The sequence below is a fragment of the Erpetoichthys calabaricus genome, chromosome 9 (assembly GCF_900747795.2).
Source record: "Erpetoichthys calabaricus chromosome 9, fErpCal1.3, whole genome shotgun sequence".
In the NCBI taxonomy this organism is placed as follows: domain Eukaryota; kingdom Metazoa; phylum Chordata; class Cladistia; order Polypteriformes; family Polypteridae; genus Erpetoichthys; species Erpetoichthys calabaricus.
This window is the reverse complement of record NC_041402.2, coordinates 88,455,661-88,696,144: the sequence shown is the minus strand read 5'-3', so window position 1 is coordinate 88,696,144 and position 240,484 is coordinate 88,455,661. Positions and strand designations below refer to the sequence as shown.

Genomic DNA, 240,484 nt, shown 5'->3' with positions numbered 1-240,484 from the left:
GCTGTACGTCCAGGAATCTCATCCACAACTTTGGGGATAGACAAGATAGCGTGTTTGAGATCTTGTCGTTGTTCTGACGTCAAGTCAGGACCGAAATTAAGATGGGGTTGAGACATAAACAGAGAACGAGGCTGGCCGGAGGAGGGATCAAGTTCCCTATCCTTCCATGGTTTCAGCAAATTAATATGATATACCCTTTCAGTCGGTCGACGATTGGGTTGTTTAACCAAATAATCAACGAGACCCTTTCTTTCCTTAATTTCATAGGGACCCTTCCAATGGGCTAATAATTTGGAATGTGAAGTTGGGACAACTACCATTACAAGATCACCCGGGACAAATTCCCGGAGGGTGGTGTTACGGTTATAGTAACGCGACTGCGCTGCTTGTGCTCTTTCCAAATTCGCTTTTAAAATAGGTCTAATTTTCTCTAATCTATCGCGTAATTGCGTGATATACTCAAGAATATTTGAAGTAGGAAGGACCTCCTCTTCCCAACCTTCTTTTAGCATATCCAATAAACCTCTGGGTTGCCTTCCATATAATAATTCAAAAGGAGAGAAACCTGTAGAGGACTGTGGGACTTCCTGATATGCAAACAAAACGAGAGGAAGTAACTGATCCCAGTTTCTCCCATCCTCATTAACTACCTTGTGCAGTATCTGTTTTAACGTCTGATTAAAACGTTCCACCAAACCGTCAGTTTGCGGATGATAAACTGACATTTTCAGATGTTTTATACGGAGTAATTTAGCCACCTCCCTGAACTTCTCTGAAATGAAGGGAGTCCCTTGATCCGTAAGAATCTCTTTGGGGATTCCAACACGAGCGAATATCCCTACTAGTTCCCGTGCGCTATTTTTTGTATTAGCTGAGCGCAACGGAACAGCTTTGGGGAATCGAGTGGCATAATCTACTAGGACTAATATATATTTAAAGCCCTTTATCGAGGGTTCTAAAGGTCCTACGAGATCAACTCCGACTCTTTCAAATGGGATATCAATAAGGGGGAGGGGAACGAGAGAAGCTCTAGTCCGTCGGGGAATCTGGCGAAGTTGACAGTCCGGACATGAAGCGCAAAATCGTTGGACCTCCTCATTAATTCCTGGCCAATAAAATCGGAGTTTTATCCTCTCCAATGTCTTTTCAGAGTCTAAATGGGCTTCTAGAAGGTGAGCATGCGCTAACTCACACACTTGTCACGAAAAGTGTGTGGGACTAGCAGCAATGTTCACACTTCACCCCCGTGTTTTGCCACTCTATATAACAATTCATTTTTTAGTACAAAGAACAGCATCGATGGCATAGGATCTAGGGTATTATCACCCTCGGCGGATACTATCGCATTCCTTGCAAACTTTAAGGAATCATCATTCCACTGTTCTCGTTTAAATGAGGAAAGTGTTAATACAATTTGAGAAGATAAATCCTGTATTGGGTCTCTATCGACCTCAATGGGCGGAGCATCTGCCACCACGTCCTCCCCGTTAGCTGTACTAACTCCCTCAGAGGACGATGGGACATCAAATTCTTCACATTGGGTACCCGTGTGGGTCCGTGCTACTGAGGGACACGGCGTGGAGGCAGTCGGAGCATCATTCTTCATGACTAAGCATAAATTCTTATTAGGTACAGTTATGTTATTACCGCTGTTGATTTTATTCCAATCAGTACCCAATATGACTGGAAAACAGGCATCCGGTAATACAGCCATGGCCATTCCCACTACTTTGTGATTCACTGAAACCACACATCAGGCTGTTTTGTAATATCAGATGTCCCCATGAATACATTTCAGACTAGTTTTTACTTTAGTCCATTGTTGCGGTAAAACGAAACGGGAAGCAACAATAGAAATGTTACTCCTGGAATCGAACATCGCCCTTACTTTCCTACCATTTATAATAACTGCACCTGTATATGGGAGAGATAAAGGGTTAGTCACTGTGGCACAATACCTTTGCCCCTTCACCAAAGAGCAATCCATGGGCTCTGAAGTACAATTAGGGGACAGATGTCCAAGCTCCCCACACTTGAAACAGTGCGGGGGGTTGAATGGTTTATCTCGTTTACGGACGGTAGGCACGGGAGGTTGCCGGGTGAGCTCAGGGGCTGCCCCACATGCCTGTTGGGTGCGACGAGAAAACCGTTCTGATTGCCCCGATTTACAAGCCGCCCAGTGACGCTCCACAATCTTGATTAATGTGTCCATGTTCTCAAAGTTATGTTTACGGACTTGCTGGGCGATCGGGTCAGGGAGGGCATGCACAAACGTTTCACATGCCAGTAGCTCAGCCATCTTATGGGAGCTATTGATATCTGGTCGTAACCAGCGGCATACTTTGCCCCAAGCTTCAAAAGCCTGGGTTCTCAATGGCCTCTCGGGGTCAAACTGCCACTCCCTCCATTCATTGGCCTGCTGTTCCGCAGATATGCTGTAGCGCTTGAACACTTCAAGCTTTAGAGCATCATAATCGGTGGCATGCTCCTCGGTTAAATCATAATAGGCTCTCTGCGCCACCCCCTTCAGGTAGGGAGCCAGAAGGTACGCCCATTCCGACGTCGGCCAGGCATTCCACTTAGCGGTACGCTCAAAAACCAAAAAATATGTTTCGATATCATCATCTTCAGTTAAATTTGTCAATTGTGTCAGTAATGACTGAGCGGCCTCCGTCCGAACTGAGGCGGCGGCGCGAGCTTCAGCTTCCGCTAGTTGAGGCCTGGTTTCGGCCATCTGTACTTTTAAAGTACGGAGTTCACCCATTATAGAGGACAGCACGGTATTCAGGTCTTGTTCTTCTGTCATCTTTAGAACAAAAATCCTGCTGGCTACACCAATTGTGGGAAAATCACGAGAAAACAAGTCAAAAGACAAGAAAAAGGTTTGGGGACCGTCCCCATATATTGCCCTAAGACAATATATGAAAAAAAACAAATCAAAAGACTTCAAGATTGAAAATACAATTGACAGTTTTACTTAGTGAAAATGATTGTTTAAATACAGACAGGATTATGGGAAAAGGAAATGGTTGTCATGAAGTGACGCCCACCAACATAATTCACTAAAGCAGCCGACCATGGCAGGCAAGATGCAAGACAGAGCCCCGCCCGCCAACTCACAGAGCCCTGCCCACCAACAATTCACTAAGTAGCCGTGCGCGCCGATGATTTCCGCATGTGTTCAGTCTCTCCCTGTGCATTCCCTGTGCAGCGAGCCAGAGAGAGAGAGAGAGAGAGCGCAACACACACAGGCACGTGAGAGAGACACACACACACAGGCGTGCGAGAGAGAGAGAGAGACACACACACGCGCGAGAGAGAGGGAGCTGGACACATAAGGCAGAGAAGGCAGTTAAAGAATGCACCGGGCTTGATTTTGTTTTCACTTCTCTTTACAGCGATCGGTTCGTAGTGTGCATTGTTGCAATGTTACTTTTCTTGGTGGTTTATTAAATTACGGATTTTTCAAATGTTCATTTTTTTCCCTGTGCTTAAAACTCATTAAAAAAATGTTTTTATTGAGTGGTTTGTAGCGCTATAGCGCGAACTCTTGCAGTGTTAAGTTTTCTCTGTTGTTCAAGGTTTTCTCAGTGTTATTCAATGTTTTTACATTTAGTTTACTATTACACTGTGCATTCTATGGTATAATCATCTATCTATATATATAATTCACTAAGGCAGCCGACCATGGCAGGCAAGACGCAAGACAGGAGCCAGAAGGACAGGAGGAAGGTAAAGAGAGTGGAACAGAGGGTAGGAACTTTGAATGTTGGCAGTATGACTGGTAATATAAAGGAACAGTATGTCAAGAGTATTTTGGAGGTGAAAAGAGTGTCAGACAGAGTAATGATTATGAAGCTGGAAACTGAAGGTGTGATGATGAATGTTGTTAGTGCATATGCTCCGCAAGTTGGGTGTTCGGTGGATGAGAAAGAAGATTTCTGGAGTGAGTTGGATGAGGTGATGGACAGTGTACCCAAGGGACAGAAAGTGGTGATTGGCGCAGATTTCAATAGACATGTTGGTGAAGGGAGCAGAGGAGATGAGGAGGTGATGGGTAGGTATGGTGTCAAGGAGTGGAATGAAGAAGGTCAGAGGATAGTGGATTTTGCAAAAAGGATGGGCATGGCTGTGGTGAATACGTATTTTAAGAAGAGAGAGGAACAAAGGGTGACATAAAAGAGTGTAGTAAGATGCACACAGGTAGATTATATCCTATACTGAAGAGTCAATCTGAAGGATATTAAAGACTGCAAAGTGGTGGCAGGGGAAAGTGTAGTTAGGCAGCATAGGATGGTGGTCTATAGGATGATGCTGGAGATCAAGAAGAAGAGGAGGAGAGGGAGGGCAGAGCAAAGGATCAAATGATGGAAGTTGAAAAAGGAACACTGCAAGGTTGAGTTTAGAGAAGAGGTAAGACAGGCACTGGGTGGCAGTGAAGAGTTGCCAGACAGCTGGGCAACAGCAGCAGAAGTAGTAAGAGTGACAGCAAGTATGGTGCTTGGCATGACATCTGGACAGAGGAAGAAGGAAAAGGTAACCTGGTGGTGGAATGGGGAAGTACAGGAGAGTATACAGGGGAAGAGGATGGTGAAGAAGTGGGATAGTCAGAGAGATGCAGAAAGTAGACAAGCGTACAAGGAGATAAGGCGCAAGGTGAAGAGAGAGGTGGCAAAGGCTAAAGAAAAGGCGTATGATGAGTTGTATGAGAAGCTGGACACTAAGGAGGGAAAAAAGGACCTATACCAATTGGCTAGACAGAGGGACCAAGCTGGGAAAGATGTGCAGCAGGTTAGGGTGATAAAGGATAAAGATGGAAACATACTCACAAGTGAGGAGGGTGTGTTGAGCAGATGGAAAGAGTACTTTGAGAGGCTGATTAATGAAGAGAATGAGAGAGAGAGAAGGTTGGATGATGAGGAGATAGTAAATCAGGAAGTGCAAAGGATTAGCAAGGTGGAAGTAAGGACAGTTATGAAAAGGATGAAGAATGGAAAAGCCGTTGGTCCTGATGATATACCTGTAGAAGCATGGAGGTGTTTAGGAGAAATGGTAGTGGAGTTTTATTCAGATTGTTTAATAGAATCTTGGAAAGTGAGAAGATGTCTGAGGAGTGGAGAAGAAGTGTACTGGCACCGATTTTTAAGAATAAGGGGGATGTGCAGAGCTCTAGCAACTACAGGGGGATAAAATTGATGAGCCACAGCATGACACTATGGGAATGAGTAGTGGAAGCTAGGTTAAGAAGTGATGTGATGATTAGTTAGCAGCACTATGGTTTCATGCCAAGAAACAGCACCACAGATGCAATGTTTGCTCTGAGGGTGTTGATGAAGAAGTATAGAGACGCCCAGAAGGAGTTGTATTGTGTCTTTGTGGACCTGGAGAAAGCATATGACACGGTGCCTTGAGAGGAGTTGTGGTATTGTATGAGGAAGTCAGGACTGGCAGAGAAGTATGTAAGAGTTCTACAGGATATGTACGAGGGAAGTGTGACAGTGGTGAGAACTGCATTAGGAGTGACAGATGCATTCAACATGGAGGTGGGATTACATCAGGGATCGGCTCTGTGCCCTTTCTTATTTGCAATGGTGATGGACAGGTAGACAGACGAGATTAGACAGGAGTCCCAGTGAACTATGATGTTTGCTGATGACATTGTGATCTGTAGCGAGAGTAGGGAGCAGGTTGAGGAGACCCTGGAGAGTTGGAGGTTTGCTCTAGTGAGGAGTGGAATGAAGGCCAGTAAGAACAACACAGAATACATGTGTGTGAATGAGAGGGAGGTCAGAGGAATGGTGAGGATGCAGGGAGTAGAGTTGGTGAAGGTGGATAAATTTAAATACTTGGGATCAACAATTCATAGTAACAGGGATTGTGAAAGAGAGGTGAAAAAGAGAGTACAGGTAGGGTGGAATGGGTGGAGAAAAGTGTCAGGAGTGATTTGTGACAGACGGGTTTCAGCAAGAGTGAAAGGGAAGATCTACAGGACAGTAGTGAGACCAGCTATGTTATATGGGTTGGAGACTGTGGCACTAACCAGAAAACAGGAGACAGAGCTGGACGTGGTAGAATTAAAGATGTTAAGATTTGCATTGGGTGTGACGAAGATGGACAAGATTAGAAATGAGTACATTAGAGGGTCAGCTCAAGTTGGACAGTTGGGAGACAAAGTCAGAGAGGCAAGATTGCATTGGTTTGGACATGTGCAGAGAAGAGATGCTAGGTATATTGTGAAAATGATATTAAGGATAGAGATGCCAGGCAAGAGGAAAAGTGGAAGGCCTAAGAGAAGGTTTATGGATGTGGTGAGAGAGGTGAGAGAGGTGGTGGGTGATAACAGAGCAAGATGCAGAAGACAGGACTATATGGAAGATGATCCGCTAACAGGAGCAGCCGAAAGAAGAAGAAGAAGAACATTTGGGGATTCTTTAGTGCTAACAAATATTGTAACATACTTTATCTTGGGCATCTGAACAATATTTTGTGTGGTTTTTAGAAACACTGAATTGCATATAATACTAGAGCATATATTTATGTCTTTTGAAATACAATTAGGAAATTAACTCAAAATGTCCCGATTAAAAGTCACATTACACATTTTAAATTATGGTTGTTTGCATTTAGTTGAGAATGAGGCATATTGGGTCATATAGCAAATTCAAAGCATGTGGATCACTTGCTGACTTGGGAGTTTAAATGCCTTCTGTGTGGACTGTGCATTTACTTGTGTGCATTTTATCTGGTGGTCAAGGTTTTTGTAAGAAGTTATTTTTCTTCATCAGTGCTAATATCCGGTGCCCTGTCATGGGCTGTTAGCCTTGTGTGCCCAATGCTGCCAGGACATGCTTTAGGCTACGTTGACCATTACATGGATAAGAAGTTTAGATGAAGGATGGATCTACATAAGAAAAAAACCCTCTGTGATAATGTGTATATAGTCTGTTACATATACAGTCAACACAAGAAATATAGACACCATTCATAAAACTGAACAAAAATAAATGTATGCAAGAAACAGAAAAACATATTTTGGGCTCAGTTATATGGGGAACCAGTATATTTTTATTTTAACATAGGAAACATCTGATTGAGTAGTCTTTTTTTCTTCAAAATATAGATTTCAAAATTACTGGCACTCCTACAATTAATATTTACTGAGAGGATAATAGCACTGAAACTCTTCCAATAAAGTGTGAGAAGGCTGGAGGGACCCTGGACTGCAACCCCACAGTTTTTCAACAGGATTCAGGTCTGAAAAGAACTAATTTCTGTTTTGATTTTAATATTTGCTTGGGGACAAAGTCTTATTGAAAGGCTGTGATCAAGTCTCAACTTCTGGGCAGAGGAAACCAGGTTTTGGGCTAAAATATCCTGGTACTTAGTGGAATTAAGTGGTAAGAAGAGTCCTTGGAATAAAAGCATTAATGACCAACCACAGTATTTTATTATGGGTATCAGGTGTTTTTCTACATATGCAGTTCTCTTTTATCATCAAACATACTTATGGTGTGCATGGTCATAAATTCATTTTTTGATCTTATGTCATTAAGCTCAGCTCAGTAAAGTCATCTTCATGCATCATTTTCACCAAAATGTTGTATTCATAAAGCTGTTAGCATACAACTGATGAACACTGTCTCAGCATGTGCCCCACAGATGATTTTTGTACCAAGCTTATTAAGGTGAGATATGGAGTGCCCAGGGAGAGGAAATTGCAATGGGTGGTGATTTGAATGGGCATGTTGGAGCCCATGCTGATGGTTATCAGGGAGGTTATCAGGGGTTATCATGGTTATCAGGTAGGTTTTGCTTTAGTACCAGGAATGTTGAGGGAAAGAGGATTAATCGAGTGTAGAGATGTGATGGAAATGATTGAGTGTAGCACCAAGTTTAAGGAGGAATGGGAAATATGAATCAAATGGTGTATGGAGTATGACCAACTGTTGGCTGGTAAGGAGTGTGGATCAGCACATGGTGTCTTCTAGTTTGAGGCACAAAGAACAGCTAAGAGGAATTATATCCCCCAATTGTGCAATTTGAAGGAGTACAGTGTATGAAGAAAATGTACTTAAAAATCGTCTTTCATGCAATATTTTCAAAACCTTGTTCACATGGAGGTGATGTGCAACACTCGATTTTGAAGATTAATAATCTTACGATTCCACTAAACTGTACACTTCTGAAATTGTGATCATTGGAGATTATTTTGACATCTTTCTCTATCTTCCTTACTGTGCATGAAGACCCATGCTCCGTTCTCTTGGCAATTGCGCAACTTTTCCAAACTACTGAAACATTTTATCACAGTGAATGTGTTTAGTTGTATTTTCAATGGTTTATTTATTATTCTATACATGCTGACTGATCTCTGTTTACCAATAAGCATCTCTGACCTGGGGGGTATTTTTCGTACGTCGCTTAAACCAGGGGTAGGCAACGTTGGTCCTGGAGTGCCACAGTATGTGCAGGTTTTTGTTCCAACCCAGTTCCTTAACGAGAACTCAATTATTGCTGATGAAGCACATATTGCTTAAGTGACATTTTGATGCTTCATTTTAGTGGTCTCGCTTGTTAAGGTTCTCCAACCTTAATTGCTTATTTCAATCTTAAACCTGCTGCATTCAGTGTTTTTAATTGCTCCTTATTAGCAATAAGATGTAAAAGACAAAGCAGCCAGCAGTTCTCCAGCTAGCTTTTTTCCAATTACATCTGTGTGTGTTCATCATGCACGGTTTGATTTAATAAAACACTTAATAGAAAAATGTGACAGACTGAAAATGATGTATTTTAGGCTTCAAATCATTTGGATGATATCCTTGGAAAGGAAAAAAATCTACGATATAAAAGCCTTACATTGCACAGACTAACAAGCCATAAAATTAAATAAGGTCTGAGATTGGCAATGATTGGTTTCTAATTAAGCAATTGGGTTGAATGAAAACCTATAGCCACTGCGGCTCACCAGGACCGACGTTGCCTACCCCTGTTTTACATCTTATTGCTAATAAGGAGCAATTAAAACACTGAATGCAGCAGTTTAAGATTGAAATAAGCAATTAAGGTTGGAGAACCTTAACAAGCGAGACCACTAAAATGAAGCATTAAAATGTCACTTAAGCAATATGTGCTTCATCAGCAATAATTGAGTTCTCGTTAAGGAACTGGGTTGGAACAAAAACCTGCACATACTGTGGCACTCCAGGACCGACGTTGCCTACCCCTGGCTTAAACCATCCGAGATCAGGTGCCTCATCTTGAATGAGTTAATGCCAGTGAAACTCATCCAGATAAGTCGGTTTTTCAAACGCAGCTGTGTATTAGATTAGTGTAGCTGGATCTAATCATACGTGATGAATGCGCGTGCCCACGCTGAGTGAAAAGCCCATATATATTGAGTCTAGAAAACATGATCAGCAAGTCTTTGATAGGCTGCAACAAAATGACGAAAGAACGGGCGCATTTTTTTTCCCACACGCGGCGCAAGACCTTTTATTCGAAGGACACGAAGAATTTCAAGATTTAATATACACAAGGGGTAACACTGCAAAAGCAGCCCAGACCAGAAAAGACGGCTGGCAAAAAGTGGCCAAAAAAATTAAACGCTAAGTAGTGTACATTGTACTTACTGAATGCAGCGTTTCATTTCCTATGTGTCAGATTAATTATTATTTAATATGTCATAATTCCAGATCAAACGTGAGCACAAGGAGAACATGGGAACAGGCTAAAGTGAAGTACAAGAATATACTTCAAACTGGTAAATATTGGTATATATCTATTTAAAGAATTGTTGACATAAAGAATCATATATAATATAAAAAACATTAATTTTAAAGCTAATAAGGAGGCAGACAAGCAAAAAACAGGTGGAGGTCCACGCGGTCCAGACCTAACCCCTGCAGAAGAGTTGGCTCTCCAGCAAAATGCCCATCGCCCTGTTTCTGAGGGCATTCCAGGGGGAAGCTCCTCCTCAGAACCAGTGGCAGGATGCAGTGGTCATTTCATTTCAGGTAAAGGATGGTCATTGCATATTTGTCCTCCATGTGTGCTATAGGTATGTTCCATATAGCCCTCTTTTTTGTTGGGTCAGTTGCAGGGAATGTCATATCCCTTGAACCTGTGTCTGACCAACGAGATATTGACGAATGTCAAATATTTGATGAAGACACTGTGTCTGATTATTCATCAGGAGGAGAGGTACATTTTCCAAATAATGTTTGATCAAACTCCACTCTGATCAGTTCCATGTGCCCCAATCACATTTGGAAATCCTGGTAATGAGAATGTTAGGCTGATTGTGGGATTCTTTATGGAACTGTGGGTGTTTTAGCCTGTGTATTACCAACCTGCAATGGCATGAAACGCCTCTTTTATTGTCTGCACACGCAGGTGTCCAGGAAACACAATGAAAACATGAAGGAAATGTTTCAGAGCCAAACAGACTTTACGAATTGCCTGGCAAACTGCACTTTTCGATAGATGTTCCGCATCGCCTACAGTATATAAAAAAGTGCCGCTTGCAAGAAACCTCAACGCAATGCCTACTGTCTGTGTGGTTGTGAGTGCCCGACTTCGCCGAGTTTGACTTCGAATATACGGAGCTAATAAATCTTTGAGGTACAATATTCCCCCTCGGCTAAAGCGGTATCTTTCGTACAGAATTTCCTCCGGGGGCAATAAAGGATCTTGCCGATCGCGTAAAACCCTCTTTATATGAAATTCTCTTCGTATAATTTGCGCACCAATATCAATTGGTCGCTCATTCATGAACAGCGAAGCCCTGACTGGATGACTTCCACGCACCGTCACTGATCACGTGTGTAAACTAATCCTTGTTTACGTAGAACAAACCTGCTCCGAGCAGGTTTGCGGATTTGGATGTGTTGCTATGACAACACTTCCAGCAAGAGTTTCAAAAAACCGACAGATCCAGGATCAGGCCAAATCGTCAACAATTACATCCGGCTAAGCGAGTAATCCACGTACGAAAAATACCCCCCTGAACGCTGGATGACAAAGGGATTTTAGAGGCGTGTAGCGTCCTATTTATACCACTAGGGAACTGGAAGCAATGAATGACAACAATACACTTCCTGGATACTAAAACCAACTAGAAAGCGTGGGATATCACAACACGCTCCACTTTGTTTGGTTTTATTTCATTCTTGAGGGGTCGAAATTATTGGCATCCCCATGAAGACTATTCAATAACCAAAATTAGAATGTTATTTATTGGTACGGAGGCAGCGCCCATACTCTTTTGAGTAGAATATTTATATCATGATTTATACTGTTTATATTATACTGGCACTTCTTACTCGCTTATATGAAGCGTGCTAATAATCCTTGGTTTGACTGTATAATCGTTAAAAAGGAACACAAAACGCAATTGCGCCCACAGACGTAAATCAAAACACGGTCAACATGTTATTTCGCCTACCAAATAAAAAGAAATCACCTATAACTTATTATTGTGTCCGTTTGATCAGTAAGCCAAGTTCAACAAATTGCACTTACTACATCATTTTGTAACGCGTTTTTCGACATACTGTATCTCTTTTTTCCTAAAGAGAAGTGATCCCAACAATCCATTCCCAATTTCATAACAATTTAATAATCAGACCTCAAAGTTTTTTCCGGCTATGGGGCTTTCCGAAGGACCCCTTCCGTGACGACTTTTAGTATATGCAGTTATGAACCTGCCTAAAATATTTTAAAACTGATCATTTTTAAAGATTACCATAATTATACTAAAATGTATTAATCAATAAAGCATACAGCTCTACCGTCACGCATGAACAGGGCACGATATGATAAAGTTTGAGTCGTTTTTAGTCAGGCGCTGTATTGGCCACCATTCTCCATATCTGCACTGACATTGAGTTTGTGCTGCTCGCCGGCAGCTAAAGGGTTTCTGACTTGGAGTTACGGCGAAGCAGGCAGCGAGGCGAAATCAACTTGCGTGCTCAAATTGGAATGGCTTACTGGCCGAGGCTGTTGTTGGCAGCCTCTGGGCAGCGTAGACTGGTACACGGAGTTTGGGGTGCACGTCGCTGGACAGCAGTCGCTTATAAAGTTTCATCTCTCGCGTGCAGGAGCGGCGTTCATGTGGTACACGTTTATGTGTTTTATCAATTATTCTAAAGCATCCCAGAGTTTTCGGTCATCGCGGTCATGTTATTTCTGACTTAGAATTATTAGTGCTCTAATGACAATAATGGGTTTCTTTATGAATTTTTAAAAATGTACTTCTCTTAGCGCTCACTGTGGAACCCATGTTAAGGTTTTAGGGGATCGGTCTCGCAACTAATCATCATGTTCAGAATGCGAATTACACAACTTATTTTCTTTGCATTTATTTAAAAATATTTTATACATTTTTGTGGTATGTCATTAACTTGCAAAAGTTCAGCATTAGTTTAAACACTTTCACGAGCAATTGAATGACAAAGAGTTTTGGAGTACATAGTGCCCGAGGCTTTGAAAACAATACTTTTGATTAACCCTCTGGATTCATTTTATTTAAAAAATATATTTCGATTAAGATTGTTTTAAAAGTGTTATTGGGTCATTCCATTTTATTTAAACAAACGGACTTTGCATAACCATTTTTGATCTTGATGAAACTTGTGTATATTACACTTACCTTCCAGACCAATCGACCTGTTATTTAGGCAGTTTTATGAGAGAGACACTATAAAAGTGGTTAAATATATTTAAAAAAAAAAGCATTTCTCCAGACCCCAAAAAGGCATTGTACTGTATTGCTATTCAAAGGGACATAGGACTTACTTGGCTCTGACCTTACAAAAACATTCAATGACACAATACACAAACCTCACTCTCATTTGATCCTCTTCATGAAAACAGACTAGTTTAAATGTGTTATATTGTTGTCTGGTTTGTTGCAAGGAGAACTGAGTTGACCAATTAGTGATTGCATTTAGGTTGATTAGACATTTGCAGTCATGCTGTCTAAGAAGCTCCAATAGATCTGTGCAGGTTTCAGCTCAGTTAGAATTTTCACAAAAGAGATTTGGAATATTTTAAGTTACAGTAGACCGTCAACTGTGATCCCCTTTCTGATCATCTTCTTATAGTAAGTGTAGGTTTGTCTGCCAAGAATCGTAACTTGAATCTGATTCCTGGAAACACAACATGCTCCTAAGTGTTTGAATAAGACTCTTAACAAATCCAGTAGCTGAAAAAGTTCAGGTAGAAAATGAAATTGAGGACACATAGGGTGCCCTCCGTAATGTTGTGGACAAGACACCTTTTTCATCGATTTACACCTCTTCCACATAGCTTAAAATTGCACACAAATTCAGGTATGATTAAAGTAAATGTTGCAGATTTTAATTAAAGGGTATTTGCATACATTTCAGTGCCACCATGTAGATATTACAGCACTTTTTATACATGGACAATTGGTGTCACAAGTGTTTGTGATTAACTCAGGTGTGTTTCATTGCTTCATCAGTTCAGGCATAAGATACCTAGGCTTGCTTCTGTCTACAGAATACCTTTAGAGTCTGTAGTTGCCGTTGTTCAACATGAGGATGAGCTACGCCAATGGTCAAAGAAGCCATTGTGAGGCAGAAAAACAAGAATAAAAAGAATACAATAAAAATTAAGAGTGCCTAAATTCAACTGTCTGGAATTTCATTAAGAATAAAGAACACGTTGATGGCCTCAGTAATCACAAAGTGACTGGTAGGCCAAGGAAGACCTCCACTGCTGATAACAGAAGAATCCTCAATATGGTAAAGATAAAGCCCCAAACGCCTGTCCAAGAGATCAGAAAAGGCACCACTACAAGATTGAAGCCACTAGTTGGGCACACAAACCGGATGGCCAGATTACACTTTGCAAAAAATCTATCAATTTATACACTGCCTGGCCAAAAAAAAAGTCGCCACAAAAAAAAAAGGTCACACACTCTAATATTTCGTTGGACCACCTTTAGCTTTGATTACGGCACACATTCGCTGTGGCATTGTTTCGATAAGCTTCTGCAATGTCACAAGATTTAGTTCCATCCAGTGTTGCATTAATTTTTCACCAAGATCTTGCATGATGGGTGCATCACTTCATCTGCCTCTCTTCTTACCCTGATGCTCCCATCACTCTGGAACAGGGTAAATCTGGACTCATCAGACCACATGACCTTCTTCCATTGCTCCAGAGTCCAATTTTTATGCTCCCTAGCAAATTGAAGCCTTTTTTTCCGGTTTGCCTCACTGATTAGTGGTTTTCTTACGGCTACACAGCTGTTCAGTCCCAATCCCTTGAGTTCCCTTCACATTGTGTGTGTGGAAATGCTCTTACTTTCACTATTAAACATAGACCTGAGTTCTACTGTTGTTTTTCTTCGATTTGATTTCACCAAACGTTTAAGTGATCGCCGATCACGATCATTCAGGATTTTTTTCCGGCCACATTTCTTCCTTGAAGACGATGAGTCCCCACTATCCTTCCAGTTTTTAATAATGCGTTGGACAGTTCTTAACCCAAATTTAGTAGTTTCTGCAATCTCCTTAGATGTTTTCTCTGCTTGATGCATGCCAATGATTTGACCGTTCTCAAACAGACTAGCATCTTTTCCACAACCACGAGATGTGTCTTTTGACATGGTTGTTTAAGAAATGAGAAGCAACTCATTGCACAAGTTGGGGTTAAATAACTTGTTACCAGCTGAAAGATAATCGCCCATGCAGTAATTATCCAATAGGAGGCTTGTACCTATTTGCTTAGTTAAATTCAGGTGGCGACTTTTTTTTTGGCCAGGCAGTGTATTAAAGAGCCTGCAGAATTCTGGAAAAAGGTCTTGTGGACAGACGAGACAAAAATGAAATCTGTATTAGAGTGATAGCAAGAACAAAGTGTGGAGATGAAAAGAAACTGCCAAAGATCGCTGTTCTTTCCACTTTGAAGTGTGCAAAAATTTAAAAAGAATTTGTTGAACAGTTACTTACAAATAGAAATGTAATTTAAAAAATGAGATTTATCATGAGCTGAAGCAAAGCATCCCAAGAAGATTTTTGATACTAACACTATTTAAACTGTATAAGGAGTTTTACCAAAAACACAGTCAAATGTTGGTGAAAAAAGTTATATACAGAAGAGGCTTATTTTGTGTGAATTGATAGAATGATACCAAGCTTTAAGAATATCCAAAATTTGCTGAGATTAGACAGAAATTTTATATCCTGGATGGAGCCCCTGGCACACCTTCTGTGTTTGTTTTTTTTTTAAATCCAATCACTAACTGGTCCAGACAGTTTTCCTTGCAACGAACCACACACCAATATAACATATTTACACTTTAGGAAGGTTTTATGAAGTAAGAGGTTTAAAAGAGAGTGTGAGATTATTTTGTTTCAGTGATTTTTTTTTCTTCTGAATGCAGACAAACAGTACAGTCTTTGCATTTAAGTGGAAACATTTTACCTCTCCTTTCACGTGCTTATTTTGATGCTTGAAAATTGTGTTCAATTTTGTTTAAAATCCATTTGGGTTATCTGATGAAGGGAACCAAATAGCTGGTCAAATGGGGGAAATATATTTCAGTATAAAAAAATTGACTTGTTACTCCAGGCCCTTCATTGTTTATTTATTAACCAAAAGTAGTAAAAGTGCAGCTTGAAAAATGAACTTCACCCTTAAAAAAAGAAACCTGAATCCATGTAAAAAGTACTCTTCTTCAGCTTTCTAATAAGCAAGCTATGGTTGAACTACATAGCTTGAATAGGAAAGAATTATAGCCCAAAATAAAACACACTAAATTGTCCTTTTTATGCTGTCTGCAGTGAAGAAAAGTTCCTATAGTTTAAGGGGATTAAAAAAAAAAAAAATCTGAGCGCTGTAAGATAAATTAATGCCAAGTTTAATCAAATGAAAAATCCATCCATTGTCCAACCCGCTGAATCCAAACACAGGGTCACGGGGGTCTGCTGGAGCCAATCCCAGCCAACACAGGGCACAAGGCAGGAACCAATCCTGGGCAGGGTGCCAACCCACCGCAGGACACACACAAACACACCCACACACCAAGGCCAATTTAGAATCGCCAATCCACCTAACCTGCATGTCTTTGGACTGTGGGAGGAAACCGGAGCGCCCGGAGGAAACCCACGCAGACACGGGGAGAACATGCAAACTCCACGCAGGGAGGACCCGGGAAGCGAACCCAGGTCCCCAGGTCTCCCAACTGCGAGGCAGCAGCGCTACCCACTGCGCCACCGTGCCACCCCAAATGAAAAATGATAATGCTAAAACTTATTTGAAAATATGTTGAATTAAAATGGAATGAAGCTATTGTTAAATCTCTTATCATGAATCTCTGAATCTCTCATAAGAGGAGTGACATCTTTTTACTGCACAGCATCTGGTTTACATTATTGTCGCGCTCTTCAAATCTTTTATTTCTCAATTATGCACTGTCGGCATTGTCTTCCTGGAAAATCCACAAAATATCACATGCGCAAATTTATTTTGTAGTAGTTGGTATTTTCACTTAATTGCAAATGTCTGCATTCAACAGAATAAAAAATTACTGAAACAACATAATCTCGCACTCTTTTAAACCTCATACTTCTAGGTGCGGTATTTACCTTGACTTGTTAAAAAATAAATGGACCTAAATCATGCCATGCTAAATCATACCAGACAAATATAAATAGATAGATAGAGCTTTGTTTGTCCCCAGGGGAAAATGTTGCTTTTTACCAGAACACTTTAAATAAATAAATGGAAAAAAATATACATATATATATACTCACACTATGAACTGAACACACACCAGAATGACCAAAAAGGAAGAAGATTTAAGAAGAAAGAAAACGTCCGACTTGGCAGTCACAGTTGCAGTTAGGCATTATGCAGACATATTGCTGTTGGTATAATAGAGCCCACATACTTCTGCTGTATAATTCATTATCTGAAAACCCTCAGTGTTAGAGTGTCAGAGAAAGGCTATGCAACATTGTTCATAATGGCACACGGTTTTGTTTTAATTCTCTCCTTTGCTACTATCACATGGGGTCCAGAGTGTGTCGTATAACTGAGCTTGTCTTTTTAATAAGCTTGTTGATTCAGTGGGCCTCTCTTGAAGTGATTTTACCAGATCATCACACCATAACAGAGAAAATTACAGAGTTATAGAAGATGTGAAGAATGTCCCTACTCACATTAAAGGAACAGAGTCTCAAAAGGAAAAAGAGCTTGTTCTGCTCTTTCTGTGTGGCAAGACCAATCTAACCTATCATTAGTATGGACCCCCAAGTACTTGAAGGAGAGGAAAACCTCTACATCCATTTCTTGAATAGTAACTAGATGTAGAGGCTCTTTGGTGCAGCAGAAGTCAATAATCAGTTCCTTGGTTTTGCTGCTCTTTGCACCAAGAAGCAAACTTTTCCACCTGACTCCTATACTCTGTCCCATCCCCTTTATCAATACACCACATAAGTGAGAATTTCTGCAAGTTACATGACCTGGTGTTATATTTATAGTCTGAGCTGTACAGAGTAAAGAGAAAAGGACACACGACTGTTCATTGTGGTGCTCCAGTGTTGCTCACATCTATATCAGAAACACAGTCCTTGGCTCTCACAAACTACGGTCTTTCCAACAGATAGTCCATTGTGCAGGACATCTTGGGGTTGTCCACCTGCATATTTTTGAATTCACCCTTTAACAGAGATGGATGGATGGTATTGGAGGTGCTGGAGAAATCAAAAAAACATTTCACAGTGCTGCCAGCTTTGTCTAGGTGAGAATAAGCCCCATGGAGCTGAGAGGTAATCACATCCCCCACTCCAGTCTTTGTCAAGTAGGTAAACTGCAGTGGTTCCAGGTGGTCTACCACAAGAGGACTTGTATTGTCCAGGGCCAGTCTCTCAAAGGAGAGACGCAAGTGTCACTGGTCTGTAATCATTAGGTGAACAGGTGTCTCCCTTCTTTGGAACAGGAACAGTGCAGGATGTTTTCTACAGCAATATCTTTTTCTGAAGCCTTAGGGACAAACTGAACAGGTTATAGAGGACACCACAAAGTTAGTCAGCCAAGGCCTTAGGACTTACTCCATCTTGTCCTGCAGGTTTTCCTGTATGTAGCTTCCTCAGTTGTCTCCTCACTAGGTCTTCAGTTATCTAAAAGAGGTATCATAATTCTTCCCAGTGCAATATTAGTATTTGGACTTCTAGATATTCCTTGATTTATACCTGTACCATTATGCTGCTTTTATATACTCAACAAGCATACTGGCCATTAACATGATAAGAAAAATGTTTTTGTACAAGCTATAGACCATAAGCTCAAGATAACCCACCTGGCAACACAAAGCAGCATCAACAAAAGTTAGTAAATCAAATGACAAACAGGAGTTCTCTTTATTTTATAAGCATGTTGGTATTTTAAGTGCAGCACTGCATTCCCATCTTTCTGATGTCTTTTAATAGTTGGGGCACGACAACAAAGAAACCCATCCTGTATGCTTTTCTTTTTGAGTTTGCCAGTTGAATTAAATGTACCGGCCTTTAGATTAAAGACCACATTTTCTGGAGATGTTCATGTCATTATAAACTAACTTTAGTAAAAGAATTGACCACTTTTAAAATATAGTTTTTTGCTGTTCAGTTTTTAATATTAATCACTCACAACATGGAATTATTTCATTTTGGGGATAGCATAGTATTTACACAAAATAAAGAATTGGAAAAGAACTTTAAAACATTATGGGAACCATTTCTGTGCAACTTATATTTAAGGAGATGTAGCCAGTCAAAGTCATAATCCTGCTTCCAGCCGCAATGAGTTCAAATTTTGTTAGCTTAAATCTCCCTTAATACTGATCCAAGAAATATGCAATTTAATTTCCATTGGTTACTCTTATGACCAAATTAGCATGACAAGTTTCGCTAAAATCTGTGACGATGAGGTCCAGAAGTGTCATGAATTGACATGGAATTACCCAAATAGTCTGTTTCATCTAATCAGTAGTCAAAGCATTGACAAATTAAGCAGTGTATTGGTTCATTTTACTTTCTTTCATACATAAAAAAATGTTAAAACTTAAATATATAGATACAATAACAATAAATACTCTTCATGTAAGTGGTACTTAAGTGTTTCAGACCTAGGGTCAATTTGCTAAACTAAACTGGGTCACCTATGTCCAACAGTCACTTCAGTGTAATTCTGCGTTACAGTTATTACATTGTTGGATTTGCACCTCATAGCCACAGATTTCAGCCAGTGATCTGTAATAATCCTTCAGTTACACAGATAATATAACGATAGGCAGCGTAGTAATTCTGACTTTCATTTTATTCTCGTCTGTTTTTCTACAAATATTGTATTAAAACACATACTTCATAAGGAGGATGCACTGTTGCAAATGGAACCAAGTTAGATTAGTTTCTCCTCAACTTGAGTTCTTGGGGGCCCACTTTGGCTGTAGTTTTTTCTTCCAAAAAGTTTCACAATCAGTGAATCATTTTACCTCTGATTGATCTCATTGTTTAGAAAGCTGGTCTTGTTTGTTCTTTTATGCTATATTCAGAAAAAACGTACATTTAAAGGAGGTGGAGGAGATTAGATGTATGCACTGAAACAGCTCGTTCCTCACCCACCACACAACGAACCACCTCAGGATCCCAGATTAGGACCGGAGTGCAGCTGTGCAGTGGGTGACACCTCAGCACCATACTATCCATCCATCCATCCATTATCCAACCCGCTATATCCTAGCACAGGGTCACCACACTCGTTTGAATGAAATGGAACAGTGTGAGTTTTTTTTTACAGTGGCTGCAGTGCCAATCCTGCCACCATGCCTCAAATTCTCCCTGCAAGTTGGAGGACCTGCTTGGATGAGGGCTGGATGCAGCTTAAAGTCATACCCAGGACACAGCAATTATAATACTCAAGGTCCCAACAGAGTGGAATCACTTCTGGAATTTGTAGGATTCAAACTGGCAACCTTCCAATTACCAGTGCAGATCCCTAGCCTCAGAGCCACCTCTCCGCCTATACATTTATAGGAAATTAAGAATTCTTTGCTCTGTTTCATTATGTTTTAAATGCTTATCTTTTTTATTATTTATCTATTGATTCTTTTTTTTGTCGAGTTTGCTCTAACAATAACAACAACAAGCAGAGGAGATACAAGAACAAATGGCAATGAAAGGCTACAACTACTTACAGCTAACCTGCTCATTAGTAAATAATAACTAAAATCATCAGAAATATTAGGAGAAAATTGGTGATGATGAAAATCATAAACTAAGATAAACACTGAATTATCCTTAAATAACAAAATGCTGGCTGCATTCCAATACTGTATACATTTAGCAAGCCCAGTTTGTCATTTGTGAATTGACACCAGAACGCAGGCACTCAGAAGTCACAGTCTTTCTTCTTCATGAAACAAGCTTGTGATGTGACATGGAACACTCTTCTGGTGAAAGTTAACATTTGAAAAAGGGTGGCTGTAAAAGGATACACATTGTCAGCAACAATGTCTAGATGTACTGTGGTATTTAAATGACGTCCATATGGTATTTACAGACCCATTGAATAACATTAATATCACATTATTACACTACCAACACCATCCCGTACTACTGACTTTAAGCAGGATGGATATATGGATTCATGTTACTTTATATCAAATTTAGACTCCTTCACTCTGCATTTCACAGCAGGTGACGAGATAAGTCAGATGTAAAGTGCCATTTTTCTAATTTTCAGTCATCCAGTTTTAATCATCGCTTGCTCCCTATTCTTAGCTGCCAGGAGTGTAACCATGTCATGTATGGTCTACTGCTTCTCTTTAAGCCTAAGGTATTGGTTACACAAGTTTCTCTTCTACATAAACAGATGTTATTTTAAGATCTGTGACCTTAATATTAGTTTGAATGATTGTGACCTTCTGACATCTCTCATTAAGAAGGTGTACTCATCCACAAAAGTGCTGCTCATTGGATATTTTTTGATTATTGCATTATTGTCTTAAACACTACACATTGTCGCATATTGCAAAATGAGGAAGCTCTTTCTGTGATTCTTGGAACCACCACATCTGGTGTCAACAGTCATTCCATAATCTAAATCCCTAATGTCATGCATCTTGTCCATTGTTTTGTTTGGTTGATCTGACAATAATTAAATGTCTTCACTATATCTGTATGCGCTGCTGCCTCGCAGTTAGGAGACCCGGGTTCGCTTCCCGGGTCCTCCCTGCGTGGAGTTTGCATGTTCTCCCCGTGTCTGTGTGGGTTTCCTCCGGGTACTCCAGTTTCCTCCCACAGTCCAAAGCCATGCAGGTTAGGTGCATTGGCGATTCTAAATTGTCCTTAGTGTGTGATTGGTGTGTGTGTGTGCCCAAGGTTTGTTTCCTGCCTTGCGCCGTGTGTGTGTGTGCGTGTGTGTGTGTGTGTGTGTGTGCCCCCCCAAGGTTTGTTTCCTGCCTTGTGCCCTGTGTTGGCTGGGATTGGCTCCAGCAGACCCCCATGACCCTGTAGTTAGAATATAGCGGGTTGGATAATGGATGGATGGATATCTGTATGCTATTTGTATTAAGTTGTAGCCACAATATTGACTTAGGTGTACCACTCATGTGTACCTAATAAAGTGGCAGTTGAATGTATAGAGACAAAATATGAAATACCAATCAAAATGTTATGAATTTCTATGCCTTATGCCAGTTTAAACCATTGCCTGTTGGTCAATTTTATACTTTAATTATTTTCCCTTTTTAATGCAGCACTTGCCTAAAAATCAAGGAAAGATTTTAAGCTGCCTAAATGTCTCCTTGTTCCATCGGATGTTTTCTAAGCCGCCTAAAGGTAAAATATTTTTGGAATTTATTATATTAATATTTAGTGTTGAATTAGTCAGCTTTAATTAAATGTGTCTGAAAAGTGCAACGCAACAAGTAAACATACAGTAGGTTATTATGAACGTATCTCATGTTAACGAAAACAAGAGCTAACTTTTCTGTGGTTTTCTATAGTTCACTTGTTTTGTCAGTTTAGCATATTTAAAATGAAAATCAATGTATCAATTCAAACTCTTAATTAACAATCTTGTATACAGTACAGAACAGTCACATTCTTACTCAAATATTGAATACAGTGGAACCTCGGGTCACGACCGTAATTCGTTCCAAAACTCTAGTTGTAACCCAATTTGGTCGTGACCCGAAGTAATTTCCCCCATAGGATTGCATGTAAATACAATTAATCTGTTCCAGACCGTATGAACTGTATGTAAATATATATTTTTTAAAGATTTTTAAGCACAAATATAGTTAATTATACCATAGAATGCACAGCATAATAGTAAACTAAATGTAACAACATTGCTTAACACTGAGAAAACCTTGAACAACAGAGAAAACTAACATTGCAAGAGTTCACGCTATAGTGCTACGAACCGCTCGCTAAAAACACTTTTTTTTTAATGAGTTTTAAGCACAGGGATAAAAATTAACATTTGAAAAATCCGTAATTTAATAAACAACCAAGAAAAGTAACATAGCAGCAATGCACGCTATGAACCGATCGCTGTAAACAGAAGTGAAGTGGAGGTTAAAATCCAATAGAAAAAGTCTTCATTAAATACAACGAGGTTAAAACAATGCTCGAATCAGTCTCTTTAAAAATAAGCCCAGTGCATTCTTTAACCTTATGCGGCCAGCCCTCTCTCTCTCTCGCTCGCTCGTTCGCTCACTCGCAGCGTGCGTGTGTGTGTTTTTCTCGTGCGTGTGTGTCTTTCTCACGTGCGTGTGCGTCTGTCTCTATCTCTCTCGCACTCATGGGGTCTTTAGCTAGCTCGCTCTCTCGCTTGCTGCACAGGGAGAGACTGAATACGTGCGGAAATCATCGATGCACAAACCGAAAGGGAAACTGGCTTGTTCGTATACCGAGTGTGTGGTTGTGAACAGATGCAAAAGTTTGGCGAACATTTTGGTCGTAACCCGATTTATACGTGTTCAGAGACATTTGTGAACCGAGGTTCCACTGGTTATCACCAATTGGAGAACATTTGGAACAGTGTCCTGTCCTGTCAGAATTACCCCAAGGGCACAGTGATAACACATTCAGTGTCACAGCGATGAAGAACATCCAAACTGCCGTGGGCATCTCTAGCCACAGCTAGCGTCAGTGTTCTGGACTCCACAATAAGAAAGAGGCTGAGGAAAAAATGTAATTCATGCAGGTGTATCAAGTCAGAAACCTCTGCTATCCAGGAGTAAAATTTGCAAAGAAACACATAAATGATCCCAAAGCCTTTTGGACATAGAAGTCATGTTAAAACCTTTAGACAACACTGATCCCACTGTGTCTCGCATAAACTGTATATTGCATTTGATAGTAAGAACATCATAAAGAAAAATGGGGGTTGTAGTGTGGTGGTGTGGGGAAGAGTCCTGAAACTGAAGTGTAACTGGGTTATGCAGCTGGAAAATGTTCCAAAACTCAAAAGCATTAGTGTACAACTGAATGGCTCAGAAGAAGTAAGTTTTAGAAATGCCCATTCAAAATCCTGACTGATAATTAGTTTGCACTAGCAGAACAAAGCCAGACGTATTTGCAGCTGGCCCAGTAGAGATGGTTTTGCTGTGGTTGGACCTGAAAAGAGCAGTTCATGCTTGCAGACTTAGCAATGTGTCTAAGCTAGAGCAGCGATGTGAAAAACTGATAGCAAATTTATGGGAAGTGTTTAGTTATGATTATTGTTGCTAAAGATGCTGCAGCCAAGTAATAAAACTGTGGGGCAACTGCTTTTTCACATGGGTGATTGTGAATTAGGAAATGAATAGTTTAAAAACTGTGATTCAGTGCTTATTCAAATGCTGATAAAAAAGGTGATTAGAAGCACTATGTTTCAATTTTAAGGCTGTATAGTGGGAATGTTGTGTCTCTAACCTTCTTATGTCTTTTTTCATAACTTCGAATATTTGAGCAATTCGTACAGTTTGAATATTCAAAACAGAATTAAAAACTTGGATTTGTACTAGCCGACAGTACAATTTGGCAGTTTGGCAGAATTTGGCCACAGACACACATCTCTTACAGGAATAGGGTAGTTGTATTTTTTTTTGGACAACTTTCATTGTCCTTCGTGAAATATACACACGGGGAGAGAAACATTTTTCTTTTAAAATAAAGACTGCACTGTGGAGCTCTAATGTGACTTGGCTGCACTTCCTGTTAGCTAGAAGATTCAGGCTAGCACATGGCTCTCTTACTGCATTTTTCTAACTGACAGAAAGTTTTGGACCTAAAGACAGTTTTAGTTTTGAGTCTCTTTTTAGTATAAAAATTGAAAAAGCAACTATCAGCTACTTTAAATTTGACAGAAGCCTTTAAAAATTTGGTATCAGTATTTTGAAACGTTGTATTTGCTTTTGAAATAGTTCTGTGCAAAGGGAAAATGGTGAATGCTGTTTATGTAGAAACTGACACAATCTAAAGGAAAACTGTGAAGTATGCACTCTTATGCTATGAATGTATTTTTCTTGTCATTCCCACTGGGTCAAGGTTGAAAACCAGGAGAGATTTTGCATGATTGCCCATACATCATTAATGATTTTAATCCATTTGGTTTCCTGCAGCTACATTTCTGCATAGTGTCTTACACTGGACATGGCCCCTTTATGTGACACTTTGTGCATTATAATAATTTTTCACTTGATCATCTTCGCCCAGACCAAAGTTTGCCTCAGAATGAACTGTAAATTTAGAAAATGAAAAAGCCAAAAAATAATCCTTGTTTTTTTTTTTTCCCTTTGTTGGTTAACTAACAATGAGGATGAGGTGGTATAGTGCCCTACAGGCCCAGTATTAGGGGTTTAATTTCTGAGCCTAGGTATTTTTTGTGAGGAGTTTGCATGTACTCATCTTGTATGTGTGAGTTATATACCCGCATTCACAAAGTTGTGCATGCTAGATGAATTAGCACTTTCAAATTGCATACACTTCTGTGTTTTTGAGTGGGCCTAGTGACCGACAACCTATCCAGAGATGTTTCCCATCTTGAGCCCTGTACAGTTAGAATATGCTCAAGTCACCTTGAGTTAATTGGATTTGATATACTAAGGCCAGCATCACACTACAGAACTTTGCACGACTTCTAGCTTTAAGGACATATCAAATTTAACAATTATAGTCTTATACTGTTATTGCCTCAGAGGGTGTCAAATTACGCAACTAGGAATTGCAGGAGTTGACTGATTACACAATGCCCTAAAGGATTTCCATTCAGAATCTTGTATTGTGCAGTGAAAGTATCACATTTCTGTCTCGTTTTGACAGCTAATCAGTTTGGAGCATACTGGATTAAGCAGCAACCTTGGCCATTATTTTTTCTGAAAGAATGTTTTATTGGATGAGCCTTTTTTCCTTTTACATAGTCTATAACACTCCCTTTCTTTATCTCCTTCCAGCTGCTAATGTTCCTGTCTACTTTTTGACACCATATGTATTCTAGTTACAATTGAGCGTATTGGCTGTTAGCTCTCATACACAAATGAGTCCATTCCTTTGACTTGAGACTCATTGCAGTAAAATCCTACCCAGTCTGATGATGATGTATTGGGTTGCAGAAAGTTGTGGAGTACTATGACTGAGTTGCTGTTGGTGTCGCACAACGCAGTTGATTGTAATGACTGCCTACAACGTATTGTGATTTTCTTTAGATTATGTAAATGATGGCTAAAACTAAAAAAAAAAAATTCACGTAGAGTATTAGAGAGTGCCAGAATTTTACATACTGTGTGTTAAAATATTTAATAAGTATATTGAAAATACTACACTATTGCCTCGTTTTTGGTAGCTTTATATAACTGATAACATCATATAACAACAATGTTCAAATACAGTATAGTGTATCAATCAGGATGATTTTTGTGTTTAAATAATCAGACAATCAATTGGTAATCTTTATGTAGGGACTTGACAAGCACACATTAGCACGTTTAGCTTTACAAAGTATTGTCTATATGAATATAATTGAATTTGATTATTATACTAACAAAAATGTAAAATCTGGTATTTTTTAAGTTACAATAAGCATAATGCATATAGATTTATCTCTGTTTGATTTTTCAATTGTAGGCTTTGAAAAGTATTATTCAAAGAATGAAAAAGCACCTGAGACAAAAGGAACTGCAAGAGAAGCAAAAGGTAAATATTTAGAATCAGAAAGCATAGGTAACATTACCACAGATGTTTTAGATTTGGGATTTGTAAACTTTTCACTTTCAGAGCTGCCTCCTAAAAATAATTGAGCATATGTGAGTGCTTTTATATAAGTTTAGAATCTGTATACTATAGACTACAGAGGCTCCATGAAAATGTGTTTTTCATTCTTATACTTGTTCTGAGATGAACACATTCTTACACCCATTACTCACATGTCAAAATGAGACTTGAGCACTAATGAAGAAAATTATTTTCAGTCAGACTACTAATAATGGTTTTCACAGACAAATAGCTATAGAAGGGCCAAAACAGCAGATCATCAGAACCAGTCTTTGGTTCATATTACTGAAGGCAGGAGCATGCCTGAGTTTATGTCTGTGGTGAATTCCATAGGCTCTCAAACTGACTCCTGCTGGCTTCTAAAAATGTTTGAAGGCTGGCAAGTAATGGACCATGTTGTGGTGGCTATCATATAACTTTGTCTAGCTCTTTTTTTTTAAACAGCATCCAGTTAAAACAGTCAATTTAGTTACTAGACACTTTCGTGAGTTACAGGTAATTTCTGTCATCAAGCAGCTTTTTTTTCCTCCCTCCTCCTTGCTATTGACTCATTTTTGAATTGCAGTGTTTTATTACCAGCCTCAGCAGTGTCTCAATTACCAGTCTCAACAATTGATTACCTCTTGCCTGAAGAAGGGGCCTGAGTTGCCTCGAAAGCTTGTACAGTGGAACCTCGGTTCACGACCGTCTCGGTACACGTACTAATCAGTTTACGACCAAAAAGTTCGCCATACTTTTGCCTCGATTCACGACCACACACTTGGTATACAAACAAGCCAGGTTCCCTTTCGGTTTGTCGCGAGCAGCGCACACACACACACAGGCAGCGAGAGCGATAGAGCCGCGCACACACACAGCAAGCGAGAGAGATAGAGCCCGCACACACACAAGAGCGTGAGAGAGAGGCGCGCACACACACAGGAGCGCGCTAGAGAGACACACACACAGGCGCTCCATGCTCGCAAAAGAGAGAGAGAGAGAGCGAGCGAGCGAGCGAGAGAGGGAGGGAGGGACGCATAAGGTAGAGAAGGCTTGTTTTTGTTTTCAGTTCTGTTTACAGTGATCGGTTCGTAGCCTGCATTGTTGCAATGTTACATTTCTTGGTGGTTTATTAAATTATTAAATCTCCAAAGGGAGAGGGAAGTCTGGGTATCTCTGCTCAAGCTGCTGCCCCCGCGACCCGACCTCGGATAAGCGGAAGAGGATGGATGGATGGATTTTTCAAATGTTAATTTTTTCCCCTGTGCTTAAAACTCATTAAAACAAGTGTTTTTAGCGAGCGGTTCCTAGCACTATAGCGTGAACTATTGCAGTGTTAGTTTTCTCTGTTTTTCAAGGTTTTCTCAGTGTTATCCAATGTTTTTACATTTAGTTTACTATTACGCTGTGCATTCTATGGTACAATTAACTTTATTTGTGCTTAAAAATTAAAAAAAATATATATTTACATACAATTCGTATGGTCTGGAACGGATTAATTGTATTTACATATAATCCTATGGGGGAAATTGCTTCGGTTTACGACCAGAGTTTTGGAACGAATTATGGTCGTGAACCGAGGTTCCACTGTATATTGTAATCTTTTTAGTTAGCCAATAAAAGGTGTCATTTTGCTTGGCTTTTCTCTACAGTCTCAACAACATAGCAAATGCTAATTGACAACATGCAGAATTCTCTGCATTATACTGCCCTGATAATTCTATTGTGCAATAATTAGTATACTGATTCACAGCTCAGGATACTGAGTTATAATCCTGGCCTTATCTTTGTGTCACTTATGCTTTCTCCCCATATTTGCAAGACTGGAAAGATTGGTTATTATGCAAAGTTGAACTGGACAGGCATGAGTGATAGTGGGTTGTGTGCTTGAGTATGCTTTACAATAGACTGTTTCTGTATTATGGTTTTGTTCCATCATGTAATTGGCATAAGTGAGTTCCGAGAATGAATGAATGAATAAATACTACTACTACTACTACTACTACTACTACTACTACTACTACTACTACTACTTTTGAACAAAGCAAGTGACATATTACTAAAAACATTTATATTTTACTGTTTGATGTTTGCTATGTTTTAAAAGAATTTTCCGTTTTTATTTTCAAGACATTTATTGACCAATAAACTTTAACTTATCCCGGTAGACTCCTCCTTTAATTCCTATGTATATATATCCTTTAATGCATTATCTATTTCTTTGGCAGTATTTATGAATGACATCCTTTCTTTAAAGCCAGTTTTCCCATTTTGACTTATCCTAAATTTACATGCTGTCAAGTGTTTGTAAAAAATATAAACTGGTCCCACCCAAAACTAATGTTTGTGCTCATTTATAAACAGGATTTTTTGATTGATATAAAAGTTTTCCCTCATCAGTTTATATATGGATCATGTAGTGAAACCAAGCTAATGCTGGTGTGACCACTGACGATCACAAGCATGCCTTTAAAATAGTCCTCTGCATTTTGCTGTGTAATGTATTTATATATTATCTTTAAGTTCCCAGCATTGCTTGGACTTACAGTAGCAGTTCACAGAATTCTAGACCATGTTGCTTTCTTGAAATTTAAAAATCAACCTGTAATATTATGATCAATTAATATTTTTCTTTATTTTATTTCACATGTTAAATATTAGAACAGTTTATTATTAATTATTATTGCTGAATTTAATATTACTATGTGCTTATTATTCTAATGCTTTATTGTAAACAGTATATATGTATTTTGTTGTTGGGTATGAAAATGAATAAAAAGTTTTCATACCTGACAACCCGACTTTAAAAAGTTTAAAGTTAAAGCTTGCTCCGTCAAGTGACTTCAAAGAAAATAAATTTTTACAGATATTGCAGTTGCGTAGTTATGACAGAAACAATAGAGATAATCTGATATTGCTTCTCTTATATATCATCTTCTATAAATAGAAAAAAAACACCTGTATGTCTGTCTGTCTGTCTGTCTGTCTGTGTGAGGTGGTTATCTGGTAAGTCTTGTTTGTCGTAGGGCTATAGGAATTCAAATATAATTCAAAGGGTGTGGGACTGTGATTTTGATTGATTAATGTGTTAATGTTGTTCGGCATGGATGTCAGTGAAAGTGTTTGTCAGTGTATCTTATGAAGGACCAAGGACCAGTGTCCTGTCCAAATTTGGTTTTGCTAGGATAGCCTCCAATTCTTTGTCTGCCTTAACAGGGAGCATCATATTTAAAAGCATGTATACTTAGTAGTGTAGGTCTCAATCACTATATGCTAGTTGGAAATAGTGCCTTTTAGTGGAAAACTAAGAACAGGCCAGTTAGTTCAAATATATTTTCTAAAACTGTAACTTTGCTTTTATAGAGGTCATGTTTAATTTAATTCATGTTTAATAGACATTTTCCTCCATATTTCATGGTATTTGTAAAATGTTCCGAATTAAAGCGGCCAATATGTACAAATATAAAACAAAAAAATGAAATGTGGGTGGCATGGCAGCGCAGTGGTTTGTGTCGCTTCCTCATGATTTGAGTCCAGGGTTTGAATTCTGTTTTGTTGATAATCTCTGTTGAGTTTACTTGTTCTGCCTGTGTTTCAGTGTTTTGCTCTGAGATGTCTGTTTTTTGTGTCATCCCAAAGAACTACGTGTTAGGTTAGTTCTGGGGAAGTGTGTGCAGGACTGAATCCAACCTTGTGCTCAGTGTTGCTGAGGAAGGAACAAGCTCCCCCAGCCCTGTACTTGAGAGAAGGGTTTTGACATGGATGTGTGCATTGATATATGGAAGATATGACACATTTTCTAGTACTGATAGTAATTCTTTAAAGCAATTCAAAAATAGCTTGCATATTTCCTGCCACTGGTCCTATGGATTTGTCAGAATAATTTAAGTTGTTATATTGGGGGCATTTACTTTATCAATCTGGACTTACAGTAAATAAAAATATTTAATGTATAATAGAGGTTTTGTTGCTGCAAATTGTGTGGAAACTGAATTAAACACAAATCTTGCTGAAATAATTTTATGTGTATTTTTTTTATAACAGGTGTTAAAGGTAATGAGCAGGAGTTAAAAGGAAGTGGTGGTGGTAGCGGCAGTGGAAAAGAAAATTCGGGAGGCAGTAAAAGGGGTGGAAAGCAACAGAATTCAAGCTGGTGGAGTCGTATTCAGAAGGTATGTAGTTTTTAATAGCATTTTTAAATATTCTGGGTTTTTTTTTTTTTTTTTTTTGGAAAATTTCTAATAGGTACAGTTTTTACAAGCAATTTATAATGCATGTTTTTATCTTAATTGAAGACATCAGAGTATTTTTTTCAGTTCAGGTTTTTTTTTTTTTTTTTTTTTTTAAGTATAAGATAAAACAAAGTCTTTAATGACAGAAAGACTTTTTGCTCCAAGCTTGACGATTCCTACTTGCGTAGTCATTCCAAAATAATACTAATCTGAGCAGTATTTGAAATATATGTTATTTGTTTTTAAAACATGTTATTGATTTTTTTTTTAATTTTACAGATTTATGTTTATGAACTTATTGCCATCTGTAATAGGTTTACCTATCTTAAGGGTAACAAATCCCCACTTAACCCATGAAGGGTATAAATTTGTTAGGACAGAAACCAATACAGACCATTACATGGTTGTCACAGGCAATTGTAATTATGTTTTATGATTCCTGAATTTTGAATGATGGGTATTTATCCATCTGTCAGTTACTGTGTTTTGTTAACTTACTTTACTATACTGCAGTCAAAAAAACTAGCTGCATTCAATTTGATTGGGTTACAATCTTTAACAAATGAATACATCATTACAAATGTACAGCATAAGGCCGATGATGGTAATCATTTACCAATAGACCCTTACAAACGAAATTAACAAAGGCTTAGATTAATATGCTATGCTAATTTATCTTACTTACAAAACCTGAAAATTCAACATTTTTCAATTAATAATATATTGTTTTTTATCTGCCACTAGTGCAAACTAGGATAATTGATACTGTGTCCTGTGCAGTTTCTGCAGTTTATCAGATTTTTTTCCTTGAGTTTTCCTACCGCAGGTTAGTTTAACCGGTGAATGTGGGTGTCGGGGTGTGTTCGAATGGCCGTATGCTAGAGACTATCACCTTGTTCTTGGCTCTTTGATACCTTGTGCCCACTGCTGCTGGGATCCAGCCTCCCCACATGTCTGAATTGGATTGAATGGGTTTGCAAATGTTACTTTATGCATTATGTTAACTTGCATTGTAATCAAATATTGCTTGGTATATTTTTTTCTTTAAGTGTTTTAATAATGCTTGTTCCTTGCTCTGAAAGGTTCTACATAGAACAAAGATTGATTAGCACTGCTAGTTTAATGAGTTTGACTCACCTTGTGAGTTTACAGGGTTCTTCTCAGTCTCTTAAATCCCCTTGTATCTTTGTAGCTTATAACTGCTTTTGATTTTATTTTGCAATTTACACCATTACTATCCTGAACACCTGGTTTTGTTACTTTCTTGGTAAATGAGATTCTAAGGAGGCTACAAGTATAACAGCTATGTGTCTTTTTTCTTAATCATTTATTGTTCAGTTGTTATATTTGATACTGTTTTGTTCTTTTGTTATGCATGTAAAAAAACAACAACTTGTGCTTTGGCATGCTAATAATGGTTCTGTAATAATTGATTACTGTAGCATCTAATGTGAAATGCTTTCATTGATTTCCCAGTTTCTAGCATAAATGTACAAATACCATATTCATTTATCTGTGGGATTTATTATATTTAGCCCAGCTTGTAGCATGTGATTATCACAGAAGTGAGAGTGTATTGTTTGAATTGAAAAGATATTTGCTCCTCTCAGATTTTCTGCATTATTGTTTCCTGCAGTGAATTTGGAAAGATTATTTGGTTAAATTGAGTTGAGAATGAGAGAAAAAAGATGTAAGTGTTACTGCCTCCAGTGAATGTAAATTTAATGTAGGGGTAGTTAATGTCAGGTTTTTGGATACTTTTAATAATTAAACATGACTTAAACCAACTTTACACAAGAAAAATCACTCTAGCTTTGTTCTTCTTCTTCATCAAAGCTAACTTAAGAACTTAATCCAACTAAGGTGCTCCTTTAAAGCATACACCATTGCAATGTCTTTTTTTTTCTTAATACTTGTGTCCATTGGGGCACATTTTCATTTTGTAGGTGACAAGTTTATTAAATAATTACTTTTGTCCCCTAACAGAATGATGTTTCCTTGCGTCTTCAAAATTGTGTCCCTCACAAATCTCCTACAGTTTCTTTTTCTCTCTCTCTCTCTCTCTTGTATCAAGCACCGTGACATGGCATACTTTTTTTTTTCTTTCTTTTTTTTCCCTATACAGTACCCCTTGATCAGGTAATCTTTGTGGAAAAGTGCTGGTAAACCGTCTACATTTTTGCATCAGCTGCATTTGGAACACTGATCATTTGTCAATGGTCTTGTGACTTGTCAGTGAGACCATTTTGATCATTACCATTCAGTTAAATACAATAACATGTTAACTAAAATATCCCAAGCACTTATTTCATACCTTCTTACACACACACACACACACACACACACACACACACACACACACACACACACACACTGATTATTTTATCAATGCTTAAAACTTATAGTTATGGCACTATATTATTTGCTTTTACATTTGTATTCATCCCTTCAGCCTTCAAAGTACTTTTCATCTCAAAAACAATTAGTCAACCAGAATATGTTTGTTCTTTAGCTTTTTCCAATAATGTTTGTGCTCTATTCACTTAAAAAATGAATTTTATCTGCAAAATCTTATATCAGATTCATAGGGTTTAATTTCTGTGATGTGTTAATATAACAAAATCTATAAAGCATTTGTTTCACACCAGTACACATACTGATGATGGTGCCATGGTGTAGGAATACTTTGGAGCATTGGGATTTAAAAAAAATTGCTTTTGCTTACATTATCATGAATTGAACTCTGTAATAGAGAATTTTTGAAGATACTGTCTGATCACCTCTATTTAGATGAAGCTGTAACACTGACACATCAAGACAGCAATCTGAAACATTCAAGCTGTTTGACTTTAGAGTTTTTGTACAAAAAGAAATTTCATGGTTTGGGTAACCTTGTCAAAGTACAGACATAAATCCCATTGAGATGTTCTATTATGTTATAAAAGTAGCATTAAAGGTTCAAACATCCATATCTCACTAATTTATGATGCTGTTGATATTACTGTCACTAGTCTGTGCAAAACATGCAAGTAAGTATTCTTTGTACTGTGCAGTTGTGCAGAAAAGAGCATGACAACATTCGTCCATAGTGCAGTGAGAAACTGATTAATAAGTACAGAAAATGTGATTGTAATTATTATTACAAAAATTATATACAGTGGAACCTCTAGATACGAGTTTAATTCGTTCCAGCACTGAGCTTGTATAGCGAATTTCTCGTATCTAGAACAAACGTCCCCATTGAAAATAATGGAAATCCAGTTAATCCGTTCCGCATCCCAAATATATTAACATAAAAATCAATTTTCCTAACAAATAACACTGATAAATTATATATACTGTAGTCTACCTTTAATAAATAACACTGGTAAATAATATAACTGATTATTAAAAGAATCAAAACAGGTGTCCAAAGTGCAGTAGAGCATTCAATAAATCTTTAAATAAATAATCCTTAAAACTTAAAACAGTTGTGAAGTGGAGGTTTAAAGTACATAAGAATAACAATCCTTTAACACGAGGTTAAAACGTCAACAGGAAGCAGTCTTCAAAAATCAGATGACAATCCCCGGTGCTTCTTCTCTGTTAGCGTCTCACCTGCTTCTCCCATGCGGGCTCTGCAACAGGCGAGACACTTAATGCAGCTGACCTTCTCTACACCGTCCTGCTTCAGCTGTTTGGCTCGCCTGTTCAGCTACACGCGAGCCTGTACTCGCTCGCTCTCTCGCACCGACTTCCTACTGCTGCGGATTCCTGCCTCCTCCTGCAACCTCCGTTCTCTCTCCTCTCCTCTCTTTTCTTTTACTTCTTCTCCCCCATAACCGGCTCGCGCTTCTCTATATATGCGGGAAAGACATGGCAGCTGCTAGGGTTACCACTTTTAATACAAAAAAATAAGGGACGCATACGTACTGATTCAAAACGGGACGCGCAATTTCATTCTCAAATACGGGACGATTCCGTATTTTAAAGGACGGGTGGCAACCCTGCCCAGCCCATCAGCCACAGGACAAATCATGGATGTGGGCAGTTTCCCACCTGTGCACTTAGGTGAGAAACGCAGACACCGCAGATCGCCCTGCGGCTCGCTACTGCTACCACGCCCCCTCGCTAAGCCGCGAGCTATACCCATAGCCTGGATCGTGGCTCGTTACGTGAGTCAATGCTCGTATTTAGATCTGAATTTTTCACTCATACTTTCCCCGTATTTTGAATTTCTCGTATACAGAGGTGATCGTATCTCGAGGTTCCACTGTAATAGTTATTTAACCCAAGGGGTGGTTACCTTTTTTTAAACAAGATATCTTAGTGAGTAAATATCAAGATTTTGTGTTGTTTTGTCATTGTTTTTAATTGAATATTAGCTTTTGATTGCAAATGCGTTAACTTTCATCATGAAAATTATATAATTTCTAAACCGAAAAGGGAAAATGCATACACAGTGTTGTGATAATGTTAGTTGTTTTTACAATGTAAGGAAAACAGTAAGAGAGTCAAAATTAATTGTAAAAATTAACTCACTTTTTCAGGGTGATTTCCCTTGGGATGAAAAGGATTTTCGCTATTTAGCCATTATGATTGCAGGATTTTCTTCAGGCTTTTTATATTTCTACTTCCGAGACAATGGAAAAGAAATTACTTGGAAAGATTTTGTTCATTACTACTTGGCTAGAGGCCTGGTAAGCTGATGAATTTTTGTTTTGTTTTGTCATAAATTTAATTTTTTTTTCATTTTCTTAGTTATTTTCAGCAAACAGTATTGAAATGGAATTGTTAGTTATATTATTAGTAGCTAACATCTTTTTTAAAAAATGTATGTGCACTTGTTTCCATCTGTATTTTTAACGTAACTCATTTTACTCTTTCATTATTCCTAGGTAGATCGCTTAGAAGTGGTGAATAAGCAGTTTGTCCGTGTTATTCTTGCTCCTGGTGTCTCCTCTTCAGAGGGGGTATGTATTCATGCTGTTGGTTGTAAAATACACAGTAGGGTGGCTTATTTCAATTGTTTGTAAGAGCAGCTCCTAGTTGAAACAATAGGTATCCTATCATTAGTAGGCTTAACAACAGCCAAAACTGTTTTATCTGTTTTAAACCAGGTTAAACTGCCAGTTCTTGACATCCTTGTTCTACACCTCCCATACTATATTTCTGTCATGAGTTATGAGGCAACTTTTAGCCTCATTTCCTCCAACTCCATTTAACGTTATTTTGCATTTCCAAGTTATCTGTCTTTTCCTCTTCATTTCCTCATTTAGTACGTCCACAGCAATATCTTTTTTTTCAGCTCTTTGAAGTACTTTATTTTTATGGTTCTTTATTTATTTTTTGTTTTTACAGTGCATCCGGAAAGTATTCACAGCGCATCACTTTTTCCACATTTTGTTATGTTACAGCCTTATTCCAAAATAGATTAAATTCATTTTTTTCCTCAGAATTCTACGCACAACACCCCATAATGACAACGTGAAAAAAGTTTATTAGAGGTTTTTGCAAATTTATTAAAAATAAAAAAACTGAGAAATCACATGTACATAAGCATTCACAGCCTTTGCTCAATACTTTGGCAGCAATTACAGCCTCAAGTCTTTTTGAATATGATACCACAAGCTTGGCACACCTATCCTTGGCCAGTTTCGCCCATTCCTCTTTGCAGCACCTATCAAGCTCCATCAGGTTGAATGGGAAGCGTCGGTGCACAGCCATTTTAAGATCTCTCCAGAGATGTTCAATCGGATTCAAGTCTGGGCTCTGGCTGGGCCACTCAAGGACATTCACAGAGTTGTCCTGAAGCCACTCCTTTGATATCTTGGCTGTGTGCTTAGGGTCGTTGTCCTGCTGAAAGATGAACCGTCACCCCAGTCTGAGGTCAAGAGCACTCTGGAGCAGGTTTTCATCCAGGTTGTCTCTGTACATTGCTGCAGTTATCTTTCCCTTCATCCTGACTAGTCTCCCAGTTCCTGCCGCTGAAAAACATTCCCCCAGCATGATGCTGCCACCACCATGCTTCACTGTAGGGATGGTATTGGCCTGGTGATGAGCGGTGCCTGGTTTCCTCCAAATGTGACTCTTGGCATTCACACCAAAGAGTTCAATCTTTGTCTCATCAGACCAGATAATTTTCTTTCTCATGGTCTGAGAGTCCTTCAGGTGCCTTTTGGCAAGCTCCAGGCGGGCTGCCATGTGCCTTTTACTAAGCAGTGGCTTCCGCCTGGCCACTCTACCATACAGGCCTGATTGGTGGATTGCTGCAGAGATGGTTGACCTTCTGGAATGTTCTCCTCTCTCCACAGAGAACCTCTAGAGCTCTGACAGAGTGACCATTGGGTTCTTGGTCACCTCCCTGACTAAGGCCCTTCTCCCCTGATCACTCAGTTTAGATGGCCGGCCAGCTCTAGAAAGAGTCCTGGTGGTTTCGAACTTCTTCCGCTTATGGATGATGGAGGCCACTGTGCTCATTGGGACCTTCGAAGCAGCAGAAATTTTTCTGTAACCTTCCCCAGATTTGTGCCTCCAGACAATCCTGTCTCGGAGGTCTACAGACAATTCCTTTGACTTCATGCTTGGTTTGTGCTCTGACATGAACTGTCAACTGTGGGACCTTATATAGACAGGTGTGTGCCTTTCCAAATCATGTCCAATCAACTGAATTTACCACAGGTGGACTCCAATTAAGCTGCAGAAACATCTCAAGGATGATCAGGGGAAACAGGATGCACCTGAGCTCAATTTTGAGCTTCATGGCAAAGGTTGTGAATACTTAAGTACACGTGCTTTCTCAATTTTTTTATTTTTAATAAATTTGCAAAAATCTCAAGTAAACTTTTTTCACATTGTCATTATGGGGTGTTGTGTGTAGAATTCTGAGGGAAAAAAATGAATTTAATCCATTTTGGAATAAGGCTGTAACATAACAAAATGTGGAAAAAGTGATGCGCTGTGAATACTTTCCGAATGCACTGTATATTATATTTATTTTGTTTCCTATTACATATTTGTTTTTTTCCTTTTTGAATTCTAATGTAGTTTTTACATATACTAAAACAGCTAACAAAAACATTTTAGTCACCTAAACACAAGCTTACATCCCTTTCAGCATCTGATTTGAATGTTAACGTTGAATCCTGATGAACATTCCATTTTCACAGAAAAATTACTAAAGCTTGAACGGATAAAACACAACTTCTTGGATACTGGAAGCAATCTAGTTGGACATCATGAATCAGGCTATCATGGTACTGCCTACTCTTATAAATAACAGCACTTGATCCATTTTTTTTTCTTCAATTCAGCATTTCTGGGAGGACTAAACTATCCTTGTTTAATCAAGGAAAAGGTTGGAACCATCCCTGAGGGTGCTGTAGTTCATTGTAGTGGCAGACTTTCTCATACTAGGCCAGTTTAGAGATGGCAATTAACTAGAAATATGCTTACTGAGGACCTGGGAGGAGAAACATGCAATAAAACACACAGTGTTAGAACTAAAAACACAATGGGGTCAGTCACAGTGTGCTCTGAGTTGGGGACAATCCTGTGCTGATCTGATCATATGATAACAAGACTAAATTTCAGGATTAGAGCTGTTGCAGTGTACCCCAGGGCTGCAGACTAGCAGTGGCCCAAGACTAAGATTAAGTGTGGTTGCAGTGTGTTTCTGGGAGTTCAAGAACAAAGTTGTGTGTAAACTCAGACCACCTTGTGAACAGGTTCAACAAACTTAGTATGGTAGGTAATATTGCAAAATTAATTATGTAAACATCAGACCCATTAAAAAGCACATATATATACCATTCAAAATGTGGAAACCTTATTTTATATTTACATTTGGACTGAAGTATAAGGTGATGTTGAATGAAATGTATTTAACTCAGTGCCACAGAAAAAGGCAAGTGATGCATGGAAATGTTTATATAGTATAATATTTATAGGAAATGGAAAAATACAAATCAATATACATTTAACCATTAATCTTCAGCACAAAGAATCCAGATGCACATTGAAATGTGCTGCCAGTTTCTTGTAATGCTTTATTTCTTCGGAGTGTCATATGGGTATCTTCCATATCTGATACGAGTTCTATCACAATATTTATTACATAGTGCCTGTGCTTTGCTGTGAAGTTTGCTCTGCAATGAGACATTCTTTATGCGTACTGTTCCACCTCTGACTAGTATTTTATATGTTTCAGTGACTGATGGATTAATTAAAAAATTCCGAAAAGCTGGGCACAAAATCAATGACAAGTATATATTCTTCTCTATCATCTATGTAATTGAGAAATGAGTTACAGCAAGACAATATTAAGACTCCCATAGGCCCCAGGGTGTCACACACGTGTATTTACACTCCGGTGGACTAGTGCCTAATGCTTTTTCGCCTAGAAAACCATAATTTACTTGTGGTTACCTGTTGTTTTATCATGTAAAAGTGTTCATGAAAGATACTATAACCTCAAAGGTTTTTATATAGGTTGACAAGGTAACACTGTAAATGCCTACGTTATTAGCCTTGATTTACATGTGCTCCCTGCAATACTTACCTCTTTGACATTTACTCATCTCTTATTCTTATCACAGGCGGCAAGTGCCGAGGCTTGCTGCCTCAACTTCAGCATACCTTTGTCCGAGGCTGCCTAGCTCACCTTAAATACCTTAGCAAAGGCCGGAAGTTGCTTTATTCACAAGCTGCTCTCTTAAGGCTGTCTGAATCATTACCTTTGAAAAGGCTGCATTTTCAAACTACTTTAGCAAAGGCCAAGAGCTGCACCTCTGCTGGGGGCTCACAAATAGCTAAATATTGTTGGTTTAAAGATCTAATTAAAGCTCTGACATGATGATTTGTCTTGATTTCAGCCTTTACATCAGCAACAAAGTGAAATTTCAGAAATTTGGTATTCTTTGTATGTTTTGGACCTTTGTTTTTCAAATGTTACTTGCATTTTATCATGTATCCATTTTCTGTTTCTTTGTATTTAAAATATGAGACCTCTTGAAGCATTTTGTCGTGAGCATGATAAACAGGAACTGCAGTAATTTCAATAGTGTACAAAATATTGCACAAATGGTGACTAACTGAATGATCTTGATTGTTATGACTTTTTTTTTTTTTGACCATTTATACGCATAAAATGCTATTGGATATTAGCTTGATGCTGAATATTACTAATGATTTTGGTTTCAAAAGAGAAAATAATAATTGATCAATATTATTAAGTTTGAGAGGATGAAAAACATTATACGTCCAAGTATTTTTTTCAGAATATATAAATTACCATATATATTTGCGTATAAGTCGGGTCTTGAAACCTGAAAAATCAATCATAAAATCAGCCCCGACTTATATGCCTGTTAAAAAATACGACACTTAATGCTCTGCGGTTACTCTCTTAAGAGGGCATTAGCATATCCATAATCTCTTGGACCAATAGCATTAGTTTTCTGCATTCGACTTATACAACCGACATTATAAAATCCTGGAAATTATACGGTAAAATCAAGCCCCGACTTATCCATGGGAGAACTTAAACGCAAGTATATATGGTATATATTATAACTGATCTGTAAAGCATGAGCTTGCTTGCAAACATCACTGGTATGTGTAAGTGTAATAACAATCTGAATCCATTTGTGTCAACAGAGCTACGCATGGTTTAATATTGGCAGTGTGGATACTTTTGAAAGGAATCTGGAAACAGCTCAGTTGGAGTTAGGAATTGAACCCTCTCATCGTGTTGCAGTGGTATACAGCACTGAAAGTGATGGGTGAGTGAAAAGTTTCCTGGTTTGAAAAGCAGTGTGTTGCCATTTGCCTTTTTCTTTTCTGAATACTTATAATTAAAGCAATTTAATGAACTCATTAAAAAGATTTAACACCTTGTTTTCTTTATGTTGACTGTTATTCCAAACAGTGATTTCAAATATTGTAATTTATGTTTCCAGTTCTGTTTATTTATATCACATTACAATTTTTCCCTCTAAATTAAAATTTTAGTGACTTATTAGTGGAAAAAATGAAGGAAACAAGGAAGTCTGTAATTAAAGAGAATGTGTGCCTTTTTTCTGTATAGTTCTTTTGCCATGAGCATGATCCCAACATTGCTGCTTATTGGCTTCCTTTTATTTACGCTTCGTCTTGGACCAATGGGAGCAGCGCGTGGAGGTCGAGGAGGAGGAGGTGGCCTCTTTAGTATGAGTGAATCAACAGCTAAAATGATGAAGGACAACATCAGTGTTAAGTTCAAGGATGTAGCTGGCTGTGAGGAGGCCAAAATTGAGATTTTGGAATTTGTGAATTTTCTAAAAAATCCTCAGCAGTACCAGGATCTGGGAGCAAAAATTCCAAAGGTATATCAATCATGTAATTCGTTTGCATTTTACATATTTTAATGCAATCTGCCCTTGGTTAAAATATTGTTTTAGCATTTCTAAGATCTTGAATTACTTATTGAAATTACAGTATAGTTTAGTTTATGCGTTAGAGATTGATTTTCTGCTAAATAAGATCTTTAAGAATTGAACTTTTTGTGTTATCATTATTACTTTGGCATTTTTTAGTTTTTGTCTTGCCAAACCTTTTTTAGCATCAAAATTTGTCTTTTTTTATTTAGAACTGTTGAGTAGTTTCTGTGTTTAGACTGCTGAAATACTCCTTTAATATTTAGGTGAAATTTTGCAGGCTATTTGCAGAAAATAGGATTACAGTAGTTTTATTTAATATAAACCTAAATAAATGTAGATGAACCGCCATTAAGATTTTTTTTTATTATCTCTACCAGTAGACAGTACATGCATTAAAATTTTATTTTTTCTAAATATTTTCTCAACTATTTATTTCCTTAGGGAGCAGTACTCTCTGGTCCTCCAGGAACAGGAAAAACTCTTCTAGCTAAAGCAACAGCTGGGGAAGCCAATGTGCCTTTTATTACTGTTAATGGATCTGAATTCCTGGAAATGTTTGTTGGTGTTGGACCAGCTAGGGTAAGAACTTAATGTGATTTTTCTGTTCATCTGACATAAAAAATTTAAATGGTCAACAGCAAAGGTTCTTAGGAACAGATGCAAACGTTTTTTATGAAGTTTAAGTTTCGTTTTTAATTAAAGGATAAACTTGGTATTTTTCAAATCAGTTATTTTTTCACAGTAGTGGTGAATTTTCTATAAAAAATTGTGTTCTTAATTGATGCATTTTGTATAATTTAAAAAATATTGTGCCTGTTCTTGCAGTTTAAGGTGAGGTAACCAGTTTAAACGTAACCAATAACAGTGTTCTCCTTAGCGTCTTTTAGCTGGGCGCTTCACCCGGCTAATTTAGTTGTGCGCCCGGCTGGAGAGATGACAGCCACAGATCTACAGGGACAGGCAGATCTAATGATCTGCAGAGATGGCAAGGAACGAGCGGGCGGGAGGGCAAATATTTTAGAAGCAGGATCGCATGTGGCGAGGGGAGAGGCGCGGAGCGGAATGTTGCCGTCACTCAATGCTGAACAAGCTAATCGTGGGGACAAGGCAGAGCGGAGTTCACAAGCAAAGAGTATGGGGAGGTGGGCTTTTGAGAGGGGGCTGTACATGGTAATAGCGGGAGAGGAGCAGCGGTTCACTAGCAAAGAAGATGTGGAGGTAGGCGGGCGAGAGGAGGACTGATAAAATTAAAAAAGTCTAGTGGAACCAGCCTGTCAGATGTCAGAAAAAGGGCGTCAGGAAGTGACGTCTCTGTTCTCAGTATCAGTGCGGTCTGTAGCGTACAGCTGCTCTCTTCTTGTTCAGAACATAGCAAACCAATATATATATACAGTTGTTTAAGCATTAGGTGTGTTCTGGTTGCAAAAATCCTTGTAGCACTCACTGTGGTTCCTTTTAAAGTGACTCCCTCTGCCGTTTTTATATTTGCTCATATTTGGACCTGTGTCCATATTGCATAAAGTGTGCAGAAACCCTTGCACCACACACTGTGTCCTGAGCAAAAGTTTTGTCACTGAATTGCTGAGGGTTTTGTTAAAGTGACCCAGCTCTGTTTTTGTTCATATCTTGCCCTGATGTGGTGCAAGTGTGCATTGAATATTCAACAGGCTCCCACTTTCCCACTCAAAAGTCTTATTCATAGGTACTTTTAATTTTTTCCAACCATTTTACCAACATGAGTAAAAAAAAGTGTTCAGAGTTAGCTTTAAGTGTTCAGAAAACAACACTGCTCAGTTTTTTCAGAAAAGAGACGCCACAAACTAATGACAGTGCAGCGTCAACTCCTGATGTGGCAATTTCAGACAAAGACATTGCAGAGGCTGGTCCATCGGGGGAAATCTCTTCAGCACACGCTCTGCCAATTGATAAATCTAAGCACTGCTTATCCGGCATCAACCAACAATGGTTTAAAGATTTTGATTAGCTAATGGTCAAAGGAAATGGTATGTGGTGCTCATTGTGCATGAAATATTCAAACAAACACCCCCCAAGGAGGGAGTTACCTTAGGTAAACGTGCCATGCACAAGAATTCAAAAAGAAAGCTTGCTGGACCATGAACAAAGTAAAACCCCCAAAAAAAGTACATATATAAATCAATAAAAAATCCAATAAAAAGTGGGAATAAAAATCAATAAATAAATCCATTAAAAAATCCATGGTTAAAATGCAGTCTAACTCCTCCTGATCTCAGCCCACCTCCTTCTCTTTCTCCTCGGCTCACCCATTGCTCGCGTAGCCGGCGGAGACTCAGCAGCCACAAGCTCCTTTCAGCCGACCTCCATCTTGGCTGCCTCCAGGCATCACGGCTAGACTGTCCGAGGTCGGCTCTCCTCCCTTCTTCCTTCACGCTCACTTGGTCGCACCTCGGAAGCCTAGGGAGGGCACCTGCCTTGCTCGCCACACTCCACCTGGATGTTCAGTGGGGCGAACTAGCCCCTAAAGCGCCACAGCTAATGCTCCTTCACGGGGCCCCAGCTTGTGCGGTCTCCTCCTTTCAGGTGGCCAGATCGTCCTTCTAAGACTGCCTTTCACGTCCTTTAACCTCCTTCAGTTTCTTTTATTCTTTGATTTCTCCATCTTTGAATACTTTCCCTTTGAATTCTCCCTCTTACCTTGTGCCGACTTGTGTGTGTGTGTGTGTGTGTATATATAATATATATATATATATATATATAAATTCACGTCTCCGTGGGCGCAGTGCCTTAATCACCTGCTGCAGGAAGCCAATGAAGCAATTGAAAATTATCAAAATACCTCGTTAACTCCCTGCGGTCAAGCAATCGTGCCCATAGAGAGCGACACTGCTTTATGGATTTAAAAGTGGCCCTTTTTTTTTTTTTTTTTTTTAGAAGCCGCGGACCCGCTGTACCACATTCTTTTCAATCATTACTCCAAAAATGGCAGCCCTTCAATTTTAAAATATGAAAGTAGCAGACAAGAATGGACAATTGCGTGAAAAATGATCAGAAGTCAATCATACAAAGACTTCAGTCCAAAACAGATTTTACTAAAAATGGCAACGACATCAGAGCTCTAAGAGTCATTTCCAAATTTAGCCAAACTAGCATCCCAGTGAGCACAGTTGAATGTGAAAGGGGTTTTTCTGCCTGTGAAAGGTTCAAGACATGTTTGAGAAATTGCTTGAATCAAAGCACGCTAAATAATCTCATGCTTATCTCTTTGGAGGGCCCAGATCCTGGGAACTTTGATTATGGAAAAGCTGTAGACAACTGGGCCTCTAGGAGAAAAGAAGAATAACTATTTAACTGAAGACACCTTCTGCATATGCAAGTTGGCTTTGAAGAATATTTTTAAATTTTTCTTCATTAGGTTTCCCATACTTTTTTTTCCATTGTTTTCACTTTTCTTCCCGACAGCGGCAATACTTGTGCCTCTTGGTTTATGTCATAACAATTGTTATTTAAAATTTTTGTTAGGGTTGCAGGATCCTGAATTGGATACTTCTTAAATTTAATAAAAATATTCTGGCGTAAGTGTCAAACCTTAAAAAAGGAAGTCATATTGAGCAATGGAAAATAATTAATAATAACTAGGCAATCCGCAGCGTAGCATACGCCGCATAATTTTTTATTGATGGGTGAACACTTCCTGAAAGACACAGTTGTCCAAATGGGGTGGGTTTGTGGATACGACTGTGAGTGAATGAAAAGATGGTACTCTGGAGAGAGCAACATACAATTGTCCGTGACTGAAAACTGGGTTTGGCAGATACAGGCATATCTTTTTGAAAGTTTGTCCCTGTGCCTTATTAATTGTCATTGCAAAGGCCAATCTAACAGGAAATTGTCTGCGTGTAAAAGTAAAAGGCAAATTTGAATCTGATGGGGTCAGGGATATCCGGGGAATAAGGACAGTTTGTGAGGTAGCAGCTGCGATAGTCTTACACTCCAGTACATTGCGGTGAATGCTGGTAACAGAAAGTGTAGTGCCATTGCAGAGACCTTTTGCTGGCAGGAGGTTTCTGAGAAGCATGATAACTGAACCAATTTTAATTTTGAGCTTATGCGGAGGCATGTCAGTGGGAGTAAGACTATTAAGAAATTCTTCGTGGAATGAAAGTTGATCTGCAAGATCGTCTGTGACGATGGAGTCAACGCTGGTGAAAGTCACTTCGTCGGTAGGGATAAGTTTCAGCACTTGTTCATTAAGGTGTAGCGAGTCTTCGTTGGTGACGCTTAATATAGCTCGTGTGCTGAGTTGTTCCAGAGTGACAGTTGAGAAGTCGATGTCGCCATATAGTTGTTGAACGGGATCAGAAATAAAAGGAAGGCAATGTCACAGGTGTTCCGTTTGTCCCGTCTCCAACATCGAGGAGCCATTTTGCAAAATGTTGTTCTTCAGGAAGAGCTCTCATATTTGTCGTCAGTGTAAGAACGTGTATGTGACGCCACAAAGGTTGCTTGTTAATGCAACTGGCGACAGTAAGTGCTCGGGAGCCACGCATAATGACGGGGAGAATTTGTCGTAAATCTCCACCCAGTAGTATTGTTTTGCCTCCAAATTGCTGCGTGTCACCTGTGAGGTCACGTAATAACCTGTCAACTGCCTGGAATGCGTATGCATGTGTCATTGGCGCCTCGTCCCATAATATCAATTTGGAATGCAGAAGATGTTGAGCGTGTGGCGAGGTAGGTTTGATGTTGCATGTGGAAGTAGTATTCAGCCTCAACGGTATTTTAAAAATGGAATGTGCAGTTCGTCCACCAGGTAACAATGTTGCAGCTATTCCTGTAGATGCTATGGTTGTAGGAATGTCTCCCCTAGCTCTAATGGTATGAATCAGGGTTTTGTAGACAAAGGTTTTCCCTGGTCCTGCAGGACCATCTAAGAAGAAGCATGTTTGTCGGGGATGGGAATCACTGTATGCAGCGTGTAAAACAGTGTCAACAGCGTGTTTCTGTTCTGTGTTGTTTGTCGTAGTGTTCCGGGAGGAGGGTTAGAGTTGGCGGCCGATGCTCTGCCGTGCGTACATGGACGCAGGAGAAGGGTTAGAGTTGGCGGGCGAGGCTCTGTCGTGCGTATCCCATGATGCGGGAGGAGAGTTAGAGTTAGCGGACGGGGCTCTGTCTTGCATGTATGCGTATCCCGTCGGGCGACTTGGTGGATTATATATAGAAAAGCAGCCGGAACCGAAAAGAACAATGAAAAGTCAACGTGGCTCAGAGGTGCATGTGGACTGTAGCAGAGACGAAAGCGACTGAGGCGGTTTTTGGTGAGGTGTTGCGTGCTGGCACATGAGCAGGCAGTTTGCATGCCTCGAGAGTGAGGGTGGACGCGGGAGGAGGGTTAGAGTTGGCAGGCGGGGCTCTGTTGTGCGTATCCCATGACGCGGGAGGAGGGTTAGAGTTGGCGGGCGGTGCTCTGTCGTGCGTAATCCCATCGTCTCTGTTTTGTGTGCCATGGTCAGCTGCTTAGTGAATTGTTGGTGGGCGGGGCTCTCTGTCTTGCGTGCCATGGTTGGCTGCTTAGTGAATCATATATATAGATTAACTAATAAAAAATAGTGCACATTTAATTTTCCCCACCACCAAATTTCCCCGTTCTGCCCCACCCGGCTACTTTTTCATGCCACCTAGCTGGAAGAAATTTCTGGGGAGAACACTGAATAAAGTTCTTACAGCTTGAACCATTATCGAATATTGTGTGTTGAGATTACGTACAGAGTGTAAAACAGCTAATATATGTTGTTTTCAGGGGAAAAAATTTATTTTGTGAGGTTCTGTGTCAGACCCCCTATGCAGACACATTTACACTTATAACATAAATTCTCAAAAAATATTTTAATGTATATAAATTTTAATGTGTTTTGCATAATGAAAAGTTGCATAATGAAAATTAGCTTAATATTTTGAGAAAAGTGTAGAATGTTACAGAATGTAAAAGTGATTTAGAAGGAAATGGTATTAAAGAGGTTCGAGATACCTGATAGATGTCTGATAAGTACAACTTCTTTTTTGCTTTAGCCTGTTGCATATGTGCTCTTGGGCATACAGTGGTGTGAAAAACTATTTGCCCCCTTCCTGATTTCTTATTCTTTTGCATGTTTGTCACACAAAATGTTTCTGATCATCAAACACATTTAACCATTAGTCAAATATAACACAAGTAAACAGAAAATGCAGTTTTTAAATGATGGTTTTTATTATTTAGGGAGAAAAAAAATCCAAACCTACATGGCCCTGTGTGAAAAAGTAATTGCCCCCTTGTTAAAAAATAACCTAACTGTGGTGTATCACACCTGAGTTCAATTTCCGTAGCCACCCCCAGGCCTGATTACTGCCACACGTGTTTCAATCAAGAAATCACTTAAATAGGAGCTGCCTGACACAGAGAAGTAGACCAAAAGCACCTCAAAAGCTAGACATCATGCCAAGATCCAAAGAAATTCAGGAACAAATGAGAACAGAAGTAACTGAGATCTATCAGTCTGGTAAAGGTTATAAAGCCATTTCTAAAGCTTTGGGACTCCAGCGAACCACAGTGAGAGCCATTATCCACAAATGGCAAAAACATGGAACAGTGGTGAACCTTCCCAGGAGTGGCCGGCCGACCAAAATTACCCCAAGAGCGCAGAGACGACTCATCCGAGAGGTCACAAAAGACCCCAGGACAACGTCTAAAGAACTGCAGGCCTCACTTGCCTCAATTAAGGTCAGTGTTCACGACTCCACCATAAGAAAGAGACTGGGCAAAAACGGCCTGCATGGCAGATTTCCAAGACGCAAACCACTGTTAAGCAAAAAGAACATTAGGGCTCGTCTCAATTTTGCTAAGAAACATCTCAATGATTGCCAAGACTTTTGGGAAAATACCTTGTGGACTGATGAGTCAAAAGTTGAACTTTTTGGAAGGCAAATGTCCCGTTACATCTGGCGTAAAAGGAACACAGCATTTCAGAAAAAGAACATCATACCAACAGTAAAATATGGTGGTGGTAGTGTGATGGTCTGGGGTTGTTTTGCTGCTTCAGGACCTGGAAGGCTTGCTGTGATAGATGGAACCATGAATTGTACTGTCTACCAAAAAATCCTGAAGGAGAATGTCCGGCCATCTGTTCATCAACTCAAGCTGAAGCGATCTTGGGTGCTGCAACAGGACAATGACCCAAAACACACCAGCAAATCCACCTCTGAATGGCTGAAGAAAATCAAAATGAAGACTTTGGAGTGGCCTAGTCAAAGTCCTGACCTGAATCCAATTGAGATGCTATGGCATGACCTTAAAAAGGCGGTTCATGCTAGAAAACCCTCAAATAAAGCTGAATTACAACAATTTTGCAAAGATGAGTGGGCCAAAATTCCTCCAGAGCGCTGTAAAAGACTCATTGCAAGTTATCGCAAACGCTTGATTGCAGTTATTGCTGCTAAGGGTGGCCCAACCAGTTATTAGGTTCAGGGGGCAATTACTTTTTCACACAGGGCCATGTAGGTTTGGATTTTTTTTTCTCCCTAAATAATAAAAACCACCATTTACAAACTGCATTTTGTGTTTACTTGTGTTATATTTGACTAATGGTTAAATGTATTTGATGATCAGAAACATTTTGTGTGATAAACATGCAAAAGAATAAGAAATCAGGAAGGGGGCAAATAGTTTTTCACACCACTGTATTTATTAGGAATCCTATGGGTTTTGTTTGTATTTTAATCACCCATCAACAAACACTCTTTCTAAATGTTTTGTTGCTATCCCTTTCAGTATTTAAACAAATCGCTTTCATTTGTACTCATACATAAATACACCCATCCACACTCTCACTCGTACTAATTTGGAATCTCAAATGCATGTCTTTGGTATGAGGAAAAAGGAGAATGTGGAAACACCATGGTGTCATCTTGACTATTAAGTGACAATTGCATTGCTAATACTATATTGTGATATTTTTCACTACACTTCTCTTTCACCTGTAGAACAGAAACTGCCCTGTATAATGTTTCTTGCTGGAATAGGCCTCAGAAATTAGGAAAAAGGAACACTTTCTTTTCCTAACAGGCTGCAAGAAAGGTAATGCTGCACTAGACAGCTTTAGACACTGGTTGTTTTGTGCTACTTTAGTTCCTTATTTACGTGAAAACTCCAACAACAATAGTTGCTGTGAACAAGAACCTCTGGGAAAATATTGCCAAGAATCTGTGATAAAATGTATTCCAGTTTCCTTTTGTTATTATAAACACAGCTCAGAAGCAAGGATAAGAAGGCATTCTGAAATCGAAACCTCTTCTGTTTCAAAGTGTATGCATTTGGCTGTTAATTTCAGGTTTGAGCTGATGAGCCAATTTTACACTACTAGAACAAACATGGTATTTTTTGTAATTTAAATAAAATGTCTTTACAGTAATCCCTCCTCCATCGCTGGGGTTGCGTTCCAGAGCCACCCGCGAAATAGGAAAATCCGCGAAGTAGAAACCATATGTTTATATGGTTATTTTTAGAATGTCATGCTTGGGTCACAGATTTGCGCAGAAACACAGGAGGTTGTAGAGAGACAGGAACGTTATTCAAACACTGCAAACAAACATTTGTCTCTTTTTCAAAAGTTTAAACTGTGCTCCATGACAAGACAGAGATGACAGTTCTGTCTCACAATTAAAAGAATGCAAACATATCTTCCTTTTCAAAGGAGTGCAAAGCAAGCAGTCAAAAAAAAAATCAATAGGGCTTTTAAGTATGCGAAGCACCGCCGGTACAAAGCTGTTGAAGGCGGCAGCTCACACCCCCTCTGTCAGGAGCAGAGAGAGAGAGAGAGATAGAGAGAGACAGATAAAAAAAATCAATACGTGCCCTTTGAGCTTTTAAGTATGCGAAGCTCCGTGCAGCATGTCGCTTCACAAAGCAGCTGCACACAGCCCCCCTGCTCACACACCCCCTACGTCAGCGCAAGAGAGAGAGAGAGAGAGAGAGAAAGTAAGTTGGGTAGTTTCTCAGCCATCTGCCAATAGCGTCCCTTGTATGAAATCAACTGGGCAAACCAACTGAGGAAGCATGTACCAGAAATTAAAAGACCTATTGTCCGCAGAAACCCGCGAAGCAGCGAAAAATCCGCGATATATATTTAAATATGCTTACATATAAAATCCGCGATGGAGTGAAGCCGCGAAAGGCGAAGCGCGATATAGCGAGGGATCACTGTACTTCAGAATACAGTTTCATTGGCAAATTAATGTATATCATAATATCTAAAAAATTACTGTGGCTTGAAAAATATAGAGCTTATGCTTTAAAGCAGTTACCAATTTATAATTCTGTACCAAAGTGTACACATTCTTACAAAGTTTTGATTTTTTTCCTTCATTTTCATATAACACTAAAGTGTTATGTAAAAAATGTAAACCACATTTTTAAGAATTCATTGCTTATTAATATGAGGAAAAAAGAGTTGATAAAGTAAACATTCAAGTACGGATGCACTAACAATGTATGTTAATTATAAGAAATACTAAATAAAACAGGTTTATCCAAAACATAATGACACCTGTGTGTGAAAAGTAAGTTGCTACCTCATTTAGCAACTATTGAGAATAATGAATGTTTTCTATAACTGCAAATCAGTTGTCAAGTTAGCTTTAAGTACCATCACTGTGCCCTTACTGGGTATGACAGTTATATCCCTGACATGGGAGCAGTGTAAATTTTGTTGATAAAAACTAAGACAAAAATTTTTTTTTCTGTGACAAAAACAGAACAAAATCTTGCACATTTCTGTCACACATTATATGGTCTGTGAGCAGATAACAAGCATGAATGCAGTGAGTCAATTTTAAAAACTTGTATGTACACTTGTAATTGGATAATACTAGTTAGGGCGCAATCAGGAAATCATCACGTTAGCCAGAATTCTGCTCCACTCCGCTCTGCATTATTGGCTGAAAATTGTTCAGAAATATGGACTAACTTTAATTACAGCGCTGACAAAAATTAAGCCCAGTGTAAGCCTTGTGGAGTGAAGCTTATAGGAAAGAATACCACAAATCTGAAGGGGTATCTAGAGGTGCGCCATCCTGAAAATCATGCCAAGGTTTGTAACGTTATTTAAGTGGAGACTTGCCAGACGCCAATACCGTTACCTCTAGCTCTTGTTCACCTTACTCATTAATAATGTGTCAAATGCAATTGGGGAAAAGGCTTATTAATGAAAAAAAAGCCAACACACAGTATTTTGTTATTGCCACTTTTATCCCTTTACAAGTTAAGAAACAGATTTGTGCAGCTTTGAGAGTGCAACCAAATGTGCTCAGCATCAGATGTGAGTTGTAACTGTTTATCTGTTAATAACAGGGGGAATAATCACTTTTAATACATGTCCTAGACAGTCCCGATAAAGGAATGGATGCTTTACATTCGTTCTTTGATTGTTATGAACATGTGCGCATCCATCCATTTTGTAACTGCTGGATATAGTTTAGGGTTGTAGGTGAAACCACCTCTCACACATGACACATGCGAATATAGTGCCAGTGATGACAACAGTCGTAGCAATTAACAATCGACACAAGTTTCAGATGAAGTGCTAATTTGGCATGTCTGCATCATCAATGAAATGAGCTGTCCCACTTGATAATACTGACATAAAATGTATTCAGGAGTTCAGTGCTAGTTTTGCTTGAAGCTCATTTCCCAATTAATATGGTATGTACATGTACAGTACAGCAAAGCATCATTGCCTCATTGTTGAATACAAATCTGCAAACACTAAATTTTTGTTATTCTTTTGGAATGTGCTGTTAGATAGCAAACTAATGTTTATGAGCATAACCCCTTAAACGTGAAGAATGTAGTAAAAGCACTTATGTCATATACTAGACATTAAGCCTGTTACAATAACGGGCACTAGAATAGTAGTGCATAAACATTAGTAGGAACAGTCTATATTAAATGGCAAAGGACCGTCTATTTTCTGTTACAGTAATACTGGCTTGTATGTGGCTGTAATATGCGTCACTGTATTGTGTGCCTTTAATTTTCTCTCACAGTAATACATCTCTCCAGCAAATATTTTAATCTTTGCTGGCATGCAGCTGATTATTGTATGTATGGTGTCTCTCCAGCAACGGATTTTATGTGCCCGAAAATAAATCTACTTTTAAAAGTCATCCTATCATGAAAATTCGTATATTTAGGAAAACACTTTACACTTTACCGGGCCAAGTTTGTTAATCGCAAATCTGACATCCTCAGAGTGAACAACAAACACTAATCCCACCTCTTTGGGGAAGCTGGTCTCCGCGTCTCAGTACCCGATTGGATTTTTCGTGTTTTATGTTTTAGGTCTTACCTCATTTACCGAAATCCGAATGTATCGGCCGCGCGATATTTTATAGGTCTCGCCCTCTCTGTCTTGTGTGACATGTCAGGCGGCCTTTAAAGCATCGCACCGCGCCCCGGGCATGCGCACTTCACCAAAAGACACACACACACGGACACATGGACGCACACAGGGATTTTATTAAAGAGGATTAGAATTGTACATTAGTGAATGTAATGCAGTCTCTCAGTTATGATTAATTACAGGTAACTTTTGTAATTCTGGATTTGCACAAAGGGTAAATACTTACAATGTCTGATCACTCGTGTGAGACACTTTGGAAACTGCATAACAAAGGCTCTTTTATAAGAGTTCTGTAACATTTGATTAATGTAGAAAATTGGACTCATCCATTAAATGTTACTCTTTAGTGAGTTTTTTTTTAACAAGTTAATGATGTAAATGTAAATCTTACAATAGTAAATGTTGCAAACCTAATAGAGTGATTCTCTGACAAACTAGATTTTTAAAGTATTTTCTTATAAAAACAGCTTTTAAGGGTCTGTTTAAGTGTAAGTATCCTAAATTATTTTGTAATTCACTAATTCAACAGTACAGATATAGTAATGTTTGAATTTATATTTTAGTGTTACAGTAATCCCTCCTCCAACGCGGGGGTTGCGTTCCAGAGCCACCCGCGAAATAAGAAAATCCGCGAAGTAGAAACCATGTGTTTATATGGTTATTTTTATATTGTCATGCATGGGTCACAGATTTGCGCAGAAACACAGGAGGTTGTAGAGAGACAGGAACGTTATTCAAACACTGCAAACAAACATTTGTCTCTTTTTCAAAAGTTTAAACTGTGCTCCATGACAAGACAGAGATGACAGTTCCGTCTCACAATTAAAAGAATGCAAACATATTTTCCTCTTCAAAGGAGTACAAGTCAGGAGCAGAGCATGTCAGAAAGACAGAGGAAAGCAAACAAATCAATAGGGCTGTTTGCTTTTAAGTATGCGAAGCACCGCGGCACAAAGCTGTTGAAGGCGGCAGCTCACACCCCCTCCGTCAGGAGCAGAGAGAGAGACAGATTAAAAAAAATCAATACGTGCCCTTCGTGCTTTTAAGTATGCGAAGCACTGTGCAGCATGTCACTTCACGAAGCAGCTGCACAGAAGGTAGCCAACGTGAAGATAATCTTTCAGCATTTTTAGACGAGCGTCCGTATCGTCTAGGTGTGCGAACAGCCCCCCTGCTCAATCCCCCAACGTCAGGATCACAGAAAGTCAGCGCAAGAGAGAGACAGAGAAAAGTAAGTTGGGTAGCTTCTCAGCCATCTGCCAATAGCGTCCCTTGTATGAAATCAACTGGGCAAACCAACTGAGGAAGCATGTACCAGAAATTAAAAGACCCATTGTCCGCAGAAATCCGCGAACCAGCAAAAAATCCGCAATATATATTTAAATATGCTTACATATAAAATCCGCGATGGAGTGAAGCCGTGAAAGGCGAAGCGTGATATAGCGAGGGATTACTGTATTTTAAGCAGTATTTTTCAGTTGCTGGAAAGAATAAATATCAGAGAATAAATATAAAATCTGTACATTGTCAGATAAATCAGATTATCCATGATGATCTCACTATTTCGAAATCCTGTACTTAAATGAAATGTGTGCTGCTTGGTCCAGCCTTTTTTGGTCAAATCTTGTAGCAACATAACTAAGGCATGTTGAAGGCCAGAAAACTGCAATGACAGACCAGAGCTGCCATTATCTGACCAAGATCTTTTGGAGTAAATCCTTTCTACACCTACTCTTCATTTTATGTTCAATAATCACTACATGTGGTTTGGCTCATTCGTGTACATGTTAGTATAATAGTTTAGAGGTACAGTATATCCTGTGCATATTCATGTGTAAAACAAGATATTCATCTGATTTTGACTGTTTGACTAATTTACTTTTAGTCAACTAAAACTGGTTTAATTTTTCTCAAATAAAATGTTTTTTTTTTTTTGTTGACTAAAACTAGACAAAAATTAGCAATAATTAAATGATTAAAATGTGATTAAAACTAAAATGCAATTTAGTCAGAAGACTAAGACTAAAACTAAATGAAAATGTTTTATCAAAATTAACGCTGCATGGGTACAATATTTCTATCATTATAGTAGTATAGTGTGTTTTTTTTTTATTATTATTTATTTATTTATTTATTTTAAACAGTGTAAATATTGTACCCATGCCAGGGTACAGTTATCATTTGCAACATGGATACAGTCCCAATGAAAACCGGTACCCTTTTTAAATGGCGGCTTGCCAGAAGCCAATGACGTTACCTCTAGATATAGTCTGTTTTAAAACTGTAATAATTTTTGTCACTAATATAGTAATAATTTAGTTTTTTACATCCAAATTAAAAGCTTTTTATATAATAGGTAGAAATTTACAATTATGGACATTCTGAAAGTGTGCTTAAAACAGATGGGGAAGCTACTTCTATGTGGTTTTCGACTCACCACTTTCAGATTTCTTTATTTCTGTCAGTCCTCTTCCAACTTGCTTTGCATTGCAGTATAGCATAATCTGTAAGAGCTCTGAGGTAACAGCATTGGAATTATTTTAACCCCCACCTTACAGTTTTTGTGAGTGAGTTTAATCAAAATAAAAACTTTAATTTTCATATGTAACATATTTTATATTACAGTGGCAAAAACATGTACACGATATTCAAACTATACATCACAAGAAAGCTTAGACTTTTACAATTAAGTCAAATGTGTTTTGCATGTAAATGCTAATTTGTTATGGTGGTAAAGTGGTGACACTGCTGCCTCACAACAAGGAAACCAGGGTTCATGTTCAAGGTTCTCCCTAGATCTACATGGCACATTCAGGCTCTCTGGTTTCCATCCACAGTCTAATGATGTGCAGGTTAGGTGGATTGGCAATGCTAAATTAGCCTCTGATATATATATGTGTGTGTGTGTAGGTGTGTATGTTTTCACCCTGCAGTGGGTCTGTGCCCTGTACAGGGATTGTTTCTGCCTTTCACCTATGATTTAATGGGATAGGCTCCAGCTTCCCTGTGACCCTGCTCTGAATAGGCAGGCTTTCAAGATGATTGAATGTTAATTTGTCCTTCAGGTTGTGAGACCACAATCACTTTGCTGTAATTTGTTTCTCAGTACCTATAATGTGCTGTGGTACAAATGAGAATTTGTTGTATTAGCAAGCCCTATCACTGACAAGAGTTTTCAGGGTCATTTAGTATATTAATTAGAATTACATGTTTCATATCAGTATAGGTGCAGCCGAAAGAAGAATAAGATAGGCAGTCATTATTTGATACAATGTAGTTTTAAGTATTTTTTATAAATTTTATGTGGAATGTGGAAATATAGGAATACATCTTATAATTTTAATATACTATTGTTTTTCCATCCATCCATCCATTTTCCAACCCGCTGAATCCGAACACAGGGTCACGGGGGTCTGCTGGAGCCAATCCCAGCCAACACAGGGCACAAGGCAGGAACCAATCCTGGGCAGGGTGCCAACCCACCGCAGGACACACACAAACACACCCACACACCAAGCACACACTAGGGCCAATTTAGAATCGCCAATCCACCTAACCAGCATGTCTTTGGACTGTGGGAGGAAACCGGAGCGCCCGGAGGAAACCCAGGCAGACACGGGGAGAACATGCAAACTCCACGCAGGGAGGACCCGGGAAGCGAACCCCGGTCCCCAGGTCTCCCAACTGCGAGGCAGCAGCACTACCCACTGCGCCACCGTGCCGCCCCTATTGTTTTTCATATAACAAAATTATATATTACATTTATTAAAATACTGTATGTTTGTCATATGACCTTAAACTTGATAGCCATTGGCCAAAGTTGCTTGAAAATGCCTAGCATTTCATCCTTTTACTCATCAACAAGAATATTTTCTTTTGTACAATACATGGATGTTTTGTAACAGTAATATTACCGTATTTTTTGCCAAAATTAATCTGAAACTACATGATTTCTTTCTTTTTAGGTTAGAGACATGTTTGCAATGGCAAGGAAAAATGCACCCTGCATCTTGTTCATTGATGAAATTGATGCTGTTGGGCGCAAAAGAGGGCGTGGAAATTTTGGTGGACAGAGTGAGCAGGAGAACACTCTTAATCAGCTGCTGGTAGAGATGGATGGTAAGGACATTACTTTAAAGAGACCAGGGGCCTCATACATAAAGCGCTGTGGATAGAATTCACACTAAAACATGGTGTATGAACAAAAGTGGAAATGTACATATGCACAAAAAATTCAGATTTACAAAACTGTGTGTAAGCCAACTTCCACGCACTTCAACTCCATAAATCCTGGTCAGTGTGAAAAGTAACGCACGTGCACACGCCTGCTCTCACACCCCAACCCCTCCCATAATTTTGCATATTTTAATATGAAAATCAATATAAATATCACCTTGCATTTGGTTAAATGACAATGGCAAAGGAACATGAAAAAAAAATTTCAGTAAATGCGAAGTGAAGGCAAGAAAAAACGTACTATTCATTGGCTTAAGCAGTGGCATAAACAGCTAAAGGAAGTTGATTGAGTGATACAGAGTGGCGGAGAAACACGAAAGTTCAAGTTCAGAACGTCACACAGTGCCCAAAATCAAAAAAGAAGTGGTCAGATATCAAAGTCACCGTGAAAAGATGAGTCGTAGACCACTGTCTGAGTGTCATATGGAAACGTATTAGGGTACAGAGAAAAGAAAAAAAAAAGGACATAGTTGAAAAAAAAAGTCAAAATGTCCACATTAATCTTGTAGTTTATTTTGTCATTAAAGTAGAACATTGTATACTTAATCTTAAAATCATTGCTTAATTTACCAGAATTCATAGATTCCATCATAACTAAAGCAGCATGTTAAATGCATTGTTTTTGTATGCCGATTCTTCAAAACCTTTAAGGAGTATTGAAATGTCTTCATAGTACATGTTTAATTATTCTATCCATCTATCCATCCAGGGTTGCGCCAGTCCCAGCAAGTATACAGCGTGAGGCAGGAACAGTCCCTGGATGGGGTGCCAACTCATAACTATCGCTGTGCCACCATGCCCACATGTTTAATTATCAACAGTATACATTATTTAAATGAAGTTAAAAATGTATCTGTATGATGTAATATACATACTTTAATTCATTTCATCTTAAAAATGATATCAAGAGCTCCAAGAAGCCAGAAGCCAGTTGTCATCCTCTATAAATACTTGCTTTCTTCTATTGAATTGAATTCCTTTATTGTTATTGTATGGTACAATAAGATTCAATATGCAAATCCTTCATAAATGTATTTTCCGATAATATGATAAAAAAAAACATTGAGTAATATACAATATGAAAGCATAAGTACAATATACATTTATATATAGTGAAGATAGTGCAAATGGTTCATAAAGTGGCTCAGTTTGTGCAATATTACAACTGTAGTGCACGTTTACAGTGAGGTAATTGTTCATATAAGTTACAAACAGTTCTACCAGGACCGCATTTATAGCTCTTGGGATGAAACTGTTTCTGAACCGTGAGGTCCCTACAGGAAAGGCTCTGAAGCGTTTCCCAAATAGGAGAAGATCAAATAAACTCTGCACATGGTTGAGGCAGCATGTGCTATAAATGTTCTCCTGGGATGGAAGCTGTATCTCAATAATCCTCTGCACTTTTGACATAATCCGCAGTAGACCTTTCCAATCTGTTGCTGTACAACTGTGATTCCACACTTGATACAGTGGGTTAAAATTCTCCAAGTGGTGCACGGAGAGTAACAATGCTAAATTAGCTGTGGTATTTGGAATAGTTTGGTCATTCCGTGGACCCTCATATTGTTACAGGTTGATTACAATTAGATGCCTTACTTTTATAAACAATTTGCAGTTAATTTCAGTGAATTTTATAAAGCCGTGTCAGGAATGTGAATTTAAAAAAGAAAGGGAAACCACACAGAAACAGTAGCACTGCTTTGATGCTGGGTACCTCCAGTTTGTAAAACAGAGCAGAAAACGTGTGTATGCAATGTATTGTGCTGCTATGAGAATATGTGTGGCTTTACGCCAAGTTTAGTTTTTATATATCGCAATGTGAGCGTGGAAACGGGCGTTTGCTACATTTTTATTTATACATTAGGCCCCAGATGTTTAGAAAACTTTTTTGAAGAATTTAAAGCTCTTCAGTATCTGTAATGTAATTTGCAAGGTTTAAAGTTTTTCATCAACATGTTACATTTCCAGCATATGGCTGAATTAGAGTAATAAAAAAACAACAATGTAAAAAAGCAACAGTGCAGGTTTTTATTTTGAAAACATTATAACCAGTCTTCTGTTAGTATTCCATGCAGTTATCAATGGTATTCAAGCAGGGTAATCTGTTAACCAGCCATCAGTAAGCTTCTTTCTCTGAGTTGCAGGGAGTGTGCTGTTAGCATGTTTCAAATCTCCACTTGAGATGTAGATGAAGTTGGTTAAGGCTGGACAGAAAGACACAAATGTAGTAGAAAGAGGTATTAAAAATAAATGAAGGCGATCTTGACTAGAGGAAAAGGGGGTGGTTCACAGTGTTTTGGCCCTTTTTACAAATTGAAAGAACCCCATGCGTATTCAGCACTGTGTGTTCTACGAAGCTACAGTATGCCATGATAGGGTTCAAATGCAGCAGAAGGCAGCTATTCATGGTCTTTACTTCATCATTGCCAGAAGCGACAGCCACCTAATCCGCTGCTGTGTCTATGCCAGGTAATTTGCATAAACATATTGCCAACACCACATATAATTTAGTCACTCATTGACATGTGTAAAAAGCTCTCAGAGGATGGAAATGCACTTTCAAGACAGGCTGCTTAGACCAGCTACAGGATTTTATTTATAATCCTAAAACAGTAAGGAAGTGATAGATTTTGTACTCACTTCTTTGGGAGTAAAAATAATATTTTTTTGCAATTTTTTCCATTACTTAATTTAATTATTATTTATCCGTCAGTGTCTGTGTTGCACCTCTTTATTTATATCACAATTGTGTTTGATTTTTATAGCTAAAGGGGGCACTTTAAATTTCTTCAGTGCTTTTTTATTTTAGCTATTGCACTAGTTACAGTAAATATTTGTTTGTTGTGGCAATAAAGGAACCACTTGAAGAATGCCCAATAGATTATTTGTCCCCCCATTTAGCAAATGTGTTCAGCACTGGAAATCCTTTTTTTTTTTTTTTTTTTTACTTAAATTTTGGGCAAATAAGAAGAAAGATGAAGTGGAATTATTTTTTTATGCTCACATCATGAAAGCACAGTGATTAGACCTAGCCACTGGCTGGGTGTTAACATAATCAAATTTTGTATATGTATATATACACACACACACACTGTATAGAAGTTAAAATTAAATGCTAAAATAGTGGTTAATGGAAATTAAGCAACTATGGTTTTGTCATTGTGTTTTATATTTTATTTTTATCATGGAAAATATGGAGATTCACAAGTGTATATACAAAGTATATGCTGGCAAAAGGACATTGCATTTCTCACATCTGCTTCTCATTAATGTCATTTTTTTTATGTAGCATGTTCAGCAGGACAGAAATGAGTGACGACTGGAATCAGGGAAGAGACAGTCACAGAAAAATAGTTATTAAGTACAGTTAAGGAACTGTAGAAAGACATTGCACTTGCACCACATCACATCCTATTCTGGAATCTCGCTTCAGACTCCAACCCCCCAAATGCACTTCTGTTACTTCCTTAAATGCATTTAACGGAAGTGCTACATCAGTTCACCAATATCTATGGTTAATAGATAGATAGATACTTTATTAATCCCAAGGGGAAATTCACAACACGGAGCTGCTGAAAAGGCTGCCACTCTCGGCGGCGCCTGAGTCATAATATAATATTATATATTATATATATATATTTTATATTATAATATTATAGTCATAATAATATTGTTAGTTCTGAAAATTTAATGTGTTTTTTTATCACATATGTATGGTGTGATTTAGTTTTTGAAGTCTCTAATCACAGGCAACACATTACAAAGAAATTGCACTCTCTTTTAGAGCTATGACTCAGTGTGTTAATTTGGCATGTGATGTTAGTCATAAAGGCCAATTCCAATAATGCACTCCAAATTTTCAAAATCTGTGTTTTCTTTCCATTTGCATCAAAGAATTTTTTTCCCCTCAAAAAATGGTCTGAAATATTGAAGTTCAGCACCATAAAACAGCCCCCTCTTCTTAGATGTCTCTGTGACATAATAGCATATACTAATAGGTTGCTTACTGTTAGCCATGCAGTTAGTTCACAGATTTAAAGAGTACTTCCGTGGAAGTAAAACATTCCTATAACTGGTGCAGAGGCAGTGCTTTGGTAGGTTTATTGGAAGAGGAAATTAAGAAAGTAGAAAAATAAAGCTATTATAACAAATTGGGGTCCAAGTACTTTGCCTTCAAATTATGGTTAATAGGATTGCTGCTGTGTGTGCACAAACATTTATTCCTTTTAAAAGTTACAGCCTAATTGAAATGATTTACTACAGTGTCATATTGGCTTGATCTGGGTTTTGGTGCCTAGCAGAGTGATTATTACTTATGTACTGATAATATATTAAAGTTACTTTTACAGTTTGTACAGTTTTTTTGTTAACCTAATGACTTGTCCAGTTTTCATCTCTAAATAAGTCTAAAAGATAAGAACAGATTTTGTGAGTCTTAATATTATACAAAGAACAAGGAAAAGAACCAGTGTGCACAGTAGGTTCCAAGTAGATTCCAAGATGCCACAGTATTTTTAATAAAGAATGAATAAATAATATGAAATCATAGCAAAGTCCATTAAAAAGTACACTATTTTGTTCAATGATTAAGGTCAATAAAGTTTTACAGTGTTTAAACCAGTTTCCTGTTTTTAATGTGTTCAGGTTTCAACTCAAGCACAAATGTTGTTGTTCTTGCGGGAACCAATAGACCGGATATCTTGGATCCAGCTCTAATGAGACCAGGAAGATTTGACCGGCAGATTTATATTGGTAATGAAAGCATTTTCTTATCATGATGATATAATACATGCCCCATTGTGTGTCTGTGCTGCACATTTCAAGTGAAATGTCAGAAAAACATCAAATATATTGTATTTAGTGACCAGTCTCATTTGTAGTGTTAAATACATCAATAGTACAATAGAACCCAGACTGATGCTAATTTGGATAATTGAAAACTCCGATAAAATGGGTGGCCATGACCATTTTAGATTAAATAAATTGCAAATATAAAAAATGTTGTCAGTTTATATGCTGTAGTATCACTTTTAAGCCTCTTTTTATAACTTAGTAAATATTATATTCCGCAGTCGCCTCAGAATCAAAATGTTGATGGGTGTGTAGTGTATTACTGCTGACCAATATACAAAAATGTTGTTTCAATGGAATTTAGACTGCTTAGACTCCTCATTGTCTTATAAACACAAAATTCCTAAGTGAATGAAACATTAAGAGCATGTGCACACGGTCAGTGTTGGTAACACAAAGACTGTAGCCGAAGGTTGTAGTTGGAGAGGGTGAGTGAATCACACCCACATTCCCCAGCTCTTTGACCACTCACTCAGTACAGTCAAGGTTAAAAATACAGTACGCGCTTGGTGTTTTTATGAATTGTATGAAAGCAGTGTATTACACTTATAGATTTTCCTGAGATAATGCAGAACCTCTGTTAATCTGCCTGGGGTTCTATTGTGTTTAATTATATTTAAGAAAAATGCTTCTTTTGTTTTGAAAAAATAAGAATTTTTTTGCGACTTGGCATGTGATATTTATTCCTAACAACCCAACGAAATTTTATTTTTCCCAGCAAGTTAGTTTAATGAACCCCACAGCCATTATAAACAGCATGTTGGGACACTGATGGCAGAAATTTAATGTGTGGTGGTTGCTTCATTTTTATTTTACTTCTTAAGAGTCATGAAATGACTTAATTTGGTAATATTTGTTACATAGTACAGTTTCGTAATAATTGTACTTTAGTGTTTTACTTTTCTTTTAGTTCAACAAGCCTTTTCATATTTATCAGAAACCTCACCTCATATAGATACTTCATTTTTTCATCATTTTCACAAATAAAAAATTGCAGGGAGAATTTATATATCCTATTTTGTTTTATCTTTCCTGTATAAAATTATCTTCTCAGGTCCACCAGACATCAAAGGAAGAGCTTCTATCTTCAAAGTACACCTTCGTCCGCTAAAGCTGGATTCACAAATTGAGAAAGATGCATTAGCGAGAAAACTTGCAACCCTTACACCTGGCTTCACTGGTAAACAATATGGTTATGTTTTGTACACATTCATGTTCATAAACACTTGAAAGTGTGCTGCAAAAATTTTATGATTTCAAGAATAGTTATAGTCCATAATGGAGGAGGAATTATCTGAACTGCAGCAAATGTGTTTGAATCATTTGTGAAATGAGTGCCATTCCATGGTACTGATGTAAAGCCACAAATTTGATTTTTTTTTTAATATATCTCTCTATATATATGTGTGTGTACACACACATATATATATATATATATATATATATATATATATATATATATACAGTAATCCAACGTCTGTCTGTCTCAGTGTCTGTCCACTTTTAACGAGAGAACTACTTAACGGATTTAGATCAGGTTTTTTTCTATAATTTGCTTCAACATTCTGGTTAATTTTGTGACTTCTTTCATCATGCTAAGTATCATAGTTTGTTTTCTGGAGCGATGTTATTCGTTTTGAATCCAAGACAGAGGCTGCCAGCTGAGGGGATAGGGAAACATGACGTCAGGAGTGGGGAGCCGAGCTGGTCCGCCCTCACTCACGCGCCAGCCTCCATTCAAGTTGCCTTGCCTCCACTTAGCTAGCGATACCTGTTTATTTATTGATTTTTAAAGTTTGTTCTTTTTCACTACTACACGGGCAGAGCCATGGGGAACGGCTAGTAGTATATAAATCTTGGTTCTTATTCCTTATAAGCACTGTTCCAAAACAGTTCTGTGCAAAAATGCAAAGTTGTACCAGTGTGTACACATTGTGTGTGTGTGTGTGTGCGCGCTTTTGCTGTTGAGAAGTATTCCATTTATAGACTTTAATCATCTTACTGATCTTTAAATCCTGTATCATACAGTTGCTGAGAATAAATGTCATAGGTCACAGCTACATTTAATACTGTAGAATTAAATAAGCAACATTTTATTTTTTATTTTTTGCCTGGGCTTTGTTTTGGTGAAACAATATTGATTGCTAATAGATCTGTTTTTTCTCTATATAGAACTGGTTTATGGATCTCTGGGAAATGAGCCTAGATACTATCAATTTTGCTTTCTACAGAGAACTTCTCTTTTTCTTGTAAAGTTTCGTTGTCTTTGCAACTTTCTCTCTTTTTTGAAGAGTTTAACCATTATTTTAGTAAGAACTTTTGATACTTCAGTTTTCCCTTATTGTATAATGTGACATCTTTGTTTTTTGTGGTCTCTCTTTTTTCTTGTTGCTCTTCATACCAAGTTATGGTCTAATGGATAAACCAATGTCATGTATTACCAATAGCATTAGTAGTACAATGATAGTATTTTTGTGTCACTTGCATTTGTTTACTTTTACATCTTGATCAGAATTGTAATATAATATGAAAGCATTATTACATGCAATTGTTAAAAGTTGTTTTTTTTTTTTTCTAAACTCACATCTTAATGTAAACAGTAACTGTAAGAAAATACTTTGTAGCCATAGGCTTATCTTAAAAAGATTATAGTAATGATTGAATAGAAATATAATTAAGTTATTTATTTACAGACCGGGGTGGTGGTCCCCCTCTTTAAGAAGGGGGACCAGAGGGTGTGTTCCAACTACAGAGGGATCACACTCCTCAGCCTCCCTGGAAAAGTCTATTCGGGGGTTCTGGAGAGGAGGGTCCATCGGATAGTTGAGCCTCGGATTCAGGAGGAACAGTGTGGTTTTCATCCTGGTCGCGGAACAGTGGACCAGCTCTACACCCTTAGCAGGATCCTGGAGGGTGCATGGGAGTTTGCCCAACCAGAGTACATGTGTTTTGTGGACTTGGAAAAGGCATTCAACCGTGTCCCTCGGGGAATCCTGTGGGGGGTACTCCGAGAGTATGGGGTACCAGATCCCTTGATAAGGGCTGTTCGGTCCCTGTACGATCTGTACCAGAGCTTGGTCCGCATTGTCGCACTAAGTCGAACCCGTTTCCAGTGAGAGTTGGACTCCACCAGGGCTGCCCTTTGTCACCAATTCTGTTCATAACTTTTATGGACAGAAATTCTAGGCGCAGCCAGGGCGTTGAGGGGGTCCGGTTTGGTGGACTCAGGATTGGGTCACTGCTTTTTGCAGATGATGTTGTCCTGTTTGCTTCCTCAGGCCGTGATCTTCAGCTCTCTCTGGATTGGTTCGCAGCTGATTGTGAAGTGGCTGGGATGGGAATCAGCACCTCCAAATCCGAGACCATGGTCCTCAGCCGGAAAAGGGTGGAGTGCCCTCTCAGGGTTGGTAGCGAGATCCTGCCTCAAGTGGAGGAGTTCAAGTATCTCGGGATCTTGTTCACGAGTGAGGGAAGAATGAAGTGTGAGATCAACAGGCGGATCGGTGTGGCATCAGCAGTAATGCGGGCTCTGCATCGGTCTGTCGTGGTGAAAAAGGAGCTGAGCCGCAAGGCGAAGCTCTCAATTTACCAGTCAATCTATGTTCCAACCCTCACCTATGGTCATGAGGTATGGGTAGTGACCGAAAGAACGAGATCGCGAATGCAAGTGGCTGAAATGAGTTTCCTCCGTAGGGTATCTGGGGAAATGAGTTTCCTCCGTAGGGTGTCTGGGCTTTCCCATAAAGATAGGGTGAGAAGCTCAGTCATCCGGGAGGGGCTCAGAGTAGAGCCACTGCTCCTCCGCATCGAGAGGAGTCAGATGAGGTGGCTCAGTATCTGATCAGGATGCCTCCTGGACGCCTCCCTGGTGAGGTGTTCCGGGCACGTCCAACCGGGAGGAGGCCCAGGGGAAGACCCAGGACACGCTGGAGGGACTATGTTTCTCGGCTGGCCTGGGAACGCCTTGGGATTCCCCCGGAAGAGCTAGAAGAAGTGGCCGGGGAGAGGGAAGTCTGGGCATTTCTGCTCAAGCTGCTGCCCCCGCGACCCGACCTCGGATAAGCGGATGAGAATGGATAGATGGATGGATATTTATTTATACTGGTTTTAGTTTCTGATTTGTTTTTACATTTACATCAAAATATATCAATAGTAGTTGTATGTAGTTGTGTGAGTATGACTGTGCATGAGTTAGCCCTAAAATAAACTGGCAGTGGGTTGGCAATTTGGATTTTACAGATTTTAAAATACCTTGTTACTGTATGCATTATGACATTATTAGTCAGCAAGGAGCAAACTTTGGTTATTTATTTATTTTTTTTAGGAGCGGATATTGCTAATGTGTGCAATGAAGCTGCTCTGATTGCTGCAAGGCATCTAAATGAGTTCATACTTTCAAAACACTTTGAGCAAGCCATTGAGCGCGTAATTGGAGGTAAGAAACATGAAGGATTCAATTAGATAGGTTGGTAGTTTGACAGATAGAGAGAGAGATAGAACTTTATTTGTCATACAAGGTTTACATTCTGAAATATAGGGAGGATGCTGTAACTGTTGTAATACTGAGTTTAAATCAGTTTACAAGTACTAATCTGTAATTCATTTTGTGAGAAATTTAATTAACATTAAAGATGAGATCATATATAAGGCATCTTTTCTTGTAACTGTCTTTTTGAAAAACTAATTAATAGTTTCGAATCTTTATTGCTCTAGTCCACTTTGAAGTAGTTTTATATATAATGTATTTACATTTCTTAAGTGCTTTGTTGGCTCCCAGCCTTACTTTTCATATTATGCAGTTCTTTAATGCTACAATGGTGTTTTTAATTAGTATTGCATTTTGGTCTCATCTAGAATCATAATAATTAATCTGAAACACATATAACCCAATTGAAATAGAATGTATCCATAATACTGTATAAGAATTCAAGTGAAATTTTTTGAATCCTATACAGATATAAAATGTACAGAAGTTAATGAAATCCACATTTATCTGCATCTTGAGATTACACTTTCATCGTAAATTGTTTATACATGCTGTTTTTAAACAAATAAAACATCAATATTATGAAATTCAGCCACTTTAAAATAAGACCAACCATGCGTGATAGCTCAGCACTTAATCTTCACCCCCACCCTGGGGGTGTTTTCCTCTCAGAAGACCAAATCGCAGTAAACTTTTCCTGCCATGTGGTTGGTTTTGGTTTGATTTAGTTCAGTATTTACTGTACGTGAGAATTTGCAAAAGCCAATATACTGTAAAATGTATCCTTACCATAAGGAAAATAGTACCAGGGTATATGCAATAAAATGATTATTTCCTAATCTGTTTTGTTGTCACAAACATGCCTTAGTAACGAGGAAGGTTTGGATCAATACCTGGCAACTGTCTTAGCTTATTTAGTATGTTTTTAAGCTTTTTCTCAGTGCCCCATAGACTGCAATGTAAAACACCAGAGTGGTCAAGATTTCTTTTAATTTATTGAAAGTACTTAACTTTAGAATGCAATTTCACATGACAAATGCATATATAGCATATTTGTAACTTTGACATGAAAAAGTTATCTTTTAATACTGCAATTCATACTATGATATTTGTGAGTCATCGTATGTTTGTGTAAAATAGGCATTATGTAATACATTTCTGATGTACAACAAATACCCATTTAACATTTTATCAGGTCTGGAAAAGAAGACCCAGGTTCTTCAGCCAGCTGAAAAGAAAACTGTTGCATATCATGAAGCTGGCCATGCTGTTGTTGGCTGGTTTTTGGAACATGCTGATCCTTTGCTCAAGGTAATATTTTATGCTTATTTTGGACCTCCACAAACCTGTATTTCAGGTTCAGTAAATGAACGAGTGAATTAATGAATGTATGAGTCTAACTTAAGTCCTAGCTTTGAAACTTCTGCTTGAAGTACTAAACTTGAAGGCTATTCTTGTGATTGTATACCTACTATTTTAAAGTATGCCACGTGTATGCTTCTCATACAGGAAGTAACAATAGTGTACTGTATACTTTATCCAATCCTATATTTGTTAATTGCCTTCCTATTGGATGTTTACTTAAATGGTTCTTGAAACAAATAGTCATTGATGGGTGCCAAACATAAGCACTCAAATATACTCAAGCAGCCGCATTCTTAGGAAAATTTCCAATATGTAGTAGCAGATTGCATCTACTTTTGTGAATTGCTTAAATTCTCTGAGGCATGAGTTCATCAAGGTTATAGGAATATTACTTAGACTTTTTATTTATTTATTTATTTATTGTGTCATTCTCTGTAAACTTCAGAGGTTTTTTGTGTGTAAAAATCTGAAATGCTAGAATCACCATTTTTGAAACCAACAATCATATATTTGTCAAAATAACTCAGATCACACATCTTGTTAATTAGAACAGCAGCTGAAAGCTCTTGACCATGCCTTCATGCTGTTTATTTTTAGCTGCTATATGTGTTAGTTTTCAATAAATATTTTTAAAAAATTCTTAAATATGGGAAGGGGGTGTTTTGGTTTTCAAATGCATTTTTTTCGTTAATGTTTTACAATCCATATTATTTTACAAAAGAACTGGTTTTTAATAATAAATATGCAGTGTATGTATTGTTTAGAGAAATTGAGAAGCAGAGTCATGCAGTAGAAAAAGAAATAAAGATTTAAAAAGTCTGGGTGCCAAGTTAATTGATCAAAGAGTCAATCACGAGGATAAACTTTATTAAGCATAATCAGGAATACAGTATGTAACACAGGCAATTGTATTCAGACTGTATAGTCTAAAATGCTATGTCACACTCTAAAGAGATGTAAGAGATTATCAAAAAGATTGTTTCACATACTCATAAGGCCATTGAGAGTTGAATTAATAGTCTGTTGCAATATAAAATAGGTAAAATTGGGAAAATTTTAACTTCGCTGTCAGTCATAACTAGAGTTGGGCCTCATTTAAAATTGCAATACATTAACTAGCATACTGTTGGTCGTCTGAAAGACAAGGTAATGCCTGTGTTCATGTCTAAGTAATATAATGCAAATGGAATGCCCACAGCTTTTTTGAAAGAACTGCCAGGAGAATATTTGATATCAAAAAAGAACATCACCACTCATGCTTAATTTGTAAAAGATCACTTTGAAATCTTTTTGACTATAATAAAAATGCTATATTGGTGAATCTCCAACACTATAACTATCTCCATGGTTAATTAAGTTGTTGGGAATTCTATAGGTTGATTCTGTTTTACTTCTCCTAGAACTTAACAACTTACCACCACTGAACCATACTAAATATTCTGGAAGTTTCTGTTATCTAGGTGATAATTAGATGAAATCATTTCACTTTGTACATGTTATTCAGAGATCATGAATAGGAATAGAGAAAGTATGCACACAAAGTTATAAAGTTGTCAGTGGGCAGCAGATGGCGCTGCTCCCTCACAGCTCTTGTATCCTAAATGGATTTATTTCCTTCTTTGTGGGAATATGTGTGTTCTCCTCATTATTTCCATACCAAATCTAAAGACAGATCAATGTTAGATGATGTTAGAGTAATAGGACTGTACATAAATATTTAATGCAGTTACCGTACTCACAGGTGGTGCAGTGGTAGTGCTGCTGCTTTGCAGTAAGGAGATTGTGGGTTCGCTGCCCAGGTCCTCCCTGTGTGGAGAGCGCTTTGAGTAGTGAGAAAAGTGCTATATAAATGTAAAGAATTATTATTATTATTATTATTATGAGTTGTTCTCTGCCTCACTAGTCATTACTCTACCATCATCTTCAGCTCCCTACAAACCAGATAAGAATAAAATAAAAATGAAACAATGCATTTTATGAGCTGGAAATGATCTTTGTTCTGTTTACTTTTGCATTTAGTTTAGATACTAGATTGTATCTGTATTTTTTTTTTTTTTTTAGGTTTCTATTATTCCAAGGGGGAAAGGTTTGGGGTATGCTCAGTATCTTCCTAAAGAGCAGTACTTGTACACCAGGGAGCAGCTATTTGATCGCATGTGCATGATGCTCGGTGGGCGTGTTGCTGAGCAGATCTTCTTTGGAAAAATCACCACAGGTGCTCAGGATGACTTGAAAAAGATTACTCAGAGTGCTTATGCTCAGGTATCCTCCATTTTAGTTTGTTCAAAAAATATCAAATAAATGTTAGATTCCTGTTAGTTAACTTTCTATGGTATTGTTAAATGCTGATATACGACAGGTGTTCAGTTATAAACAGGACTTTTCATGCTCTATTCTTAAGAAGAGTGTAATGTAGACATGACTCAATGGACAAACATATGCATGTTTGAACTTGTCGTTAGTTGTGCTAGCTGCTCTTTCCCCCGTTCTTGTCAGTTGTAATCAACATGTCGGAGCAGGAGGTACACAGTAGTGCTTTTGACAAATAAAGGAGTCGTTCCATCTCAGATTTATCTTGAGACTTAAAAATCAGTTTGGGGTATTAGTGTCTCTCTCAGTCTAGAGTGTATGATTGGTGCAAGTCATTCAGAGAGGAACTGTCATCTCTTTGGTCCACTTAAGGAATTTTTAGGAGGGAAGAAATTCAAGTTGAACAAGAAGGTTATTGACACTGTTACAAGAATGGTTCAATATGCAGTCAAAAGATTTATATTCTTCTAGAATTAAGAAGCTTCTTGAGTGCTGGAATAAGTCTATTGCAGTGGAAGGAGACTACATAGAAAAATAGTGTGTAAGTTGTTTCATTGTATTTAGTAAATAAAGTGTAGCTCGTAAATTCCTGTTTATATTTGAACACCCCTATTATATTATATGGGTTTTGTGTGTTGCAAAAATAATTACCCCATCATAAATAATTTGACATTGTTTGCATTTAATAAATTCTTAAAACTATGGGAAGGTGTGAATACTTTTACAACACACTTTGTATTGGAACAGGACCAACCAGTGACAACAAAAGAATCTCCACAGTAAAAGACCAATCTACTAACAAACATGAAGGGCTGATGCACTAATATCAAAAAATGTAGGCATGTTAGTGAGCTAGAATCCACATGGGACATTTATCTTGTCTGTCCTGTAATATTGTGTCTATAAAAAGTATTAACCTTTTGGAAGTTTCCACATGTTGTTGTTATTATACAACACTGAATCACATTGGATTGGATTTGGCAGTGAATACTTTTTACAGGCATGGCATGTGTTTTTTTTTAAGAATTTTCTTCAAACATTCTATAATTTTATAAATACCCTTTTGATTTATTATAGCCCCTTTAAAATGGATTATCTGTTTTCAAAAGTATATTATTCATATTAAATATAAACTGAAAATATGACACAGATGAGCAGATTGGTTGAGTTTATGTTAATACATTAATAACCCAACTTACACAGCTAATGGGTTACACATAGTAGTTTGGTTATTTATATATATGTATTGTGTATATTTCATTTTGAACTGGTGTTTTTGACACTGTCTTCATAATTTTTTTTTTTGGGTGTAGGTTGTCCAGTTTGGTATGAGTGATAAGATTGGCCAGGTTTCTTTTGACCTTCCCAGACAAGGGGAGATGGTATTGGAAAAGCCCTATAGTGAAGCAACTGCACAGCTTATTGATGAAGAGGTCCGCTGCCTCATTAACTCTGCTCATGAAAGGACACTGAATCTTCTTACTGAAAAGCGGGAGCTTGTTGAAAAGGTGATGTGCTAAGCAAGTTATAAACATCCATGGGTAACATAAAAATCTCATCTGTTAACCTTAGTTTCTAGATTATTGAATCTTAAATAAATATTACTGTATGGAATCACAAATGCATTTCTAATTTTCATAGCACCCCTACAGTTAGTAGTTACTGTCTTGCTTAAATTAAGGACTTATGAACAAATATTGAAAACATTTAATGTGCAGACACTTTATTCAATTTAAATCCTTTCATCTCACCTTCTTAAACAACTTTTGTTGGTGAGAATCACAGTGGCAGCAAGCCAAGTGGGTCAGCCCAAACTTCCCTATCACTAGCTACAGGTTCCAGTGGGGAATTCCTTGGTGTTCATAAGTTGGGCAAGAGACACAGCTGAGATAAAAAGTTCCATACACTCATTTAACAGACATGTATGCCAGGACAGTATTGGGCTATCAATAATTTGTACAGCTGTACTCTTTTTGTGACAGAATGATTATACAATCTACATCTTTGTTACAAAAAAAAAAATCATACATTTTAGATGACAAGTTCTAATTTATTATGGGTTTTCTGAAATCATTCCATACAGGGTAAAAATAAACATTTAACACACCTAGTATTTAGTTATATGTCACTTAGCTTGTTTCACCCTGATCAGAAGCTTCTGGTAGACATCAAAAACATTTTTTGGGAAGAATTATGGTTAGATATTTGACCACTCTTCTAGGCAAAATTGGTATAATTGATTCAGATTTGTTGGTTTCCTGACATAGACCTGTCTTATGAGTACAGTTAATGCACTGAGCTCTTTGGATTTCCAATGAGTGCCTTAAAATGAGCAACACAAAGATGTGATTGATGTTCCATACTCAATCATGATCACTAACAGGCAGTTAAGAGGCACCAAATTAAAACACATTTTGGAACTTTTAGCAAGTAGGTATATGTATAGTTTTGACCCAGTGATGGTTTCAGAAAATCAACAATAAATTCAAACTTGTGTGCTACTTTTCTTGTTTTTTTTATATGTTGTGCAATCATTCTATCACAGAAAAAGAACAATTGTAGAAATCATTGAAAGCCCAATACCACCTTGATGCACTTGTCCATTGTACTTTTCATCACAGCTGTGTAAACCATGTAGCATGTCCTGGGTCTGACACATCCTGATGATAACACCAGAATGTAAATTTGAAATATATTTTGGTAAGTTTTCAGCATTATATAATGGTTTTATTTACATTTTCATGTTTTCTGTGGGAAGGTGTGTCCAGGCCTGTCATTCCTAATACTGTTTTGAAAACAAGTTAACATTAATAGCTTAGAATTGCCAGACTGTATTATCTGAAAGTTTGTTACTGATTAATGCAAGAGAACATGAGCTCTTTAGTGACACAGTAATGAATTTTTATCACAGTAAAACTAATTCTGTCACTACAGTTTATTGAGTGGAATGACAGTGAAGCCCAGTTTGATTGTTGCACATGAATGGATTTCATATGTTCATATAATATTCCACTAGGAGTTTGGGTTTCGTCCCACTATCCATGGATATGCTGTAAAGTTGACAGGCAGCAATAAATTGAAAAGGTGCAGTTATGAGTGACCGTACTTTGCAAAGTTGTCCTAAAAAATGTTGGTTCCTTTGGAACACTTTTAATTGCTATCGTAGGCTCAGGTTCCCCACAACCTTGCACTAAACAAAGCAGATCCAGTTTGTGAATGAAGTAATCCATCTAAAGGCATCCAGTCATTAACAACTTTGCCTAATAATGTTCAAGACCACAAGAGAAAACTAAATAAAAATGTGTCTATATGCTTCATGCATCAAAAATAAAATTTTCTGGACTATCACATGTTAAAAACAGACTTTAAATGTCAATACTGTCCATTCCTAAAAATAATGACTGTTGTATTTTGCAGTGTAGGTAATTGTTTTATGAATTATTTCTCTAGGTGGGAAAGAGGCTATTGGAGAAGGAGGTTCTTGAGAAAGCTGATATGCTAGAATTGTTAGGCCCACGGCCTTTTTTGGAGAAGTCTACATATGAAGAGTTTGTGGAGGGAACTGGAAGTTTTGAAGAAGATACCACTTTACCAGAAGGACTAAAGAACTGGGACATAGAGAAGAGCAAAAAACAATTTGATCCACCAGCAATGACACAAGAGAAACAGGCAGTGTAATTGGACACAAACGATAAAGTAAAAAAAAAAAAAAAAAAAATCAGCGAACAACACTGCCCATGTTTATATTGTGACAGTATAAGACATTTTTTTGATGTTCTGTTGAGCATATTAAAGGAATGTGCATTACATTGTTTTTAAAGTTACATAATAATACATTGGGTAGGACATCATTCCAAATGTGGCCACAGTGTAGCAATGGAGTACATTTGAATGTAATCTTTTTTTTTTTTTGGCTTGTTTGTAAGCAGGATTGATTGCTCATATAGAGTAATTTTACAGGAATACTGTGAAAATTAGTTATGTTGTAGTCAAAAGGTTTTTAAAACAGCTAGATAAATATTTCACTTGTAATGCAGTGTTACAGTATTAACAGAGATAAAGGTAAAAGTGTTCATTTAAAAGAAAATCCATTTTACAGATGAACCCATTAATCACTAAGACTTTTATGTTGTTTAACATGAAAGAAAATATGAGCTTCCAGTCTTTGTTCAAATGTACTTCATTGTAAAATGTATGCAGTGAAACCATAGCTATAATATTTGCATAGCATTTTGGTTAATTTATATACTGAAACAGTTAGGCAAAGGCAAAGTTCATGTCATTTTTTGACTATTCTTGACATGTTTAGATAAACATGACAGTGGTTCTTTTTAGCATTCCATAGGATAGATAAATTATTTATTATTAGCTCTATAGATATTTTAACTATGTACAGTGTTTGGAAAGATATTTACTTTTTCCATCCAATATCTAATGACTTGTAATTTGGAAGCCATAATGCCTTATATTTAAGAATATTTCAGTAATTCACTTTTTCTAGTACTTTTATTAACAGTTTCAGTTTCCTTGACTATTTATGACACTAGAGGGAGGAGTCGAAACCAAAGCATACAATCATTGAGAATATTTTGTGCTTTAGAGGTGGAAAATCCAGTTAAATTTCTAATCATTTTCCTTCTTTAATTATGTAATTATTCTGGGTCAATCATGTCAATATATTCTGATGGCGGTACTTTATGGTACAACCACAACAAGAAAAAAAAATCGCTTGTCTAAACTTTAGTTGCATAGTATAAATTCATCAAAACAGTAATAATTAAATAGAAAACATGACTTGGGTGGCATTCCAAATATAGATGGTAGAAAGAAACTAATCATTTCTTCCTATCTGGCCCACTTGAGTCATTTTTCTTTGCAGTCATGTGCTTTATTGTGAAAGGTCTTTGACTGGTATTGTTGATTTAAATTTGCATTCCGTGTCTTGAATCCAAAGGCCCCTTTGTAGTGTTGCTTCCTGGTAGGTCAGGGAAGTGCCCTCTTTATCCCAGTCAAGCCCAATTGAAGTGCCAGGCAACTACTGGGTTAGCTGCACTTCCATAAAGTCAGCAGAACTCCAGTATTCCCTCACTGGGTGGACTCATCAGGCCAGAAGTGATTCTAAAGTGAGGATACAAGTCTGGAGACAATTCATAGAAAAGTTTGTAGTTAAATAACAGGGAAATCCACTGCTGAAAAGATTTCACCCACAGAGCTCTTTACTAACGATCCACTCACAAGTCCTCCAGTCTGTACACTTTAAGCATTCGGGATTGCAGTATGCAATTTCTACTCATGCATTAGACAAATATATTAAATTAACTCTCTCTTGGGGAAAGAGAAAAGCAAAATGAAAAGAAAACTTGATGCTGGGGGAAAATACAAAGGTAAAATTCAATTCAGTTTTCAATTTAGAAGCTCAATAGCACAAGGAGTTTGTATTTTGTAATGAATGCAGAGACAGAAGCAACAGACAGACAGACAGACACACACACTTAGACCTCTGCAGGTACTACTTGGCCCCATGCAATATCATTTAACTGTAGCATCACTTTATGTTGTAACAACAGCAAATACAATTTAGATAAACATTGTATTCTGTGGATATACAATGTGTTAAAATGCTCAAGCTATATTCTGGTTTGATTTGTTTGAATTTCCAAGTACACAGTAATATGAACTTCCTTTAGTTATTCGTTTAGACATGCAGCCAGAGTGGTATCCATGTCATTAGGTTTGTTTTGAGTGCCAAAATAGCATTTCCTGTTGCTCTTCATCATTAGCTCTCTTAACGCTAGTCCTTTTCACCTCCTTTTGGGTGAGGTACAACACACTGTTTACTCGACTTAATATTTTGCAATTCATATTTTCGTGAACATAGCTGTCAGTTCTTTCAAACATACATCGTACACTTTTGCCGTAACTGTGAACAACAGCAACAGTGTATCATTCACTTTTAATTAACTTTAAATTTCAAAGTATAAAGTCATTTTAAAGAAAGGTTTATCCTTGCAACATCCATCCATCCATCCATTGTCCAACCCGCTGAATCCGAGCACAGGGTCAAGGGGGTCTGCTGGAGCCAATCCCAGCCAACACAGGGCACAAGGCAGGAACCAATCCCGGGCAGGGTGCCAACCCACTGCAGATCCTTGCAACAGGTTGTTTTTTTGTAACACATGCAGTGTGCAGATGCACATTTATATGTCTTTTAGAAGACTTTTTGGCTGTAGACAGTTCATCGTAATCAGAAGCTTTCTCAGTGTTGGAGCTGATTAACAAGACCATCATCGCTCGCTGCAGTTCAGAATCACCGCTCGTACCCTGAGTGCTGCCTTTATGAGGCAGTGGATGGGTTTAGAAATGTTACGCATTTAATGAACTAATTGTTGCCTCCTACTTTTAAGCAGAATTCACTCAATGTTGTCTCCAGACATTTATGTTATATGTGTGGTTCTGCAAGACTACTCACTGGGCATCATCCACAGGAGAGGAAATACAACACTGACACCTGTCCAAGCATGATCACCCCTGGTCAGCACCCTTGTGTAATTACAACTAGCTCTAATGGTTAAAAATGATGGTCCCTGCTCCCTACAGAGATGTGTATTCCTCTTCATAATCTTAACTCTCCTGAGTTACTTTGTTCCTCATATGGAGCTGCCATGCTTTCTTTGTCAGTAATATAATTTTATGTCATTGCGACCAATTGCTAGGTGTCTCTCTTTACTAAGAAGAGACCACTTTTCTTATTGTTGTGCCTTGCCTTGAAATCTTTCTTGCTACATCCCCACAGCAGGCCATCTGCACCAGTAGATTGTTAATCATTGTGTTTTATAGTCTGTATAGTGCAGTTTATGAAGGCAGAAACACATTAATCCTTTTGAGTTAATTAAAGTTTATTGTATCAGAATACCATTTCATCTCATATTGCCAATAATAAATCATAAAGCAATAGTAATCATACTAAAACGTATAAAATCCAATATTAACATTAAAGATTACATCTCATGGGTTTAATTAAGAATGTGGTAACTTTTTAGCAAAATCATTTTCCTGAATTTTAACATTTTTTATAAAGGGCTTTTTAAACATTATGTGCCTTTATAGCTGAAACAGGTATTTAATTTTGGATTTTGAACAAATAATTGTAAATATTGCTTGAAATGAATGCCCATAAAACTAGAATTTAATGTTCAAACAACAATTTAGTTCTTCAGGATCTCAAATCAAGTGTAAAAAAATAAATAAATGGTGCTGATTAAAATGGACCATTTGAAAGTATCATCTCGATGTGTGACCAATTAGCTACACATATATAATGAGCCAGCTTTCATCTTACATTTTACGCCTTGACCTTCTCCCCACTGGAATGTTTATTATTTCATTTTGTAAGTATTGATACTGGTGGGTGTGTGGGGGATCTGCTGAGATAACCAGTTGATTATCCCTGGTTGGAGCAGTCACTTTGTTTAAAAAAAAATAAAAGTTAAATGTTTATAGTTTGTCTTGGCTTCTGCATTTACATTTGCCAATGTCTGTGTAACAGTGTTTTAAAATTGAAAAGAGCATTTGAGCTTTGAATGAAACAACTGACACGATTCTCCCTGAGTGAGCCCCCTTGTGTATTTCTTGTACTGGTACCTTTTCTGAATTTGGTGAGATCGCAATTTGTGCTGATCAGTCAGGAAGATGACTAGACATGGTGTATTTTTTAAAGTGTAAATTGCAAAAGCTTTTTATGCAGTTTATGTCATCTTAGTGGAGGGTTTCCTTTTAAGCTTAGAGATTATGGATTCCATAATGAAGAGGATTTAATTAAAAAGAGAAAGTTGAGAGAAACCTGCAAACATTTCATGAAAAATCAGGAAGAGCAAGACAGCAGGCACTTATTGTTATGATTGAGCACTGCTCCATTCCCAGATTGCTCTGAGAAAAAGCTTAAAACAACCAAATTTAAAGGATGAGCTTGCATAGGATAGAACACAAGGAGAAAAAGATGAGATAAGTCATAGGTCACGGACATACTGTCTCTAAAGTTGGCATACGTGTGTTCAAGGTGCATCATTAATAAAGTATCTATCTATCTATCTATCTATCTATCTATCTATCTATCTATCTATCTATCTATCTATCTATCTATCTATCTATCTATCTATCTATCTATCTATCTATCTATCTATCTATCTATCTATCAACTCCTGGGTCTCCACGGTAGTCATCAACTAGTGTGGCCTTTCTCAGTGCATTCCCGTTTACTGGTAACCTTAAGGTGCTGCATGGCTGCTCAACTCTGTTGTTCCATATGCAAAGAGTGATCAAAACATTTTTATAGTTTTACTTATTACGAGAAACAACAGTAAAGCCAAGCAAGTTTTATTTTCCTATATAGATGTCTTCTATGCCACTCAGAAAAGACATTTGGTCTAGCTTGTGCATTTACTCTTTAAGGCTGACTTGACGTCTTCATCATTGGCATAGTGCATGTCACAGAGGTAACCCTTCAGACTGAGTTATGAGTGGCCCAGTAGGGGTTCACAGGATGCCTGTGTCTGAAGAAAAGAGTAAGGGTGCCATTTCTTAGAATTCACAGTTTTGCTGAACAGTCTTTGAAGCCGGTGGGTGCAGTGTGAGTAAGGTGCCTTGTTGTGAAACTGTAGAGAGAATGCTGAAATCCACACTGTTTTTCCCTGATTGGCTTCCACAAATTCCAAAGCAAATTTGCATTATAGAACTGGTTATGTTTGTGTTTTGAGGTATGCAGTTAATATAGTCTACATCCTCAACATCATAAAAGAGTGTGAAAATGTTTTTTGAATTTTTTGGGAGTGGAGAATCATCACACTCCTATTATTCTGGCTGTTGTTTGGACTTTTGATCTTATTGATGTATCCATGGGTTTTATTACTAGTTACAAAATGTTTCATAACTCTCACCCAGTCTGAATTCATTAGCTCAAGATTCTCCTTTGATCATTAGATAATTGATGGTGATGATTCATTTCAGGAGTAAACATTATTGGCACTCAGCATGCACACTCCTTACTCATGTTTTAATAGTTCAGGAGGCTTGGAATGAACTGACCTATAACTCATCTCTATAGCACCTTATGATTCCCTCTGAGTCAAACTTTGTTATGATTTTGGATCCTTAAATGCCTCCATTGTTTATTTTCATTGTTAGGACTGCCTCCAGTGTTAAATTTTCAGAATAACAAATACTTTTGTTGGCCCAGACAAACATTCATACAACATCATGTTTAACGGATTTTGTTTTAACAAAATGTAAATTTCAATATAACAAACTTTTTTTTAACCAAAAATGGCCACCAAATATAATAATGTGATACAAAAAATATTTAATGCCACGCCTATGCTTTCACTGAGTCTCGGGAACCCTGCAACAGACTGTCTCTTTTTAAATTAAGAGAAAGTGACAGTCTTTTGTGAAATTTACAGTCTCGGGCAGTCTCTGAGAAAGTGTAGGTGAGACATTGTACACATATAACCGAATTCTGAGTCCATGCTCCACCATGTGTCTACATGGGTAGTTGTGTCGTGTGCAGATACTGTACTGTTTGAGTTTCATAGCGCTTCTCAAAATTTTCTTTGCGATTAACAAAAAAAGTGAGAAATAGTGTGAGTATACGCTGAAAAAAACAGTTGCATCTAACATCTCAATTTTCGTTCTGTATTTATACCTTATTTCTATAAAAAATAAAAGTTACATTTAATGTCTCATTTTCAAATAAAATATTTTTTGCAGTATAAGAAGCGCTGTTTTGTTTATGCAGGTATTGTCAAGCTTGGGTCACAGAGTTGCATGAGAGTCAGGAAAGTGAGTCCAGGTTTCCAAGGAAAATACAAATACTTTATTACTGTACAGATACAGTCTCAAGACTTCATTCAAAACAAGAGCTGTTACTTCAGTACTCAAGCACACGAGATAGGAACCATGTCCTGCATTAGCTACCATCTTTAGGACAAAAGTACACCAGCGGCTCAGAGTCCCCGCTCTAGCCGACCTGGAGAGTACAAGGAAGATCAGGTGAAAGCCCAGTGTTAAATGTTCTATACGTGGTTCGACAAGCATGTAAGCCTGATCCTGCAGAGGACAACCAACTATTTTGCCCTTGATTTACTATTTACCAGACACAGCAGAGCAGCTATGGAGCGGTCCTTGCACCTCTGCCGTTAGAGATGGCAAATCACCTGCGACCCTGGTCACAATAGTATATGAGTTTTTCTTTATTTTCGTTATATCGAAATTTAGTACTGTGTGTACGACTGATTTAATGACATAAATAAACGGAAGTGCTAATTAACTGTATAATATTCAATGTTTTTATGAAGTTGGACAGCCTCAAGCTTGACAGACCAGCCCCAAGTTTCCTAGTTGGAAATTAATGGGGTGTTCCAGTTGCAAATTCCCACTAGAAACTCTGGAAATTGTGACTTCCCACTTCTAACAGAATGCAGCAAAACAAATGCACTGGACCCAAAATCATGACACTGTGGTGGCAACACTTTCATATCTCTTCGATTTTTAAGGACAGCTTGGGCTTAGGTCATATTCAAAAGGTGTTCTACCATGTCAGAATTCTCAGCCACTTTTTTCCTGGCTGTACCATAGGAATGAACTGATCCTTGTCATTCTAACTAAGTGAGAAGGAATAGCACAATACTTGATTTTGCTGTTTTCAACATCCATGTTAATGTGTTTCTGAAATGAGGACCATTAATTATAAACCACAAATGCTAAGAACTTGTAATTCATATGACACAGATGCTAGTCCTTGGTCATTTCCAAAGTGAGCAGAACCCTTTTCAGTTCTTACACAAAACTTTTTCGATCGCCTCTTGTTTTTGGCAGCATTCTTGATACTCCTTTATGTACCTCAGCAAACACATGTTGAGGTGGAAACCTAGAAGTGGTCTGTTTAGAAGTAAAGAATCTCCCAAATAATAACATGCCCCGGCAGAGCATCAGAAGCATTCAATCCATGTTTTTTGGGTAAAGTAGACCGCCTTTGATAACATAATGGCTAAAACAGTGATTGACAAATGGGTGAAGCTATAAGTTAAAAATCTCTGTATTATGTTTTTATTGCAGTATGAAGACACTAATCAACTGTACCAAAGGTGCTGCACATAAACAAGGTATCTTCAGCATTGCCCATGTTCTTGAAGTAAGCTGCATACGTTATTCTAATATTTTTAGATTGGTTAAATATAAACCTTAAAAGTATTAGGATATAAAATGATGTCTGAGATGAAAAATTTATTAATATAAAAATATTGATATGAATTTGTAATCACATTTGTGTTCTTTATTATTAGATGCATTAGGTAACTTTCATGCACAACTGCTTGCCCAGAGTCTCTTTTGAGTGTTGTTGTGGTCCCACTTGTAAAAGACATGCAGTTCCAAAGTGGCACAATGCTTGTCATTCCATCCAAGGCTCATTTCTATCATAAGGTATTGGAAAAAAGAATAAGTAAATGAAAGGTTTTTGCTATTGTTTCATTCAAACCGTGGTTCAGATGCTCAGAATTAGCAACACTATCAGTTTAATCATCAATCTGCCAATTTTAATGTTATCTTATAACAATGTTGCTTTAATTAATTTGTCTGATTTGTTTTTCATTTCTGCATTTCTTGAATTTCCTATTAATGGCAAAATTGGAGTTGGATTTTATGTCAACGTGTGTCTTAAAACCACTGTTGTATCTCCATTTCATAGATGACAACTTTATAATCTGGACTGTGAGTGAGAAGGACCTCCTCCATTATCAGAAGAAATACAGTTCTTTCCTCCTCAACAAATTACTCAAAAACAGAAGTCTGCTTCCTTGACACCACCATTCACCTCTGTTTTCACAAATCAACAGAGACGGACATACCTGAGAAGTGATAGCTTCCATCCCAAACCTATAAGGCTCTCCATCATTTTTAGCCAAGCAATACATTACAATCGTATTTATGCAGACTCGACAAACCGGGATAAACAACTGCAGGAGCTTAGACAAGACTTCATTAGACAAGGCAAAACAATGGACACTCGAATAAGAGGAGCTCCTGGCATATAAAAACAAAAAAAGACAACAAGAACTGCACACCCCCTTGTTATCATCTGTAGCCCACATCTTGAAGCGCTTCACAAATTATGAAAGAGATTCAGCCCTTACTAAATAATAATGAAATGCTGGGAGATGTATTCCTAGATTCTTACCTCCTGGCATACAATACAATCACCAAACCTGCAGCAACTAATTGTTTGAAGCACCCTGAGTGAACCAACAGAAAATGGTACATCTCCCTGCCTACAAGAAAGATGTGAAACGTGTGCTCACATTTATAATACAGATTTTGTAGTTATACCACACAGCCAACAAGAAGATCTCATAAAGAAATCATTTACCTACATATCATCTAATACAGTCTACCTAATTCTGTGTATGAAATGTTCCAACACTTCATGCTTTGTGGGAGTTGGGGACTAGAGAAACACTCCGCCAAAGAATGAACTTACACAGGTTCTACATTAAGCATGGCAGCAGTGATGTTCCTGTAGGAGCTCACTTCAACAGCACTGGACACGGTGAGAAGGACTTTAAAGTCTCTGTGCTTATGGGGAACTTCAAAATACAGCAGGAGAAAAAGGAAATGGAAGTTAAACTGATGATAAAAATAGAGACAAGAATTTTATGTCTGCCTGACTGACACACAGAGCTGGTTTTAGGATTTTTGCTGCCATAGGCGAAGTTGTAAATGGCGCCCCACCACCCCCTTTGTTTTGAGAGGAATCATCACTGCTAGACCTGTACGTTGAGACCTGGAGACAGGACTGGGGACAGCAAAATATTTAGGACCTCAAATTCACAGTTTCAGAATGTCGAGTTATAGCAACATCTGTTTAAAAGACTGTCTCAGAAAAATACACTCTTGAGGTATGCCGCTTCAGAAAGCAAGTAGGAATCGGGCTGAACTAGTAGTCTTTATTTCTTTTAACGTTTCTCTAAAGTGCATTAAGAAAGAATTGCTTAAGTTATAGAAACTAAATTGCAGTTTTAGCAATAGTTATTTATTTAAACCACCAGCTAAATGTGTGCCTATTGATGATGGTGACATTCTACATATAATTTTTTTTTTTTTTTGTATTAAATGAGACATTATCATGACATATACATGTTGTTTAAATTAAATAATTTGAAAAAGACAATATAATGATTATCTTTAAATAGGAATCTTTAACCACAATTCCTATTTACCGTATGCTCATGTATGTACGTAAATAGTGCAATTTACCTATCCAAAAAAATGCACGACTGCTTTACACAGGGTGAATCTCATAAATGATGGTGAGCAACCAAGGACAATATTTGCTAAGTTTTAATCCAAGTTTTAATTTATGTCTATATGGAAGACAATCACAATTTGGGTTAAATCGACTTTTAGCAATTCATACAAGAGCTCATTTAATTTTATTTCACCATGTCTGTATCTTCTATGCTACAGTTTAAGGATTATTATTATTATTGGCATCATCCTCGTTGTTGTTGTTCATGCTATTTCGGGACTGTGTAAGTTGTCAGACTTTTAAGACCAAGCATCGCTAAAACAATATAATCGGACATTCGCTTTGAGTCCAAGTGTTCATAGATCTGTATTGTTTAAAAAAAAAAAAATGTTGAGTCATCCATGGCTGTTTCTGGGCAACAGATTGGGCTATGCATAGTGCAAACGTGCAGGCACTGCTGAGGCACAGAACATGAAGATTTCTTTGTGTTGTCCGGTCCAGACAAATGTTTCTAAACAAAATCCATCCATCCATTTTCCAACCCGCTGAATCCGAACACAGGGTCACGGGGGTCTGCTGGAGCCTATCCCAGCCAACACAGGGCACAAGGCAGGGAACCAATCCTGGGCAGGGTGCCAACCCACCGCAGGACACACACACAAACACACCCACACACCAAGCACACACTAGGGCCAATTTAGAATCGCCAATCCACCTATCCTGCATGTCTTTGGACTGTGGGAGGAAACCGGAGCGCCCGGAGGAAACCCACGCAGACACGGGGAGAACATGCAAACTCCACGCAGGGCGGACCCGGGAAGCGAACCCAGGTCCCCAGATCTCCCAACTGCGAGGCAGCAGCGCTACCCACTGCGCCACCGTGCCGCCCTCTAAACAAAATAAAGATAGTAATCTCTACATGGGGCTGCAGTAATGCACGGTGACCACTAGAGGGTGTTCTAGGCGCTTGCCTGGACCACCAATGCCCAGAAATGGCCCTGGTGTCCCAGATGAGTTGACTACAGATCCATATTGTAAGGAAAACTCATCAAAAACTTCAAAAGACTTTGTTGGACAGTTATCTTAACAAAGCATCTTGACTATACATTGTTCTCCTCTCCTGCTAAATGAATCTTAGGCTGGAGATATCTGTTCATTTTTTACATTGAAGGTGACCCACCTAAAGGTTTTCCAATGCTGTCTCTGTCCTAGTGTCTATATAAACACAGGGAACTCCAGTTTCTGTACTACAACATGCCTGAAGAAGGGGCCCGAATACATCGAAAGCTTGCATGTTTGTAATCTGTTCAGTTAGACAGTCAAAGGTGCCATTCTGCTTCACTTCTCATTGAACTTCAAGATGTTCATTTCACCGAGATCCCAGATGTGCATCAGGCTTGGAGCAAGAACCCACCTGGAAAAGAGTGCCACTTTGCCAGTGGGTACACCAAGCTGTATAAGAACCAGTTTAGACTTGGGAATGAGCCTTCCAACCAGAGATGCAGATGCAGGGAGTCGGTGTGGATATCCCACGGTTGATGGATGAACCCTGGATAAGCAGGTTAAGAAAATGAATGGATGGATTGTTTTATTAGATATTCTTAGTAGAAATATTTCTCATGCCTTTTAATGGAAGAGTAAAATATAAGTGTAATTTTCAATTTACTTATACAATGAGATTGTGTTTAAGTTGTGATTTAGTGCTCTATACCAGTGTTTCCCAACCTCGGTCCTGGGGGCACACTGTGGCAGCAGGTTTTTGTTCCAACCAGCTTCCATTTTTAATTAGACTCCTAATTAAGTGATGTGTTATTTCCCAAGTTCTGTTTTGGGAACAACATAGAAGTTAAAAAACTAAGTTTGGTAAAAAAAAAAAAAATATATATATGTTATATATATTTATATATATATATATATATATATATATATATATATATATATATATATATATATATATATATATATATATATTAAAATGTACCAAGCAGTTATATGGGAATAATGTGTTTTTTCTTTTTAACAATACTTTCATCTTGATTTTCATTCTACTTTTCTAGGTGTTCTAAATGTTTAATTAATCCACTAATTAGTGGGTCTGATGCTAAAGTAGTTGCAGCCTTTGATTATTCAGTGTTTTTTGCCAGCGTGTCTGCTCTGCTCATTTTTAATTGTCATTAATAAGATACAACGAAGGGGAAAAACTGCACAGAGAAAGGGCAAAATATAATTAAATCAACAAAAGAAGAGTTAAGCATTTAAATCTATAGCAAATGCAGAAATAATTAAAAATGTCTTATAAATGTAAAAATCATGCTGCTGTGCTTTTTTGAATGTAGAATAAAAGAAAAATAATACCAGCTAATTAAATGAGATCAGTGTTATATCAGGTGTTGTCACTGATTAGGAATCTGGTCTGAGGTTGGGAAACACTGCTCTATACGATGTAAATATATTTACAAAGTATATTTTTTAAGAAACTATTCTAACAAACCTAGCACTAAAGATAAAAAAACTGTGTGCATTAATGTCTGTAAATGAGTATTCTGCTTCCAAGCTGATAAAGAAGTCCAGGGCTGTTTTGCTACTCCATTGATTTATAGCTGTTCATTGAGTTATCCCAGAAATATCCAACGTTCATACTTGCCTTTGGTTTTGTACAAAAAAGAATTTTCCCTCAAAACTTGTTGAGATTTTGTATATGTTTCTCCCAAATTCAACACACATTTTTTAAAGGAATTCCTTCAGATGCTGATCCTTGTTATTATAATTCTATTGTCACGATTTCCCCTTTTTACTGTTTGAAAGAAATGACCGGAATTGGGGACTCCAAAATTAGGTTGTGCTTACATGTAGGAAGGCAGTTTGGTGCAGTGGTTAAGGGTTTGGACCTCAAACCCTGAGGTTGTGGATTCAAACCCCTCCACTGACACTGTGTAACCATGAGCAAGTCACTTCACCTCCTTGTGCTCCAATTGGAAAAACCAAAAAAGAAATGTAACCAATTGTATGTCAGATATTGTAAGCCGCTTTGGATAAAAACGTTGGCCAGATATGTACATGTACAGTGGAGTGAAGTTTGCATTTTGCTTTCTTGCAGCCTTGTGTTAAAATCATAAAATAATTTGAATGCATTTGTTCCTCTCATCAAAAAAAACCCCAGAATGAAAAAGCAAAACTGGACCCGAAAACAACTGTCCTACAACAGTGTCCATCCAGTTTGACAGAGCTTGAGGGGGATCTGCAGAGAGGAACTCTGGTAAATCTCCAAATCCAGGTGTCTGAAGCTTGACGACTTCAGGCTGCCAAAGGGGCTGCAGCTAAGTACTGCGTAAAGGGTCTGAATGCTTGTGTCATTGTGATAGTTCACTGTTTTTTTACATTTAAATTATTTGCAAAAATGTCAGCAATCCTGTTTCACTTTGTCATTGTGGATTATCAAGTATTGCTGTCATGTCTCAGCCAGAGTTCTTCCCCTGGCTGGGTTTCTAATTCATGATTTCAGTCTCTTTTGTTTTTTATTTATGTTTATATGCATCGCTTTTTTCCCCTCCTTTAACCGTCACCTTATCGTGGTGGAGGGGTTTGCGTGTCCCAATGATCCTAGGAGCTCTGTTGTCCGGGGCTTTATGCCCCATGTAGGGCCACCCAAGGCAAACTGGTCCTAGGTGAGGGATGAGACAAAGAGCGGTTAAACAAACCTCCTATGAAGAAAAACAATTTTAGACGGCGTTTTCCCTCGCCCGGATGCGGGTCACCGGGGCCCCACTCTGGAGCCAGGCCTGGAGGTGGGGCTCGATGGCAAGCGCCTGGTGGCCGGGCCTGCACCCATGGGGCTCGGCCGGGCACAGCCCGAAGAGGCAACGTGGGTCCCCCTTCCCATGGGCTCACCACCTATGGGAGGGGCCAAGGAGGTCGGGTGCAGTGTGAGTTGGGTGGTGGCCGAAGGCGGGGACTTTGGCGGTCCGATCCTCGGCTACAGAAACTGGCTCTTGGGACGTGGAATGTCACCTCTCTGAAGGGGAAGGAGCCTGAGCTAGTGCGCGAAGTTGAGAGGTTCCGGCTAGATATAGTCGGACTCACCTCGACGCACAGCTTGGACTCTGGAACCAATCTCCTTGAGAGGGGCTGGACTCTCTACCACTCTGCAGTTGCCCCCGGTGAGAGGCGCCGAGCAGGTGTGGGTATACTTATTGCCCCCCAACTTGGAGCCTGTACATTGGGGTTTACCCCGGTGGACGAGAGGGTAGCCTCCCTTCGCCTTCGGGTGGGGGGGACGGGTCCTAACTGTTGTTTGTGCGAATGCACCGAACAGCAGTTCGGAGTACCCACCCTTTTTGGAGTCCCTGGAGGGGGTGCTAGAGGGCATACCTTCTGGGGACTCCCTCGTTCTGCTGGGAGACTTCAATGCTCACGTGGGCAATGACAGTGAGACCTGGAAGGGCGTGATTGGGAGGAATGGCCCCCCTGATCTGAACCCGAGCGGTGTTTTGTTATTGGACTTCTGTGCTCGTCACGGATTGTCCATAACGAACACCATGTTCAAGCATAGGGGTGTTCATATGTGCACTTGGCACCAGGACACCCTAGGCCTCAGTTCGATGATCGACTTTGTGCTCGTGTCGTCGGACTTGCGGCCACATGTCTTGGACACTCGGGTGAAGAGAGGGGCGGAGCTGTCAACTGATCACCACCTGGTGGTGAGTTGGCTTCGATGGTGGGGGAGGATGCCGGTCAGGCGTGGTAGGCCCAAACGTGTTGTGAGGGTCTGCTGGGAACGTCTGGCAGAGCCCCCTGTCAGAAGTAGCTTCAACTCCCACCTCCGGCAGAACTTCGACCACATCCCGAGGGAGGTGGGGGACATTGAGTCCGAATGGGCCATGTTCCGTGCCTCTATTGTTGAGGCAGCTGACCGGAGCTGTGGCCGTAAGGTGGTCGGTGCCTGCCGTGGCGGCAATCCCCGAACCCGCTGGTGGACACCGGCGGTGAAGGATGCCGTCAAGCTGAAGAAGGAGTCCTACAGGACCCTTTTGTCCTGTGGGACCCCGGAGGCAGCTGATAGGTACCGGCAGGCCAAGCGGAATGCGGCTTTGGTGGTTGCTGAGGCAAAAACTCGGGCGTGGGAGGAGTTTGGGGAGGCCATGGAGAATGACTTTCGGACGGCTTCGAGGAGATTCTGGTCCACCATCCGGCGTCTCAGGAAGGGGAAGCAGTGCAGTGTCAACACTGTATATGGTGGGGATGGTGCGCTGCTGACCTCGACTCGGGATGTTGTGGGTCGGTGAGGGGAATACTTCGAAGACCTCCTCAATCCCATTAACATGCCTTCCAATGAGGAAGCAGAGCCTGGGGACTCAGAGGTGGGCTCCCCCATCTCTGGGACTGAGGTCACCGAAGTGGTCAAAAAACTCCTTGGTGGTAGGGCCCCGGGGGGGGATGAGATACGCCCGGGAGTTCCTCAAGGCTCTGGATGTTGTAGGACTGTCTTGGCTGACACACCTCTGCAACATCGCATGGACAGCAGGGACAGTGCCTCTGGATTGGCAGACCGGGGTGGTGGTCCCCCTCTTTAAGAAGGGGGATCGGAGGGTGTGTTCCAACTACAGAGGGATCACACTCCTCAGCCTCCCTGGAAAAGTCTATTCAGGGGTCCTGGAGAGGAGGGTCCGTCGGATAGTCGAGCCTCGGATTCAGGAGGAACAGTGTGGTTTTCGTCCTGGTCGCGGAACAGTGGACCAGCTCTATACCCTTAGCAGGGTCCTGGAGGGTGCATGGGAGTTTGCCCAACCAGTCTACATGTGTTTTGTGGACTTAGAAAAGGCATTCGACCGTGTCCCTCGGGGAATCCTGTGGGGGGTACTCCGAGAGTATGGGGTACCGGCCCCCCTGATAAGGGCTGTTCAGTCCCTGTACGATCGGTGCCAGAGCTTGGTCCGCATTGCCGGCAGTAAGTCGAACCCGTTTCCAGTGAGAGTTGGACTCCGCCAGGGCTGCCCTTTGTCACCGATTCTGTTCATATCTTTTATGGACAGAATTTCTAGGCGCAGCCAGGGTGTTGAGGGGGTCCAGTTTGGTGGGCTCAGGATTGGGTCACTGCTTTTTGCAGATGATGTTCTCCTGTTTGCTTCATCAGGCCGTGATCTTCAGCTCTCTCTGGATCCGTTCGCAGCCGAGTGTGAAGCGGCTGGGATGAGAATCAGCACCTCCAAATCCGAGACCATGGTCCTCAGCCGGAAAAGGGTGGAGTGCCCTCTCAGGGTTGGTAGCGAGATCCTGCCCCAAGTGGAGGAGTTCAAGTATCTCGGGGTCTTGTTCACGAGTGAGGGAAGAATGGAGCGTGAGATCGACAGGCGGATCGGTGCGGCATCCGCAGTAATGCGGGCATTGCATTGGTCTGTCGTGGTGAAAAAGGAGCTGAGCCGCAAGGCGAAGCTCTCAATTTACCAGTCGATCTATGTTCCTACCCTCACCTATGGTCATGAGCTATGGGTAGTGACCGAAAGAACGAGATCGCGAATACAAGCGGCTGAAATGAGTTTCCTCCGCAGGGTGTCTGGGCTTTCCCTTAAAGATAGGGTGAGAAGCTCAGTCATCCGGGAGGGGCTCAGAGTAGAGCCGCTGCTCCTCCGCATCGAGAGGAGTCAGATGAGGTGGCTCGGGCATCTGATCAGGATGCCTCCTGGACGCCTCCCTGGTGAGGTGTTCCAGGCACGTCCAACCGGGAGGAGGCCCCGGGGAAGACCTAGGACACACTGGAGGGACTATGTCTCTCGACTGGCCTGGGAACGCCTTGGGATTCTCCCGGAAGAGCTAGAAGAAGTGGCCGGGGAGAGGGAAGTCTGGGCATCTCTGCTCAAGCTGCTGCCCCCGCGACCCGACCTCGGATAAGCGGGAGACAATGGATGGATGGATGGATGCATCGCTTTTTTTTTTTTTTTTTACTTTTGTGTTTGTCTGTGTATGTAAGCTGCCTTTACTATGTTCCATGTGTGTTGTGGGTGGTCCCCAGTGGGCAGTGCTACCAGCTAATCACTGCCAGGACCTGCCCACCATTCTGTAAATCCTGCTGGTTAATTGTGAATGCACTCTGGAGTTGGTGAGTTATTTTGTTTATGCCTTTTGCATCTTTTGGAATTTTGACCCCCTTGCAGTTGTTTTTCGACTACTCTATTTGGATTCTGTATTGGCACTGTGTTCAGATGACCTTTGTTACAGGCAATCCCATTTTACCTTTGTGCTCCACAGAGCTCCATTGCGATTGGAATATCTTGTGAAAATTAATCTTTTATTTTATAAAGATTTGGTGCTTGCCTGGGTTTGACAGTGATATCCCCCTCTAGTGGGCAATAGATAGATATTGGAAGTTTTTGGAACTACATGCCTTGGAACTCGTTTAGTGATTGGGACTTTTAGTTCATGACATTTGCTTGAGCGAGGGGAAAAAACTATTTATATAATTTTAGCACAAGTTTGCAACATACATTGTGACACAAATGAAAGGGTCTTACAACAGTCTGAAGGTCTTTGTTGAGTACAAATGTTATTCATGTGACATCAAATTTACTCCAGGAAGTTACTTCAAACAGATCTCAGCACATTTACTAAAAAAATAAAAACATTATTAATGGGCATTGAATGGAGTACCAGTCCACAAACAGGTAAACCTTTCTTTCTAAAAGGATTTGTTTTGTATTTTTAAGTTAGTGTGTCACCTCATTATAAAATCAGTTGTATGGTGTGGCAGATGGCTGAAGCCCTTGCCTGGCTGGGATGCCTTCGTAATGGAAAGTGTCGGAGAAAGCATGTTCAGGGCATTATCTCTTCCAAATCGCTAGATTTCAGCCCCCCTAGGTTGTTACAGTGCCACAGATTCTCACAGGGCCCTCATGGAGTTGGAGTTTGGTGGCTCAGCACTTTTGAGTTCCAGGAATGCCACTACTAGGGGGTACTGCAGACACTGGAAGTCCTCCTGGGAGCAACATAATAGAAGCCATCTCTAGGAGCCAGGATCTGGAGGAAAATGGACAAAGATTGCTGGAGGAAGGAGGAGGCAAAGAGAGACAAAAGAAAAGAAAAGTATTGTGTGCTGCTTTATTGCTGTGGTTTATTGCACTGTGCTGAGGGGAACACTTACTGGAAGAGTTTCCCTGGACAAAGTAAATCTGTGAGTTGCTGGATGTGTGCCTGTGTCTGTCTGTGTTGGGGAGCTGGACCGCCCCCTTCAGGCCAAAATGGTTATTTATTATTCTTTTTTTTTATCAACTTTTGGTACATTTGCTGAGATTACTGTTCTTGTATGCCTGTTTAAATCCAGTAGTTCATCACAAAGCCTCCCATGATTAGGTGTCTTGAGGAGCAGTAGCTAATACATTCTCATGTTTTCATTTGCCACCACTCTTCCTTCTGGAGCTAAATCAAGATTAAATAGCCATCTATTTCTAATAAACAAGTCCCAAATTTCTACAATATTCTGCAGTATTGTAATGCTGATGTATATTTGTCCAAATACTGGTGTGCTCAGCTTTGTCCAAAATGGATCCTCAGCTCCTCTTTGCCATTCATGGTTATACCTTCTTTGAGTGTGGAGAGGACTTTTGGATGTCTCAAGTAGCAGCTGGCAACATTTTTAAATTGACTCACGTCGTAGTCATGATTGAGGAAAGATCGGCAGTTGACTAGAAATGTAAACAAGAGCACATTAAAAAAAAATATAGGCATCAAAGTCAAAATTCAACACATGTCAAATCTTTTGGTAAATCGTAGTTAATGAGTGAAGCCACTGTTACAAAAGACGACTAAATAAAGTGAAAGACTGAGCAAAAAATCTGGAGCTGTTAAATACACCATAAGGTAACCACAGGAGCTAAATAACTGAAAGGATGCAGTAAGGCCAGGGAAGAAAACTGCATGTCTCTGTAATTTTTAGCAATTGATTATTTTGACACTTTTATGTTATTCCCTTGACCAAAGTGGCTGTGTTTCTTGCATGACAAAATAACATTTTAAGAAAGGGAAATGTGGATTCTTCTAAAGCAAGGTGTTCACTTTATGGTTTGTCACCATCTCGCCATAATGGGGCCTTTATGTGCCAAATGTTCAACACTAATTGAGTGGGCTCAAACCCTCAGTGAGAACATACAGTAAATTAAAGTGAAGCAGAATCCAAACGAAGGCAGTGAGGGTGCAACCACATTACACTTCTTCTGATTTTATTAATCATGGAGATCATTTATAGTCCAGTGTTGTGATTTAGATATTGTGAAGAATGAAACTTAGCAGCAATGAGGCAAATCTGGGTGACATCCCTAAGAATAAGGGACCACCGAGACAACCAGTTTTCTTAATTTCATTAATTTCCGGCTTCAATTGTTGACCTTACATACCCTGATTATATCAAATATTCTAGATGTAGTGATGGCAGCACACTTTGGTTTTCTATTCATTTGAATTTATTTTTTGAAATGTCTAAACCACAGTGTTTTAATCTTGACGTTATTCATGGAGTGTCTGCAATTTTTAGCCATAGATCCTTTTGGCAGCCCTCTGACTTTTTTATTCCTTTGACCAAAGTGCTAATGCTTCTGGCCATAACGTTTTAGGTTATTTTAGATATAAAACAAATTAAAAAAAGAAACAGACCAAGACAAACAAAAAAGGCAAATGAGTGCAGAGGGTTAGTTATCTTTAGTGGACCTGTAACAGCATCATCAATACCTAAAACTGCAATGTGTTTGAAAGTGCTTAAAAGATTAAGGTTAGGGTCACTTTAAATAATAATATGTATCACAGGAAAGGTGATCTCGACTGAGTAAGCGTGTCTTTTCTACTTATGACCCATTCATTGTGTTCGGGATGGACTTAACTCCAGGTCCCTGTGTGCAATTAGGCAAAACATTCATCCAGAAAAGTATACTTTTTTTTTTTTGGCCATCTGGCTCTTAAATGGAATAATTCTGGACACACAGCCAATCAAAGCAGAATGTGAGCTGATGACGTTCCCCATATAGCTGTGCTCCCTCACTATTTGCCTACTTTAGTTAACAGTGCACAAAGTCCAAATACAAGCATCTCTTTAGCACCAGTTTTAAATAGAAACTGGTAAATGCCAGAGTCTGCGGCTCAGAATGGGTTGGAAGCAGTGGTCTCCTTCTCCTCCTCAATGTTGTTTGGGTCTCTCCATCTTTAAAATGGACTCCGTTGTTTCTAGGCATACTTCTGAATCACTAGAATTTGGTTTCCTTTCACGGCCTTGCTCTCCTTTGGTTCGTGTCCAGGAGGGAGAGCGCAGGTATCCTCCACGAGGGATGGGAGGCTGGTGGAGTGCTGAAATAAACATGAAAATTATTAGTTCAATTAGCAGCTGTACTGAAACTAGATAAATTCAGAAAAGATTCTCAATATTCATCCATCAATCTATTCATTTTCTGTCTCCATTTTTACAAGTTGTCAGATACTTTATTAATATCGAGGTGAAGCTGCTGTCTGTCTTTGGCAGACACGCAGAAATACAAGCATATTGAAAGAGTCACGCATATTAATAAATAAAACATATTCTTATTTTATTAAAAATCAACATGTTAAATGGCATAGGATATGTTATAACATCTAAAGCAGGGGTCATCAAATTGATTTAATCTCAGTCAAATTCTCCCAGAGAAAAGACCCCATCCTAAGTGACAACACATCTCACACACTTTAACAGGTACACCCCCTTACTGAATCCTGGACACTCTCATCCAATCACCTTTTCATTCACGTCTCGCACCCAATTCTGCCAAATTGATATCTATACGTGTTGAGGAAGCATTGGGCATATTTTGCACTGAATTCATTTTGGTGTTGTTATCATTCCAGGTGAGCAAGCTTAATCATTTAAATTCATATTTTTTTCACCTGAAAATCTACACTGGTTGTATCCAGTAATGGGACTTTTGGTGATAAGCACATGTGGCGGACAGCTGGCACTCCTACCTGGCCAGGACGCCTTTGTGATGGAAGGACAGGGGGAGAAAAGCATCCTCAGGGCATTATCTCCCCCTGATCGCTAGATGGCAGCCCCCTGGGTTGCTGCAACTCCCTGGATTCTCACAGGGCACGCTTGGACTTGGTAGTTTGGTGACTCAGCCCTGCTGGGTTCCAGGCAGAGCCCTGCTTCATCGGGCGCCCACCTTACCCGGGAGTGCTTCCTGACCAAGCCTATGGGACACAGGAAGTACTCCCGGGTATTAAGTAAAAGGAGCCAGCTGCGGGTGGGAGAAGACGAAGCTAGCTGCAGGAGGAACGGAGGCAGAGAGAAGGAGAGTGATGAAGGGAAAAACAGGAAGAAAAAAAGAAGACAAAGTGCTGTGTGCTTTTATTCCTGTGTGTTGTACTGTGCATTGGTGTTGTTGGAAACTGTTGGGAAAGAGTTTCCCACAAATAAAAGTGTGTGTGTGGATGAACTTGTGCCTGTGACAGCCTGTATCTGGTTTGGGGATCTGGAATGCCCCCTACAAGAAACATTTAAAATTCAAATTGCAAATTAGCCACCACAATGAGTTAACTAGCAAAATATCCATCCATCCATTTTCTAAACCCACTTTAAACTGATCAGGGTCATGGAGGAGCTGGCGCTTATTGAGAGTCACCACTTCAGTGTTGAGTGAACTGAAGTTTGTCTTTATAATGTCATCACACATTTACTAACTTAATTCAACAAAAAAGAAAAACAAGTGCTTCCATCCTAGTTATAGGATATGGTTAGGCATAATAAAACCTTCACTGATGCAGATGTATTGAAAGAGAATTTCTTTGGTGTTTTATCCACGCTTTCCAGTGGTAACCTTATTGAATCTTTGAAACGGGCACCACTGTCAGCTGCAGTCTTTTAATGTTTTGTTCATGTCTTGGTAGATACTTTCCAAAGCTGGATGATAGACTGTGTCAGTCATATCTCTAGTCATTGGTTAATCGAAAGATAACACAGACATTGCACAACTACACAGGATATAAAGACTCTATGCACAAAAAACAAAATGAAACCAAGAATAATCCTATCAGATCTTATTCCACCTTTATTGGTAAATTGCAATCTATATAAAGAATGTGAAAACAAACTTGTTTAGTGAAAAAAGGAAAAAAAATCCTACAAAAACCTGGTTGCATTTGTGTGCACAGCCTTAAATAATCAAGGATATGGCTGCGTTCAGAATCAACCAATCCAAAATGACTGTCTCACTAAAGTAGTAGTTAGTATACACCTGACATCAGTTAAAGTGGTTCTGATTGAGCTCAAATAAAGTTTGACTGTTCCTGTGAGATTATTCTGATATCCTCTTGGTTTCAACATACTCCAAAATCCATGTTCCACAAAGAGCTTTTAAAACATGAACAGGGTCACGACAGGGGTAAAAAAAAGTACCCAAAGCAATAAACATCCCATAGAGCACAGTGAAGACTCATCAACAAGTGGAGAAAATATGGCTCAGCAGTGACCATACCAAGTTCAGGACGTCTCTCCAAGATTGATGAGAAGACAAGGAGAAAACTGGTTAGGGAGGCCACCAAGAGGCATACAGCAACATTAAAGTAGCTGCAGGATTTCCTGGCAATTACCGGTTATTCCCATATGTGAAAACAATCAGTCGTATTCTTTATATGTCTGGTTTGTGGGATAGGGTAGCAAGACACAAAGAAAAACACCCAACAATGGATAAATTTTGCAAAAAGGTATATCCAGTCTCCCACAACAATGTGGAAAAATGTATTATGGTCTGATGAGACCAAGGTTGAACTATTTGGCTATAATTCCAAAAGGTATATTTGGTTCAAAAATAACACAGCACATCATCAAAAGAACACCATACCCACAGTGAAGCATGGTGGAGGCAGCGTCATGCAATGGGGTTGCTTTTCTTCAGTTGGAACTGGGGCTTTAGTCAAGGTGGATAGAATCATGAAGAGCTCCAAGTATCAGTCTATTTTGGTGCAAAACCTTCAAGCATTTGCTAGGAAGCTGAAGATGAAGAGGAATTTCACCTTTCAGCATGACAATAGCCCAAAGCTTAAATCAAAATCAACAAAGCAATGCCTTCATGAAAAGAGGATCAGTGTTCTAGAATGGCCCAGACTTTAATCCAACTGAAAATCTGTGAAGTGACTTGAAAAGAGCTGTGTACAGGAGATACCCTCATAATTTGACAGATCTGGAAATTTTTTGCAAGGAGAAGTGGGCAAAAATCACCAAGTCCAGATGTGCCAAACTGATAGACTTAAACCAAAAAAGACTGCGTGAGTAGTAAAATCAAAAAGGTGCTTCAACTTAGTTTTAGTTTAGTGAGTGTGCACAATAATGCAGCCAGGTTTTTTTAGGATTTGTTTTCCTCTTTCTCTAATCAGTTTCTGATTTGTTTTCACCTTCTTTCTATAGATTGCAATTTTGCAATGAAGGTGGAATAAGTTCTGACAGGATTTCTCTTGGTTTCATTTTTTTACCACATAAAGCCTGCCATTTTGGCAGGGGGTGTGTAGACTTTTTATATGCACTGTATGTGTATATAATGGTGAAGAATTCAGAGGGAAACAGCAGACATGTGCCACTTTCAAGGCATTTGTTCCTCTTTGCTTTTGAGTGCTAGGTGCTGGATTTATAATTGAAGCAGCAATTGTGGAGTGATTATTTCATTATCTTGTAATTGTAAGATAATGACTCTTGAATTTAAAGTGGAAACTATGGAGTGAATTATTTCATTTTGTTATGAATTCTAACATGAAGTCTGCAATTGACCCTTTCAAACTCTGCACATGCCTGATGTTTATAGATTCTATGTGATTTTAAAATAGCTGAAAAATTGTGGATCACTTGCCACCAGAGGAAAAAGAATCATATGCAGGTTGCTAATTGAAGAAGTTGGATACAATGGCGACTGGTAAGAACAAAGTCTGATAGCGTTCCCTGGGAGAATGTAGCTGAATCAGCATTGTACTAAAGGTCCGTGACTAGAGTGCCATGCATATGATGTAAGTCATTGTCAACGACAATCCACAGCTTAACCAACATTGTTCTTCTTTGTTACTTCTTCCAAAGAGTCCATACTTGTCTGCAGATGAGAGCTAGCCTTCCTTGCTAAGTCTGCTTTCATCCTCAGTTTTCGAGCTTCTTCCCCAACATACCACAACATAAAAGAGCACTTAAAGATCATATTCATAACACTAGTTTGGGGAAGGTCTGATGACTTCTTGAGGGTAGGCTGTACCAACATGTCACCCATCTCATATACAATATATTGCTTATTATTTTTTCCTTAAAATACTTAATAAATAAAATATACAATAAACTTTGTAGAAATTGTTTTGTATTTTTGTGCAGATAATCAGTTATTATTACACCGCATCTCTCAAAGGAAAACCACTATATACTGTAACTTCCAGCACATTTCTCTGATCTGCAACATAAACAACTCATGATTTTTTTGATGGTTAGGCTAATAAGTCAGTCAAATGGACTAACTACTGATATTTAAAAAATATGGGATGATTAGAGCATATTGATTTAAAATCCTCTGATCAGTATCGAAATGTTGATCCTTTCATCCATAGACTACCTCAGTTTTGGAAAATAAACACTTCTATGATCCTTATTATTTTAACTGTTACTGCTGTTATTATTAGTAGCATTGTCAAATGTACATAGTATGTTAAAATTCTTTCTTGTACATCCAGCCAACTAGGAGCATATCACCACAACAATATATTAAAATCAATTGCTTTGTTTTATTTAATAGGAAACAAGTCATAAGGTGGAAGGTATTGTAACTTATTCTTCCCAAGCTCAAAATGTTTTTGTTGCAAGAATATAAAATCTTGTTAAAATGGTATAACAAATGCCTGATTTTGAGGCTAGACTAATAATGCAAATAGTAGTAGTGCTATTAATATTCATATTCCTTTGCTAAGCATTTCCCCAGAATACTCATTTATGCAACAAAAAAACTAAACCCTTTTTAAGACTGTCTAGGGGCAGGAAAGCGTTTTCATTTTTACTCTAATATTTCAAAATCATCTTCTTAATAACTGCACTGAGGCCTTCTTCATTTCATGCTATAAACCTTAACTCTCCATTTCGTTTTGCAGTTCTCTTCTTTCAGGGTATGTTTTGTAAATTAAAGCTGACTTTATCATAGTGTAATGGGTGTACAAGCTCCCCAGAGATGTACAGCAGAATCAATTTACTAGCAAGTCGAATGCCATTAACTTCAAAGTTTATGTCTGTTGCTACTCCTGCATACTGGAGCACTGTTATAAAAGAATTATCTGTATTAAGTTGCAACATAATGGTACCCCCAGCCTAGTACACAATTGAATCTGTATAAATTGTATTATTATACACATTTGTGCGTACATTTACATAAATATTCAAAAGAATGTTAATCTGACCTTTTTGAGGAAATCATATTAGAGGGACATTTAAAATTTGCGGTGCCAATCGGCAGAAGTCTGCTATCTCACCAGAGAGGATACTTGCCCTTAAGGAAACCTTCAAAATGGCTCATTGAAGTTTGTAGTGCTGTTGTGAATGGCCTAGGAGATAAAACAGGAAACCAAAGTGGCGAGCTATAGAATGTAACTGATAGAGGAAGCGAGAATGAAACAGAGGAGCTCACACTATCCTAGGTCTGGAGGGTATCAATGAGATCTAATCTAGTCGTTGAAGTGCCTCCCCCTGTGTTAATTTACTTTATGTATTGTTACAATTCATTTCACTTTCAAGGGAAATCCCTGTTGGTAGCAATTAGAAAATCAGAAATAAATCAAGGAAATTCAGTTGCCTCAAAAAAGTTCTAGTTTTTTTCTTTTCTTTCTCAGGAGTGGACCAGAAGCATATGCAGACAGTCACGCTCCAGTAGAAACCTAAAGTCCTTAGGGGGTTGCCCTGCCCAAAAAGGGGAATATACTTTGTGATCACATGACCTCAGGCCACCCTAAAGGAGGAACTTCAGAGAAACAAGTCCATTCATTTCTGGAGCCCCAAAGGCCAAAGATGGACAAGTAAGTATGTAATGTAAAGTAATGTGACATACCCAGTTGTTCTGCCTTAGCAGAGAGAAATTTAATTAAAGGACTAGGAAATGTAACATGATCAAATAGAAGTAATGTACAGTGATCAAAACAATAAAGTCAATTTGTTCTTTCAGCAAGCCAGAAATGTAGACAAGAATAAGAACTGTAGTGTACCGTTTAGAAATAGGTGATATATTTATTTACTAAGCTAAACAAGGAGAAGCACATAAACTAGCAGGCAAAACCCTAATAAGAGACAAGAATCAAACTCGAAAAAACAGGTGTGGTCACTAGAGGGTGCTGCAGCTACTCAAACCCAGAACAGAAATGCACTCACTCAGTCAAAAGGCTTCAATAAAAGTGATTTTATTAAATTCAATACCTTATACAGGCTTCAATACTCCTTTCACAGACTTTATTCCACAATAAATCCTCAATCTCTCCTCCAGGCAAGCTTTGTCCACCTCTTACCAACTCAGCTTGCCTGGATGAGGCCGGATGGCTCCTTTTTTCTCATGACCTGGGAATACTTCCTATTTCCAATGATTACAGCCTGGCAGCACTTTTGGTTCAGGCGGAACTTCCTTTGAGGTGTGCACCTTTCTAATTGAGCTATCTGGTGGCATCAACACACCCTGACAGGGTTGTTCTCCAAGACTATATTTCCCAAAGTACCCTGCAGGATTATGAGTGGGAGCTGCCACCTAGCATACTGTGGGAATAAACAGTCCCCAGAGACGTACCTTCCCTGTCGTTCCATTTTATCCTGGCCTGGTAAAGGTACTGAAAATGCATCCAGCCAGAGTGTCTGTCCAGATAAGGAACCTTCTTCTTTCTTGGTTGGGATGCTCATCCATCCACCTGGCACCTCCTGTCCTAGTTGGGATGCCAGTATGTCCTGTTTGGCACTTACACAGGCAAAGAGGTCAAACCAAACAAAACTTGTGAGAATTGCAATAAAAAGATTCAAGTATTTTTTTGAGGATGTTTGTCTTCCTTCGAATGAAACTTAAAATTGAGGTCCTGACTCTCTGTGGTCATAAAAGATCCTTGATGTCCTTCATAATGTGTATGGTGTATCCCGATGTCCTGCTAAATTGTCCACCATGGCCTAGTCATTCTGGCCCCATGATCATCCCGTCTCTAATTGGTTAACTATCTCTCACCCCTTTACCACCTAATAGCTTATGTGTCGTGAGTGTACTGTCGCAAAAGTGCTGCCATTGCCTTATTTAGGTGGATACTGCACAATTAATGTAAAGTACATTAAGTAGTCAGAAAAGCTCTATATAAATGTAAAGAATTATTATTATCATTATCTACAGATTGGATAATGAAAGGAAACCTCAAATTGGTGGTGGATCTAAGAAAGGATAAAACAAACATCATTATCTACAGATTGGATAATGAAAGGAAACCTCAAATTGGTGGTGGATCTAAGAAAGGATAAAACAAACAAATAGTTGTCAAGATGTTAGAAAATACCAAATGAATTCACGTGATTGCTAATCATGACATGTGGGATGAAAAGAAAATTGAAAGGCACAGCAAAACGCACATAAAGTCTTCTATTTATTCAAACATGAATGCCTAAATGGTGCAAAATATGACCATTTTTAGGATTGCTCTGAAGACGTCACAGCACCGGCTTAGACAGGTAGCACACTGTTTGCCAGAAAAAGGTACAGGTGCGACTTTCTTTGACACGCCCAATTGGTCCCACGGCGAGATCAACTACAGTTGGCAAGTCTGACATACTCAATGACTAGAAGTCTCTTCATGTGACATAGGCATTACAGACCTTCTCTTCTGTTCTAGGCGTTGGTCTTGTCACATCTGGATTACTTCAATGCACATTTAGTAGGAGGACCCATATGTGTCTTCAAGTCGCTGTAGATTGTCCAAAATGCAGCAGCCCGTCTTGTATTCATCCATCCAAGATGGGCTCATGTCATTAATCTCTTCAGGTCACTACATTGAGTTCCTGTAGCAACACAAATTAAGTTTAAATCCTTAATGTTTGCTTAGAGTGTTCAGTGGGTCATTTTTTGTGTATAAGGTGACATTAGTGAGATGCTATGTTCCAACTCAGGTCTGCCAGAGAACAGCATCTTGTGATGCCACTTCTGCATGGCATCAAATCTCAATCTAAACTCTTTTCATATATAGCTCCTAGTTATTGGAACGAGCTGCCCACCTCCATCCGAATTGCTGACTCCCTCAGTGAGCTTAAGAAGAAATAAAAACCCTTTTGTTCTGTGAATATCTGTCAGATTATTAATGAGTGTTTTTGCTTTGTGGATATCTGTCACATTGTTATTTGATAATTTTTTGTTATGCTAGCATTATAGCTCTTGTGGTGATCAACTTTTGCAACCTATCCAGCTACACTTGTTCAAAACAGTCCTTAGACTGAAGTTATTCGATTATGTTGACCTCCATTTTAAGTTGCTTTGGATAACAGTGTCTGCTAATCAAATAAAATAAGTCTAATTATCTATTCAGCCCAAATAGATGGAATTATTAGCATGATCAATCTGCACTGATTATTGCCTTGTTTTATTGGTTATAGTATAATATAGGCTATAATGTAGACTAAAGTAGGTAACATAAAATTAATTAACAACATACCATGTCTACTTTGGAGGAAGTGTGAGTGTGGGATAAGGAATCGAGTAATTCCACTCTGCTTCATCGGCTCTTTAGCTGCTTGGACATGTTCAGCAACTGCACCGTACTGTTTCAGGTTTGATATTCCTCCATGGATGACCGAAAACGCTTGACGGAAAGTGTATTCATCATCAGGGACATGGCTGGCCCTATGACATTCTGTTCTTCCATTTAAACCTATTCCACGACATCCTCTTACATTTCACTGGCAGACTTACAGTACATAAACAAACATTACTGAATGTAAGTGTTTTGTTCTGGACATTTCTGTCCATACTGTGCAATGTGACTCTTTTTTTTTTTTTTTTTTTTAAACCACCAATGTGTGAATGCAGCATAATGGCAAGGATGATGCTGATGCACAATGTCGCACTGCCCACACAGCCTGTTTGTCTGCAGTGTTAGTGAAACACGAAAATGAAACTCATTCACTCCACATGTATAACTGGGTTAATTTTAATTATTCTTTTGTTATTGTCTACACGTTAAAGAGCTAATGTATATGAAATGATGTGATACAGTATCTGCCAAAAATGACAAAGAGTACATGATGTGTTTCACTCTAACTGGAGCTCATCAGGTGTATGCACCTTTGTTACCCCTTGCAGGGATCGAACCGCTTACATTGTGCAATGGCAGATGGTTTGTTTACTTGACAGGGTGAAGATTGGAATATTACATTCATAGGTCTGAATCACAATCTGATTATTTGGATGGTTACCTACCAGGTAACGCTTGTGGTTGGTCGGCCAGTTGGCAAACATCATCCACCCATCCATTGTCCAACCCGCTATATCCTAACACAGGGTTATGGGGGTCTGCTGGAGCCTATGCCAGCCAGCACTGGGCGCAAGGCAGGAACAAACCACGGGGAGGGCGCCAGCCCACCGCAGCGGCAAATATCAATGTGTAGGAAAATATGGGACAAACTGCATCCCTTATTGATTTAGTATGGTATGCAGCATTTCATGTTCCAGTTCAGGATGCTTCTGTATTATAAGGATTGAGTGATGACTCTTCTGGTATGTGTGATCATGCAACAGTGACCCGCTACTTAATAGATTTGGATTAATTTGGTGCTGCTTTGTTACATGTGAATTGGTCAAATTAACCGGATTAAATTAATGCATTTAGGAGTTGCATCAAAAAATGTAATTGTAACCCAAACTCAAGAACATATTCATTCTACTCACCAGTGCATTACAGCTACTCAAGAATTGATTATTTTTTTTATAGATAATAACTTCCTGCCTACAATTAAATCATGCAAATACGACACAATTGTTATCTCCGACCATGCCCCTCTAGTCTTGGAGCTAAAATCATTAAGCCCCTCACACTCACCTCGCAGATGGCGCCTTAACCCTCTTCTACTGGCAGACGAGAACTGCACAGAATTTACTGTATATCCAAACAAATCAGTTTCTTCCTAGAGACAAACACGCCCACAGAGGTTTCCGCAGGAACACTCTGGGAAACTCTAAAGGCCTTCTTAAGAGGACAGATTATTTCATTTGTTTCCCACAGAAATAAATTAGAAACCAAGAAAATATCAGAGCTAAGAAGCGAAATTACTAGAATAGATGAAGAACAAGCCAGGCATCCAAGCGAAGCTCTCCACAGGAAAAGGCAGGCCCTGCATATAGAACTTAACATCTTAACTAAAGAAACTGAACAACTTATTTATAAGTCTAGACATTTTTACTATGAACACGGAGAAAAAGCTAATAAGCTTTTAGCTCAACAAATTCACAAACAAGAAGTTCGCAATGCAATACCAGTAATTACCAACACGAATGGAGAAGAAATTATAGACCATAAAAATATTATGCACACATTTAGAGATTATTATAAATCCTTATATTCTACTGAGCTCAAAGAAGACAATCTAATGCATTTCTGGATACATTAGGGGTGGGGTTTGATTTGTCTTTAATTTGTTTGGTTATAAATTGATTTATTTGTATGGAATGATTACAATAAAAATTAATATAATATATTAAAAAAAATGTAATTATAGACATTTTTAACGCATTAATCACACGCTTTACTGGTGATTAATCAGCAGCCCTAGAAAATAACAAATCCTGGCTGTTACATAACAAAAGGTGAATGACAGCACAATGAAGTTGAGACTGTGGATTGCTGCCTATATGATGTGCTTGAAAAAGTGACTACATTTGGCACAGTGCATAGAACCTGTCCACACATATGATGAGGGTTTCCTGTGTCAGCAAGTATAAGGACTGACAGTAGACTGAATTTCTGTCTTCATACCACTAACACTTATTTTGTACGCAACTCACTTCATCTTTTAATTTCCTGACTCTTGGATGTAGAATGCACTAATTGCTGTTATCCCTCCTCTTTTGCATGCCCCATCTCCTAATTGCCTTTTTTGCATTTCCTCACAATGTGTATGGGAAGAACACACAATAAGAAGTCCTCATGAGGCCTGATAAACTGATTTGTTAGACACACAAATCACAAGAAAATCAAGGGCCTTTACATATACTGTAACACAGTGTTAGATATCACCTTAGCATACTGTAAATATGTAGAGGAAAGAACAATGTACATGATTTTTGACTAAACATCAGTAACACTCAGGAGCTTGTGTGGGCTGCCTGTCCAGAAGGGGCTGCAGGTAGAGAACCCCAGTTCTTTATCATACCATTAAGGGTCTTGTATATCCAGTATTCATTGCAAATAATTTATCTTAATGCAGATAACCCTAAAAGAAATTTGTATAGTAAGTCAGCACTCTATATTTATGAATTAATTAATAGGATATAATTGAACTCCCGACTCATACATAGAGACATACAGTGCTATTTTATATGTATGTAATCACTAATGTATAAAGAGATGTCTCGTTATACCCCAAAACATCACATATTCGCACACTGCTTGGATATGTCTTATGACAGTCTTTCATTAGCACTACTGAGTTTTATTTTCAGGATTACAAGATTTGTTTGCTCAGGAGAACTTAAAAACTGTTGACTTGAAAGATGCTGCTTTAGGGGGAAAGAGACATTGCATTAGCACAGAAATACAGATACTTCACTAAGTTGTCTACTGGTATATTTTAAGCATCCACCACAATGCTTGTACAGTTCTAAGGTCAGACCTAGAAAGGACCCTATTCAGTCTTGTAAAACTACAGTATAATTGTTAATGACAACCTTATGATATTTTTGTCATTCGCATATCAAACACCTCTAACATTGTGCATGATTGTTAATGATCAGCAAGAGAAAAGTTTTATGTGTGCATATCTATCTATCTATCTATCTATCTATCTATCTATCTATCTATCTATCTATCTATCTATCTATCTATCTATCTATCTATAGGGCAACAAAATAAACTTCTTTCTATCTTTCTAAGAAAAGTGTTCAGAATGAATTTCTACAGGCTTCAGAATAACCCAGGAGATCAAAAGTACTATTACGAAAAGGGCTAATTTGTACTTTAAAACAGCCCAGCGATTGTAAACCAGAAGAACTGAAAACTGGGTATGGAAAACAAGAGCACAAAAAAGCTTTATATTCAAAGCCAAAACTGATTACAAATGTCAGAAAATCCAAGAACGACAGTGCCTATAAAAAGTTTTCCACTTGAAGGTTTTCACATATTACTGTTATACAACATTGAATTCCAGTGGATTTTATTTGACTTTTTTGACTTTGATTAACATAAAAAGACTTCAGTGTTAAAGTGAAAACAGATCTCTGCAAAGTGGTCTAAATTAATTACCAATATGAAACACAAAATAATTTATCACATAAATATTCATCCCCTTCAAGTCAGTATTTAGAAGATGCACCTTTGGCTGCCATGACAGCCTTGAGTCTGCATTCACAGGTCTTTATCAGGTTGCACATCTGGACACTACACTTTTTCCCTATTCTTATTTGTAAAGCTGCTCAAGCTCAGTAAGCATACATGGCAATCATGAACAACCATTTTCAAGTCCAGCCACCAGTTCTCATATGGATTGAGATGTTGACTTTGAGTCCATCATTCCAGGACATTATAACATGGTTAGTTTTAAGCCATTCCTGTGTAGCTTTGACTTTATGGTCAGGGTTGTTATTATGCTGGAAAACAAATCTTCTCCTTTCCCTCTTTTATTTTTTTTCCATGGATGCTTTTCATATTGTTTGCCCATGTATAGCATTAGTCACTATTGGCTTCTATTTTATCATAAACGTTTTCCATCCATTCTGCATAACACAAGAGATTATTGTTTTTTTTCTACCATCACTACAAGCTACATAGGGTAGGTAACAGTTAAAAAATAGAGAATTAGAGAATTCTCTCAGCGTAATGCGTTTGTGTCTCAGCCACACCTCCTCCCTAAGGTGTTGGCAGTGATGAAGATTGAACTGAAGCTGCTGGATTAAAAAAAATGCCTTTTCTAAAAGAGAGGGTGCTAAAGGTGAACTCCATCAGCTGATCAGCCAATCATGTTTCTAACTGCATGAATGACTCTTCAGTAGCAGCAGGCCCTCTCTCTCCCCCCTCTCTCACTGTCTGCTTTCACTTCACCCATCCTGTTTCATTTTCTTCTTCCATTCTTAGCTGATTGTCCTTCCTGAGTCAACAATAACATTGGGACATGATCTCTTGGCTTTTGGATTACAGAGCAGCCTGCTTTGACATTGCGCTGAAACAGAGTAGGACAAGACCTTGAGTGATTTCTTGCCAGTGACAATACATTGTATACAGTATAGGGACAGACTCTGGCTTCCCATAACCGAGAAGTGAATTCAGTGGGATTATGAAATAGTCCAATAGGAGTAAAAATGATCCATATGGTATACTACAAAATCAAATGATGATGCAGTAGCATAACTGTCTCACAGTTTTTCAGTTCAGACCTCTGTGTGGAGTATGCAAGTCTGGGTTTTCTTTCATACTGTCATGTCGTATCATTCTGATGGGTTTGACTTTTTTGTGTTTGACTTTGTTAAGGAGGCTTATAATATAAATCTGACATAAAGTATTCTAGTGGGATTCTGGTCAGGAGCAGAATGAGCCCAAGACTAGGGTCAACATTATAGAACAGGGACAAGGGCTTATGAGGCCCTGACATTAAAGGAAGGCTCCAGCATTGATAGCACTTGTCACTGTGCTAGTGGAAGAAGGAGGCAATGCCAGGAAATGATAAGCCTGTTTCTGAAGAGAGTGTCCAGGAAGCCATTATTATATGGGCACAAAACAGAAAGGGCTTTAAAAGAAAGTAAACAAAACACTAACAGGAGTACCCAGGGTAACAGATGGCAGCAAGCAAGTTTAATATAGTGTATTTGGATTCTTTTTACATATTATGGAAGACACTCTGTTTTGACTACCCATTTATGACTGAAGCCAGGAAGCACTTCTTTACACAGAGAGTTGTGGGAATCTGAAATAAATTACCAAGTCATGTAGTTGAAGCAGAAACCTTGCCAGCTTTTAAGAAGTATCTCAATGAGATATTGAGACAGCTTAGCTATTAGCTACACAACCAGACTGATGGACTAAATGGTCTTTTCTTGTTTGTCAAATTTCTTGTTTTATGTTGACCACAAGAAAGCAAAATTAAACAAAAAAAAAAAAAAACAACCAAGAGTTGAGTGATAAGAGGCACATGTGGTGTTTTGAAAGAAAAAAATATTGGCAGAGGTCAAAGTGAAAGGAAATAAAGAGACTAAACATTAAAATCCATATGTTAACAGTACTAATTGTCATAAACTATAACAAGTGTCCAAAGTGTCCAAAATAATTGAAACTTCTAAAGCAAAATGACAAATTTTAAAGAAAGAGGTCTTTCTGTAGGTTTCATGTAAAATAAAAACACTTCCTTGTGGGTGCTGCCATGTTTTATAGAGGCAGCGTAATGACATCACTGTTAATGTGACTAGCAACAGATGCCATTGCTATGAATAATATGGAGGTGCCCATGAAAACACAGAATAGTGGCACCTATTAAACAACACAGTGTCACAAAAATTAATGCTAAATTATTAATAACAAATAATACAATACAATCTGAAAAATATCAGATAAAAAGAAATAACACAAATATGAATGTGTCTAAATTTTATCTACAGGCCAGTGGCACTTATGTCTCATGTCATGAAGACATTTAACAGGCTGGCCCTGAACTACATGAGTCCTCTTGTGGTAGACCACCTTGACCCACTGAAGTTTGCCTCTCAGACAGAAACTGGAGTGGAGGATGTGATTATCTGTTCCACAAGGCTTATTCTCACTTGGACAAAGCTGGCAGCACTGAGAGAATTGTTTTTCGATTTCTCTAGTCGCTTTAATAACATTCAACCATTCCTGTTAAGGGGTAACCTTGGACATATGCAGGTGGATGAGCCTATGGGGTCCTGAATAATGGACTGTCAAGAAAACCACAGTTTATGAGGCACAAGGACTGTGTTTCTGACACAGAGTGAGCAACACTGGAGAACCACAAGGAATAGTCATGTCTCCATTGTCTTCACTCTGTATATAACATGGGGTCATGTCAGTTGCAGAAATTTTCAGATGACTGCAATTATGGGATGTATCGATAAGGGGGGGTTGAGACAGGGATAAGGAATAAGGTGGAGAACTTTGTTTTTTTCATCCAGAATGAATTGTCTGCATCTTAACATTAGCAAAACCAACAAACTTGTTTTTGATTCTCACCATACCAAAAGCCGCTATGTCCAGTTGCTGTTCAGGGACTGGATGTACAGGTGGTGCACTCCTACAAATACTTGGGGGTCTACATCAATTACAGGTTAGACTGGTCTCGCAACACAGTGGAACTATATAAGAAAGGGCAAAGCAGGCCCTTTGTTCTTAGGGAACTGTGTTCCTTTAGTATGGGCAATGTCATTCTTCACATCTTAAACACCTTTGTGATGGCCAGTGCAGTTTTCTACGCTGTGGAGTGCTGGGGTGGTAACATCACTTCATGAGAGGGTCGCCAATTCAATAAGCTAATTAAAAGGAGGTCTAGCAAAGGAGAGAAATAAAACTAAACTGAGTGCTATAATGAACGAAGCTGTAAATCCTCTCTCTGACACATTAATACTGAGGACTTTCAACCAAGAGATATTTAGCAGAAGTGTGTCAAGAAACGCTAGTAGGGCTTCTTAATAACTACAGCAATACGCCTGCATAAAGCCTCACTGGGAATGTGACTGTCTTTCATTTTAATTGTCTTTCCTTTCAGTCATTCTGCTGTGTGTTCTGTTTATCTTTTCTAAATCAGATAACCTGGGAGCTACCAGGGGGCGCATAGCCTTTAAATTCATACTAGAATATCAGGACTGCAAGTGAATTGGGGGTCACCAAAGGAAGCTTTACATGAATGGACCTAGGATTTTCAGAGGGGATTTGCAAACTTTGGAAGTTGTGTTGGGGCTTGAAAGGCACTGCATGCCTCTGGCCTAGTAAGCTTGGAGTCATTAAATGAGACAATACAAGGTATTGTTTAGTCAGAGGGAGAGATGGCAATTAAGAGAAGTGAGTGTTTGTGCGCAGGTTGGTGAACAAGTCGACCAACTGTAGGACAGGGGTTTGGCCCTATTTAAGGTAGCCCCATGTAGGCTTCAGTTATTGCTTTACTTCTGTTTTATGTTATATTTTGAGTACTGCCTCTGTGCATTCCTTGATATTAGCTTTTTTGTTAATAAAATAAAAACATTATCATCTGCAATACTTACAGTAAATGCTTACAAGTTTCAAATGTACACACAGTATCAATACAGTAATGCTTAACATGTATTACTTTTTCAGGTTTATATATTTTAAACCTAAAAACATACAAAGACAACAATTCTAAAATGTTTAATTAGAGAAATATGCAATACACAGCACTCATCATCATCATTGCACCCCATAATCCCTGTTAATTGTTGGGGCCAACAGTGGGTGCCTTCTTTCCTTCCCATACTCCTTTCCTATCCTAGGCCATGTCTGCTGGTCTTTGAATATACAGAGGACCCTATAGTTAAATGCCTAATCTTATTTTCCTACTTAATTATATCTGAATTCCTCATTTGCTTTAAAAAAGTATGTTGCAGATGCAGTCTGTGAATTTAGATGTCCAAAGGGTTTAATGGTGAACCTAGTCAGCATAATAGGTCAAACAATAAAGCACAAGTCACATCAATCTTCTGTGGATTTATTAAAGGACAGATTGTGTTTGCCAAGGGAGCATAATGTATATTCTCCCTGAATATGGATGAACTGTGAAATTGATTTTTTATTTTTTTGCTATGATGGCATTTGACAAGTCTTTTGAATAAACATATCCAGTTTTCTAATATCCATATATCCATAAGCAATTGATTTTTGCATGTGTTGTGAAGAATAATTTGATACACTATTCTATTATTTTTATGTCAGGTTGAGAGCCCACTTTCATTACATTTTCAATATGTATAGATTCTGATCAAAATGTATCTGCAACCTACATTTGGGACTGCATGGGCCAAATGTCCTCCTCTTGATATCTGTAAATTAATCTTTTAAATTACATTCAAATAAAAGTGCAAACAGACAAAAATAAAAAAATTTGCCCTTATTTATCAAGCATCGTTACAGATTCCTGAAGATGAAATAATGTTCTCTGATCTGAAGAACACCCTGCAATTGATCAATTCAAAAACAATTACTGTAAAATGCTGTACATAATTTGAGGATACAAACACACACACAGCACACTTTCCATTTCCATCACAACTCCTGTGTGGAGAGGACAGCTGCCGTTTTCCTAAGCATCAGCTGACCAAAGGGTTTGGGAAAGGGGCTACAGATTCAAGAAAGGAATGGCAGCAAAGGGCAGGCTCTTTTCATCTCCCTCTCTGTCCCCACAGACACCCCTAGAGAGCAGCAGGAGTGTTCAGATTTGCTGATTAAGTTTTAGCCACAGACACATTCACTTTAGCACTGGTGTGATCAATCAAGCTCAAATCAATAAAGCTTAGTACACACTTTAAGCAGTATTGTCTAGGTTTTTTTAGGTTAAATTAAAATGAAACACCCTATTAAAATAACATATGTGCCATGATTTCTGGCATGAAGCAAGTCAATATTTTTTAATGCATTTTTTAAAACACACTGCTGCTGAGTCAATTTGTTACAGAATTTTTTATTCTGTGTGTTATCCTTGATCACTGAGATTTGCTGTAGATTGGTTTTGTTTAAAAAAATACATTAGGTTCATATTTTTTTCTCTAATTTCCAAAAATGAAACATTTTAAAAGTATTGGTGGCATCTTGAAACCAATGCCGGGCAACTCACTAGTGTCAAATAATCATAGTTATCATATAAAATAATTACAGCTAGGGCTTCACTTAAGGAAGTCAAGTACTCCTTAGTTCTTTATGAGACCATAAAGCTAGTTTCCCAGTACTGGGAAATTACTGGCTATGTTAAAGTGGAGGTAGTGGGAATTAGGAGAGGATGATTTGCTTTTCTCACTATCTGAGAGACTAAAACCATCAGAGAAGGCCAAAAAGTTCAGAATATGCTCCAATTGTGAATCTGCTAATTTAATTTATTGTTTAAAGAGACCTGGAACCTGTCCTGATAGCAACAGGCACAAAGCAGGAACCAACCCTGAATGAGGTACCAGTGGCTTGCAGGACACACTTTTGCACCTAAATGGGGTAAGTAACATGAAGTATACTGTATATTGTGGAGTATTCCTTTAACTTTTACCAAACATCAGAAAACACTAGAGACTATGAGAGTTTTAGCTAGACTGGTAAAGTACTTTTGCCTCTACATTAGCTAGAAAAATAAATGATGACAATCTGTAAATGTGCCGTGTACATTCCTCCTATTTACCTCAGTTTTGATTTTTGCTTTGTTCAGTTGAATTATTTTGAGTTTACATTGAATAATTATTATTTTGAAGGTAACTGTTTTTGCCCTGCGGTGGGTTGGCACCCTGCCCGGGATTGGTTCCTACCTTGTGCCCTGTGTTGGCTGGGATTGGCTCCAGCAGACCCCCGTGAACCTGTGTTCGGATTCAGCGGGTTGGAAAATGGATGGATGGATGTTTTTGCCATCTTTCGGGCTGGAGTCTTATGGTTCCCTCCTCCTTTTTGGACTTGATAGGACTTAATAGGCCAGGATTGTTGAGGGAACAGACTGTAAGCCTGAAGTTGAGTTCTGGGGCCAGGAGTACTTTTGTGAGTTTCTTAGGCTGGAACTGCTGGGCCATGGAAGTGACTTTCTTTGTCTCTGGCTTCACCTTTCTTGGACTTGATTATTTGAAGGATAGTTTGTTTAGTCCTTGAATCTTTGCCTTTAGTATTTTTTCTGCTTTAGGTATTTTTTTCTTTTTTGCATTGGTTGGTATTTCCCCTTAATAGTGTTTTTGCATATTTGAAGTTTGGTTTGCACATTTCTTGACCATTTCATTATACTTGTACTTTGGCCTTTATATTTCTTGGTCTTATTTTCATTTTATCTTACTTTAGGATTTTGAATGTTTATTTTGCTTGCTTGTGTCTTTATTAATTCATGCTTGGAATTTTGGACTTTCATACTGCTTGGAGTTTTCTTCTTCTTTAGTGTATTTCTGGTATTTTGATTTTAGTATTTCTTGGCTTTTTGTGTTGCTTGGCCTTAATTGTATTTTTGACTTCTCAACCCTTTCTTGATTGAACTTTAATTGATTATTTAAGTTCACTGTAAATATACTAATTAAGCAAATACTTCTTATGACTTTTTTGACTAATGGTATCCCTTTCTCTAGTAACCAAAAGTTATAACACATATATTGCTTTTTATACTTTTATATGTAAAACTGAATGTACAAAACAGTTGAGGTGTGTTCTGTAGTTGTGGTATTCAAAATGAGAAAATTTCTGCTTTTCTCATAAATTTAAAAGAATATTTTTGGGCTAGTTTTAATTGTCTTTGCATATTATTAGAACTGAAATAACATATACTGTATGTCAATAAATTGTAACATGAAACAATGATTTTTATCTTTTGGGGTCTTCCAAGCTATAGTATTCATCCACTTCACCATTCTAATTCAACATCTGTCTGCCTATCATTTTATATTTAAACTAAGGACACTAATTAAAAAAAAAATGCCACAGTCATTCCCTGTTTCATACAGACATTTTTTCAGTTGTATGATTTTGTGTGTTGTGCTATTCTGGTAGCACAATGTCTGTTTTGCCAGTTATGGCAGTCATAAACACTGCAGTTCTGAAAATGCATTGGAGATGGCGACAATATGGAGTACATTCCAAAATGGAGCTTGGAATGTGCATGTGCTCACGCTTATCTGCAGGAAACAGGAACAAGCAGTTGTTATGGAATGGCAAAGGGAAGGGTTACTATATTGTGTATTTCTATTAGAGGAACTGCTTGTCCAAAGGTGGAAAGGGTGAAGATCTGGAGCAAGGATGAAAAATATAAGCTTATCCCAGAATGGAAGAGGTGACAATGTAGAGCCAAGGACTAATGTAAGATGGAAAGGGTTCAGTTCTGGCCTGACTCCATATAATGAGGAATATTTGATAGTTGTATGAGCTATCTCATATTGAGTTATGGTTATTTTAGGTGCTCTGACATTTTGGGTACTGCAGAGAACTTGGTTAAGATTCTTATTTCAGATGCAGTTGTAATACTGGACTGGTTTCATCAGACTGAGAGAATAGCAGGGGGGGGGGGGGAGTGGAGATTTTGGTGAATGAGCAATGGTAATAAAGGGAACACAGTGAAAATAAAACTGAATGTGTGATCCAGACATTGAAATGTGGACTGAATTCACCCTTGTTACTGATCAAGGAAATAAGTAAGAGTCAGCAGCAGAAATAACTCGCTCTGTTCAATATCTTAATGGTGAATCCTTCTAAATGCTGGTGACTTCAAGAAACAAATGTTTACTAGCATGTTCAATTTCTGGACTTTGGAAGCTGGACTTACTGTATTCAAATGTTAATGACTTTAAATATAAACCTGTGGTACAAGTGGGCAGGTCTGACTTCATCTTTCTTCCACCTACAAGCCTGTTATTAATAGCAGCAGCTCTCTATTATCCAAGCCAGAAGTGCTTATGTTGTTGGGGGAAGAGGGTGTTGCTTGTTTCTTTTATAATATATATTTTGAACATCTGTAAAATTTTAAAGTATCTATCTATCTATCTATCTATCTATCTATCTATCTATCTATCTATCTATCTATCTATCTATCTATCTATCTATCTATCTATCTATCTATCTATCTATCTATCTATCTATCATAAAGGATAAGGACTAAGTTTCTCCATGGTAGGAGGGCATAAAATAGATTTAATTCTTCTGGTGTAATGTGGCAGTAACACAATAAATGCAGTAGTGAAAACGCCCTTATTTAGTCCCATGTAGGTATTTACTTGAATGAGCCCTGTGAGGGACTGGCACCATAGTCTTGAATAAATTGATAGGATAGGTTTTGGTACCCCTTAACTGAAGGGCCCATATTCAATTCAATATATTTTTGTGACAAGTTCTCAGATAACATACAATTTCAGACTTTATGAATTACAAAAAAACACAAAATAGTTTTAAACTGATTGACATAAATGGAGCCCAGCGCTATCTCCATTAATTAATTGTTGAATTATGAAGAGGAGAGAAAAGCAGAAGCTCCAGTCAGAACTATACCTGGAGAAAATAAACCTTTGTAGTGTCCATTGTCATATGTGGCCAATTTAGAGTTTTCAGTTAACCAAACACATACTGTATGTCTTTGAGATGTGTTGGTAAAACAGGACCACTCTGTATGTATTAAATCCCAGTGACCAGCCTAATAGTCAAACTCAAACTTGGAAACTGTGAAGCAGCAATGCTAACCAATGTAATGTGTGCTATTCTTAAAGCATTAATCACAAATGAAAATTGTAACCACATTTTATTTTTATTTCTGTACTTACTTCTGACATTGATTTATTAAACTACACACAGAGTGTTACTGCAATTACTAAAACTGTCCGCTGCTAGTCGAAATTAAAAATCTAGTGTATGGCATGAAAGGAGAAAGTGAAAAACGACAAGATGAAATCCAACTTACTTCTCACCTCTGTCCTGCCCTTGGCTGCTTTGACTGGCGGTTTTCCAGTCCATCAGTACCCAGCAGGGTTCTTATTTAACTCCTGCCAATTAAGAGAACTTGAGGGTTGCCAATAGTGTAATTACAGTGTGTTGATTTGAGGAAGTAATTGCAAGTCGCATGAAGAGTATAGAGGTTTTCCTGGCATGATTTCAAGGACATTAAAAGGGAGGATTACTCAGAAGCGCTCTCTTCATGTTGCATTTGCCTATTCATTTAAAGATTCGTTGTTTTAGAAATGAAATGAGAAATTCCAATCTAATAGACTTTTATGATCTCTGTTGTAGATGTTGTATCAGTTTATTTACAAAGATAGCTGCTGTAAGTTGACTCTAAAAGGTTGGGAAAGCACATCTCACATGTTAATTAAAGACGGCACACTTGAGACACAGCAAATTTGGAAATGCGTAATTATTGTCATTATTCCCTCACTCCACACGTGAGCATATCTACAGCTGCTCTGTCGTGTCTTACAAATTAGGGAGGTGGTTAAGAACTCTTTTACTTTGAATCTTGAAGGACAGGGCTGGCTGTCTGTTGACTGGAATAATAACAGCCTGACACAGATCTCAGCATCTGGCTAAACATAAACATCACAGTAAGGGTGCTGTGTAACATTACAATAATTTGAAATCTGGGCAAACCACCCACATCTGGAAAATGCACCTCACTAGCTTACTTGGTTAACAGTTTACACATTACTTTTAAGTGAATTCCTTTAATTCTCCTGTGAGATTTGGCAGAGTTAATTTACATATCGTGCAACCCTAAAATATACAATAAGTGTACTGTACATATACTTCTGGATTGTAGTGTAAGGTGGATAAATCAATTCATTAGTCAATAACATTAAAAAAAAGTTGTAAATAAAAAAATATTACTTACATATAAATTTGAATTAATCAATACACCCATACATAAGTAGTCTGCTGTAGTAGCTCTAGAACATAACATAAAATTTCAACTTGAAATTCCATCGCTGGCTGTTCCTGTGATCACTAAAATGTGTTATGTTAGCTTATGTTTCCTAAATTTATTGTGGGCCTGATAGATTTTTCGTTAGTCTGTGCTAATTTTTTCACTTGGATTTTGAAACATGGAAAGTTCATTTTTACTTTCATTTTCCAAGTACAATATAAATTTGAGTTTCTTTTATTTTAACATTGTTTCAGAAATACAACAATGTTATTTTCTTTTGTTATGGACGCTACAATTCAACAGTTGTCATGTGTGACATCATTGCTGCATTCAAACTGGCACAGTGCTGAGACACATTATCCAAAATTGTGGATACTTTCTCAAACATTTTTGCAAGTGCTTTGTTAAGAATTCTGCTTACAAACAGTTAGGTTCTGATTTTTGAATTTGACTTTTGTTTTTGGTTTTTGGTTTTGGCATTGATGAACAATAGTTTAATTCAGGGGTCTCCAACCTTTTTTCCCCTGAGAGCTACTTTTACAAAATGAAAATGGCTGAGAGCTACTCATGTTTTCTAACATTCATTCTCATAGCTTATTTCAACCCAAACAAACTGAATAAGCTTGTTTTGCCTGAACATTTACAAAATGTTGGTGTCCACAACTCACATTTTGCATTAAAACATCACAAAAAATATTTAGTTCACCTGCAAGTGCATTTTGTATGTCTGTATGCATTTTCTAGTGTATCTCACACTATTGAATTAAAACATGAATGCTCTCAAAACAAAACAATGCAATTCCAAATACACAGATATTACTTATTCATTTGTCATTTTGTTACATGTCACTATTTCACTTCACAAGAGTATTCACATGTCCAGTTGCATGTGTGATGTGTTTTTAAGTTACTGAAATGACTAGCACTGCATGGAGTCAACAAGAGAGGTGTATGGTGGAGTTTAGCCAGTGGAGTCATTTAAATGTTCATCTGTCAATCTTGTTCTGAACTTTGATTTCATGACATTCATGTCAGAAAAGGCAGAATCACAGAGGTACAGTATGTAGACCCAAACAAAGCAGACCTTTTCAGAGCTGCTTGGTGATGATTCTTATAGTTATCTACCTCTACTAAGCTCCAGAAATGCTGACAATGCTGTTGAGACTTTAACTGCACATTATTTTGAAGGTTTACTAATATATAATATATAAAATCCAATGTCTGTCTTTATGTCTGTCCACTTTTCACAAGAGAACTACTTAACGGATTTAGATCAGGTTTTTTTCTATAGTTTGCTTGAACATTCTGGTTGATTTTGCGACTTCTCTTATTTCGCTATGTATCATAGTTCACTTGCGGTACCGATTTATTTGTGCGAATCCGAGATCCACGCAGCAGGCCAAGGGGAGGGGCCTTCCTTACTCATTCACCATCTTCGGGGTATGTTCCTTAACTCTGCTTAACTAGCGAACAAGAGAACAATTGAATTGAACTGTGTTTGATTTTTAAAATTAAGTGTTACTTAGGTCTTGATGAGTTTGAGTCCGGATATTCTCTTAAGTTTATGCCACATTGAAAAGATAGATTTTAATTCAGACTGTGGATCGTGATTTTGTGTTAAAAGGATCATGATATGATTTTTTGGAAAGATCGCCCACCCCTAATTTGTCTAATTAAGTAACTATAAAGACTAAATAAGTTTTCAAATTTATGTAGGATTCATTAACCCTTTGGCGAGCTACTTGGAAAAGGGTTGCGAGCTACCGGAAGCTCGCAAGCAATGTGTTGGAGACCCCTGGTTTAATTGTTTGGTAACATCACCCTCCTTTATTTTTGACTTTGTTTTTTTTCCTCCTGGTAGTTTGTGCTCTAGTATTCTCTGCCTAAATTTCACCTTCTGCAGTACAAATTGAACATATGCTTCTGAACTTTGTGTTGATAATTGTACATTTATTGAGAAGATTTAATACATGTATGAATAACTGGCTAAATTATGTTTTGAATGCACTGTATAAAGTATCAGTGATCCTGATCTGAGTAGAATAATTATCATCCTGTACTAAATCCTGTTTTTTTTTTTTAGAATTAATCGCTAAGTGATTATTGTTAGTCAGATGATTAGTTTTTATATTGGAGACAAACAAATATATTTTTAAGACCGGATACCCTTCATTACGCCAACCTGCTTGAATCGCCTTTAAGGACATGCAAATGGGATGGTGACCTCATTTTAATTCTAGCTCAAAGGGGTTTAGAACAATATAATACTGGAAATGGAAAGGTAGTCTGGAAGCAAAAAGCTTTAAAGTAAATGTAGGAAAGAGCAAGGTTGGAGGAGTAGGGGCAGGAGGAACAGAAAAAGGGAGGCATGGATGTACATCATGTTTGATAAAGATGTTGAAAGAAACTTAATCTAATGCATGGTTTGTTGGAAGTGGATCTCCAAAAGATGTAGTGTTGTGAAGAGTAGTCTGCAGGCTGCAAATGCAAACTATGCAAAAAGTGTCAGAGGATGCAGAATGTTAATATAATCAATGCAAATTTAGATATTGGCAATGGAGTAGTTTTGGAGAAATTAGGGATGTGTTGCTATTTATGTTGACTTGTGGACTGCCAAAAGAGTTTGCACGCAACAGTAACATTCAGAGTGAGAGCTGCATGAAAGAAATTCTTGGAGCAGCTACCTATTCTGACCTTAAGGGTAAAGCTTCTGAAAGCTTTGTGAAGAGTAGTGTACTCTCTAGGAGTGAGACGTGGCTGATGAAAGTGAAACATAAAGCAAAAGAGTGTCACAGAGTGAAAGGAACATGAATGTCAAGTTAACGAAAAGACTTGGTCTGGAGGTAGATAGATACTTTATTAATCCCAAGGGGAAATTCACATACTCCAGCAGCAGCATACTGATACAAAAAACAATATTAAATTAAAGAGTAATAAAAATGCAGGTAAAAACAGACAATAACTTTGAATAATGTTAATGTTTACCCCCCCCCCCCCCCCCCCCCCCCCCCCCCCCCCCCCGTGTGGAATTGAAGAGTTGCATAGTTTCGGGGAGGAACGATCTTCTCAGTCTGTCAGTGGAGCAGGACAGTGACAGCAGTCTGTCGCTGAAGCTGCTCTTCTGTCTGGAGATGACACTGTTTAGTGGATGCAGTGGATTTTTCATAATTGATAGGAGCCTGCTAAGCGCGTGTTGCTCTGCCACAGATGTCAAGCTGTCCAGCTCCATGCCCACAATAGAGCCTGCCTTCCTCACCTGTTTGTCCAGGCATAAGGCGTCCTTCTTTTTAATGCTGCCTCCCCAGCACACCACCGCATAGAAGAGGGCACTCACCACAACCACCTGATAGAACATCTGCAGCATCTTATTGCAGATGTTGAAGGACGCCAGCCTTCTAAGGAAGTATAACCGGCTCTGTCCTTTCTTACACAGAGCATCAGTATTGTGATAAATACACTGTACACTGTACAGGTGATAAATATGCTGAGAAGAGATTGACTAAGGTGGTTTGGACATATGGCATAAAAGGCAGAGGATGATTGGGTGAAGAGGTGAAGGGGATGAAGCCAAGAAGAAGGCCAAAAGATGTGGTTGAAGGTGGTGTTAGATGTGCTGCTCCAAGTAATGCTCAAGATCATGGAGAGTAAAAAAAAAAGAAAAAAAAAAAAAGATTTGGGGACAATCAGAAAATAAGTTAAACCTGGTGATGGTGATGATGATGAAAAGTCATCTTTAAATTATTTGATAAGTTACATAATTAACTGAACAATTATTATCTAAGGAAACCTTTAAAGAAAAGTACATTTTACTCACTTATAAAGTGCAAACATATTGCATACTGTGTATATACTGCATTTTTTAATATTAAAAAAATACCTTATTTAGTCTAAAGTACATTGTGCAACATCATTAAAAGTGAAAGTGACACAGTGATTGCACATCCACAAAGATAACAGCAAGAGTAAACACTGTCATCTTGAGTTCAGCTAGTTATTTGCTTTTTTAAGTTTACATTATAGAGCAAGAGTTCCCAAACTTTTTTCAGCCGCAGGCCCCTTTACCAAAAACTTTTAAAACCGTCAACCCCCTAGTCATTTACTTTACTTACTCAAATTAATGCTTTTTTAAGTTTACAGTATAGAGCAAGAGTTCCCAAACTTTTTTCAGCCGCAGGCCCCTTTACCAAAAACTTTTAAAACCGTCGACCCCCTAGTCATTTACTTTACTTACTCAAATTAATAAATTTGTACAGTACTCAATATTAAATATTTCACTAGATATCAAACTTTTCATTTTAATCACTTATAATTAATGATTGAAAAAGATAAAAGGACTAATGAATACGGCATTATTGTGTGCAACATTTAATATCGAAACCTGCACTAACGAAAATTAAAGCAAAAAAATACGAGCAGAGTTTTTTTTACATTTTTGACAGTTATGAAATAAATATGTAAATTCAAAATAAGTACAAATACTGTATTGAAATCACTATATTAAATATAAAAATGAAGTGACTTGCAACGTTTTTTCATGTCCGCACTTGCTTTGATACATTCAATAAGACAATGCTCAGACATGTTTGTGCTAAATGTATTTTCATGCATTCTTACGTGCGACTCTTTTAATGAAACATTTTACCTTTTCACTCGCAAGTTTGGTATGTAATGTGTTTTTATCAAAAAAGTGTTTTTTTTTAATTATTTTACTTCTTAATTAGGTACCTATTGGAATCATAGATATTTTGAAGTAACAAACACAAACAAATAAGCAGTAGTAAGGGGGTCTATTTTTTCTGTCATCGACCCCCAAATTTTTTTATTGAAACTATCGACCCCTAGAAAATTCAAATCGACCCCAGGGGGTCGATATCGACCACTTTGGGAACTCTTGGTATAGAGAATCTGTCAATTTGAGTCATAGGGCTCAATACCAGGTACAGGCCAAGCATGATCTTGGTTACAATAGCATCAGAAGTAGGATGCATTTCTGCAGTGGCGTGAATGTAAGAGGGTAGCACTGTAAACATCATAATTCTGTGTCAGTACAGCAAGGGAGCAGTTCAACTGTAAAATGGTGATGGAGGGGAACAGCTTAGCGAGACATATTAAAAATGTGGAATGGGTGATGCCATCTGCTATCATGGATCCAAACACTAACACTAAGCAAGTAATCCTAGCATGCAACCTACTAATTACCTCAAAAGAGACCTTCATCCTACCTAAGAAAAAAGACACCTGCCTACTAGAACTAGTTCCTATGAGAAAAACAAATAAACACCACAAACTATAATTGACAATCAAACTCTAAAGGCACAAGCTACAAAAATACTCACAGGAAATACAAAGAGACAAGGTAATTAAAGGTTAATTATTGGCACATGTACAGAGTTCAGCGAAATTGTTACTTGTATGTGCTAATTATCATGTAACATGTTTCAGAGAACAGATGGTACCATCTAAAATTTAAAAACTCTGCCAAAGCATAAGTCTTAACCCAAAATTAACAGTAAATGAGACAACCACTGTGTAAATGAAAATATGCCTGTGCATAAAATCATTTGGTGGCAATATGGAGGTGTGTATAGCAGGAGGTGCTGTGATGACGATGTCTAGCCTCAACACTGTATGTGCAAGAAGGGTATGACTCATTAAATTGTCAAGAAAACCTAAAGAAAAGTAAAAGCAATGAGAAAATAAATAGTAAAGGGTCTCTGGCTGAACCTGACAACAATAATATTTGAAGATCAATTGTATTATTGTCCCCCTCCTTTAACCGTCACCTTATCGTGGTGGAGGGGTTTGCGTGTCCCAATGATCCTAGGAGCTCTGTTGTCCGGGGCTTTATGCCCCTGGTAGGGCCACCCAAGGCAAAGTGGTCCTAGGTGAGGGATGAGACAAAGAGCGGTTAAACAAACCTCCTATGAAGAAAAACCATTTTGGACGGCGTTTTCCCTCGCCCGGACGCGGGTCACCGGGGCCCCACTCTGGAGCCAGGCCTGGAGGTGGGGCTCGATGGCGAGCGCCTGGTGGCCGGGCCTGCACCCATGGGGCTCGGCCGGGCACAGCCCGAAGAGGCAACGTGGGTCCCCCTTCCCATGGGCTCACCACCTATGGGAGGGGCCAAGGAGGTCGGGTGCATTGTGAGTTGGGTGGTGGCCGAAGGCGGGGACCTTGGCGGTCTGATCCTCGGCTACAGAAACTGGCTCTTGGGATGTGGAATGTCACCTCTCTGAAGGGGAAGGAGCCTGAGCTAGTGCGCGAAGTTGAGAGGTTCCGGCTAGATATAGTCAGACTCACCTCGACGCACAGCTTGGACTCTGGAACCAATCTCCTTGAGAGGGGCTGGACTCTCTACCACTCTGGAGTTGCCCCCGGTGAGAGGCGCCGAGCAGGTGTGGGTATACTTATTGCCCCCCAACTTGGAGCCTGTACATTGGGGTTTACCCCGGTGGACGAGAGGGTAGCCTCCCTTCGCCTTCGGGTGGGGGGACGGGTCCTAACTGTTGTTTGTGCGTATGCACCGAACAGCAGTTCGGAGTACCCACCCTTTTTGGAGTCCCTGGAGGGGGTGCTAGAGGGCATACCTTCTGGGGACTCCCTCGTTCTGCTGGGAGACTTCAATGCTCACGTGGGCAATGACAGTGAGACCTGGAAGGGCGTGATTGGGAGGAATGGCCCCCCTGATCTGAACCCGAGCGGTGTTTTGTTATTGGACTTCTGTGCTCGTCACGGATTGTCCATAACGAACACCATGTTCAAGCATAGGGGTGTTCATATGTGCACTTGGCACCAGGACACCCTAGGCCTCAGTTCGATGATCGACTTTGTGGTCGTGTCGTCGGACTTGCGGCCACATGTCTTGGACACTTGGGTGAAGAGGGGGCGGAGCTGTCAACTGATCACCACCTGGTGGTGAGTTGGCTTCGATGGTGGGGGAGGATGCCGGTCAGGCGTGGTAGGCCCAAACGTGTTGTGAGGGTCTGCTGGGAACGTCTGGCAGAGCCCCCTGTCAGAAGTAGCTTCAACTCCCACCTCCGGCAGAACTTCGACCACATCCCGAGGGAGGTGGGGGACATTGAGTCCGAATGGGCCATGTTCCGTGCCTCTATTGTTGAGGCAGCTGACCGGAGCTGTGGCGTAAGGTGGTCGGTGCCTGTCGTGGCGGCAATCCCCGAACCCGCTGGTGGACACCGGCGGTGAAGGATGCCGTCAAGCTGAAGAAGGAGTCCTACAGGACCCTTTTGTCCTGTGGGACCCCGGAGGCAGCTGATAGGTACCGGCAGGCCAAGCGGAATGCGGCTTTGGTGGTTGCTGAGGCAAAAACTCGGGCGTGGGAGGAGTTTGGGGAGGCCATGGAGAATGACTTTCGGACGGCTTCGAGGAGATTCTGGTCCACCATCCGGCGTCTCAGGAAGGGGAAGCAGTGCAGTGTCAACACTGTATATGGTGGGGATGGTGCGCTGCTGACCTCGACTCGGGACGTTGTGGGTCGGTGGGGGGAATACTTCGAAGACCTCCTCAATCCCATTAACATGCCTTCCAATGAGGAAGCAGAGCCTGGGGACTCAGAGGTGGGCTCCCCCATCTCTGGGACTGAGGTCACCGAGGTGGTCAAAAAACTCCTTGGTGGCAGGGCCCCGGGGGTGGATGAGATACGCCCGAAGTTCCTCAAGGCTCTGGATGTTGTAGGACTGTCTTGGCTGACACGCCTCTGCAACATCGCATGGACATCAGGGACAGTGCCTCTGGATTGGCAGACCGGGGTGGTGGTCCCCCTCTTTAAGAAGGGGGATCGGAGGGTGTGTTCCAACTACAGAGGGATCACACTCCTCAGCCTCCCTGGAAAAGTCTATTCAGGGGTCCTGGAGAGGAGGGTCCGTCGGATAGTCGAGCCTCGGATTCAGGAGGAACAGTGTGGTTTTCGTCCTGGTCGCGGAACAGTGGACCAGCTCTATACCCTTAGCAGGGTCCTGGAGGGTGCATGGGAGTTTGCCCAACCAGTCTACATGTGTTTTGTGGACTTAGAAAAGGCATTTGACCGTGTCCCTCGGGGAATCCTGTGGGGGGTACTCCGAGAGTATGGGGTACCGGCCCCCCTGATAAGGGCTGTTCAGTCCCTGTACGATCAGTGCCAGAGCTTGGTCCGCATTGCCGGCAGTAAGTCGAACCCATTTCCAGTGAGAGTTGGACTCTGCCAGGGCTGCCCTTTGTCACCGATTCTGTTCATAACTTTTATGGACAGAATTTCTAAGCGCAGCCAGGGTGTTGAGGGGGTCCGGTTTGGTGGGCTCAGGATTGGGTCACTGCTTTTTGCAGATGATGTTGTCCTGTTTGCTTCATCAGGCCGTGATCTTCAGCTCTCTCTGGATCGGTTCGCAGCCAAGTGTGAAGCGGCTGGGATGAGAATCAGCACCTCCAAATCCGAGACCATGGTCCTCAACCGGAAAAGGGTGGAGTGCCCTCTCAGGGTTGGTAGCGAGATCCTGCCCCAAGTGGAGGAGTTCAAGTATCTCGGGGTCTTGTTCACGAGTGAGGGAAGAATGGAGCGTGAGATCGACAGGCGGATCGGTGCGGCATCCGCAGTAATGCGGGCGTTGCATCGGTCTGTCGTGGTGAAAAAGGAGCTGAGCCGCAAGGCGAAGCTCTCAATTTACCAGTCGATCTATGTTCCTACCCTCACCTATGGTCATGAGCTATGGGTAGTGACCGAAAGAACGAGATCGCGAATACAAGCGGCTGAAATGAGTTTCCTCCGCAGGGTGTCTGGGCTTTCCCTTAAAGATAGGGTGAGAAGCTCAGTCATCCGGGAGGGGCTCAGAGTAGAGCCGCTGCTCCTCCGCATCGAGAGGAGTCAGATGAGGTGGCTCGGGCATCTGATCAGGATGCCTCCTGGACGCCTCCCTGGTGAGGTGTTCCAGGCACGTCCAACCGGGAGGAGGCCCCGGGGAAGACCCAGGACACGCTGGAGGGACTATGTCTCTCGACTGGCCTGGGAACGCCTTGGGATTCTCCCGGAAGAGCTAGAAGAAGTGGCCGGGGAGAGGGAAGTCTGGGCATCTCTGCTCAAGCTGCTGCCCCCGCGACCCGACCTCGGATAAGCGGGAGACAATGGATGGATGGATGGATGGATGGATGGATGGATGTATTATTGTCTTATTAGAAATATGTTACTCTATTTTTCATTCATTTCACTTAATTTTTGATGCAAAATGTTTCACTTTTGCATTTGATTTACGTGAACATTGTTTTGGTGGTCTCATCACTGCACCATTTTGTGCATTGGTTTATATGGAGTGCAGTCATATTGTTGGTCACTGGTTACATGGCTTGTGACTTGTGGTGTTATTAAACTGCCCGTATAGAAGATTGCTATGTGCATAATCTAGTGTCCACAATTTATTTGTTAAAGGATAATCTTTGTAAATTTAATTGTCATACTTACAGGTAATTAAGGAGTTGGCTCATCTTGCTTTGACTCTAATTTGATGGTTTTCCTTTGGCTTTGATGTTCCATTTTTAACTTGCATTAATGACCATGTTTTTTTGATGGTTCTTTCTCAGTTTAACTTGTTCTATCTCTGCCATTCCAGATTAACATCGTAAAATATGCAGTTAAGTAACCTATCAGGATAATTACCTGGAGTATAGGATACAGTTTAGATCTGCAAATGAAGTCAGTTTTAGGACTAAAAATGTGTGTGGTCTGGAGTTTGATATCAGGAACTGGAAGAAACATAGTAGACAGGGGGCTCCAAATAAAATATTGCTGGTACAAAATCTATGATACAATATCGGAGCTTGGCATGCTTTCCTAGTAAGAATGAAGAACATTTGTCATTAGTTAATTAGGACATTTTAGTGTTTTAGTTGTACATATCATAGAACCTCACCTTATTATCATAGCATGAACCCTTCTTTCATTTAATTTCTTTTAGTTTTAAAAGTAATAATGAAAGCTTTAGCTTAATTTGTAACATTTTCATAACCACAAAATGTAGTGTACTTCCAAGGTGTGCCTTATAACTTTCTCTGCTCTTCATCTGTATTCGGGAGGAGATGGGAAAATGATTTTCGAGGATGCAAAAGTCTGTACAGTGAGCCGTAAGTTGTGGTAAAATCAAACAGTGCCTACTAGGCATGCTGCAAACCTGCTTGTGACACACAAATTATTCATAACATGTAAAAGCTGTCAAGAATGGATTAGACATTGGCAGATTTAAGGCTTTTTTTTTCAAAACTGTCATACACAGTGCTGCCTTTTAAAAACACCTGACATTTCAAGAACTATGTGTTAGTGTTCTAAAACTTTCCACTGAACGTGATTTATTTCATGAGAAACAAAATGAAGGCCTATTTAGAAAATGTGAACTTAGTTTGCTGTTTTGTTGGTAACTCAATCAAGTGTGAAATTAACTTAACAATAATTTGTTATACTGCATTTAGTTGATTTTGTGGATATAAAAAGCACACACTTAATTTTCATACATAATAAACAATTCTTCGATATACATTTCCCCTTAATTTTACTGCTGGGAGAAGTAGTATAGTTTAAAAAAATGAAAACATGCTACCACATAAACAAGAGATTACTCTTCTTTTAAAATATTCCAGCTACAGAGAAGTACATGAATTTAAAATTAGCACACTAAAGTCAAACAAAATCAAATTAATTTGTCATTCAACTTTCAGCAAGTACCTCTACACTAAAAGTCAAAGTCCACAGCATACAATATCTACTGCAGCCACAAGCTGCGTCAAGTGTGTTTTTATGGAGTATGTACTCCAAGAAATTTTAAATGAGGGCATAACTAGAATTAAACTGATGTGAAAATCAGCAATACTTGTCAAGTGTACTATGTATATAGGCATTTTTCGTGAGGATCCTTTATTAATACTATATTTAAAGTACTGTACTGTAGTTAATGTTTAATGTTTATTACTCTTTAATTTAATATTGTTTTTTGTATCAGTATGCTGCTGCTGGAGTATGTGAATTTCCCCTTGGGATTAATAAAGTATCTATCTATCTATCTATCTATCTATCTATCTATCTATCTATCTATCTATCTATCTATCTATCTATCTATCTATCTATCTATCTATCTATCTATCTATCTATCTATCTATCTATCTATCTATCTATCTATCTAATGAAAGTCAGTCTACTAGTCACCTTGCAATTCTTTCAGCCCTATTAAGTGTCTATATGGCTAAGCAAAAAGGGACTCGTGGCTCCACAAGAGATTTTCATTACTATCTACATAAGTTGTGCTAAAGAAACTTCTAGTTGCCAACAACATTGCTCTGAAAGTCACAGCATGAGATGCACTGTTTTTATAATGTTTTGGGCAACAACATGACTTCCAGCAACTTCTGTTTATAGTGCTGTTGTGTACACTAATAGAAAATGATCCCCCAACCCTAATTAATCATCAGTTTTCCAACAGCATTGTTCCAAAATGATGGATCCACAGATAGTTCGATCATAGAGGTGAACGTGCCTGTTTTATTGTATAACTCTAACCCTCTGAGTATTTATGTGGCCTTCTAATTGCAACCTTCTTATATGAGACACCTAGGTTGGATCCACATAAATATGGCTCTATAAATTATAGTAGAGGGCAAGGTGATGCAGAATGTGTTGGGAAAATATGTGAAATTAAATAGGAGGCAACAATGTAGTGATTAAAAAAATAGAAACAGAAAGTGCTGCAAGTGAGGCAGCGAGTGGCAACAGTTTTGCAAATTCCAAAAGCCAGTGTTTTACAGCATTGAACTATACATAATTAGACTGCGCACTTTTAATATTCTTTACCTGTACTGAGCCAGTAAGAAATGGCCTTAGGTTATTTGTGAAGAGGACCAGACGATGAAAGTAGAAAACACAATCTAAAACCAAAAAATTATCAAAGCCTAAATGATAATCGAAACAATTGCAAAGAGTATTAGCCGGGAGGTAGTGCACAAAATAATTTAGATAATTCACAGTAGCTTTGCCCACTTGCAGACTGAAAGCTTTGTGTCATTGTGTGATATATGTACTCAAAGATGATGTCATGCCTTGAACAGTGTAATGATCATATGACTGCAATGTCGTACTATAGTCATAGTAAGTTGTGGCGTCATTAATATATTAAAACTATTCATTTTAAATTTAAAAATTCAAATGATAAAATCTGTGTGGAACCTTTATTAAATAAGAAAATTGTGTAAAAATCATAACAATGCTAATAAAACTGACTGAAGAAAACAGTACAACAGAAAGTGCATCATACATCTAGTAATAAGAGCAGCTAGAAATAATACAATAGATCTTTCTGCACTCCTATGCCCTCATATGTTAAAGTCCCAGGCCTCCATTTATTCTTGGCATCAGTTCCTTACTGGACATTACATGACTCCTTTTCTTTTGCCATTGTACTCTTGGAAAAATATTTCCGACTTCTTCCCCATTACCTGCTTTATAATTTGGTATGTACTTTGATTATTTTTGAAATCCATTCTGTACACTGTGAATTTTGCTATTTTGACATTTTTTCAGTTCTTGATTTGTTTTGATTTTTTCTTTTTTAATTAAAAATGAAATATTAAGTATTTAGAGTTTTGTTAGTTTGGCCCAGGGTTTAAATGGGTTCCCTCTCCCTTAAGTGGCTTTCTAGGCCTCAGACTTTATTGAGAGTGTAGGCCTACTTGCATTATTCAAGACTTTTTTATAGTTGTTTGTCCCCTAAATCTCAACAATCTTTCCCCTAGCATTGCCCTGCCAGGCTGGTGCTCTCTTATTGGTTTGTCAGACATCAGTTATGGCTCTATGCATGTTTTCAGTCATTTTAAAAAAGATGCCCATTTAGGTGATTCTACAATTTAAAGTGAATTAGATTGCCGTTGAAGCCACTAAATATGCATGTATGCTAGAAACACTTAAAAAGCTTGTCATGGTGAAGGATCCAATTTTTGACAATTTCATGTTGAGGTAAGCCATGTGCCATTGAAAAATTTGAGTCCAGGATATAAACCTCACCTACATAGGCAGTTTCGGCAATGGGTGGATTTTTCTTTTAGTCAGACAGACAAAACCATAAAAACCAGTATGGCAGACAAACCATACAAAATAATTGCATTTTTTAGATTCACCACTGTACTGCTATATATTTACATCACATTACATGCCAGATACCATAAATTGTTTTTAATATAAAGTTGTACTTGCATTAACACATTTAAAAAAAAAATCATAAAAAGTACACAAATACCATTAGCACTGTTTAAAGAACATAAGTTTGATATGAATTTGCTTTTAGTTTTTAACTTTTTACTGTATTTTCTAAATCAAATTCTTGTGTAGAATTTGATTCTGATTTTTATTTATGGTTTCTCTATTTATTATTTGGATGTGTCAGCTGTCCTTTTTTTGTGATCTCCACCATTTTAGGACTCCTGTTGTTAGGGCAGCTGCCCACATTGTTAGAAGTGTGTGCTCTGAGGTCATGACCTTTTGAATTATGACACAATAGGTTAAAATGTCAGCTAAGAGTTTACTTCATTATCTGAGCAGCAGATGACAAACCTACTTCAGAACTTGTGCTATAATCTGTAATTGATATTATAGGCCCTTTTGGTTATTTTTGACTATGACTTTTGTTTTTTCGTTTTGGCTTCAATATCTTTGGATCTTGGTTTTGAAGCTTTTTTGTCTTTAACATCCTGTGTATCTCATAAATCCTTGTCAGTTCATTGACATTGCAAAATCATTGCTTATCTAACTTTGTTTGTCTCCCAATTTCTAATTGTAGCAAAATTATTGTGGCACTTTGTATTAAAACAAGTTAGAAAATCCATGCATGGAGTAACATTCTGATGCGTTTGGGAACTTAGTTAATTGATCTGGAACTAGGAGTGTTTTCAAATATTTATTTGCTTCATCAAAGAGACAAATATCACATTTTTGTTTTTTAACATATTTTGTTTTGGGAATACAGGTGATGTGTGATGGAGATTAGCTCAGATTGCAATATTTGTATAAATAGGCATTAATTGCCTGGCACATGTGCAGCACCGTTTTAGTCGCTTGTGCTTACTACAGAGGTTCTGTTTTGCCAGCAGAACTGGTTGTTGTTTATGTAAGAGAGGAAAATTCTGTTTACAAAATATACAGTGTGGGATATGGCCGGACTATCATCCCGGCCAATAACCCCAGGCCGCCAGATGGAGCTCTCCCTGCGGCATGTAAGTGCCCCGAACACCAGCAGGGAATCATAGACGATGGAGTTTTCCTTTACAGCCCTGCTGGATACCACAGGAGCCAACAGATGACGCTGCATGGAGGCCCAGAGAGATGTTTGTGCCCTATAACCCGGAAGTACGTTGTAGGCAAGGCGACAAAGGAAATGACGTGCTTCTGGGATGAAGAAAAGGACTTTTTATCTGACCCGGAAGTGATAAGGAATCACATGGACTGTAAGGTTGGAACCACTTCCCGGTTAGGGAATATAAAAGGACGATGGGAAATCCCAGACGCTGAGCTGAGCTGGGTGGAAGGGTGGCAACGCGTCTGGGAGTGAGGAGTATTATTGATTTATTGATTGTTTATTGTGTTTATTTGAATATTGTGGAGAAGAGGGTGCTTTGTGCACGTTTTGTCCTAATAAATATAATATTTGGATTTTTAACTGGTGTCTGACGTGTGGTCTGAGGGTTCAAGGGGTCACGGAGACCTTAAATCTGTTACAACAGCTTGAAAAAAAACCTCTCTCAGGAAAATTCTGTAACAGAAAACTATCTGTAAATGAAATTGTACAGAATGTTTCTCTGTCTGTTTTAAGGATAGGTGACTTTCAAGCAAGGTTATTATAGTTAACAAAAACTAAAATCAAAACTGAAACTATTATTAAAAAAACATTTTTGCGAACTGAAATAAAATAATTAACAAATCCGAAATGGAAAAATAAAACTAAATGAAACTATTAAAGAAGCTGGAAAGACTAACTGAAATAAAATAATAATATACTAAAAATATTTTTAGTTTTTGTTTTTGAATGAATATTCTTGCCATTAGTCTTTAACCCTTGTAACTTTTGACTCTAAAACAGAAAGTTATCCAACACAAGCTGCCCGCACATATTCATCCAGTGAATGGCGGCTGGTGATGGAGGGAGGGTGATCACACAGCATTTGCAGTGACAGAGCAAGCTGACAACGGGCACATAAAGCGTGCGAAATAGAAATCGATTTACTGTGCCGCATTTCTTTGAGCTTCTTGTATATCAAGATTTAATTCAAACGTCTGAAATCAGAATGTGCTCGTCAACAAAACATTTACCATATGGACAGAAAAATCACGAATGAGTGACGATTCAGTTTATTTCTCAGGTGCCTGCATTTTGTTGACAATAATTCACCTGCCACTTTGCACAGGATATATCCTTTCTGAAAATAAAACTGCACTGACAGAGAGACTAACTAGATCATTATACAAGATCAGCATATTGTTGCTGACCAATCAATTTTGCTTTAAAAAAGTCGTTTAACAATGAAGCAATACAAACCTTGTAAAATTCTTGAGTTTGCAATGTCTCTACTGAACTACAGGTAGGTAGGTGAAGAGAGTCTGACAACTGGTGAAAAACTAAACATACTAATGTGTTTTTGTATTTATTCTATATTTATTAATTAACTTTTTTAGTTTATATTCACAGCTCAAAATACTGGATATTGTGAAAATAATCCAGTAGCAGAATTATGTTTTAAAATATTTGTCCCCCCTTTTTTCAATTTCTCTCTCTCTCTCAAAATAGATAGTTGAAATATCTTATTCTTTTTGTTCTTAACATCAGCCATATCCTACATATCGCATACCAGGGATTTTTCCTGCCTTGCATCCAAACCTGCTGGGGTAGGCTCCAGGTTTCCTGCTATCCTGCTCTGGATAAACAGGCTAAGATTATGTACAGGTGCTGGTCATAAAATTAGAATATCATGACAAAGTTGATTTATTTCAATAATTCCATTCAAAAAGTGAAACTTGTATATTAGATTCATTCATTACACACAGACTGATGTATTTCAAATGTTTATTTCTTTTAATGTTGATGATTATAACTGACAACTAATGAAAATCCCAAATTCAGTATCTCGGAAAATTAGAATATCAATTAAGACCAATGCAAAAAAAGGATTTTTAGAAATGTTGGCCAACTGAAAGGTATGAACATGAAAAGTATGAGCATGTACAGCACTCAATATTTAGTTGGGGCTCCTTTGGCCTGGATTACTGCAGCAATGCGGCGTGGCATGGAGTCAATCAGTCTGTGGCACTGCTCAGGTGTTATGAGAGCCCATGTTGCTCTGATAGTGGCCTTCAGCTCTTCTGAATTGTTGGGTCTGGTGTATTGCATCTTCCTCTTCACAATACCCCATAGATTTTCTATGGGGTTAAGGTCAGGCGAGTTTGCTGGCCAATCAAGAACAGGGATACCATGGTCCTTAAACCAGGTACTAGTAGCTTTGGCACTGTGTGCAGGTGCCAGGTCCTGTTGGAAAATGAATCGTCAGCAACAGGAAGCATGAAGTGCTCTAAAACTTCCTGGTAGATGGCTGTGTTGACCTTGAACCTCAGAAAACACAATGGACCAACACCAGCAGATGACATGGCACCCCAAACCATCACTGACTGTGGAAACTTTACACTGGACCTCACACAACGTGGATTCTGTGCCTCTCCTCTCTTCCTCCAGGCTCTGGGACCTTGATTTCCAAAGGAAATGCAAAATTTACTTTCATCAGAGAACATAACTTTGGACCACTCAGCAGCAGTCCAGTCCTTTTTGTCTTTAGCCCAGGTGAGATGCTTCTGACGCTGTCTCTTGTTCAAGAGTGGCTTGACACAAGGAATGCGACAGCTGAAACCCATGTCTTGCATACGTCTGTGCGTGGTGGTTCTTGAAGCACTGACTCCAGCTGCAGTCCACTCTTTGTGAATCTCCCCCACATTTTTGAATGGGTTTTGTTTCACAATTCTCTCCAGGGTGCGGTTATCCCTATTGCTTGTACACTTTTTTCTACCACATCTTGTCCTTCCCTTCGCCTCTCTATTAATGTGCTTGGACACAGAGCTCTGTGAACAGCCAGCCTCTTTAGCAATGACCTTTTGTGTCTTGCCCTCCTTGTGCAAGGTGTCAATGGTTGTCTTTTGGACAACTGTCAAGTCAGCAGTCTTCCCCATGATTGTGTAGCCTACAGAACTAGACTGAGAGACCATTTAAAGGCTTTTGCAGGTGTTTTGAGTTAATTAGCTGATTAGAGTGTGGCACCAGGTGTCTTCAATATTGAACCTTTTCACAATATTCTAATTTTCCAAGATACTGAATTTGGGACTTTCATTAGTTGTCAGTTATAATCATGAACATTAAAAGAAATAAACATTTGAAATACATCAGTCTGTGTGTAATGAATGAATCTAATATACAAGTTTCACTTTTTGAATGGAATTACTGAAATAAATCAACTTTGTCATGATATTCTAATTTTATGACCAGCACCTGTATATATTGTTCCTAATCTTAGATGCTGTTTCTGTCATTTTGTGGCTGTCTATACTCCTATTACCTACTCTTGCTCTGCTCATTAAGGGTTTACTGTTGTTATGCATGGGCTATTCAACTCTCACTGCCGCTACCCTTTACACTAAATGCTTGTTTTTTTTTGTTTCCTTGTTTCCCTGAAATATAGTCAGTGGGGTCTGCACACTGATTCAAGCCTAAGACCCTGTTGTTCCTAAGACTCTGTGATTTTCATGACCACACCTGTCAGAACACAGTAGAATCTATTTTTTTATTTTTGATATCTTTTCAGGCCTACTGTTGGCAAAATTCTGTCTATAAATTGTATGTGCCTCAGATGGAATCAGAGATCAATATGGCTGGTAGAAATTAAAAAGCTCAGTATGGGAGATTTTTGTATGCAATATTGAAGGCATTCGTTATAAGCACATTGTCTTGGAGCTGGATATGTTGTATGCTGTAGACATTTAGCACAAATGACATAGAAAATATTTTAGAAATGATAAAATTGTTCATATTCAGTATTTGGTTTTGATTATGCTTGTGTTTATCAGACAAAAACAAAACCAGATAGTAAATCATGTAGTGTAGTAAGCTTTTAAACTTATATCCTAAACCGTTAAATGTACAGTTCTGTCTGATTGCGACACAAAACTAAACTCCATAGTAGTTCTTTAACCATACCATAATTACTAAAACTTAAACCAAAACTAATAGACATAAACATAAAATAGAAATGTCTTTGTGAAATAAAAACTAAATTAAAACTAAAAATATATGATGAAGGAAAACTAAAACTAAACTGAATTTCCAAGTAAGTTCAGAAAAAAATATAGAAATAAAAACTAATAAAAAAAGGCAAAACTATAATAACCTTTCTTTCAAGAGAGACCGTTGCTTAGGGTAAAAGGGATTACAGTATTTGTTAAACCATACATTTTCTAAACTCACTTACCTGGGTAGAGTCACAAGACTGCTAGAGCCTATCCCAGCAAGCAATACATGCAGGCAGGAACAACCTCTGGACAGGGCACTTACCCATCACAGAGTGAACACACAGACACCCATGTCAATTTAGATTCAAAAATTCACCTAACCTGAATGTCTTTGGATATGTTGGGTGCACCTGGGGTGCAACCGCTTATTATAGTAGCACAGAGCCTCTGTAGGGTGGGCTGTGCTCCCCATCCACCCCTTAAAAGCTGCTTATGGTTTAACTGCAATATTTATTTCCATTTCATGTTTGAGAAGGGGCGGCACGGTGGCGTAGTGGGTAGCACTGCTGCCTCGCAGTTGGGAGACCTGGGGACCTGGGTTCGCTTCCCAGGTCCTCCCTGCGTGGAGTTTGCATGTTCTCCCCGTGTCTGCGTGGGTTTCCTCCGGGCGCTCCGGTTTCCTCCCACAGTCCAAAGACATGCAGGTTAAGTGGATTGGCGATTCTAAATTGGCCCTAGTGTGTGCTTGGTGTGTGGGTGTGTTTGTGTGTGTCCTGCGGTGGGTTGGCACCCTGCCCGGGATTGGTTCCTGCCTTGTGCCCTGTGTTGGCTGGGATTGGCTCCAGCAGACCCCCGTGACCCTGTGTTCGGATTCAGCGGGTTGGAAAATGGATGGATGGATGGATGTTTGAGAAGTTCCAAGCAGAATTTGCTATTGTAATGCTGCTTAGGATTGAGAAACTTACAGTTAATGATTCCATGATCATTTGGAATATAAATAATGAAGTAAATTGCTACAAATCTTATTATATATGAGAGTGGACAAACAAAAAATTGCAAGGTTTATATTGGAATGGTATTGCTGTGACATGTTAAAATATAATCAGTCACTAATTTAATGACAGGCCTTATACTGTATGCATATACTGTATATTAAGTGCTTTGCAAAAATATTCAGACTCTTGACTAAATCTCATGTTTTAAAAAATAACAGTATGTACACTGACATTTTGTTCTATGTGATATTTTTATTTAAAATAAAAAATATTTTTAATGTGTTATATTTAAGGTTATACAGATATACACCCACAAATTGTATTTAGTTTGCTGAGGCTCCTAAATGTGGTAATGTAAAGTACAGTAAATTATAGATAAAGCCAAACTGGTTAGCAGTGAATTAGTGCGTAACAGAACACCAGTCAACACTGAACTCAGAAAAAATTTAGACAGTTAATAGTAAAATTCTGATAAACACAAGTTGGTCAGAAATGAGCTAATGTCATAAGATTTTGGAAAAAGGGACAAGTTGTGGGTGCATGGCACGTGCAGCTGACACTAGCAATTATTTTCTTTTGAATCCTTAGAGCTGTTCTAAAAATATGAGAGTCCCATGAATGTAAGCATTGCCTGTCTTTGTACTGTTGCTTTATTTTTAAACATGTGCTTCCCAAAGGTCTCCTGTGCCTCCAAACCAAGCGTTGTTAAAAGTCATCATGGAAAATTCAGTGACCTGAGAGTGAATCTGCTCCCTTGTACGGAAAATGCTTTTTTTTTTTTTTTTTTATTCACAAAGGTTCAATGAGGAGGCAACAAGACAGTGCCTTTTTTGGAACATCTTCTCTGTACATTTTGCCTAAGTACTTTCACTCATTTCTTACATATTGGGAAAATTCCATCATTTGTTTTCCTTTGGCAAATGACATTTACATCTAGAAAGATTGTGGTGCCTCATTCTGCGTTGGTTCCTACCTTGCACCCAATGTTGCCTCAGAGGGCTCTGTCTTCCCTCCACCTTTAAATTAGATAAATGACTTCACTAAATGAAAGCACTAATAATTTGCTCATTAGGCAAATTGGTCAAAGTGCACATTTGCAGTCTTGTTTCATATATAATGATATGAAAACCTTAAGGATCTACAATAAGTAACAGTGTTTTTTATTCTGTGGCTAAGCTCCAGTGATGAGCAAATTCCATTGCCATGAGTTTGGTGAAATAACAGAAATGTTCAGGAACTTCACTAAACCCTACAAAATGCATTGAAGTTGGTAGGGAAAGAGGAATTGAACAAGTTTTGAATGGATTATGATGATGCAGTGGTCTTTGCAATACACCCGAAGACTAAGGAAGCATCTATCATTTATGCAGGACCAATTATTGTGGCCAAAAATGTGATCTGAACTGTGAGGTAACAGTGCTAACCACTGCTCCAACCCCGCTGTGCCACCAAACAGAGATGCAGACATAAACTTGGAACACACATTGCCCATGTCACGAAGCAGTAGTGTGAGACTAGCTTGCTCCATTGTTTGAAGTCAAGGGTCTGGGCACAGCTGGAACATGTTTTTTGTTTTCAATCTATTTGTACAGATGCTTTGCACTTTTTCCTTCTATCAAAAAGACCGAAACGCCTTGTAAATAGTAATAAATCTTTTGTTGTTATTTCATAGGGTGTCATGTTTTCTGTCTCTTGTACAGGTAGGGGGGATGCTTCTTTATCTTGTTTTGACTCATAGCTGTGGTACATGCAAGTGCAAGTAATTATGGTCAGCTAATGTACCTTCAAATGAAAATATTGCAAGTGGATCGGTTTGTGACATCACTCATGCATGAAGCAGATTGAATTGCGATCTTACAGTATTCATGCTTGAGAGTTCTGCACATGGCTCCTACACCTGTGTGATGTCACACTTGCCTCACAAAGCATCATGAAACACTTGGATAAAAATTGTCACTGCATGTCAAATTTCCAGGAAATTGTCACCAACGAAAAAACACTTTGGCAAATTTCACTGATCAATGCTAAGCTCTCAGCCGATGAAAAGCTTCAGACAAACCACCATGGAGGCTGGGGTTAAAAAACAATGATCCAGAAAAACAATTTGATTTGATATAGGTATCCTTCTAGTACTTTGCATATTTGCTGGCAGTTGGAATTGTATAAATTATTTATTTGAGAGAAATAACAAAAATGTTTGGGAACTTCACTGAACTAGATTTAAGTGGATTATAATGATGCAGTGGTCTTTTAAGTGTATACAAAAGCTAGGGAAGTTTGTTTCAACTATGCTGAACCGATTATTGTGGCTAAAAATGTGATCTGAACTGTGAGGAAGCAGGTTGAGTAGCGATCTTATAGTATGCATGCATTAACTTCTGCACATGGCCCCTTCTGCTGTGTGATGTCACGCTGGCCTCAGAAAGCATCACAGGGAACTGGGAAAAAATGTTCCAAAAATTTTTAGAGATGATATTTAGCGAACAAGGTCATCGGTGAAAAAAAAACTTTGTCAAATTTCACTGTTCAACACTTGTGAATTTCCCATTGGGATTAATAAAGTATCTATCTATCTATCTATCTATCTATCTATCTATCTATCTATCTATCTATCTATCTATCTATCTATCTATCTATCTATCTATCTATCTATCTATCTATCTATCTATCTATCTATCTAAGCTCTCAAGTGCCAATGAAAACCTTCAGACAAAGCTCCATGAAGGCTGGGCTTAAAAAGCAGTGATGCAAAACAATTTGATTCGATATATGTATCATTCTAGCATGTCTTCATATTTGCTGGCAGTTGGCTTTGAGCAAATTTGTTTCCAATAAATATATACACTGAGGTCATTTTTTAAAATAATGAAAGTTCCAAACAATTAACCCCTTTAGCACGAGATAATGATATATTGACCTAAATATATTTTTTGAAGCTCTGTTAACATGTTTCCTGTGAACAGATAGAGGACAATAGGTGATGCTCTTGTGAGCCACCTTCTCAATGGAAGTCCAACTATTGCGGACAGCCACAGCTGTGGGGTTATGCCTTCTGTAGATCTTCAAGTTTAATATGGATTGTAGTGAGAGAACATGTCTGGCATTATAATCGTGAAAAGTACAGGATATTAATGATGTTGGGAAGGATAAGGAGGCCATAGAATAAATGGATGGATATAGGAATTAAAACAGATCCATCCATCCATCCATCCATCCAACTATAGAAACCGTCTGTCTACAAAGACCACTCACTATGACTCAGTGGGCACAATATATATTCATCCATCCATCCTTTCATAGAAGCTCAATCTAAGCATATGTCAGTCTTCTAGAGGGTTGTATAGGAGATACTTTAATCTTTTCAAATGACAGATTTCTGGTGATAGGTGTTAGCCTGAAAGTCTTGTCATGCTAAAAAAACTAAAAGGCATATTTTGCTTAATTAGAAAGTGTAGCTTTTGATTTCTATAGGTAAATAAACTTGAACTTGTGATAATGATTCTGAGACATTTCTATCTTCTGAGAAACTCAAAAGTGGTTTAGCACTGTATGCTAGCAAAGATTAAAATAAATAAGCCTTTTATTAGACTTTTTTCAAAAAGAATTTTCTCTCAGTTGTTGCTTGTTGCAAAAACTGAGCTTTCTCTCAGTTCAGCTGTTGCTTTTCTGTCACTTTTGTAAAGAACTCGGCTCAGTCACTGCTACAGGCACTTTCCATGGAGCTTTTAATATCACTATCGCAATGAACATATTGTAAGGAGTTCTCTCCCCAGCAAAAAAAAATATTCTTTTCATTTAGGACTGAGGATATATAATTCATAACTAAGGAACTGAAAGCTATGGAAAACTGTAATATGCATCTCTGCTGTTGCTAACTGGACTGAATGAAGACTGCGTATAATTCTTTGTATTGCTTATATTTGCAGCTAAAGGTTTTGATGCAAATAAATATAATTTTTAAGTGAAAGCTTAAAGTCAGTGTCTGCTTGTCTTATTGCTATTAGCATAACCAAGGAGCTAGATTGTCCATTCCTTGCCTATATGCGGTCTTTAAAGGGCACAAGAGGACACTCGTGTGCATCCTTTTTTGGTGGTAAAGCTTGATTGACGTAAAGGTCTGAAAATAAAGACTCTACCAATCAGCCAATGGCTTGCCAATAGAGGTTCCTAGGGTTGAATATGTGAGGTGCTGCCATATGGACAGTGAGAAAGGTAAGAAATTACAGATAACAGTTTTAGGATTTTCTTCCTGTTCCCCATTAAGAAAAGAACCGAAGAGGTTAGGTGGTACATTTTGTATTAGGTGCATGTCAAAGGTGGTCTGATAATACAATAAAACAGGATATATATGCATCATACTATAATATTACCTCTAAGTCTAGAATAGCCATCAACGGATGGAAAGATTCTGTCATCATATTAGAAGGCCCAGCAAAGACTCTTTGGGAGATAGAAAAATGGAAAAGCTTTGATGCTTTGTTGTCAGTGTAATGTCTCTCTGTTTCTCCATTGTACATTTTATTTTTTGGATTTAAACAAACCATTCTTTTTGTTTCTTTATTTTCTTTAGCAGTGTGGTTCTATGATAGCGCTACCCCTATAGGATGTTACAGCTATAATAAACAAGAACAAAAAATATTTTTTTTTTTTATCCAGCTCAATGTTCTCTGCTTTGTTATTGATAGCAAACAAATCAATATAGGAAGACAGGTCCTTTTACTTCAGCAAGAGGTACCAAGGGTCACACTGACTGAGTGGAATGAAAAAGTACTTACACACTGGAGATTCATTTTGGTTTTCCTCATCAGAGTCAGCAAAGACCTCAGCCAGCTCCTGGTCGGACATGTCAGTCAGCTCCGTGAGGTCAAGCAGGTCAAAGTGCACCTCCAGTGAAGAAACGCTGCTCAGGGGCTCTGGGGACAACAAGCATTAATTAAAAATCAGATCAAGAGACAAATCAGTCACTGCCTGGCCAGCAATTCAGATTTATTAAATTAAAGTTTAGCTTTTTCTCTATACTGTATTCTCAGTAGGGAGAATTATCTAACACAATTAGTATAACTTGAAGGAAAAGCTAAGCAACTAAAGATTTTTTTAAATTCATGGTGCTATTATAACAGTTTAAAAACATATCTAATATAATAACTGATGAAAGACCTACCAAAATTAAAATCTTGTTGTTATTCTCAGTCTAAAGAGATATTCATTTTAGGGGTATGAATAAAATAACAGTTAAATGTTTAACCAATTTGAAGTTAAAAACCTCTTAAGGAAGAAAAAGAATTACCTAAGCCCCACTCTTTCCTTACCCTTACCACCAATCACAATACACTTTATCAAGAAACCAGAATTTAAATAGAACCTCATTGTCTAATTGCAGGTCGATTCTATAAATCACTTTTGCACATCTGAATTAAATCAAGCATAATAACATAATGACCTTTGAGAGACCCAGGTAAAACAGGTTTTGGGTCCCTTTCATGCTGGTCCTCATTTTGTGCTCTGTGATGACATGCACTATCAGAATTTTTTAATACAGTAAGTGCTCTCACACTGGCAGTTGCACCCTGAGTTGACAGATGTGTGAGTTTTCCACCAAATTGGGCAAGTCTGAAAAAAGTTCCATGGGCAGTGGCAGCTGGTGAAAAAAGTTGGGCGGGGGCGTAGATTTTGGGGGAACAGACTTAAGCAGCACTTATCTATCATACAGTGCCTTTAATATCTATCTATCTATCTATCTATCTATCTATCTATCTATCTATCTATCTATCTATCTATCTATTTTATAGTGCGTTTCACATCTATATATTTTTTATATAGTGCCTTTCACATCTATCTATCTATCTGGTCATTCCACATGCTCTGGTGGTCCTTATGTGTGAATGTACCAGACCCATAGGACAAATCCAGGCTAAAATGTACTTCCACCATGCTGCCCAATCTGATGCCAACTTTCTCATTTCTGCTGTGCTCCAAAACTTCAGTCCATGACATCAGCAGTCCCCTTATTCTTCCCATAACTTGCCCAATAGATGTGGAATGGAACAGGTGCACCTGCCACCCAAATTTTACACTACACCTGTCTCCAAATTGCCAAATCCTCTACCAACTTGCTCAGTTCCCCATTCATGCCAAAACCCAACCCATAATGTCGGTACCCCCAAATCTGTAATCATCCAATAACGTGGACTTCAGTGTATCCTATAACACATCCATAATATAAGTCCAATCCAAAGCTTAGTCTGCCTCCGCTAATACCGTGCCCAGTCCTTAGCCATTTCCTGTGTTTTCCATAAATCTACATGATACAATCAGTAATCATCTGATTTTTCCTCAAGTTTTGCATCCCAGTTTATCATTTTCCATACACACAGAGTCATTCTCACTCTAATATTATTCTACACTTGCTGCCAGTCTGCCCAGTCCTATGCAAGTTTGCCAGGCTTACTTGACCTGGACACAAATTCACATTGTAAGATCCACAGGCCCCCACACCTTAACATAACTCACCCCTCATGCTATTGTCTAGATGACTGCAGCTACTTTCATGCCTTTTGCATTTTTCAGAAAGATGTTTTCGATCTTGTACCCCTGTCATTGTCCACAATGCTTCAATACAGACACTTTGAAATATTAAACAGGGAAAGCAAAGTTAGCCAGCTTCATTTGTCATAACAAGAGATGGAAAAAGTCAGTGTGCCAGCTTGTCCTCGATCAAAGCTGCTGCTGAATTTTTAAGTCGGGTCAGTCTCGTCCATGCTCGTTTCCCTTATTTTTTTCTTGAAGTGAATGATTTATGAAGGGGTATTTCTTTAAAGAAATAAGTTAATTTTCTTTGATTTGTGAAGTTCTGCTTCAAGTTGTCAACTCCTAAGTCGCACTCGCTCATCTGTAGTTACGTAACATTAAAAGCAGATGTGAACTGTGAACCATTGATGTCAACATAACATAGTGCATCAATGCTTGTTCAGTCACATTAGATTAAAAAAACCTGAAACAATACTAATTCGCTGCCAATAAACATGGAATCAACCAATTAAAGGGGAGTGTCAGGTCAACTGATTGCCAAAAGATCAAGGACTTCTCATTTGGCCAGCATCATTTGCTCCTGAAATCTAGGTATTCACATAGAATTTTTTTCACACAAAAATTAAACAAATACAAGTCAGAACCAATTTTTAAATGGCTGTTGACATGCGCTGACACCAAGCATGTTGTGCAAATAAATTAATTTCATGATTATTTCACATTACCTAACTAATATATGTAAGTATAGTTTTTAAAATATCGGCAGCCCCCCGCTAACAAACCACCACTGTCCATGGGTAAAAATATTGATTAGGTAGGGTGCTGTGTTTTGGGCTTCTTAGAAATTCTATGTTGTACAGTTATACGTTGCAGGAAGCAATAATCTTAGCCAACCAGTTCTGGCATTTACTGATCAGAAATGCACATTGTTTAGGAGGTATTTTAGTTGATTAATCTTTACAGAATGTTTAAGTTCATTGAAATGTTTCCTCAGAATTGTAGACATGTCACCTCATTTGCACTATTTGTAAAGAAATAACCAACTGCAAAAGTTCTGTTACATTTTTCTTCATCTTGCCTAACCTGAACCACTTGGAGCTCAAATAAGATCACTGAGAAGAGGGATTAACAACTCCAGTTGCCTCACCGTCTGATTATCTCTCTCTTCTTAGGAAGAAAGTTGAAATCCAGGACATCAGATCTAAGGAATTTGAACTCCACTCAAGAAAGGCAAGATGACCCATGGAGGACCAGTCCTTCTTTCTAGACCCATTTGAACACAACTGTAAAAGGTATGATGTATAATCCGTCATGTAAGGTGCCCTGAACATGAAACCTGCAAAAGTAGGAGTTAAGAATTAGCTCCTCATGAGGAATCTGAGAAGATTCTTCGAGTATGGTAGAAGGCAGGCAACCTGGAAGATACAGGGGTATTCTGACTAGTTACTTTGTGTCTAGTAATGCCAGTAGTAATAAAGGTGTTCTAAAAATGAATTTAAATATTTTCCTTGCATTTACACTACAGAAAACACCGTTAAGTATACTGTACAACAAATTAAAATCCTAATGCTACTATGCATGTGTATGTTAGTAGACAACAAACATAAATGGAAAGTAATAGAAACAGGCATCTTGTGAAAAGTCTATGTCTTAAAATAGACTGCAGAGCTATGAACACATATGTCTAGTCCTGCTGCTGCCATAAAGATCATTAAATGTTTAAAAGGGTTAGAATGACAGGAGCTCATAGTGCCCAGTAAATCTCTCATGTAAGCCCTTGCCTCTAGGCATGGTCAGCAGCAAATAAAAAAGGAAAGGATAATAATTATTAGAAAAGCAAGCTATGAATTCAGAAGGCAGCTGAGAGAAAGCACACTTCCATGCTAAATTATTATGTTTTATAAGAGTTTGACTTATATAATATTTTATTACAAAAAAATAAAAAAACAACTGTCACATAACAATTGCCAGGCAGTACTGACTACCATATGTGAAACGTTTAGACAATTAGGTGAGCAGGCTATTCCTGGAAATTGTATGCAGACTTAACTGACTGATTGTAAGTTTGAGCCATATGCTGAAGCATCCAGTGTGGTGGCCTTTAGTTCCATTAAATTTTATTTATATGTTATATTCACTATAGGGCATACATGTTAAATAACACCACCTTAGGCAAGGCACATATTTGCTGCCCACCTGATTTTTATCCTTCCTAGGTATCATGGCATAGTTTTATTTATGTGAATTTCCCATTGGGATTAATAAAGTATCTATCTATCTATCTATCTATCTATCTATCTATCTATCTATCTATCTATCTATCTATCTATCTATCTATCTATCTATCTATCTATCTATCTATCTATCTATCTATCTATCTATCTATCTATCTATTTCACATAAAATACAGTAACATCCTTTATCCAGACCTGAGAGGGACACATTCCTCAGGTGATTGAGGACTGTCAGAAGGGGTGAGGCTACCTGGAAAAGTTGACCATAAAAGCAGCTTCTGAGAGCATGGAAAAGGAAAACAGCAATTAAAAAAAACACTTACTGAAGACCACATCTTGATTGCTATAATCCATTGGCCTTTATGAGTGGATGCTGGTGAGCCTTGGGTAGGACCATGAATTTAGATTGGCTCATGAAGATGGGGAAAGCATGGTAGCAGATCCTACCATTTACTGCATGCATTGGCTTGGAATGAAGTAGCTGAGACCATGTAGAGCTGCAAGACATATGAGTAGTGTTGCAGAGTGGATAAAGATGTGGGCAGTCTGTTCGACCAATTGTGCTTTTAAGGGTCTGCTACCATCAACATTGCCACAGTGCTAAGTCCATTCAACCCCGGCTGGGTCGCCTGAGCAAGGGTGTATGATGTTGTGAGACCGGAAATGCCGGATGACCTCAGGATACATCACTGATGATGCATTCCAGTGCACCCAGATGATGTTTCTTCTATAGTCAGAGCCTGGCATAGCCAGTGACTCCTAGGAACAGTCTAGGTGACAACCAAGAATAGTTTGGTGACTACTGGAAAGTCAGTTGACAGCACGGAAAAAAGCAACAGGGACAGTATGGGCTAGCACCCCAACCTGTGTCTTCCGTGAGGAAGAACCCCAACAAGCTACGGAAAGCCCTAAAGACAGATACCCCCAGGAGATACATACATCAGATACGGCAAGAGCTTCAAACCCTCAAGAAGCAGTACAAGACAGCTGCTGATGAGGAAAAGTGGGCATTGACAGAACTGCAGAAAATCCTGCGGAAGAAGGTGATGACCCTTCGCAGAGCAGAGTGGCAAAGGAGGTGGGGAAGAGAGAGAGTGAGTAGGTGGACAGCCTTTATTGCCAATCCCTTTGGTTTTACGATAAGCGCATTGGGCGTCTTGAGTGTTCATCGGAGGAAGTGAAGTGCTTCCTCCAGGACACATTGAGCGATCCTAGGACAGATCAAGATCTCGATGCCAATAAAGCTCTCATCAACCCTGCCCTCCCAATAACTGCGTTCAAGCTGGGTGAGCCAAGTCTGAAGGTGGTTGAGGAGGTCATCAAGGCAGCCCAATCAGCTTCCAATCCAGGCCCGAGCGGTGTACCCTACCTTCTACTCCAGCACCTATGGAAGATCTTGAAGGTGATTTGGCGAAGAGGGAAAGTCGCTAACCAGTGGAGGTGGGCTGAGGGAGTTTGGGTCCCTAAAGAAGAGAATTTCAGGAACATCGACCAGTTCCAAATGATCTCCCTGCTGAGTGTAGAAGGAAAGGTGTTTTTCAGCATCATATTCCAAAGACTGACAGAGTTCCTCCTCAAGAATAACTACATCAACCCCTCTGTCCAGAAGGGGGGGATTCCTGGAGTCCCCGGCTGCCTGGAGAACACAGGTGAGGTAACTCAGCTTATCATATGAGAGAGGCCCATGAGAACAGAGGCGACCTTGCTGTGTTGTGGATGGACCTGGCCAATGCCTATGGGTCTGTACCACACAAGCTGGTTGAGTTTGCATTACATCACCACCATGTTCCCAGGAAAATCAAGGATCTGATCCTGGATTACTATAACAACTTCAGGTCCTGGATTACTATAACAACTTCAGCATAAGGGTCACTTCTGGGTCAGAAATATCAGACTGGCTTCGGCTTGGCAAGAGAATAATAACAGGTTGCACCATCTCCATTATTCTTTTTGCCCTTGCCATGACTATGGTGGTCAAGTCAGCCGAGGTAGAATGCAGAGGGCCCCTGACTAAGTCGGGTGTACGACAGCCCCCGATAAGAGCCTATATGGATGATCTAACCATCATGACAACACTGGCACCAGGGAGCAGGTGGATCCTACAAGGACTTGAGAGACTCATCACATGGGCAAGGATGAGTTTTAAGCCTTCCAAGTCAAGGTCCATGGTGCTAAAGAAGGGGAAGGTGACTGATAAGTACCGATTTGCTATCGCGGGAACAGTCATCCCATCCATCACAGAGCAGCCAGTCAAGAGTTTGGGGAAAGTCTTTGACTCAAGTCTGAAAGCTCAGCTGAGATTCAGAAATCCACCCAGGAGCTTGGGAAGTGGCTCACTAAGGTTAATAGGTCTGGCCTGCCTGGTAGGTTTAAAGCCTGGATCTATCAGCACTCAATCCTGCCCCGAGTCCTATGGCCTCTACTGGTATATGCAGTCCCGTTTTCAACAGTTGAGTCCCTTGAAAAGAAAATCAGCAGCTTTCTTCAGAGGTGGCTGGGACTTCCATGCAGCCTCACCAGCGCAGCACTGTATGGGACAAGTAACATCCTCCAGGTATCATTTAGCGGCCTCACTGAAGAATTCATGGTGGTATGCGCCAGAGAAGCCCTACCGTACAGAGACTCCAAGGATTGTAAGGTGTCAGCAGCTGGCATTGAGGTGAGGACAGGCAGGAAATGGAGAACGGAGAAGGCTGTGGAGGTGGCAGAGTCACTCCTGAGACTGAAGGCTCTTGTAGGCACCGTGGCAACAGGTAGAGCAGGTCTGGGCTACTTCCCAAAGACCCAGATCAGCAAGGCCCAGGGCAAGGAGAGAATCCAACTACTCCAGGAAGAGGTCCGAGCAGGGGTGGAGGAAGAGAGAGTGAGCAGGGCAGTAGGACTCTGGCAACAGGGTGCGTGGACAAGGTGGGAGAGTACTCTCCAGCGAAGGATCACTTGGTCAGACATCATGCAGGGAAATTTCTTTCGTGTCCGGTTTCTGGTGCAGGCAGTCTACAATGCCCTGCCAAGCCTAGCAAGCCTCCATGTCTGGGGAAAGAGCGAGACACCATCCTGTCCACTTTGTTCAGGAAGAGGCTGTCTAGAACATCTACTCAGCAGCTGCCCTAAGGCTCTGGAAGATGGCCGCTACCAAGTGGCGCCATGACAAGGTGCTCAAGGCAGTTGCTGAAAGCTTGGCTGCAGCCATCAACACAAGCAAATTCCTCCACGGCTCAAAGAAGGCAGTTACCTTCATTAAAGTGGGAGAGCAATTCCAGGCAAAGGCAGTAATAACAGGCCTCTTCCACACAGCCTCTGACTGGCAGCTAAAGCAGCTAAAGTTCCCGCAGCAAAATGTAACAACATCACTCCAGCCAGACACGATCATTACCTCTGAGGCCTCAAAACAGCTGACCATGCTGCAACTGACAGTGACCTGGGAAGAGTGTATCTAGGAAGCTAGCAAGAGGAAACGCACCAAGTACCAGGAGCTGGTGGAGGAGTGCAGGGACAGAGGCTGAAGGGTACTCTACGAGCCCAAAGAAATTGGCTGCAGAGGTTTTGCAGGACGCTCACTCTGCAGAGTCCTCACATGGCTGGGCATAACAGGAGCGGCAAAAAAGAGGGCCATTAAATCCACAAGTGAAGCCGCAGAGAAAGCCTCAAGGTGGCTTTGGATAAAGAGGGCTGATCCGTGGATCACTACTGGGATGCAAGTTGGGGATTGATTAACCCCGGCTGGGTCGCCTGAGCAAGGCTTTATGATGTTGCATGCCTGGAGACCTCAGGATACATCACTGATGATGCATCTCAGTGCATCCAGGTGATGTTTCTTATATAGTCTGGGTCTCCTGCACCATCTAGGTTGTTGCAATACATTTTGTGACACAATTTTCATGATAAAATACTCCTATGATACAGTGTTTGTCCTAGAAATACTAGGCAAAAAATTTAAAAAAATATTCTTTTTTTGGAAAAAATGTGAAAAAATTAAAAAGATTAGCTTTATAATAATAAACAGAAAATACTATCAATCAAGTCTGAATTGGCATAAGCTGCGCTAATTTGGGGTGTTCATAAGAGATGTAATGGTTTACTCCTTGAGGTTGAAGTACAGTACGTAATAAACAAGCATAGGTGCATCAAATATTTAAAATATTAAAATGTGCTTCAATATAAATGTATAAAGTCTAAATATTCTCAATTATAAAAGAAATTGTCTTTTTCTCCTTCTATTACAGGCCCTTAGAGAGAAAGATCCTATTAAAAGATCAAAAATCAAAAACTACAACATACTTTAATCACTGACCTTGAAAGAGTATAAAATGATACCCCATATGTTTATGGTTGAAATTTATCATTTGTAAACTTATAAGTTTGGCTGAATAATATTATCATATTCATGATCAGCAGCTTCAATGTAACATAAAACAACACCCCGCAGGGCTGTATTACCGATTCCGATTTTTGTTGAAATTTTGTGAAAAGGAGTACGTTTGACTCCTCGTATCCCATTAGGGGGTGTATCCCTTTGGTTGGTTGATGTGGCATGTACAACTTCAAATCCTTCTGATCACTTTTGCTGAAGACACCTATTAGTTTACTCTTTATCATAAGGGTTTCATTTTTTTTACAAAATAATGGTTCAAAAATGGCCTAAAAGTAATGGCTTTTCAGATGTAGTGGGCACCCAAAAATAGGGTGCAACCCTAAATAGCTCAACATCTTGCATACCTAGACATCAAGAGGTGGGGTTTTCTCATTCCAGTGAGTCAGGAGGTACAGGACAAAAACACAGAAGTGTTTCAAAATATTCATAAGTAATTCTTAAGAACACGAAAATGTATAATGCAAAAACGAATGTGAAACATAACCTGGATGCTTCACTCACCCTGCACAGTTTTCTAAATACCTTGGCAATTCCTTAACTCTGTCCTGTAAGCTAAAAATCACCTGCCATTTTAAACATGCATGATGCAATCTTAAGAGACATTGAACAGACATTGTACAGTGTATGTGATAGTTTAATAATATTCCAAAAATTCACACAATTATACAAAATGACAACCAGTATATACACGATACAGATATGCAAAATTCAGGAAAATGAACGAACACCAGTATCATGTGCTGATATGTAGCTTTGAAATGTGTGTGCATCATTTTGATTCACAGACTAAACACCCATGGAAAGGCTGTACAAATGACATGTGAAATTTAAAACTTTTAAAATTAAAATATTTATTAGTTATTAAAAACAGTATATAAATAAGGTACATGTAACTTTTAACCCTCATACGTAACTGTCATTTGTGATATTATTATTTCATAATGTAAAAATACAAATATAATGTTACATGAAAATGCTGCCCTTGCTATAATGCTGTCCGAGGCAGTCGTCTCGTCGCTTTATCCCACGTTTTGGCCCTGATACTCTGGCTTTCCTGTTATAACTCCAAGAATACTGCACATTTGATTAAATGGCAATTTTAAATTGTCTCGATGTGGATATGAGTGTAGGTGTGTGCATTATTGGGCTCTGCAGTTTTCTGGTACCTGGCTCAAGGTTGTTTCCTGCTTTGTGCATAGTATTGCTGGGATTGGCTACAGCTCTCCATGATCATTGAATTGAATTAAATAGCTTAAATGCTTTGTTACATTCAGTTCAAGTACAAGGTTGTGGGGTGCTTGAGATAAATGTTTTATGATTGGAAGCTTTTTAAATATAAGTAGATGTATTAATTAAACTGTATTAAATAGACTGATTGGTTAAAGTATGGTGTAGGTGCCAAGAAGCTGAATGTTATGGTTTAATACTTGTTTCTAATACCCTTTGTTAGTCTAAGTGATTCATTTAGGCTACTTGGACTACAGTTAGTAGATTATTTTTTAAGTGTTTAAAAAGTCACATTCTGTCTGCATGTTCTCTGAGCATCTTCATTGCTTTTCACTATTATCCTTCATTCAAAAGGCATGCGTGTTTGGTTAGGTTGGTGACTCTAAATCAGTATAATGCTAAATAAATGTGCCTTACTGTGAAAACATGCTCAGAGTGGCATTCTGCCATGAAAACATGGATGCAAAAATAGATGGATAAGCATATTATATTTGTGATGATGACTGCTTTAAAACCATTGTATATATAAAATAGATAGATAGATAAATAATACACTGAGAGAATCTGTCTACTCCTATCTATACCTATACATATATTGTCTCTTTTTTCCTCCGTGATGCGTTGACATCGTGCACCAGAAGGCATGAGCTTATTCAGTGCGAGCAGAAACACGCAGTTGGCCGGTTGCTTGTGCTATAACAAGCTTGACCAGGCAGCAATCAACTCACATGTACTGTGCAAGGCATGTACGGGGTCCACAGAGAAAAGAAGAGTGTTCATGGCTCACCTTGTAGAGGAACTTCGTCGTCACTTCTTACTAGAAAAGGCGATTGAAAAAGAAAAGGAGGATGCAACATCGACAAGCTTCTGTTCCAAGACAGCCGCATTCACCAGGAAAGTAAACTGAGTCAGTGTCAGGTGCCCTTTCAATGTAATAGGAAGCAAAGCATAGAGAGAAGTGTGTACATTAGAACAGGTACACATGTCATAAATGTAGGAAGGACGGTCCTTGTGTGTGTGTGAACTGTTAACATTTGAATTTGATGATTGCATATAGTGCGGAACTGACCTCTGTACTATTCTTTCCTCTGTATGTCCTGGAGTACAAAAGAAACACCACTATGCACCAAAATGTGGAGACTGGCAAGATTGGGGGGAAAAAAAAAACACGTGGTCACTGATTACAACTGCAAGATGTTATGTGAATGAACATGAATAATATGAATAATGTTGCATCCGTGCCACAATGTTTTCCGAAATGTACTATACAGGTCATAAAATCAGTTATTCCAAATATCATATATACCTACAGTACTGTGCAAAAGTTTTAGGCAGGTGTGAAAAATGCTGTAAACACAGAATGCTTTCAGAAATATAAATAATGATTGTTTATTGTTGTTAATTTACAAAATGCAAAGTGAGCGAACAAAAGAAAAATCTAAATCAAATCAATATTTAGTGTTACTACCTTTTGCCTTCAAACCAGCATCAATTCTTATAGGTACACTTGCACAAAGTCAGGGATTTTGTAGGATTATAGTCAGGTGTATGATCAACCAATTATACCAAACAGGTGCTAATGATCAGTTTCATGTCATGGCAAGATTGAGCACAGCAACAAGACAGAAGGTCTCTCCCAGACAAAGATTTCAAAGCAGACTGGGGTTTCAAGATGTACTGTTCAAGCCCTTTTGAAGAAGCACAAAGAAGCGGGCAATGTTGAGGGTCGTAGACGCAGTGGTCAGCCAAGGAAACTTAGTGCAGCAGATGAAAGACACATCAAGCGTATTACCCTTCGAAATCGGAAGATGTCCAGCAGTGCCATCAGCTCAGAACTGGCAGAAACCAGTGGGACCCAGGTACACCCATCTACTGTCCGGAGAAGTCTGGCCAGAAGTGGGCATCATGGAAGAGTTGCAGCCAAAAAGCCATACCTCTGACGTGGAAACAAGGCCAAGCGACTCAAGTATGCACGAAAACATAGGAACTGGGGTGCAGAAAAATGGCAGCAGGTGCTCTGGACTGATGAGTCAAAATTTTAAATATTTGGCTGTAGCAGAAGGCAGTTTGTTCGTCAAAGGGCTGGAGAGCGGTACAATAATAAGTGTCTGCAGGCAACAGTGAAGCATGGTGGAGGTTCCTTGAACGTTTGGGGCTGCATTTCCGCAAATGGAGTTGGAGATTTTGTCAGGATTAATGGTGTTCTCAATGCTGAGAAATACAGGCAGATACTTATCCATCATGCAATACCATATGGGAGGCGTATGATTTGCCCCAAATTTACCGTATTCTGCAGCAGGACAATGACCCCAAACATACAGCCAAAGTCATTAAGAACTATCTTCAGCATAAAGAAGAACAAGAAGTCCTGGAAATGATGGTATGGCCCCCACAGAGCCCTGATCTCAACATCATCGAGTGTGTCTGGGATTACATGAAGAGACAGAAAGATGTGAGGAAGCCTACATCCACAGAAGATCTGTGGTTAGTTCTCCAAGATGTTTGGAACAACCTACCAGCCGAGTTCCTTCAAAAACTGTGTGCAAGTGTACCTAGAAGAATTGATGCTGTTTTGAAGGCAAAGGGTGGTCACACCAAATATTGATTTGATTTAGATTTCTCTTTTGTTCATTCACTGCATTTTGTTTATTGATGAAAATAAATGATTAACACTTCCATTTTTGAAAGCATTCTTTGTTTAGAGCATTTTTTCACACCTGCCTAAAACTTTTGCACAATACTGTATGTCTCTGTGTTTTTTGTTTTTTTTTTTTGTCAGTGTGGCTTTGACATCATGGACCATAAGGTGCATACTAATTCATCGTGAGCAGGAACACTCAATAAAACTGAATAAAAAAAAAAAATCAAGTGACAGTGAGATACGAATAAAGCAGATTTAGCAGCATTTGTGTGTCAGCTTTTATCCATCCAGATCAGAGAATGTCCAGTTCCATTGTCTCAAAACACCACTCACATCTACAGTTATTCCCAGTTTCAAATAAAACCTAACAGCATCAGATCCCTATGGGGGTGGTAGTATATATCGTGATAGTGACTGAGAGAATAAAAGTGAAAAAAAAACACTAACTTTTACAAGTCCTATAAATGTACAGTGGCTGTTACAGACACAAATCAAATGTATGTTTTTATTGTATAATATTAACCATAAGAGCAGCTCACTAATCAAAATGGTAAATATACGAGACAGTCAGGATCGAACCAGGGGACTCTTGATTACAAGTCAGCAATTCTTACTGCTGCCTGCGCCACAAAAACTGTTGTATTATCTTTGAACCTTTTGTGAAACTGTTTATCTGATCTTTGGACTTCAGGCTTCACACATTATATAGTTTATGCCTACATTTTGTCATTTATTACTAAAATATGAAAAACGTTTCTGTTTTAACAATGTGTTTACACAGATTATTATAGAAACGGAACACACATGAAATGCATGTGTTCCAAATAACAATCTGTTATTTCCACTCTAAAACTCCAGCACTTCACTCCCAGATAATCAACGCATGAACTGGGAGAACTTTGTGCCCGTTCTGCGGCGGTGGGGGGATGGAATAGTTGGCTGCTTACTGCTTATATTGATCATCACATTTACAAGACAAAAGACACTGACGGTGAGGTTGCGAAGGGATTTAAGGTTGGCCGGATTTACAAGTTTTTTCGTAGGCTTTGGTAATTCTAGTGTTAAGCTCTCAAAATCATCATAGAGTAACACCTACAGCAGAACTATACTTAGTCTGGTCCTAGAGGGTAATTTTTTGCTTTTGTTTTTTATGGCAATTAGTCGATCCCAAATCACATATTTTAAGCTATTAAGTAAGTGTCAGCCACCCTGAAGGATTATACTCTGTTTATTTGATTTGCCTTCTACTAGCTGTGTGGTTATGCAACTCTTCCATAGACACATGCTGTCAAGTAATAAGGTCCCAGCAGATGAGCAGCTTGCCATATTTTCCTTCTGCCTATCTGCTTGTAAAAAGTAAAAATATTAAGAGGCTTTTTAAAAAGTGAACACATTCCAATAATGTGTCTAAACATCTTTATGAAGTTCTTTGCCTCATTATTTTCACAGATAAAGCTCTAGGCATTATGTCTTCTGAATTGTGCTGAGGGAGTTCTGCCTGCTTTGCCAATGTTTCTTATGTACTTTCATCCATTCTGCATCTTATTGGAACATATGTTGTAGTGCAGAATGTTCAGTCGCAACTATCACCAGCCCTTCACTTCTATTTCAGACTTTAGTCTCACACCAACAGAGGTGTCAGTGCAACATTGGATTTAAAGACAGAAAGAAAAAAGGGCTTTAAAGCTGCCATGTGAAGAACAACATTAGAGAAAATGGGGGGAGGTGGAGTGTTAGGGATAGGTTACAAGGATTTGTCTCCATGATGATATTTTGATTATGCTTTTAATACTGTATTTATTTATTGAGAATATAAAGTCTCAGGAATTTTGGCATCAAAAACAGCTGAATAGATCCTTCACTTCAAACACATCTAAAGAAAATCTCCACTGTGTTAAAAAGAGCCTGAAATCATTACAGCATTACATTTGTTTAACTGCAAAGATTTTCTGTCAGTGTCTGTCATCTCCCCTTTATGTGTCATTAATTCCCTTCCCCCTATCGTCTCTTACATTCGTGAACTGGGTGACTGGATTATTTTAACAGGAGTAAGACACCCAATGCTAGTTTCAGTGAACCCTGGACCCAGTTCATCTCAGTCCGTGCAAATGTTGCTGTTGAAATGTAGTTGAGGTCCAGTATATGGGGTTTTTTGCAATTTGTATATACTATATATTTACAGCAGATAATGAATTTTGACCTCTTGACCAAAAAGGCAAAAAAGCTTCCTCTTTATAGCATGAGCACTAGAATGAACTAAGTTAGAGTAGCTGTTTCTTTGTTAATGGATGGAATCAGGAGAAAAGTATTGAGTGCTTGTGCCTTCGTTTCATATGCAATTCATCAATAAATAAACCAATCACTTTATAAATCATCTGTCTATTTACTTACTACACATCGTGATTGGTATCAATACAAAATAGTAAACAAAGAAAATAGCATGACTTCTGTAGAAATTTCCCCTATGGTGTCACATTCAAGTATAAGGAATAACAATCTGCTCTGATTTATTTTTGTGAAGTATGAGGTAAGCGTGACAACCTCAAATTCCAGTACAACTATCCTGTCTATAAACTGATTTATTTTAGTCTAAACTAAAAGGGTAAGCTGATAATATTCATGCAAAAATGCAAGGACCAACCCTTGGAAGGGTGCCAGTCCATTTTAGAATTCAAAAATCTTTATTAGTAATTATGTTTTAAAATATAGTGATACACATACCTACTTGGCAAATCATCCATGAAAATGAAGTTCTGAAGCAAGCAGACACTCATATTTGAAAGCAGTGCTCTGCTGTCGGATTTCATTGAAATGGAGAGGACCCATTCAATAGCACTAAATCCTTTGAGCCCAATCACATCCGGTACGCTAGACTGCAAACCGCTGCCTCATACACATTTCAAAATGCTAAGCTGAAAGCTAGCTATTTATGGAAAACCCTGAGAGTGACATTTTGGGGAATTAAGCCAAGCAGCCAAGAAAATACTTGTCAATCAAACTTACTCGAACATGCAAAGTACTTCCATTACAATCAAAGCCATTTCTCTGACTTGAATTATGGGTCTCTTTAATTTAATGTGAAAACCAAGCCCAGTTGTAATGGCAAAATAAGCTAAAGGTTGCAAGTTAATTAAATCCATATAACAACATCATTTGAAATGTATGTGTGGAATTAAAGAGTCTGTTCAAATGATTTATCACAGAATCTCATCATCTGTTTTTCAAGTTCTCATTTACTGCATTTGAATCACAGCTCTTATTATTTGAAATTTGTTTCATACTGAGGAAACTGTATCAAAGGATTCTACTCTGGATTAAGTGTAACTAACACACCTTTATTTCCTTTGGCTATAATGTGTTCTAGCTTTTGCAATTACTCTGTTTTGTTGTTAAACATGTTTCCACTTTTAATGCTAATGTAGGACACGATATAAAATAAAACCATGTTAATCACATTTATATTATATGTATGATGTGGTCTGTGAAAATATATTTCAGTGTAAGTGCCTTGAGGAGAGGGACAATAAAACTATAGTTAATGCTGTGGCCTCACAGAATAATTTGAACATTGGAAAAATCTAGAGGAGAACAGGTCATTGAACCTAACAAGGCTTGCCAATTCTTGTCCCCTAAAAAAAGTATTTTGTAGAGTTTTGTAAGTTCCAAAACAACCACGCTGTACCACAATAAGTGGTAATTTTTTCCATGTGTCTATGGCTCTCTGTGTAAAGAAAGCTTTTCTAAATTTTGTGCGTTATTTACCCTTAACAAGATTCCATCTGTTTCCCTGTTTTCTTGTTAAATGAACTTTATTTAAAGTAATTTGTTGCTTAAACTGAAAAGGTTTGGTTTCCATCTGTCTTTCTTCATAGTTCAAAACTCACAGTTCTGGAATAGGCCTAGTCATTTTTGTCTTGAGTTTCTTTACTGCTGCTATGTCTTTTTTTGTACTATGGAGAGAAATGTTGCACACGCTACTCCTCGGTAGTAAGTTATACAAATTAAGCATAACCTCTCTTAATTTACATACACTACACATCCATGATACTGTATATAATCTAACACCCTATTAGCCTTTTTTGATTTCTTCTGTATGCTTCCAGAATGTAGATGAGTCCACCATGACTCTTAGGTTCTTTTCATAAGGTGTACAGTAATCCCTCCTCCATTGCGGGGGTTGCGTTCCAGAGCCACCCGCGAAATAAGAAAATCCGCGAAGTAGAAACCATATGTTTATATGGTTATTTTTATATTGTCATGCTTGGGTCACAGATTTGCGCAGAAACACAGGAGGTTGTAGAGAGACAGGAACATTATTCAAACACTGCAAACAAACATTTGTCTCTTTTTCAAAAGTTTAAACTGTGCTCCATGACAAGACAGAGATGACAGTTCTGTCTCACAATTAAAAGAATGCAAACATATCTTCCTCTTCAAAGGAGTGTGCGTCAGGAGCACAGACTGTCAGAAAGACAGAGGAAAGCAAACAAATCAATAGGGCTGTTTGGCTTTTAAGTATGCGAAGCACCGCCGGTACAAAGCTGTTGAAGGCAGCAGCTCACACCCCCTCCGTCAGGAGCAGGGAGAGAGAGAGAGAGACAGAGACAGAGACAGAGACAGAGACAGAGACAGAGAAAAACAAACAGTCAAAAATCAATACGTGCCCTTCGAGCTTTTAAGTATGCAAAGCACCGTGCAGCATGTCGCTTCAGGAAGCAGCTGCACAGAAGATAGCAACGTGAAGATAATCTTTCAGCATTTTTAGACGAGCGTCCCATATCGTCTAGGTGTGTGAACAGCCCCCCCTGCTCACACCCCCTACGTCAGGATCAGAGAAAGTCAGCGCAAGAGAGAGAGAGAGAAAAGTAAGTTGGGTAGCTTCTCAGCCATCTGCCAATAGCGTCCCTTGTATGAAATCAACTGGGCAAACCAACTGAGGAAGCATGTACCAGAAATTAAAAGACCCATTGTCCTCAGAAATCCGCGAACCAGCAAAAAATCCGCGATATATATTTAAATATGCTTACATATAAAATCCGCGATAGAGTGAAGCCGCGAAAGGCAAAGCGCGATATAGCGAGGGATCACTGTACTTTCAAGTTTCAGACCTCCCATTGTCCATAACACATGTAACATTTTTTCTCCCTATATCATAATACCTTATATTAATTAACATTAAATTTAATCTGCCACAAATCTGTCCAGCTCCCTCTATAATGATTCGATCGATTTAAGATTATTATCCATTCCACCTAGTTTGGTATCATCTGCAAACTTAACCAGTAACGCCATGGTGCCCTCTTCAGTTGTGAGAAGCAGATCATGGAATTTTGCATAGTTTCTGCGCCACCACAAGCGTTACCTGGTAGGTAACCACCCACACAATTCAGGTCGGGACTCAGACTACAAATGCAATGAATGTAATTACTCCAGACCTACAGACTATCAAATAAATGAACAACACGCCATGGCACAGCGTAAAGGGGCTTCGTTTCTGATGCTGACATCCGAGGTTCGATCCCCGAGAGGGGAGCAGTAGAGTGTGTACGCCTGATGAGCCCAAACGAGGGTGAAACATGTGTCACGTACTCTTTACATTATTTGACAGTAAACTATGCAACATATATATATATATATATATATATATATATATATATATATATATATATATATATATATATATATATATATATATATATCATATGTATATGCCTGATCACTTTTAGGAAGTCCCAGTTATAATTATAGCCTAGACACTGTGTCTGTGGAGTTTACATGCTTTCAACATAACTTTATTGAGTTCTCCCATTTTTAATCCCACATTCCAAACAACCACACCTCAGACACAATTACATCAATTAAATTCCCAGATTCAAAATTTATTAAACAAAATCCCTTTTTCATCTCTCTCAATAACCAACACTCCTCCTTCCCTTTCATTTCCTTCTACAGGCAAGCCTTGTCCTCCTCTACCTGACTCCAACTCCCCAAGTGGACGGAGGCACCCCCTATATGCCGGAACCTAGAATACTTCTGGTGTCAGTGATGAAGCACTCCATAGTCAAATGTAAGCCCTGGAAAGTAGGGACAGCACTCTCCTGCAGCTCCCCCTGCTGACAGTCATGAAGCCCAGCAGGGCTGCCCCATGGGACTGCAACTTACAGCATGCCAAGCAGGCACATGAATGGGCATACTGGCTCAGGAATGCTGCCACTCAGTATGTCAGGAGAGCATGCTCTCATGAGGGACTGTATCCCCCTGTCCATCAACTACATTGGCCTTCCTGCCAGGTAATGGTATGTGGTTTATCTTGGCCAGGATGTCAGTCCATCCCTGCCATCCACCATAATGTTTAAGTATTGGCATGTGAATGGACCCAGAGATAGTTAGGCAGTCAAGGGTACTTTTCCAAAATAAATCTAATGCTGCCAGGATAGGCTCTAGCTGAAACTAAACCACTAAGTTTTAGGCAGTAGACAAGTGGATGGATGAATAGACGAATAGCTGTGGTTTCACCAAGGCTTACATTTTCATTAAATATCTCAGTGTTCCAAGCACTTATTTACATTAATCCTGTCATCTTTTTTGTTTTTTATTTTTTTTGTAATTAATTATACATTTGCTGTCACAAAGTAAATGATTTATTGAAATCTGTGAATGTCTCAATACGTTATTTATCATTTTTACAGAAACTGCATACTATGTACTATTATCAGCAATATGCTGACTGGAGAAGGCTGGAGTTCATCTATAAAAAAATAGCAACATTATCCTTAGCCACTCAGTTTTGAATTATAGGAATAAAATTCTCATGCTGTGCAATATAATACTGTGACTGAAGCTGCTGCCTCATAGGTCTGAGAGAGTGGATGGAATCACTGCCTGTATGGAGTTAACAGTCTAAGGTACTGGTCCAGTAAATGAGATAAAGACAGATGGCTGGACCCAATACCTTTATGAATTTTCCTCCCAAATTCAAATCAGAAGCAGGTTAGCATATTTTGTGACTCTAAACTTGCATATTTAGCTTGTGAGAAAATGTGTGAATGTCTGAATTGGTTTACCTACAACCAACTGCTGCCTAATTCAGAATTTGTATATGCTTACTAATAGCTAATGCTACTGGAATAGGCTCCAGCCCCTAAATTAGACAGGTTTAGGTGGGTACACATTGTGTGAAATAATGTTTCTGTTAATTTAAAATATAAACAACAATTGTACCTTAATCACAGTCATATGGTAAAACTTTTTTGTTAACATAAAAAAGTGCCAGTAACAGAAAAGAACTTAATATGGTACACCAATCTAACCAGTTTCAACTTGCTTATCCGGCTTGTTTTTTTTGCATATTTTAAATTAGATTTTATAATTATTACATTAATGATAGTGTTTTATTATGTAGTAGCTTATATTATATTTATCTACTAGTTGTATTATCAAGTTTTGCCTGGAAAATTTTGTAAGACAATGGCGTCAGTTATCATTGGGTGTATTGGAAGTACTATGTAGCTAAGCTACTTTTCTGCATAAGTTATCTGTGTTTTTTTCATCTTTTTTGTATTTATCAAGGGCTGATGTTATTTATCTACAGTGTGGTTTAGTAGTCAAGGCAATGGACCTAGTACTTCAAACCCTGAGAATTTGGGTTCAAATTCTGCTATTGTGTGACCATGAGTAAGTAATTTCACCTGCCTGTGCTCCAATTGGAAAAACATAAAAAAAAAATTATAACCAATTGTATCTTAAATGTTGTAAGTCACCTTTGATAAAGGCATCAGTCAAATAACAAGTAATAATATTATGAGATCACTGGAGCGACAGACTCTTGACATGCTAGACACATGACTATAACATTCCTGCATTACATCAATGACTTCTTTTTTCTGCATTTTTAGTGACTTGGCTTTTGTTTATGGTCATTGAAAAATACATTTTTACAGGAAAGTATATTATTATGAATTGAAATGGGCAGGGTAGATCTACTATGAAACTGATGAAGCATAAGCTTCAGGATCTCTAATCTTGGAGGGGCCCCCAGGAGTGATTTTAGTCCAAATTGCTTCTAATAGTATGAGAAGGTTTTTTTTTAAAATAATATTAATAATATACTGTAATTCAATAAAAAATAATAGTTAAAATAAAAACAAAAAGGTTATTAAAATATCAAAAAACTAAAGTTTGTGGTGATCTTTCATAGAACAGTCCCACTGAAGACGATAACAGTGGTTACTCAGACCTCATTGCTGGTTGCAAAAGAGTCTCCCGTAACAGTCCAAACTTCAGGTCCCCAAAAATGTAGGTTTATCACTGGAAATAGGTAATCAGTAGGAATAATATGAGATTTGAGTATATGTTATTAACATTATTAGATTTTTACAATTTTCATTTCCTTATGCCATTCACTCAAGTACAGAATTTCTTTTTTGTGTGTTTGTCCCTTGTATGTAGTTCCCCTTTAAAGTCTGCTGAATGTATATGCAAAGCTGTGCTTGAGGTAGATATACATATGTGTCAGAACCCTATGTATTACACTGATGTATTAACATGAAGAGTAAAAAGCTGGGGGAAAGTAGCTTCAAGCATTGCAACACAATTTCTGTGGCTTCCTTATTTGAAATTCAACCATCACTATCTAAGATCGATGCTGGGGTATTATGTAACTTAAGTGCCGCAATCAAAGAACTGAGTCCTCCCTTAAGGTTTTAAACATCTCGATTGAAGAGAGGGCATGGGAGAGTCAGTCACCCATGCAATTTTCAGTGCTGCATCTGGGGCTGGAGGTCGATGGAGTAGAACAGATAACCAAGAACAGTGCTTGTTAACCATTGAGTTTTGCAACTACCTTGAGCTTTGCCAAACTTTCTCTTTCCATTTCACAACATTATCAAATCTCATTTTTCCTGTCCAGGGCACTGCCCTTTCTGCAGTCATCTCTCCACCTTATTGGTTAGTGGTGCTATTTGTGTGCCTGTCAATTGCTTTGGCTACTATTCTGAAATGTTACTGATTAAATCCTGCCATATTTTAAAAATGTTTAGATCAGATCTTCTAAGTGAAAATTTGATTTTTTTTTTCAGATTTCAAATAGTATAGGACAGGGATGAGCAATGTCGGCCCTGGAGAGCCGCAGTGGCTACAGGTTTTCATTCCAACCCAATTGCTTAATTATAAGCCAATCCTTTCCAATCTCAGACCTTATTTAATTTTATGCCTTGTTTGTCTGCAATGTAAGGTTGTTATATCATAGATTTTTTCTTTTCCAAGGATATCATCAAAATGATTTGAAGCTTGTCACATTTTCTATTAAGTGTTTTAATAAATCAAACAGCGCATGATGAACGCACAGAGATGTAAATCGAAACAAGCTAGATGGTGAACTGCTGACTGCTTTGTCATTTACAAGTTATTGCTAATAAGGAGCCATTAAAACAGTGAATGCAACTGTTTAAGATTGAAATAAGCAATTAAGGGTGGGGAACCTTAACAAATGGGACCACTAAAATGAAGCATTAAAATGTCACTTAAGCAATAAGTGCTTCATCAGCAATAATTGATTTCTCATTAAGAAATTGGGTTGGAAGAAAAACCTGCAGCCACTGTGGCTCTCCAGGACCGACATTGCCCAACCCTGGTATAGGGCATCAGTTACCCATTGACTTAATAGTGGTGGGGTTGGGATCCTTCCTGTTGAGCAAGTTATGTCTACATGCTAGTAATGAGGTAAAGGCAAAACAAATTACAGTTTGTTTGCCCTTCTCTGCTTTTAGTCCATCTGGGAGTATACCAAACACAACTGTTAATGGATTAGGAGTGATTGTGACATCAAGGCACTCTGAGGGGCATTCAAAGGTTTTTGCCCAAAATGTTGTTAATTTGGCACACACCCAGAACTTGTAGCTCAATGTGGCAGGAGCTAGATTGCAATGTTGACAGGTTGAATCTTGCTCTGGGTATATGTTTGACAATTATAAACGAGATAAATGCGCTAAATAAAAGTTTTCAAGTTGAATAACCCAATGCTTTGCGCATATGGAGCTAGAGTGTATTCTATGCATGGTTGCCTTCCTCTCCTTTTCTGAAATATTAAGTGAAAAGCACTTTGAAAGGAAGGGACTTTTAAATGTTTTTATATGTTATAGAAATGCTATTTGAGTCTTCAAGACTGATCAATATTTTTGGAATAGAAATAGGTAGGAGGTGAGGAAAATTGGGCAGGTTCAGTTTAGCAAGGTTTCTAATTTGAAAGTAGTGGAAAAATTTTGTTGATGAGAAGTAACATTTGAAGCGTAATTGTTCATTGGATGCAAATCATTTATCTATATACAATTCCCTAAGTGTTTTAATCTCTGACATTTTCCAAACATTATATACTGTGTAGGTTTGACAGAGTGGAAAAAGGTGGTTGTCATGTAGAAATGCAAAAGATAAAAACTTCTCTGTCTTAAAGTGCTTCCTACATTACTTCCATATTCTGAGTGATTGAAGGGCAATTGGATTATTAGTGTGGAATGTTTTTGAGTATAACATGGGAAGCGGTAATAGTAAGTGTGTGGTGTTACAGCAAGGTATGTTGTGCTGTACTGATTAAAGGTAAAAACCTGACAAACCTTAAAGTTCACATAAATAGCCATCACAAATTAGCTTACAACCTGTTTCTAAGCAAATTAAAAGAAAGGCTGAAAAGCACAAACAAATCAGCATACATGCAAGTTCAGGTCCACATAATACAAGACAGAAAACATTAATATTATGTTTGCTGAGGACAGCGATTTGGGGAGCAAACTCTACTGAACACCAAACATTCAAAGAAGAACAAGTAGACCTGTTTATTGAAACCGACATGTCTACAAGGCTATTTGACATACTGTCATTTAGAAAATGTGTTTATTCGCTTGACCCCAAATTAATATGCCATGTGCTACACGAATAAATATACCCATCGCACATAAAATTTATAACTGCAATGTAGTATATCAAAGAAATGGTCAAACAAGGTGGAGGAAAAAAAAAAACAGTGGTTCCCAAACTTTTCTATGCTCCGCACCCCTAGCAAATATTTGATTTATGTTCACACCCCTGACAAAAGTAATATCAAATTTGAAGATGAAGAAGTCAAATTTCTAATTTTTGAACTACATACAGTACTGCAGTCTCTCTGTCAACCCCCACACAAAGCCAGACTGCCTAACTGCCAAGCTTTACCTTAACATATGGTTTGGGGGGCAGGTGTGAAGATGTTCTATCCCCCCATTGGTCTGAAGTATGGCTGTTTGGAACTGGCTTGTATCAGAAGCCTTTAGTATGATGTCCTTTTGGCTCTAGGTGTTGGACAGAAAACCTATAAATTTCTCACTCCCTCACTCTCTCTCTCTCTTACCAAACTAATGAAAGACCATCTCACACCATGAACTGAAAGAACAACACAATGAAGAGCACAGCTCGGCAGCCATACTGAGACAGGCATGTGGCCTGTTCTGTAGAAAGCTGACCACAAAGGATGCCTCAACTAGAGACATTTTTAAGTAACTAACAAGTCTGTGTGCCGCCTGAAACTACACATCAACATTTATAAGGTTGTATTGTTGCCAATATTCAAATGTACTTTGCATATTGTTATTATTTATGAATATTACAAATAATACATTGTTTAAATTGTAACTTAATTCTTCCTTGTCTTTTACTACACCTAATTGCCTGAGGTTATAGATGTAGAAGGGAAGGTGGGGAGAAGTTATATACTATAATACCTTATAAACAGTGGTAAGACTGTGAGATTTGCGGCATTCTGACAAAGGCTACATATTAATAATACAATAGGGGAAAGTAGAGCAATATATTACTCTGCCAAGACAAAACACGAGGTATCCTGCGAAGTATCAAGTACTATGAGGAAATGACACATGATCAACGGTTTGAGGGATTGCAGAGCCCCTGAAGCTAACGGTGCCTGTGCATTGCTAAACAATGAAACATGGTCAACAAGCTTTGTGCCCTGATAGCACCTGCACTGCAGTTCAAAAACAGATGCTCCACACAGTTTAAATTGCTGCTCTACTGTCAGGACTGCCAGCAGGAGAGATGGGGTGAGTGTAAGCAGCCAGTGGTTCAACCATTTCAGTCCACCTTGTCTTCCCCTAGCAAAAATAGCAATTAATCCTTGAAATCAGAGGCATTTCATGATAAAGGGTTGCACAGAAATCAATGTTAGAACTACCATTCTCTTCAGTTCATTGTTAGGTCCATTTTATTCATCTTTACGAACATTCTGCTTGCAACAATTAACCCATGAGAATGTACATTTCTGAGGCTCGTTCTCAGGTGACAATTCTCATGCAAAGCTTGTATCATAGAACAGGAGCACTAACTAATAAATAACCTATAAGTGATGGCACACTGCAAGACACCAGTTGTACCATGCAATGCATATCTCTCAATTTTGTTGAATTGTGATTCAGCCTTCTTCCTTGACGCAGCCGTGAATTGCATTGTCACCCCCACAGGGTGTGAGTTTTACATAGGTGTTTGTTTAAATAGAATAATATATGTCATTTTTTATAAACTATTTGAATATTGGAGGGTTGTAATTTTATTAACTATAAATTGTTATGGTAAGTAAATAATGTAAACACTTATAAAAAATTTTAATGTATACAGTATGGTAAAAATATATGTAGTTCTGAAATAATTTAATGGACTTTATGAAAGAAAAGAGAAATGCACAAATTATTTTTTAGTCTCAAACATATTGGAATATCCTGCGGTAGGTTGGCACCCTGCCCAGGATTGGTTCCTGCCTTGTGCCCTGTGTTGGCTGGGACTGGCTCCAGCAGACCCCCGTGACCCTGTGTTTGGATTCAGCGGGTTGGAAAATGGATGGATGAATATTGGAATATCTGTAAATGGTTTAAATCATGAGACTAAATATAAAAGGGAAAAACATGCACATACCAGAACAAATATTTTTTTTCAGAAAACTAAAAATGGTAACATAGATCCTTGGTATTTTTGCTAATTGGATATTGTTTTTCTAGAACCACATAGGAACTTACTGGTCCAATAACTCTTGGCTTGCCAATGTGCACAGGCCACTCTTGATCTTTTTATTTGAGTTACTTGTATTGACCAAGACAGGGGAACACAATCACACCATATCAGCACAACAAGGTGAAGCTGCATACTGTAGCCATTTCAGCAAATACCACAGACTTTCAGAAATACAATTTATTAGCTATAAAAATAATTAGCTTAAACAAATAAAATCAGCCATGGCCATCTGAAAATGCTCTACTTAAAATATCTGGAGAAAGCTTGGTAGGGTGTTTTTACTTGCACACACCTGTTCAGTTCTGGCATGCCAGAGTGGCTGTGTATTCTAAACTTAGCCCTGTGGTGTTGGATCTTGTGTGTGCCTCTGCCTTACAAGTGTTTGTTGAATGCATTTTCCCAGCTTGTGGACAATTGTCATCTGGATTGTGAAACTGAATGACCACTTCTCTGGAACACCAACTTTTTTTTGAAAATGAACAGGAAGATGACTCACAGAACACCAACAATTAGGCTTTAGTGTTTTGTGTTAATGTTATGGTGGGACTTTATTAAAATAAATTGTGCACATGGAGAAAGGTGTATGTATTTGTTGTTTGCTTTATACAAATTATATTTGGTTTGATATTTTGCAGTTAGTTCTGCACAAATTATTACAAAATATAAGCATCTTTTAAAATAGCTCATATTCAGTATCAGTATTTATTTATGTTTGGTTTTAACAGGACATACCTATAGGCATCTATTGACATTTAGCAAATATTATTTTCAAACCTATTAAGTCTGCACTTCTTTCATTGTGATGCCAAATTAACTTTTGTAAAATTGCTTTCCATATACTGTAATCACTGAAACTAAAACTAAAATAATATGTTTAAAAATATAATAAAAATGTCTTTGTGGAGTTTAACACTAAACAAAAACTAAAAATATGTAATGAACACTAACTAAAACTAAATGTAAACTAAAAGTTAAGATCAGATGTAATATAAAAAGTAAAAACTAGTATAAAAAGAACTATAATAACCTTCGTGCAGAGCATGTAAGTTAGCATAATATTAATAAATATTGACAAATTTTAAAAAAAGCACTATTGTGCTTATTTTTTTTTTTTAATTATATAACCAAATTTATATAATTTTTGAGTAATTAGTTGTTCTATTGTGTGCGTGTGCATGTGCGTGTGTGTGTTTTTGACCCCAATATATTAATAATATCGGAATGTCCTTTCCCCGGGTTCGCTTCCTGGGTCCTCCCTGCATGGAGTTTGCATTTTCTCCCCGTGTCTGCGTGGGTTTCCTCTGGGTGCTCAGGTTTCCTCCCACAGTCCAAAGACATGCAGGTTAGGTGCATTGGCGATCCTAAATTGTCCCTAGTGTGTGCTTGGTGTGTGTGTTTTGTCCCCAGGGGTAAATGTAGATTTTACAGAGGCTCTTTAAATAAATACATACAGTACATAGATAAATAAATAATACACACACACACAATGATCTGAACACACACTAGAATGTCCAAAAAGGAAGAAGATTTAAGAAGAAAGAAAACTTCTGACTTGGCAGTTGCAGTTGCAGTTAGGCATTATGCAGACATATTGCTGTTGTATAAAGGAGCTCCAGCAGCATTTCTTGACACACTTCTGCTGATTAATTTGTTGTCTGAAAGTCCTCAGTGTCACAGAAAATATGTGCAGCATGGTTCATAGTGGCACTCAGTTTTACTTTAGTTCTCTACTTTGCTACATCCTCCAGGGTGTCCAGAGTGTGTTTTATAACTGAGCCTGCCCTTTTAATTGACATGTTGATTCAGTGGGCCTCTCTTGAAATGATGTTACCAGGCCAGCACATCACAGTGTAGAAAATTGCACTAGTTGTAGAAGATGTGCAGGATGTCACAATAAACCTAACATAAAGTTTGCTGTCCCTGTGTGAAAATGCAAGGCCCTATTCCATTACCTACACTTTCTAACCAATATCCTCAGAGCAACAACATGAGAAGTACATGCAATAGCTATTGTGCTGCTATGCCTACTTGCAGTAAATAAATTAATGGCAATATAATAGGAAAGTAGTTGATTTTTGTTTGTAATAATATTCAAAAGGTCTGCAGAATGTAAAACAAATATTTTGTGCAGTAGATATGTGGAAAAATAGGGAAAATGTTTTTCCTAAGTAAAAAAAAGATAAAAGGAAGGCAAGAAATACAATGCTTATGTTGGAGGCCACACAACTGTAGACCTATAAATACCTGGGAGTGCAGATGGATGATAAATTAGACTGGACTGCCAATACTGATTCTCTGTGTAAGAAAAGACAAAGCCGGTTATACTACCTTAGAAGGCTGGCGTCCTTCAACATCTGCAATAAGATGCTGCAGATGTTCTATCAGACGGTTGTAGCGAGCGCCCTCTTCTACGCAGTGGTGTGCTGGGGAGGCAGCATTAAGAAGAAGGATGCCTCACGCCTGGACAAACTGGTAAGGAAGGCAGGCTCTATTGTTGGCATGGAGCTGGACAGCTTGACATCTGTGGCAGAGCGAAGGGCGCTCAGCAGGCTCCTATCAATTATGGAGAATCCACTGCCTCCACTGAACAGGATGATCTCAAGACAGAAGAGCAGCTTAAGCGACAGACTGCTGTCACTGTCCTGCTGCACTGACAGACTGAGAAGATCATTCCTCCCCCAAACTATGCGACTCTTCAATGCCACCCGGGGGGGGGGGGGGGGGGGGTAAACGTTAACATTATTCAAAGTTATTGTCTGTTTTTACCTGCATTTCTATTACTCTTTAATTTAATATTGTTTTTTGTATCAGTATGCTGCTGCTGGAGTATGTGAATTTCCCCTTGGGATTAATAAAGTATCTATCTATCTATCTATCTATCTATCTATCTATCTATCTATCTATCTATCTATCTATCTATCTATCTATCTATCTATCTATCTATCTATCTATCATTGTGTCTCTATCCTACTTTTCATTTTTTCAATTTCTTTGTCTTTTTACAGATGCACAGTGACACAGCCCTTTACCTGCATTATATGCTTTATACATTATATTGTTTTTTAAATTACCAACTTAATAACATTAAAATTTTCAGAATAGCCTTTCTATTTTTTCTGTTAACTTGATCTGTCAAGCCACAAGAAACACGCAGTACCAAACCATTGTTAACAGTGGTACCTCATCAACCATCTTATTCCTTATCTTGTATGTAACTTACGGGTGTACTTTATATTCTCTTATAAGGTTGGAGTGTTTATTGTATTCCATTACAACAGAAAGGGTTAGATTTATTCACACAACCCAAAACACAATGGCCACCCTAAACTGTGTAATTTATTTTTAATTTCTGTGATAGACTCTTATACTGTACTGTACTGTACTTATACTTGCTACTGTATATTGAGAAACTTGAACATAGAAAGTCATTCAGAGATAACTATCCTGGAACATTTGTACTTTAATATGACAGTGCAAACTAACATACTTAAGGAAGAAAACAATAATTTGGTAAACTGACCCAGAAGGCAGATGTCAGGATTGACAATTAAAGTCCCATTTTGGTTTTATGATGAGTTTATTTTGTTACCATTATTCCTGTAATGTTTTTGTCATCAAAATGTAAGATAGTTTTTCATACTTGCTTCAATTTGATGGTTCTAATTTTCAAAGTCACTCTAATTTTACGTGAATGGTGGCTATGATGCTGTGTGATTGCGAGGTGTGACCAATTACATTATGCGGCCATGTTATCAAAGATGACCATACATTTAACAGCATTGAAACTTTGTTGAAAAAAATAATTGAAACTTTGTTGAAAAAAATAAACTAAGTATCTAATTGAATGGCTTAACTTTTGATAAACCATCTGATTTAGAATTTTATAGTATCAACTATTGTTGTGTTTTTGATAATGTATTCATTTGCTGTTTTCAATCTGAAAAACAATCTCTTGTGGTGTTTTTTACCAATGGAAAGTTTGAGTTTCCTGCTATAACTTATCAAAAATCTCAATCACTTGATTTATTTAAAATGATGTATCACAACTTTATGGAAAAATCCAGATGGTTACAACAGAAGAACTTCCATACAATTCTTTTCTCAGACCAAATTAATTTATATTGTTCATTAAAATTGATTGGGGATAATTTCAATGAAAACCCCAAAGTAGACAAGATACAAAGACTAGGCAAAAGATTGTGTGTAACTGCATTGCAGATCCTTTTTTTCTATAAAACAGGGGAAAATTATTCACCGAGAAATGGAAAATGGGACACACTAATATATGACAATGACAGAATTCATGTATTCTATGATCTCAGTACTGATTTGGCATGAAACCATCCTTCAATTGACTCAAAAGACAGCTGTGAAATATTGGTATTCAACTTGCAGTTTTGCACCCTGCCGAATTGAGGACAACCCACAATGAAAAAAATGTACTTCTTCACAATCACATAAGATGCCAAGTTCTTTCTGAAAGGATGCATTCTTACATTCCAGTCCACTATGGATATGCAGACTGAGATATGAATGACTTTATTTCATTATCAGATTAATTTATCATTCATGTAAGATTGCGGTTAGGGTGGGTAATGCCTTGTTTTTTTTAAATATTATTCCACTGTTTTATCTCATCTTGCTTAAGTTAACTATTTAAATTATATATATTAATGCTGTTCTGTACTGCATAGTGAAATATATACAGTAAATACTCTTGTAATTTGTGGTAACTCACATTTTTCTCAAATAACGGATGGAATTACAATATTTTTAACTTAATTTCTCTTTTACTTATTTATCTGTATTAATTTTCTCTTTAGTTCAAACACCTTTATTTACTAGTCTTAATGTTTTCAGAAAAATAGGGAGGCAATTATAAACACTCTTCAGTTTTAGATTGGCAACTTAACATGGCAAGACATTGTACAGTACAAGGTAGGCTTTATTCATTTTATATTCATTCTATTCTTATACACTGTATCCATCCTATTCATATTGATTTAATAATTAGTAGTCGTTTAATCTAATTCTCAACTGAATCCTTTATATTTTAAGCTTCTGTAGTCTAAAGTTTCTTGAATATATTGTGTGCATTAATGGGTTGCATTTTTCTTCTCTCATTTTTATTTTCATACATATAATGTAAATACATACATAGGGAGAGCATTGTAATTGGCCAGAAATGTAACTGTAAACCTTCAATGGATTCACATGTTTTAGGATGAGTGCAGTTTGACCAGTTTCAGAGTAACGTGTGTCTGTGTGTGTCAGAATGTACATTTGATATCTCAAAAAGAAATCACTCAATACAGATTAAGAAGACTATTGATGCTGAGCAAAAATTCTGTGGTAGGCAAATATTGTGTATTTTGTGCTCACATTTAAACCGCAGCTAAAAGGCTCAAAAGAAGGTAATTCCCAGTCAGACCCTTGGGGGGGGGGACACACAGAGTCCATTAATCCTTCTTCATATCTCCCCACAGACCAAATGTGGGAAATTCCACCTGGCTCCCATAACATCACTTCTGGTTCCGCCCCAGAAGACATCACTTCCATACCCACAGAAAAGCAAACCTCCTAATGACCTAATTTCCAGTTCTGGTCCCAAGATCCCTCCTCTTCCTGCTTTTCAACTTTATATCTGCCATGTTTCCTAACCTGTTCAGTTCTGTTTTGGATTCTTGTCTGTAAAGACCATTTTTCTCAACCTTTTTGCATTTGCAGCCAGTTATACTGTATATGGGAAGTATATAGGAGGCTGCCCCAAACCTCTTTATTGTGTCAAGGCTTGATTATTTTCCACACACTACTGCAGCATAATTGAGAACAAATTATTTTTTTTAAATAAATGATTCTTCCAATTTATTCCACAGCTTTATTTATGAAATATGCATGTGCTACAAATGACTTATTTTTTCCTCACATTGAAGTGTATTGCTACCTATTTGATATGTTAAAATACACTGGTTTTTTGGTTTTATTGGGATTGTGGAAGCTGGTGAGAGGAGTAGGATAAGGGTTTTTTTTTTCTTATTTACCTTTAATCTTTTTCCATTGGCTTTGCCCAAAAGGTAAATTGCCTTTTTTTGAAGTATAACTGTAATTTTAATTTTTAATATTTTTACATTATGGTAAAAAAAAACTGCATTAACAATTAAAGCTTGAAATATATTATATAATATTATATATATAAAAGCCAAATACCACTGACTTACTCATCATGAAATCTCCCGAACCATGAAGACTTAGGACTTGAAATTTAGAATGTAGGTTACCCTTGGCCAATAGGTGCTCGCTAAGAAATAGTTTTAAAAATATCGTGGTCCAAGCGCAAAATTTCTTTTAGCTTTTTAGATCCGTTTGTATGTCTGCCCACTTTTCACGAGAGAACTACTTAGCGGATTTAGATCGGGTTTTTTTTCTATAATTTGCTTGAACATTCCGTTGATTTTGCGACTTTCTCATTGCGCTAAGTATCATAGTTCACTTGCAAGAGCGATATATTCGTACTAATCCGAGACAGAGGCTGTGGGCCAAGTGACATCAGGAGTAGATAGCTTGGTGGGGTGTGGGGACGGGGGGGGCGGGTGCGGAGGATAGGGTTGCTGGGTGGGATGGCTAGTATATATATATATATATATATATATATATATATATATATATATATATATATATATATATATATATATAATAAAAGGATTGCATCTCATGATAAAATAAAAGAGAACTAATTCATTAAAAAAAATCTTAAAACTGACCAGCGGCATTTTTGAGATGAAAACTCTGGTAGAACAGAATTTTCCTATATATGTACAGACTTCACTGACATAAAAATTAACTTCTTAACTAATAGTATCAGTTCTTCTTTTGAATATTAATATATGCAAACTCACACACTTTTAACGTCAAACAAAATCAGTTAGACATTGGGATCCAAGAGTCTGGTCATTCTCAATTGTACTCAGATCATTGTGGGAAAAGTTCAAACTTGAAATCAAATACACAATTAAAAAAAAAAAAAACAACAACAGGTGAATAGGTGGTCCTTGTTTTCATGAAGGCATTGATCTTTGAGCTGTCTTGCTAAAATGGATAGTTCATGTTGTACATGCACACATACAGAGGGGTTAGGAGCATGCACTGATACAGTGTGTTGCCACACCCTCCACAAAATGTACCACCTCAGGATCCCATATTAGGACCTGAGTGCAGCCATGCAACACCTCAGCACCACACTAGTTCAAATGGAATTTTTTTTTTTTTTTTTTTTTACAGTGGCTGGAGTGCCAATCCTGCCACCAACCCCGCAAGTTTTCCCTGCAGGTTGGAGGATGTGCTTGCAGTACTGGATGCAGGTTAATGTCATACCCAGGATGGAGCAATTGCAAGTTAAGGGCCTTACTCAAGGGCCCAACAGAATGAAATCACTTCTGGCATTTACAGGATTCCAGTTGCTGGCGCAGATCCCTAGCCTCAGACCCACCACTACATTCACACTCACAGCCATGGGTATAAAGAACACTGTAGGGCCAATTGGCCCAGGTCCTCAGCTAGAAACTTGCTTACAGCTCCCTCCACAATGATAATTTCACATACACCAAGAAGCAATATTTTTGTAGCATATGATAAAAAATTGGATATAATTGCTTAATAACAAAAAGCTGAAAGTTGTTATAAACATTTTAATAATAAGATAACATTTCTAAAGGAAGCTTATTATTTATTTTGCACAATATCTAGTGGGACTGTGCAACAATGCCCTTAAAACAGAAATGCCACTGAAACTGCAGGGGATCAAATTTTATGCCAGAGACTATTTCTCATTACATTTTTTTGCATTGATAGTGTAAATGTGGAAAATTAGTTTACGTAGGTGGGGCTTTTAAACTTGGTGGGACTTTTAAACTTAACAACATAAACATATGAATAAAGTACAATCCAGAAATGTTGACTCTTAAGGTACTCCAGAAGTGTGGTGCCTCTAAGTTTGTCTTACTTAGTATTAAATAAAAAGCAAGCAATATAATAATATGCAGGATAAAAAAAGACGTCTATTAAAAAGCAAAAGTGCTTCTTTCTAATAGCTTCAATATATAGATGTTTCCATATTAGGCATGGTGTGCAGTAGAGCTTTAATATAACTATCCATTTATTTATCTTTCAAGAAGCCAGCCTACTTGTAATATTTATTGTGCCATTAATGTTAAATGATTGTTGCACTGGTGCAGTGTGACATCATCTTCAAGTGCCTTTATAAAGCAATGATGCACAGTCAGTGGTGTCATAGTTTGTGGGCAAAAATCTCAAATTAATCATTTTATAATTAGTTTTTTTTCAATGTTCAAGCAGTTAATTCCTTTACTTTTCAACAAAAATGTTTGGCATTTGTTTGGCTTAAAAGTCCTCCTCCTGTTTCCATTGTTTCCCATTTTTTGAGAACTAGAAATGCTATGTATCTCCTTCTGTTGCTCAGTGGTCCAGGTATTTGTTATATACAGTATGTGCTGTCTGCACAGAGCGTGAGAAATTATAGGAAGGCAAGTCGTAATAAGGAGAGCAGGAATCTATAAATAAAGAAGAGATGTAAGACAAAAAAATGAATGATTAGAGTAAGAAAATCGAAAGCCAGTATAAAACACATAACTGTGCCAAAACAAGAGATGTAAATGTAGTCAGGGCAGAAAAGATTTTGAAACCAAACAGCCTTTCAGTGAGCAAACAAACAGAATGCCAAGTCTTTTCAGTTCAATCCAAACTTGAACAACCGGGAAGTGTACAATTCTCACATTTATACTTTTGACCTGGTAATGTCACACTCTGCACACTTCCGGTTCACCTCACCTAACAACAGCATGGCAAATGTTAACAAAAAAAATGCCAAAATTGCTCTGCAAGAGAGCGCAAAAAACTTCAGACATAGTAAAAACTAATTGAGACAAAAAATAAATGGGAGCATTGCATTTGTGGGCCTCAGATCCTTCTAAAATGATGTATAGATTATTTTTAGATCCCCAGGAACTATTTAGAAAAAATAAAAATTATTTTGGTATTTTTTGGTATTTGGTAGAGTGAATTAATGACAATATAATTTTAATATTCTATGTAATATTATACATTGTAATTTTTTTAAGGTAGAATTCTTGCTACCTGACATTTATTTTAGGCCAGAAGGATGTCCCACTCTATCACAGGTCTGCTGCCACATTTTGGTATGGGGATTTGTTAAGACAGTTTAAGTCAATTTAATTTATAAAGCACATTTACAACAACAGATGTTGACCAAAGTGCTGTACAGTTTCCAAAAATACACCAATAAATATATAGATTCTGTTAATAATAGAGCAAAATATATAAGTAAATAAATAAAAACAGTACTCTTAAGCAAGTTTAATAAGCGAAGGCTTTAAAAGTGCCCAAAGTTGGTGCTGACCTAATATAAAAAAAAAAACGTAGACTATTCCAAAGCTTAGGGGCAGCTAGTGCAAAGGCACGGTCCCCTCTGAGCTTAAGTCGAGACCTCGGCATGACCAGTAACTTCTTGTCAGAGGACCTCAGTGATCATGAGGGAGAGTATGGGTATAAGATGTCAATAAGATAAGAGGGGGCTAAACAATTCAGAGACTTAAAAACAATTAAAATCTTAAACTCAATCCTGTAGTGAACAGGAAGCTAATGCAGAGAAGCCAAAATTATTGTGGTTTTATTCTGTTTTGAGTGCCTGTTAAGATCCTGGCCAAAGTGTTCTAGACCAGTTGAAGATGAGCAAGTGATAACTGATTAACTCCAGTGTATAATGAGTTGCAATAATCAAGCCAATAAGAGACAAAAGCATGAATTAGTTTTTTAAATTTATCTTCAGAAGGAAAAGGCTTGATTTTAGCTAGTACCCTAAACAGAAAGAAATAGGCTTTTACCGTAGAGTTAATTTGTCTATCAAATTATCAACAATCACACCAAGATTGTTTGTGGAGAGTTTACAGTAGGTTGTGTTAGGGCCAAGACAACTTGCGGGAGCATGCGTAAGATCAGAAGGATTTGTACTAAATCCTTTATTTTTGACATGCCCTTGTGTTGTGATGTGAGATTTTGCATACAAGTTGATAAATATTTTGTATGTCTTTATTTGTAACTTAGGCAAAACAATGTAATATTACTGTTACATTAGTGAAAAGCATTCATGTTTACAACCCCCCCCCCCCCCACCCCCCCACCTCACACACACATCTTTCAAGAATGGGTCTCTTTGAATTTTACGACAGAGTTGGGGGGAAGTGCCTGAAACACTTTCAACATTTGGTAAATGTTTCTCTGAAGTCTCTCAACATCCACACAAAGCCAGGCTGCCTAACTGCCAAGCTTTACTTTAAACATGGTTTTGGGGGATTGCAGGTGTTAAGATGTTCTTTGCCCCATTGGTCTGAAGTATGGCTGTTTGGAACTGGCTTGTATCAGAAGCCTTTAAGTACCATGACGCCCTATTGGCTCTATAGGGGTCTTTACATTTGCTCAATCCCTCACTCTCTCTCTCTCTTACCAACTGATGAAGGAGCAGCTCACACACACAATGAAGAACAGAGCTCGGCAGCCATATTGAGACAGGCATGCGGCCTGTTCTGAAGAAAGCTGACCACCAGTGATGCCTTAACTAGAGACATTGTAAATAACTAACAAGTCGGTGTGCCACCTGAAACTACACATCAGCATTTAATCAGGTTGTATGGTTGCCAATATTCAAATGTACTTTGCATATTGTTATTATTTATGAATTATATCAATAATACATTATTTAAATTGTAACTAACTCCTGCTTATCTTTTACTACACCTAATTGCCTGTGGTTATAAATGTAGAAGGGAAGGTGGGGAGAAGTTATATGGGACAATACCTTAGAAACAGTGGTAAGTCTGTGAGATTTGAGGCATTCTGAGAAAGGCTACATAATAATACAAAGGGGGAAAGTAGAGCAATATATTTCTCTACCAAGACAAAACACCTTGGATAGAGAGTCAGTCATCATTAGCATGGACTGAGTTATCTGAAGTTGTGTATCCTCTGAGAAATATTTCAGGCATTTACCTAGCATTGAACAATTTCTCTTTCTCTCTTAATCTTTTTCATACTCTATCTCTGTTGAGCTCTCTGAGGATTCTCTTCCAGAAAGCATCATGTGATAACAGGGCCTTCTGCCATCTAATTATCTATATCTTTGTGCACCAATATAAACTGTAACTGCCAATTTTCAGCATAGAACTTTACCTACCTTGTTGGCCTAAGATAGGCTTTTGCCTTTTTTGTACCAATGTAGTACCACCTTTTCCTTGGAAGCCACTGATCAAATAAGCAATCAGTGCTGATGCACAGTATATTAAATAAAATGGAGTAAAGATCATAAATTACACAATTGTATGTTATCCATGCTTTTTTATAATATTTAGAATATTTACAACAGAGTTATCCAAGGTTCTTTGTCCAAGATTTGAAACAGAGCAGATCAGCAAGCATAGTAAAAAAAAAAAAAAAACAGAGAGGAAGTTGCACTGTATGAATTAATGAAATAATGGATAGATAAAATGGAAGTTAACATCACAGCTGAAATGCATCTGAATTAGTTTTATAATGAGGAACACTACAAGGTGTAGGAGTCCAGGTGGGTGTTCTGTGAAACCTTGTAGTTTAGTCAATAAATGAAATCTATGAACCCTAAACATTGCCTCGTTATGCTCAGAACTGGGTGCTAATTAGACATGATCTTGGCTGGATGCCCAACAGGGAATATCGTGCAGGAACTATAGCAAAATGACATTTTGGACTGATATTATTTATTTACATAAATGAGCCATAGGCAAAACAGGGAGAGTAAACTTTATTTATTGAGGTTCACCTAAGGGTAAAAGCATGATCTTGCCCAGGCTGTGTTAAGCAGGGACGAAGTGGTGCTGACCTCTTCCTGGAAAATTGTCTGGTTATGGAAGGAACACTTTGAGAAACTCCTCAACCCGATGGAAGTTTGTTCCTATCAGGTGGCATGTCTGGTGGAGGGGATCCCATCATTATTGCTGAAGTCACTATAATGGTCTGAAGACTTGTGGTGGTAGGCAAGTGGGAGCAGAGTCTAAAGACAAAACTCTTGATTTACCAGTCAATTTACGTTCCTGTCCTTACCTATGGTCATGAGCTATGGTTACTGACCAAAACAATGATATTTCGAGTACAAGGGTTCCTGCATAGGATTGCTTGACTCACTGTCCATAGTAGGGTCAGTAACTCCGCAAAATGTGAGGTTCTCAGAGTAGAACCATTGCTTCCCTGGATTTCGTAGAGCTAGCTGAGAAGATTTGAGCATGTAACCTCAAAGCTTTGCAGGGATACTTGGTTGACACTCCATGATAGGGTGTGAAACTAGGAAATTCAGGAGAACCTCAGAGTAGAGACACTGCTGCTCCGGATCGAGAGGAGCCAGCTGAGGTGGTTTGGTCATGTTGTAAAAGTCCCCTTTGGGTGGTTCCCTTGGAGATGTTCTGGACAACCCCAACTGGGTGGATACCCAGCAGCAGACCGAGGATATGCTGGAGGCATATATCTTTCAGACAGAATCTGTAGCTAGGGATAAGAAAAGCCAAGCAAAATGACACCTTTTATTGGCTAACTAAAAAGATTACAATATGCAAGCTTTCGAGGCAACTCAGGCCCCTTCTTCAGGCAAGATGAAGAAGGGGACTGAGTTGCTTCGAAAGCTTGCATATTGTAATCTTTTTAGTTAGCCAATAAAAGGTGTCATTTTGCTTGGCTTTTCTCAACATTCATAATGGCTAACACGGTACAACACCCTAGTACTATAGCTAGGGATAAGAAAGTCTGGGGCTACTTTCTTGGCCTGTTGCCATTGTGACCATCACTAGGAAAAGTGATTCCAAAAAATCAGATGAGATGAGATGTTGTCCACATTTTCAACTTTGTATATATATAGATCTGATCACAATCAGATATTTGGATGGTTACCTACCAGGTAACGCTTTTGGTTGGTCGGCCAGTTGGTAGACATCCACCATGCCCTCTCAGTTGCGAGAAGTAGATCATGGACATGATATATAACACCTGTCTAATAATACAAAGAGCACTCGATACATGTTTCACCCTAATTGGGGCTCATCAGGTGTACGCACTTTTCCTTTCCTTTGCGGGGATCGAACCTCCAATCTACACCCCATCAAGTAAGTGAGCCAGCATCTGAGGCTTTGCCTAGAGCGCTGATGCACGAGGTTCGATCCCCACAAGGTACGTACACCCGATGAGCCCCAATTAGAGCAAAACACTTGTTGTCTTTGTATTATTTGGCAGTTACTACAGTATATATCATATATATAAAATCGTAATACCCTCTGTCTGCCTTTTGAATTTTTGTCTTTGTTTGATGTTATGTTTTGTATACTAAGGACTTTCAACTCTCAGTTTGCATCTTTTCTGTTTTTTTGTTTGCCAATCACGTAAAAACAGTTGAACCCATTTTCACCAAATTTTGCATGTAATTTGCCATTAGTCCAATTTAAAATTTTGGCTACCTGGCATTTCAAAAAATTAATCGGGAAGTACGTTTTAGTGGGGAGAGGTGGGGAGCAAAAATGTAACACTCCATAATGACTGAGTCAAAGTTTATGAAATTTTGCATACATATTACTGTTGACACAACTTAAAATCTAGACTTTAAGATCTTTCAAAAGTTTCATTGAAAATTGAGGTTGTAATGGTGTGAAGGGGAGATGCAAAACCACATTATCAAACCAAAACGGTTCAACAGATGTTCATGAATTTGTTATATTGTTAAGGTTTGGCCCTATTTACAGTGAAATATTGCACACAAAGGACAAATTAACATCTCATGAAATGCAACACTTATATTTTAGCTGGAAATTACATAGTATATATGCTTAGGTAGGATGTGGATTACTCTGCAAAACCTTCAATGTGCAGAATGACAAAAAGATTAAAAATCCATCCATCCATCCATTATCCAACCCACTATATCCTAACTACAGGGTCACGTTGGTCTGCTGGAGCCAATCCCAGCCAACACAGGGTGTAAGGCAGGAAACAAACCGCGGGCAGGGTGCCAGCCCACTGCAGAAGATTAAAAATTAATTTCCTAAAAGTGTGTAATCAATTGTTTTACTTTGATAGTAATGTCATGAAGGCTCTTTGCCTTCCATAATTAAATTCCATAATTAGATTTTTCACGAGACCTCTTTATTTAAACTTACATTCTGTGACATTCCACCATGTTATCTCATCTAGTACTAGTAACAGATGTGACACAGCAGTTTAAATATTTAAAGATCTTTACTGCCTCCACAGCCAGAGGTCAATAAGTCTGAAGCTATTTATTTAAATGTTTTTGTAACAATATACCAATTTCTTGGTGGAAATGCTCTGTTGAAAGTGATTTCACAGTTTTGGGGTTTACAATCTAACAGTTCTAAAACCTTTACATTCAGAGCATGTTCTAGGATTTTTTCTGCCCTAGGTGAAATTGTAAATGGCACCCTGCCATTCCCTTTACTTTGCGAGGAAATGTAACTGTCAGACTTGTACATTCAGACCTGGAGACAGGACTGGGGACAGAGAAGTATTTAGGACCTTGAATTCACAATTTGAGAATGTTGAGTCATAACAATGTCTGTTTACAAGACTGTCTCAGAAAAATATGCTCTTGAGGGTTGCCATTTCAGAAAATAAGCAGGAATTGGGCTGTATTAGTAGTCTTTAATTATTGCTTTTAACATTTATCAAAAGAAAATTAAGAAACACTTAAGGTATTGTTAAAATTAGAGATTAGATTCTATAGTTATCTATTTAAACTACTACTTAAATGTGTGCCTTTTGATGATGGTGACATTCTATATATAATTTTTTTAACTAATACATTACTGTAACATATCCATGTTGTTTAAATTAATAAACTAAACAAACACTCAAGAACTACAGTACTATTGCCATTTTGATCATTTAATGTTATTTTGCCATGTCTGTCTCTTCTATGTTATGGTTTGTGGGTTATTATTATTGGCATCAGCATCATTGTTATTGTCGTTCATGTTATTGTTGGACAGTGTAGGTCGTCAGATGTTAAGACTGAACATTGCTGGTATGTGAAAATAATATAAAACAAGATAATCAGACATTCACAGAGTGTTCGTAGGTCTCTATTGTTTTAAAAAAATGCCACATCGCCCAGGACCGTTTCTGAGCAATAGATTGTGCTGTGCATAATGCAAACAGTGCAGGCACTGCTGAGGCGCACAACGTAAATATTTCTTTGCGTTCCGGTCTGGTCCGGTCCACACAAATTTTTCTAAATAAAAGATAGGAATCACTACATGGGGCTGCACTAATGCACCCTGTGCACTAGAGGGCGCCATAGGTGCTTGCCTAGACTGCCTATACCCAGAAACGGCTCAGTTCATGTTAAGCAAACTATATGCCTTTTATGTGTTGTAAGTGTCTTTATTTTCTTGAAAGGGCACATATAGAGTGAGGAATTTAATAGGTGATGTACTCACAAGCCACCTTCTCCAAATGACTGTCGAGTCACAGCGGTGTAGTTAAGTCTGCTCATTGTGAATATGCATGACTTTGGGATAACATGGCCAGGATTAGATCATGATAACCTAAAGGTGACAAAAATAGCAGGCAACACTGGGAGGCCATAGGAGAAACTAATAAATGAATAATGTAGATGCACCAGAGGATCTGTCTATTGTAAGGAATGTGATTATTAACCTGAGGTAAACTGAAGCAGACATAGGGAGGTGTAGTTATGGATGCTGGAAGTATAATTAATCTGTTTGATTTCTCCAGCCTGAATGATGAACAATAATCCCAACTCTATTTTGCCTATTGATATGTAAACTGTCCACCACTATATAAGGTCTCTGAACCTATAGTTCACCATCTGTTATGGTAACATCACACTATGCATCTTGTTTTTTTTTAACACTATCTATGCATTTCTATCTATCTATTTATAAACAATTGATGTATTTTTACTCGTGCTCTGTTTTTCAGTGGTGCAAAAGGAGGAGCTTCAGTAGCTTAATTGCGTTTACTTTGAACAGATAGTTGCTTCTTCTGGGCAAGAGAACACAGCAGCCTGTTCCAAGCACACCAGATATCTCAGCCACACAAAAGACAATGGCTGCTGCAGTGCCCTGACAGTTCTATTTAAATCATTCTGGCCTAGCAGATCAACAGTTACAATCTTCTCACTTGAAAGTGCAGCCCCTAATGAATGATCAGTTGAAGTATTTGAATGAGCTATGGTTGGCTTTCCTAGGCAGATGTGCAGATGTACAGAAAAGGCCCTGCTAAGAGCTGAGACCTAAAGTTTGTTTTTGTTTACATGTTTATTATAACAAATCTGTGCTTTGTTTCAATTAGGAGAGTTGTGTTTCCTTTACAGTTTATAGTAAAATAAATAATGAAACTTTCTCATTGATTCACTAAATACACCATACTTCAGTACCACCCACAACCAGAAAGAAATTACACCAAATGAGCAATTAAGGTCAAATCAGGGAGAATGCAAATGCCTCTACAAAATGATTGAAAATGTACTGCATACTGCCCTGCCCTCTATGAAACTGTGGCAACCTAACCTTACTGGTAGCTCATGAGCACATCAAAGACCCTCATGAGAGCATTTTAAGGAATATGCATTCATGAACACTGTAATGCAGCCAACATCTATGAAATAAAACTTAAGCGGTCTTCAATTTTTCATTCCTGGCGAATACTTTCAGGACTCACAGTGTAGGGTTGGCACTTCAAAATATGCCGAAATCTTCTGCAAGACAAGCCTCTAGCTTGGTACTCAATTAAAATCAATGAAGGTAGTTCTTTTCTTCATCTTTCAATCTTTTCTTAATTAAGAGAGCAAAGCAGAAAGATTAAAGTACAGTTGAGACAAAAATAAGATCAATACAAAAATACGAACGTGAATCAAAAAAATTATATAAACTGAACACTCAACCCTGCTGACCTACCCGATTTAGAGAGCTAGTTGACAGGAAAGTTCAGTCTAATGTAGTTTTCCACATACTGTATATTAAGACAACAGAAAACATTTACCAGAGAAATTGTGTTCAAATTTTAGAATTGTATTAATGAATCCTTTTCAATTTCTAAAAAAATGTCTTGAACTGTTTTTTTTTTTCATTTTTTCCCACTTAAAGGTAGCATAAGATGTCACTTTCCCATTCTGCCAGTTAAGCAAAATCAGTCTTTAAGGAAACAATTTAGTATAGGATTTAAAGCAAGATTGTTCTTAGTTAATGTTATCTCATCCTGTGTTACACAAAATATTGCCATTTTAGGATTGTGAGTGGTTTCAGATCCAATACTGTCTGAATGGTATGAAAACACTTTAATCCAAAATTGATCGCGATTAGAGAATTCCCAAAACATATGACATATAGGAGAAAATAAACAAGTGTGGAGAATAAAAACTAAAATAAAAGGAAGAAATAAAAAAAACAACTAAAGCAGATAATATAGTTAAAATTCAGCTAAAATACATTTTTTTTATTATTTTGTATCATTTCATTCAAATTACAAAACAAAAACAGGTATTGTTTGAGTATTATTGCAAAACAAAGCACAGTTGGATACAGATATAGGGGCCTTGAATATACAGTATGAGGATTACATTCATACTGCAATTGAAATAAAACTAGAGCACAAAACAGAGGAAACCAATAAAATAATTTGATAGTCATAATGATTATAACTAGGGGAACTAGCTAAATTAGATTAAGAACAACTATAATATAAAGTATTTTGCCTGTGAACTTTTTACAGGGCTCTGAGTCTGTACTCAGCGAAGAGTGCTATACAAAAATAAACAAATTGAATATTAATCACAGTCGAGATTATAAGAGGGTTAGGCTTTTTTTATTAAAATCTAGAGGCGTGGCCTTGGGATTCCAGTCCCACTTACTGGTACAGTTCAACTATTAGAAGGATATAACCAGAAATGGATCAAAAACAGATATCGTACATGATCAAGCCATGTTCAGGGATAGAACATTTACATCTATTGAAAATTCAGATCTGAAAATCTGAACCCATCACAACAGTTCCTGTATATGTAAATACACACCAATCAGCCACAACATTAAAATCACCTGCCTAATATTATTGCGGTGGGTTGGCACCCTGCCCAGGATTGGTTCCCTGCCTTGTGCCCTGTGTTGGCTGGGATTGGCTCCAGCAGACCCCCGTGACCCTGTGTTCGGATTCAGCGGGTTGGAAAATGGATGGATGGATGGATGCCTAATATTATGTAGTTACTGTACCTCTTGTGCCATCAAAATAGCGCTGATCTGCTGAGGCATGGACTGCACAAGACATCTAAGGGTGTCCTGTGGCATCTAAACACCAAGATGTTAGCAATAGCTCCTTTATGTTCTGTAAGTTGTGAGATGGGGCTTTCATGGATTAAACCTTTTTTCCAGCATCCCATAGATGTTCGATCAGATTGAAATCGGGGGACTTTGGAGGCCAAGCCAATACGCTAAACTCTTTGTTATCTTCCTCAAACCACTCCTGAACAAATTTTGCAGGGAGATGGGGTACATTATCATGCTGAAAGAGACCACTGCCATCAGGGAATACCATTGCCATGGAGGGGTGTACATGATCTGCCACAATCTTGAGGTAGGTGGTACATGTCAAAGTAACATCCACAGGAATGCCAGGACCCAAGCTTTCACAGCAGAACATTGCCAAGACCATCACACCACCTCTACTGCCTTGCCTTCTTCCCATAATGCATTCTGATGACACTCACATACCCATTGTAGGCACTTTAAGCAGTGGACAGGGATCAGCATGGGCTGACTGGTCTGTGGCTATGTAGCCCAAATATGCAGCTAGATGCGATGCACTGTGTGTTCTGACACCTTTCTCTCATGGCTAGTATTGTTTTTCATGAATCTGTGTTATAGTAGCTCTTCTGTAGGACTGGACCAGATGGGCTATTTTGATTAATATTGGACTTATTAACATAACTTGATTTCAGCAGGTCCAACTTAAACCAAGGCTAAATAATTAATCTTTTGGGTTCTTTAAGATCTGTGTTACAATGGAGCCACACTAAGATTCATTTGATATGTATTTTTTAAAACTGCATCTTAAATTGAGATAGATGTTATTCATAGACATCATGAATATAGCTGCTGGCATATTCAGCATAAATTGGCTTAATAATGTTTGTAAAATATAAATGATACCAACTGAAATTATATTGCAGGAGACAGACATCTCATATCTCTTGAAGAGAAGACTGAGGTAAAACCCAATATACTTTTGCAGCTGCAGAGCATTAAATTGGTTAATTAAGCTTTTCAGTAATAGTTAATTTTCATACTGCTGACTTTAATACAATTTTACACTTTGTTCCGAAGGAGCAATGAGTGCACAACAAGCATTTTTTAATTTTTTTTAATTTCCCGTTGCTTGTTGTCACCATCATCAAGACGAGGGCAGCAGGATTGCTTTAGAGAAAATATGGAAAGAGCCTGGGTTCATTTTAGTTAAGACATACATACCTTTTTAAATCCGGGATTTTGCAGAAGTTGCATGGTGTACACATTTGCCAATCTAAACTACAAAAAAATTGTGTTTCTTTTCAAAAAACCCAACTTCTCTGCAACCACACAAGCAGACATGCAGTCCAGTCCCACCCACTTGCTCGACACAAAGCCAAATCAGCAGTACTCAAGGATTCTACTAAGAGACACATTACCAAAGGAGTTCAGTCTTCATCTCAGGTCACTGGATAGCGTCCATATCTCTCATCCATATAGCAAAACAGGAAGCACCAGGACTCTATCCATCCATCCATCCATTATCCAACCTGCTATATCCTAACTACAGGGTCACGGGGGTCTGCTGGAGCCAATCACCAGGACTCTAATGACTTGGAAATTTGTCCTTTTGCAAAGATATTGGGAGTGCCACACGCCCCTTTCCAGTGAGCCCATATAACCCCTACCCCCCCCCCCACCACCCCCCATGCTCTCCCAAACCATCTACTGACTTCATAGGAATAGTCACCAGAAACATATATGTTGCTGCCGGCCGAGGTAAGTAAACATCTCCACGCGATCAACACTCAGACAGGCAGACACACTGCTGACTCCTCACTCAGTCTCGAGATAGCCCAGATCAAAGCCTCCATTGACCCTGCAAAGATCACAGCATTGTCAGCAAAGTCAAGATCAGTGAATGTTTCTTCACCAGCTGAAGCCCCAACAGCCACTGAACACCACAGCCCTGCCCAACACCCAGTCCATGCAAGTATTAGAGTAGGAGGAAGAGCACACCTTTGAAGAAATCCACAATCAACTGGGAAGACCTTAAAGGCTCTGCCTCCACTGTGCACAGCACTCAGTTACCAGTGTACAGGCCAACCATGACATCCAGCAACTTTGAGGGGATCCTGCAAAGTCTCAAGCTTTCCCACATGGCAGCCCCTAACTGGTATTGGCCTCATTTGTAAGTTGCTTTGAATAAAAGTGTCTGATAAATAAATACATGTAAATGTTAATGGAATACTTGGGATGGAAATATCAAAAAAAGTTAGTATTTTGGTTGGTTGAGTATATTGTCACATACGTGTGTTTAGGAGACAACTAAAGGGCTTAAATACATGTGATTCCATGCCAGACCAGGGGATGGCGAAGTGCACTAATTTTCCTTCTCGATCTTTTGCAGACCATTCTAGGGAAATCCCGCCCGGCTCTGGGGCAGCCAATGACATCACTTCCGGTTCTGGTATTGATGACATCACTTCCACTACTGGCCTTTAAAGCTGACATCTTCTCTCAAGAGAATCAGTTCTGTTTTGGACTCAGTTGAATGAACATGTCTCTGTTATTTAATCAGTTTTGCAGCCGGGAACAGTACGGGTGGCTGCCCCAAACCTTCTCGATGTCTTATGGTCATTTTTCTGACAATATATATAGATATACTGTATATAGATATATGTAGATATACAGATATACTGTATATAGATATATGTAGATATATAGATATACTGTATATATAGATATTTATAGCTATATAGATATACAGTATATAGATATAGATATATATATATATATATACTGTAGATAGATATAGATATATGTATCTTGTGTATTGCATACGATTAAAAGTAATGTTTGTTTTCCCTTGTGAGCTCAATAATATAGTTATAGTCTTTGTCACACAGTTTATTCACTTAATAACTAACATCTTATTTTAATAAAACACTCAAATATTACAAGTCTTACTTAATAGACTAAAAAAATCACATCTTTAATCCCCATTGCAGTCACTTTCTGTATTTCCTTGTTTTATACATTTTTGTTCATAATAAAGTTATCTTTGAAAAAATGTCACCTTTCACTGGCTAATCTAACATGACAAAATGTAAATTAATTTTATTAAATACTACAGCATCATTTTTTTTATTGCATTTTTTATTGCTTGTTTTTTTGTTACATTTACTTTAAACTCTGGATAAGTGAGTTTGCAGATGGATGGATGGACAGACAAGTAATTTGTTGTTACCAAACGAAATGAAAGTGAACATCCACAGTGACATTCATGATTCAGTAAAAGGGCATTCATGGAGGTGGGAAAGTGAGTGTCTGTTGGAATGGGGTAAGACTGGTGCAGGAGCTGTGATCTTCCTTTTTCTTCTTCATTGCATCACTTTCTTTCATTTGGTTAGCTCTTGTCCAGATTCTGATCTGGAATTAGCAAAACTTTGGTGGTTTCTTACTAATCTGTCATCGTATGGCAGACTCATATAGAGCAAGCACTTCACTGACACCTACATGCACACCCACTAGACTATAATCTTCCATCATAGTAACTTCTTCATCCTTAAAATGAAAATCAAGCCTTTATGAAAATAGTCATCTATGCTAAAAAAAGAATTCCATCACTTGACTTATCAGGGCTTTAACTGCAAGGGGGCAAAATTCAGAGCATACAGGCACGCAAATATCAAGTAAACACTTGAGTCATATTATGTAAGCTAATTCTGCTTTTAAGTTATGTGTGTTACAGAAGGACAGTAAAAAGAGGATACCGTAGCATTTGTCAACTAAGAACGAGGAGAAATAAACAGGCTATACCTCCCATAGAACAGAACTGAATTTGACAATTGAGGAAAAGGGTAATTCACTAAATCTTATCTTAAGCATCATACAGAAAAAGTAAAACAGCAGAAAAAAATGCATGCTCATTAAGGACGTCATTAACTTACACATAAAGAAGATGGGGAAGAAATATAGCAGGTGGATAGTGCTTTTTCAGGATTTAGTTTTAGAATTAATGATCTGTGGAATTTAAGGTCATTAGTAATGGTCAGAAGTAACCTTCCAAACAAAAGCTCTGTGACAGTTGTAAATGATCAAGACCACTCCATTCTCATTTTAAGTTTTCAGAATTGTTTTCCATGTAAATTAGCTTTTGCACCATTGTTTTATTTGTTCACCGGTAAAATTCCCAAATATGTGCTATGTTTAATTATCAAAGTAGCCAAAAAAAAAGCTTCAGTAAAGTACAAAATGCTAGTAAGATTATAAAGTTTATACATGAAAGTTTGCTGTAATTTCGAATTTTTTCCTTAATGCCTTTACATACTGAAGACGTTAAATAAGAACCTAATGAAATCTGATGAACTGTAAGCTATGCCATTGTTTTGTGCAAGTAAACATTTCAAAAAACACAACAGTCCTCTGGCATATGTGATTAGTACTTATTATATAACCTTTAATCTGGGGCACTAATGCTGGATGGTGCACAAAAAAAAATTGCCCGCAATACATACTGACATGACCTTGATGACAACCTCTTCAATGTTTGGATGCCAGCTCCACACTATAGGGACAGCGTCCAAGCCACTTATTATTCTGTATCGCAGGTGGGTCAAACTAATTTCCTAGAATGTAGCAGTGGCTGCAGGTTTTTGCTTAATCCAATTTTTGCTGCTCATAAAGCTAGGCATTTAATTCTACGGCTTTTTTGTGCCCCCATTCTGCCACATTAAAACTTTGTAATACTGAAGATTTTCCTTCTCTGTAAACTTCATCAGAATGTTTTGTGGAATGGAGTAGATACATATTTTTCAGCATTTCAACTTTTACCCCCTTTTCCTTCAAATATTTTATAGAGATACTTAATAATGAACATATACATATGTGTAAAAATATCTAACAATGTTTAGGTGTTTGTTGATTTGTTATCTACATTTAAAATATTAAATGGCAAGTTGTTAAGAAGTAAAAATGCAATTAAGGGCCGTGAATGCTAATATTTAGAACTACTAGGGGGCTTTGCCCCCTGCTCATTTCGCTTGCCAACCCCTTCTCCCCCTGTCAGCATTACGCACCATTGTGAAATTGGGGGCTGAACGCACCCCAAGGATACGCGTCCGCTCCTCCGAAACCCCTCTTAAACGGTGATACAATGGGAAACTAATACAGTTTTGTTTTTTTTTTTACCTCCTCTATGCTTGATCAGCTGCTGGCTTGTTGCTGCTGCCGTGCCACGTGATCTGCACTTCGCTCGCCTACCCCTTCCAAACCACCCTGCTATCCATTGGCACTACACACCATTGTGAAAAAGGGGGCTGAACACACCCCAAGGAGACACGGCTGCTCCTCCAAAATCCCTCTTAAATGGTGATACAATGGGAAACAAATACAGTTTATTTTTTTACCTCCTCTTTGCTCGATCAGCTGCTGGCTTGCTGCTTGCTGCCATGCCACGTGATCTGCATTTTGTGTGGCGCTTCGAACATTTAAAAGCCTGTACAGCACCTGAATATTCAATCTCTTTTTGCTGTTCCGTTATTTCAACAAGTAATATTTTCAGTTTGTTTGTGCTAATGCGATCTTTACTCTCCTTTTTTTGAGACTTTCGAATTTTCCTACTTCCATTATCTCTAACCTGCTCTGCATGTGTACCATGGGACTTGCTTCCAAAGGTTGTAAGTATGACGTGACTTGTCCGGCTTGTGGGTAGTGAAAATGTCTCTCTGTCTCTCTTCAAAAGATCTCTCTTCAATAGATCATGTCTTGTCGCAGGAAAAAAGTCTTGTATCGTCGCAAGACTTTTTTTTATAATAGAGAGAAAAGAAGCAATTAAGGATTCGGAATATTAACATGTCAGTTAGCTTAAATTAATAAAGTACAATATGCTCCATTAAGTATGTAGAATTTGCACCATCTTTTCTTGCCTGTATTCTGGTTTTCCTCACACATCCCAAAAACCTGAGTGTTATACATTTTCCTCGTTTGTATAAGTGTGGGTACATGTGCAAGTATGTCCTGCGGAGACCTGGCTCTATGTTGCATTAGTTTCTGTCTTTTGTAAAGTGATGCCAGGATAGATGCAAGACCTGAAGAGAACTAAGTGGTGTTACAAAACTGTTGAATATGTTTTACAGTTATCCAATGCCATTAGCAGACATATGGTTCAATTACAGTTTCAATCTAATCTAAGGTATTATTTCATTGACAAATATAAAATGGTTAGTAGCCATTCTCGGATTACATATCAACAATTTGGCTTTGGATGTAAAATGAATGTTAGCAGGTGCCACACGATTTAATTTAAAACAGGCTGTTTATTTTTAAAGGCATCAAGGGCCTTATTAAGTGGGGAAGGTAAACTAGAAAATGTTCTTCAATTCCTAACAGGAAAAATATTGAACATGAATAATAAAATTCTTGGCCTAATCCTCAGGTATTAAGTGTTTGATAGTGTAGTTTCTGCTGCATGTTTTAAATTTAAACAATATATTTACCGCAAATAAACTGCAAATCTTGCATTATCTTTACAATTTAAAATATATTAGGTATTGGATCTTAAGTATTAACAATGCCATCCAACGTTCCCCCTAAGGAGTGGCCTGGTGCATGCCAATTTTTTTTTTCAGGTGAGCAACAAGTTCTAAAAACCAACAATACTGAGCGCCAGTATTAGCAAAGCATTTCTGCATATAGCACAAAAAAACCATCACACATATAATTCGCGTGAAGATCACATCTCGTCTCCCTAGTTTTTCCCTCCCAGGATTTTTTTTATAATAGAGAGATAAAACTATTACTAGTACAAAACTATATATAGTCACCTCATTGACACATCTGAGGCTCATAATACCACACCGGGATGAGAGGGGTGCTATTCCTCCACACTCCAGAGAAGATGCCCATTGAGGGTAACTGATCCCACCTCTTCCAGCTGGTGCTCCGTAAGGTTTGAGCATGCCAGAAGGAGATTCAGTCTATGATAGCCAGAGCAACTCGCAGGATGGAGCTCTGTGCAAACTAAAGACTCAAAGCCATGAGCATTATTTTTTGTTTCCTGTTTAATTTAACTTTTTCCATTTAGCACACCATTGGGCATTTGTTTTTGTTTTGTATTGAAGGAATTAAATGGAGATAACTGGGCTGGCACCCCAACATTTATTTTTTCTAAGCACTTCTTCCTTTGTGCACTGACAAAATATATATACAGACGTGTATATTATATATATATATATATATATATATATATATATATATATATATATATAAAAACCCTATATACAAAATAAATATATAATGTGTGTATGTGTATATACACAGTAAATATACTGTATATAATGCAACATAAAAAAAATTTTTGTGGCAATATGGGCAATTAGGAATTTTTTTCTATGCTATAGCAAATCTCCCCAGAAGAAACAATAATAATCTGTGCACATGTAATATGAGTTTCAATGCTGAGAGGACGATTTCATGTCTCAGGTTAAAAGCTAATAAAAAGAATCCATTCATTTATTGAACCTCCAAATTCTGTATTCGAGTCTTAGACTGGAGTCTATCTCTGCAGCTTCAGATGCAAGGTAATTAGAGCCATGTGCCGTTACTCTAATGCACTTTATTTTATATATAAAAGTCTACGCGTGGAAGTGTGTGTGTCTGTCTGGCCTGGAAGTGAGAGGTGGAGTCGGGGTAAGGGCTCCACCTCTGAGGAAACCAAAAACTCCCTTAGCTGCTAAGAACACTAGCAGAGACAGCACGTCAGCAAAATGAAACCTCAGAAGAAAGAGAAAATTGCTTATCCGCTAACATTGGCAAAATGGTATCCCTTTTACTTTTCCTCCCACCATTAATACACAAGCGAGGCAAGCACGACAGCAAAATGAAACCACTGAAGAAAGACAGTCACTTAGCCACTAATGCAGTTATTTGATAATCAGGAAGTTCAATCACCCTTATTAAAGCAGAACATTTGGCAGTTTGGTCTAAAGCTTTCAAATTTGTGCTAAAAGTATGTCCAGGATTGTGCTTGTCTAGTACATCTTTCACAACCTTCCAACCCAACGCTTATTTAGCTGCCTGCCTGTACATCTGGGCAAATAATGCCAGCTTATATCAACCTTATCAGCATCTTCTCTGGAAAAAAAAAGTAGAAGCCTTATGTTCCACAGTTTCGCTTTCGTTTTTTTTTTGCTCATGTCAAAAATATTTAATGATATTTTACCTGTGCCAAGACAGTGATAGATAGGTAGATAGTTTGGAGTTTATTGATCCTGAGGGGAAGTTTACATGCTCAAGCACAACAACATAGACCATAAAGGTATTGTGCAAAGCTGTAAAAAAAAAATTGCATATTCTTGCAGTAGTGCAATACACATGACTGTACATACAGTACAACATAACCAGTGTAAATTTAACAAAGTGCCTTATATTAATACTCATTATCTTAGTGTGTCTCTTATAATTGGTAATGGTCAAGGTGGATACAACAGGAAGAAACACTTTACCATCTGTTTGCCATGGGCAAAAACGACCCTCAGTAGTGTCACTTAGCAAACCATGGTTGAGTGAGCTAGTGGTTAAAGTTGCTCATGGAGAGCATTAGTCATAATGGCCTCTAATTTTGCTATCATCCTTTAATCATCCCCTGCCTCCATCGAGTCTTGAGTTAATCCTGTAATGCAGCTGGCCTTCCTAATCATTTTAGTCAGGCACTTGACATCCCCTAAGCAGGTGTTACTTCAGACCACAGCAAAGAACAGTACATGGACAACTATGGATAGATTGAACAACTCCAGCGGCTTATCACGTACATGAAAGTACCTGACTCTTCTCAATTAGAAGAACCTGCTCTGATCCGTATTGAACATGTTATCTGGGTTATTTATCTAATGTAGTCTATTGTTCAGTAGGTCCATTATATAAAGTCATTTTAAGGCCTGTATCACCCCCAATTTTGGTGACTGGTTCTAAGAAATTAGGGATTTTCTAGCCGAGAAAAGTCTAATGCCAACATCTTGCTCTTCACTTCCAGCTGAATGTCCCTGCCCATCATGACAAAGTGCTCCATCCTTTTTCCAATTCATCTTCAACACCGAATGCAACCTACAATGGAAGGGTCATCTGAAAACCTCTGTAGATGACATCAACTGTCATTGTACATAAAAACAGTTTTGCAGAGGGTGACAACAAAGGACTATTATAGTATTCATTCAAGTCCCATATTAGTTTAATGATCTGTTAAAATGTGTAGCCAATTAACAAATAAGGTAAACTTTATTTCATTTTACTGAAGCCCTATTTAATTCAAAGCCTAGAATGGAAGGCAAATTCAAACAAGGTGTTTGAATGTTTAAAAAATTAGAAAATGATGGGCTTTCAGAAGAGGAAACCAAAAGAATTGTCACAAGACAAGCTAGATTTGTTGCCTATTGGAGCAGGAGTACTAAATATGAAAAACAAAATGAAACTGAACTCAAAAGTCAATAAACAGAATTCTTTTCCAAATCTTTCCTAACCATTGTTAATTTTCTTGGGGATTCAATCCAAAGCATGAATGCTAGACAATGTACACTGGCATCTTTCATAATGGTTATGTGATTACCTCAAAGGTCAGATTGTCATCTGCTCACATGATAGCAACAAATGTGATGTTAACAACAATACGGCGATGCCCTTGAAAATACTGCAGAAAATGGTGATGCCTGGTAGAAACACTCTTACAAATGGTAGCAATATCACAAAAATAACGACAAAACAAACAACAATAAAAATAACAATAGCAATACTTCTAAACATTTGTAGTAATAATAATGTTACAGGTCACGGTGAATTTCTCAATTACGTGTCTGACCAAAATGAAAGATTTCAACATTCTCTGGGGACCATTATTTTATTTCTTTATATTTTGTATTGCCCTTGTATGTGGCATCATATTTTAGAATTTTATATTTTATCTTTTTATATTTATCTTTTGTATTCTGTGTTCTCCTTGTATGTTGCACCAATACTATCCAAACAAATTCCTACTACATATTAGAGTACCTGGCCAATAAAGTGAATTCTGATTTTGATTATAAATAACAATGTATTAAAATACGGAACTTCTTTTAAATTACATTAAATGCCTCAGAACTATCACAAGTCAGTTCCTGATTAATAAGGCCTTTCTCCAAGTTGGGAAAGTATGTTATGTCACAGCCCCTTGTAAAAGTATGAAATTGCCAATTATGTTTTATTTCTTGCTCTGGCACAGAGTTTGCTTCCAGCCTTACGCTTGATGCTGCCGAGATAAACACCATTCCACCCTGACCCTGAAGTAATTTCAATAAAAGAAGGATGATAAATGTTATTTGCTTTCTTATGAATAATTTTACACCTTAAATTTATTTTAAAAAGGTATTTGGATTGGAACACTCAAGTCAAAATATGTTTGAAACGTTTTATTTAATTATTATTTAATGCATAAGTTAGCAATTGATAAATTCTGAATACCTTTCTAAAATAGAGTAATTAATGAATTAAGGAGAATAATATTTGCAAAGACAAAATTCAAAGAAAAATTTTCAAGCCAATAAAAAATAACTTGCATCCAATTTGGACGTATCTGCAGTTCATTATATTTCTTAGCAAACAGTGACCATTAAAGAAACACTGACATCAAGGAAACAAACAAGCTTCCCACCTATTGTTGTGGTTTAGGTACAGACAAACCACAATAGGCTTGTCGTGGTACAAATATGTTAATCCTATACAACATAAAGATATCAGATATCTGCTACTTGCAAAAGCTCTTCCTCATTTTGTGTTCTTGAACAAGAGCCCTGTGTCATCTGCAATTTGAAACCAAGACAAATACCAGCTGTTGAGAAATTATTCAAAGCGTGCAGAGAATCAATAAGCAAATGAAACAAAATGCATCAGTATCATGTTGGAGTGTCTTGTCACCTCATAAATATTATCATTGTATAACCATTTTAATCAAGCATGGAGTAATTTTTCAGACTGATTCCTTTTTAACATGCTACAGCAGTACAGTTCTTTTTGCGGTATGTTTTATATAACAGGGTCAAGATTCATGGTAGGATCCTTAGTCACTCATTGTACATCTTTAAGCAAGCTCCTCACGTTATGAAAACTGAGATATTGTATTTAAGAGTACATCCATTATTTGTATTATTTGTGTTTTAATGATCATGCATAGGATCCTTTAGATTGATTCATTGCTATAAAAAGTGCTACGCAAAGATTTAAAGTACTGTATGTGATTCTGATGATTAGATTTGTGTAGACAAGAGTTTATTAATTGGACTTTCACTCCTAATTACCATGTAGACCACCATTCATTTTTAGTGGATGTTTAGTCAGTGGATTCTAATGTAATGCAGTTTGAATACATTAAAAGTTCACTTCTCTCTCTAGAAAATTACCAACTGTATACTTTATATATATATTAAGTATAAACATCTACACGTGGCAGTGTGTGTGCTTTTCTGGCCCGGAAGTGAGAGGTGAAGTCAGGGTAAGGGTTCCACCTCCGAGGATACGCAAGCGAGGCCAGCACGTCGGCAAAACGAAATATCCGAAGACAGAGTCACTCGCTTATCCACTATTACAGAAGTGTGGTGAGCACATCGGCAAAATGGTATCCATTTTACTTTTCCTCCCACTGCTAATACACAAGTGAGGCGAGCATGTCGGAAAAATGAAACCTCTGAAGAAAGACAAAGTTGCTTAGCTGCTAATACACAAGCGATGCAAGCACATCGGCAAAATGAAACCTCCTAGGAGAGAGATGCCCGGAGTAGTTCCTTTCAATTACCTGGTATCTCTACATACGCTTTCAATAGTTTCTAGGACCCTGTGCTTTTTACAGCATGGGTTTATACAGCTAGTATATTATAATGGGCTACACAACTGGCAATGAGTTAATTGGCAGAATTAGTACCAGAGTGGCATGGGACTAAAGCAAACAGTTTTTCCTCCAGTGAGCACCATCCCAAGTTACTTTGCAGGTACAGACACTTTGTACAACTGTTTATTTACATATTTTTATGAAAGGGACACATGCAATGTAAGGGAATTGGTCAGTGACTAGGAAGCCAGCACTGAACCAAACACCTTGTGATGTAAGATTCTGTTCCTCTTCCACTGGACACACAAATAAAAATTTCAATGTACTCTGTGCACATAACAATACTCGTACTACTACTACTACTACTACTACTACTACTACATCACCATATTTTTCATCAAAGTAGATACAGAGAGTCTTGGGCTAAAGAGGAGCTGTTAGGAACTAATTAGACTAACACCTGCAGAACATTTCTGAGAAAATTAATTTCATGACAATGAGAGTACCCTGTGCATTTTGTAGGACACCACTCTTATTCTTCATGCCACAGACAGCACAAGATGATCGCAATACCAAGGTAGTGGTGTTCTACAACTTGTAACAATGGACAGATAGTTTCATAAAAGAAAAATAGCTCAGAGGTGGAAACAAAGTCAACTAGAGAACATTAGAGGCTGAATGACTTGGAGGCTGATTAGGGTATTTAAATAATCCCAGAAATAAATTCAGACTGGCCTAGAAGCAATGTCTTTTTGACTGCATACCTTGTTTTCTACCACCAAGTATTGTATTAACAATTTTATTTTAATTCATGACCCCTTTGTGCCTGAGTTGGAATTACCATCAGGGTGTTTTGGGTGCAGAAGGTACCTTTTTACCAAACGTATAATTGCAGAAATTCTTTCCTGTCTACTTTTTCCAGTATTTAGTGGTGACACTCTGCACCATTGTGAACTGGTCAACACATGTTGTAACCCTCTTTGATTTTTTTTTCTTCTTTAACTTATGCTATATATGTTATATGTATGTGACATGTTTTGTTATAAGCAGCTCAAAACCTACCAAGTCAAATGTGAATTTCCCCTTGGGATTAATAAAGTATCTGTCTATCTATCTATCCATACATCCATCCATCCATAAAGAAAGCCTACACAAGGCTATTGTTATATTGTTGTAATAATTAATCATTGACACATTTATGTATCCTATGATGAACTGGCACCCTGTCCAGGATTTTTCCTGCCTTGCACCCAATGCTATTTGGGACAGGCTCCACTGACTCCCCACAACCCTGCTCAAGACTAAGCAGGTTAGGAAATGACATTTATGTATATTTGAATGCCCAGGGGGCTGTGCAGTATTTTAGCCTTGGAACCCCAAAAGGTTTATTTTCTCCAGAATAATCACTACCTGCAGTTTTTGTTTTCCTCTCTTCCTTAGTCATTTAACCATTGCATTTATTGTCATTGTTTATTAAGTTGGACTAGTTTTATTGTAAAGCACTTTGAGCTACATTTATAGGTGAAAATGCACCATATAAATAAATGTCATTATGGTTTCCTCCTATTGAGCTATGACATATTATCAAATTATTATTTTAAATAGTGATTAATTATGGATGTGTGTGAATTTGTCCTACAGTGGTCTACTGTCTATCTATCTATCTATCTATCTATCTATCTATCTATCTATCTATCTATCTATCTATCTATCTATCTATCTATCTATCTATCTATCTATCTATCTATCTATCTATCTATCTATCTATCTATCTATCTATATCTCAATATATGCTGGTATATATGCATATCTATGTATTTGTGTCAGAAAAGAAACAGTGGTCCTATTTGCATGAAAGTAAGAGTAGCAGGTGACATATGACAAAAAAATTCTAAAGCTGTAGACTCTCAAGGTTTACAAAACAACTGGGTAAGTTCGTGGTTTGGAGGCATTTCATGGTATGGATGTACTGTATGTTCATGTTATGGAGGCAGGCAATTACCGAAGGGTGCATTATGGCACATCCAGCTAAGCACTACACAAATACTCCTACAAAGATGCAATGGTTCTGTACATGGCATCACAGATTGTTGCACACAGGCTGAACTGGAGTCATTTCCAGGGACACAAGTGGCTGGGAAAGAGTTCTGATATCATTTAGCTATTCCTGCAAGATGACAGTTCTGTGTGATCAGGCATTATAATGCTAGGAACTGGAGTGAGTTAGACCTATGTTCGAAGTTTTTATGGTGGATAACAGGATCTCCTTGATGGATTATTGTGCAGTTAGACTTAGCCTTGATGCCATCTCTTCTGATAGTGTATTTTAGAATGTCACACAAATAACACTGTTTTCTGCATCTCTTCTGTGAGAACCCATTAGTGCCAAAAAAGACGGGACCCAACACCAGTCTATGGCAGTTCTAGCTACTCGAGACTGACACCAGTCCAGAGAAAATTGATAATGAATGATGTATGTTTGTATGTATGTATGTTTTTGTGAGTCACTGAGAATTCATCTACGTTGCCCAGCAATCCATGAAATGCGTAATACTGTATGTTCACCAGACATGGGAAGCACTAATGTTTATACTGTGGTATCCTTTCACACAATACACTAGTCATCCCATGCTATTATTCCATTATGTCCCCCTATTGTTTCCTACAGCATCCTAATGTCACATCCATATGACCAACACTCGGCCTCATGAAGGCCAACTATTATGGCCAATCAGACTCATTCATTTGTTAGCATGACTGATAAAAGTATCACAGATGCGCCTTTGTGGTGTTGTGGCAGCAATACAATTGTTTGAAGTTAATCATGTGGAAGCCCTGCTCATTTATATAACTTTTCTACGCCACTTCTAATGCATGAAACCCTGTTGTATCCTGTGGAGTGGAGTATATCATTTCAGACATGGCAATATAATTATGCTAGTTCCTTTTACAATTCTGCTTATGATCTTGGTTTAATAGGAAGCTCTTCAATCTACACTGCCTTAAGGTTAAGACAAAAGGACCTAAAACAATAATCATTAACCTCCAGTATACCAATGACTGTACTATTTTGCCCACTCCATAGAAGAACATTAAACTAATCTAAACCTCTTTGCCAAAGCCTACAAGAATCTGGAACTGTCTCACAACATCAGGAAAACAAAGAACCTATCATCATCTAATAGACATTCTGGAAAAAGTTTTGTTGGCAACTCTCTTTAGCTAGGCACCTAACTTTTCGAAAAGACAACCATCAAGGGAATACTTCAACTCTGTATCAGCTCTTCAGTCTCTGCAGACAATTAATTCCTCTACTTCAAGCTCAGATGAGGTTAAAGAACCTGAGATGACCAATGGAAACAGTTTAAAGATTTCATATAAGACCTCCGATCAGAGCTCAGATGAGAGCAAAGAACCTGATGTGGCCAGTGAAAACAATTTAAAGACACTTTCAAGGCTTTACAAAAATCTAGATCAACATCACTAAATGACTATAGTACCTGAACATCCATTGTGGCACTACATGGTTCAGTCAGTACCACTTTATTATCAGACCAATGAAACAGACAAAAGACAGACACAATGTGAGTGAGGAGATGTAAATTTTGTATAACACACCAAAATATATCTTCTGTCCCCACTAGAAATTAGCAGCAATGCAATTGTCAGTTGTTGGATCAGTAACTTGAAAACTGGATTGGGCATTCTAAGGTCACACATATATAACTTCAATGTTTGCAATTATCATTTTAAGTGTACGCTAAAAGAGAGAGGTTGTCTTGACCACAATAAATATATAAACATAATAATTTTTTAAAATATCCTGGTTATACTGATTTCCAATCCTTGTTTGCATACACATTTGACTTCCCTCTAGGTGTTAACTATTTTTCAATTATGGAGTTTAGTCTGCATCTTTTTATACAGCTTTTGTTTGTTTTCTCTGGCGACACTACCTTTTTCTCCCAATCCAAAAACTTGGAGCCAGTTCCATTTATTAATGGATCTAGTGAATACTTAGACCTTTCACTTGATTAACTACATCATGGAAATGGTTGGATTGAAATCCTAAAGTTTTTTACTCTCTTGTAATACATTTACAAAAATGAGTTTAGTTTACATATTTTAGAAAAAGTAGATCCTAGTATTTGTAAAACTACTAATAAACATTCTTGCAAATAAACATTCAAATAGCATTCATTCATTCATATGTAAGACACACTTTCTCTTAGATAAAATATTAAATCTATATTTTGGTAAGAAGATCAAAGGATAATAATCATAACTATATACTGCACATAGGTTAATAATCAACGTATTATCCTGATTAATAAAGAAAAAAAATACTAAAGAAGGACAAATTTTTAAACATTTTAATAGCCTAGCCACACAATCCATTGGTGCAACAAAGAAGTCAGACTTACGCCGTCTTTCTGCCACATGTAAAAAGCCGGAGTTGGGAATAGGAATTCCAGCCTCCTCTTCGCCTGAAGGATTATGGGTGTTGTCCGTTGACAGGTCACCAGATTCAGACGGTTTTAATAAGTTCAGTGCTTCCTTGCTCAATTCTAGTAAAAAAAAAATAAAATCCAGATTTGTTTATTTACTTTATGTACATTGAACCAGGATATAGCCATTTCTTTTTCATCATTTTAACCGTTTTTTCTCATTTTGAAATAAACAATTTTGCCTCTCAGAAGTTCTATTACATTGTAGTTTATTTTCCTGTGAATGGCACATATCATAATAACAATTTCCTATTTAATACTGTAAGTGCATACAAATGTGTTAAATATACACTACATTCTGTAAGCAATGAAAATAGATTGATAATCTGCAATTAACAGTAACCATTCTCGTCATTTCCTTTATTTCCTGGTTTTGGTGAGGTCTTATAACATATAAAATAATGCCTGATAATTCTAATAACAAAGCATTACCATACGTTTTATATTGTAACAACTGGATAGAATAAATTACTTCTGTGTCAGTCTGAAGTCTGTGTGATAAGCACAGTAGGTCAAGCTCAAGAAATCTGGTTTCAAATTCAGGTCAAAGCATTGTTTGCACGTTCTCCCATGTTATAAGTATACTTGCTTTTCCCTCTACAACCTATAGACATGGATTATGGGCTGACTGCCATAACCAAACTGGCCTGTTGAGAGTGAATGTTCTGTGCAAAAGTCCTAGTATCCCATTCAAGGTGGAGTTTTTGCCTTAAATTTAATGTCACCAGTGTTGGGTCTAAGTGGCCCTGTAAATGAATCTGTGATTCACAATTCTTGCCCACTACACTGCACATACATTAGATGTGCCTTTAAGCTGCCCTTAAAATAAAGTATGTCCTTTTTGCCACAAAGAGAACAAAGACGTGGTCAGTCGGGGTTAAACAGATTGTAATGCAGGAAGAGTCTAGCTATTAATTTTGATTTATTGAAGACTTCTGATGCTCAGTGTATCTTTATGTAGGATACAGGCATTAGGAGTCAGCCTGGAATGGGTATGTAGTTGCATTCAACTCCCGCACATCAAAAAATCAATTCAGTTAAATACTTGAAACATCCATCATGTTATTGAAAGGGGCTTAATGTAATTGACAAAGCTGTATGCAGTATTCAGCTTTTAATATGAAAACTAGAAGAAGCACTTTCACAATGATTAGGTAGGATGGACAGCTGCCTGGGGTGTCAGTCTTAGTAGAGGGCACAGTAGTGAAACAGAATTTGTGCATACAAACAGAGTTACTACCCCTACAATAGTGAATGTCCATTAATACTGAACCTCTAGAGGCTATTTAAAGTAACCAAACATGCTTTACCCATCCAATGTATATGCCAGTACTTGCAGTAAGACTAAATGACTGAATACAGCTTTGTCCATCATAACTGTACAGTGCAAGGCATACTCAGTCCCAGAGAAACCTGTGTTCAACTAATAATCAACCTAGAGTAGCGTTGTGTATCACCAGGGTAACTAAAACCCTAAAGGAAACTTATGTGTACATTGGGAGAACATGCAAACACCACCAGAGATAGGAATAAAAAGGTTCTGTGGCAAAAAAATACTACATGCTGTGACACCACTCCATGTTTTAGCTGAAATTAAAAAGAAAAGAAGAAATTGTGCACAGATATCTGGAGATATAATTCTGTTTCTTAAAGCAAATAACAAATACTGGAAAGTGAGTGCCTTCTGAGTGTGAGCATACACAGAATTGTGAAACAAATGGACTGGTGCCATTTCCAGGGTTGGCTTCATCTTTATAGTTTATGCTGAGTTAACAGGATTCAGTAACCCACACAAGCCTGCGATGGACTAGTCCCCATCTTGGGATTATTCCTACCTTGTGTCCTATACTTGCTGGGATAAGATCCATCGTCTCTGTGACTCTGCTTTAGATAAGTAGTTAAGAAGATGAATGGATGGAAACCCATGTTTATGTGATGGACAAGCTGTATGAGAAAGCAGAGAGAACAAATGGATTGCATATTTACCCTACAGTGTAATTATACTATATTACAATGTAAGCGGGTCTGGCTATTCTTAAGTAATCACCAGATATGGTGACACGTTTTTAAAAATTACAAAATGTTATAGCTTTGAAAATTGTTTTGAACATCTTGTAAATATTGTATCTTTCCATCAAATTTAATTTGAATGATATGGAATGTATAATGGAAAAATGTTGAAATAGCTTTATCAGGGATAAAATTTTGAAACATAAATTTTCTGTTACCTATCCAAAGACACTTTGTACCAAATGCTGCCAAGACAGGCTGAAGCCCTCTAAGACCCTATATTGGATTAAGCCAGTTTGAATATTATATTTTGTGAAATAATGCTTACATATTATGAAACATTTCTATAGCAATGGTGTCAAGCTGTCAGTCAGACTGAGGCTATTTTAAATTTAACATCAAATTGATGAATTCAGGTTAAGAACATTTTAAGAAAAATAATATTTTTATGACTATTTAACATGTGTTAATTTATGTAATCTGATTATTTCTTATATGTGACAGCTAATAAGAAAAAAAGATTTGCTTTGCACAAGGTAGATCCAGGGATAAGCTTGACCTTCCACCAAACCTGTTTTTGAAGAGAATGGATAAATAATTTGTAAACAACAACAGCAGGTCTCTACGCAAAACTGTTGTATCTCAAAGAAGAAAGAGACTGGTAATCTGCTTATAGTGAATGTGATAAACCAGACGCTAAGACCTTGAATGAAGCTTTAGATTTACCGGTTGGGCTGTACCCTCATCCTCATAAACTTTGGACAGTGGCAAAAACAGTGCGATTGTGAGTACAAGTGGCTAAAATGAAGATTGCTTGACACATTCTCCATTATAGGATCAGCAGTCATAAACTCATGGGAGGACCTCAGAGTAGAGCCAATTGCTTCTCTGGATTGAGTGAAGCCAGCTGAGAAGGTTTGGGCATGTAACTTCTATGCTTCTGGGAGCATCCCATGGAGAGGGGTGTGCCAGGAATGTAAAATAACACTGATGAGAATATTCTCTTCTCTGCCCTGAGAGCATTTGGGAATTTTCCCAGGTGGAAATGGAAGACTTTTTATAGACAGTTAGCCTGGGCTGTTTAACTCAGTATGTTGCCACTGAAGCCATCACCAGGATGAGCACAATGTAGGTGAACTGAATACTTTTAAAATTGTAGTTCTTGTGGAAGAAAAATTGGACTTAGGGGTCACACAGTCATTTAGGATACTTTCCATAATAAGGCAATGGTAGTTAAATATATAAACATTTATTTTTCTGTTATCATGAAGAACATTATATCAGACAGCTTCTTGATTCATCCCCCTGGAACATTCGGATTGTTTACCCAACCATTTTAGCAGTCTGTTCATGACATTAGAAAAACAAATACTTGTATATTTAACTACTGTGACCTTAATATGGAAAGTATCTTAAGTGACTATGTGACCCCTAAATGTAATTGTTCTTCCATATTTCCCCCTTTGGGACATCTAGAAGTCCCACTAAAACTGTAAGGTCTGGTTTCCTACTTTAGCTCTGTCTATTTATCAAATATGGTCCCCCTCTATATTTAACAAGAGAAAACATGGACTGAAAATACATGATATAATGAGCTGCGCGGACATGGGTGTTCTTTTCTTCTGTATTTACATATATTTACCCACCCAGCTTTTTTCTATAGATGTGGATTCATATTTCATTCCAGGTGTCAGTATGCATTTAGTTTGAATCTGTCCTGGTAGGTGTTGTTCATTTCTAAAATGTGCAAGTAGGTTGAGTTGTATCTGTAAATCAGCTAATGCGAGTGAGTGTGGGGGTGTGTACTTAAAGGTGTGTGAGTAATAGGGGTGCTCTAAAACAGGCAGATACCCCATTTTGGGTGTATTCCTGTCCTGTGCATGATGCTACTGGAATATACATAGATCTCTGGAATCATAATTTAGATTAGGCAAACTCAAAAACAGATGACTTTAAATCACACATTAAGCATATTACTTAGACTGCATTATTTCGCTTAAAAAACATAGCACATGTTAGATCTCTTATAACACCAGAAATTGCTAAGAAGTTAATACATGCTTTTGTCTTTAACTGTCTTGATTACTATAATGCATTTATATCAGCAATACCTAAAAAAGATAACTTAGTTACACTTTGTCCAAAATGCAACATCAAGAATCTTAACTAAAAAAATAAAATCTGAGCATGTCTTATGAGTCTTTACACTGGCTGCCTGTCTCTTTTAGTATTGATTTTAAAAGACTTTTAAATATATTTAATACTATAAACAATCTAGCACTTTCTAATATTTTATAGTGTTTGTCTCCCTACATTCCTAATTGTAATTTTAAATCCTTGGTAACACATGCTTGCTCAGCTATTCCAGAGTGTAACATAACATAACTGAGAGGTGGCATTCTGTTCCTACACATTGACAATCTGGAATACTTTACTCTTAGAGATACGGCAGGAGAGTATAGTAAGAAACTATTAATAACACATCTCTTTAAGCCTGGCCTTTTCTTGATCTTTTAATAAATTGGCAGCATCAGTACCGATCCCTCATATTTTGGGTAGAAATTGATTCTTTTCAAACAATGTTGTTTTATAGACTGGTCACAAATCACCAATTTTGTGTGTTTTCTTTTTCTTTTGCCAGTACTAGGACCACTGCCCACCAGGCCTAAGTGTGCTGCAGCCACATGCGATGCTGGAAACATGAAGACAGCTCCACAAGATCGTGCTAATGGTGTTTCATTTGAGGACTGTAGAATACCCAGAGGGCGGTGAGTGGTCTTTTGACCTTGGGTGCCCTGGTAGTTTATTTTCTCCAAAAGTATAACAAATTTTTACTTTTCTTTCCTCCCTTATCATATGACTGTAGTTTATGTTATTAAGTTGGACATTTTGATTCTCTGTTGCTTTATTCAATCTGTTATAAGCTGTTGTTTAGTTTTTACTGTGTGGATAGCACTTTGAGTACTGAGAAAAGTGCTATATAAATGTAATGAATTATTATTATTATTATTATTATTACTTTCTTTTGTAACTCTGGTTAGCCATTATTATTGTAAATCATTTTGAGCTATTTTCATGTATGAAAACGTGCTATTATACTATCCATCCATGCATTCATTTTCTAACCCGCTGAATCCGAACACAGGGTCACAGGGGTCTGCTGGAGCCAATCCCAGCCAACACAGGGCACAAGGCTGGAAACAATCCTGGGCAGGGTGCCAACCCACTGCAGGCTATTATACTAACAACAACGAATTAAATTATTTTCTATTTTCTATATTCATATAGATAAATAAATACATTTTAGGTAGAAATATACTCATAAATATATTGCTATTATAGAACAAAGGACCACTGCCAGTCTTGCCTAAAACATGGCAAAGATTTGACCATCTGATAAGTTGTTTACCTTATGTTTCTAATTTTTTCAGTCTATATGATAATTAACTGCACTTTAGCTGTCGTTTCTTGTTTACAGTATGTCTATATAAAGTTAGGAGTGTCTTTGTTGAAGAATTCACTTGCCACCGTCCGATAGATCAACTGGAAACAAATAAAACATATACATATTTGGGTGATATCATTGATTATTTAAAAAGAAATCCACGACATAATGTACAATCTAAGGTCAACACTGTTATTGAAGGAGGCAGGTTCAAAAAATAAATGGGTGTGTCTAAATTTATCAAATAAAAAAGACAAAAAAACGATATGTCATACATGCTGAACAAATTGAAGTAAATGATTTTTTTTTCTTATTAACAGAAATGCAAATCAAGTATTTTTTTAGTTTTACATTATTGATCTTTACACAAACAAAAGAGTTTTCAAGAATAACAATAAAAAATGCTCACTAAAATAAAATTTGATTTCCGGAAAAATATGTCCCACAGTTTCAGAGACAGATATTGATTTTTCACAGATTTGTTGAAGGAAGACGGAGCGTAACAAATCGGCCATTTAATTCAGTTCTAATGTGCATCATTAAAAATCCACGGAAATGGAAACCATATACGTCTCATGTGGCTCAGGAGAGTGACACACTGTCATCAAAATGTACTGGTGGTGTGTGCCCATGATGAAGAAACAAATTGTATTTGACTATATATCTTGCAAACAGCAGGAGAAAAAATTAAAATCTAATATATAATTTATGCAAGAGGAACTGTCTTTTATTACACTGAGCACAAGCTAATGGCCAATGAAAGCTGGGAACAATTGAAATGAGGCAGTATTCCTGTACCTTGCCAGACACTGCCATTTCCAAGAATGGACATCAAAGTGACACATAGGTGCTCTGAAAGAGAAGATATATGAATAATTTAAATGACCAAATTATATAAATAAATAAGAACTTTCAGAGCTTTACTGGCTGCAAAAAAATGTGAAGGTAATACTTGCTAAGATATGCATGGAAGCCTATTGCACATGCGGACAATTCCCATGTCATACGCATGAAGAACAAAATACAGAGACAAAAGATATACTGGGTGCAGCCATACCACATGCACTTCAGAAGAGGTCATCCACCTCAAGCTAAGCACATTCATGCCCAGCCAGTTCTTGGATTGGAGACCATCTAGGAAAAGCTTGAGTTGCTGAGGGAAGGGGTGATGCTGAGGCCAGCAGGGGCACTTACCCTATGGTCTGAATGTGGATCCCAATGCCCTAGTGCAGTGATGGGGACACCATGCTGTAAAAATGGCGTTGTCCTTCAGGTGAGATGTAAAACTGAGGTCCTGACTTTCTTTGGTTATAATAGATCCATGGACATCCTATGTATAGAGCAAGGTGTATCCTGATGTCCAGGCTAAATTGCCCTCCATGGCCTAGTCATTTTGTCCCCCTAATCATCCCCTGTCTCTAATTGGCTATCTCTCTCTCTCACCACTTCACTACCTAACAGCTCATGTGTGAATGCTACAAATTAGTGGTGTATGATGTGGCTCCCCACTCACTACATAAAACGCATAGTACAGTATTATTATTATTAATGACCTGTTTGTCATTCCTGTGATTCTGGTATAGGGCATTATAGGTTTGGAAAAATAAGATTTGCTTTTATGTGCTTTTTCGTTTAGTTGAGCAGTTGTAGGTCAAATCAATTTCAGGCTTTTAGTAGTTTTTGCAGTACATCATTGTACTGGACTGGTGTATCTTGTTCTAATTTTTATTTGGACGACTTCTTTAATCAGCTGTCCTTTCCTGCTCTTATTCCCTAGTCAGACAGACAATGCAGGATGTGATTTACTTTTTGAGAGGTTTGTATTTTCTAAGACTCACTTTAATATTTTTTTTATTCAGTGCTTTCTGTATTGTTCCCTTTATTGTATCCAAATAGTATCAACAAAAAAACAAACAAAACAAACACAGGTGCAAATGACAATAAATGGTCCTAAAGAGGAGCTCCTTATTCAGGGTCATGATCAACTGCATTTTCACTAGCTGGCAAGTGCCTTAAATAGCTAAAATATTTCAATAGAATAAAGAGAGAAAAACTTTACAGTGTCAGAGGAAATCAAGTCAAAAGCTTCTTCGGTTATTATTAAAGCGTGAACATACCCTGTTGTGTATTCCTGGAATGTCACAGATAAGGTAAAAACTGGAAATTAATGGTATGTTCAATGAAGACAGAAGTTCAATTAAATGTTGTAAGTGGTGGTGTGGTCGGATTTAAACCCTGCAGCCCTGTAGTCATGTTATTGGACTTGCTTGGAAATACAGCAGACACATTTTTTTAATTTATTGAATTTCAGATTTACTCTGTTGGAAATATATGAGCCATATAAATGTTACTGTTAAAATAACTCTGGTGCACTAAAATAAAAAATAACAAGCTATAGCTCAGATGTTTAGTGAGAAATTAAACTATGATAACATTTCATTTTTTTAATTTTACTTATATAGAGTAAAATTATTTAAGAAAGAAATCCATCCATTTTCTTAACGGTTTTAGCCTATTGAAACTATATTTTTTAAATTAGAATAGTTTTATTAAGGAGTACAATAGATGGATGCACTCATCTGAGGGCACTGCTTAGTTTTCTTTACAGTGTATTTCTAAATAAAATTTCATTGATGCCTCTTGAAATGCAGTATATAATTAAATAAATTAAAGTGATACATTTTATTATTCCTGCGGTGGGTTGGCACCCTGCCCAGGATTGTTTCCTGCCTTGTGCCCTGTGTTGGCTGGGATTGGCTCCAGCAGATCCCCGTGACCCTGTGTTCGGATTCAGCGGGTTAGAAAATGGATGGATGGATGGATGGATTTTATTATTCATTGAAATTCTAAATAAGGACTGTGTGTGTCTTTGACCATGTTTGCATAATTTTACATTGTTAACCTTAGACATAAACAAACATCCTAACTATCGTCTGGGCACTCATTTATTTTTATTTTTGTAGGCCCCTACAGAAACAACTGAGAATGCATCTACAGTACAAATTAATCATTAATTTAATTAACCTTTCAAGTATTAATTCACAGGACCTGATCGTTTTGCAGTACTTCCAGGTCACACGCAGGCTTATTCAAGTCCTGTAGCATTGGATGCCAGACATGGAGCCATTACAGGATATCTTCAGGCTCAACCTAGTCAACCAAACATATATGCCTTTGTGTTTGGGATGAAACTTGACTACTCTTATCATGAACTCATGCAAACATGCAAACGGCACATAAACATTGTTTGTATTACTGAACCTGTTTGCTTAAGTTATGAGTTGTGGAATGCTTGAGCTTGTCATGACAGTGTGGATTGAAAGGCAAGAAACACAATCGAATGGGGTGCCAGTCCATCACAGGGCACACTTACTTGCACACTAGCACTCAATTATTGGAGCCTAGTTTAGACATACCATAAATTTAACCAAAACACTGCATCTGGCAGGAAAACAAGAATACCAGGGAACAAAATCCACAAAAATACAAAGAAAGCACACAGACAGCAAAGTGGCAGAGGATTTCAACTCAGTTTCCTAGAGCTTTGAGACAGTAGCACTTGCCATTATGCCATTGTACCTTCTTTTATTAAATTTCCTAGTGTATAATATTTATGTACATATGTTTAAAAAACATATTTTGACATCTTCCACTTATGACATTTTTTTAGATATTGTAAATTAATTACAGTCCAGATCAAACTAGTTACAATGTAAAGCTGAAGCCACTGGTGTCAAGTGTCAGTTGAATGGCACAAAATCATACTTCACATGTTTGATTCAGTCTCAGAGCCTGTGGATGTTTACAATAATAACAATTATAATATTTTTGGATAATATCTGTAACATTTATATTTATGTCTTTCATCTTTACATACAGTATAAACTATATATTAATTACATACAGTATATACAGTATGCATATATTAAGATAAATTGTATTGTCATTTAAAAAAGGAAAAGACTGGTTTGCTCCCAGTATGTATAAATAAATAAATACAATTAATTCATTTATTATGTAGAGAAAAGTCAAGCAAGATGACACCTTTTCTGGGCTAACTAAATCTTTTTAGTTAGCCCATAAAAGGTGTCATTTTGCTTGGCTTTTCTCTACATTCATAATGGCTAACACGGTACAACACCCTAGTGTCAAAGATAAAAAGTTAAAGATATTTTGTTCAAGAAAACTGCTGTTACTGTTTCTAATCTAGCACTCTAGACATCCATTCATTTTCAGGACCCAATAAAGAGTCATGAGCAGAGAAGGCCCATCCTGAATGAGGCAGACTTACACACTGTTTGAAGAGATGTTGTACTAAAACAGTGCTTTTATTCTGCTCATGTTACTATGTGTACAATTGACACAGTATTTGGGCTCAAGTATCTGTCACAACTAGGTAAGCGAGGCAGGAAGTAATTCTAGACAAAGCACCAGTCCTTTGCAGGACCATTTTACACATACAATGCATTAATTAATACCATCCCTATTTGTAGACTTTTAAGATGTGGGTGGAAGCAAAAATGAGGAGAACATGCAAAATCCACATATACTAACTAGCATGTGAGTCAGTAGTGCAGTTTGCAGAAACACTGTTGCACCTACTTGTCAACAAATGTAAGCTGCAAAATATTTTTTAGTAAAGAGCCATGACCAGTGCTAGACCATTTTATTAATAAATTAAAACAAATAACAGTTTATTACTTAGGAGGAGCACAACCAAGGTATTACATACAGTATATTTAACATACATTTATTTTAAGGATACTGCTATTCAAAGTACATTACTAACATAGAGTGCTTATATAGGAAACATTTATGGGTATACCGTTTTCCAATGAGCGAAGAAGAAATCAATTAACAAGCTCTTTTTCTTGAATAGGAAGCTGATAACAGTTTTAGTCACAGTTAACTACCAAGGCATATACATGTAAACAAAAATAGTAGTTTAATTGGAGGAGTAAAAATAGCTCTAATCAGGCCAAATTATCTTAAGCTGACAGATGAACATATTGGGTTAAAAATGGAAATCACTGAAATATTTATCTTTGAGACCTTATGTTGTTGTTCAATTAGTTTATTAGAATAAAATTATGTTTAGTCTTCAGAAATGAAGAGTACACATAATATATGGATGCTATTTCAGATTTATAGTAAATTAGTAATGGAAAACACATTGACATCTTTTTACATTGCCAAATTAAGAAAAAAACTAATTCAGTTATATTTGACCTGGGAAGAGGCAGAAGTAACCTGTGGACTTGGTGAAACCCCAGACAAGGTGCCAGACCTCCATTTTCTCACCTCCAGTTCAGGGTCACTGGGAGCTGGCATCTACTCTGCTAGCACTCTGTACAATGCAGGAGCCAGTTCAGCAAAGGAAGCCAGTGCAGTGCAGGCCTTCTCACACACAAAGCCTCACTCACACCAATTAACCTAATACAGCACCTCTTTGGAGTGTGGTTAGAAAGTTGACATACTCAAAGGAAAACCGACACAGGCACAGAGAGATTATACAAACCCCACACAGATAGTATCTAGAAGTTTGAGAACAATAAGGGTTGCTTTCAGAAACTTTTAAAAGTATTCATGCTTTTAATATGGTTATGCCAGTTCTGGTATTGTACATTTACAGTAGACATTGCTTGTTAGTCACAAATGTGCAATGCATACATACTCTTGTGATCAAGTTAAAACCACTACTTCCTGTTCCTCATTATAGAAATAATCGCTGACACTTCCTGATTGTCAATATAAGCTGGAAATAGAACAGCGGTCACAATTTGTTTAGCACAAAAAAATATCTTGGTAAATGGTAGAAAAAATATTTTTGCTTTAGCTTCTACAGGCTGGTGCTTTTTGCTTGGCCTTAATTTTACTGTGATAAAAAACCAAACTATATTATGTGACATTCTTACACATTCTTAAATATCAGTATTTCTTAAAAAAAATAAACAATGCATCATTTAAAAGCTGAACAATATGGACAAGATTTTTCAGAATTTATACACAGCGAAATCACCAGAGTTTAACTTAACCGTGATAAAGAAGAGTTTAAAAGTGTTATCTTGTGGAAGAAAATGCTGCCATTTCTATGTGTTAGTATAATGATATACGTGTGTAACTTCATTTCAAGAAAATGCATTCCTGTCGTGCAAGAGTATAATTATATTCTTCCAAGAACACACTCGTCAGCTATGGAATCTCACAACAACCTTTCATTTCTAAATTTAAGAAGCTGGCATTGCACCACTGTCAAAACAACCATGTTGACCTGGCAGCAATCCAAAAAAATCCCTGGAAAGCACCCTTCTTTAATATAGCAAATCAGCATTGTGTAGCATGGGAGATTATAGAATTTCAATAAATTAAGACCAATTTTGCTCAAGTCATGTTTACTAAATACAAAGATTATAGACAGATACTTTTTCTATGACTAAACTTTGCATTCTCAATGTGAAGAAAAATCATAACTGTGGTATAGTTTTGTATATTAGGTTACAAGAAATATATATAAAGCAACTTATATGGATTTTAAAGCTTCAATCATTACCTGAATTTTTATACGGAGTAAAAAAAAACTACAATATTAATTTATCATTACAACAGCACTAAATTTAATTCAAATGAAGACATTACTGAGTTACAGATTTAAAGTAATTTGTATCAACTTTTGTTTTGTTAACTGTACAAATATGTAGTTACAGTATGTAGTTATATATACACCATCACCTGTTTTTGAAATACCACACATACAATAAATTCATATGTATTTCTTAAGAAATTACATATATATACTTCAATGTACATAGGCATAGGAATTAATGTTCTCCTTTGTTTTGCATTCTTTTCTTATTTTTCTTACCTGGGGTGCCTGCCCCTCCTTGTCCCTCCATTCAGTCAACCTGAGTCAGCTCAGTAGCTTTCTAAGGCAACAGCATCAGAAAGAAAGGCGTGGACAGTTATCTCCAAGGCTACACAATCTCAGATGCCAGCAGCACCCTTAGAGATGCTCAAAGGCAGAAGTGCCCTGCAAAAAACAGCCCTGTGGGCATTGCACCAGCACCACTATATTACCGTGCAAGCAGAGACTACTTTGTAAACTGGACAGCAACGCTGCACTGTGAACATTGCATTAGAAATGAGCACAGAAGGGAGACTGCAGAAAAAGCAGAGACAGAGAGAGAGAGAGAGAGAGAGACCGGAGGGGGAGAGAAAGGAGGGGGGATGAGACTCCAGTGTGAGACGCCCTGGCAAGCAGCTGAGACAGGAGGTGGGGGTGGTGAAAGATAGTGCATCTTTGGAGACCACTTTGTGTGTTAACCACACCTTGAATGAAGACAGTGAATATCTACACTCCAGACAACAGACTCCCGAGTATTCCAGACATCACAGTAATGCACATATCACTTTCTCAAAAGGTATTATAATGTTCAGGGTAAAGTAGAAGTTTACTTTGTGTAAATGGCTGCAGCTTATACCCCCTGGGGTAAATGTCTGTTTTACATACAGAATACAGTATGTCACTCTGAAAACAATTTTCAGATTAATACAAATTTTATAAGTGTTAACCAGAGCATGAAATTCAGGATGTGAAGCAGGTCACAATTGAGATTTGTAGTTATTCTGTACAGGAAGAAAACAAAATTAATGGTTTTCTTGCATCAGAAATGATTTTTAAGCACCATCTGCTACCTCTGTCACAGTTTTCATCTGCAGTGCATTAACATGCTGTAGTTGGATGTGCTCTTCTAAAAGGCAACACGGAACAATTTAAATAAATGCACAGTGTGCAGTTTTTATTTTTGGGAAACACATTCAAAAGCCACATGGTTAACTTACTAGAATAAAATCAAACAATGGAAAAAAATCAACAGCATTAGTTATTGATGAGAAGAATTGAGGTTTTACTTATATGGTTACTTAGCATTTTAAAATTTTATAAAATGGAAGGAATTAACCTTGAATGAGAAGCATTCTAGACGGCACCTTAGCATATTGCTGATGCTGATAACTGGAAGGTTTTGGAAGACCATGCTTTAATGTACATTCAATACCTCCAGGTTTAATCTAAAGCAGTGTCTGTGCCAATTAGCTCTACAACTCCACAAACTCACAGCCAAGTGAACCAAATGGTGCTCAGTTGTGCGCTCCCTGCAGGATACAGGCTGATGAGCCAATGAATTATGCTAAGAATAAAAAAGAAAAAAGAAGAAGCCTGGATTATTTATGACCACACTAAAGCCCAGAGTTTCAAATCGAATGCATTAATTAATATAAATGGAATCCAAGCTATTAATCATTTTAAAGTAAACCTCCATTTTTAGGAGGCTCAATTTTTTACAACAGACTAGTTATCCTGACAAAAATAAGTTTGCCTGTCCCAGGAGAAGAGAGTAAAGATTCTTGAATGGTATAGCCCTACAGATGAGATAATGAATACAACTGGATTAAAATACTGTTTCAGGGTGGGAATGACAAATGATGGTTACCAATTTTTGTATGTGATTGTGTTACATAATGCAACATTCTTAAATCCAATTAATCTAGTTCAGGGACATGAGGGACCGACCATAGATTATCTCAGATTTGCTGGGCATAGTGATATAAGGAAGTGTGGCGTATCTTTTTTTCATTGGCTCTGCCAGGATACTAGGACTATGACAACATACATTTCAATTAAACTGATGAAGGTGTGTTAAAATCAGATATCATTTTATCTGTTTGTAGTTTAAATGTAACATAAACTATTCTTCATCAAATAACCAAAATACACTTGCTGCAATAAACAAAATAATACAGTTCAAAGCATAATGATAACAAGGTATATGCAGGTATACAGTATATAGACATAGGATTGTAAATTAAACACAAAACATAAATCTGACTAAACTTGGTTTTATTTTGTCTTATAGAATAAGGCACAAACTTATGAATATATTCCCTTCTTAAATCTTATGTAAAGAATTGCTCAAGAATATACAGTATCATTCATTCAGGACTAGCCTTTAAATGCATTCATAAAAAGATCTGGGACATTTTCTCAAGCATCTTATAGCAGTGACCAGAGATTCAGATGAATAAGAACAGCTTGTAAGTTGCTCACTGACTTCTTAAAAAGAGTGACGTATGTATGTCTTGTGTGAGAATCGGTGTGTTGTGAGAAGCTTTTGAATAGTTGAATTTATATGGTTCTCATTATTTAAGCTGATAACAAATCATGGTTTAACTATGCACAGTGTTCTTCAGGCTTAGAAATATACACCAACAGAAATGAAGACATGTCACAGAAGTGAATGAGAGATGAAGTATTATAGAAATTATTTTTGTATATAAAAGTACTTTGCCCCCTGCTTGCTTCGCTTGCCAACCCCCTGGCCTGTGCTTCGCGCTAGCCTCTTTGTGGTTCTGCTGCTTGCATATGGGGTTGTGGGTGTACAATTTAAACAGATTTTTATTTTCATGGGAATTGTTACATATGCATCAATGCAACGTATAACTGCCCATGATTGAATTTCATTTCTTTCTCTCTATTAAATAATATGACTTTATCAAATGTTTGGTTCTGAGATTTGTTAATTGTCTTGAAAAAGCTATTTCAAGATCTCGTTTCTTGTCTAACGTTATCCACGGAAGATGTACTACATTACCTTTCTTGGTTGCATCCTTCTTTCTACAGTAATTTGTGTGTTGTAAGACCAGACTTTGTTAATGGTTGTAGATATTCTTCGTGATATTGTAAGTTTTTGTCTTCTTCACGATCACCACCAGCTGTTTCAGCATAGTCTATTGATACACATTTAACCAATTTGCTGTGTAAACATTCAACATTTTTGGATGCATTCAACCAATTTGATGTGTAACCGATCGAAATTTTTCGCGTTAATTTGTTTGACTTCCTTGTTTCTCTGTGGCAGGATTTCACGTGTACTCATTTGGTATGTTGATAACCCTTCGTGATGAAATTCTTCAATAAGATTTGGACATAATATGTCTTCTTTAATTGGGAACTTAAAGTGAGGAAAATGTTAAAATGTATAAGAGGTGACGGCACAGGAACTGTGTCTGACAAAAGCATTCACACGAATGAGAGTTGTGCGGATCATGGTTTTGTTTGATAATGTTTGAGAGGAGGGCGTGACTTGAAAAAATCTCAAGGCAAATGTCTCATCATGAGGGGCTTGAAAAAAATCTCTCTTCCAAAAAGTCTCGCCTCCAAAAAGTCTTGTCACGTCAAAAGATTTTTTTATATATAATACAGAGATATAACATAGCCCAAACACAGTTAAGGAATATTTTCATGTAATTTGGGTGTTTCCAAATATGATTGGTGCTATTAACAGCACACATATTATTAAAAGTATATTTTTGGAAAAGAATACCCTTTCATAAATGTGCAAACTGTCTATAATAGGAAGCTCATTATAAAGAACATTGTGGCCAGAAGCTACACAAATGTTTTGTCATGTGGGAGTCCTACGATAACCCTGTTTTCCCCTTTTATGCTCTTTATTATGTATTATTATACTGTATAAGGAGGTAGGGCTGGAAGTGGCAGAGTTAAACATTTTATGATTTTCTCTTGGAGTAACAAGGGTAGACAGGATTAGAAATGAGTATATTAGAGGTATATTGTACTCTGATGCCCCTGACTCACCAATGAAACAGCTCAGTCACAACTCCCTCCCCAGTTGAGCTGCTTTGCAGCTTTGCAATGTGGGGGTGTAACATTCACTAATAAAACAGCTCAGGCAAACTCAACCCTCAATCAAACATTTTCATTAGTTTCAAACAAAAAAGAAATAAATAATGCAATTAAGTCACAAAACTGGTTCTGGTGGTTCTCTTCTTATCCATAAAGCTCTGGGGGTAGAAAAACTGCCTTATACCATTTCTTTGCTCTTTAAACATTATACAGATATAAAGCTAATTTTACAAATAAAGGACTATAAATATTTATCAGCCTATATGCAAGTTATTACCCTTTTTTTTTTACAATCCAGCACAGCAACATCAATTTCATGGTGCATGGATTTTGAGAGATACAGTATGGACTATATACACACAAGACAAGTCATTGAAAGATATATTGTGGTTAAAAGGTCAGCTCAGAGCTTTTCTTTAGTCAGATGGTAGCCTACTGTATTGTCTGGAACAATGTGTGAAGATGATCATTACAGTCTGTGTACTACATCGATCAGCTCAGCAGTAGAGCACTTACAGAAATGGATTTAGACGATTCTGAGGACGATCAACATGACAGTACTGAAGTGGACAAAAATATAGCAGGATGCACATCAAAAGCACTCTCATATGTAATAAATAAATATAGTGCACTTTAAGCACCCACATCCAAAATGTTATGAATATACACACTCATTAGGGTCCAAGAATGTACTCTCTATGTGTGGCACATTATTTGTCTTTCCACATTCTCTTTTTCATTACATTAAATTAATTTTAAAGGTACTGCTGTATTCTTCTGTTCTTTTTTGCCTGATGCCAACTAATCAGTCTGCCACTACCAGCTGCAGTCATTTTGTGGGCTATTTCTACACACAGCCATCTGTTTGATACCGCATGAATACCTTAATCTCTCATTAGTAAGGTATCCTTGGACTATTCCACTTCTATCACTAGTACTGAAATCGCATATTCCCATACAGTTTCTCTTTTTGGATTGTTTGTGCCATCTTTGTGATTAGTAAGATATCCTTGCTTTTTCCACTTTAATCACTAGTACAGAAATCGAATATTCCCCGTACAGTTGCTTTTTGAATTGTTTGTGAGATCATCTCCTTTCTCCTACACCAGAACTTTTTTATGCATGTTAGCAATGTGTTGCAAATATGAATAATTTCATCACTGTAGCATTATGAAATGATTGCATTTTTTCCTTTTTTGGTGCTTGATGAGAAATTAATGAGAAGTGTGAATCACTTATCATTTGTTATTAGAAAGACAAGTTCTAATCTTCTTACTGGTTAGAATAATCATTTCCTATCGAATGGTATGGTCTCAGCATCTGTCTTTAAAAGCGACTTTGATTTTCTTCACAGTATACCTGTACTCGTTCTCCTCAGAACTTCTTTATGAGGATGTGTGTGTATAAGCGTATTTGTCATGCACCGTCTGAAGCTGCTGTGTGAAGGTATCTGATATGAATTGATGCACAGTCAATTTAGTTCTCCTATTAAATATAGGGGAACAAATTTACAATGGATAAAGACATAATTCACATAGGTTGTTACTTTTAGTCACAATAATACAAACACCAGTGATATATGCATTAATAATGTCACTGGTGTTTCCTAACTATAAGTTGCAAATAATATAATCTCAGAATCAAAGCATAGAGTAGCAGTATATTTACTGCTTGGTTGAGTCCTGTTGTCCCGAAGGGTGGAGGATCTGATACATTGTCCTGATTCCTTTGGGGTCTACTTAGAGTTTTCTCTAGTATGTGAAGGAAGGATGCTAAACACACTTTTGTCTTTCTTTCTCCAGGTGCTTCTCTCTCTCTCGGCTTTGGTCGCTGTCTGTACTGCAGTTATAGTCTTTGAGAATTCACATGCAGTGGCTCCCTTTTGCTAAGATTTCAGGATCAACCAATTGTTACCTTCAATTAGATTGATATGTTGCTTTTGGTGATGGTTTCTCTTGTTTGTGCACCTCACCATTTTTTAGTAAGGCTTAACTCTATGTGGGACCCACATCCAACTAATTTAAGTGTGGTCTTCTACTCTTATGGTCTGGTAGTAGATTACCATTTGGAGTAGAAGGGTCAATCCAATCTGTTGTCACAACAAAGTTCAAGGCAATAGAATTCCTGCTACAAAGTGCATGCAGAATGGGCAGAGAATGCAGAACTAGCTGTTACACTAGGTCATAAAGGAAGGAGTGGACATTTGCCATTGGTTTCTCGTGGAGCACACAAGTCCAATATTTTGGTCGATCATTGGTACACATTTTTGTCCATCAAGGTTTGCAAAGGAGGAGTTATAATCATTTTATTCACTGACCATGGTAGTAAAGGGACATGGCATTAAGAATTGAACTATAAATAAGAATGATAAGAACTGTATTTCTTCACCAGTGTCATTACACTGTGATTAATGCAGTGTTATTATAAGGAGACCTAGATAATGCACTCCAAGGAATGGCCCTCATTGTGGTAGTGCTTTAAAATTTGCACTTTCTCGGAAATGACTTTTCATTTTAAATGTCAGTAAAGGGGGCTGCAGGTCAGGTTTGCAGCTGAAAGTCACATATGACATGGTATAAAATTTAGCACAATGGCACTTTATCCTACAGCTGCAACCATCCCTGGACAGGGTGCTGTTTGATCTCAGAAGTGAAGATGTGGAAAAAATGTGAAAACGCCACCCTTTCACTGACCAAGAAGTAGGATTCAGATCCGTGATGCTAGATATGAACAGCAGTAACACTAACCAAATCACGGTGCCACCCAGTATAGTTTTAGTTACTGGAAAAGCATAGAAAACTAATAAAATGTACCTCAGCACCACACTGGAAGAGTGTGACGTTTTTTATGGTGGCTAAAGTACCAATCCTGCCACCAACAGATGAGTTTTCCCTGTAAATTGGAGGACCTGCTTGTAAAGCTGGATGCAGATTAACATCAAACCTAGGACAAAGCAATTGTAGATTAAGGGCCTTACACTTTTTTTTTATATAAGTTTTATTGATTTTATTGTAATCATTCCATACAAATAGATCAATTTTTACAAAAAAAAAAAAAATAGGATTGAAAACAAATCAACCCCCACCCCTGAGAAAGAGAGCATGGCCAACGGAGCTTATTCTAAAATATTATTGATTAGATCCTGCCAGGTTTTGAAAAAGTTCTGCACAGATCCTCTAAATAAGAATTAGATTTTTTCCAGTTTCAAATAATATAAAACATCAGTTACCCACTGACTTAAAAGAGGAGAGTTAGGATTTTTCCAGTTTAGCAAAATAAGTCTGCGTGCCAATAGTGTAGTGAAGGCAATCACAGTTTGTTTGTCCTTCTCCACTTTAAGCCCATCTGGAAGAACACCAAACACAGCTGTTAATGGGTTAGGAGGGATTGTGACACCAAGGCTGTCTGGAAGGCACTTAAAAATATTTGTCCAGAATGATGTTAATTTGGTGCAGGCTCAGAACATGTGACCCAGTGAGGCTGGAGCTTGATTGCAGTGTTCGCAGGTTGGATCTTGCCCTGGAAACATTTTGGACAATTTCATGAGAGACAGATGTGCTCGATATAAAATTTTGAGCTGAATAATTGTATGCTTTGTGCATATGGAGCTCGAATGAATTCTCTGCATTGCTACCTTCCACTCCTTTTCTGATATGTTAAGTGAGAGATCTTTTTCCCATTGTCCTCTTGGATCTTTGAAAGGGAGGGACTGTAAAATATTTTTATATATTTCAGAAATGCTGTCTGAGTCCTTGAGACTAAGCAATATTTTTTCTGGCATAGAAGAAGGTGAGAGATGGGGAAAATCAGGCAGGTTCTGTTTGACAAAGTTTCTAATTTGAAGATAGTGAAAGAAATGTATTGCTGGAAAATTAAATTTGGAATGTAATTGTTCATAGGATGCAAAGATGTTGTCTATATAAAGATCTCTAAGCAATTTAATCCCAAATGTTTTCCAGATATTAAAAACTGCATATGTTTGCGAGGGTTGAAAAAGGTGGTTCTCATCCAGAGGTGCCACAGATTAAAGATTCTCCATCTTAAAATGCTTTCTACATTGGTTCCATATTCTGAGTGAGTGAAGCACAATTGGGTTATTAGTATATTGGCGACAACTTGCATTTATTGGGGCGCAAAGCAGAGAGTATAGAGAAGTACTGCAGGATTTTATTTCTATTGAGGACCAAACCTCCGTATGTTCATCTATTTGTGTCCAGATTTTTATAGCTTGTATGTTTGCTGCCCAGTGGTAAAACTGAAAGTTAGGTAGAGCCATGCCACCTTCTGTCTTAGGTCTTTGTAGAGTCGCTCTTTGAATATGTGGATGTTTTGGGTTTCAAATAAATGAGGTTATGGTTGAATCTAATTACTTAAAGAATGATTTATTGATGTATATTGGAATGTTTTGAAATAAAAAGAGAAGCTTAGGAAGGATACTCATCTTAACAACGTTAATTCTTCCAGCTAGAGTGAGATGGAGGGTAGACCATTGTGGAGGTTGGCCCGGACACAGACAGGCAGACACGTTCATGTCACCCAACACACGTTTATTTTCCATTATGTACAGTGCTCACAAACCCCACAGTCCCCAAAGTCCTGGCCACACAACACAATGCCTTTCTCTTCAGGCCGCCTCCTTGTCCTCCTCCGACGTCGTCCTACTTCCACCCGACTCTTGTCTCTGTCTGAAGGGAGGCGGCCCCTTTTATATGCACCCGGATGTGCTCCAGGTACTCCCCGGCAATCTTCCACTGGCACTCCCCAGTGTGGCGGAAGTGCCGGCTGCGCACCCCAGAAGCACTCGTGGTGTCCCCTCTTTTCTTCCCCCCATCACTTCTGGGTGTGGCGGAAGCGCTGGGGTCCAGGGTCCCCAAGGCATTGGGGCATCCCCTGGCGGTGACCACGGGCCCCTACAGGGTAGAGCTTCCAAGCCCCCAAAGCAACCAGGGCGGTCGCCCCCTCGTGGTCTGGGGGAGGCACAAGCCCTCCTCTGGTCCTCCTGGGTGTCGCGGCTGGGTACCACCCCCATCTGGGCACCACACCATCTATGCAAGTCTTGCTTAATTTTTTCCATACAGATGGTGAAATTTTGTTGATAGAGAGATTTATGTCTACTTGTGATATTTACCCCTAGGTATTTAAACTGATCTGCAATAATAAAAGGGAACGTGTCCAATCTAATATTGTATGCATGAGAATTCACTGGAAAGAGCACACTTTTATTCAGATTAATTCTGAGACCAGAGATCGTTTGAAATTCTGTAAGTGCTGTTAAGACTGCAGGCACAGTATTTTGTGGGTCTGATATATACAAAACCATATCATCTGCATATAGAGAAATTTTCTGTTACAGTCCTTCTCTGATAATCCCCTTTATCTGATAAGCATTTCGACAGTGAACTGTCAGTGGTTCAATGGCGATTGCAAATAGCAGTGGTGACAAGGGACATCCTTGTCTGGTACCATGTTCTAGTTTAAAGTAGTCTGAGCAAATGTTGTTAATACAAACTGAAGCTTCTGGATTGGTATACAGTAGTTTGATCCATGCACAAGTATTCGGGCCAAACCCAAATTTCTCTAATGTAGTGAAAAGGTAGTTCCATTCAATCATATCAAATGCTTTTTCTGCATCCAACGATAATATCATCTCTGGGGTGTTAGTCTTTGCAGGTGAATATATTACATTAAACAGGCATCGGAGATTGGAAGCTAAGTGTTGGCTTTTAATAAATCCAGTTTGATCTTGCGATATTACCGAAGGCAGCACTTTCTCCATCCTTCTAGTTAGGACTTTGGAGAGTATCTTAACATCATTATTCAGAAGTGAAATTGGTCTGTATGATGCACATTGTAATAAGTCCTTGTTTTGTTTAGGAAAGACGGTAGTTAATGCTTGGCGAAAAGTCTGAGGTAGAATTTGATTGTCTCTAGCTTCTGTAAATGTTGCTAATAAGAGGGGAGATAGCTGAGTGGAGAATTTCTTATAAAATTCGACAGGGTAGCCATCAGGGCCTGCTGCTTTCCCGCTCTGAAGTGACTTTATAGCATCTAGTAATTCTGATAGCGCCAGAGGTTTATCCAATTTCTCTGCAATAAAAGTATCTATTTGTGGTATCTGTAATGTATCCAGAAATGCATTAGATTGTGTGTTGCCTTCTTAGAACTCAGTAGAATATAAGGATTTATAGTAGTCTCTAAATGTGTGCATTATATTTTTATGGTCAATGATTTTATCTCTGTTCGTATTGGTGATTGCTGGGATTGTATTGCGAACTTCTTGTTTGTGGATTTGTTGAGGTAAGAGCTTATTAACTTTCTCTCCATGTTCATAGTAATGATGTCTTGATTTAAAAATGAGTTGTTCAGTTTCTTTGGTTTTTAAGAGGTTGAGCTATGAATGCAGAGCCTGTCTTTTCCTATGAAGAGCTTCACTTGGACACCTGGCATGATTAAGGGCCTTACTCAAGGGCCCAATGGAGTAGAGTCACTTCTGGCATTTATGTGATTTGAACCAACAACCTTCTGATTGCTGGTGCAGATCCCTAGCCTCAGAGCCACCACTCCACCTTAATTAAAACAGCTTAGCTAAAGATAATTCTGAATACAGTACCTTTAAAAAAAGTAGGTCAACATGAATAAACCTGGGATCCAGAATAAGAAAGCTAGATTATACAGCAAGTGGTTTAATGAATTTTGCATGTCGGCTGTAGAAAATAATTACATGAAGGCTGGATGAGTTAACATAAGTAGCAAGCAGGATCAATTGTATAAGAAAGATAAGGCACTATGGTTCAATGGGAAAGTGTCCACTCAGTCTTTTCTTTACTGAACTTGCTTTTTCCAGCACAGAAGAAATAGCAAAGTGATTGAATTAAAATTTCCAATCAAACTCTCAGAATCAGAAACACTAGTTATTGGCTTATACCAGCTGCTGCTATTTTAGGCTGTTTCTCCACATAAGAAAAAAAAACAGGCTTAAGAAATCCACAGAAAAAATTATAATTGCACATAAATTAGACATAGTAATGTTACCAACCATAGTGATTGTATGCACAGTTTTCTAGGGCAACTACCTGTATATGTTTCTAATCCTAGTATATTTAAGATGAAGAAGACACTTTGCTGAACCTTTCAGATTGATGTTTAAAATTGCCTCCAGTGAATATCAGTTTTGGGAACTGTAAAAGCATTATAGACAATCATCTATAAACAGATGTCATGTAGCATATGTTATTTCACTGAGAGCCAACTGCTTATCATTTCATCTTAGAAACAAATATAGTTTAATATGAAGAACTGCTTCTTTTGCCGAAAATACATGAATCTTTTAAAAAGTTAAAAACCTCAATTTCTTTTTATGTCAATTAAATTGTAAAGTCTAGACAGTTCAGTAGAGCAGGGATTAATGTAGCTAACTCACTTCTCTAGCAACTTGGATTTGACACTCAGCTTGATCTTTGCTTTTGTGGACTCGTGTCCTTTTTTCTGGATATGACAGCTTTCTTCTCACATCCCAAAGATATATGCTAGATTAACAGGAAACTGTAAATGGTGCAAGCGTGCCATGTAATGCACCCATCCATGACTAGCTCCTATATTGGTTCCTGATATTCCCAGTACAGACGCTGGATTCTCCAATTCTAAAACTGAATTACAGTTTACTAAAACAGATGGATGCATGGATATGAAAGATTCTGTATAGGTATAAATATTTTTTTAAAGCAGATGACATTTAATCCATTGCCACAACTTTTAAAATGACTTTCCTTTTGAAATTTGGAAAACCTTATCATCTGTCATTTCCTTTTACTTATCCCACAACTTTAAAAATGTATTTACAGCCTTCTTTTTCTACAGTTACGGTGATCCAGTCTATCAAAAACATATGAAGTATGTCTTCATCTCAGACTAATGTTATTGCTTTGTTAACATCATTCTAATTTTTTATAATGTGCAAGACAAGTGCTAGTATTTTACACCCTCTGAGGCTAGGGATCTGCACTGGCAATCGGAAGGTTGCTGGTTCGAATCCTGTAAGAAGCCAAAAGGGACTCTGCTCTGTTGGGCCCTTGAGCAAGGCCCTTAACCTGCAATTGCTAAGCACTTTGATTGTGAGAAAAGCACTATAAGAATGCACAGAATTATTATTATTACTATTAAATATGCTTACAAACTTATATATTCTTCATATCTGAAGTTGGGTTATTCAGGATTGTCTCAAGGCACAAATCTGGGGAAGGTTACAGAAAAATTTCTGTTGCTTTGAAGGTCCCAATGAGCACAGTGGCCTCCATCATCTGTAAGTGGAAGAAGTTTGAAACCACCAGGACTCTTCCTAGAGTTGGCCGGCCATCTAAACTGAGCGATCGTGGGAGAAGGGCCTTAGTCAGGGAGGTGACCAAGAACCCGATGGTCACTCTGTCAGAGCTCCAGAGGTCGTCTGTGGAGAGAGGAGAACCTTCCAGAAGGACAACCATCTCTGCAGCAATCCACCAATCAGGCCTGTATGGTAGAGTGGTCAGACGGAAGCCACTCCTTAGTAAAATGCACACGGCAGCCCGCCTGGAGTTTGCCAAAAGGCACCTGAAGGACTCTCAGACCATGAGAAAGGAAATTCTCTGGTCTGATGAGACAAAGATTGAACTCTTTGGTGTGAATGCCAGGCATCACGTTTGGAGGAAACCAGGCACCGCTCATCACCAGGCCAATACCATCCCTACAGTGAAGCATGGTGGTGGCAGCATCATGCTGTGGGGATGTTTTTCAGCGGCAGGGACTGGGAGACTAGTCAGGATAAAGGGAAAGATGACTGCAGCCATGTACAGAGACATCCTGGATGAAAACCTGCTCCGGAGCGCTCTTGACCTCAGACTGGGGCGATGGTTCATCTTTCAGCAGGACAACGACCCTAAGCACACAGCCAAGATATCAAAGGAGTGGCTTCAGAACAACTCTGTAAATGTCAATTGAATCCAATTGAACATCTCTGGAGAGATCTTAAAATGGCTGAGCACCGACGCTTCCCATCCAACCTGATGGAGCTTGAGAGGTGCTGCAAAGAGGAATGGGCGAAACTGGCCAAGGATAGGTGTGCCAAGCTTGTGGCATCATATTCAAAAAGACTTGAGGCTGTAATTGCTGCCAAAGGTGCATCGACAAAGTATTGAGCAAAGGCTGTGAATACTTATGTACATGTGATTTCTCCGTTTTTTTTATTTTTAATAAATTTGCAAAAACCTCAAGTAAACTTTTTTCACGTTGTCATTATGGGGTGTTGTGTGTAGAATTCTGAGGAAAAAAATTAATTTAATCCATTTTGGAATAAGGCTGTAACATAACAAAATGTGGAAAAAGTGATGCGCTGTGAATACTTTCCGGATGCACTGTATAACTATAACAGTGTCACAAGATGTGGGAGTATCCTGGAATACTAATCCAGTACTTACCATAAAGTACAAAGAAGCAGTGGCGGCTGGTGAAAACAATTTTTGATTTAGGGGTGTGTACAGCTTTTGGTGGGACAAACTGAAGCACCACTTATCTATTAGATAGATAGATGTGAAGGGCACTATCTATCTATCTATCTATCTATCTATCTATCTATCTATCTATCTATCTATCTATCTATCTATCTATCTATCTATCTATCTATCATATAGTGCCTTTAACAACTATTTATTATATAGTGCCTTTCATATGTATCTATATATCTGGTCATTCCACAAGCTCTCATGTTCCTCATCATAGTGGCAATGCATATTTTGGCCTGTCCATTACCAGACCCATAGTACAAATCCAGGCTAAAATGTATTATACCCTTTCAACCATACTGCCCATTCTGATGCCAACTTTCTCATTCCTACTGTGCTCCAAAGCATCAGTCCGTGACATCCATAGTTCCTTTGTTCTTCTTCTTATAACTTGCCCTACAGCCGTGGAAAGGATCAGATGCACCTGCTCCCCAAAGTTTATGCTACACCTGTCTCTAAATTGCCAAATCCTCTACCAACTTTCCCAGTTCCCCATTCTGCCAAAACCCAACCCATAATGTCCGCACACCCACCTCCATAATCTTCCAATAATGTGGACTTCTGTCTGTCTTGTAACACATCCATAGCATAAATCCAATCCAAATCTTTTTCTGCCTCTGCTAATAGAGTGCCCAATCCTTGTCCAGTCCTACTGTATTCCATAAATCTACATCATACAATCACTAGACTTTCTCAAGTCTTGCATCCCAGTTTATCATTTGGCACACCCACAGAGTCATTCCCACTCTAATTTTCTTCTACACTTGCTGCCAGTTTGCCCAGTCCTATGTAGGTTTGTCAGGCTTACCTCACCTGGGAACAAATTCACATTGTAAAATCCACAGACCCCATCTTAAAATATAACTCGTCCCCCAAACCTGTCTTGCACTACACCCACAGGACAAGTCCAACCTAAATCTTATTCTGCCTTTACCATCAGGATACCTATATTTTTGCTCTCCTTTCCTTCAGGCCTGAAAATTTCTCAATAGCTTTCTGATTAAATTGAATCATTTCACTAAGCCTGCCAAAAAATATGTACTATTGTCTAGAACAGTGTTTCCCAACCTTTTTTTCTGTAGTGGCACACTTTTTGTAACCAAAATCATCCCAAGGCACACCACTATTCTACTAATTACAAACACATTATATCTAATCTATTTATAACAGGATATGTTCATTTTTGGTCACCTCTTCATTGTGCCTTCTAATGCCAATCCTGTAGCCTTTATCAAGCAGCTCAACAATAATAAGCCTGCCAAAAAAAAATTAGTCTAAATATAGCTAGATGACTGTGGCTACTTTCATGCTGCTTGCATTTGTCAGAAAGATGTTCTAGATCTTGTACGCCCGTCATTGTCCACACTTTGGTACCAACACTTATAAACAGCAAACAGGGAAAGCAAAAAAGGCATTACTTACACCACACCCAGTTTGCCAACTCTGTCTGTCATAACAAGAACTGGAAAAAGTCTGTGTGTAAGCTCATCCTCAATCACTTGCCCACTGCTAAATTCTTAAGTCAAGTCAGTCTGGCCCATGCTCCTTTACCTTATTTTTTTCTTCAGGTGAAATATTTACATTATGAAGGGGTGTTTCATTAAAGAAGTAACCAAATTTTCTTTGATTTCTGAAGTTCTGCTTCAACATTGCCAACTCCTAAGCTGCGCTCGTTCATCTGTAGTTACGTAACATTAAAGGCGGGTGTGTACTGTGAACCATTGACGTCAAAAGACATAATGCATTGACAATTGTCCAATCGCATTAGATTAAAAAAAAACAAAAAAAAAATACTAATTCACTGCCAATAAATGTAAGAGAGTTGCATCCCCGAAAAATCCTGAAAGCAACCATTAAGGGGCAGCCTCAGGTCACCTACTTGCTGAAAGATCAAGGGCTTACATAGACTGTCATCCTTCTGGCATCCTTCACTTTGGAAATATAGGTATTACCACAGAAATTACACAAATACAAGTCAGAACCAATTTTTAATGAATGTTGACATGCGCTGAAACCAGGTACGTTATGCAAATAAATAACTTTATTTCATGATTATTTCCATCCATCCATCATCCAACCCGCTATATCCTAACTACGGGGGGTCACGAGGGTCTGCTGGAGCCAATCCCAGCCAACACAAGGCGCAAGGCAGGAAACAAACACCACAGGGCACCAACCCACTGCAGGGCGCACACACACACACCCAGCACACACTAGGGACAATTTAGGATTGCCAATGCACCTAACCTGCATGTCTTTGGACTGTGGGAGGAAACCGGAGTACACGGAGGAAACCCACGCAGGCACAGGGAGAACATGCAAACTCCATGCAGGGAGGACCCGGGAAGCGAACTCAGGTCTCCGAACTGCGAGGCAGCAGCGCTACCCACTGCGCCACCATGTCACCCATGATTATTTCACATTATCTAATTAATTTAAGTAGAGTTTTTAAAATATCTGTGGGGCAGTACCCCAGCGACCTGCACTACAAACTACCACTGCAAAGAAGCGACTTTTTAAAAGCACATTTTGCACAGGTTTAGCAAACAGATGATTTGATAACTAATCTTCAGCAGACAACTTAAGATATCAGTGAAGTAGTTTTTTTTAACATCTGGCTCATTACATGATTTTCTCATTTCCATATTCAGTCAACAGAGGAAGTTTTAGGAAAGCCATTTCCTTCTTATAATCACAGAGCTGCAGCTGCATGTGTGGCCCATTCAGGTTGCTTTTCTACTAACACCAGGAATTGCTTGAGATTAGAGATGTTACTTTCTTATTATATATATGAAATCCAAGAGGTGGATATTTGCATACATACAGACCCAAAAGTACAGTGGTCTGCAATTATTCCATTTCATTGCCCTTACTAGGTAACAATATGGCATTCCACTCTCCCATTACTATTATGTGCTGGGCATTGGGATGTAATTTCTCTAAGCCTGCTATAGATCTCTACAAAAGTTGTTTTTTTATCTGCTAAACTGTTTCCTCTTGATACATAAATTTGTATTGATTCTATTTTCTCCTGTAGATTTATGTTAATCATCATTATTCTTGGATTTTTTAATTCCATCTTGTTGTTATCTTTTTTTCTATCTTATCCCTACTCCTGACACTACCATGCTTCCTATGGGAAATCCTGAAAATCTGAGGGTATATCCTTTATGTAGATTTATCATTCCATTCCATTCCTTTTCTTTTTTAGTTCAGATATTCCTAGTATTTGGGTCTTGAACTTTGCTATTTATTTTGCTATCTCATTATCTCTCTTCCTTTAACAGTTAATGTTGTTACATTCCATATCCCATTCATAACGTTTTCTTTGCCAGATTTTGTAACTGGTTGGACAATTCGTTTTTGAGACTTGTTTATGTGTCTGAATCATTTTGCCCTATGTGGGCAAAGAACAAGGGCCCCATTAAGTTAGGAAAACTGGCTTGCTTATTATGAATATTCACAGCAGTCAGGTTTCCAGAACTTCTTTTATTTGCCACCAGAAGGATGTAATGTCTAGGATGGAGACTTCCGAAAGCACAAAATACAAACATTTACTAATGTATGGGAGGCTATCAGTCCAACAAGCCTGTTTGTTTTAGGTTTATTTTAAGATGGGAGCTATGGGCTGAGATACAACTAATAAACTAAATACCTCACAAAAGGAAACCAATCCCATCTATGAAAGTGAGTATTTCATTCATCTGCATGGTGGCACAACTTAATAGAGACCGCAATGTTGATTGCAGCTTCATCATCAGGGGTAATTTTAGGCTGAAACAACCTCCACAAAAACAGCAAGTATCAATAGTGTTGTGAAATACATACTAGTAAATAAAGAGACATTAAAATACTGGCAGGCTCTAATGCCACATAAATATTCCAATCTAATGAGTTCTGATATGCATTTATGTTAAGAGGTATTTGTGAAAACATTAAAGGCTTTCTCTATTAAAGGCCAAAAAACACTAACTCTGTCAAAAAAATGCCTAGATGTTAGAGACAGAGGATAAAAAAGGCTGAAATAATTTGTGTCCCGTATCTATCTATCTATCTATCTATCTATCTATCTATCTATCTATCTATCTATCTATCTATCTATCTATCTATCTATCTATCTATCTATCTATCTATCTATCCTGTTTCTATTGCACATAAACTAAGGAGTTTCTGTGCCTTTGCTGAAAATAAAAAGTCACTTCTTATGTGCAGCAAACAGAGTGGCTTGTTTCAATCTCACCAACCATACAAAAGACAAAGGATGCAGCCGTGCTTTGACAGTGCTATTTAAATAATTCTGCCTCAAGGGAACAACAGCTAGAATTGTCACACTTTGAACTGAAACTCCAGAAGTTTGAGAAAGAAGACACATTTGTATTAGCTTTAGTTGTGCCACTCCAATATCTATCTATGTGAAATAATTGTTGATTATGAGAAACTGTGTTATCTTGTTCTTTGAAACAATTATGATTTTAATTTACTTGATGAGAAACAGTCTAAAAGCACTGCAATCTCTAATAAATATGGGTGGAAATTCAAAACAAAATAAATCCAAAAGATATTTCAAAGCACAAAATGCCTCATGCTATTTTCAACAAGAGCAACATTTCCAAAAGCATGAAAATGATGGATATCATGTTCAGCAGTATAGTATAAATAGTAACTATAGTCTGACAATATTTATTGTTGAAGAACAATAAATATATTGTCAAAATAAGAGACAGGAAACATCAAAGGTTTGGGGCAGCCACCCGCATAATATCCCCAGCTGCAAAATGGGTAATTTTTCATGAGTTGTGAATGATCCAATGTCCAAAACAGAACTGACTTTAGTTTGGAAAAATGGCGGCTTTAAAGGCTGTGACTGGTAGTGACATCATCTGGGCCGGAACCGGAAGTGATATCGCTGAGACCAGAAGTGACACCATCAGTGGCACCAGTACTGGAAGTGACATCATCAGTGGTGCTGACACCTAGTGGGATTTTTCGAGGATAGTCTGCAGAGGACGGAGAGAGAAAGTTAGTGCAGCTCGCCACCCCCCTAGTCTGGTGTGGTATTACTATTATTTAAGCCCCCTCTAGCTGCCTCCCATGCACACATGTGTGATAATATATATATTGAGTTGAGACAGTCCCGTGATCATAGTTAGGGAATAGTCGTATTGCCTACTGGAGTCAAAACAGGAAGAGAAAGATTTGGAAATCAAGTGTATGCTGGACTTATGGGTCATTGAAGAGAGTGACATCCCCTGATTTCGCCATATCTTCTGGGTTCTCACATCTGACAGGAGTTAGTATTTTTGCTTAACCTAGTCTCCCATTTTGATGCCAATCCCATGCCCAGGTATGAATGCCTAGGTAGCACCTGGTACTTGTCCCCCCTAGATATGACAAAGGGCTATTGAGAGATGCCCCTGACCAACTCAGCAAATGAAAAGACTGCATTTAGCACCCCCAGTGCACACTGGCAGTATTGTGTCCTGTAAATTGGACCACATCTGGGCCTGACCAGGCCACATTCCAGTGTCTGGTGGACAGACAGTTTCGGCCCCATAATGCCTATAGTGCTACCTACTTAGATGAGGTAATCATCTATTCCAACACCTGGGAGGAAAACATACAGCACATTTTTGCTGTCCTCTTTATACCATCTGTAATGCAGGCCTACATGTAGCTCAACCCAAAAAAAAATGTTATTTTGGATTGACTGAGGCTAAATATTTAGGCTACATAGTTGGCAGATGGCATGTGAATTTCAGAAAGTTTCACTTTGTCTGCCTAAAGAAACCTCGCTATGGTGCATTGTTCAACAATGGTGCAATCCCATAGCAGACCATCCATGTGCATTTGATCTTGGCACAGCTAGACTAATGGCAAAGCATTGAGCTGTGCATGTTCAAACCATCCATATGTCATCACAAACATGTTGTAGTGCATCAGCTTCTAACCGTTGCCTTAAACTTTTGAGTTAGTCTCATAAATGCATTTGTTCAACAATATAATGTTAATACTCCCTGTGTATCTGTAGAGGTCACATCTAATTTATTTATAATTAATTCATTTGCTTTCCTTCCAAACAGCCCACTGCATATCTAAACACATTTTTACACAGTACATCAACCAAATTTTAAAATTATATTTTTAATGAGACACCTTCAATGTGATACTAAAACAGAATTTATGTCACCACTTTATCATTGTACAGTACACTAAAAATAAGTGCAGTGTAAATAAGAAACAAAAAAGCAAATTTGCCAGACTAATTTTATGAGTGAGACAGAGCTGCAGCCAATATAAACAATTAATATTAATGAGCTGGCCATGACTGTGAAAGTGTCTGCCACCCCTGGCATGTGCCTGCATAATAAAGAAGTTAAGTTTCTCCTTTTGCATATATGACCTTGGTCCTTCTGTCATCCACAAAAAGAGGCCGCAGTAGAGCTTGAACTGATTAGAGCAGTGCTGTCAGTAAAAGGGCTTACAAAGACCAGTGCAAGACTAGCATTCCCTGAAAGGCTTATGAGCACATACTGTAGGAGCAACAGCTGAAAAGTATATTAGGAATGCTAAACACTAAGTAGACAGGAATATTGCAGAAAATCTGAAAGCTGACTAAGAGAAGTTCTTTCAATGTTTTGGTAGTAAATAAACAAGGCAAAGAGTATTAGTAACAGTAAGGGCAAATAAAATATACAGAAAGGGGAAACAGCAAATGGTCTTAAAAAATATTTTTATGAAGTTTTCACACGTGAAAAAGTTGATAATCTGCCAGTTACTATTAAGAGAGAAGAAAGAATTGCTACTAGAATTAAAAATGCTGAATCCAAATACATCAATGGGATCAGGTAACATTTATCTTAAAGTGCTTAAGAAATCAAGTGATTACATATATCAACCTTTAACAATATTTTTTCTAATATCCTAAAGATTGAGACCTTACAGATACTGTCCTGTTATATTAAAAACGTGATCTTGTTATTCCCGGCCAGTAAACGTAGCGTGAATCACAAGTGTATCAAGGTAATATATAGGGAAGCAATTATTAAAGAAAACACTGGTCTGTGTGAGGAAATTATGTTTTGCTAAATTGCTATAATTCTATGAGGAAGCAAGAAAAGAACTCTATTAGAGGTGAATGTGATATTATGCATCATTATTTTTAAAAAACCCCTCCTTTAACCGTCACCTTATCGTGGTGGAGGGGTTTGCGTGTCCCAATGATCCTAGGAGCTCTGTTGTCCGGGGCTTTATGCCCCTGGTAGGGCCACCCAAGGCAAACTGGTCCTAGGTGAGGGACGAGACAAAGAGCGGTTAAACAAACCTCCTATGAAGAAAAACAATTTTGGACGGCGTTTTCCCTTGCCCGGACGCGGGTCACCGGGGCCCCACTCTGGAGCCAGGCCTGGAGGTGGGGCTCGATGGCGAGCGCCTGGTGGCGGGGCCTGCACCCATGGGGCTCGGCCGGGCACAGCCCGAAGAGGCAACGTGGGTCCCCCTTCCCATGGGCTCACCACCTATGGGAGGGGCCAAGGAGGTCGGGTGCAGTGTGAGTTGGGTGGTGGCCGAAGGCGGGGACCTTGGCGGTCCGATCCTCGGCTACAGAAACTGGCTCTTGGGACGTGGAATGTCACCTCTCTGAAGGGGAAGGAGCCTGAGCTAGTGCGCGAAGTTGAGAGGTTCCGGCTAGATATAGTCGGACTCACCTCGACGCACAGCTTGGACTCTGGAACCAATCTCCTTGAGAGGGGCTGGACTCTCTACCACTCTGGAGTTGCCCCCGGTGAGAGGCGCCGAGCAGGTGTGGGTATACTTATTGCCCCCCAACTTGGAGCCTGTACATTGGGGTTTACCCCGGTGGACGAGAGGGTAGCCTCCCTTCGCCTTCGGGTGGGGGGACGGGTCCTAACTGTTGTTTGTGCGAATGCACCGAACAGCAGTTCGGAGTACCCACCCTTTTTGGAGTCCCTGGAGGGGGGGCTAGAGGGCATACCTTCTGGGGACTCCCTCGTTCTGCTGGGAGACTTCAATGCTCACGTGGGCAATGACAGTGAGACCTGGAAGGGCGTGATTGGGAGGAATGGCCCCCCTGATCTGAACCCGAGCGGTGTTTTGTTATTGGACTTCTGTGCTCGTCACGGATTGTCCATAACGAACACCATGTTCAAGCATAGGGGTGTTCATATGTGCACTTGGCACCAGGACACCCTAGGCCTCAGTTCGATGATCGACTTTGTGGTCGTGTCGTCGGACTTGCGGCCACATGTCTTGGACACTCGGGTGAAGAGAGGGGCGGAGCTGTCAACTGATCACCACCTGGTGGTGAGTTGGCTTCGATGGTGGGGGAGGATGCCGGTCAGGCGTGGTAGGCCCAAACGTGTTGTGAGGGTCTGCTGGGAACGTCTGGCAGAGCCCCCTGTCAGAAGTAGCTTCAACTCCCACCTCCGGCAGAACTTCGACCACATCCCAAGGGAGGTGGGGGACATTGAGTCCGAATGGGCCATGTTCCGTGCCTCTATTGTTGAGGCAGCTGACCGGAGCTGTGGCCGTAAGGTGGTCGGTGCCTGTCGTGGCGGCAATCCCCGAACCCGCTGGTGGACACCGGCGGTGAAGGATGCCGTCAAGCTGAAGAAGGAGTCCTACAGGACCCTTTTGTCCTGTGGGACCCCGGAGGCAGCTGATAGGTACCGGCAGGCCAAGCGGAATGCGGCTTTGGTGGTTGCTGAGGCAAAAACTCGGGCGTGGGAGGAGTTTGGGGAGGCCATGGAGAATGACTTTCGGACGGCTTCGAGGAGATTCTGGTCCACCATCCGGCGTCTCAGGAAGGGGAAGCAGTGCAGTGTCAACACTGTATATGGTGGGGATGGTGCGCTGCTGACCTCGACTCGGGACGTTGTGGGTCGGTGGGGGGAATACTTCGAAGACCTCCTCAATCCCATTAACATGCCTTCCAATGAGGAAGCAGAGCCTGGGGACTCAGAGGTGGGCTCCCCCATCTCTGGGACTGAGGTCACCGAGGTGGTCAAAAAACTCCTTGGTGGCAGGGCCCCGGGGGTGGATGAGATACGCCCGGAGTTCCTCAAGGCTCTGGATGTTGTAGGACTGTCTTGGCTGACACGCCTCTGCAACATCGCATGGACATCAGGGACAGTGCCTCTGGATTGGCAGACCGGGGTGGTGGTCCCCCTCTTTAAGAAGGGGGATCGGAGGGTGTGTTCCAACTACAGAGGGATCACACTCCTCAGCCTCCCTGGAAAAGTCTATTCAGGGGTCCTGGAGAGGAGGGTCCGTCGGATAGTCGAGCCTCGGATTCAGGAGGAACAGTGTGGTTTTCGTCCTGGTCGCGGAACAGTGGACCAGCTCTATACCCTTAGCAGGGTCCTGGAGGGTGCATGGGAGTTTGCCCAACCAGTCTACATGTGTTTTGTGGACTTAGAAAAGGCATTCGACCGTGTCCCTCGGGGAATCCTGTGGGGGGTACTCCAAGAGTATGGGGTACCGGCCCCCCTGATAAGGGCTGTTCAGTCCCTGTACGATCGGTGCCAGAGCTTGGTCCGCATTGCCGGCAGTAAGTCGAACCCGTTTCCAGTGAGAGTTGGACTCCGCCAGGGCTGCCCTTTGTCACTGATTCTGTTCATAACTTTTATGGACAGAATTTCTAGGCGCAGCCAGGGTGTTGAGGGGGTCCAGTTTGGTGGGCTCAGGACTGGGTCACTGCTTTTTGCAGATGATGTTGTCCTGTTTGCTTCATCAGGCCATGATCTTCAGCTCTCTCTGGATCGTTTCGCAGCCGAGTGTGAAGCGGCTGGGATGAGAATCAGCACCTCCAAATCCGAGACCATGGTCCTCAGCCGGAAAAGGGTGGAGTGCCCTCTCAGGGTTGGTAGCGAGATCCTGCCCCAAGTGGAGGAGTTCAAGTATCTCGGGGTCTTGTTCACGAGTGAGGGAAGAATGGAGCGTGAGATCGACAGGCGGATCGGTGCGGCATCCGCAGTAATGCGGGCATTGCATCGGTCTGTCGTGGTGAAAAAGGGTGTCTGGGCTTTCCCTTAAAGATAGGGTGAGAAGTTCAGTCATCCGGGAGGGGCTCAGAGTAGAGCCGCTGCTCCTCCGCATCGAGAGGAGTCAGATGAGGTGGCTCGGGCATCTGATCAGGATGCCTTCTGGACGCCTCCCTGGTGAGGTGTTCCGGGCACGTCCAACCAGGAGGAGGCCCCGGGGAAGACCCAGGACACGCTGGAGGGACTATGTCTCTCGACTGGCCTGGGAACGCCTTGGGATTCTCCCGGAAGAGCTAGAAGAAGTGGCCGGGGAGAGGAAAGTCTGGGCATCTCTGCTCAAGCTGCTGCCCCCCGCGACCCGACCTCGGATAAGCGGGAGACAATGGATGGATGGATTATTTTTAAAAAAAAGTTTGATAAGGTACCATGTAATAGGTTAGTAATCAGACTACAGAAGTGAGAATTCTGGGTGCACAGTGTGAGTGCAAAACTGGATGAAGTGCACAATACAAACTTTTCAGAATTAGGTGATGTCAAAAGTGGTGTTCCTCAGGGCTCTTTGTTATTTATGTACAGGATTTTGTCAAAAGGTAACTGATATGTTAGTTAAGTTTGCAGATCACACTAAACCAGGTGCAACCGAAAATACCCTAGAGCAGGTGTATTAAACTGAAATTCTGGATGGTTGCAGTAGCTGAGGGTTTTGCCACTTTCTTACTCACCATACACTTACTTCTGGCAATGTAACTTACTTTATGCTGTAATTTAACTTACTTCCTTTATGAGATTCGGTAACCTTAAATGTTAGTTATCCTTAACTACCAGCCAATTAATAATAAGATGCAAAGCCAACAGTATACCAGTTAACTCAAGGGTCTCAAACTTCGTTGCTGGAATTTTGCTGTAAGCATTCTCTTAATTAGAAGCCAATGCTTGCTATTGATTAAATCATTATTTAATTGTATGTTTTGTTACTGCAGTGGGCTGGTGCCCTGCCCGGGGGTTTGTTTCCTGCCTTGTGCCCTGTGTTGGCTGGGAATGGCTCCAGCAGACCCCCATGACCCTGTAGTTAGAATATAGTGGGTTGGATAATGGGTGGATGGATGGATGGATAGATGGATGTTTTGTTAGTACTCTAATTCTCCCACACCAGACATTTACAAAATGGTTGTTTTTAACCTTTCTCAAAGTACCATCCAAAAGATTTGTGGACCAGAACAGATCAAAATTCTCATACCATAGCTTTTCTTTGTTCAAATATTTTGCTGAAACATATACAGTACTGCATAGTGGACACAGAGATGCAAATGGGTTCAAGCTGTATGGTTATCTGATGGCTCCCTTTGCAACTCATTATTGTTTGGCTGCTGTTTAAGAAAAAAAGAACCAAGTGTCCTGAACCCTAAAAATTGATTAAATTCAAAATAAGCTAAGAAGAGGTATTTTTATTAGTAGTATTTTGTCATTAATTAAGAAAATGGAGAGAATGAAAACCTGTAGCCACTGTGATCCTTCAGGATCTAAGTCTGACATCCCTGACCTAAAGTCAGAAGAATCATTTTTGGTGGACCTAGACAAACTTGGGTAGAAATTAAATTTGATATAAATAAAAGTATAATAGTATATATAGAAGCAAAAAAGTAAATATGACTCCACAATGGAGAGATCTTAAACTTAAAACAAGACCATAAGTGAAAGATTTATGTAAATATCCAGTCACTCTAATGAAGGTTACATAGCATGCTGTGTTAGTTTAACATGCACCACAGGTAAGTTAATGGAAGCAATTATTCTAGAAAAGACTGAGCTTTGTATGGCAACAACAGTTGTATTAATAAAACAGCATTGTGGAGATCTTGTTTCACTAATATGGAAGAAGAAGCAACAACAACATATGATAAGCGAGGTGCATATTGTAATCTTTTTAGTTAGCCAATAAAAGGTGTCATTTTGCTTGACTTTTCACTACACTCTACATGGCTAACACGGTACAACACCCTTCCCTGGATTTTGAGAAAGCTTTTGATAATGTCTTATGTAAGAAGCTATTGAAAGAAATGGGAATTCAAAGCATAGTGTGTAGGTGGGTGTAAAATTGGCTTAAACACCAGTACCAAAAAATCATGGTGATATTAATGTTTTTTAGAATTAGGCGATTTTAAAAGTGGTGTCCATCAAGGATCAGTCCTGGAGGCTCTCATCTTTTTAGTGTACTACACATTAATGATTGGGAAAAGTATATACATTACAAGCTGGTTATGTCTGCAGATGATACCAAACTAAGTGGAATGGCAGGTAACGTGGAATCAGCTCAACCATAATGGAAGGACCTAAACAGATAGGCTTGATATGATTTGCAACAAATAAAATTTAAATTATGTAAATGGAAATACATGTGGAAAGTACAAAAACACTGAAGAATTGTGAATTTCCCCTTGGGATTAATAAAGTATCTATCTATCTATCTATCTATCTATCTATCTATCTTCTATCTATCTATCTATCTATCTATCTATCTATCTATCTATCTATCTATCTATCTATCTCTATCTATCTATCTATCTATCTATCTATCTATCTATCTATCTACAACTGTAAACCTGAATACAAAATGTGAATTTTGAAACTTGAAAGTACACTTTATGAGAAAGACCTAGGATTCGAACTAAACTTGTCATGGTCTACATTCTTGCAGTGTATAGGAACTATTTATAAGCCTAAAAGGATGTTAGGTTACATATCAAGATGTGCAGAGTACAAGTGATGTAAGGTTATGCTTAAGCTATTTAACTAACACTAACAAAGCCTCACCTGAAGTACTTTCCATAGTTTTGGCTTCTATATTTCAAAATAGATAGCAGTTCTAGGGAATGTCGAGAGGAGAACAATTAGGCTGATTTGAGGACTGACACATATGAGCTATGAGGAAAGATTGAATGAATTGAATCTTTTCAGTTTACAAACATAGAGATTAAGATGTTATATGACTTCTTCTTCTTCTTTCGGCTGCTCCCGTTAGGGGTTGCCACAGTGGATCATCTTCTGCCATATCTTTCTGTCCTCTGCATCTTGTTCTGTTACACCCATCACCTGCATGTCCTCTCTCACCACATCCATAAACCTTCTCTTAGGCCCTTCCTCTTTTTCTCTTGCCTGGCAGCTTAGCATCCTTCTCCCAATATACTCAGCATCTCTCCTCTGCACATGTCCAAACCAACACAATCTCGTCTCTCTGATTTTGTCTCCCAACCATCCAACTTGAGCTAACCCTCTAATGTACTCACTTCTAATACTATCCATCCTCGTCATACCCAGTGCAAATCTTAGCATGTGTAACTCTGATACTTCCAGCTCTGTCTCCTGCTTTCTGGTCAGTGCCACTGTCTCCAACCCATATAACATAGCTGATCTCACTACCGTCCTGTAGACCTTCCCTTTCACTCTTGCTGATACCCGTCTGTCACTCCTGAAACTCTTCTCCACCCATTCCACCCTGCCTGCACACTCTTTTTCACCTCTCTTCCACAATCCCCATTACTCTGTACTGTTGATCCCCAAGTATTTAAACTCATTCCACCTTCGCCAACTCTACTCCTTGCATCCTCACCATTCCACTGACCTCCCTCTCATTTACACACATGTATTCTGTCTTGTTCCTACTGACCTTCATTCCTCTCCTCTAGAGCATATCTCCACCTCTCCAGGGTCTCCTCAACCTGCTCCCTACTATCGCTACAGATCACAATGTCATCAGCAAACATCATAGTTCACAGGGGCTCCTGTCTAATCTTGTCTGTCAACCTGTCCATCACCATTGCAAATAAGAAAGGGTTTAGAGCCGATCCCTGATGTAATCCCACCTCCACCTTGAATGCATCCGTTACTTCTACCGCAGACCTCACCACAGTCACACTTCCCTCGTACATATCCTGTACAACTCTTATGTACTTCTCTGCCACTCCCGACTTCTTCATACAATACCACAGCTCTTCTCGAGGCACCCTGTCATATGTTTTCTCCAGGTCCACAAAGATGCAATGCAACTCCTTCTGGCCTTCTCTATATTTCTCCATCAACATCCTCAGAGCAAACATTGCATCTGTGGTGCTTTTGCTTAGCATGAAACCATACTGCTGCTCACTAATCATCACCTCACTTCTTAACCTAGCTTCCACTACTCTTGTCATATGACTGAAGTGTGCTGTGACAAGATGTGATATGACTGAAGTGTTTAAAATAATGGAGGGAATTAGTACAGTGGATCTCAGCTGTCTGTTTATGGATTCTTCAACAAGAACACTGGGACACAGGTGGAAACATGTTAAATGCAAATTTTGGACAGTTGTTGAAATATTGACACACGGAATAAGTTACTAAGAAGTGTGGTTGATAGTAGTACTTTGGAAACCTTCAGATATCAATTTGAGATATGCAAAAGTTAAGTGAGCAAATATAATATATATATTGGGCAAAATACTCTGTTCTTGTGAAAATTGTTCTCATAGGTCAAGCTATCCAAAGATTAGCTGTCTCTATAGATCACAATCAGCTCTATTTACATTGCTCTAAAAATGTATTCATGCTGTAATTTTACAATTAACAAACTAGAATAAAAAACCAAAGCCCATTATGAAATATAGAAAGCTGTCCTGCAAGTGATTAAGAATGTAGTGAGATGTACTTGAAGAGATGAACATTGCCAACTTCCTCTCATACCAAGAACATACTGAGGACACTATAGACAGTTGAGTCTATAAGGTGGATCCAGAGTCCCATCATCATAAAGACCTGCTAAAGACCACATTTCCATACAGGCTTCCTCTACATAATCTACAGCTGAAACTTATCCAATCAAGACAAATAAAAATTAAACAAACAATCTAGAAATAAGCCACTAAACTTCCTGCATCACCACCATTAAAAATACAATAAACTATAAATGCCATTGATCTAGGAGAACTGAAGATGAATTGTTAAAGTTCCATATCAAAATTAAAGCCCAAACAAGAGATGAATCATGACCTAATACAAGCCAATTAACAGGCTGGCATTAAAAAAATTAAAGAACAAGGGACCCAGTGAGTCATTACTTTAAGGAGGAAGAGACAGAAAAGGACAGAAATACACATGTTCTTATTTAAATACCAGCAAGTAAAAAATAAGTCCACCTATCTATCAATTTT

The 240,484-nt window shown here is 38.4% G+C and overlaps 2 protein-coding genes across 3 annotated transcripts; one reads left to right on the top strand and one right to left on the bottom strand.

Annotated features, from left to right (window-relative positions):
• The first annotated feature begins 11,881 nt into the window (after positions 1–11,881).
• On the top strand, positions 11,882–77,041 carry afg3l1 (AFG3-like AAA ATPase 1). Of its 2 annotated transcripts, XR_007935743.1 has the most exons (18): positions 11,882–12,114; positions 21,770–21,851; positions 26,127–26,195; positions 30,297–30,424; positions 35,014–35,163; positions 35,362–35,436; positions 40,121–40,245; positions 40,551–40,827; positions 41,323–41,460; positions 56,255–56,408; positions 61,170–61,277; positions 62,431–62,556; positions 65,701–65,811; positions 67,058–67,173; positions 69,289–69,489; positions 70,851–71,045; positions 72,988–73,840; positions 73,873–77,041. XR_007935743.1 is itself a non-coding variant. In XM_028809847.2 (17 exons), exons 1-17 carry the CDS (start codon positions 11,980–11,982, stop codon positions 73,213–73,215), a joined length of 2,418 nt encoding a protein of 805 aa, XP_028665680.1. In that variant the 5' UTR covers positions 11,882–11,979; the 3' UTR covers positions 73,216–77,041. The 2 variants fall into 2 exon arrangements, 1 of the variants encoding a protein (XP_028665680.1); XM_028809847.2 differs by having other exon boundaries at positions 72,988–77,041.
• A 15,455-nt stretch (positions 77,042–92,496) lies between these two features.
• On the bottom strand, positions 92,497–212,240 carry dbndd1 (dysbindin domain containing 1). Its single transcript, XM_028809846.2, has 4 exons — positions 211,934–212,240; positions 199,533–199,676; positions 139,622–139,759; positions 92,497–93,154 (listed from the first exon to the last, which is right to left on the bottom strand). Exons 1-4 carry the CDS (start codon positions 211,962–211,964, stop codon positions 92,988–92,990), a joined length of 480 nt encoding a protein of 159 aa, XP_028665679.1. The 5' UTR covers positions 211,965–212,240; the 3' UTR covers positions 92,497–92,987.
• Positions 212,241–240,484: the final 28,244 nt, after the last annotated feature.

Bases quoted from the DNA above. Each gene is read 5' to 3' on its own strand.
- afg3l1 (XM_028809847.2), top strand. From the start codon at position 11,980: ATGGCTTACTGGCCGAGGCTGTTGTTGGCAGCCTCTGGGCAGCGTAGA. The intron at 35,437-40,120 runs GTATGTATTCAT...TTGTGTCAACAG, and splicing joins GTGTCTCCTCTTCAGAGGGG to AGCTACGCATGGTTTAATAT. The intron at 69,490-70,850 runs GTATCCTCCATT...TTTTGGGTGTAG, and splicing joins CTCAGAGTGCTTATGCTCAG to GTTGTCCAGTTTGGTATGAG.
- dbndd1 (XM_028809846.2), bottom strand. From the start codon at position 211,964: ATGGAGGGACAAGGAGGGGCAGGCACCCCAG. The intron at 199,677-211,933 runs GTAAGAAAAATA...TTTTTTTACTAG, and splicing joins AGGAGGGGCAGGCACCCCAG to AATTGAGCAAGGAAGCACTG. The intron at 139,760-199,532 runs GTAAGTCTGACT...TGTTGTCCCCAG, and splicing joins ACATGTGGCAGAAAGACGGC to AGCCCCTGAGCAGCGTTTCT.